This window comes from Petromyzon marinus, chromosome 34, assembly GCF_048934315.1.
Source record: "Petromyzon marinus isolate PM22_M1 ecotype Great Lakes invasive population chromosome 34, UKy_Petmar_22M1.pri1.0, whole genome shotgun sequence".
NCBI classification, from domain to species: Eukaryota; Metazoa; Chordata; class Hyperoartia; order Petromyzontiformes; family Petromyzontidae; genus Petromyzon; species Petromyzon marinus.
This window is the reverse complement of record NC_133700.1, coordinates 565,494-829,282: the sequence shown is the minus strand read 5'-3', so window position 1 is coordinate 829,282 and position 263,789 is coordinate 565,494. Positions and strand designations below refer to the sequence as shown.

General features: G+C 52.1%; 6 protein-coding genes and 1 long non-coding RNA gene across 12 annotated transcripts; 3 read left to right on the top strand and 4 right to left on the bottom strand.

Moving 5' to 3' along the window:
* Window positions 1-2,110: 2,110 nt before the first annotated feature.
* Window positions 2,111-18,039, top strand: LOC142929760 (receptor-type tyrosine-protein phosphatase N2-like). Its single transcript, XM_076071597.1, has 7 exons — window positions 2,111-2,200; window positions 6,221-6,340; window positions 8,796-8,962; window positions 14,628-14,681; window positions 15,239-15,303; window positions 17,633-17,706; window positions 17,842-18,039. The coding sequence occupies exons 1-7, from the start codon at window positions 2,123-2,125 to the stop codon at window positions 17,911-17,913; spliced, it is 630 nt and encodes a 209-aa protein (XP_075927712.1). The 5' UTR covers window positions 2,111-2,122; the 3' UTR covers window positions 17,914-18,039.
* A 17,027-nt stretch (window positions 18,040-35,066) lies between these two features.
* LOC116948557 (dnaJ homolog subfamily B member 6-B-like) lies at window positions 35,067-105,965 on the top strand. 2 transcript variants are annotated; one of them, XM_032965323.2, is made up of 10 exons: window positions 35,067-35,306; window positions 61,730-61,827; window positions 67,032-67,141; window positions 70,522-70,578; window positions 72,061-72,174; window positions 73,259-73,372; window positions 78,355-78,514; window positions 79,655-79,725; window positions 100,763-101,005; window positions 102,132-105,965. In XM_032965323.2, exons 2-10 carry the CDS (start codon window positions 61,760-61,762, stop codon window positions 102,140-102,142), a joined length of 948 nt encoding a protein of 315 aa, XP_032821214.1. In that variant the 5' UTR covers window positions 35,067-35,306; window positions 61,730-61,759; the 3' UTR covers window positions 102,143-105,965. The 2 variants fall into 2 exon arrangements, with proteins under 2 accessions (XP_032821214.1, XP_032821213.1); XM_032965322.2 differs by having other exon boundaries at window positions 35,072-35,306; window positions 73,256-73,372.
* LOC142929758 (uncharacterized) lies at window positions 82,532-93,680 on the bottom strand. 3 transcript variants are annotated; one of them, XM_076071595.1, is made up of 5 exons: window positions 91,406-93,680; window positions 89,463-89,584; window positions 84,609-87,704; window positions 83,729-83,828; window positions 82,532-82,992 (listed from the first exon to the last, which is right to left on the bottom strand). In XM_076071595.1, exon 1 carries the CDS (start codon window positions 93,500-93,502, stop codon window positions 91,478-91,480), a length of 2,025 nt encoding a protein of 674 aa, XP_075927710.1. In that variant the 5' UTR covers window positions 93,503-93,680; the 3' UTR covers window positions 82,532-82,992; window positions 83,729-83,828; window positions 84,609-87,704; window positions 89,463-89,584; window positions 91,406-91,477. The 3 variants fall into 3 exon arrangements, with proteins under 3 accessions (XP_075927710.1, XP_075927709.1, XP_075927708.1); XM_076071594.1 differs by having other exon boundaries at window positions 82,532-83,828; XM_076071593.1 differs by having other exon boundaries at window positions 82,532-87,704.
* A 1,723-nt stretch (window positions 105,966-107,688) lies between the features above and the next one.
* On the bottom strand, window positions 107,689-125,539 carry OVCA2 (OVCA2 serine hydrolase domain containing). Of its 3 annotated transcripts, none has more exons than XM_032965320.2 (8): window positions 125,428-125,539; window positions 122,706-122,728; window positions 121,045-121,115; window positions 119,910-119,993; window positions 118,274-118,426; window positions 112,409-112,474; window positions 111,589-111,792; window positions 107,689-107,923 (listed from the first exon to the last, which is right to left on the bottom strand). In XM_032965320.2, the coding sequence occupies exons 1-8, from the start codon at window positions 125,512-125,514 to the stop codon at window positions 107,811-107,813; spliced, it is 801 nt and encodes a 266-aa protein (XP_032821211.2). In that variant the 5' UTR covers window positions 125,515-125,539; the 3' UTR covers window positions 107,689-107,810. The 3 variants fall into 3 exon arrangements, with proteins under 3 accessions (XP_032821211.2, XP_032821212.2, XP_075927711.1); XM_032965321.2 differs by having other exon boundaries at window positions 107,689-107,899; window positions 125,428-125,538; XM_076071596.1 differs by lacking the exons at window positions 107,689-107,923; window positions 111,589-111,792; window positions 112,409-112,474 and adding an exon at window positions 113,930-115,810.
* LOC142929759 (uncharacterized) lies at window positions 124,436-160,011 on the top strand. Its single transcript, XR_012945910.1, has 2 exons — window positions 124,436-124,706; window positions 157,332-160,011. It is a non-coding gene; the product is annotated as an uncharacterized LOC142929759 (long non-coding RNA).
* Window positions 160,012-179,109: 19,098 nt separating this feature from the next.
* LOC116948554 (G-protein coupled receptor 39-like) lies at window positions 179,110-192,073 on the bottom strand. Its single transcript, XM_032965319.2, has 3 exons — window positions 191,729-192,073; window positions 187,156-188,284; window positions 179,110-180,525 (listed from the first exon to the last, which is right to left on the bottom strand). Exons 2-3 carry the CDS (start codon window positions 188,135-188,137, stop codon window positions 179,969-179,971), a joined length of 1,539 nt encoding a protein of 512 aa, XP_032821210.2. The 5' UTR covers window positions 188,138-188,284; window positions 191,729-192,073; the 3' UTR covers window positions 179,110-179,968.
* A 3,032-nt stretch (window positions 192,074-195,105) lies between these two features.
* Window positions 195,106-236,836, bottom strand: LOC116948553 (uncharacterized). The gene is made up of 13 exons (XM_032965317.2): window positions 234,992-236,836; window positions 229,832-229,940; window positions 223,537-223,639; window positions 219,774-219,943; window positions 217,908-217,976; window positions 215,303-215,412; window positions 214,549-214,790; window positions 211,881-212,019; window positions 209,305-209,410; window positions 208,973-209,128; window positions 208,382-208,639; window positions 205,485-207,895; window positions 195,106-201,908 (listed from the first exon to the last, which is right to left on the bottom strand). The coding sequence occupies exons 1-13, from the start codon at window positions 236,416-236,418 to the stop codon at window positions 197,552-197,554; spliced, it is 9,657 nt and encodes a 3,218-aa protein (XP_032821208.2). The 5' UTR covers window positions 236,419-236,836; the 3' UTR covers window positions 195,106-197,551.
* Between the last annotated feature and the right edge of the window lie 26,953 nt (window positions 236,837-263,789).

The window sequence follows — 263,789 nt, the reverse complement described above, 5'->3', positions numbered from 1 at the left end:
AGGGCCAAAGAACCCGCTAATATCCCCCCCCCAACTATCACCTGACCAGCTCAACACTACCTCATCACCCGTCAGCCCACTAGCATCCACTTCACCTGCTAATCACATATACACACTACCATCACTATCACACCATCATCACTATCACCACCAACATCACCTATCATCACTATCACCCCATCATCACTATCACCACCATCATCACTATCACCACCATCATCACTATCATCACTATCACCACCATCATCACTATCACCACCATCATCACTATCATCACTATCACCACCATCATCACTATCACCACCATCACCACCATCATCACTATCATCACTATCACCACCATCATCACTATCACCACTATCACCACCATCATCACTATCACCACTATCACCACCATCATCACTATCACCACCATCATCACTATCATCACTATCACCACCATCATCACTATCACCACCATCATCACTGTCACCACCATCATCACTATCATCACTATCACCACCATCATCACTATCACCACCATCATCACTATCACCACTATCATCACTATCACCACCATCATCACTATCACCACCATCACCACCATCATCACTATCATCACTATCACCACCATCACCACTACTATCACTATCACCACCATCATCACTATCACCACCATCATCACTATCACCACCATCATCACTATCACCACCATCACCACTACCATCACTATCACCACCATCATCACTGTCATCACTATCACCACCATAATCACTATCAACACCATCACCACTACCATCACAATCACCACCATCATCACTATCATCACCATCACCACTATCATCACTATCACCACCATCATCACTATCACCACCATCATCACTATCACCACCATCACCACTACCATCACGATCACCACCATCATCACTATCACCACCATCATCACTATCACCACCATCATCACTATCACCACCATCATCACTATCACCATCATCACCACTACCATCACTATCACCACCATCATCACTTTCATCACCATCACCACTATCATCACTATCACCACCATCACCACTACCATCACTATCACCACCATCATCACTATCACCACCATCATCACTATCACCACCATCATCACTATAATCACTATCACCACCATCATCACTTTCACCACCATCATCACTAAAACCACCATCATCACTCTCACCACCATCATCACTATCACCACTACCATCACTATCACCACCATCATCACTATCACCACCATCATCACTATCACCACCATCATCACTATCACCACCATCACCACTACCACCACTATCACCATCATCATCACTATCACCACCATAATCACTATCACCACCATCATCACTATCACCACCATCATCACTATCATCACTATCACCACCATCATCACTATCACCACCATCATTACTATCACCACCATCATCACTATCACCACTATCACCACCATCACCACCATCATCACTATCATCACTATCACCACCATCATCACTATCACCACTATCATCACTATCACCAACATCATCACTATCACCACCATCACCACTATCACCACCATCATCACTATCATCACTATCACCACCATCATCACTATCACCACTATCACCACCATCATCACTATCACCACTATCACCACCATCATCACTATCACCACCATCATCACTATCATCACTATCACCACCATCATCACTATCACCACCATCATCACTATCACCACCATCATCACTATCATCACTATCACCACCATCATCACTATCACCACCATCATCACTATCATCACTATCACCACCATCACCACTATCACCACCACCATCACTATCACCACTATCACCACCATCACCACCATCATCACTATCACCACCATCATCACTATCATCACTATCACCACCATCATCACTATCACCACTATCACCACCATCATCACTATCACCACTATCACCACCATCATCACTATCACCACTATCACCACCATCACCACTATCACCACCATCATCACCAGCATGACCCTCGCTGTCCCTACAACCAAGTCTGGTACCTGTACCCCCCCACCTGGTACCTGTACCCCCCTCCCCCACCTGGTACCTGTACCCCCCCCCCCCCACCTGGTCCCTGTACCCCCCAGATGGACCACGACCCCCGCAGCCCGTCCTACATCGCCACCCAGGGGCCCCTCCCCCACACGGTCGCCGACTTCTGGCAGGTGATGGTGGTGGTGATGTTGGTGGTGGTGATGGTGGTGATGTTGGTGATGGTGGTGATGGTGATGTCGTGTGGTGATGGTGATGGTGATGTCGTGTGGTGATGTTGGTGATGGTGGTGATGGTGGTGGTGGTGATGGTGATGGTGGTGATGGTGATGGTGGTGATGGTGGTGATGGTGGTCATGGTGGTGATGTCGTGTGGTGATGTTGGTGATGGTGGTGATGTCGTGTGGTGATGTTGGTGATGGTGGTGATGTCGTGTGGTGATGGTGGTGATGGTGATGGTGGTGATGGTGGTGATGTCGTGTGGTGATGTTGGTGATGGTGGTGATGTCGTGTGGTGATGGTGGTGATGGTGGTGATGTCGTGTGGTGATGTTGGTGATGGTGGTGATGTCGTGTGGTGATGTTGGTGATGGTGGTGATGTCGTGTGTTGATGGTGGTGATGGTGATGGTGGTGATGGTGGTGATGTCGTGTGGTGATGTTGGTGATGGTGGTGATGTCGTGTGGTGATGGTGGTGATGGTGATGGTGGTGATGGTGGTGATGTCGTGTGGTGATGTTGGTGATGGTGGTGATGTCGTGTGGTGATGTTGGTGATGGTGGTGATGTCGTGTGGTGATGGTGGTGATGGTGATGGTGGTGATGGTGGTGATGTCGTGTGGTGATGTTGGTGATGGTGGTGATGTCGTGTGGTGATGGTGGTGATGGTGATGGTGGTGATGGTGGTGCTGTCGTGTGGTGATGTTGGTGATGGTGGTGATGTCGTGTGGTGATGGTGGTGATGGTGATGGTGGTGATGTCGTGTGGTGATGGTGGTGATGGTGGTGATGGTGATGGTGGTGATGGTGATGGTGGTGATGGTGGTGATGTCGTGTGGTGATGTCGTGTGGTGATGGTGATGGTGGTGATGTCGTGTGATGGTGGTGATGGTGGTGATGGTGGTGATGTTGGTGATGGTGGTGATGTCGTGTGGTGATGGTGGTGATGGTGGTGATGGTGGTGATGTCGTGTGGTGATGTTGGTGATGGTGGTGATGTCGTGTGGTGATGGTGGTGATGGTGATGGTGGTGATGGTGGTGATGTCGTGTGGTGATGTTGGTGATGGTGGTGATGTCGTGTGGTGATGGTGGTGATGGTGATGGTGGTGATGTCGTGTGGTGATGGTGATGGTGGTGATGGTGGTGATGGTGGTGATGGTGATGGTGGTGATGGTGGTGATGTCGTGTGGTGATGTCGTGTGGTGATGGTGATGGTGGTGATGTCGTGTGGTGATGGTGATGGTGGTGATGGTGATGGTGGTGATGGTGATGGTGGTGATGGTGGTGATGTCGTGTGGTGATGGTGGTGATGGTGATGGTGGTGATGGTGGTGATGTCGTGTGGTGATGGTGGTGATGGTGATGGTGGTGATGGTGGTGATGGTGATGGTGGTGATGGTGGTGATGTCGTGTGGTGATGTCGTGTGGTGATGGTGATGGTGGTGATGTCGTGTGGTGATGGTGATGGTGGTGATGTTGGTGATGGTGGTGATGTCGTGTGGTGATGGTGATGGTGGTGATGTTGGTGATGGTGGTGATGTCGTGTGGTGATGGTGATGGTGGTGATGGTGGTGATGTCGTGTGGTGGTGATGGTGGTGATGTCGTGTGGTGATGGTGGTGATGGTGGTGATGTCGTGTGGTGATGGTGATGGTGGTGATGGTGATGGTGGTGATGGTGGTGATGGTGGTGATGTCGCGTGGTGATAGTGATGGTGGTGATGTCGTGTGGTGATGGTGGTGATGGTGGTGATGGTGGTGATGTCGTGTGGTGATGGTGATGGTGGTGATGTTGGTGATGGTGGTGATGTCGTGTGGTGATGGTGGTGATGGTGATGGTGGTGATGGTGGTGATGGTGATGGTGGTGATGGTGGTGATGTCGTGTGGTGATGGTGGTGATGGTGGTGATGTCGTGTGGTGATGGTGATGGTGGTGATGGTGATGGTGGTGATGGTGGTGATGGTGGTGATGTCGCGTGGTGATAGTGATGGTGGTGGTGGTGATGGTGGTGATGGTGGTGATGTCGTGTGGTGATGGTGATGTCGTGTGGTGATGGTGGTGATGTTGGTGATGGTGGTGATGTCGTGTGGTGATGGTGGTGATGGTGGTGATGGTGATGATGGTGATGTGTGGTGATGGTGATGGTGGTGATGGTGATGTTGGTGATGGTGGTGATGTCGTGTGGTGGTGATGTCGTGTGGTGATGTCGTGTGGTGATGTCGTGTGGTTATGTCGTGTGGTGATGGTGGTGATGTCGTGTGGTGATGTTGGTGATGTCGTGTGGTGATGGTGATGTTGGTGGTGGTGATGGTGGTGATGGTGGTGATGTCGTGTGGTGATGGTGATGTCGTGTGGTGATGGTGGTGATGTTGGTGATGGTGGTGATGTCGTGTGGTGATGGTGGTGATGGTGGTGATGGTGATGTTGGTGATGGTGGTGATGTCGTGTGGTGGTGATGTCGTGTGGTGATGTCGTGTGGTGATGTCGTGTGGTGATGTCGTGTGGTGATGGTGGTGATGTCGTGTGGTGATGTTGGTGATGTCGTGTGGTGATGGTGATGTTGGTGGTGATGTTGGTGGTGATGTTGGTGATGTCGTGTGGTGATGGTGGTGATGATGATGTTGGTGATGTCGTGTGGTGATGGTGGTGATGATGATGTTGGTGATGTCGTGTGGTGATGGTGGTGATGTCGTGTGGTGATGGTGGTGATGACGTGTGGTGATGGTGGTGATGACGTGTGGTGATGGTGGTGATGATGGTGATGTCGTGTGGTGATGGTGATGTTGGTGGTGATGATGTTGGTGATGTCGTGTGGTGATGATGTTGTGGTGGTGATGGTGGTGATGTCGTGTGGTGATGGTGGTGATGGTGATGTTGGTGGTGATGATGATGTTGGTGGTGATGATGGTGATGATGTTGATGATGATGATGTTGGTTGTGATGGTGCAGATGATGTGGGAGCAAGGCTGTGTGGTGCTCGTGATGGTGATGGTAATGTTTGTGATGATGATGTTGGTGATCATGTTGATGATTGTGGTGATGTTGGTGATGGTGGTGATATTGGTTATGATTTTGATGACGATGGCGGTGCTGATGTTGGTGATGATGATGGTGCTAATGATTATGGTGGTGATGGTGCAGATGGTGTGGGAGCATGACTGCGTGGTGCTGGTGATGGTAATGTTTGTGATGATGTTGGTGGTAATAATGTTGACGATGTTGATGGTGGTGATCATGTTGATGATGGTAGTGATGTTGGTGATGATGATGGTGTTAATGACGATGGTGATGGTGCAGATGGTGTGGGAGCAAGGCTGCGTGGTGGTGATGTTGGTGATGATGTTGGTGATGGTGGTGGTGATGTTGGTTGTGATCATGTTGATGATGTTGATGATGTTTGTGATGATGGTGTTAATGACGATGGTGATGGTACAGATGGTGTGGGAGCAAGGCTGCGTGGTGGTGATGTTAGTGATGATGTTGGTGATGGTGGTGGTGATGTTGGTGGTGATCATGTTGATGATGGTGGTGATGTTGGTGATGATGATGGTGTTAATGACGATGGTGGTGGTGATGGTACAGATGGTGTGGGAGCAAGGCTGCGTGGTGCTGGTGATGGTGATGATGTTGGTGATGGTGGTGGTGATGTTGGTGGTGATCATGTTGATGATGTTGGTGATGATGGTGTTAATGACGATGGTGGTGGTGATGGTGCAGATGGTGTGGGAGCAAGGCTGCGTGGTGCTCGTGATGGTAATGTTTGTGATGATGTTGGTGATGGTGGTGGTGATGTTGATGTTGTTGGTGATGATGGTGTTAATGACGATGGTGATGGTACAGATGGTGTGGGAGCAAGGCTGCGTGGTGCTCGTGATGGTAATGGTTGTGATGATGTTGGTGATGATGTTGGTGATGGTGGTGGTGATGTTGATGTTGTTGGTGATGATGGTGTTAATGACGATGGTGGTGGTGATGGTGCAGATGGTGTGGGAGCAGGGCTGCGTGGTGCTGGTGATGCTCACACCGCTGAGTGAGAACGGCGTGAGGCAGTGCCAGCGTTATTGGCCCGACGAGGGCTCCAACCTCTACCACATCTACGAGGTTCCCACAAACGCACCCCACCCCACCCTCGCCCCCACACAGCCCTCGGCGAGCGCCTGCCGAGGCCGCCTTTGTCTCCCCAGTGGCGAGTCCAGGTATCTGTTTCGTGCTGAGTCGACCTAGGGGAGGCCCAGTGATGTTGGAGGTGAGCGGGGATCGAACTCCGGTGTCCGCGTTCGTAGAGCGAGCGCAGCAGTGCGCACACAGAGAGCCACCATAACACAACAACAACAACTACAACACGACCACAGCAGCAACAACTACAACCACAGTGAGATCCACAACAACAACTACAACCACAGTGAGATCCACAACACAACACAACAACTACAACCACAGTGAGATCCACAACACAACAACAACTACAACCACAGTGAGATCCACAACACAACAACAACTACAACCACAGTGAGATCCACAACACAACAACAACAACTACAACACGACCACAGTGAGATCCACAACAACAACATTAACACGACTACAGCAGCAACAACTACAACCACAGTGAGATCCACAACACAACAACAACAACTACAACCACAGTGAGATCCACAACAACAACACGACCACAGTGAGATCCACAACAACAACAATAACACGACTACAGCAGCAACAACTACAACCACAGTGAGATCCACAACTCAACAACAACACAACAACAACAACAACTACGACCACAGTGAGATCCACAACACAACAACAACACGACCACAGTGAGATCCACAACAACAACTACAACACGACCACAGCAGCAACAACTACAACCACAGTGAGATCCACAACACAACAACAACAACTACAACCACAGTGAGATCCACAACACAACAACAACTACAACCACAGTGAGATCCACAACACAACAACAACAACTACAACCACAGTGAGATCCACAACAACAACACGACCACAGTGAGATCCACAACAACAACAATAACACGACTACAGCAGCAACAACTACAACCACAGTGAGATCCACAACTCAACAACAACACAACAACAACTACGACCACAGTGAGATCCACAACACAACAACAACACGACCACAGTGAGATCCACAACACAACAACAACACGACCACAGTGAGATCCACAACAACAACTACAACACGACCACAGCAGCAACAACTACAACCACAGTGAGATCCACAACACAACAACAACAACTACAACCACAGTGAGATCCACAACACAACAACAACTACAACCACAGTGAGATCCACAACACAACAACAACAACTACAACCACAGTGAGATCCACAACAACAACACGACCACAGTGAGATCCACAACAACAACAATAACACGACTACAGCAGCAACAACTACAACCACAGTGAGATCCACAACTCAACAACAACACAACAACAACAACAACTACGACCACAGTGAGATCCACAACACAACAACAACACGACCACAGTGAGATCCACAACAACAACTACAACACGACCACAGCAGCAACAACTACAACCACAGTGAGATCCACAACACAACAACAACAACTACAACCACAGTGAGATCCACAACACAACAACAACTACAACCACAGTGAGATCCACAACACAACAACAACACAACAACTACAACCACAGTGAGATCCACAACAACAACAACAACTACAACCACAGTGAGATCCACAACACAACAACAACTACAACAACAACAACACGACCACAGTGAGATCCACAACACAACAACAACAACGAAATGGCAGCGACGTCACCGCGGCGCTTGTGCCAGGCTAGGTGCACTCCGAAGCCACATGAAGCGTCGAATGCTCACTGCTGGCAGGAGGTCACGGGACAGACCCAGGTGCTGTGGGTTGACTGATGTGCCAGGCTAGGTGCAGGAGGTCACGGGACAGACCCAGGTGGTATGGATTGACTGATGTGCCAGGCTAGGTGCAGGAGGTCACGGGACAGACCCAGGTGCTATGGGTTGACTGATGTGCCAGGCTAGATGCAGGAGGTCACCGGACAGACCCAGGTGCTGTGGGTTGACTGATGTGCCAGGCTAGGTGCAGGAGGTCACGGGACAGACCCAGGTGATATGGATTGACTGATGTGCCAGGCTAGGTGCAAGAGGTCACGGGACAGACCCAGGTGCTATGGGTTGACTGATGTGCCAGGCTAGGTGCAGGAGGTCACCGGACAGACCCAGGTGCTGTGGGTTGACTGATGTGCCAGGCTAGGTGCAGGAGGTCACGGGACAGACCCAGGTGATATGGATTGACTGATGTGCCAGGCTAGGTGCAAGAGGTCACGGGACAGACCCAGGTGCTATGGGTTGACTGATGTGCCAGGCTAGGTGCAGGAGGTCACGGGACAGACCCAGGTGCTATGGGTTGACTGAGATGTGTGAGCCCGCCCACACATACACACACACACACAAACACACGCACGTGTGCGTGACCTCCGCGTGACCTCCGCGTGACCTCCGCGCGACCCCCGGCAGGTGAACCTGGTGTCGGAGCACATCTGGTGCGAGGACTTCCTGGTCCGCAGCTTCTACCTGAAGAACATCCGCAGTGGGGAGACGCGCACCCTCACGCAGTTCCACTTCCTGAGCTGGCCCGACCACGCCGTGCCCGCGTCCACACGCTCGCTGCTCGACTTCCGCAGGTGGGCGGGCGACAAAGCCGCCGTGGGCGGGCGACAAAGCCGCCGTGGGCGGGCGACAAAGCCGCCGTGGGCGGGCGACAAAGCCGCCGTGGGCGGGCGACAAAGCCGCCGTGGGCGGGCGACAAAGCCGCCGTGGGCGGGCGACAAAGCCGCCGTGGGCGGGCGGCCTCCACCCGCACGCCGGGCCCAGCGCGCATTGACGCTGGCACGGCGCTTGCCCCTGATGATGTTTTATACACACGGAGACATGGAGCCACACAGCACAAATACACACAGCAGAGACAAAGATCCCCCGTATAGCCCGTAACACCTATGAAGGCCAGACCCGCAAACGAGGGGATGCGTGACCAGCACTACGCCCGGACGCCTTTGTCTCCCCACACACAGCAGCAGGTACTCATTTGAGGCTGAGTCGACCTAGGGGAGGCCCAGGACCGGTTCAGATAATCGTCACTGATTTTGGCCATGAGCAGGAATCGAACTCGGGTCACCAGATTTGTAGCGCAGCGTAGCGCTAACCACTACACCACTGCTCCCCTATACACAACACGGCACACACAGCACACACACAGCACACACAGCACACACACACACAGCACACACACACAGCACACACAGCTCACACACACAGCACACACACACGGCACACACACAGCACACACACACAGCACACACACACGGCACACACACAGCACACACACACGGCACACACACAGCACACATACACACACACAGCACACACACACAGCACACACACAGCACACACACAGCACACACACACAGCACACACACAGCACACACACAGCACACACAGCACACACACACGGCACACACACAGCACACACACACGGCACACACACAGCACACACACAGCACACACACACAGCACACACACAGCACACACACACAGCACACATACAGCACACACACACAGCACACACAGCACACACACAGCACACACACACAGCACACACACACAGCACACACACACAGCACACACACAGCACACACACAGCACACACACACAGCACACACACACAGCACACACACAGCACACACACAGCACACACACACAGCACACACACACGGCACACACAGCACACACACAGCACACACGGCACACACACACACACGGCACACACACACACACGGCACACACACACACACGGCACACACACACACACGGCACACACACACACACGGCACACACACACACACGGCACACACACACACACGGCACACACACGGCACACACACACACGGCACACACACAGCACAGCTCCAGGGTCCTCATGAGAGAGAGGAGCTCGCAAACTCCCCACTTCTGGTGGCCCTCCGAGGAGGCCCTTCCACGTCGCCACCGATCGGCGGCCGCCGCCGCCGCCGCCGCCGTGGGCTGGCGGCCCAGAGCCGGCGCCGTGCGTGGCTGTGGCCGATATCATTTTTGTGACCTGCAGCTTGTACCCTCGCCGCCCAGTTGCATAGTCACAAAAGTGATCATCGGAGGCAGCCGCCCTCCGCACACCTACAGCCAACGCGCACCCTGCAGGAGGAGCGAGCAGTGAGGAGGAGTGAGGAGCGAGGAGGAGTGAGGAGTGAGGAGCGAGGAGGAGCAAGGAGTGAGGAGGAGTGAGGATTGAGGAGTGAGGAGGAGTGAGAAGGAGCAAGGAGTGAGGAGGAGCAAGGACGAGTGAGGAGGAGTGAGGAGGAGTGAGGAGTAGTGAGAAGTGAGGAGCGAGGAGGGAGGGGGAGTGAGAAGGAGTGAGGAGTGAGAAGTGGTGAGGAGGAGTGAGAAGGAGCAAGGAGTGAGGAGGAGCAAGGAGGAGTGAGGAGGAGCGAGGAGCGAGAAGGAATGACAAGTGAGGAGATGCGAGGAGTAGTGATGAGGAGTGATGAGTGAGGAGTGAGAAGTGATGAGGAGTGAGGAGTGATGAGTGAGGAGGAGCGAGGAGGAATGAGAAGTGATGAGGAGTGAGAAGTGATGAGGAGTGAGGAGTGATGAGGAGTGAGAAGTGATGAGGAGTGAGGAGTGATGAGTGAGGAGCAAGGACGAGCGAGGAGGAGTGAGGAGGAGTGAGGAGGAATGAGAAGTGAGCAGGTGCGAGGAGTGATGAGGAGTGATGAGTGAGGAGGAGTGAGGAGGAGTGAGGAGTGATAAGTGAGGAGGAGTGAGAAGTGAGGAGCGAGGAGGAGTGATGCGGAGTTAGGAGTGATTAGAAGTGAGGAGGAGTGATGAGAAGTGATGAGGAGTGATGAGATACCGGGCACTGCTCAGTGGCTCACGACGCTCAATGCTGAGCGTCAGCTCAGGGTCACAGGTCACAGGTCACAGGTCACCAGTCACAGGTCACCAGTCACAGGTCACCAGTCACAGGTCACCGGTCACCAGTCACAGGTCACCAGTCACAGGTCACCAGTCACAGGTCACAGGTCACCAGTCACAGGTCACCAGTCACAGGTCACCAATCACCAGTCACAGGTCACAGGTCACCAGTCACAGGTCACCAGTCACAGGTCACCAATCACCAGTCACAGGTCACAGGTCACCAGTCACAGGTCACCAGTCACAGGTCACCAGTCACAGGTCAACAGTCACCAGTCACAGGTCACAGGTCATCAGTCACAGGTCACCAGTCACAGGTCACCAGTCACAGGTCACAGGTCACCAGTCACAGGTCACCAGTCACAGGTCACCAGTCACAGGTCACCAGTCACCGGTCACAGGTCACCAGTCACAGGTCACCAGTCACAGGTCACAGGTCACCGGTCACCAGTCACAGGTCACAGGTCACCAGTCACAGGTCACCAGTCACAGGTCACCAGTCACAGGTCACCAGTCACAGGTCACAGGTCACCAATCACAGGTCACAGGTCACAGGTCACCGGTCACAGGTCACCAGTCACAGGTCACCAGTCACAGGTCACAGATCAAAAGTCACCAGTCACAGGTCACCAGTGACAGGTCACAAGTCACCAGTCACAGGTCACAGGTCAACAGTCACAGGTCACAGGTCACAGGTCACCAGTCACAGGTCACCAGTCACAGGTCACCAGTCACAGGTCACCAGTCACAGGTCACCAATCACCAGTCACAGGTCACCAGTCACAGGTCACCAGTCACAGGTCACCAGTCACAGGTCACAGGTCACCAGTCACAGGTCACCAGTCACAGGACACCAGTTACAGGTCACAGGTCACCAGTCACAGGTCACCAGTCACAGGTCACAGGTCACCAATCACAGGTCACCAGTCACAGGTCACCAGTCACAGGTCACAGGTCACCAGTCACAGGTCACCAGTCACAGGTCACCAGTCACAGGTCACAGGTCACCAGTTACAGGTCACCAGTCACAGGTCACCAGTCACAGGTCACAGGTCACCAGTCACAGGTGACCAATTCCAGTGGGAGGGGCAGTCCATGAATGACGTCACGCACCTCGGGGGGGGGGGGGGTGGTCAGACATTTGTGACGATGTGTGACGAGGGGGGGAGGGAGGGGAGGGGTTGAGAAATCTGACGTCACATCAAAATGCGCAACTTTAAACAAATATAAACAACACGTTCTACTAGTTAATGAAAATATAATTGTTATAACCACTAATTTTATTAATTTTAATTATTAACTACTTGATTATTTAAATTTTCTAAGGTCACCTTTTATTTATTCCGCGAAGGAGGATTTTGCTTCTCCATGGGAGAATGGAGAAGCAAACATTTTGTACATTTTTTTAAATGATTGTTATTAAACATTTCCATTTTAATTATTCTAACAGGGCTTTTTATTCTGTGGAACGAATCTGCGATTGATATAATTGTACTCTCCATTTCGCTTCGTTCTACTACTAAGTATGTTTTTTATAGTTATAATTACTTTTAATATTGTATAATTATAAGAGAATTTCAATATAACATTCTGAACGTCTGCAGTTTCAGTTAGACGTTGAATATTTTCAACATCAGAGCGCAGCGCCACATTAAATACGCACTGCAATGACAATAGTTTAAAGCGATTTGAAGCGTGTTCTATCTTCAAAATGGAAATATATTTTTTTGGGGGGGGGGGCAGAGCTTTGTGACGTCATATTTGAGGGGGGGGGGGTCTGACTTTCTGTGACGCCGTGTGACGAGGGGGGGTCAAAAATCTTCCCAAACCACGTGACGTGTTTTATGGACGACGGCCCCTGTGATTGGAGCAGCAGGCGGTGCCCCGCTCCCCACGCCTCGTGAGGGCGCGCCACGAGGCCCACCACAGCCCGGGCCGAGCCACCGCCGTTGACGCGGCTGCTGGGGGGGCGCTGGAGTTGAGGGGGGGCGCTGGAGTTGAGGGGGGGCGGTGGAGTTGAGGGGGGGCGGTGGAGTTGAGGGGGGGCGCTGGAGTTGAGGGGGGGCGGTGGAGTTGAGGGGGGAGGTGGAGTTGAGGGGGGCGGTGGAGTTGAGGGGGGAGGTGGAGTTGAGGGGGGCGGTGGAGTTGAGGGGGGGCGGTGGAGTTGAGGGGGGGCGGTGGAGTTGAGGGGGGCGCTGGAGTTGGGGACCTGCCAGCGGTGTTCAACTCCTCCGTTGCCGGGGTGGCGGCGGCGGTGGAGCAGCGCTGGCGACCCGGCTTGGGCGGCTGCAGACGGCGCCGCCGCCGCCGCCCGGTGGCTGCTGCTGCTGGTGGTGGTGCTGGTGGTGGTGCTGCTGGTGGTTGGTGGTGGTGGTGGTGCTGGTGGTGGTGCTGGTGGTGGTGGTGGTGCTGGTGGTGGTGGTGCTGGTGGTGGTGGTGGTGCTGGTGGTGGTGGTGCTGGTGGTGGTGGTGCTGGTGGTGCTGCTGCTGGTGGTGGTGGTGGTGCTGGTGGTGGTGGTGGTGCTGGTGGTGCTGGTGGTGGTGGTGGTGCTGGTGGTGCTGGTGGTGGTGGTGGTGCTGCTGCTGCTGCCGGTGCCAGTGGTTCCCCAGCGCCGGCACCAGCAGCGTCGAAGTTGCCGTGACAACGACGTGCGGTGTTGTTGTTGTTGCCGTGACAGCGACGTGTGGTGACGTTGTTTTTGCTCTCTCTGTGTGGCGACGTCAGCCTCAATGTTACCATGGCGACCCATGACTCGGTGTCTCCATGGTTACACGTGTCTCCGTGTTTCTATGGTAACCCATGACCGTGTCTCCATGGTGACCAGATGTCTCAGTAACAAGCGTCTCCCTGTGATGGCGAGTGTCTCCGTGTGTCTCCATGAGTCTCGTCGTAGCGGCCCTCCAAGTTGCTTTGGTGTCTCCAAACATGGAGACACGGTAACATGTCCCCAATGTTTCCATGGTGATCTGTCTCCGTGGTAACACACCTCCATGGCAACGTCTCTCCGATAACGTCGCCATGGTAACGACAATACGTGGTAATGTCTCCTTGGTAACGAGTATCTGTGGTAACGCGTCTCCGTGGTAACGCGTGTCCGTGGTAACGCGTCTCCGTGGTAACGCGTCCCCGTGGTAACGTGTCTCCATGGTAACGCGTCTCCGTGGTAACGCGTCCCCGTGGTAACGCGTCTCCGTGGTAACGCGTCCCCGTGGTAACGCGTCCCTGTGGTAACGCGTCCCCGTGGTAACGTGTCTCCATGGTAACGCGTCCCCGTGGTAACGCATCTCCGTGGTAACGCGTCTCCATGGTAACACGTCTCCGTGGTAACGTGTCCCATGCAGGAAGGTGAACAAGTGTTACCGTGGCCGCTCTTGTCCCATCATCATCCACTGCAGGTGACACCCAGCACTCAGCACTCAGCACCCAGCACCCTGCAGTCATCATTCCCTTGCACTCATCATCCCCTGCACCCAGCACCCTGCACTCATCATCCCCTTGACTCAGCACCCTGCACTCATCATTCCCCTGCACTCATCATCCCCTGCATTCATCATCACCTGCACTCAGCACCCTGCATTCAGCACCCTGCACTCAGCACCCTGCATTCATCATCACCTGCACTCAGCACCCTGCATTCAGCACCCTGCACTCAGCACCCTGCATTCATCATCACCTGCACTCAGCACCCTGCATTCAGCACCCTGCACTCAGCACCCTGCGCTCATCATTCCCCTGCACTCAGCACCCTGCACTCAATCCCCTGCACCCAGCACCCTGTACTCAGCACCCTGCACCCAGCACTCATCATCACACGCACCCAGCAGCCTGCACTCATTATCCGCAACACCCTGCACTCATCAATCCCCTGCACCCTGCACATTCCGCTCATCACCCAGCACAAGGCCCGTGTTGATTACGATCCTAATCCCCGGCCCCCACCTCTGCCCGGTAGCGACGGGGCAGGGAGGACGGGCACCTACCTGCTCATCGACATGGTGCTTAACCGCATGACCAAGGGTGAGGGCAACGCCACACCGGGACCCCACGGGGACCACACAGAGACCACATGGAGACCACACGGGGACCACACGGGGACCACACAGAGACCACATGGGGACCACACAGAGACCACACAGAGACCACACGGGGTCCACACAGAGACCACACAGAGACCACACAGAGACCACACAGAGACCACACGGGGTCCACACAGAGACCACACAGAGACCACACAGAGACCACACAGAGACCACACGGGGTCCACACAGAGACCACACAGAGACCACACAGAGACTACACAGAGACCACACAGAGACCACACGGAGACCACACAGAGACCACACAGAGACCACACAGAGACCACACAGAGACCACACAGAGACCACATGGGGACCACACGGGGACCACACAGAGACCACACAGAGACCACATAGAGACCACATGGGGACCACACAGAGACCACACAGAGACCACATGGGGACCACACAGAGACCACACAGAGACCACACAGAGACCACACGGGGACCACACAGAGACCACACAGAGGACACACAGAGATCACACAGAGACCACATGGGGACCACACAGAGACCACACAGAGACCACACAGAGACCACACAGAGACCACACGGGGTCCACACAGAGACCACACAGAGACCACACGGGGTCCACACAGAGACCACACAGAGACCACACAGAGACCACATGGGGACCACACGGGGTCCACACAGAGACCACACGGAGACCACACGGAGACCACACAGAGACCACACAGAGACCACACGGGGTCCACACAGAGACCACACGGGGACCACACGGAGACCACACAGAGACCACACGGAGACCACACAGAGACCACACGGGGACCACACAGAGACCACACAGAGACCACACAGAGACAACACAGAGACCACACGGGGACCACACAGAGACCACACAGAGACCACACAGAGACCACACGGGGACCACATGGGGACCACACAGAGACCACACAGAGACCACACAGAGACCACACGGGGTCCACACAGAGACCACACAGAGACCACACAGAGACAACACAGAGACCACACAGAGACCACACAGAGACCACACAGAGACCACACAGAGACCACACAGAGACCACACAGAGACCACACGGGGTCCACACAGAGACCACACAGAGACCACACGGGGACAACACAGAGACCACATGGGGACCACACGGGGACCACACAGAGACCACACAGAGACCACACGGGGACCACACAGAGACCACACGGGGACCACACAGAGACCACACAGAGACCACACGGGGTCCACACAGAGACCACACGGGGTCCACACAGAGACCACACAGAGACCACACGGGGACCACACAGAGACCACACGGGGACCACACGGAGACCACACAGAGACCACACAGAGACCACACAGAGACCACATGGGGACCACACAGAGACCACACAGAGACCACACAGAGACCACACGGGGACCACACAGAGACCACACGGGGACCACACAGAGACCACACAGAGACCACACAGAGACCACATGGGACCACACAGAGACCACACAGAGACCACACAGAGACCACACAGAGACCACACAGAGACCACACAGAGACCACACGGGGTCCACACAGAGACCACACAGAGACCACACGGGGACCACACGGGGACCACACAGAGACCACACAGAGACCACACAGAGACCACACAGAGACCACACGGGGTCCACACAGAGACCACACAGAGACCACACGGGGACCACACAGAGACCACACGGGGACCACACAGAGACCACACAGAGACCACACAGAGACCACATGGGACCACACAGAGACCACACAGAGACCACACGGGGTCCACACGGGGCCCACACAGAGACCACACGGAGACCACACAGAGACCACACAGAGACCACACGGGGTCCACACGGCTGGCCCCGCGGCTGGGAGCACAATGTGTGTTGGCCTCTTTCCGTGTGCCGGAGGCAGCCTGGGAGGCCCTGGGAGTGTGCCCACTCGTGGCCTCCACGGATGGCCGTGAACCCCAGATGAGAGATGTGCACATTAGGAGATAAACATTCCGTGTTTACGAATTCTTGCACATTATGTTAACTATTTATCGTGTTTAGCGTCGAACTAGGAGCCAGATCTAACGCAGAGGGAGAGAGAGGCCTTGCCTACGAACATCCGTTAGTTAATCATAATTGGTTCAGACTGAATGTGGAAATGGGAAACACAAGCATGTTCTTGTGTTCAATAAACGTTTGTGAAAGTGTGCACTCCCAGAAGGCCGTGTGGTCGGTTGGGTGGATAAAATAATACTTTGACTTCATCCTGAAGTCCACGTCTCTTGCCTCTCAGGCACGAAGGAGATCGACATCGCAGCCACACTGGAGCACATCCGCGACCAGCGTGCAGGCATGGTGCGCACCAAGGTACCAAGAGCCCCCCCCTAGCCCCCCCACCCCTCACCCCCCCACCCCTCACCCCCCCACCCCTCGCCCCCCCCCCAATCCCTCACGCCCCCCACCCCTCACCCTTAACCCCTGCCCCCTTCCCTGTCCCCACAGGAGCAGTTTGAGTTTGCGCTCACAGCTCTGGCTGAAGAGGTGAACGCCATCCTCAAGTCGCTCCCCAAGTGACACGGGCAAGGAGATGGAGGAGGTGGAGGGGGTGGAGTGGCTCATGAGAACGATGCGGAGGTGGAGTACAGGAAGAGGAGAAGGGAAAATTGAAGGAGGTGGATGTGGAGTAAGAGGTGGAAGAGGAGGAGGAAGAGGGGGGGGGGGGTGATGAGGAGCTAGGGTGTGGGGAGGGGGCACAGATACGGGGTTGCAGGGACGGGACGGGAGGAGAGGCGCGGACGTAGAGGTGAAGTGCAGTCGTGACGACACTGCACGTGACTGGGTCTCCCTTTGTGACTGGGTCTCCCTGAGTGACTGGGTCTCCCCGTGTGTCTGGGTCTCCCTTTGTGTCTGGGTCTCCCTGAGTGTCTGGGTCTCCCCGTGTGTCTGGGTCTCCCTTTGTGACTGGGTCTCCCTGAGTGTCTGGGTCTCCCCGTGTGTCTGGGTCTCCCCGTGTGTCTGGGTCTCTCTGAGTGTCTGGGTCTCCCTGAGTGTCTGGGTCTCCCTGAGTGTCTGGGTCTCCCTGTGTGTCTGGGTCTCCCTTTGTGACTGGGTCTCCCTGAGTGACTGGGTCTCCCCGTGTGTCTGGGTCTCCCTTTGTGTCTGGGTCTCCCTGAGTGTCTGGGTCTCCCCGTGTGTCTGGGTCTCCCTGAGTGTCTGGGTCTCCCCGTGTGTCTGGGTCTCTCTGAGTGTCTGGGTCTCCCTGAGTGTCTGGGTCTTTCCGTGTGTCTGGGTCTCCCTTTGTGTCTGGGTCTCGCTGTGTGTCTGGGTCTCCCTGAGTGACTGGGTCTCCCTGAGTGTCTGGGTCTCCCTGAGTGTCTGGGTCTCCCTGAGTGTCTGGGTCTCTCCGTGTGTCTGGGTCTCTCCGTGTGTCTGGGTCTCCCTGTGTGTCTGGGTCTCCCTGAGTGTCTGGGTCTCCCGGAGTGTCTGGGTCTCCCTGAGTGTCTGAGTCTCCCTGAGTGTCTGAGTCTCCCTGAGCGTCTGGGTCTCCCTGAGTGTCTGGGTCTCCCTGAGTGTCTGGGTCTCCCCACTTGTCTGGGTCTCCCTGAGTGTCTGGGTCTCCCCGTGTGTCTGGGTCTCCCTGAGTGTCTGGGTCTCCCTGAGTGTCTGGGTCTCTCCGTGTGTCTGGGTCTCTCCGTGTGTCTGGGTCTCCTTGTGTGTCTGGGTCTCCCTGAGTGTCTGGGTCTCCCGGAGTGTCTGGGTCTCTCCGTGTGTCTGCGTCTCCCTGAGTGTCTGGGTCTCCCTGAGTGTCTGGGTCTCCCTGAGTGTCTGGGTCTCCCGGAGTGTCTGGGTCTCCCTGAGTGTCTGAGTCTCCCTGAGCATCTGGGTCTCCCTGAGTGTCTGGGTCTCCCTGAGTGTCTGGGTCTCCCCACTTGTCTGGGTCTCCCTGAGTGTCTGGGTCTCCCCGTGTGTCTGGGTCTCCCTGAGTGTCTGGGTCTCCCTGAGTGTCTGGGTCTCTCCGTGTGTCTGGGTCTCTCCGTGTGTCTGGGTCTCCTTGTGTGTCTGGGTCTCCCTGAGTGTCTGGGTCTCCCGGAGTGTCTGGGTCTCTCCGTGTGTCTGGGTCTCCCTGAGTGTCTGGGTCTCCCTGAGTGTCTGGGTCTCCCTGAGTGTCTGGGTCTCCCTGAGTGTCCGGGTCTCCCTGAGTGTCTGGGTCTCCCTGAGTGTCTGGGTCTCTCCGTGTGTCTGGGTCTCTCCGTGTGTCTGGGTCTCCCTGAGTGTCTGGGTCTCCCCGAGTGTCTGGGTCTCTCCGTGTGTCTGGGTCTCTCCATGTGTCTGGGTCTCTCCGTGTGTCTGGGTCTCCCTGAGTGTCTGGGTCTCCCTGAGTGTCTGGGTCTCTCCGTGTGTCTGGGTCTCTCCGTGTGTCTGGGTCTCCCTGTGTGTCTGGGTCTCCCTCAGTGTCTGGGTCTCCCGGAGTGTCTGGGTCTCTCCGTGTGTCTGGGTCTCCCTTAGTGTCTGGGTCTCCCTGAGTGTCTGGGTCTCCTGAGTGTCTGGGTCTCCCTGAGTGTCTGGGTCTCCCGTGTGTCTGGGTCTCTCCGTGTGTCTGGGTCTCCCTGTGTGTCTGGGTCTCCCTGAGTGTCTGGGTCTCCCTGAGTGTCTGGGTCTCTCCGTGTGTCTGGGTCTCCCTGTGTGTCTGGGTCTCCCTCAGTGTCTGGGTCTCCCGGAGTGTCTGGGTCTCTCCGTGTGTCTGGGTCTCCCTTAGTGTCTGGGTCTCCCTGAGTGTCTGGGTCTCCTGAGTGTCTGGGTCTCCCTGAGTGTCTGGGTCTCCCGTGTGTCTGGGTCTCTCCGTGTGTCTGGGTCTCCCTGTGTGTCTGGGTCTCCCTGAGTGTCTGGGTCTCCCTGAGTGTCTGGGTCTCTCCGTGTGTCTGGGTCTCCCTGTGTGTCTGGGTCTCCCTGTGTGTCTGGGTCTCCCTGTGTGTCTGGGTCTCCCTGAGTGTCTGGGTCTCCCTGAGTGTATGGGTCTCCCTGTGTGTCTGGGTCTCCCTGAGTGTCTGGGTCTCCCTGTGTGTCTGGGTCTCCCTGAGTGTCTGGGTCTCCCTGAGTGTCTGGGTCTCCCTGTGTGTCTGGGTCTCCCTGTGTGTCTGGGTCTCCCTGAGTGTCTGGGTCTCTCCGTGTGTCTGGGTCTCTCCGTGTGTCTGGGTCTCCCTGTGTGTCTGGGTCTCCCTGAGTGTCTGGGTCTCCCTGAGTGTCTGGGTCTCTCCGTGTGTCTGGGTCTCCCTATGTGTCTGGGTCTCCCTGAGTGTCTGGGTCTCTCCGTGTGTCTGGGTCTCTCCGTGTGTCTGGGTCTCCCTGTGTGTCTGGGTCTCCCTGAGTGTCTGGGTCTCCCTGAGTGTCTGGGTCTCTCCATGTGTCTGGGTCTCCCTGTGTGTCTGGGTCTCCCTGTGTGTCTGGGTCTCCCTGAGTGTCTGGGTCTCCCGTGTGTCTGGGTCTCTCCGTGTGTCTGGGTCTCCCTGTGTGTCTGGGTCTCCCTGTGTGTCTGGGTCTCCCTGAGTGTCTGGGTCTCCCTGAGTGTATGGGTCTCCCTGTGTGTCTGGGTCTCCCTGAGTGTCTGGGTCTCCCTGTGTGTCTGGGTCTCCCTGAGTGTCTGGGTCTCCCTGAGTGTCTGGGTCTCCCTGTGTGTCTGGGTCTCCCTGAGTGTCTGGGTCTCCCTTTGTGTCTGGGTCTCTCCGTGTGTCTGGGTCTCTCCGTGTGTCTGGGTCTCCCTGTGTGTCTGGGTCTCCCTGAGTGTCTGGGTCTCCCTGAGTGTCTGAGTCTCTCCGTGTGTCTGGGTCTCCCTATGTGTCTGGGTCTCCCTGAGTGTCTGGGTCTCTCCGTGTGTCTGGGTCTCTCCGTGTGTCTGGGTCTCCCTGTGTGTCTGGGTCTCCCTGTGTGTCTGGGTCTCCCTGAGTGTCTGGGTCTCCCTGAGTGTCTGGGTCTCTCCGTGTGTCTGGGTCTCCCTTAGTGTCTGGGTCTCCCTGAGTGTCTGGGTCTCCCTGTGTGTCTGGGTCTCCCTGAGTGTCTGGGTCTCCCGTGTGTCTGGGTCTCTCCGTGTGTCTGGGTCTCCCTGTGTGTCTGGGTCTCCCTGTGTGTCTGGGTCTCCCTGAGTGTCTGGGTCTCCCTGAGTGTATGGGTCTCCCTGTGTGTCTGGGTCTCCCTGAGTGTCTGGGTCTCCCTGTGTGTCTGGGTCTCCCTGAGTGTCTGGGTCTCCCTGAGTGTCTGGGTCTCCCTGTGTGTCTGGGTCTCCCTGAGTGTCTGGGTCTCCCTTTGTGTCTGGGTCTCTCCGTGTGTCTGGGTCTCTCCGTGTGTCTGGGTCTCCCTGTGTGTCTGGGTCTCCCTGAGTGTCTGGGTCTCCCTGAGTGTCTGAGTCTCTCCGTGTGTCTGGGTCTCCCTATGTGTCTGGGTCTCCCTGAGTGTCTGGGTCTCTCCGTGTGTCTGGGTCTCTCCGTGTGTCTGGGTCTCCCTGTGTGTCTGGGTCTCCCTGTGTGTCTGGGTCTCCCTGAGTGTCTGGGTCTCCCTGAGTGTCTGGGTCTCTCCGTGTGTCTGGGTCTCCCTTAGTGTCTGGGTCTCCCTGAGTGTCTGGGTCTCCCTGAGTGTCTGGGTCTCCCTGAGTGTCTGCGTCTACCTGAGTGTCTGGGTCTCTACGTGTGTCTGGGTCTCCCTGAGTGACTGAGTCTCTCTGAGTGACTGAGTCTCCCTGAGTGACTGAGTCTCCCTGAGTGACTGAGTCTCCCTGAGTGACTGAGTCTCCCTGACTGAGTCTCCCTGAGTGTCTGAGTCTCTCTGAGTGACTGAGTCTCCCAGAGTGGCTGAGTCTCCCTGAGTGTCTGGGTCTCCCTGAGTGACTGAGTCTCCCTGAGTGACTGAGTCTCCCTCAGTGACTGAGTCTCCCTGAGTGACTGAGTCTCCCTGAGTGACTGAGTCTCTCCGAGTGACTGAGTCTCCCTGAGTGTCTGAGTCTCTCTGAGTGACTGAGTCTCCCTCAGTGACTGAGTCTCCCTGAGTGACTGAGTCTCCCTCAGTGACTAAGTCTCTCTGAGTGACTGAGTCTCCCTGAGTGACTGAGTCTCCCTGAGTGACTGAGTCTCTCTGAGTGACTGAGTCTCCCTGAGTGACTGAGTCTCTCTGAGTGACTGAGTCTCTCTGAGTGACTGAGTCTCTCTCAGTGACTGAGTCTCCCTGAGTGACTGAGTCTCCCTGAGTGACTGAGTCTCCCTGAGTGACTGAGTCTTCCTGAGTGTCTGAGTCTCCCTAAGTGACTGAGTCTCTCTGAGTGACTGAGTCTCTCTGAGTGACTGAGTCTCCCTGAGTGACTGAGTCTCCCTGAGTGACTGAGTCTCTCCGAGTGACTGAGTCTCCCTGAGTGACTGAGTCTCTCTCAGTGACTGAGTCTCTCTCAGTGACTGGGTCTCCCTGAGTGACTGAGTCTCTCTGAGTGACTGAGTCTCCCTGAGTGACTGAGTCTCTCTGAGTGTCTGAGTCTCTCCGAGTGACTGAGTCTCTCTGAGTGACTGAGTCTCCCTGAGTGACTGAGTCTCTCTCAGTGACTGAGTCTCTCTCAGTGACTGAGTCCCTCTGAGTGACTGAGACTCCCTGAGTGACTGAGTCTCTCTGAGTGACTGAGTCTCTCTCAGTGACTGAGTCTCTCTCAGTGACTGAGTCCCTCTGAGTGACTGAGTCTCCCTGAGTGACTGAGTCTCCCTGAGTGACTGAGTCTCCCTGAGTGACTGAGTCTCCCTGAGTGACTGAGTCTCTCTGAGTGACTGAGTCTCAGTGACTGAGTCTCCCTGAGTGACTGAGTCTCCCTGAGTGACTGAGTCTCCCCGCGTGTCTGGGTCTCCCTGAGTGACTGAGTCTCAGTGACTGAGTCTCCCTGAGTGACTGAGTCTCCCTGAGTGACTGAGTCTCCCTGAGTGACTGAGTCTCCCTGAGTGACTGAGTTTCCCTCAGTGACTGAGTCTCTCTGAGTGACTGAGTCTCTCTGAGTGACTGAGTCTCCCTGAGTGACTGAGACTCTCTGAGTGACTGAGTCTCCCTGAGTGACTGAGTCTCCCTGAGTGACTGAGTCTCTCTGAGTGACTGAGTCTCCCTGAGTGACTGAGTCTCTCTCAGTGACTGAGTCTCCCTGAGTGACTGAGTCTCCCTGAGTGACTGAGTCTCCCTGAGTGACTAAGTCTCCCTGAGTGACTGAGTCTCCCTGACTGACTGAGTCTCCCTGAGTGTCTGAGTCTCTCTGAGTGACTGAGTCTCCCTGAGTGACTGAGTCTCTCTGAGTGACTGAGTCTCCCTGAGTGACTGAGTCTCTCTCAGTGACTGAGTCTCTCTGAGTGACTGAGTCTCCCTGAGTGACTGAGACTCCCTGAGTGACTGAGTCTCCCTGAGTGACTGAGACTCCCTGAGTGACTGAGTCTCTCTGAGTGACTGAGACTCTCTGAGTGACTGAGTCTCCCTGAGTGACTGAGTCTCCCTGAGTGACTGAGTCTCTCTCAGTGACTGAGTCTCTCTGAGTGACTGAGTCTCCCTGAGTGACTGAGTCTCCCTGAGTGACTGAGTCTCCCTGAGTGACTGAGTCTCCCTGAGTGACTGAGTCTCTCTGAGTGACTGAGTCTCCCTGAGTGACTGAGTCTCCCTGAGTGACTGAGTCTCTCCGAGTGACTGAGTCTCCCTGAGTGACTGAGTCTCTCTCAGTGACTGAGTCTCTCTCAGTGACTGGGTCTCCCTGAGTGACTGAGTCTCTCTGAGTGACTGAGTCTCCCTGAGTGACTGAGTCTCTCTGAGTGTCTGAGTCTCTCCGAGTGACTGAGTCTCTCTGAGTGACTGAGTCTCCCTGAGTGACTGAGTCTCTCTCAGTGACTGAGTCTCTCTCAGTGACTGAGTCCCTCTGAGTGACTGAGACTCCCTGAGTGACTGAGTCTCTCTCAGTGACTGAGTCTCTCTCAGTGACTGAGTCTCTCTCAGTGACTGAGTCCCTCTGAGTGACTGAGTCTCCCTGAGTGACTGAGTCTCCCTGAGTGACTGAGTCTCCCTGAGTGACTGAGTCTCCCTGAGTGACTGAGTCTCTCTGAGTGACTGAGTCTCAGTGACTGAGTCTCCCTGAGTGACTGAGTCTCCCTGAGTGACTGAGTCTCCCCGCGTGTCTGGGTCTCCCTGAGTGACTGCGTCTCAGTGACTGAGTCTCCCTGAGTGACTGAGTCTCCCTGAGTGACTGAGTCTCCCTGAGTGACTGAGTTTCCCTCAGTGACTGAGTCTCTCTGAGTGACTGAGTCTCTCTGAGTGACTGAGTCTCTCTGAGTGACTGAGACTCTCTGAGTGACTGAGTCTCCCTGAGTGACTGAGTCTCCCTGAGTGACTGAGTCTCTCTGAGTGACTGAGTCTCCCTGAGTGACTGAGTCTCTCTCAGTGACTGAGTCTCCCTGAGTGACTGAGTCTCCCTGAGTGACTGAGTCTCCCTGAGTGACTAAGTCTCCCTGAGTGACTGAGTCTCCCTGACTGACTGAGTCTCCCTGAGTGTCTGAGTCTCCCTGACTGACTGAGTCTCCCTGAGTGTCTGAGTCTCTCTGAGTGACTGAGTCTCCCTGAGTGACTGAGTCTCTCTGAGTGACTGAGTCTCCCTGAGTGACTGAGTCTCTCTCAGTGACTGAGTCTCTCTGAGTGACTGAGTCTCCCTGAGTGACTGAGACTCCCTGAGTGACTGAGTCTCCCTGAGTGACTGAGACTCCCTGAGTGACTGAGTCTCTCTGAGTGACTGAGACTCTCTGAGTGACTGAGTCTCCCTGAGTGACTGAGTATCCCTGAGTGACTGAGTCTCTCTCAGTGACTGAGTCTCTCTGAGTGACTGAGTCTCCCTGAGTGACCGAGTCTCCCTGAGTGACTGCTCTGAGTGACTGAGTCTCTCTCAGTGACTGAGTCCCCTGAGTGACTGAGTCTCTCCGAGTGACTGAGTCTCTCTGAGTGACTGAGTCTCTATCAGTGACTGAGTCTCTCTGAGTGACTGAGTCTCTCTGAGTGACTGAGTCTCCCTGAGTGACTGAGTCTCTCTGAGTGACTGAGTCTCTCTGAGTGACTGAGTCTCCCTCAGTGACTGAGTCTTCCTGAGTGACTGAGTCTCCCTGAGTGACTGAGTCTCCCTGAGTGACTGAGTCTCTCTCAGTGGCTGAGTCTCCCTGAGTGACTGAGTCTCTCTGAGTGACTGAGTCTCTCTGAGTGACTGAGTCTCCCTCAGTGACTGAGTCTTCCTGAGTGACTGAGTCTCCCTGAGTGACTGAGTCTCCCTGAGTGACTGAGTCTCTCTCAGTGGCTGAGTCTCCCTGAGTGACTGAGTCTCCCTGACTGACTGAGTCTCTCTGAGTGACTGAGTCTCCCTGAGTGACTGAGTCTCTCTCAGTGACTGAGTCTCCCTGAGTGACTGAGTCTCCCTGAGTGACTGAGTCTCTCTGAGTGTCTGAGTCTTCCTGAATGACTGAGTCTCCCTGAGTGACTGAGTCTCCCTGAGTGACTGAGTCTCTCCGAGTGACTGAGTCTCTCTGAGTGACTGAGTCTCCCTGAGTGACTGAGTCTCTCTCAGTGACTGAGACTCCCTGAGTGACTGAGTCTCTCTGAGTGACTGAGTCTCTCTGAGTGACTGAGTCTCCCTGAGTGACTGAGTCTCTCTGAGTGACTGAGTCTCTCTGAGTGACTGAGTCTCCCTCAGTGACTGAGTCTTCCTGAGTGACTGAGTCTCCCTGAGTGACTGAGTCTCCCTGAGTGACTGAGTCTCTCTCAGTGGCTGAGTCTCCCTGAGTGACTGAGTCTCTCTGAGTGACTGAGTCTCTCTGAGTGACTGAGTCTCCCTCAGTGACTGAGTCTTCCTGAGTGACTGAGTCTCCCTGAGTGACTGAGTCTCCCTGAGTGACTGAGTCTCTCTCAGTGGCTGAGTCTCCCTGAGTGACTGAGTCTCCCTGACTGACTGAGTCTCTCTGAGTGACTGAGTCTCCCTGAGTGACTGAGTCTCTCTCAGTGACTGAGTCTCCCTGAGTGACTGAGTCTCCCTGAGTGACTGAGTCTCTCTGAGTGTCTGAGTCTTCCTGAATGACTGAGTCTCCCTGAGTGACTGAGTCTCCCTGAGTGACTGAGTCTCTCCGAGTGACTGAGTCTCTCTGAGTGACTGAGTCTCCCTGAGTGACTGAGTCTCTCTCAGTGACTGAGACTCCCTGAGTGACTGAGTCTCCCTGAGTGACTGAGACTCCCTGAGTGACTGCGTCTCCCTGAGTGACTGAGTCTCTCCGAGTGACTGAGTCTCTCCGAGTGACTGAGTCTCCCTGAGTGACTGCAGTTACGAACGTTTTAAGTCAAAATGTACGAGTTGAGAGCATGTGGCTGCCATGGTAAGCCAACAACAAAAAAGCTACGTAGCTCAGTGGGGCCTTTACCTGGTAAAATACAAATATAAAGTTTAGTTTTAAGTTGCACCGTGTTGTTGCCGCGTTGAACTCTTATGGCAGGAGACTGCAGCGCGACTCTCACGATAGGCCCAGTGCTGACTGAGAAAAATACAGGGAAACCTTGGATTGCGAGCATCCAAAGCACTCGTATATCAAAGCACTCGTATATCAGTGTGTGATCACGTGGCGCTCAGCAGACAAAGCGTACAAGTACTGCACGTATTGCAAGACCCTCGCTCGTTTATCAAATTAATATTTACTTAAACAATTTGCTCGTCTTGCAAAACACTCGCAGACCAAATTACTCGCAATCCAAGGTTTTACTGTATCCGGGTTTGGTCGACAGTGGCAACCCTTCCTCTAGATGCATAACAACATCACACGGAGATACACACGAGGGAAGACCTGTGCTGAGATGCACACATCACGCAGACGCCTGTCGATTGTAAAAGCCACCCGGTACCACGCGGTGGCGGTGACGTCACAGCACGTGGGGCGAGACCAAGCCGCTCGTTCAGGTCGCGTGGTGTGGCTCACGGGAGACACCACCCAGGTGTTGCGACACAAGTTCACAGGCCGGGATGACTGTGCTGCGTTGTTGTGGTGCTGTGGTTTAGGCGCCCGGCGCTCTGATCGTTGTTGTGAGCGTCGCGTCTCTGCCCTCCGTTGACGTTGGAGGGCCAATGCCTCCCGAACGGCCCGGTAGCGTCATTCACGATCCGCCTCCTCCACAAAGGCCGATCTTGACACCGCTGTCACCGGTCGTCGGCAAGTCCACTCAACTCCACATCCTCCTGTACCTCATCGTTCCATCTCTTTTTCCAGGCCCTTTCTAGCCCCTTCTATCTGGCCAAACAGAAGCTGCTTAGGCAGGCGGTGGCTGGGCATGCGGGCTACATGACCCAGCCAACGCAGCCTCGCCTGCTGAGGGAGCTCACGGATGGAACTTGTCCAGATCTTTCAAGAATCTATGAGCTCCTCACAAAAATCCAGCCTGGTTAAACCCAGGAGGGATCGTAGGCAGGGCCAACCTGAACGTTTCAATCTGGCGCAGATGCTCCGTTAAAGGGCTCCACGTTTCGCAAGCATAGCGAAGGGAGGGCACAACTTTGGCCGAGAAGACCCGGAGCTTCGTGTGAAGCGAACGAGAGCCACCAGGCAAACCTCCACTCTGCGTTACTTACGCGGCGGATGCAATTATAGCGCTGCCCGACTCATCTAATGGGAGCCAGCCACGAGTAGAAGATGAGCCAAGAACGGAAACTCCTCCACCCTCTCCACATGAATCCCTATAGATGCGTAAAACACACACGCACACGTGGTAAAACACTGGACGGCATTATCAATGATCTCACGCGATCGCTGTGGATAAAGGAAATTTAAAAAAGAGAGATATCTATTTATGTTTAGTATGTGTTCGTGTAGCAAACTGAACGTGTTGTACAATAAAGTCGAGTGGTGTCGTGTTCCCCACAAGCAAAGCAAACACCGCGCCCCCTCTCCACGTTATTTTGGGTTCGGGAGTTCATCCGCTAACGGGGAACCGGTAACCGTTTCCGGATGCGTGGTACCCGGTTTCGAAAAAAATCCAGGGACGGGTAACTGCCCTCTCTCGCCCTGCGCCCAGTTTCGCTCCCCTTCACTGGAGAGCAACTCCCACTGCAGCACACAGAGCAGTCAGCTTCACAAACCTGCAGCTTCCGTTCCTGCCTTAGTAACAATAACCCCCACCTCCTCTCCCCTTGTCCACCCGGCAGCAACTTCGACTCCCTGCAACCGCCCCCAGCTACAACCAGGCCTACCTCAACCCCTATCACTACCCCCATCACTACCCCAACCCCTATCACTACCCCCATCACTAACCCCATCACTACCCCAACCCCTATCACTACCCCCATCACTAACCCCATCACTACCCCAACCCCTATCACTACCCCATCACTACCCAAACCCCTATCACTACCCCAACCCCTATCACTAACCCCATCACTACCCCTATCACTACCCCAACCCCTATCACTACCCCAACCCCTATCACTAACCCCATCACTACCCCAACCCCTATCACTAACCCCATCACTAGCCCAACCCCTATCACTACCCCCATCACTACCCCATCACTACCCCCATCACTACCCCAACCCATATTACTACCTCCATCACTACCCCTATCACTACCCCTATCACTAACCCCATCACTACCCCAACCCCTATCACTACCCCCATCACTACCCCCATCACTACCCCAACCCATATCACTACCTCCATCACTACCCCTATCACTACCCCAACCCCTATCACTACCCCAACCCCCATCACTAACCCCATCACTACCCCAACCCCTATCACTACCCCCATCACTAACCCCATCACTACCCCAACCCCTATCACTAACCCCATCACTACCCCAACCCCTATCACTAACCCCATCACTAGCCCAACCCCTATCACTACCCCCATCACTACCCCCATCACTACCCCCATCACTACCCCAACCCATATTACTACCTCCATCACTACCCCTATCACTACCCCTATCACTAACCCCATCACTACCCCAACCCCTATCACTACCCCCATCACTACCCCCATCACTACCCCAACCCATATCACTACCTCCATCACTACCCCTATCACTACCCCAACCCCTATCACTACCCCAACCCCCATCACTAACCCCATCACTACCCCAACCCCTATCACTACCCCCATCACTAACCCCATCACTACCCCAACCCCTATCACTACCCCCATCACTACCCCAATCCCTATCACTACCCCCATCAGTAACCCCATCACTACCCCAACCCCTATCACTACCCCCATCACTACCCCAATCCCTATCACTACCCCATCAGTAACCCCATCACTACCCCAACCCCTATCACTACCCCCATCACTACCCCAACCCCTATCACAACCCCGATCACTACCCCCATCACTACCCCAACCCCTATCACTACCCCAACCCCTATTCACTACCCCAACACCTATCACTACCCCAACCCCTATCACTACCCCAACCCCTATCACTACCCCAACCCCTATCACTACCCCTATCACTACCCCCATTACTACCCCAACCCCTATCACTACCCCAACCCCTATCACTACCCCAACCCCTATCACTACCCCAATCCCCATCACGAACCCCATCACTACCCCAACCCCTATCACTACCCCCATCACTACTCCAATCCCTATCACTACCCCCATCAGTAACCCCATCACTACCCCAACCCCTATCACTACCCCAATCCCTATCACTACCCCATCAGTAACCCCATCACTACCCCAACCCCTATCACTACCCCCATCACTACCCCAACCCCTATCACAACCCCGATCACTACCCCCATCACTACCCCAACCCCTATCACTACCCCAACCCCTATTCACTACCCCAACACCTATCACTACCCCAACCCCTATCACTACCCCAACCCCTATCACTACCCCTATCACTACCCCAACCCCCATCACGAACCCCATCACTACCCCAACCCCTATCACTACCCCTATCACTACCCCAACCCCCATCACTAACCCCATCACTACCCCAACCCCTATCACTAACCCCATCACTACCCCAACCCCTATCACTACCCCCATCACTACCCCCATCACTACCCCCATCACTACCCCAACCCCCATCACTATCCCTATCACTACCCCAACCCCTATCACTAACCCCATCACTACCCCAACCCCTATCACTACCCCCATCACTACCCCAACCCCTATCACTAACCCCATCACTACCCCAACCCCCATCACTAACCCCATCACTACCCCAACCCCTATCACTACCCCTATCACTACCCCCATCACTACCCCAATCCCTATCACTACCCCCATCAGTAACCCCATCACTACCCCAACCCCTATCACTACCCCCATCACTACCCCCATCACTACCCCAACCCATATCACTACCCCCATCACTACCCCCATCACTACCCCAACCCATATCACTACCTCCATCACTACCCCTATCACTACCCCTATCACTACCCCTATCACTACTCCAACCCCTATCACTACCCCAACCCCCATCACTAACCCCATCACTACCCTAACCCCTATCACTACCCCCATCATTAACCCCATCACTACCCCAACCCCTATCACTACCCCAACCCCTATCACTACCCCCATCACTAACCCCATCACTACCCCAACCCCTATCACTACCCCAACCCCTATCACTACCCCCATCACTACCCCAATCCCTATCACTACCCCCATCAGTAACCCCATCACTACCCCAACCCCTATCACTACCCCCATCACTACCCCTATCACAACCCTGATCACTACCCCCATCACTACCCCAACCCCTATCACTACCCCAACCCCTATTCACTACCCCAACACCTATCACTACCCCAACCCCTATCACTACCCCAACCCCTATCACTACCCCAACCTCTATCACTACCCCAACCCCTATCACTACCCCAACCCCTATCACTACCCCCATCACTACCCCAACCCCTATCACTACCCCAACCCCTATCACTACCCCAACCCCTATCACTACCCCAACCCCCATCACTAACCCCATCACTGCCCCAACCCCTATCACTAACCCCATCACTACCCCAACCCCTATCACTACCCCCATCACTACCCCAACCCCTATCACTACCCCTATCACTACCCCAACCCCTATCACTAACCCCATCACTACCCCAACCCCCATCACTAACCCCATCACTACCCCAACCCCTATCACTACCCCCATCACTAACCCCATCACTACCCCAACCCCTATCACTACCCCAACCCCTATCACTACCCCCATCAGTAACCCCATCACTACTCCAACCCCTATCACTACCCCCATCACTACCCCAACCCCTATCACAACCCCGATCACTACCCCCATCACTACCCCAACCCCTATCACTACCCCAACCCCTATTCACTACCCCAACACCTATCACTACCCCAACCCCTATCACTACCCCAACCCCTATCACTACCCCAGCCCCTATCACTACCCCAACCCCTATCACTACCCCAACCCCTATCACTACCCCCATCACTACCCCAACCCCTATCACTACCCCAACCCCTATCACTACCCCAACCCCTATCACTACCCCAACCCCCATCACTAACCCCATCCCTACCCCAACCCCTATCACCTGTTCAACTATCACTACCCCTATCACTACCCCAACCCCTATCACTACCCCAACCCCCATCACTACCCCAACCCCTATCACCTGTTCAACTGTCACCATAACTACAGCACCACTTTCAATAACAGTAGAGACAGAGTGGATGGTTAGAGTTGGAGGCTGTGCGTGTTTACATTGTAAGCCTGATGTCTGATTACCCAGTTTTGGGAATAGTCACGTGAATAGTAATTACTCATAGTGGCTATCTAGCAATAGGCGAACCCTTCAATAATCTCAAAAGCATCGCTGCTACTAAATAATAAACGCATTTACATTCAGGCCAAAATGATAACGCGTCGCTGGCATTGTGTGGGTTAGATCATAGTGTAGGTGTCATCAATATTTAACAATAACTCTCCACCACCTGGCAATGCCAAACACTCAAAATTTAAAGCCAACGTTGCTTCGCCTTTCAACAAACATTGCTGTGTTGCCAATAAGCCAAATTACTCGGCACGTTTACCCACCACGTCGTGTGCTGGGACGGTTAAAGTTTTAAACATCGGCATCGTTCAACCCCGGCACGACCACCCGACCCCAAACTACACCGGCGGTTCATCACAATGGCTCGTGCGAGCCCACGTGCTGCGTGGCGTCGCTGCTGTCACGTGGACGAGGAGTGGGTGGCTGGGTGCCCGGGAGGGGGCGCAACCACCCGGCGAAACTGGATACCGGTGTGCGGCAAACTCAGACATATGGAGACATATCAGTCGACGTGAGAATTGGAAGCAGCTGCCACAGCGGCGCTGATAATGTAATGGTTGGGAGAGGTGGGGGGGGGGAGTGGTGGGGGGAGTGGTGGGGGGTGGCTGGTAGAGGTGGGGAGTGGTTGGGAGAGGTGGGGGGTGGTTGGTAGAGGTGGGGGGTGGTTGGGAGAGGTGGGGGGGTGGGTGGTTGGGAGAGGTGGGGGGTGGTTGGTAGAGGTGGGGGGTGGTTGGGAGAGGTGGGGGGTGGTTGGGAGAGGTGGGGGGTGGTTGGGAGAGGTGGGGGGTGGTTGGTAGAGGTGGGGGGGTGGGTGGTTGGGAGAGGTGGGGGGGGGGTGGCTGGGAGAGGTGGGGGGGGTGGTTGGTAGAGGTGGGGGGTGGTTGGGAGAGGTGGGGGGTGGTTGGTAGAGGTGGGGGGGTGGGTGGTTGGGAGTGGTGGGGGGGGTGGTTGGTAGAGGTGGGGGGTGATTGGGAGTGGTGGGGGGTGGTTGGTAGAGGTGGGGGGTGGTTGGGAGAGGTGGGGGGTGGTTGGTAAAGGTGGGGGGGTGGGTGGTTGGGAGTGGTGGGGGGGGGTGGTTGGTAGAGGTAGGGGGTGATTGGGAGTGGTGGGGGGTGGTTGGTAGAGGTGGGGGGTGGTTGGTAGAGGTGGGGGGGGGTGGTTGGAAGTGGTGGGGGGGGGGGTAGTTGGTAGAGGTGGGGGGTGATTGGGAGTGGTGGGGGGTGGTTGGTAGAGGTGGGGGGTGGTTGGTAGAGGTGGTGGGGGGTGGTTGGTAGAGGTGGGGGGGGGTGATTGGGAGTGGTGGGGGGGGTGGTTGTGCATTCTGCGCCTCTTCAGCCTGCAGCCGCGGGGCGTGAGGGATGGCCACGCCGTCTCTTTCCATCGTGCCCCAGCTACGACCGGGCCTAACACAACTGTCCCTAAACTTACACCCCCACTTTTAACCCTTTCCCGTTCCGATGACGTGCGCGTACGTACGTGTACGTCATCAGAACGTACGCGTACGTCATTAGTTTGTCTTCCTATTCCGTTCCGATGACGTACATACGGTGTATATCATCGAAACGAAACCGGAAGAAAAACTGAAGGCTCTCACAAGGCCATGCGGGAGGGCGTGTAAACAGTTTGGCGCTGGCTATCATAGAGTGCGGTCGTATAGCTACAGTTCTCGGCGGTGAGAAACAACGTCTTTAAAGACAGCACGCAGTCCCTCAATAAAATAGCACGTTGAAATGTAACTATCTACGCCACGGGACTAATATTCTGCTTCAGGATATTATTTGAAGGGAGATTTATGATCTTCTTTGGTTCTTTCGGTAAAGTCACGTAGAATGAGAATAAAATAATAAAATAACACAAAAAAATAACACAATAAAATTCTCACGACGTTTCGGCCACAACGCCGGACGCATCCCTGATGCCCTCAAGAACTGTGTGACGGCAGGTCTGTACCTTTCACCTGAAGACGGCCGCTTGCGTTGTGGCCGAAACGTCGTGAGAATTTTATCGTGTTATTTTATTATTTTATTCTCATTCTACGTGACCTTACCGAAAGAACCAAAGAAGATAAATCCTTGCAGTCACGAAAGCTTTAAAGGGAGATTTATGATGTTGTTCAGGGATGAAAACATCCCTGAACAACATCATAAACGTAAAAAAGCATCGTCCGTGGGGGTCCGGGTCAGCTTGCCCTGCGGATAGCCCCCGCCCTCACCCCCCTCGCGTCTCCCCCCAGCAGGGTCACGTGACACGACAGGGAGCCACCAGGCGTGACGTCACAGCACAACTCCAACCACGAGTGCATTTGTTGGTATTCGAGCCACTCTTTAAAGCCACGTGGCCTCGGTGTTTCACTTTAACGATTACATTTGTTTTATTCAATATATCACAGCTTGATCCAGGCTTGATCCATGCTCGAACACATACACAAAGGTCTTCATTTTCTGGATCTAAAGAGACGATTTGTGGATTGGAAATTGGGGATAGTGTGAGGAATGGAGCGTCGCGGATTATTGGAATGGAGCGTCGCGGATTACAGGAGTATTCGCGGAGGAGATTGATTCACTCATGGGCGGGGAGGGAGGTGGTCGCGCGCGCGCACTTGACGTCATAGACGTAGCCCTTGTCACGTCTCCCTTTTCCGTTATGCGAAGTCACTCCTCCAGCGTGACGTCATCCGCACCAAGCAACCCTTATGAGCAAAATCACTCGGATGACGTCACCCGCGCGAAACTCGCAGGGGTGATGACGTCACTCTCCCGCGCACACCCCCCTCCCCACCACGGTGTCGTCATTTACCCGCACGAAACCAGCCAGGTTGATGACGTTAACCTGCTGTAACCAGGGGCGACGATCGCGCTCGGCGCTGCGTGACGTCACGCGAGCCGCGTGATTAATCTCGCAGCCCCGCGCACGCGATCATAGCTTCTGGAACTCTCGCGAGATTTCGCGGTAGACCACTCGCTGCTGGGCTCTCTCTCTCCTCGTCCGCGATCCGTGCTGCTGCGTCTCCTTCCTCGCCGCCCCCATCGCTCTCCACGCGCCGCCGCCGCCGCCCAAAAGCTCTTCGCCGTCTCCTTCCCTCCCCGCCGTCGCGGCTCGTGGCTGACGACTCCCAACCCCACGGGTGAGCGCGCCCGCACGCCCGCCCGCGTTGCCCCGCGCGTATCGCGGGGGGTTCACAATGGCCGTGTCGCCCCACCACCACCACCGTCTCTGTGTTGTTGTTGGTTGTGGGGTCGGGGAGCGGTGGTGGTGGTGGTTGTGGGGTCGGGGAGCGGTGGTGGTGGTGGGGTCGGGGAGCGGTGGTGTAGCGGTCGCCGCGCTGCTGCGCTACGAACCCCGGCGGGCACGAGTTCGATTCCCGCTCGCGGACAACGCCCGCTGACGATTAGAATCCGAACCGGTCCTGGGCCTCCCGTCGAGGTCGACTCGTCCTGCTGCGGTGCGTCAACATCGCCAACTGGGGAGACAAAGGCGGCCGGGTTGTTTAATTTGCCAGCGTGCGTAGTAGAGGCGACGGTGCAGGCGCGCACCCCCCTGCAGGTTGCTCGCTCTCACGCCACTGCTGGCCCCAGAGGGCCCTTGGTCTACTCTTCCACGGTGACGCCATGACGTGTGGGGACGTTGCGGGAGATTTCTTATTCGCTTGGCAAACCGCTTAACGCAGCAGCAGCAGGAGCAGCAGGAGCTGGTCCAGCACCACCACCAGCACCAGCACCCCCAACGCTGGGGCGGACCACGCGGGCCGCAGGCGAGACTTGTGCTGAGGCTGCTGGATGGCGAGGGGGCTGTGTTGCCCCAATGCCGTTGACAGTGCAGCAACATCGCAGCAGCAGGAGGAGGAGGAGGGGGTGGCTGTTAAAATACTCGGTTCTCGTGGTGCTTGTGGTGGTGATTGTTGTGGTGATTGTTGGTGGTGGCAAGGTGCACATGGCCTGGCACAAGCGTCGTGGTGACGTCACCGCCACTTAGTGGCGAGTGGCGGTTGTTGCTGTTGGTAGTGGTGGTTGGTGGTGATTGTTAGTGGTTGTTGGTGGTGGCTGTTAGTGGTTGTTGGTGGTGATTGTTAGTGGTTGTTGGTGGTGGTTGGTGGTGATTGTTAGTGCTTGTTGGTGGTGGTGGTTGGTGGTGATTGTTAGTGCTTGTTGGTGGTGATTGTTAGTGGTTGTTGGTGGTGGTGGTTGGTGGTGATTGTTAGTGGTTGTTGGTGGTGATTGTTAGTGGTTGGTGGTGGTGGTTGTTGGTGGTGATTGTTAGTGGTTGGTGGTGGTTGGTGGTTGTTGGTGGTGATTGTTAGTGGTTGTTGGTGGTTGGTGGTGATTGTTAGTGGTTGTTGGTGGTGGTTGGTGGTGATTGTTAGTGGTTGTTGGTGGTGATTGTTAGTGGTTGTTGGTGGTGATTGTTAGTGGTTGTTGGTGGTGGTGGTTGGTGGTGATTGTTAGTGGTTGTTGGTGGTGATTGTTAGTGGTTGGTGGTGGTGGTGGTTGGTGGTGGTTGGTGGTGATTGTTAGTGGTGGTTGGTGGTGGTTGGTGGTGATTGTTAGTGGTGGTTGGTGGTGGTTGGTGGTGATTGTTAGTGGTTGTTGGTGGTGGTGGTTGGTGGTGATTGTTAGTGGTGGTGGTTGGTGGTGATTGTTAGTGGTTGTTGGTGGTGGTCGGTGGTGATTGTTAGTGGTTGTTGGTGGTTATTGTTAGTGCTTGTTGGTGGTGATTGTTAGTGGTTGTTGGTGGTGGTGGTGTTGTTGTTGGTGGTGATTGTTAGTGGTTGTTGGTGGTTGTTGGTGGTGATTGTTGGTGGTGGTGGTGTTGTTGGTGGTGGTGGTAGTTGTTGGTGGTGGTGTTGTTGTTGGTGGTTGTTGTTGTTGTTGTTGGTGGTGGTGTTTTTTCACGGTCGTGCCCGAAGCGGACGCCTCACGGAGCCTCCCTCCCCGGTGTTCGCAGTGTCCATGTGGCCGAGTGCTCGATCGGTGGCCGAGGTCGGCGTTACTCAACGACCACGCACGCCATAGCAGTCGCATTCACGCGGACCTTTGACGTGCGCGCGCTAGCGGTGTTGCGAACTTTAATAGTAATCGTAACTCGAACCCAGTAAGATGAGCAATTTTGACTCGACGTTAAAATAAACGCGTTGCGTGTACGTCTGACGTCTTTCTTACCCCTTCGCCGACCGTGCTAAGGGGCAACTCCCAGGCCGCGCGGGCCGGCAGGAGGGGCAGGCTTGATGCGTCAAGGCGACTTGGGGAGTCGTGTTTCGAGTTGACGACCTGGTTGGGGTGCGCTGGAGAGTCGCCATGTGTACGGGCAGGCCGAACGGGGCCCCCCCTCGAAAGGTCGCCGATGGATTTGTCGCATGAGAAACCTGGGCAGCGGAGTGGAGTCGTGTGGGGGCCCGGGTACTTTGAGCCGCTCCTCGCTGCCTCCCCACCCATTCCCCCCCCCCTCTCAACGCTGGACGAGGTTCAAGCAGCAGCAATGGGGGTGGAGACTGAAGGGTGGACATGTGGTTGCGCTGTGTGGCATGTCACTCGGCCTCTGGCGTGGACTTTGGTAGGCGCCTGGGCCCGGGCCCACGGCACCTGAGCGCGATCATCGCCCCCGTGGTGTTGTTGCCCCGTCCTCCTGCTGCGCGGAGCGGAGACATGGACGCTCAACGAGGCACCGAGGGCCCGACTGAACGCCTTTCGTGGCAAGGGTCCCTGAGCGGGAAGCCGATGGCGTAGCCGGAGAGGTTTCGGTTTCGAGCCACCGACTGCCGTCGTGAGAGACGGGCCTGAGGACCTCCGCTGGCGCGGGTGCCGTGGGTTGGCAGCTCCGAATCGCCGCTCATGCCCGGCTTGGAGGAGGCCTCCCAGGGGGAGGGAAGGCGATGGCCCCTCACTGCAGCAGCAACCTCCAGGGGTTGGGACCAGGTCGGGAGCGCTGGCCCCTTGCGGTTCGTGGTCGCAAAGGACGCCAATTGCCTGGAGGCCGAGGTGGCACGTGGGGCCACGCACTCCGTAGGCCTAGGCACCCCCCCTCCCCCCTCGTATCTGATCCGAGTATCTCGGTGATGCTGCTTCTGCTGTATTAGGATTGATGCACGGCAAAAATCTCAACAACAACAACACCGCCGTTGTGTGCGGCCTTCATAGGGGACGATGTAATCGGTGACGTTTACATGGTCCCCTTTGAAGTGCTGTGAATAAGATGCATTTCCAGACACCTCGCACACAACAGCATTAACGTAAGTGCATTGTCATTGTTAACATTGATCAAACGTTAACATACCAATAACATGGCTGGGTTAACGATCCCCACATGGCTCCCACGTTAACATAACCCATCAAAGTAATGTAATGCCTTTAACAATGTTAACATAATCATACAATGACATTAGGACATTACCACGATACAATTAGCCTGACATTAACAATGTGAACTTGACCATAACAACGCTGGTGTGATGGCGTCATTAACAAAAGTGCGTTAACTTTGACATAAAACGTTAGCACAACATTAACATTACCACGTTGACAACATCATGTTAGCACGACATTAAAACAACGTAATTATAATAGCATTAATATGGGCAACGTTAACATTGTATGGTGAACATATAACCCTTAACTCTCCAACAACAGCACCATCGCGAACACACCATTATCACAAACTCAACACATTCGTAAATAGCACATGTGGTGGCCGTAAAATACATATCTAACAATGGGCGACGTTTCGGGCAGTGGCCCTTCCTCATTTGGAAGGAGGCGGCATGAACCAGTTGGGTTTACTTTGATCCGAAACGCTTAGTGGCAATAATTAATTTTAATGCGTTAATGCTGTGCTAACAGCTGGCGCTGATTATAGAAGCGATTGGCGTTATCCTGGTCAACAGCTGTTCCAAACCGCGCATCAGCACTGTAGCAATACGTACCGTAGCGTCAACAAAGCTGCCTTAACATCGCGTCAACATAACGGCCTGAACGTAGCGTCAACAGCATCACAAGGTTAACATAGCAACATCAACAGAACAGCCTTAACATGGCATCAAAATAACGGCGAACGTAGCAATAAAAACACGAGGTTAAAATAGCGTCAACAACATCACAAGGTTAACATAGTAACGAAAAACATAGTAGTCGTAACATAGCATCGGCAACATCAAAAGGTTAACATGTCATCAACAGGATGACAGCGGCGTTACCATGGTGACGCGATTGGGAAAAATGTGTTGGTTGCGATAATTGTGGCACAGACGGCAGGGGTAACCGCCGTCATGGTAACCGGCCCACGACCGGGGTGACAAGGTGGGCGCATGGTGCCCGTGTTGGACTGTGGTTGCGGTACCAAAGGCCATGCCACGGCTCTGAGCATTACTCCCGGTCATATATGCTTTCGCACTGAACGCAGGAAAAAACAACTGCACGTGTGTGGACCTTCCATTGAGGACGAACTGAAACTGGCAGTCTGCTACAGAGAGAGTCCTCCTCCGCACGAGTGAAAGAACCACAGGAGTGAATTTCACGGGAACAGTGACCACGGTAGTAGCAGTAGAAGAGTTATGGGGAGGTGGCTGGCTGGCGGCCAGCGGGTGACCGGACTGAATCGGTGGGTGCCGGATCACCAAATCGGCCTGTGACTGCTTTACGTTGAATTCCATCCGGTGCAGCGAGGTTTGAGCCGAGTGCTGCTGCACCCTGGATGTGATGGCAGCGGCAGGGTTCCCTCTGTTGGGTGACTTTGTGCTGTGTGTGGCAGTAATAATTGTTTGCAGTTAAAGACAAAAGCTCTGGCACAGAACCGAAAACCCAGCGTATTTGATGCATCCTTAACCAGATTAGTAACGTGGCCATTCCATGACAGCTCAAATGATGATGTAATTATAACAGTGTTATTAATACTGCAACATTTAGTCTTTTATTACCCTGAAATTCCCATGAATCACAATGTCCCCTGCTTGCAGTGTTTGAGCAATTAATACATCCTTAATGAGTGTAAGCAGAGCTGTGTCTGTACTAATGCGGGATGAGGAGAGATCCTAGAGCAGGGGTCGGTAACCTTTTTGGCTGAGAGAGCCATGAAAGCCACATTTTTAAATACATTTCCGTGAAAGCCATATAATATTTTTTTACACTGAATACAACTAAATGCGTGTATTTTTAACTAAGACCACCAATTTTAGAATATAATAAGTATCTGAATGTGTCCTTTTTTTAATAACGTTACTATACCAACAACCAATAATAAATAAAATACTTCTTACCATTAATGCGACTTCTGGTGCTGCATGGTTTTGCTGGTGGCTTTGTAGTCTGGTTGATACGTGGTGAGGTTAAGCTTCATGCAGGCGTTGAGGCTTTCATTTGTTAAACGGGATCGTAGGTTGGTCTTGATGTTTTTTAGATGTGAGAACGAGTGCTCACATGAATACGTAGAACCAAACATGGTCAATACAGCAATACTCACACGCTGCAGTGTGTGGTATGTGACAGGAAGCGCGTTCCATGTTTTGACAATCAGCTGGTCTGCGGGTTGAAGTTTTTTCATTTCTGTCCACTTGTGTTTGCTCGCCAGCTCTGTTTGCTGTCGTTCAAGTCTTTCCAAATCTTCATTCAGTGACTTGAACTTATTCACCCACATGTCTAAAGCCTTCAGGTCAGCAACTTCCAGCTCAAAATCTCTGATGGAGACACCAGGGATGTAACTCAGGTCGGCTTTGTCCACTGCACACTCGTGTGGATGAGTGATGAACTTGAAAAGACGAGTGTGCTCACGAAATTCTCCAAAGCGTGCTTTGAATGACTGCTGGAGATCAGATGTGAAGCCAGCTAGCTGCTGGAGATCAAAATGTTGAACGGGGTCACTTGCTGTGCACGCATCTTTAAATTCTCTCAGTTTTTCAAAGTGCAGTAAACGACCTGTTTAAATATCCACGATGAAGAGTTCCAGCTTGTTTTCAAATGCAAACACTGCTTGTTGAAGGGATAATACTGTGTTTCCAATGCCTTGCATTTTCACATTGAGCTGGTTCAGATGTTCAGTCATGTCCACAAGATAGTAAAACTTCAGGAGCCACTCTGTGTTAGCTAGCTCAGGATGCTCGACATCTTTCATTTCAAGAAAAGTCCGGATTTCGCTCGGGCAAGCCGCAAAACGGCTGAGCACCTTCCCTCTTGACAACCAACGCACTTTGCTGTGCAAAAGCAGACCGGGATAATGATTCCCAACTTCATCCAGCAGTGTCTTAAACTGGCGATCATTTAAAGCTTGGGCAACAATAAAGTAGACCACCCGAATGACCAGTGACATCACCTCACCAAGCTGCTCGCCACACATTTGAGCACAAAGCTCCTCCTGATGTAGAATGCAGTGAAGACTTAGGATTGGTCTTTTTTCATGTTGACGAAGAGGCGCTACAAATCCTCTGTTTTTCCCCACCATACACGGAGCACCATCAGTACACACCGAAATAAGCTTATCCATCGGTAGATTTTTTTTCTTGAGCGAACTCAATGACAGACTTGAATAAATCCTCCCCTCCTGTTGACCCTTTCATTGGCAAAGCAGCAAGACTTTCCTCACGCAGTGTGTCACCGGCAGCACACCTTGCAATCACACTGAACTGGGATGAATGACTTACGTCTGTTGACTCATCCAAAGCGAGGGAAAAGTATCGCGCTGCATTTATGTCCTTCGCTTGTATTTCCTCCACTTGATTTGCCATCATTATGGTACGATCGTGAACAGTTTTTGCTGACAGAGGCATGTCTTTTATTCGTTTGATTATCTTGTCTTTATCCGAAAAGTCGTCAAAAAGTTCGTTGGCCACATCAAGCGTGAATGTTTAGGCATACTCGCCATCTGTGAATGGCTTTCCGTTCCTCACAATTGCTAAAGGACCAGCAAAGCTAGCCGAATTCCCGTCACCTTGTCTGCTCCATACACGGAGTGACTAGCTTGCACTCTGGACAGTAGCTCTTGGCGCAGCCTTCTTTCTGCTGTCCCCCGCTGGATATTTCGATGCAAATGTAGCATGGCGTGTGTCAAAGTGCCGCTTTACATTTGACCGTTTCATCGATGAAATTTTATCACTGCATATTAGACACCGCAGAACCTGCTCTCTCTCCACAAAGGTGAATTCTTCCGTCCATTCGTGCTGAAATGTGCGATACTCCTCATCTTTTTTCTTTTCGCCATCTTTTTCATCAAAAGGGTTTGCTCTGCATAAATTAGCTAGCTGACTATTTGATTAAAAGGACGGAAGTTTACTTCTTGGCCTCACAACGACCCGTAGGCTACCGCATTATCCAATAAAAATAGAGTTTTGGTGTCGGACAGCTGGGATTGGCTGAGCCACCTGCAACCCTGAGCAGGGCGCTGGAAAATGGATGGATGGATTAAAATGCATGAGAATGTTTTATATTTTAAACGTTATTTTTAACACTGTGATTTCTGTAATGTTTTACTGTAATGTCAGCGGAATTATTAATTACTTATGTTAAGAAATGTCAGCCAAGATTTATTTGCGAGCCAGATACGGTCATCAAAAGAGCCACATCTGGCTCGTGAGCCATAGGGTGCCGACCCCTGTCCTAGAATCACTCGGACAGAAAAGAGATGCAGTGAGAGATAACGCAGAGACAGGTAGAGAGACGCAAAGAGAGAGAGAGAGAGAGACCATCATCGGAGACAAAGTCATGTAAAATGTGGAGAGAACTCGACAAAAACATGCAGACAAATGACCAGCAGAGAGACAAAACCAAAGATGTATCATGGACAGAATTTGACAGACAGAGGTGATGCAACAGAGACACCGAGAGATAGACAGAGAGAGACGGACAAAGACAGAATGAGCCACGGAGACATAGAGAGATGGACACTGACAGAGACATGGAGATAGAGACACAGACATAAACTTTCGGAGACACTGAGAGATGGACACTGAGGCACAGTAACACGTTCAGAGAATTAGTGGGTCCTGTAAAGCGGTTGGGCTCTGTGTTTGTGTGTGTGTATGTTCAACTTCTTTTGCACCATACATAGCTAACCGTGTTAATCTTGGACGAGATGGCCCTGGGTGGGCCCCCTCACAGTGACTCTCTCTGCTGCTGCTGCTGCGATGCTGGAGGCCCCAGTGGCGCTGTCATTGTCGTCGTGTTGAGCCGCACTCCCACTCGCCGCGCACGGATTAGGCGAGACTTGGGCATGTTCACCCATTAGGTGTGGCGCTCCGTGTGTTTCACGAGATTACTGTTAGAGTAATAAGTGATCTCGGTAATGACGGCAGCTATAGCGATGTGATGCAGAGTTACGTGCTGCACAGGTTAAGCTGCGGTGTCACTCGACAAATACGAAGATCCCCCGTATAGCCTTTTACAGCCTGCTGGGGCAAGTCCTGCGAGTGAGCACTTATGAAGGCCGCCACGGTGCATGAGTGGGGGGTGGGTGGCCAATGCCACGCCCGGCCACCTTGGTCTCCCCCAGTGCTGATGTTTACACACCGTACCAGATACTCATTTAAGACTGGCGTCGCTCAAACACGCACACACGGTCACACACACTTTCACACTCTCGCACGCCCTCGCACTCTCACGCACCGTCACACTCGCACAGTCGCACACACTGTGCCCGGCCGCCTTTGTCTCCCCAGTGGCAATGTTTCCACACTGCACCAGGTGCTCATTTTGAAGCTGAGTATACCACACACACCAATACCCGCCATTCGCCACTAAGTGTCGGTGATGTCACCGCGACGCCTGTGCCAGGCCACACACACACACCCTCACACAATCACTCACTCACACACCCTCACACACTCTCACACAATCACATTATCATATTCTCACACACTCAACACTGTCACAACACTCACACGACCTGCTGCTTCCCCTGTGCGGAACCGTCGTTGCTCTGGCACTAGGAACCGTAACTCGTGGTGGTGCGGTGACAAGTCCCGGCGTGTAGTGCCACGCGTTGCATCGCGGCCCACGACCGATTAGACCGTGAACCGTGGCGTCCGGGACTTGAACGCTGGGGCGTCACTTCTCTCATTCGGAGACCCTGAGCCATTGGTAGAAATTCCACATTGCTATGGCAGGGAACAGTGGGTGCTACGTCTTGCCCAATCCTGGCCAGCTGGCTCAAAAGTTTGTAGTCATTTGCCCCATATAAAAATGTGGATAGGCCGAGCCAGTCACCCCCAGCTGGAATTTGCACTCGTGGCCCGGGTGCTAATTGAGCCCGCTGACTGCCACCTCTGACTATGTAAGCGTAATTGCATTACTGTGCTACGTTACTGCTGGAAGCCGAGTTATGGACGTTCAAAGTGTTAGTCTCGGAGATCTCTCCACGCAGTACCCTCCTCTCGTCGAACCTCAACACCTCACCCGCACTCTGCTCCTGTCAACTTCACTCGTTGGCAACGACACACTCACTAAACTGCTCTCTCACTCGCTCACGCACTCGCTCAGCTACTCGCCCATTTACCACCTCACCAATTTACTCACCGACTCGCACCCTCAACCACCCACATTTTCTTATACCTACCCCCCACCCATCGTCTCCCTTTTAATAACAACAACAATAATAATAATTTCAATGTAAAAAACGCCCTTGAACGATCGTCCTCAGGATGCTCTCACTACAATAATGACCTCGCTCAATTCAAGAAACGCGTTCCACTCTCATCCGTTACAACTTTGATCGTTCAGCCATTTGCTGCCGGCCTCTCAACATTTTGGGCAAGCGCCGGGCACTTGTTCGTGGGGGCCATGGATGTACAGTCCAACCATTGAGGGGTGACGCCCATCTGCATGTATTTTTCCTGAGCCAGCTGTGGAGGGTTCCAAACTCTCGTGTCTGGTCCCTCTCAAGAGTGGCGCTCGTTCTCGGCACTGGGCAGGTGATGGGCCGGGTCGGGTGCTCGTCAGGGGGCGGCGGCGGGGGGGGGGGGGGTTTAATGGAGAGCACCTCTCACCACCTCCATCAATAGCCACCCCCACCCCCTCTTAGAGTGCAAGAGGCATGCAGAGCAGCGTGTGTGGTGTCTATTCTAAGGCAGCGGCGGTCGTGGGGGGCGGCGGTGTCCCTCGGCCCGGCTCGTTCCACACACTCCCCCAGCAACAACAGCCCCTTCACGTTTCATTGCTCGCGTTGGGGTAGTCGCATGCGGTGGGGTGGGAAGTGCCGTGGTCACACTCGCGCCTCGCGTTACGCGGGAGCCCTGGGTTCGACTCCCGACTCGGGTGCCTTTTTGCGTACAGTTTGTGCGCCCTTCCCCTGCACTGGGAATGGCCAGTTGTAAGTCGGGGTTAAGTTTGCGGAAAGCACGACTTAAAGTGATATGACGGTGACTGTTCAGCCGGTTCCCGTAAGAATTGACTAAAAGACGGGATATACGTTCCAGTACTCCCAATGCACCATGTGTAAATGTCTAAATCAATCACAAATTGTACAATAAAATGGGGAAGAATAATACTAAATAATAGAGGTCGGTAAATACAAGATATGTGTACACTCAAATAAAAATAATATATTCCATAAAATGATAAAATCAGATAAGTAATGGGTACATATTCACAGAGGGTGTATTTGCTCACTTTGACGTGGGGGGCAATTTGGCTCGAGTGAGTTGAGGGAGGTGGAGAGGCGAGTGGTGGAGGCATACATGGGCGAATGACGCAGCATAGTACCATTACGCTGCTCAAAGTAGTCCCTCCACTACGCAAGAGCAAGCTTGCGCAGCACTAAAACACAACTTGGCAGTGAGTGATCGAGCAACTCGCAAGTGATAATCAATTTTGTCGACGACGTAAAACCTATCAACGACTTAAACTGATGATAACGTCGTCCCCTACGTGCCAGCAAAGTTAAAACGATAAGACGTTATCTGATTGTCGCCAGTCATTACCGCATGGGTTTCCTTCGGGTTATTTAGTCGCCTGCCTTGGCTAGCATGCACGCACAGCTAGCATGCACGCACAGCTAGGATGCACGCACAGCCAGCATGCACGCACAGCTAGGATGCACGCACAGCTAGCATGCACGCACAGCTAGCATGCACGCACAGCTAGCATGCACGCACAGCTAGCATGCACGCACATATAGCTTGCACGCACAGATAGCATGCACGCACAGCTAGCATGCACGCACAGCTAGCATGCACGCACGCACAGCTAGCATGCACGCACAGCTAGCATGCACGCACGCACAGATAGCATGCACGCACAGATAGCACGCACGCACAGCTAGCACGCACGCACAGCTAGCACGCACGCACAGCTAGCACGCACGCACAGCTAGCACGCACGGCTAGGATGCACGCACGGCTAGGATGCACGCACAACAATGTTGTAACTGAATGCTGAAAAAATACCTGAGAATTGCTCAAAGAGAGTCGGCGAGGATTATTTATGGATAAACAAACGGAGTAACAATAATAATAATGATGATCGGTGTTCGCAGACTGTGCCCTGACCAGTGCACTGCGAGCACAGACCCAAGTTTCATTTGTCACACCGAGTTTAGTGCTGCGACGTTGACGGTCCACGCTGGAGGATTTGGATGACAGAGTCATCAGCGTTCACTCTAGATGACCCGCGGCCACCCCGAGCCGAACAACGGGACCACATCGCAAACATCGGCATCGTTCTACTCGGCGGACTGTACAGCGCGAATCGCACTACCCCCAAAGCTATCGTCACAACGGCTCGCAAACTTAAATCCGGACGTGTAATTTGCACGTAGTCGCCAAGCCCTGGAGGAAGAAAATCAATATCCATATAATTGTGCACTTTGCTTCATAATTGACTTTTTGGTTAGGCCACCTAATAATCATCTTAACCAATTGTGTGTCATTAAGACCCTCAACTACCCGACCAGCCATATAATTGAATTGCAACGTGCGCGAGCGTTCGACGCGCCCGTTGTTATTGTGACGGTTTCAGATTGCTCGCCCTAGGTTGAAGGACAATTCTCACAGCCAAAGTTAACGGTTTAACAATGACGTATTTTTTAACTTTGGCGAGCATCTTTAGGACAAGATCCAGCATGTCGGAATAACAATCCAGGAAGGTGGAATAACAATCCAGAAAGTCAGCATAACACCCCTGGAATTCAATAACGAACCAGGAAGTCAGAATAGCGATCCAGGATACCGGAATAACAATCCAGGAAATCAGAATTATGATCCAGGACATCGGAATAACACTCCTGGAAGTCAGTAAAAGCCCAGGAAGTCAGAATAACGATCCAGGAACGGACGCAAATTTGGTCAGATCGTTGTGAGGCCTAACCCAAAACACCCACGTATGTATACCGAATTATAACATTGGCTGCAAAATCCTCCGTGTTATATTACACTGCGTATTTATAGAGTGGTCTACATGTGCCGCAGCTCAAGACACTGTGCAAACATATTATCTTGGGAGCTGGGGAAAGTTGGAGTTTGTTTTCTTGGTTATTTTCGGAGGAGTAAGAGCGTGCAGGGCAGGGAGAGATCGGAGATGGCGGTAACAGCAGCAGCAGCAGCAGGGTAGAGGTGCGAATGAAGGCTCCTCTTCGTGGAAGTCCAAGCTTGAACTGGGAAAGAGTCTCCTGCAGTGCAGGTGGCCAGGAGAAGTGCCTTCCTGACCGAGGAGGCAGCCGTGCAAAGGATAGAAACCCTCGGAGGGGATTGGAGCGGGGTGAGAGGAGGCAGAGGTAGGTAGCGTTGAGGACGCGGAGAACCTTGAAGCTCTCCTGTTGAGAGCTGGTGGAGAATTGTGAAGATGTTTGACCTCTTTAGTACTGCACCAACTAATGGGAGGTTAAAGATAGGACAAGTGCCTCTACAGTGTGGGTGCTAGGGCCATTCAACGGTGATCAGGGAACCGGTAATTGCCGTGTTCATGGCCAGTCTCTGTGTCTATGGGATCTTTTTGTTTGGGGTTTTGTGTTTATCTGTGGTGGTATGTTTGTGGGTTTTATGTTTTGCATTGCATTTTTTTTGGTTTGTGTTTTATTGTTTTGATTTATATTTGTGTGTTTATATTATATGTGTGCGTGATTTATGCTCTCTTCTTTCGCCTGTGTGCCTGCTCATTTTTATTTGCTTGTTTTTATGTGGCGCGTTTTATGTGTGCGCGTGTTTCTTTGGTTAATTGGCCGTGTGCGTGAGATGCTGGCACACGGGAGCTGTGCTGCACGAATGCATCCCCTCTCTCCTTCTGCAGCACGAACAATTGTCGAGAATTTCAAGAGCCTGCATAGTGTCTGTGTCATTGGCCTGGCCATGGCCGATGGTACCATGAAGAGGCCAAGGCTTTGGGTTGTAGTCTGTGCCTTTCGGAGTCCTTGGCCACCCACTCACGATCATTAATGCCTTCAGGGTGGCGCAGTGGTATCACCCGTGCCTCCCAGCAAGACGTTTCTCGGTTCAATTCCTGAATAGGGCGCCTCTCTTTATGCAGTCTGTATGTTCTCCCCCAGTTCTTTGTGGGTTTCCTCCGGGTTCTTCGGTTTCTTCCCATAGCGAAACAAAAACACCTCACAATGTAACCGATATCAGCCAAAACCGCATCCCAATGCTGAAAATCTTGCACTTGAAACGTTTCCTCCCCCTTACTGCGGCAAACTTGGCAGGACCCTCCTGAAAGTGTCTCGAGACTTTGGTGAGACTTTGCTGGGCGACAAATCATGATAATAAAGGATAGTCGTTATTGGTCTGAGTAGAGAGCCATCAACGGAAGCCCAAGCCGCACTCTCTTGGGTTTATGAGTGACAGCACTGTCTTCTGGCTCCCACGTTTATGACTTGACAGCGTTTTTTGAGCGCGTGTTTTTCGGACAGCCTTCCATGGCCGTGACGAATGGAATTTCAATCTGGTGCAGACGCAGTGGGAAGCTGATCGATGTCTGGGTGTCATCGAGAAATGGCTTCCTCCTGGCCCAACCACGTTATGCATGCTGATGACCTAGCGCTACCCAGCCTGAGAAATCGGGTCTGCAGAAAGTGGCGAGCTGGCCTTAATGTCGGCACCAAACGGTGTCCTGGTGCTCCGCATCATGGCACTCTCTTACTTGCCACACTCCATGGGAAGTGGGCTGGTTTGTTGGAGCGAGTGGAAATAAATTATTTATCTGGGCGGTGTGCTCTCGGCCAACTCTGGATTGGCATCATCGGTCTCGCCATGATTCGGTCGAGCAGAATTATCCTTTCGTCGGCCCGTGCGAGCAACGCTGTGCCGCAGGGAAGTTTCCCCCTGGCCTGTTGTTCGACATGAAGCTCTCGGGCAGTGGTGGGTAACCTGCGGCCCGTGGAGCCTCACGTGGTGGCCTGGTCTAAGTGTGTCTAGGGGTTGTGACTAGTGCCCGAACACAATTTCAAGCTTGCGGCCCACTTAGGTGAAGGAGAGGGGCCACTCATGTGGCCCACCGACTTGCCACTGCTGTAGAGGTTGCCAGTCACGTTCGTGCGCCCTCCTTTACGGTTTGTGAAATGCGGTCCTCCTCACACGAACAACTCTTTCCAGTTTGAGACATACCAGCCTGGCCCACCTGTGCTCCATCCTGTTGAGCAAGATTGGCTTGTGTGCCGCCTCAGCTGGTAGATCTTTGAGGGATCTGAATGTGGCCTCATCAGTGAGATCCTTCAGCAGAGGGGAGGACGTGTTGGCAATGTCTTGTACCACATGCTCAAGTAGTTCTTGTTTGGCCAGATTGAGGGGGCTAATTGGGTATGGTACGGACGAGAGATGAGGTGGGTTGATGTGTCAGAGAAGGATTTAGGCCAGAGTGGACTGCTGGAACCTGGTTCCAGTTGTCTCTCGGTTTTGGCCTCCGTGGAGGAGGCATAATATAGATACTACCGGGCAGTCTGCCCTTCAACAGCGATCATAGAGGAGCGATGTTGGTAACAATGGGCAGTGTCAGGCACTTAAAGCATGTATGTATGCATGTTCGACTTCTTTCGCACTGTACGTAGCCAACCGTGCTAATTGGAGCGCAGTAAGTTGGCATGATGGGTGGAGTGAGGTCTCTTAACCGATATCATCTGAATATGTTCCATGACCTGGCAGCGAGTCTCTGCAGCTTGACGTAGCATAGATCATGTGCTTAGCCTGGCAGAAACGGCACGGTGATGTCACCTTCACTTAGCCGTGAATGGGGACTGTTGTAGTTGCTTGTGAGCAGTAGTGTAGTGGATAACGCATTGCGCTACAAAACCCGCGACCAGAGTTCAGAAAATATTGGTGACGAATATCTTCTGAACTAGGCCTTCCCTTAGGGTAGACTCGACCTTAAATGGGTACCTGGCACGTGTGTGTAAATATCAGCACCGGGGAGACAAAGGTGGACGGGCGTAGTGCTGGTCACACCCAGCCTGTGCCGGCCTTCATAGGATTTCCCAACAGTGTGTTTAGGATACGGGGGATCTTTGTCTTTGTACCCACGTGCAGACTTGTGCAATGACGTAGTGTGTGTGTGTCTGCTGCTTGAATCATCGAGGGGACCTGACACGCTGGGTCCCACGCTGCATCATAACACCAGACGTGTCTGCCTTGAGTTTGTCGCCACAAGCTCGTGGCAATTGAGATGTTAAACCTGGCCGGAAACCTCCCCTGTGTCGACTCAACCTAAAACGTGAACTTGCCGTCGTGCTGCGTTTAAATATAATCACTGAGGTGACGAAGGTGCCCGGGACTAGTGCTGACCATACCGTTGGTCATGCACCCTAAGCCCTCACTGTGTGACCCCTCCCTTGCCCTGTTCTTTGCAGGGGTAGTAAGACAGACTTAGCTCTGCTGATCCCCCCCCTCCCTCCTGATCCCATTCCTCCCCCCCAACACCCACGCTCTGCACCCACTGCGACCCTAATCCAGTGCTTTTCATCCTGGGGGGGGAGGGGGCGGAGTGGCGGAGCGTGTGTGCTAACGGCGGCGGCGCTGTTTAGCGTGTATTTTTAGCCGTGGAAATGAGACTTTCATTTCTTGTCCATTTTTTTCTCAACAATGACGTGCGTCTGGGAGGATTGTCCTGTGGTACAGGACTCTGCCGCAGCCGCCACCAGCCGCTCCCTTCCACCAACGCTGCTGTGCTGCTGCGTGGCCTGAAGCTGAAGGCTCTCGGCCTGTGAGAGATTATAGTCGGCCGGAGCAGCCCCCCCACCCCGACCACAAACGATGGGGCATTATGAATCTCCTTCGCTCCCGCAGACTGTGCCTGTGAAACGCAGCGTCCTCGTGATAGCCGCGCCCAATAAGCACTGGTTGGCGTAAATGCCAATGGTCCTAAATAATGTATTATTACAATCGTCCAAAGGCAAAGATCACCCTTATAGCCTTAACACACTTTTGGGGCAAGGGCATGTTAGCGAGCATCTATGAAGGTCGACATGGCACACGAGGGGGTGGGTGGCCAGCACCACGCCCAGCCGCCTTTGTCTCCCTAGCCGTGCTGTTTGCACATTGCACCAGGTACTCATTTGAGGCTGAGTCGACCACTCGCAATCAATCGTACACTCATGCACGCACAATCACAATAGTGGCTCACTTGCATTGACAGACACTCACTAGTACAGGCAACCTAACACATTGACGTACACTAACAAAGGGTCCCCCATGTCGCCCACACAGGGCGTTGTGCCAAGTACTATTCACGAGTATCTATGAGGGGATGCGGTGCCAGAGTTTTTGACTGCATAAAAGTGAGTAGGATTGAGTAAGACGACAAATCGTTACAAGAGACAACTTCTGGCGGTGGAGACTAATTGCGGAGTTGCAGCCAAGGGCGGGGAATGTGCCGTGAAAAGTCACGACGGCCTTGAGGGGGGTGGGGGGGGGGTGTTGGAAGGGCTTTATCCAGCAGTGGATTGATAGCTGCTGGGTTTGACTCCGAGGTCTCTGAGATCTTTGGAATCGCCTTCCTCCAAGGTTCCGAGGTCAAGGCTCTGTTCCTGGGGTGGTTGTGATTTTGCCAATTTGCTTCCAAGCTCTGGAATTATTTGCCTTTGTTCATAAGACAGAGTCGTTAAGAGCTATTTACGTCTGCCTTGGAAACCCGCCTCTATAAAATGGCCTTCGCCCCCGAGTTCTGGCCGTTTACCCTGCAAGTTGTGTTCATTTCTTGCTTTCCATACACGGGTGCATTTGGATGTACAGATGAAGTGCCACCTTGCAAATAAAAATTTGTCTTTATTAATAAGTCTGTCTTCAGCACAGCAGCTGTTGGGATCTCTCAGGAAGGTGCTGGTTTCGTGGGCGCTGGAAAGCGCGACGCTGGGAATCGCGAGCACGGCTGTCCCGCAGAGGGGAGGCTGTGCAGTTAAACGTGAGTGCGTGTGTGACATCATCATTACCAAGGGCAGCGGCGCAGCGCGTACTGACGCCGTAGTACAAACACCAAATACAAAAAAAACTAAATTCCGCTATCGAAGCCAGCGCGTCTCTCTGCTCAAACGAGCACGGGCGGCGCTCTAAATCTGCCTGGAGCCCTCGGGCAGTGGGGGGCCGTGGTCTACAATAATAATAATTTGATTGTTTAGAATTTAAATAATGCACGCAGCTTTTGTTTGCTCAGAGAGAGACGGGAGAGTGATTCGGAGGCGTGGGAGACCAAAAACAAAGTGGTAGAGGGCGGCGGGAACTGGAGCCGAAAAAAAATTCCCGAGCTCTGGTCCTACACCTGGATGTTTGTCCAACTCGGTTAACCAGCGTTTATTCATTTGGGGTGAAACCGGGGAGTACCCGGAGAAAACCCACGAGTGCGAGGGTAACACGCAATCTCCGCTGAGCATTGTGGGCTATGTACGCTGTGAAAGAATTTCAACGTACATACATACAACCTCCATACAAATGCCTGTACATATTGAATACAGGTGTAAATTAAACCACTTGCTGTTCTCCCATCACCATATCCTGGCCAGAAACCTGGAGATGATGACCTCGACATCCACGGGTAGGGGAGGGAGTTTCGCGTGATTTGCGTGTGATCCATCGGCCCTCGCTGCCTCCGCAAAACTGGATTAGAGGCAGCCACTTGCAGTGGCAGAGCCACCAGCACCTGGCTTTGGGGCCCACTGCTGCTCTCTTCCCACGAAGCAGTGCCTATTTTAATGACCACGGGGGGGGGGGGACAATGATGGGCTGAGTTAATGCCCGACAGTGATTCTTCACTCTGTGAACTTGCCAGTTGAGGCCGAGCACTGTTACCACGAGTGACAAATGCGCATCCTCATAATACCGCAGTTAAAACCCTTCGCTCGGTTCCATGAGTGGTCGTCGTTTTGGGCTCGTGTCCAGCGTGTGACTGACACATTGCAGGCCGCAGCTGTAATGCGCACCGTCGTCCACATTGTGTCTAGTTTTCTCTACGCCCGGTACCGTGCCTGGCTTCTAATAATACCCCTCCGTCACTCCCTCGCCGCTAATAATAGTAAAAGTGATTTAATTTATTTATCCAGGAAGAGCATCGCCGACCCTGGACGCTATTTCAGGAGGCGCCTACTTTGTAGACGTTCGGAAAATGTGCTTTATTTAAAAATATATAAGGAGCATTTTCTCATGTGGGGAGGAAAGCAGGACTATCCCGTCAAAACCCACGCATGCTACGAGGTTTATACTCAAAGGCCCGCAATGGCAGGTGAGGAACCCACTTGCTCCACTGTCACGTCCTGGCCACCTTGCAGCCGCCCCTCCCCCCACCGTTGCCCCCTGCCCTCCGGTGGGTTTGGAGTTCCACAAAGCTGCGTGACCCACAAAGCCTTGCTCCACACGCCACACCGCCGGTGTCGGCCACCGCTCGTCACCACTTGGCAGCTTCGCTCGCCGATTCCGGGCGACGGTGCTCATAGCGCCGGCCGGCTGGGGCGCCTCACCTCTCACCTTCCCCTCGCCGCCCCCCCCTTGCCCGGACTCGCACCCCCCCCCCCCATCTCTCGAAGCCTCGCGAAAGACGCATTCTAAAAATACTCAACCCATTCACCAGTAACGCTTCGGCCTGAAGAGAAAATGGTGTACAATAGGCATTACTGTTCATCAGTGCTGAGGCTTTGAGTTCATGTTGAGGCTGTGGGCCATTGGTGGGGCTGTGGGTCTGTGGTGAGGCTTTGGGTCCCTCATGAGCCTCCCAGACATGTCGCTGGTTCATAATACAGGTACACGGCTCGGTGAGCTGAGCAGTGACATTGCTTCGCGGCTCGGCGACTTTAGTTTTCATTTATTTGAGCTGGGAGGGCCCATTGAGCTGTTAGGCTCTCTCAAGGACGTTACAGGAGTGAGTTTCTGGTGAGGCTTGTGGGAGTGGTGTTTTTCGTGCTTTAAACCTATTTGATGTCTGTAACAAAAACCTTGGGTTCTTATCAGACAGATTGGTATTTACAGAGTGAGTGTGGGGATACTGCTTTGCTTTTTGGGCTGTGTCTAAGGTCAACTTCCTGGAGCATGAGCGTAATGCACGCGCGCTGAATGCGAGTTGTGTAAGTTTGTACAGATAAGTGTAAACCCTTCACCAGGAGCAGGGGTAAGATTAGTTCATGCCACCTGAGGAGTGGGGTGAGGAGTCTGTTATGGCTAGCCGTCCCACCTCTACATGGTTATCCAATGTAGATGATAGTCCCCACCATAGGATTGTGGAATTTACGTCACTGGTTCAGGGTCAGTCGGTCACCTCCTCACCCTCCTATTGCTACTATCAGGGTTACTGTTTCTGTGAAAATCACTCACCGATTCTTCCACCCATATTGAGTGCCCAGTCGTCTAGACACTGACCGTTTCGTCTAGACACTGACCGTTTCGTCTAGACACTGACCGTCTTGTTTAGACACTGACCGTTTCGTCTATACACTGACCGTCTTGTCGAGACACTGACCGTCTTGTCGAGACACTGACCGTCTTGTCTAGACACTGACCGTCTTGTCTAGACACTGACCGTCTTGTCTAGACACTGACCGTCTTGTCTAGACACTGACCGTCTTGTCGAGACACTGACCGTTTCGTCTAGAAACTGACTGTCTTGTCTAGACACTGACTGTCTTGTCTAGACACTGACTGTCTTGTCTAGACACTGACCGTTTTGTCTAGACACTGACCGTCTTGTCTAGACACTGACCGTCTTGTCGAGACACTGACCGTCTTGTCTAGACACTGACCGACTTGTCTAGACACTGACCGTTTCGTCTAGACACTGACCATTTCGTCTAGACACTGACCGTTTCGTCTAGACACTGACCGTCTTGTCTAGACGCTGACCGTTTTGTCTAGACACTGACCGTCTTGTCGAGACACTGACCGTCTTGTCTAGACCCTGACCGTCTTGTCGGGACACTGACCGTCTTGTCGGGACACTGACCGTTTCGTCTAGACACTGACCGTCTTGTCGAGACACTGACCGTCTTGTCTAGACACTGACCATCTTGTCTAAACACTGACCGTCTTGTCTAGATGCTGACCGTCTTGTCTAGATGCTGACCGTTTCGTCTAGACACTGACCGTCTTGTCGAGACACTGACCGTCTTGTCTAGACACTGACCGTCTTGTCTAGACACTGACCGTCTTGTCTAGATGCTGACCGTCTTGTCTAGACACTGACCGTCTTGTCTAGACACTGACCGTCTTGTCTAGACACTGACCATTTCGTCTCGACACTGACCGTCTTGTCTAGACACTGACCATCTTGTCTAGACGCTGACCGTTTCGTCTAGACACTGACCGTCTTGTCTAGATGCTGACTGTTTCGTCTCGACACTGACCGTCTTGTCTAGACACTGACCCTCTTGTCTAGACACTGACCGTCTTGTCTAGACACTGACCGTCTTGTCTAGACACTGACCGTTTCGTCTAGACACTGACTGTTTCGTCTAGACACTGACTGTTTCGTCTAGACGCTGACCGTTTCGTCTAGACGCTGACCGTTTCGTCTAGACGCCGACCGTTTCGTCTAGACGCCGACCGTTTCGTCTAGACGCCGACCGTTTCGTCTAGACACTGATCGTCTTGTCTAGACACTGACCGTTTCGTCTAAACACTGGCCGGGTTTCGTTGACACTGAGCGTTTCGTCTCTTCCACCACACAACTAACATGCTCACCCATCCACCCAGTCACCCACCCACTTGCTCAACAATCAACTGCTCACTCAGCTGCTCACTCACCCGCTCACTCACCCGCTCACTCGCCACACCGCAGATCGCCTCACTTCTCTTTCCGATTCTTCCCTTTCTCTGCTCCACTGTGGAATCCCCTTTTCTCATCACCTCTCCTCTCAACCTCTTGTATCTGTGCTCTGTTTATCCCTTACAGCTTTGGTGGTGCCGCTTGTTGCTGGTCGCTTTAAGTTTTTGGGCCCGAACTCAGTAAGGGTCATCGGTGACTTTAATCCCTGACCCACGCTCATTTAACATTCTGTGTGGCTTTCTCACTGACCTTCCCTCCCCTCCCCTCCCAGAGAGAGTATTGCAGTGGGGGCTTTGGTGACACGCCCCCACCCCCCACCCTTTCCCCATGATGGATTGTCAGCGCGCTAACGAGGCGCGCTGGCGCTGCGTGGGGGTGTGCGCTCACTCGTTCCGCCGCGCCGCGCTTACTCCTCATTAGGGCCTCCTGCATTGCGCGGCGGTGGGGCGACGGTAGCGCAGTGGTGACACTCGCGCCTCGCAGCAACGAGAGCCTGGGTTCGACTCCTCACTCGGGTGCCCTTTCTGTGGGAGGTTTGTGTATGCTCTAGCCCTGTTCTGCAACAGGTTTCCTCCCGGGTTCTCCCCTAGGCTAAAAAAACAACCACACACAGTCACCGGTATTGGCCAAACGTCCCAATGCTGAAAATATAAAAATGTTAATTACTCAATTGGGATCACGTGCATCAATGTCGCCCCCTGAAAACGAATTGGGGCTTTGCTGGGTAAACAAGTGACACGATAATGATTGACAGGTTGCGCGTGGCTTTGAGCCGTCTCACTTTGAGCCAGAGCAAAGCCCTTAACTCGGGATAACTGGTCTGAGGCTCGTAGAGCCAGAATGTGGCTCATTTCAGTCAGAGCATCTTCTCACCATTGGCATAGTGGCACAACGCTCTCTGCAGGACGGTGCATATGGTCGCTTGCCTCCGTGAGCGTCATTACCGTTGCACACCATTGGCGTCAGTTTCTATAAAAAAAAACTATAAAACAAAAACAAATTTTAGTTTTCCGGATAATACCCACTGAGGCTATGTAGCTCTTTCAGAAGCAACCTGGCCACAAATGATAGCTCAACGAGAAGTGGCTCGTGTGGAAATCTATAGCAGTCAAATACTCTAAACGCGTGCTGTTGATTCTAAATGTGGAGGGGAAAACCGGAGGACCCGGAGACAAATCCACGTGATCATGGCGAGAGAGACACGCAAAATCCAAGCGTCGAGCCCATGACTTGTATGCCAGGCGAGGTAGTTAACATCGCCGCCGCCGCCCTCCCTCTGTGCTGGGCGAACTGAGCAACTGCCTGGCGTGCTCAAGACGTCGAATCTCCACGGCCACGTCGGGGCCCGCACACGGACACGGGCACCACGCCCCACGTTTTGAGATTCAAGGTTCAACTCCTGGTGCAGCTCAGTTGAGCTGCGTTTCCCCAATCGTGTCCAGTTCCAGAGCGAAATGGTCGGAGGCTTCTTCACTCATTGCTATCGGTGGCCCTGAAGCCAACTGGTGCAAATTCCATGGTTCCCATGGTGGGTGTGATTTTCCCCATCCACTATCGACTTAATTGCCCTCGTATAACAATAAGTGGACAATCTTTCGTCCGCAGCAACTCTATAGATTGTTCTGCTTTGCGTATTGTCGTGTTTGTGCCTTTTATCAGCATCTGTTCAAGCAAGCCTGACGCTGCTGATGAGACTGAATGTAGAAACTAGTCCAGAGTTCGCTTGTGCTGTGGCTGTTTGGATGTGTAAATGTAAAATAAATAATAAGAATAATTTCGTGTTTTCAAGCAGAGGGACAGGTGTGCAACGGATGCGTATTTGTCTCCTTATCTATTTTGTCGCCTATTCGTGAAACGTGCCGGCAGCTTGAAGTGAAACACCACAGCGCTGATTTATCAGTACATTCTTGAGATTCGGGGAAGATGCCCAGAGCTTTGTTGTGACCGCAAAAATCCAAAACCGGACCGGTGAGTGCGTGAGAGGACTGGCTCGACCTGGCAGAACCCGTGGAGAACCGTGCAACCCCCTCCACGGCCGCGGCAGCCTCGGCCGGGGCCACAACCCTCGCGGCGGCAGCGGCGGCGGCGGCGGCGGCTCCCGTTACACAAGGACTTGCTCATTGAGCCAGGGCACCGCTCCCAGCGAGCGCACGCTGTGACACGCGCCCTCTGTACCGTTTGCCGCGAAGGATTTCAGTTGTTGGGGTGGGCGGGGGGGGGGAGGGGTTCCAGCGGTTCGTCCGCCCGTGGGCAATCCCACAAGTCGCCCGAGCTCGGCGAAATAATGAAACGCAACTTGACGCCGTGTTGAATATCGAAACTTCTGACGGCTGCATTAGTCGCGTTATTGTGATGATTATTATTATTACTACACTTGTTTACCCAGATTTGTTGCGGTTGAGAGGGGGGGGTGATGGTCGCTGCTCTGTTGCCTGCCAATGCAGTCATTTGTGTCAGTCCGTGGCAAATCAACAAGGGCCTGCTGCAAGCTTGGTGTTTTAGCGGCGCGGAGTTGGAGAGGGTTTTCCTATTTCAGCTCTTGTCGCGACCCGTGATCCCATGGTGATATCTACAAGTGAGAGGTGGAGGTGGAGGGGGGGCGGTCCGTTGGAGGCACTTGTCATATTTGTGGCAAGTTCTTTTTTTGCCGATTTGGACAACGTAGCTGCCGCACGAACGGCCCGCTCTGCAAAGGCGTCGCGCGGCCTTCACCGTCCGCCACCATTCGGGCGGCGTGCAGCGCTTGTGGTTGATGGCGGACATTAACCGGGGATGGCCCGCCGGCCCCGAGCCGCGGACCGCCGCGACGAGCGGACCGCCGCGAACAGCGGGGCGGCGGGGCTGGAATCGTTCCGTCCTTCTGGCGCGATTCGAGGCCGCGAGACCGCGATTTTGATATTGAATGATGAGGTCCGCACGGCGTCACTCCGCTAGCACGTGGCGGCCTCTTTCCCCCCATCCCCCTCCCCGGAACAGCGCAGCACGGTGACGATGCCGCGCGGGGGCCCCGCGGGAATAGCTGCGTCGACGTTTGTTTTGAATCGATGCGGCGACGCGCGCTTTACGCTTTGCAAGCATCAGCGGTGGGCGCCTGCCGAGAGTGGGGAGCGAGCACGTGAGGCTCGTTGACGTTGTGAAAGCAACGCGACACAATGAAAGCAACGCGACACAAAGCGTGTGGAAGAGGTGGGTAGAGGAAGAGCAGAAGGTGAAGTTTGTGTCGACCAAGGCAAGAGGGGGTGGCATAGCGGCGGTAGAGCAAGCAGCTCTCAGTCGGGAGGTTGCAAGCCGCAACTCCCGGTTAGGGCATTTAAACTAAAACTATAAACAATTTTTATTTCACCAGGTAAGGCCCACTGAGCTATATAGCTCTTTTTACAGAACTGGGCTAGCCACAGATGATAACTTAACGAAGTGGCTTATGCGGACATAGCAATAGCCAAATACTCTGAGCACATGTTGATTGTATGTGAAGGGAAAAACCGGAGGACCCGGAGAAAAACTCCAAATATACAGCAGGCGTCAGGTTCAGGATCGAACCCACAACCTCCTGTATTCCAGGCGAGGTAGTTAACATCTTGTTACCGTGGCACCCATCATTCCTCCGGGGTCAGTAACATGAGTACCACCTTGTGGGGGAGGTGAAACGTGGTTGTTCTGTGGAGACTCGCCCCTATCATAGGTTCGCTCCGTATGGTGCGAAAGAAGTCTGGCGTACATACGTGCACAAACACGGATGTGGAATTTCCACCACTGGCTCTGCAGGAGTTTGGGGGGGTGACTTTGGCCGCGTTCATTGACATGTGGTGCCTCCCTCCCCCCCCCCCCCCCCCCCCCGGAACGTCGTGCGGTGTGTTGAGATGTCACCCGCATGGTTGGCGCTAAGAGAGTTCGCGTTGTCCTGCACCAGGACCACGATTCTCGCGAGGACGTTGAACAATAAGAATAGCCTTTCTGGTAATATAACAGGAGGTGTTCAGATATTCAAACACCAAGTAGGTGATGTAGGTTTAGTAACGTCGTACTCGATTTATCAACGTAGTGGGTTTATTCTCCAGCACACCGGTGTGCCGAACTAGTAACGAATTGCCACGTTTTCTTTACGTGTGTCACATGCTGGCGGGTTTAACCACACACATTTTCACAATCTCGGCCAAAAATAATCCCTTGTAGAAATAGATACTTTTCGCAAGGCATCAAGTCTGCATTAACCGCATATACTTTGGGCGAATTATGCCAACCAACATGCCCTGATGGTGTATGCATTGTCTTTGAAACTCATTGGCCTACACCAGAGACAGCCTTCTTGATGTTCGACCAGAGAACACCAAAAGGCGAAACAGTACAGAGACAATGCCGGCATGTTGCGATGTGTCACCCTGGTTGTGAGTGAGCTGCGGTGTCGTTTACAATTTTTTTTGCACATTTCGACCGCGACGCCTAGTTTATGAATGATGACGTCACGGGATCGTCAACGTCGTCCACTTCTTTCGCACCGTACGTAGCTCGCCGTGCTCATTAGAGGTGCGTGGTAGAATGCGGGCGAGACGCCCGCGGTGATAACCGGGGCGGCCTAATAACCGGGGGGGGGGGGAGGGGGTGGGGGGGGGCGCACCGCCGCTGCGTCCGCGGAATCTCCACCCCAAGGGTTGACGTCTTGATTGAGCGCTCGTTTACATAGCAGGCTGTGCGTGACGGTCCGCGGCACTTTGTTGACTGCAGCTGATTCTCGCGTTGACGGCACACGCGATGAATGCTGCTGGCCGAAGTTCGTCTGGAAGCCGGTAGCCGTGTGGGGTGGCGTGCACCGCTTGGGCCATGGTACAAGGAGTGAATCGGGGGCCCCCTGTCTAATCTCCCCTCTGTCTTCGTGGCCGCCCCGCACCTGGGCCCCTCCAGCCCATGGGACCCGGTGCTGTCAACACCTCCGATTAGCACGGTTGGCTACGTATGGTGCGAAAGACGTTCGACATGTATACATGCATACGCTGCAGTCATGCTTGATAGTTACTCCGCTGCCCCGCGGGCTGATGGACCAATTATACTGAGAGCTCGAGGGTGAGAACTCTCCCAAGGGGATGACCACCATGGAGATGGAGCGATGACGCTGGAAAGGCAGCCGGAGTCGGCGCCAACATTTGCCCAGCTCCGTTGGCCGTGCTGCCATAACACGCTGGCCGTAAGCCAGCGAGCGTGTGATGGTGACCTCAACGCCCACAGGTAGCGATGGCGTTTGATGCTTCTGATAGATCCACTGACTTTCGCCTCCCAGAGTTGTAGATAACAGGGACACGTGTGAGGGTAGCCACCAGTGCCGGCGATTGGGATGGTGGTGTGGTTTGGTGTAGATGTCCGGAGGTGGTGATGTTACATGTGGTTTACCCTCCGTGCTCCCCCTGTCTTTTCCCGTGTGTGCTGGCAGTGAGCGAACGAGTGGTGTCCGTGTGGAGCCATGAACAAGAGCTATTACGACATCTTGGGCGTAGCGCGCGGCGCCAGCCCCGATGAAATCAAGAAAGCGTAAGAGACGCATTGACAACACCGCACAGCCCCCATTCACATCACCACCACTTGTATCATAACCACCACCACCACCACACAGCCACCATTGACATCACTCAGCATCACCACCACCACACAGCCACCATTCACATCACTCAGCATCACCACCACCACACAGCCCCCATTCACATCACCACCACCACTTGTATCATAACCACCACCACCACACAGCCACCATTCACATCACTCAGCATCACCACCACAACGACACCGCCCCATTCACTTCACTCAAAATCACCAACCACCACCACACAGCCCCATTCAGATCACTCGGCATCACCACCACCACCACACTGCCCCATTCACATTACTCAGCATCATCACCACCACCACCACAAAGCCACCATTGACATCACTCAGCATCACCACCACACAGCCACCATTCACATCACTCGGCATCACCACCACCACCACACGGCCCCATTCACATCACTCGGCATCACCACCACCACACAGCCCCCATTCACATCACTCAGCGTCACCACCACCACACAGCCCCATTCACATTACTCAGCATCACCACCACCACAAAGCCACCAATGACATCACTCAGCATCACCACCACCACACAGCCCCCATTCACATCACTCGGCATCACCACCACCACACAGCTCCATTCACATCACTCAGCATCACCACCACCACACAGCCCCCATTCACATCACTCAGCGTCACCACCACCACACAGCCACCATTCACATCACTCAGCATCACCACCATACAATGTGGTGGGTGAGGTGGGCGAAGTGGGTTTCGCCCCATCCTCGCCGAGAAGCAGGTTCGTGCCGTCGTCTCCTCGCGTGTAATTGGCGTCTTGCAGTGGCCGCTGTGTTCTGATTCCTCCACAGAGCCGTTAAGTCGGCTCCAGTGTGTGCGGGATGCGGCCGCCAGAGCTCCAAACTTACCACGCACATTACTAGCCCGCAGCTCGAGTAAATTTTCCGCCTGCCGATCAAGTTTTGGGTGGAGTTCAAGATCCTCCCTCCTCCTCCTCCTCCTAACCCACAAGGCCCCCAATGGTGCCGCTCCAATACACATTCGCGAACCTTCTTCATATTTGAGTTCCCGAGCCCTGCGGCCCTGTGATGCCGGCCGCCGCCGCTGTCGTGCGTGCCGAGATCCGCGAGACTTTTGGTTAGCCGAGCCTCTCCGCTCGTGTGCGCCTGCACCACTCGACACGTCCCTTCTCAAAGGCCTTTTCACTTCCTCCGAAGACGGCCTTGAGCTGTTGGGTTTTGTCTGGTGGGGTGTTCTCATCACGCCTGCCTTGTGTGGTTTTAATGAGGCGTTCACAGCGGGGTTTTATGAGCAAGTAATTTTAATTGCTGCTTTTAGTTCTGTACGGCACTTTGGAGGCTTCGCGATGAAAGGTGCTTTGCGAGTGTCGCGAGGTGTGAACCGCTATCCTCGTTGATGTATTTTCACGAAAATTGCCAAATCCTAAACCGATGTCTCGCCAACATTGGCACACAGCTCACCAGTGTGCCCAGGTGTTCATAGTTTTTGGAAGGATTTCCGCCAAAGTACGTCGACAATTTTTTGTTAATCGAAATAAAACGAAAGTAACGTTACGCTGCGACACGAGTACTATGCGCGCATGGGAGAACAATTACTCGCGCGTGCGCATTTATATTTTATTAAAATATCTCACCGTTAAAATCCATCGTTTACCCCGCGGCATGTCGAGCGACGGACGCATCGCAGCCAGATGCGTAACGACGTGAGCACGCATGCACGCACACGCCTCTTTGTACAGTCAGATCTTCGAACGCAACAGATGCTCGCTTGATGCGCTCCCCTTGCCAGCTTTGGCATCGGTGCTCGTCAGATTCTCTTTGCACGCTCATATTCTGCCTCTGGCCGTTGCGCGATGCCGGTGAGTGTGGGCGCTCGGCAGCTCCTCTCCCCGGCGCAGGTTTCCGCACGGCTCCGCCGATCGCTGCCGCCCAGGACGAGCGTCTGCCTCGCACTCTCTTCTGGCACGATGTTCTCACGATGTTCTCGCGATGTTCTCGCGACGTTCTCTCAAGGACCCGCTCGTTAAACGCCGAAAACACCTCTCACGTTTGTGAGCAACAACACGCACCCACCCACTCGCCACACTACAGGTCACAACAACAGAGACAAAGATCCCCCGTATAACCTTAACAGGCTGCCGGGGCAAGCGATGTTAGCGAGCACTTATGAAGGCAGACATAGTGCACGACGGGGTGGGTGGCGAGCACAAGGCCAAGCGACCTTTGTCTCCCTAGTGGCGATGTTTACACACTGCACCATGTACTCATTTGAGGCTGAGTCGATCTAGGGGAGGCCCAGGACAGTTCAGATAATCGTCACTGGTGTTGGCCCTAAGCGGGAATCGAATTCGGGTGATCAGGTTTGCGGTGCACTAACCGCAACACTACCGCTCCCCACAACAAGACACTTACCCACCCACTTTCCACACTGCAGTTCACAACAACAACACACTCACCCACTCAATCACACTGCAGGTTACAACAACACACCCACCCACTCGCCACACTGCAGGTCACAACAACAACCCACCCACCCACTCAATCACACTGCAGGTTACAACAACACACCCACCCACTCGCCACACTGCAGGTTACAACAACAACACACCCACCCACCCACTCGCCACACTGCAGGTTACAACAGCCCACCCACCCACTCAACCACACTGCAGTTCACAACAACAACACACCCACCCACTCAATCACACTGCAGTTCACAACAACAACACACACCCACCCATCCACTCGCCACACTGCAGTTCACAACAACAACACACCCACCCACTCGATCACACTGCAGGTTACAACAACACACCCACCCACCCACTCGCCACACTGCAGGTCACAACAACAACCCACCCACTCAACCACACTGCAGGTCACAACAACAACACACCCACCCATCCACTCGCCACATTGCAGTTCACAACAACAACACACCCACCCACTCGCCACACTGCAGGTTACAACAACAACACACCCACCCACTCAACCACACTGCAGTTCACAACAACACACACACCCACCCACCCACTCGCCACACTGCAGGTTACAACAACACACCCACCCACCCACTCACCACACTGCAGGTTACAACAACACACCCACCCACTCAACCACACTGCAGGTTACAACAACAACCCACCCACCCATCCACTCAACCACACTGCAGGTTACAACAACACACCCACCCACTCAACCACACTGCAGGTTACAACAACAACACACCCACCCACTCAACCACACTGCAGGTTACAACAACACACCCACCCACTCGCCACACTGCAGGTTACAACAACAACACACCCACCCACTCAACCACACTGCAGTTCACAACAACAACACACCCACCCATCCACTCGCCACACTGCAGGTTACAACAACAACCCACACACCCACCCACCCACTCGCCACACTGCAGGCCACCTCGCTTCTCTCTCTGCTTCTTCCCTCGCACTGCTCCACTCTGAAATTCCCTCCTCCTCCTCCCATCATCATCACCAGCGTCTCATGCCCTTAAATGCGTTCACTCTGCATTTAGTACAACTCCGACAGTGCTGTTTGTTGCTGGCCACTTGACGTGTTGGGCCTTTGGGTCAGTGCTCGGAAACTGTGTTTAAAAAAAGCAAAGGAGCGGTGTTGGCTGTGGTTTGGCGTTCCCCCTCTCGTGTTTGTGTGGAACACTCGGGGACTCTCCCGAGGAGACCGCTGTAGTTGGATAGTCAGTCACGCGCCGTTTAGATTTCGTGACGCGCCCAGTTTTTCCTTTCACTCTCAGAGACCGGGAGACAACAGCTTGGCGGCGCTGGAAAACACAGATGAGCATTGAGGGCGGCCACAACCGGCGGCAACAATTGCCCAAGCTCTGTGGTCCTATTTCGGGATTTTTGGCCAACTCCATTATTGGGCGCTCGTACACGCGGGAGGAAACCGGAGTGCCCGGAGAAAACGCCTGCGTGTGAGGGGACGGAGTAGTAACACTCAATCTCAGTACAGATGGGAACGGATCCCACTTGCTGTACTGACGCCATCATACCCTCTGGCCGTAAGCGACCTCGACGCCTGCCGGGTAGAGGGAGGGACTTTCGCCAAAGTGCGTGCGTGTGTGGTTCACCAACCCTCTCGCTGCTTGCACGGTGCCACACGCCTGGCCATATGCTGCGTAGCCGTCCATGCCCGGCTGAAGGCGACAACGCGCGCTGCTGCCCCACCCTCGCACTTCCCCTCCTCCCCCCGTGGCTGCTTGCTTGTGTTTACCCGGAGAACCGTGGGGAATGCGTGTGGGAGGCCCCACAGCCTCTTGCACGGCTGACCACTCGGGGCAGTCTTCATACCAAAGCCAATCGCTCGTTTCCCCTCGCACGATTGCCCACTTTCTCTCTCGGCCACTCGTTCACCACTTTCACTCGCTCGCCTGCCCACTCGCCCACTCTTTTCCCACTCATTCGCTCACCCTCATTGCTCGCACTCACTAACTCCGCCAACGCGCTTACTACTCATTCAACGATCCACTCGCCCAGCTACCCTCTCATCCACCCATTCACTCACCCAAATGACCAACTCGCTCACCCACTCGCCCAACCTTACCCCACTCATTTACCTCGACTCATATCCCACTAACATACCCCCACTCACAAACTCAATCATTGACCATACCACCTATGCAGCCACTCGCTCACCAATTCACTCACCACACTGAGCGACTAACTCGCTCACCTACGTCAGAAGCTTTACTCTGGCATTACTTCTTCAGCAATACCTGGCTCTGCGGAGTTGCGCTGGCTCCTGACCGATCAGTTGCGTGACGGTCATCTACAGCTTTGCCTTCATCTTAACTTCAGAGGCATAGGCCTCCTCGTGTGTAATTTGTGCTACCCCGCCCGACAGCGGAAATGCCAGCGACGGACAGCGCACGCGTGACTCGATGCGATGGGTTGGTGCGCGCCGGCCTTCGCTCGGTGGGCCGTCCCGTCGGCTCTCCGTGAGGGTGCCGGCGGGCCCCGCGTCGGGATCGGCGCGCTCGGACGCGGGGGAAGCCACCGTGACGACGGCAGGCGGAGTTCTGGTGCTCGCTCCCTCGCTGCCACCCTCGCTCGTGCTCACGCTCGCGCTGTCCGTCGGATTTTGTGTCGTGTGAATTTTCAGCTACCGCAAGCTCGCGCTGAAATGGCACCCGGACAAAAACCCGGAGAACAAGGAGAACGCCGAGAAGCAGTTCAAGGAGATCGCGGAGGCGTACGAGGTCCTCTCTGACGGTGAGCGCCCCGAATAACAACAACAATAATAATAACACGCAGCACGGGATCACAGCTAGTTTCGCACTTTGTTGTTGGCTTCTGTATGTACATACGTCTGTTTGGAGAACCTGTTTCGCACCGTGTGTTTGGAGAACCTGTTTCGCACCGTACGTTTACAGAACCTGTTTCGCACCGTACGTTTGCAGAACCTGTTTTGCACCGTACGTTTGGAGAACCTGTTTCACACCGTATGTTTGGAGAACCTGTTTCACACCGTATGTTTGCAGAACCTGTTTCACACCGTATGTTTGCAGAACCTGTTAAGCACCGTATGTTTGGAGAACCTGTTAAGCACCGTATGTAGCCAACCTGGCGGAACAGTCCTGCGGCGCTATCCGTGTCGATAAATCAGAATGACTTCCTGGTTTTTATTCTGGCTTTCTGGGCCTTGTCCTGAAGATGCTGCTAGCGAAACATCGTGTTTGTTCAATCTTGTTGTGAGAATCGCACCCGAACCCATGGTGAGGGATCCAAAACAATTTTATATAACAATTTAATCAAGTTAATCATGTTTGTCTATGTCGGTTGGTGGAACGTTCTTACGATGCACATTTGGCCAGGTCGTTTCAGTTTTCAGTTTCAAGTTTATTTATTTTGGTATAGCCCTGTGAGCCATTCGGCTCTTGAATCGGGTGCAACCACAACAAACAAAAACACAAAAACACGAACAAGAAAAACATCTTAAAGTGACTATGTGACTGTCCAAACAGAAAATCCATGAAAAAAATCAGCAAAATATTCCTGAAAAAAGCACCGTACACCAACGCTGTGTGCAAAAAATCCCAGTGGGATGCAAGTCAAACAACAACCACAAGAAAACTTAGATTAAGGTCATCAGTCTAACTCCGTACTACAACAAAAAAAACATGTCCAAACCAAAAAACGTTTTTGAAATCACCCAAAAAATAAAGCCATAATTGCAACGTAACAGTGATCACAGTGAATGTGACCGAATTTTTACAATAAACTACATAAATAACATGTAACACCAAATCCTAGAGCCATAGCTGGCTGCATGAGTTACTCCACAACAACAGAAGCATCAGTCGGAATATCAAATTTTTCAATGCACCTTTAAGATCAGCACGCTAAATCAAAATACAGATAATACTTTGCAGCGTCATCCGGAGCGAAACATTTTATTTTACGCCAATGAATAGCAGTGGCAGCTAGGTGTGTACAACTCCTCTAGAGCAGTTTTGAGAGACGATCTCATTGGTAGCGATTCAAGTTGCAGTTTATTGGCAATAGCATTCCAGACCCTGGGGGCATCAATAGCAAAGGCCCTTCCTCCAGTTTTTGTATGGCAATAGGGAATGTGAAGCTGGTAAATGAGCGAAGACCTGAGGTCAAATTTGTTCTTTGAAACAGAGAGGAGATCCAGCAGGTAGTCTGTGGATTTTTTTGTAAGTACATCGTTAATAAATAAGATCTGGTGCACAAGCCGTCGCACATTAAGAGATGTTAAGTTTGACCCAATGTAGAGATCAGAGTGGTGAGTCCTATATGGGCAGTTCAATGTAAATCTTAAGGCCGAGTGATAGATGGAATCAAGCTTCTTCAGTACAGTACTTGGGGCTGATTTATACACGATGTCACAGTAGTCAAGTAGAGGCAGTATGGTAGCTCTTATCAATTCCAAACGGAACATTGGGGGGAAGCAGTGCTTGTGTCGATACAGAAAACCAATTTTTATTTTTGTCTTTTTACCAATATAATCAATGTGATCTTCAAAATTCAGTTTTGAATCCAGGATGACCCCAAGATACTTATAGATCTTGACTTGCTCTATTTGATAATTATTTAAGGAATGTAATTGGGGAAAAATAACTTCCTGCTTTAGTCCTGGTGAGAAGCATAGCACCTTGAATTTGGAGTTATTCAGGACTAGTTTAAGAGCAACTAGCTGATGTTGTAGTTTGTTGAAATCACCCTGTAGCTTAGCATTCACGTCATCCGGAGAGCGGCCAGCAGTAATCAGTATCGTGTCATCTGCAAAAAGATTTACCCTGGAATGATCCAGGTCAGTGCCCAAGTCATTGACATAAAGAGAGAACAAAAGGGGGCTGAGGATGGAACCCTGTGGGGAACCCCTTTTGTTATCTTAACACTGTTTGACCTCCAACCATCTGTGAATACAGTTTGTGTGCGAGAAAAGAGGTAATTTTATGACCATTTTACTGCGTTTTCGGAAAAACCGAGGCAACTTAGTTTACTAAGCAGCGTGTTGTGGTCTACTGTATCAAAAGCTTTGGACAGGTCTAGAAAAAGACAGGCACAGTACTGCTTATTATCAAGGCTACTGTAAATGCGATTCAGAGAGTCTAATGCAGCAGATGTGGTGCTGCATTTTCTTCAGAACCCAGGTTGTTTTAGATGTTAGTAGATTGTTGGTGGACAGGAAACTGCTAATTTTGGTAGGTCAATAATTTTTCAAAAATTTTCATCAACGGGGACAAAATTGAGACGGGTCGTTACACGTGGCCTCGCCCAAAAAGCGCTTTACGAACCGTGGATTACTCCTGGTCACTCGCTGGGGGAAGCCTCCGTGAGTGACCAGAGGGGAAGCCTCCGTGAGTCTGAAGGGGAGGACCCCTGTCGGCTGCACCCGAGCCACTGTGGGTTTACCATGGGCCTCTCGCACTGCGTTTAGAGCGGACGCTGGCACTCGCCGCGAGCGCCCGTCCCCTCCCACGCTCAAGTTGAGCCCGACTCGCACCCTTCACATTCATCCGGCCCCCTGCACCTGAAATGCCACGAGGTTTTCGTTCACGCATCCCACCGGGCCAACACGGCGCCTTCTGCCAGTTGAATTTGTTCGGCGGTGGTGGCGGAGGTTTTTAAGTGCAAGCGAAACGGTGGCCCGCCGATTCAGATGTTCGTTGTTTCTCGTTGGGGGGCGGTGACATGGCCCCCAGCGGCGGCGCGCGGGCCGCATGTTGCGGAGCTTCGCGGCTCCAACCCAGCGGCCGCCCTGGTTAATTCTGCGAGCGTAGGAAACCGTGTTAGTCGTAGTAATAGCAACGACACTGTGCGCCCTCTGCTTTTTTGCAGTGGAGGTTAAAGATCCTTTGACGTCATTCGCAAGAGCAGGCCTTCGCCTGTCCTTGTGTTACTGTCCAAATTTTTTTTTAAAACAACACCGCGGAATTGCTCGGATGCCGCCTACATGGCAATCATCGCCCCCTACTGCGGGACAGCTGGCGATAACCCTCCTGTAGCTTTGAGACTCGGTGAGCGAGGCTGTGCTAGGGAAGCGATTGTGAGCGTGAGCGATGCTGCGATGATGTGGGGTCGTGGCCGATGCTGACCGCGGTGGCGTCCCTGTGGTGTTGCAGAGAGCAAGAGGGAGACGTACGACCGCTACGGCAAGGCAGGGCTCACGGCCAGACTCGGTGAGCAGCCACAGCCGCCCTCTACGGACCAACGCTCGCCACACCACCGCACTCGCCACGCACCGCACTCACCTACACACTCACCACACACCGCACTCACCTACACACTCACCACACACCGCACTCGCCACGCACCGCACTCACCTACACACTCACCACACACCGCACTCACCTACACACTCACCACACACCACACTCACCTACACACTCACCACACACCACACTCACCTACACACTCACCACACACCGCACTCGTCTACACACTCACCATACACCACTCACCTACACACTCACCACACACCGCACTCAACCACGCACCGCACTCACCTACACACTCACCACACACCGCACTCACCAACACACACACCACACTCACCTACACTCTCACCACACACCGCACTCGGCTACACACTCACCATACACCACTCACCTACACACTCACCACACACCGCACTCACCACGCACCGCACTCACCTACACACTCACCACACACCGCACTCACCACGCACCGCACTCGTCTACACACTCACCACATACCGCATTCAGCTACACACTCACCACACACTGAACTCGCCTACACACTCACCACACACCGCACTCGGCTACACACTCGCCACACACCTCACTCACCTACACACTCACCACACACCTCACTCGGCTAAACACTCGCCACACACCGCACTCACCTATACACTCACCACACACTGCACTCACCTACACACTCACCACACACCGCACTCACCTACACACTCGCCACACACTGCACTCACCTACACACTCACCACACACCGCACTCACCTACACACTCACCACACACCGCACTCACCTACACACTCACCACACACCGCACTCACCTACACACTCGCCACACACTGCACTCACCTACACACTCACCACACACCGCACTCACCTACACACTCACCACACACCACTCACGTACACACTCACCACACCACACTCATGTACACACTCACCACACACCGCACACGTACACACTCACCACACACCACACTCATGTACACACTCACCACACACCACACTCATGTACACACTCACCACACACCGCACACGTACACACTCACCACACACCACACTCATGTACACACTCACCACACACCACTCACGTACACACTTACCACACACCGCACTCATGTACACACTCATCACACACCGCACTCATGTACACACCACACACCACACTCGGCTACACACTCACCACACACCGCACTCGGCTACACACTCACCACACACCACTCACGTACACACTCACCACACACCACACTCCTGTCACGCACAACCCTTCAGTATAAATAAACATTCTGATTCACTCATTGACCGCGTCTGCGACGCCAATACCACCCCCCGCTGTGATGGCGTGACCCTGGCTCAGGAGAGGTGGAAGTGATTTGTGATTGGATCCTGCTGATGCTGCTGACCATACTGATGACGATGCTGACGATGCCCGTGTGTGTGTGTGTGCAGGGGGCGGTGGGTCAGCCAGCCCCAACATGGGCGGATTCCACTTCACGTTCCGAAACCCGGATGACGTCTTCCGAGAGTTCTTCGGCGGCCGCGATCCCTTCGCCGAATTCTACGGTGAGCGGCGCGCCCCGGCGCGGTGCGGCCGAAGCGTCGGCCGTGGGGGTCGCCCCCGGCCTGGCACGGCACTCCACACGGCGGCTAGATGGCCATCGCCATCATGCGCTGGCCAGCAGGGACGTGGGGGGCCCGCTGGGACGTGGGGGGGCCTCTGGAACGTGCGGGGTCTGCGGGGAGGCGTGGGGACGGGTGGACGCGGGGGACGCAGGAGCCAGCGGGCACGCGGGGAGCCGCGGGGGGGCGGCGAGGGGCGCTCGGTTTTATCGGCGCTCGGTTTTATCGGCGCTCGGCGACCGTTGTTGGTCTCGCCGAAAGAGCGATGCGTTCGCGCTGCCGTGGCGGTGTTTGTAAACGACGACAGACTGAGCGCGAGCGTGAAACGTGGCGCTCAACTCCCAAACGCTGCCGCTGCCGTGGTGGCTCCGGGCCTCCTCCGTCACGATTATACGCCGCTCTGCGTAGAGACGCACGGTGTTGAGTTGCGTGGCAGGAGTTTGAAGCGGCCGTTTAGATTGGGCCTGCGAGGCAGTGCACCGCGGGAACTTTAATAATAATAATAATTGTACGTCTCGGGATGTAATCGTGCCTGGGGCCGCTGTACTAGCGAGGCGTGGGTGGGGGGTAGCAGAAGGTGGCATTGATCAGGAGGTCTTCGTGAGAAACATGGAGCCTGTTGATTGGGCGTCACGGTTGGGACATGTTAACTCCATAGCCAGGTATACAGGAGCTTGTGGGTTCTATCCTGACGCCTGCTGTATATTGGGAATTTGCGTCTCCTCTCTCCCTGTGATTACGTTAATTTTTCTCCAGGGCCTCCGGTTTTTCCCTCCACATTTGAAAAATAGTCTCGTTCATAGTTTGATGAGGTGACGAGGGTGGTGTGGAGCACAGTGCGGATCAGAAGCCCGCGACGGTGAAAGCTAATCCGCTGACTGACGTCGCTTGTAGCCCGAGAAGAGGAAGGGGATGGCATCTCAGCTCTGATTAAATCTCCCGCTGTGACGCTCTCCCCGCGCTCCCTCTCCCCCTTCATCCCCTCCTCGCGTGGGCGCATGCCCCCCCCCCCCCGCCCCCACAGAAGACTTCCACGACGCTCCGCGCTTGCGGGGACAGGAGCGCAGCCGCAGCCACGGATTCTTCTCCTTTCCCTCGTTCGGAGCCTTCCACACCACCTCCTCCACCTCCTTCGACTCCGGTGAGCGCGCCCAGCCACCCGCTCACCCCTCGCTCACCCCTGCACGCCACTCGCTCACCCACTCATCTGCAATCCACTCACTCGCACAACAACATGATCAACACCAATAACCGCCATTCACCACTAAGTGGGGGTGATGTCACGACGGCGCTTGTGCCATGCTCGCTGCACTTTGAGGTCACCTAATGTGTCCAAGGCCCACTGGAAGGAGGTCGAAGACCCAGACGCGGGTGCCACGGGTCGACTGACTGAGATGACTGGCTGTTAAGCCACCTGTCCTCCCCACTGTGCCAACTTGCTGCTCTTTAGTCGCCCGGCACTCCGCTCGTTGTTGAGAGCGTCACTCCTGTGCCCTACGCTGTTGATGGAGGGCGACTGCCTCCATCTGCCCAGTAGCATCCTTGACGAGCCTCTTCCATAGAGGTACCAGTCATCGGCAAGTCCAGTTAGCTCCACATCCCCGTGTCCTGCATAAGTACATCTCTTCTCTAGTCCGTGCCGTGCCCATTTAGCCCCCTCTATCCAGCCCAACAGAAGCTGTTTAGGCATTCGGCGACTGGGCATGCGGGCCACATGACCCAGCCAATACAGTCTCGCCTGCCAGAGGGGCTCACCAGTGGAAATATATTCAGATCTCAAGCATCTATGAGCTCCTCACACAATTCAGTCTGATTAAACCCAGGATGGATCATAGGCATGCCATCCTGAATGTTTCACACTGGGACAGATGTGTTGCCTCTGAGAGGTCCACATTTCGCAGGCATAGAGAAGGGAGCGCATAACTCTGGCCGAAAAGACCCGGAGGTTCGTGTGGACTGACAGACCAGGTAGCTTCTAACACCGCGTTATGTAGCTGATAAAAATATCCTGGCTTTCCACTGATTTGGAATGAAACTTCTGCTGCCAAACCAGAGCAGGTCATAAGCACACTACCCAGGTACAAAAACGTCTACGCTCTCTCCACAGCCTCCGACTTGGTTGCCGCGGTGGTGAGATGTTATCTCCCTCACCTGGTATGCAGGAGGTCGTGGATTCGATCCTGTATATTTGGGGTTTGGATGTTCTCCCCATGGCCACGTGGATTTTTATCCGGGTCCTCCAGCTTTTCCCTCCACTTTTAGAAACATTCATTTTGAGTATTTGTCTGCTATAAATTTCCACATGATAAGCCAGTTAGCACTATCATTTGTAGCCAGGTAGCTTCTGAAAAAAATATAATAGCTCGGTGGGCTTTACCTGGTAAATAAAATAGTTTTAGTAACTGCCCCATCATTCATGGGGAGTTGAGGGGGTGGAGCGTTTGGCGCAAAAAAAACCAGGCAGGTTCAGCAGCAGAGCCTCCAACTCCTCAGATTGAGGAACAATTACCCGTCATCAGCTTGCGTAACATGGTTGACCAATCGGGATCCGTCCCTTGACCTCAACCCGGGCATCAAACAGTCTCCCATTGTATCTGTACCAGATAGGAATTCCTCCAGTACACCCATGGACAGTTTCTAGAACTATGTGATTGAAGAATACGTAAAATAATGTGGGAGCCAGGAGATATCCCTGTTGCACCTCAAGGTGAACGTGGAATGGCTCCGACTCCCGGCCACACAACTTTATCTGGGCCTGCCCACCATCATGATGAAGGTCCTTAATTAATGTGAGCAGTGTCAGGGACCCCAAAAGCATAAAGAACAACCCAGAACCCTGGCCTATTGAAGGTACCATTGGCCTTGTTTCGCAGTTTCCTGCCCCGAGTGGAAGACTGTCCACTCCTTATGTTGACCGGAGCCAGAACCAGCCCACCAGACATCCCGAATTCCATCAGAGTTCCAGGCAGTACCGGTCCATCTCCCGATAGAGGAATGGCATCCCATCCTCTGCAGCGAGCGTTCAGACATTCCACGTGGCCAACCGCAGTGGTTTCCTGTTCCTGGAGGAACCCCAAGTTGGGGGGGTGGGGGGGGTGGAGGGGGGTTCAGTCTGGCTCAGCCATAGACGCCTGTTCCCCTGGGGCCCCCAGCAAAGCTGAATTGGGTGTTTCCACCGTGATGTTTGGTAGGAATAGTGTCAGGTGCAGTGGTTACCAGCACCTCGCACACCACACTAATTTAACTGCAAAGACAAAGATCCCCCTTATAGCCCAAACAGACTTTTGAGGCAAGTGCTGTTAGTGAGCACCTACGAAGGCCAGTGAGGCAGACGAGGGGGTGGGTGGACAACACCAAACTCGGCTGCCTTTGTCTCCCTCTTAATGTTTACACATCGCAACAGGTACTTATTTAAGGCTGAGTCGACGCCACTCACTCGCTCATCTGCATGCCGCTCTCTCACCCGCTCAACCACACACCACTCGATTACTCCCTCACCCGCACACCACTCACCCACACGTACTGTGCGTGCGTGTGTGCCGTGTGTGTAGGCACCATGTATATACCGTGCGTGTGTGCTGTATGTGTGTGCTGTGTGTGTATTGTATATGTGCTGTGTATATGTACTGTGTAGGCGCTATGTGTGTATATGCTGTGTGCTGTATGTGTATTTACTGTGCGTGCGTGCGTGTGTGCTGTATGTGTGTGCTGTGCGTGTAGGCACCTTGTGGGCAACGTGTTTGTACTGTGTGTGTGCTGTGGTCGTACTGTGTGTGCTGTGTAAGCACTGTGTACTGTGTGTATGTACTGTACGTGTGTGTGCTGTGTGTAGGCATCATGTATGTGCTGTGTGTGTATTGTATATGTGCTGTGTACAGTGAGGGAAAAAAGTATTTGATCCCCTGCTGATTTTGTACGTTAGCCCACTGACAAAGAAATTATCAGTCTATAATTTTATGGTAGGTTTATTTGAACAGTGAGAGACAGAATAACAACAAGAAAATCCAGAAAAACGCATGTCAAAAATGTTATAAATTTATTTGCATTTTATTGAGGGAAATAAGTATTTGACCCCCTCTCAATCAGAAAGATTTCTGGCTCCCAGGTGTCTTTTATACAGGTAACGAGCTGAGATTAGGAGCACACTCTTAAAGGGAGTGCTCCTAATCTCAGCTTGTTACATGTATAAAAGACACCTGTCCACAGAAGCAATCAATCAATCAGATTCCAAACTCTCCACCATGGCCAAGACCAAAGAGCTCTCCAAGGATGTCAGGGACAAGATTGTAGACCTACACAAGGCTGGAATGGGCTTACAAGACCATTGCCAAGCAGCTTGGTGAGAAGGTGACAACAGTTGGTGCGATTATTCCCAAATGGAAGAAACACAAAAGAACTGTCAGTCTCCCTCGGCCTGGGGCTCCATGCAAGATCTCACCTCGTGGAGTTGCAATGATCATGAGAACGGTGAGGAATCAGCCCAGAACTACACGGGAGGATCTTGTCAATGATCTCAAGGCAGCTGGGATCATAGTCACCAAGAAAACAATTGGTAACACACTACGCCGTGAAGGACTGAAATCCTGCAGCGCCCGCAAGGTCCCCCTGCTCAAGAAAGCACATATACATGCCCGTCTGAAGTTTGCCAATGAACATCTGAATGATTCAGAGGACAACTGGGTGAAAGTGTTGTGGTCAGATGAGACCAAAATGGAGCTCTTTGGCATCAACTCAACTTGCCGTATTTGGAGGAGGAATGCTGCTTATGACCCCAAGAACACCATCCCCACCTTCAAACATGGAGGTGGAAACATTATGCTTTGGGGGTGTTTTTCTGCTAAGGGGACAGGACAACTTCACCACATCAAAGGGACGATGGACGGGGCCATGTACCGTCAAATCTTGGGTGAGAACCTCCTTCCCTCAGCCAGGGTATTGAAAATGGGTCGTGGATGGGTATTCCAGCATGACAATGACCCAAAACACACGGCCAAGGCAACAAAGGAGTGGCTCAAGAAGAAGCACATTAAGGTCCTGGAGTGGCCTAGCCAGTCTCCAGACCTTAATCCCATAGAAAATCTATGGAGAGAGCTGAAGGTTCGAGTTGCCAAACGTCAGCCTCGAAACCTTAATGACTTGGAGAAGGTCTGCAAAGAGGAGTGGGGCAAAATCCCTCCTGAGATGTGTGCAAACCTGGTGGCCAACTACAAGAAACGTCAGACCTCTGTGATTGCCAACAAAGGGTTTTGCCACCAGGTACTAAGTCATGTTTTGCAGAGGGGTCAAATACTTATTTCCCTCATTAAAATGCAAATCAATTTATAGCATTTTTGACATGCGTTTTTCTGGATTTTTTTTGTTGTTATTCTGTCTCTCACTGCAAATAATCCTACCATTAAAATTATAGACTGATCATTTCTTTGTCAGTGGGCAAACGTACAAAATCAGCAGGGGATCAAATACTTTTTTCCCTCACTGTATATCTACCGTGCATGTACAGTGTAGGCGCTATGTGTGTGTGTGTATATGCTGTGTGCTGTATGTACTGTGTGTATTGTATATGTGCTGTGTATATGTACCGTGAATGTACTGTGTAGGCGCTATGTGTGTATATGCTGTGTGCTGTGTGTGTGCTGTGTGTGTATTGTATATGTGCTGTGTATATGTACCGTGAATGTACCGTGAATGTACTGTGTAGGTGCTGTGTGTGTATATGCTGTGTGCTGTATGTACTGTGTGTGTGTGTGCTGTGTATATGTATCGTGAATGTACTGTGTAGGCACTATGTGTGTATATGCTGTGTGCTGTGTATGTACTGTGTGTGTGTGCTGTGTATGTACTGTGTGTGTGTGCTGTATGTACTGTGTGTGTGTGCTGTATGTACTGTACTGTGCGTGTGCTATATGTACTGTACTGTGTGTGCTGTATGTACTGTGTGTGTGTGTGTGCTGTATGTACTATACTGTGTGTGTGTGTGCTGTATGTACTGTGTGTGTGTGCTGTATGTACTGTGTGTGTGTGCTGTATGTACTGTGCTGTGTGTGTGTGCTGTATGTACTGTGCTGTGTGTGTGTGCTATATGTACTATACTGTGTGTGTGTGTGTGCTGCGCGTTTGCCGCAGGCTTCAGTGGGTTTGGCTCGTTTGGCGGGGCGGCGCTGGGTGACGAGTATTCTCCGTTCCCGTCGTTCTCGGGCGCCCAGCGGCCCCAGCCGGCGGGCTCCTTCCGCTCCGTGTCCACGTCCACGCGCTTCATCAACGGCCATAAGATCACCACCCGCAAGTACGCCACCATCGCCACGTCCTGTCACAACATCGTCATCACACCTCGTCATAGCATCGTCATAACGTCATCACCACGCGCAAGAGCCCCTCGCCGCCGCCGCCATCGCTGCGTCCCGTCACAACATCGTCATGGCAACATCATCACAACATCATCACCACCCGCAAGGATGCCACGCCGCCACCATCACCACGCCATCACCAACGTATTCATCACAACATCATCACGACATCATCACTACATCATCACTACATCATCGCAGCATCATCACCACCCACAAATACGCTACGCCGCCACCATCACCACGTCACAGCATCTTATGACATAATGACATCATAATGCCATCACAACATCATCATAACATCATACCAACGTCATCATCACCACCTGCAGCTACGCCACACCACCACAGCATCATCATCACAACTTCATCACACCAGAAGTCGCCACATCACTCCGTCGCCATCACATTCGGACATTTTCACAACATCCCCACCATCTGCAAGCACGCCACACCATTATCACAACGTGACAACTTAATGACCACCTGTTGTAAGCATGCCACGTCGCCATCATCACAACGTCATAACATGACCACCCTCTCAAGTATGCTGCACTACCGACATGGGCTCAACATCGCATCATCAAAACACCATCACCACACCTCCCGCAAGTATGCCAAGTCACCATCACACTCAAGACACACATCACCATCACATGAACGTCGCAGCATCATCATCTGCAAGTATAGAACATTCATAATATAATTGTCATGATCACATCATGCAGCACCATCGCAACATCACAGCCATCGCACCACCACGTAACCCGCAAGTAAGAAACATCACTGACATCACCATCACAAGCTTCACGCCATCATGATTATCACATGACACCGACCTGCAACATCACACCATCGCAATGCTGTCAAGACACCCCATCACAACGTCACCCCATCATCATACCACACCACTGGCAAGGATCATCATCATCGTCATCACGATATGCGTCCAAGTTGCCGCGCGTCCTCGTTTTCCCTGTCTCCTGCGTTCCCGTGTCTGGGTAACCATGAGCCCCCCCCCCCACCCCCACCTGGTTAACCTCCCCCCCCCCCCTCCGCGTGCGGCTACGGTGGCGCAGGATCGTGGAGAACGGGCAGGAGCGCATCGAAGTGGAGGAGGATGGACAAATCAAGTCCATTAAAGTGGACGGTAAGGAGCAGATGGCCAAGCTCACGTACTAGAGGGCCCGCCTGCAGCAGCAGCAGCAGCACGGCAGCACACAGCGCCCGGCCTCCTCCAGGGGCCGCCGAGGGCATAGGGGCTACGCTCGGGCTAGGGAGCACATCCGAGGTTGGGGTTGGGGGGGGGGATGGGGTGGGGTGGGGTGGGGGGTGGCGGGAGCAGGGGTACGGTACAGATGACTGTGATGGGGGTGGGGGGCTGGGCTGTGCGAGCACCGCGACCCTGAGCCACGCGTGGCCGCCCTCGCACACTCGCAACACTCGCAACACTCGCAACACTCGCACACACACTCGCACGCACACACGCTCGCACACTCGCACGCTCGCGCACTCGCACGCACACTCGCACGCTCGCACGCGCACTCGCACGCACACTCGCACACACTCGCACACACTCGCACACACTCGCACACATTCCTTCTCCGTTTTGTCCTCCTGGCGCCGCTCCTCCCTGGTTGGCGGCGCCAGCTCCGTGTTTTATTTTCACCGTGGTGGCGGTGTCGGTGGAACCACGCGCAGACGCTGCCCCCGCCCCCACCCCGCACCCCCCGGGTCTGGTGGCGGAGCGGCACGCGCGTTGGAATACGGAAGGCAATTCGGTACAAAAAAAAAACCTAAATAATAAAACCCAAAAACATTTTGTATTTCTCTCGTTACAAGCGTCGGCTAACACTCGGCGTGCGGTTAATCTTCCAAAACCGTGAAAGTTATTACCCGAGGGCAATAATCTCGTGCATTCCCCTCGTACGGGTGCGCGACGCGGCCCGTGTCCTCGCCGTTATTATTTATGCAGAATTTTCGTGTGCACGGGTGTGCAGCTGTGAAACTAACTGTCATTTTTTTAAGTGGCGCCACCATTTTTTTGTTTTGTTTTGTATTGCGTGAGGTCACTTTAATAAACACCCTTCCACGTTTGCGAGTGCATTTATTGTTTAAATTGTTTCACCTCCATTATTAACACCGCCACTCACGCTTGCCACCCCTCCACCGCCGCCGCCGCCGCCGCGCTCGCAACGCTCGCCCGCGCGTGGTGAGCGTAGCGGCCGCCAGGGCGCCAGCGAGGCGCCCGTGGCCTTGCCCGCGGTCGCAAGCGTCACGCCGTCGACAACCGAGAGGGGTCGCCCCGGCCCAGCCGCACGGCGGCCGGTCGTAGACAGACGGCAAGCCCCGAAGACGGTCGATCTTGGGTTAAACCGGCACCTGGTCCATCGTAAACGCTGCCATAGAAGGACGGCCAACGACCCCAGCCGAGGTGGCTGACCCGTGACGGCGACGGCACCGGAAGCAATTGTCGGCCCACGAGAGAGCTCGCTGTGGAATACCGAGCCGTCAAGATCGCTGACCATCACTGAAAACAGCAGCGTTAACTAAAAGTAGCGGTCCCTAAAAATAGCCGTCACTAAAAGTAGTTGTGACCTAAAGGCAGCAATTGTTAACCGTAGCCAAAGGTGGAGGGCCAAAGTAGCGGTCGTCGCCGAGTGCGTGGGCCCTGTAGAGTCGCTCCGTGCGGCCCCGTGGGGGGAGGGGGGGGGAGCGCTGCATCGCACGGGGCCTCCCCATCCCGTGTGGCCTCCCCATCCCGTGTGGCCTGACCCCCCCCCACCCCGTGTGCCGTGCCTCCCACCCTCACCTCAACCCTTGCAACCCCCCCAACCCCAATTCTAACCCACACCGCACCTCCCACGTAACCCGAATGCTAACTGCAACCCTAAACCCAACCCTGACCTCGACCCTTGCCCTGCTGCTACAAACCGCAACCCAACCCCCCCCCGCGAATTCGGCTGGCGCATGGGACGGTCCGTACACTGGGAGAACGATTTGCTAAAGGCAAGGGCACGTCCACACTTCGGGGTTCGACTATTCTGTTGCCCTCGGTGACCTTGGTGGACAACTTCTCGGTTTGCAAACGTCACCCTTTCAAAAACATCACTCGTTCGTGTCTTGTGTTTTTATTTTCACCGATGCTGTGCGCTCGTATTGTCTTTTTTGACCATAAATATTGCTCCTCCACCCGACGTTTTCATCACCATCCTCATCGCCATCCTCATCGCCACCACCTTGGCACCTTCGTGAATGCATTGACGATGCGTTTGTGAGCAACGTTCACTGAAAACGCGAAATCTGCTCCAGCAAAGCTATCAGAGGCCAGTCTGCCAGTCTTACTGGCTAGAGACCCCACCAGAGACCAATCCGTCAATTTATTCCTATCTAGAGACCCATCAAAGACCAGTCTGCCAGTCTTTTACTGGCTAAGATTGATGGTGTTGCTGCAGTCGTTTTGAAGGACCCGGTGTGCTTGTGGTTTTTGTGCTGCTGCTGCTGCTGTGTGCCCTGGGTCCTCAGGTGGGTACAGCGTGGCAGGCTGCGCGCGCGTGGGCCCCCGTGTGTGGCGCTAGCAGGGAAGCCGCGACTCCTACACCCGCTCCCCCCACACCCTCGCACGCATGGCTGGCCCTCGTCAAACAAACCCGCCTACTTGGCGTTCGTGGTTATGATGTTTTGGGGGCGAGGCCACGTTATTGATTCTGGCCGAGTCTGTGTCGTAAGACCGTCCACCGTCTGACGTAGCCAAGCAAATTGAATTGTCACGTGTGCAAGCGTTGTCGGGACAAGCCAATTGTTTTCGGCTCGCTCGCCGTGGGTCTAGAGTCGAAAAAACAACTCTGGAGGGCAGATTTAGCAGCGGTAAGAACCCCGACCTTTCGCTGGAAACTGCCAAAGCCCTCTTCAGGCCTAAGGTCCAGGAACACGGAAAAGACTCCAAGACAAAACGGTTTCAGCCAGTCCGCTTATGTTTTTTTTATTTGTAGCAAATTCATCGGGCGTCGTCATTTCAGCAAAAAATTGCAAGCCGCAGTTGGATGGCGGTTAAGTCGCAGCCTCGTGGCACAGTGCACTTTGCAGACCGGCAGTTTTGGCTGCGATGCTGGCGAGATTTGGGGTCATTCAGTATTGGTCAATCAGATCCTCGCACCAATTATTTTTTTAAAATTAGGGTTGGGGTGAAACTTGGATTCGACCATCACGCCCGCTTTAGTCTCGGCGTGGTCGTCCCTGACCCGGGTAGCTGCGTGCGCTTGCTGGGGGGGCACGGCGAGGGGTCGTGACCCCACCGTGAAGGGTGTCCCGTCTAACGCGATTCACGGGGAGCGTGCGTGTCAGCGGTGAGCTAGGGACGGTGTCTTCAGGTCTCGCTGAGACGGCTTCTGCGTCATCGGAAAGCACAGTGGTCGCTCTGGAAGAGAGAGAGAGGGAATGATTCGGAGGCCGCGAATGCCGCGCTTTGCATGTATGTACGTTGAACTGCTTTTGCACCGTACGTAGCTAAACCGTGAATATCGGAGGTGCGAGGGAAGGCAAAAACTAAACGCAAAGCAGTTCTAAAGAACATGAGTTTGTTAATCTAGATTATTTGAAATTGCATAGCTCCAATGGCTTCCTAATATCAGAAAGCAGAGCGTTCCAGACCGCCGGAGAAGCGCATCTGAAAGCGCACGATGCAGTGGCCTGCTGTGTTCAATGGTTTACCAAAAGCCACAGCGAGGATGACCTTGAGTTTGCGTGATGATTTCTGTTCCTTGAGATCAGCAAGTTGTTGTGGTTCATTTGTGGCACTCGCTTTGTGTGCAGTGAGCGTGACCTCGGTGTATGCGTTGGGTAACCGGAAGGTTCGATTCCCGACTCGGGCACCTCTGTGTGCTGTCCGCGTTCTGCCCCTGTTCTGCGTGGGTTTCTTTAAAGTTCTGCAGTTTACTCCCATAGCTATTGGCCACAACATGCGAATGCTGAACATTGACCTGCAAATTAGCCAGTTGGGATCGTCAACCCCCCTCCCTACTCCGAAAAAAAACCTGTCAGATCCCTCCTGAAAACGAGCCTGCAGGCTGGGCGAGGGCTTCCCCCCCCGGGTGAACGAGCAGAGGAGAAGACATTGTAGCAGCAGGCCACGTGGCACCGGTTGGCTGGCGTACCCGAGTCGTCGTTGTCGTCGGTACCAAGGTCACGTGTTGATTGATGGCCGACTCGGCCTCGGAATCTGTTTATTTCCTGGAGGAGAAACCTGATGAAGCTCTTTTTCACCAGCGACACGGGGGGAGGCGGGGGGGGGGGGCAATTAAGGGGCAAGACAGCGAAAAGGTCGCTATAAATGACTACAACGAAATAAAGTACAGACGTACAAATGGCACAAGTACAAACATTCCTGCCCATTTGTCAACACCAAATGCAAGCTTGGGGCTAGGCAGCAAAACAACAACAGCAACAGTCCCAGACCACACCAAGACAACAACAACACACAAGTGCCTCAATGAACTATCGATGATACACAGGATGGGGGGGGGAGGGGGTCAAAGTTACACATCACATTTGTATCTGGCACGAATGGTCTGCTTGGGGGGGAGTCGGACCGGCATCCTCATCCCCCTCGCGGTCTCCTCCGCGGCCAGCGGAGTCACGTGACACGACGGGGAGCCACCCAGACGTGACGTCACAGTTCAACTCCAAGCACGCAAGTGCATTTGGGTATTCGCGCCATTCTCCAAGGCCACATCGTCAAGGTGTTTCACAGACACGGTGTGCAGCAGTTGCACAATGTGGGAGTGAAGTTGCTATGGTGATGTGTCATCCCAATTAAGTAATTTGTGGTGTAATTTGTCAACATGCAATGGCCGACTGTATTTCAAATGCCGTCAAAAGGTCTTTAACGGCTTCTGCGAAGAAGGCAAGTGCAGTATTTACGTTTAACACGGCCGCAGTATTATCCAGGGCATCCGCTGGGTTTCAAACCACGAACCCCTGCAACGATCGGTGAACGCACTCCGGCCGTGCCACGTGACAGCGTTGAGTTCTCACCCGGTGAAGCAACACGAGAGACGCCTGCACATTGACCGCTGGACTCTGTCGGCCTTCCGGGTCGCAGGCGGACTTGGCGCTGGAGTTGTTTGCAAGCTGCACGCGCGCAGGGTGAGTGGCGGCGGCGGCGGCGGCGGTGGTGGTGGGGGGGGAGGGCGTTGACGCTGGAGGAAGATACAGATCTGGCGCTGCGAATGAGACCATGGCCCGAGCTGCCAATGTTTGTACAATATCACGTTTCAAAACAGGAACTTTGTTCGCCCGTGGCAGCACCGGTCACGTGACTGATATCAGGGGCAGATGCAGTCGTGGAGCCAAGCACAAGTTCCCAAAGAGGAACCCGAGATGAGACGCGGCCCAGCGAGCGCGCGAGCGTGCGAGCGTGCGAGCGGAGGAAGAGCAACCAGGAAGACAAACCACACGCACGCCTGGTCTCAGCAGCGCCGTCCGGCGCACGCCTGCCCTCGGGAGGCGTTTGGGTTTCCTGACAGACGGCGTGTGGCCTGCTGTGGACTGCGGATCGCGACGTGGAGATCCGCACAGGAAGTGGAACAAACACGGACGACGGTGTCCCTCGTGCGGGGCGCCGGAGCAGTGCACACGAGCTATTGATGATGCCAGAGCCTCAAAGGGGAGGGAGTCTTGGGGAATTTTGGCCAAACGTCTCGTGTAGTTGGACGCTTAGCCGATTCCTCGTAGATGGGTTTTGTTTACGTTTGATGTTGGGGGGCGGGGTAGCCAGGGTGCCTGCGGAAATGCCAAGATTGGCAACATCCCGCTTGCTGCACTGCACCACCACGAGCACTGGGGACGTAGCCCCGCCAGGGGAGGCGTCTCGGCGTGATCGCGGCCTGATCCGCCAATTCCACCTTCCCAGAGCGCTGGGCCACGTGCCTGGCTCTCTCACAATGGGTGGCACGCTCGGCGAAAGGAGGGAGGGCGACGAGCTGGGCGGGCCCCTCGGTGAAGCGAGAGCCGCGACGCTTTGCGTTATTTCCTGCAAAAAGCCAAAATATCCTTCCCCCCCCCCCCCGCCGGTCCGCCGCGGTGAGCGCACGGGGACCGCAGCGGCACGGAGGCCGTACACCGCTCGTCCTGTACACAGGGCTGCCCTGTACCCAGGGCTTTCCCTGTACCCAGGGCTCGTCCTGTACCCAGGGCTGCCCTGTACCCAGGGCTGCCCTGTACCCAGGGCTGCCCTGTACCCAGGGCTGCCCTGTACCCAGGGCTGCCCTGTACCCAGGGCTGCCCTGCACCCAGGGCTGCCCTGCACCCAGGGCTGCCCTGCACCCAGGGCTGCCCTGCTCCCAGGGCTGCCCTGCTCCTGCAGACACGTGGCCCTTCCCCCTGGCTTCGCTCGTCACGCGGGTTCCACGTTCTTCCGTTTGTCGCAAGTGTTCTCGCTCGCTCTCGCCACTACTGGCCCTACTGGCCCTCCTCTTGCTGCAGAGAGAGAGAGGGTTTGGTCTACTCTTTCATGCTGACCGGGCGTCTTGATGAGTTGCGAGTACCCACACTCTACCCCCACCACACGTCACCTGCTGCTTCTGCTGCTGGGTGGGCAGGAGTTGGGGAGGGGGATTTAAGAGAAACTCTCTCCATTGTTTCAGCCGCTTGGCCAGGAGATGGAATCGAATCGGCGACCTCTGAATAGCTGGAGCCCAGTGAAGTCCATTGCGCTGACCTTTGCACCACCACAGTGGCAGCTCCCTGCGTTTGAAGACGTAACGAAAGCACGACGATTCTTATCTCGTAGCTCCACAGCCAGGCTGCGGAGCACGGGCTGCACCCGCACGAGTGTGAAGCTGTGGGTTCGTCTGTCTGTCTACGTGCTATGGAGAAGGGCCGTTGCCTGAAACGTTGCCAAGTTTTTTCCTGTTGTTTTTTCGAGGCCACAGCGTGATCGACATGTGTTTGAGATTTGTGTTGTTAATTGTGCTCGTGCACTACTGGCAATGCAGCAGCTGTAGCAGCAGCAGCAGCGTATCAGCAGCAGCTCGGCACAGCGGCCGCCCTCTTGCGCACGCGATGGAGGTCGCGTCGTTTCAGCAGACCCGCCTCGGTGAAGCGAAGGTCACGTTTCCCTTGGCTCTGCCATCGCCCCCACACCCCCACGGTTTAGTCAGTTCTCATTCAGAATAGATTCTTGGGTTAGCCGACCTAATTACCTGGCCAAATTTTGTAGTGGAACCCTCCACCACCCCACGTGGCCAAACGTGCCACGTGTCCGTGCGTTTAAAGACGCGCCAGCGGTCACTGTTTCGGCTCGCTCACCTCACGACCAAAGTTATCCATTAGATGCGCGGCGTTTTGCCGGAAACTGCATCGGGCATCTTCGGGTCGAAGACCAAACATAATTTATGAATCAAATTTTAGTAACCTTCTGCGTGTCGAGTGAATGTCGTTGAAGCCGGTGTGAATTCAAGAGACCGGGACTAGTTAGCTCACTTGAAAAATTACCTGGATTGGGCTGACACCTGTCCTCTGTCTGGGTGCGACCTGGTACAGTCCCGGAATTGGCATCATCTGTCATCATCTGTCATCGTGTTCCGGTGGCACCGTAGTTGCTCTCCTGCGGGAGATGGCAGCACAGTTCTGAGAAACGTGTCCCGGTCTGGTCTCAAGTGGAGAAGGTGGCCACCCCAGACCTGCATGACCGACCTGACAACAATGTTTAAAACTAAACTGTTTTATTTCAGCAGGTAAAGCCAACTGAGCTATGAGCTCTTTTTTTCAGAGGCGACCTGGCCACACGTGCTGGCTCATCGAACGTGGGCATTGGCATCAAGCATGGGAATTCATAGCAGCTGCCAAAACAATCTGAACACGCGTTTCTCAATGCAGAGGGAAAAACCGGAGAAAAATCCACGCGACCACCATGGGGCAGGAGAGAGAGAGAGAGACGCGCAAACTCCAAATGTACAACAGGCATTGCCAGGGTCCGGGATGGTATCCAGGGAACCTGAGCACCGCGGCGAGGAACACAAAACCAAATCGGAGCAGGGCAACCACCGCGTTTCCAGCGTCGACGTGGGCCAGCCATGCCGGGTTCATGGCCACAGCCGGAGGGAGGAGCAGCGGCGGCAGCACGGAGACCTGAGGCCGGCACCACACACAGCCGGGCCAGCTGGTGAGACAGGGAAGCCAGATCCACTCCCGCACGTAGCAGGGCCGAGGATTCGGCACGTGGTCAGGAGTTGCATGGGTTCATGCTACAGTCTGGTTGTACAGGGTGTTGCAAAAGAAGGACCCCATTTGAAAGCGCTATATCTCTGCAACCACGAACCTCCCGTGAATGAAACTCTTACCACTTGAAAGGGCGGGGCATAGAGTTTCAAATGATTACCGCGAGATGCGTCTCCCAGCGCACAAACAGCCCCTAGCCTCAGTCATTCGCAAGACAACACTGCCTCAACGTTGGATATGTCACACCGGACCCCAAGACTTGGTGCTACACTCTTGCCCCCCAGGATCCCCAGACATCACCACACCCTGTGACTTTTTCTTGTGGAGATGCCTCAAAGACCCGTGGTGTTTTTGTGCCACCATTAGCGACTCATCTGGATGACCTCAAAAACAGAATCACGGTAGCGGTGACTTCAGTGGAAGAAGACACTTTGAGTGGCGTTTGGGAAGAATTCAACTATCGTCTCGATGTTGTCCGTACAGCAGGTGGAGGGCACATAGAGCATTTATAAAATGGTTAGTAAAACTTGATAACTCATTAAACCGTTTGTAACTTTTTGTGTAATTGTAACATGTTGCCATCGTGAAATATACTGCTTTGAAATTGGGTCCATCTTTTTGAAACACCCAGTATAATTTAGTTAGGGCTTGGTGGTAGGGTTAGTTGTTATCGCTTTGATTTCTATTCGCTTCATTACTGTAACTTTAGTGTTTGTTTTTGCTTCCGTCGGTTTGGCGAGCCAGGTCACCCTCGCAAATGAGGCTCTCTCCTGCCTGGTCTCGTGAGTTCTCATTCCGGTGACACAACACATACTTGTGACTGGCTGGTCTTCGTGTAGTTAGAGGAAATTATTGTACGGCCAGCGTCTGGCTCGCTAATGCGATATTTTCCCTAATGATGGCGTTACATAACACTGCCGTGTATGGCAATAGTGGAGCGGCGCAGACTGACGTTGCCTGAAGCTGGCACACACCACGGCACGATGGGAGTGCGATGAGTGGGCGGGCAGTGTCGTGCCTCCCTGTCTGGCTACTTCAGGTCAAGAGGTCATAGGTCAGCCCCGTGGACAATGGTTGGCACGGACACGCAGACGCTGCCTGCCTGCCCGCCCGCCGCCCTAAATCAACACAGGAGGGATCTTTGTAGCCGCGTAACCAAAAATAGACCCTCACTCGTGAGACACGCGCCCGATCGTGGGCGTGATCATTAATTACTGTGCAATTCGCACACATCGCATGCCGTGAGGTTTATGTTGGCAAGGGGATTTGCAATTCAGAAGTCACGACGGTTCGATTCCATCTCCCGTCCGCTGCAGTTGAAATTATGGGGCGAATTTCTTCAAATCCCCCCCCCACCCCATCAACACCCCCGCCTCTGGCCACCTAGCAGTGTAAGTGGGCTCTACCTACGTACCTATGTACGTAGCCAACCGTGCTAATCGCAGGTGCGGGTTCACCACGGCCAAATGGCATTGCTGGCATGGTGGGGTAAAGTGCTCCCGCTTCTTCCGAAATGTGAAATAGTCAGCCCCACATAGCGTCTTGTGGAAGCTATTTTCGTTGAGCAGTGGCTGCAGGAACCGAGCCTTTGTCTCGTGATACCGGGCGGAGCGGAGGGGACAGCGCTACAAGCGACCCCCCCCCCTCCCCGAACAAAACGAGGCATACCCTGGAATCGATTCCCCAACGACCTCGCGATCCCCGAAGATCGTGCCAGCTCGACCCTCCGCTCACACCCTGTGCCACGCGGCCCCTGGAGAAGCGGCGATGCCGGGCGGCGATGCTGGCCCCTTGGGGGGGGGGTGGGGGGGGGTGGATTGCAGCTGGTACCACCGACGCTGTGCCACGTGTGCACCTGGGCAGAGAATTATCTTAATGATAAGGCAAAGGTCAAGAGGTCAACGGATGACCACACCCACAGCTGTTGCACAGTTGACATCTGACCCGCGGAGGTTTACGCGTCGTCTCACCGCCACCAGCGCCTCCTGGCTTGAGGTCTTCTCGACCCCGACTTTGCCGCCTGACGATGCCACTCGAGTGAGCGGTCCCAGTGACCTGCCCTCCTCTTTCTCCCTCCTCTAAACTGCTCACGTGTCCCACCCATCACAACCCTCAAAGTTGCTCGCCCTATCCTGCTACACAATTCCTAGCATCTCCCTAACTATACGGTACCGATACGGTACCGATATGGAACCGATACAGTACCTAAAGGGTACTGATATGGTACTGATGAGCTACCAATATGGTACCGGTATGGTACCGATACGGGACTCGGCAGTCCAAACGCTGGTCTCCGGCTGCCTTGGGAGCGAGTTTGCTGCGGGGAGGGCGCAGTGCGGGTAGCGGCCACGTGGAGGGGATTGGGGTTTATTTATTGGGGTTTATTTATTGGGGTTTATTTATTGGGGTTTATTTATTGGGGTTTATTTATTGGGGTTTATTTATTCATGAAATCGCCTCTGACGCACAAAATGCACATTTCAGCAGCTTCCTGTTTTGGTATTTATGGCCAATTAGGTAAACTCACGCATGCCGGAGGAAACGAAGAGAGAGGTTGGCAGGGGGGGGCAGAGAATGGGAGCCGTGCGTGAGAAGGCATTATCGAAACGTCGCGTGCACAGACACGTGGTGAGTCATATGCACGTGACTGCACAGTTGCCAATCAGATTGAGGCATGTGCCATATCCCAAACTCAAACCATGTTAGCCAATCAGACTATAGCCCTAATCCTCCCCAAACTACCTACACCATAGCTCTAACTTTACCCACAACACTCAGACCACAGCTGTAGCCCTACCCACACCACCCACACCACAGCTGTAGCCCTACCCACACCACCTACACCACAGCTGTAGCCCTGCCCAACACCACAGCTGTAGCCCTGCCCACACCACCCACACCACAGCTGTAGCCCTACCCACACCACCCACACCACAGCTGTAGCCCTACCCCACACCACCCACACCACAGCTGTAGCCCTACCCCACACCACCCACACCACAGCTGTAGCCCTGCCCACACCACCCACACCACAGCTGTAGCCCTACCCCACACCACCCACACCACAGCTGTAGCCCTACCCACACCACCCACACCACAGCTGTAACCCTACCCCACACCACCCACACCACAGCTGTAGCCCTACCCCACACCACCCACACCACAGCTGTAGCCCTGCCCACACCACCCACACCACAGCTGTAGCCCTACCCCACACCACCCACACCACAGCTGTAGCCCTACCCACACCACAGCTGTAGCCCTGCCCACACCACCCACACCACAGCTGTAGCCCTACCCCACACCACCCACACCACAGCTGTAGCCATACCCCACACCACCCACACCACAGCTGTAGCCCTACCCACACCACCCACACCACAGCTGTAGCCCTACCCACACCACCCACACCACAGCTGTAACCCTACCCACAACACCCACACCACAGCTGTAGCCCTACCCCACATCAACCCACACCACAGCTGTAGCCCTACCCACACCACCCACACCACAGCTGTAGCCCTACCCACACCACCCACACCACAGCTGTAGCCCTACCCCACACCAGACAGACGATGACCCGGGCCCCAACCCCATGGCACGATGGTTACCTCCGTCCCCGCCGCGTCTCTCACCGCTCCCCACGTCTCTCGTGCCGAGTCGGCGACTCCGAGACCTGCCGCTCACCGCCATGCCGCCCTCGTCACCCCCGCGTTCGCGTTGCTGAGCACACAGTGGAAATGGAGAGAGAGAATAAGATAGCGAGAGAGGGGAGAGCAGTCGAGATGGTGGAGGTTGATAGAGGAGGAGAGAGTGCAAGAGAGAGGGGGGAGAGAGCAAGAGAGGAAGGTTTGTGAGAGGGGGGGAGCGTGATCATAAAGTTGGGAGCGAACGCTCCTGCCAGGAGCCGACTGCGGAGCGTGACTAGATAACACAAACACAGAGACACAAACACTGAGAGAGACACACAGAGACACAAACACTGAGAGACACAGAGACACAATCACTGAGAGACAAACACTGAGAGAGACACAAACACTGAGACACAAACACTGAGAGACACAAACACTGAGAGACAAACACTGAGAGACACACACACTGAGAGACACACACACTGAGACACAAACACAGAGACACAGACACTGAGAGAAACACACTGAGAGAGACACAAACACTGAGAGACACAAACACTGAGACACACAAACACTGAGACACAAACACTGAGAGACACAAACACAGAGACACAAACACTGAGAGACACAAACACTGATACACAAACACTGAGAGACACAAACACTGAGACAAACAGAGAGACACAAACACTGAGAGACACAAACACTGAGAGACACAAACACTGAGAGAGACACAAACACTGAGAGACATACACACTGAGACACAAACACTGAGAGAGACACAAACACTGAGAGAGACACAAACAGAGACACAGAGAGACACAAACACAGAGACACAAACACAGAGAGACACAAACACAGAGACACAAACACTGAGAGAGACACAAACACCGAGAGACACAAAAACAGAGACACAAACACAGACACACACACACACTGAGAGAGACACAAACACTGAGAGACACAAACACTGAGACACAAACACAGAGACACAAACACTGAGACACAGACACTGAGAGACACAAACACTGAGAGAGACACAAACACTGAGAGACACAAACACCGAGAGACACAACACCGAGAGACACAAACACCGAGAGACACAAACACCGAGAGACACAAACACCGAGAGACACAACCACCGAGAGACACAAAAACAAAGACACAAACACTGAGACACAAACACTGAGAGAGACACAAACACCGAGAGACACAAAAACAGAGACACAAACACTTAGACACAAACACTGAGAGAGACACAAACACAGAGACACAGACACTGAGACACACAAACACTGAGAGATACAAACACTGAGAGATACAAACACTGAGACACAAACACAGAGACACAGACACCAAGAGACACAAACAGAGACACAAATACTGAGAGAGACACAGACACTGAGAGACACAAAAACAGACAAACACTGAGACACAAACACCAAGAGAGACACAAACACTGAGAGACACAAACACTGAGACACAAACACTGACAGACACAAACACTGAGAAACACAAACACTGAGACACAAACACTGAGACACAAACAGAGACACAAACACTGAGAGATACAAACACTGAGACACAAACACTGAGAGACACAAACACTGAGACACAGACACTGAGAGACACAAACAGATACACAAACACTGAGAGACACAGAAACAGACACAAACACTGAGACAAACACCGAGAGAGACACACACACTGAGAGACACAAACACTGAGACACAAACAGAGACACAAACACAGAGACACAAACACTGAGAGACACAAACACTGAGACACAAACACTGAGAGACAAACACTGAGACACAGACACTGAGAGACACAAACACTGAGAGAGACACAAACACTGAGACACAAACACTGAGACACAAACACTGAGACACAAACACTGAGACACAAACACTGAGACACAAACACCGAGAGAGACACAAACACTGAGAGACACAAACACTGAGACAAACACCGAGAGAGATACAAACACTGAGAGACATACACACTGAGACATAGACACTGAGACACAGACACTGAGACACAAACACTGAAATAGACACGAACACTGAGAGACATACACACTGAGACACAAACACTGAGAGAGACACAAACACAGAGAGACACAAACAGACACAAACACTGAGAGAGACACAAACACAGAGACACACAAACACAGAGACACAAAAACAGAGATACAAAAACAGAGACACAAACACTGAGAAACACAAACACTGAGAGAGACACAAACAGAGACACAGAGAGACACAAACAGAGACACAGAGAGACACAAACACAGAGACACAAACACCGAGAGACACAAACACAGAGACACAAACACAGACACAAACACCGAGAGACAAAAACAGAGACACAAACACTGAGACACAAACACTGAGAGAGACACAAACACCGAGAGACACAAAAACAGAGACACAAACACAGAGACACACAAACACTGAGAGAGACACAAACACTGAGAGACACAAACACTGAGACACAAACACAGAGACACAAACACTGAGACACAGACACTGAGAGACACAAACACTGAAAGAGACACAAACACTGAGAGACACAAACACCGAGAGACACAACACCGAGAGACACAAACACCGAGAGACACAAACACCGAGAGACACAACCACCGAGAGACACAAAAACAAAGACACAAACACTGAGACACAAACACTGAGAGAGACACAAACACCGAGAGACACAAAAACAGAGACACAAACACTTAGACACAAACACTGAGAGAGACACAAACACAGAGACACAGACACTGAGAGACACAAACACTGAGAGATACAAACACTGAGAGATACAAACACTGAGAGATACAAACACTGAGACACAAACACAGAGACACAGACACCAAGAGACACAAACAGAGACACAAATACTGAGAGAGACACAGACACTGAGAGACACAAAAACAGACAAACACTGAGACACAAACACCAAGAGAGACACAAACACTGAGAGACACAAACACTGAGACACAAACACTGACAGACACAAACACTGAGAAACACAAACACTGAGACACAAACACTGAGACACAAACAGAGACACAAACACTGAGAGATACAAACACTGAGAGACACAAACACTGAGACACAGACACTGAGAGACACAAACAGAGACACAAACACTGAGAGACACAGAAACAGACACAAACACTGAGACAAACACCGAGAGAGACACACACACTGAGAGACACAAACACTGAGACACAAACAGAGACACAAACACAGAGACACAAACACTGAGAGACACAAACACTGAGACACAAACACTGAGAGACAAACACTGAGACACAGACACTGAGAGACACAAACACTGAGAGAGACACAAACACTGAGACACAAACACTGAGACACAAACACTGAGACACAAACACTGAGACACAAACACCGAGAGAGACACAAACACTGAGAGACACAAACACTGAGCACAAACACCGAGAGAGATACAAACACCGAGAGACATACACACTGAGACATAGACACTGAGACATAGACACTGAGACACAGACACTGAGACACAAACACTGAAATAGACACGAACACTGAGAGACATACACACTGAGACACAAACACTGAGAGAGACACAAACACAGAGAGACACAAACAGACACAAACACTGAGAGAGACACAAACACAGAGACACACAAACACAGAGACACAAAACAGAGACACAAACACTGAGACACAAACACTGAGAGACACAAACACTGAGAGAGACACAAACAGAGACACAGAGAGACACAAACACAGAGACACAAACACCGAGAGACACAAACACAGAGAGACACAAACACAGAGACACAAACAGACACAAACACCGAGAGACAAAAACAGAGACACAAACACTGAGACACAAACACTGAGAGAGACACAAACACCGAGAGACACAAAAACAGAGACACAAACACAGAGACACACAAACACTGAGAGAGACACAAACACTGAGAGACACAAACACTGAGACACAAACACAGAGACACAAACACTGAGACACAGACACTGAGAGACACAAACACTGAGAGAGACACAAACACTGAGAGACACAAACACCGAGAGACACAACACCGAGAGACACAAACACCGAGAGACACAAACACCGAGAGACACAACCACCGAGAGACACAAAACAAAGACACAAACACTGAGACACAAACACTGAGAGAGACACAAACACCGAGAGACACAAAAACAGAGACACAAACACTTAGACACAAACACTGAGAGAGACACAAACACAGAGACACAGACACTGAGAGACACAAACACTGAGAGATACAAACACTGAGAGATACAAACACTGAGAGATACAAACACTGAGACACAAACACAGAGACACAGACACCAAGAGACACAAACAGAGACACAAATACTGAGAGAGACACAGACACTGAGAGACACAAAAACAGACAAACACTGAGACACAAACACCAAGAGAGACACAAACACTGAGAGACACAAACACTGAGACACAAACACTGACAGACACAAACACTGAGAAACACAAACACTGAGACACAAACACTGAGACACAAACAGAGACACAAACACTGAGAGATACAAACACTGAGAGACACAAACACTGAGACACAGACACTGAGAGACACAAACACTGAGAGACACAGAAACAGACACAAACACTGAGACAAACACCGAGAGAGACACACACACTGAGAGACACAAACACTGAGACACAAACACAGAGACACAAACACTGAGAGACACAAACACTGAGACACAAACACTGAGACACAAACACTGAGAGACAAACACTGAGACACAGACACTGAGAGACACAAACACTGAGAGAGACACAAACACTGAGACACAAACACTGAGACACAAACACTGAGACACAAACACTGAGACACAAACACCGAGAGAGACACAAACACTGAGAGACACAAACACTGAGACACAAACACCGAGAGAGATACAAACACTGAGAGACGTACACACTGAGACATAGACACTGAGACACAGACACTGAGACACAAACACTGAAATAGACACGAACACTGAGAGACATACACACTGAGACACAAACACTGAGAGAGACACAAACACAGAGAGACACAAACAGACACAAACACTGAGAGAGACACAAACACAGAGACACACAAACACAGAGACACAAAAACAGAGATACAAAAACAGACACAAACACTGAGACACAAACACTGAGAGACACAAACACTGAGAGACACAAACACTGAGACACAAACACTGTGAGAGAGACAAACACTGAGAGACACAAACACAGAGACACAAACACAGAGACACAAACACTGAGACACAACACAGAGACACAAACACTGAGAGACACAAACACAGAGACACAAACACTGAGACACAAACACTGAGACACAAACACAGAGACAGACAAACACCGAGAGACACAAACACCGAGAGACATACACACTGAGACACAAACACTGAGACACAAACACTGAGAGATACAAACACTGAGAGACATACACACTGAGACACAAACACTGAGAGAGACACAAACACAGAGACACACAAACACAGAGACACAAAAACAGAGACACAAACACTGAGACACAAACACTGAGAGACACAAACACTGAGAGACACAAACACTGAGACACAAACACTGAGAGAGAGACAAACACTGAGAGACACAAACACAGAGACACAAACACTGAGACACAACACAGAGACACAACACAGAGACACAAACACTGAGAGACACAAACACAGAGACACAAACACTGAGACACAAACACTGAGACAAACACAGAGACAGACAAACACCGAGAGACACAAACACCGAGAGACATACACACTGAGACACAAACACTGAGACACAAACACTGAGAGATACAAACACTGAGAGACATACACACTGAGACACAAACACTGAGAGAGACACAAACACAGAGAGACACAAACACAGAGAGACACAAACACTGAGAGAGACACAAACACAGAGAGACACAAACACAGAGACACAAACACAGAGACACAAAAACAGAGACACAAAGACAGAGACACAAACACTGAGAGACACAAACACTGAGAGACACACCCACAGAGAGACACAAACACTGAGAGACACACCCACAGAGAGACACAAACACTGAGACACAAACACTGAGACACAGACACTGAGACACAAACACAGAGAGACACAAACACTGAGAGATACAAACACTGAGACACAGACACTGAGAGACACACAAACAGAGACACAAACCCTGAGAGACACAAACCCTGAGAGACACAAACACTGAGAGACACAAACACAGAGACAAACACAGAGACACAGACACTGAGAGACACAAACACTGAGAGAGACACAAACACTGAGAGACACAAGCACAGAGACACAAACACAGAGACAGACACTGAGAGACACAAACACTGAGAGACACAAACACTGAGAGACACACAAACACTGAGACACAAACACTGAGAGACACAAACACTGAGAGAGACACAAACACTGAGACACAAACACAGAGACAGACACTGAGAGAGACACAAACACTGAGAGAGACACAAACACTGAGAGACACAAACACATAGAGACACAAACACTGAGAGACACAAACACCGAGAGACACAAACACCGAGAGACACAAACACTGAGAGAGACACAAACACCGAGAGACACAAACACTGAGACACAAACACAGAGAGACACAAACACCGAAAGACACACACACACCGAGAGACACACACACTGAGAGACACAAACACTGAGAGACACAAACACAGAGACACAAACACTGGGAGAGACACAAACACCGAGAGACACACACACTGAGAGACACACACACTGAGAGACACAAACACTGAGAGAGACACAAACACTGAGAGATACAAACACCGAGAGACACAAACACAGAGAGACACAAACACTGACAGACACAAACACAGAGACACAAACACTGAGAGAGACAGAGACACAAAGACTGAGAGAGATACAAACACTGAGAGAGACACAAACACAGACACAAACACTGACAGACACAATCACTGAGAGAGACACAAACACTGAGAGAGACACAAACACAGAGACACAAACACAGAGACACAAACACTGAGACACAAACACTGACAGACACAAACACTGACAGACACAAACACTGACAGACACAAACACAGAGAGAGACACAAACACTGACAGACACAAACACTGAGAGAGAGACAAACACTGACAGACACAAACTCTCCCCTCTGGGTGTCTCAGCAGAGTGCACACGCTGGCTTAGGTAAGAGGGTTCTGTTCAAAATACTTCAAAACGTGTTTTCATCTTTCAAAGTTTTAACTTAAAGCCTGTGACGGATAGCACGTAAGAGATGATGACAGATGGTGATGGTGATAAGTGATGGTGATCATGATGATTTCAGATCGTGATGATGATGATAAGAGATGGTGAAGCCAGCCACTGATGTGGAGCCGATGGCAGGGCTGCTGCCTCCCATCGATTCTGCAGGCGAGGGCTGTCAGCGGGCGCCGTTGCTGCTCCGGTTCAGTTCTTGCGCGCGATGGCAACAGCAGCAGAAGCGATGCAGTGCAGGGGCTCGATGCCAATGTCGAGCTCTGCTGCTGCTGCTGGCCACGACGAGAGGCAGACCGCGGTGGGTCACCGTGCGGTCCAGAGTTCGCGCTGGCCTGGCCTGCGTCGACAGTTTTCCATTCGTGGTAGTGGACGTGCGCATCGGCCTGCTGATGCCCTGATGCGGTTGACGGTTCCACCGGTGTCCTGGAGGAGGAATGTCAAAGCCAGGAGGCGCGGTGATGTTCGGGTCTCGAATGAGGAGGTGGTTATTCTGGACATCCGCGCGATTCCACTCTTGTCCGTCAGCGTTCTTGGAGCAAGGCTCTGTGTACACCAACACGAGTAAGGTTTGGGCTAGATTCTGGGAGGGCAACGGAGCGATCGCAGGAGGAGCCGACGGCGATCCACGTGGCGAGGCCTCGGCCCGCGGACAGCCCGTCGCTGGCAAGGAAACTCCCTCGCAGTCTGCACAATTTACATTCTGACACCTCCTTTGCCAGTAACAAGATATAGTAATAGGTTTTCACCCTTTTAGCTGGCGCAAAAACTGACACCTTTATACAGGGGATCATGTTTGCAATAACCACAACACAAGCAGTCAAAAATGCAAACAAAAAGAGACAACTCTGATAATGATATGCACTGTCCTTGAATTTGATTGGTCCACAATCAAATTCAAAAGCCGTCTCGGGTGTGGACCAATCAAATTCAAGGACAGTGCCAATATTATCAGAGTTGTCTCTTTTTGTTTGCATTTTTGACTGCTTGTGTTGTGGTTATTGCAAACATGATGCCTTGAATAAAGGTGTCAGTTTTTGTGCCAGTTAAAAGTGTAAAACCTATTTCTATATCGTGTTACTGGCAAAGGAGGTCTCATAATGTAAATGCTCACCCCGAGCACCTCAATAACTCTGATAGTGCGCTGTTTTTGAGTTGTACGCCTTTTGGCGTCTTCTGGTCCAACACCAATGGAGACTAAAGGGCTCTTAAGAAAAGCCGTCTCGGGTGTGGACCAATCAAATTCAAGGACAGTGCCAATATCATTATCAGAGTTGTCTTTTTTGTTTGCATTTTGACTGCTTGTGTTGTGGTTATTGCAAACATGATGCCTTGAATAAAGGTGTCAGTTTTTAGTGCCAGTTAAAAGGGTAAAAACCTATTACTATAGTCTGCAGAATGTTCGACGGAACAGCGAGCCAGGGGACTGGTGTCCGGTTCAGAACTCCGGCGACGGTGCGCACCGCATCACAGTTGTGTGTGTGGAGCGCCGTGACTCTGCCGCTGGGCGGATCAGCGATGTGGGTGGCAGTGAGAAGCACGTCGGCGTCCTTGGGGGCACTGCACCGTGACGGCACGGCGGATTGATCCGCGGGTCGCATCGCTGACCACGCCGTGGTCGCTGGGCTCACCGCTCCGTCGCTAACCCGTGCGTCTGTGCGTCCTCGTGCCCACGCGTGTTCTCGTGTGCCTGCGGGGAGTGGCGGCGCACTGGTTTGCGCCAAGCACTACAAATCCAGCGAGCCCGAGTTCCACACCCACTCACGACCCAATAACGGCGAACATCCGAACCGGGCCTGGGCCTCCCCTAGGGTGAACTCGGCCCTAAATGAGTACCCGGTGCGGTGTGGCCGGGCGTGACGCTGGCCACCCACCCACCCACCCCTCCCTCACGTGCCGCGCCGGCCTTCGTAGGCGCCGCTCGCCAACAGCACTTGCAACCAACAACCCAGCTAAGTCCACGCGTGGGGGTTCTTTGTGCGCTGTGCGCGTCCCTGCAGGCGTGGAGGACGAGATGGCGCTGGCGCTGGAGCTGAGCCGGCGCGAGCAGCAGCAGCAGCAGGGGGGGGGCGAAGGGGGGCCCCAGGCGATCGCGGGGGACGGGGCCCCCCAGGCTCGCCGCACGGAGCGCACGCAGAGCTGCCCCTCCGAGTACTTCTACGTGTCGGACAGCGACGAGGACGACGAGGAGATGCAGCTCGCCATGGCCTACAGCCTGTCCGAGCAGGAGGCGCGGCGCACGGGTGAGGCGGCGGCGGCGATGTTTTTTACGCACAGCGCCATGTACTCGTTTCAGGCCGAGTAGACCCAGCGGAGGCCCAGGACCGATTTAGATAGCCGTCGCCGGTGTTGCTGACCGCGAGCGGGAGTCGAACTCGGTGTCGCCGGGTTCGTAGCGCAAGAACTCGAACCGCTACCACTAGCGTGCAGCAGGGATAAAGGTCGCCTGTATGGCCGTAGCAGACTACTGTTGGGGGCGTGCTGTTAGCGAGTAGCAGCAGCTGTGAAGGCCGCCACGGGACACGACACTCTCACGCCTTCTCACTCTGCGCGCACTCCTCCACTCGCGCTCTCAAGGCAACGTTACGAAACCATCCACGCCACGTGATCTTGACGCGAGTCTGGCCATCTTGGTTGGGAAATCATTCCGCCGTACCCCAGGGGGGCTCGCTCCAGCCACTGGCCGTGCAGAACGCGCGCATACACACAGACACACACACGCACACTCACACACACACAGACACACACACACACACAGACACACAGACACACACGCACACACACGCACACAGACACACACACACGCACACACACACGCACACACACACACGCACGCACACACACACGCACACACACACACGCACACACGCACACACACGCACACACACGCACACACACACGCACACACACACGCACTGACACGCACACACACACACACGCACACACACGCGCACACACACGCGCACACACACACGCACGCACGCACGCACACACACACACGCTCACACACACGCACGCACACACACACACGCTCACACACCCACGCACACGCACACACGCTCACACACACGCACGCACACACACACGCACGCACACGCGCGCTCACACGCACGCACACGCGCGCTCACACGCACGCACACGCGCGCTCACACGCACGCACACACGCACAAGCTCACAAGCTCACACACACACACACGAGTATTTGACTGCATCACAATGGGCGCGCGTGCGTTTTTAAATCTCACGTTTGAGTCACAGCCCGCTCCGCCATCGTGCCAAGAGTTGTTGAACGAAGCTGCCGAGTACAGGGGAGAAGCGTTCCCGCACTCTGGCCTTGACGCTGAGCCCTGGCCGCGTGTCGCCCCGCAGGAGTGGTGTGAGCCTGGGCGAGCGTGGACGCCTCCTCGTCTCCTGCTCCTCCTCCTCCTCTGCGTCGCCTCCTCCTCCTCCTCCTCGTATTTATTCTCGACCCCACAAGCGCGCGCAACCCCAGGACCCCTCGCCAACCCCCCTGCCCCCACTAGTGGATGGTGCACCCCCGCGACCCCGCTGACCCCCGCGACCCCGCTGACCCCTGCTCGCCCCCCTCCCCCCCCTCCACTCTGCGGCGTGGCCCCAGGTTCGCACCGTTGCCAGATGTGGAGAGCGAGATCCCCGCGAGTAACGCCGCCACTTTTTGCGCGATGTTCCCGGCTTCGGATCCGCAAGCGGCTTGTTGGGTCGGTCCACGTGGCGACCTCGCTGAGCAGGAGACAGCCGCCGGGCGCGAGGCCTCGTTCGCACTTTGTGATTCGCACTTCCCGGACCTCGCCCTGAACATGCCTGGCGCAGTTTCGAGTGAAACGTCCGTCGATCTAAGCACTAAATTTGGATGTGGTCTCTAACCCACCGGGTGAGCAAGTTGGTGAGCGAGTGGGTGAGTGAGTGAGTGAGCGGGTGGGTGAGTGAGTGAGTGAATGGGTGAGTGGGCGAGTAAGCTAGCTAGTGGATGAGTGAGTGGGTGAGTGAGTTAATGAGTGAGCGAGTGGGTGAGTGAGCGAGTAGGTGGGTGGGTGGGTGGGTGAGCGAACGAGTGGATGAATGAGTGAGCGAGCGAGTAGGTGAGTGAGTGAGCGGATGAGCGAGTGGGTGAGCGAGTGGGTGAGCGAGCAGGTGAGTGAGTGAGCAAGTGGGTGAGTAAGCAGGTGAGCGAGCAAGTGGGTTTGTGAGCAGGTGAGCTAGCGAGTAGGTGAGTGAGTAGGTGAGCGAGCGAGTGGGTGAGTGAGCAGGCGAGCGAGTGGGTGAATGAGCGGATGAGTGGATGAGTAAGCGAGCAAGTGGATGAGTGAGTGGGTGAATGAGTAAGCGAGCAAGTGGGTGAGCGAGTGGGCGAGCGAGCGGGTGAGCGAGCGAGTGGGTGAGCGAGCGAGTGGGTGAGCGAGCGGGTAAGTGAGCGAGCGAGTGGATGAGTGAGTGGGTGAATGAGTGAGTGGGTGAATTATTGAGCGAGCGAGTGGAAGAGAGATTGAGTGGGTGAGCGGGCGAGTGGGCGAGCGGGTGAGTGAGTGGGTGAGCAAGCGGGTGAGCGAGCGGGTGGGCGAGCGAGTGGGCGAGCGAGTGGGCGAGCAAGCAGGTAAGTGAGCGAGCGAGTGGGTGAGTCAGTGGGTGGATGAGTGAGCGGGTGAATGAGCGGGTGAATGAGTGAGTGGGTGAATGATTGAGCGAGCGAGTGGGAGAGAGATTGAGCGGGCGAGCGAGTGTTTGGTTGAGTGGACGAGCGAGCTGCAACGGCAACGATCGACGGGCTCTTCGCCAAACGCCCGCGCACCCACGTGACTATTAAATTTGTTTGGCCGCGTCGGGCGGCGGGCGGGGGTTCTTGCATGACACAAACATTCTCGCGATCATCATTACGCGTGAACCCGAAATAAATCGATGACGAATCGCGACAGCGGGGCCGCGCCAAGCTGCCGGGCCCGCGACTACAACCGCGGCCGGTAGCTTCCTTCCCGCGGCCCCATTGCCCTCGATTCGTCTCACGCGGGGGAGCGGGGGGGGGGGGAGGTCAATGGGCGTCACGGTCCGCGCGAAAAACAATTGAACTGCAGCACGGTGGAATTTATGTTGCATGTAGAGAGGTCCCGAGGCGTTTGACAACGGGAGAAAAAAAAACAAACAAAACTGGAGCTATTTATCTCTGAAGTTAAACGACACTCGACACTCTCACCCCCGCCCCCCCCCCCCTGCCTGAGTTATTGTACGCATTTTCTAATTTGACATTTCTCAAACGTTTAGTTGCGTAGCCTGCGAGACCACGCTCGCAGTGTGTCTCCGACCCTCGTGCCTGGCTTGGGTCAACCCTTTGGCCTGGGGCCGTGCAGGCACGAGAGGGTAGTGTTGGGGGCAGGGGCTGGGGATTTCCTCGCCTCTGCCGTGTGGCGACTCCGGGTCCCGCGCCTTGCCTGGCCGTGACCCGCGCTGTCGGTGGCCGAGCCGGGTGGCGGCAGGAATCCATTTGTACCGAGGCCTGGTTGCCGGCGTTGCCGGAGAGACCGCGGTCACGGCCCGATCGTCGATCTCGTGCCCGACCGAAGAACCGCTCGGGTTCGGGGAGACGCTGCGGGAGCCTCGGCGGCGATGACCCCTGGGGCGCTTCACGGTCTAAGCGGTGCCCCCCACCCCGACCCACCCCGTGGTGCCCGTGGTTCACTTGGCGCCGCCGCTGAGGACGCGGCTCCTTATAGCTCGGCCTCCTCCATCGACGCGGTTGGGGGGGGGTGGGGGGTCACTGCGTCCGCACGCGAAGTCGCCCCGCGGGGAGAGGGCGGCCGTAGCCGGGAAGAAGCAAAGCCATCGCGAGCCAGGGTCCAGTGCCCCCCCCCCACCCAGCGGGCAGGATTCCCAAAACTCCACGCCTTGGGAATCCACCCCCCACCCCTCACCTGCAACGCTGCTGCGTCTATCCGCGTAGATCAATCGACTCCTGCCCATTCGAAACTAAAAACTATCCCAGAGTTTTTGTACTGTACCAGGTAAGGACCCACTGAGCTGTTTCTCAGAACCGACCTGGCCGCTCAACGAAGTGGCTCATCACGTGGAAACGTACAGCAACCAAACACTCCAAACGCGTGATGTTGATTCTGGAGACAAGTCCACGTGATCACGGGGAGAGAGAGAGAGAGACACCGCAAACCCCAAATATACAGCAGCAGCAGGTGTCAAGATCAGGATCGAACCCACGACCTCCTGCACACCGGGCGAGGTAGTCAACATCTCCTAGCCACCGTGGCGCCCCACAAATCAACTCGTTCCACGCTGCTGCACGCGTCTGATCATTTGACGCTTTTCTGTGTCGTGTGGCACACACGGAATCGGCTCCGTTTTCGCGGCGCTCGTCGCTGAGCGCATCGCGTGGGTCCTGCTGAACAATCATCGGCTGCGTGCATGCAGCGGGGAGCGAGTTCATTCGTTGGTAAACGTGGAAAGACGGAGTGTGGTCGTGGTGGTGGGTCTTGAGGATTGGAGTTTAGGAAACCGTGGCGTGGGGATAACCTCTCGTCTGCTAACCGCTGGGCGTATCTTACCCCCAACCACCACATTCCTTCCCCCATTTCCCCACGAGCCCTCCGTGAATCCAGCTCAGCGATGAGCACCGAGCCGCCCTGGATCCTGCTCGCAAACCCCCCCCCCCCCCCGGAGCGGAGCACCCCAGCCCACGGAGCCGGAGTTCGAACCCCCCTCCCCCTCGATTGATCTCCTTCGGTGGCGGAACTCGCGCAGAGAGCTGAGCGCGTCGAGGCGGTGACCTGTTGCCGTCGCCAGAGCCCCTGCTCCCAACGCTAACCCTTCAACCCCAACTCGAGCCGTGATCCCACCGTCAACACTTACCCCGAGTCTGATCTGCTCCACACCCCTAAAGCAAATCAACAATCTGGTCCTAACCCTACCTGTCCCCGAGTGCTAACTCTGACCATATAACTAATCCCACCCACCCCATGGCACCGACCTCAACAGGCACTCCAGCCAGAGTCCGAAGCCCCCCACGGTGACCACCACAGCTACCATCGTCACCGCCATCATCGTCACCACCACCACCATCGTTATGATTATTATTGTAATTGTTAAGGATTTACTGTGTTTTAAGTATGCGAAGCTTCTTTAAGGCTGCTATATTGTAATGAGAATTGCAACTGAAATTTAAAATACGAAATGTACTCGAGAGTATCTGAGAGGGGTCGCGTCCCTGGCGTTGTTGTGTGCGGGAGTGGGCTGGGCACCCACACCACGTGCCACGTGCCCACCTGCTGGCACCACCCACACCACGTGCCCACCTGCTGCCACCATCCACACCACGTGCCCATTTACTGGCCCTACCCACACCACGTGCCCACCTGCTGGCACAATCCACACCACGTGCCCACCTACTGGCACCACCCACACCACGTGCCCACCTGCTGCCACCACCCACACCACGTGCCCACCTACTGGCACCACCCACACCACGTGCCCACCTACTGGCACCACCCACACCACGCGCCCACCTGCTGGCACCACCCACACCACGTGCCCACCTGCTGCCAGCACTCACACCACGTGCCCACTTGCTGGCACCACCCACACCACGTGCCCACTTGCTGGCACCACTCACACCACGTGTCCACTTACTGGCACCACCCACACCACGTGCCCACCTGTTGCCACCACTCACACCACGTGCCCACCTGCTGCCACCACCCACACCACGTGCCACGTGCCCACCGGCTGGCACCACCCACACCACGTGCCCACCTGCTGGCACCACCCACACCACGTGCCCACCTGTTGCCACCACCCACACCACGTGCCCACCTGCTGGCACCACCCCCGACGGCTCCTACGCTGCCACGCACCCCCCACCACACAGGGGACACGGCAGTGCACGTGGGCTGCAGCAGAGCACGAGCAGGAGAGAAGCGTCGACATTGCAACTTCGACCACTGGGCTTGTGCGGCGTCTGGGTGTGAGTGTGGGGGGGGTACAGCTGGTGGTGTGCATCTTCCAGCCATCAGTCATCTCAGTCCGTCAACCCGTGGCACCCGAGTCTGCCCCGTGACCTCCTGGTCAGCGAGCCTCACGTCAGCGAGCCTCACGTAACCTCAAAGTGCACCTGGCCTGGCACAGGCGCCGGAGTGATGTCACCTCCACTTCGTGGTGAATGGCGAGAGTGTTGTTGTTGTGGAGAGCGGTGATACACGGTTAGCGCACTTACACCATGAATCCAGCGACCCGAGTTCAATTCCCGCCCACGGCCACCAGCACCGGTGACGATTATCTGAACCCGTCCTGGGCCTCCCCTAGGTCGACTCGGCCGAGTGTGGTGCTGACCACCCGCCCTCTCGTGTGCCCTGCCGGCCATCGTAGGTGCTCGCTAACGGCACTTGCCACAAGAGTCTGTCCAGGCTATGTGGGAGGGGGCATATTTGCTGTTTTGGTGTGCGAGTGGGCTGGTGTACAGCCCTAATGGTGGGGGAATTGCTAAAGGAAAATGGAAGGGTGCTGTGATCGAATCCAAAAACACCTGTAAGAGGACCCATCACCTCTCCAAAGATACCCTGCGTAGCCTTCAAAAGACTGCCAGGGTAAAGTGCTGTTCGCTAGCGCCTATGAAGGGCAGCACAGGACACGAGGGGGGTGGGTGACCAGCACCACGTCCGTGCCACCTTTGTCTCCCTGCTGATGTTTAACACACCATGCCCAGGTACTCATTTAAGGCCGAGTTCACCTCGGCGAGGCCACAGGCACTGTTAAAATATTCACCACTGTTATTGGTCGCGAACGGGAATCGAAGTCGGGGTCGCTGGGTTCGATAGCGGAGCGCGCTAACCGCTGCGCCGCCATTCCCCGCGCCTATCTCGCAACACACGGCGTGCGTCGCTCCACACGAACAAATACCCAGGTCTCCATTGCGAGCGGAACAAGTCGCGAACGTTTATTAGGGCTGTGGAGGCGGACACTCGGAGATGGGTTGACTCAGTCGCTCGCAGCGACAGTGACCCACCCACGGGGCTCTTCCACGGCCCCTCCCCCCGGTCACTGCTGCCCATTCTGGTCTCTTTGAAACCGCTCCAGAAACTCGAGGTAGATGGCCTTCTGGGGCGGGGAAGCGGGGACGAAGTGGCCTGGGGGCAGACGGGAAAAGTCCCCTGAGGAGGTCAGAGGGCACAGGTTCACACCCTGGTGCGCAATCGGCTCATCTGAACCGCACCGCCACCACCGTCGCCATCATCATGGTCATCAGCATCAATCACTGATTATAATCGGCCTTTAAGCACTGATTGTCATCACCATCAATCACTTATCACCAATCACTGATCATCACCACCACCAATCACTTGTCATCACCATCGATCATCACTATCAATCACTGATCATCGTCTTCACCATCATCACCATCAATGATCACCGTCAATTCGCACCAGCCACTCCGTGCGGCAGGGTTGATGTGCAGAAGGGGAGGGGATCAGATTCAGGGTTTGGTAAGAGTGGTGCGCAGTGAGGGCAAGTGGGTGGTGAGTGAAGGCGAGTTGTGAGTGTGTGAATGTGGATCGTGGTGAACGTGTCACTCCACACCTGCTGGCTGGGTGCACGTGGCTGAAGTGAGAGTGTAAGTCACGTATTTGTGTGATTAGCGATGGGCGTTGACCGCCCAGATGTGTGAGTGGGGGTACGTGTGTGTGTAGTGGCAGTGTAGCGGTTAGCGCGCTGTGCTTAGAACCCGGCGACCCGAGTTCGATTCCCGCTCACGGCCAACACCGGCGGTGACGAGTATCTGAATCTGTCATGGGCCTCTCCTAGGACGACTCAGCCTCAAATGAGTACCTGGTGTGGTGCGTAAACATCGCCACATTCCAGCCTGCATAGGTTCACGCTAACAGCACTTGCCCCAACAGTCTGTTCAGGCTACACGGGGGATCTCTGTTATTTCTTTGCGCGCCAGTGTGATTGTGAGTGGTCATTGTTAAGGACCTTCATGATCGTGGTCAAAGCCATTCCCTGTTCACCACGGGGTGCGACATGGATGTCCTCTCGCCCCTACACTATTTAACATCTTCTCTTACCATGTGGTTCGATAAACTTTCCATCTGGTACAGATACAATGTAAGGCTGATCGATGCCCAAGTGCAGTCATGTTACGTATGCGGATGACCTGGTAATTCCTGCTCAATTACCAGAGGGGTTGGGGCCACTATTGCGGAACTTGGAGCGCGCTACTGAAAGGTGGGGACATACCATCAGCCCCACCAAAACTAAGCACCTGCCTGGATATTTATATAGAATGCTCCAGCCCATCCACTCCACATGAGTGATGGGGCGTTCGTGGAGAGAGTGGAGAAATGTTCGTACCTGGGCAGTGTGCCTATAACCAGCTCCAGTGTGGCAATGGAAGTCTCGCTCGGTCGAGTGGCATGCTCCTTTCTTCAGCTGCGTGACACTGGGTAGCAGCTACATGGCCTCACGCTCCATACAAAGCTCTGCATCTTCTCTAAGAGTTCTACCTGTCAACTGCTTATCAGTGCCCTACCTTATTACAGACCAACTCAGACCTTATTGGTCACCCCGTGCCCTTATAAATCTCAACGTTCATCTTACAAAGTCCCATCACAAGGGAGAAACACAAAAAATATTGTTGTGCCCGTATTGAAACGACTGCACACCGTATGGACCTGAAAACTCCCTGGACAAGAATAATACGGGATAAACAATATGGGTTAACAGCTGTGCATAGTTATGCCCTCCCTTTATGTTTGCGAAACATGGATCCCTTTGAAGGAACATCTGTGCCATTTTTAAACATTCAGGCCGGCCTGCGCCTATGATTCATCCTGGGTTTAACCAGACTGGATTGAGCTCACAGTCACATCAGTGAACTCTTCCACCAGCCGAGGCTGCGTTAGCTGAGTCATGTAGCCCGCATGCCCAGCCACCCCTTGCCCAAGCAGAGGACTAAACGGTACAGGAGGAATTGGAGCTGTGTGGAGTTGCCAATGACCGGTATCAGCGGTGTCAAGATCGGCCTCTGTGGAGAAGGCTCTTGAAGAACGCTACTGGCGAGTTTGAGGCAGTCGCCGTCCAACAACAACGGAGGGCAGAGGAGCGACGCTCACAACAACGAGCGGAGCGCTGGGCAGCAAGTTGGCACAATGGGGAGCACAATTAGTGCATCTGCCACCCATCTCCATCAACCCACGGCACTTGGGTCTGTTCCGTGACCTAAAAGCGAGCCTTCCTTTGACACTTCACGTGATCTCAAAGTGCACCTAGGCTGGCACAAGTGCTGTGCGCACATTACTGGTGAATGGCGGTTGTTGTTTACTTCCCGAGTGTAGCACGTGATGAGTGTGAGTGTTGTGAGCGAGACAGCGAGCGAGCGCGGAATAAGTTTGCCCCCCAGCTGGATGAGCTCACTCGCGTGACGGTGAGCGAGTGAGTGGGTGAGTGAGTGGGTAAGTGAACGAGTGAGTGAGTGAGAGAGCGAGTGAGTGGGTGAGTGAGTGAGAGAGCGAGCGAGTCAGTGGGTGAGTGAGTGGGTAAGTGAACGAGTGAGTGAGAGAACGAGTGAGTGGGTGAGAGAGTGAGTGAGAGCGCGAGTGAGTGGGTGAGAGAGCGAGTGAGTGGGTGAGTGAGTGAGTGAGCGAGTGGGTGGGTGAGAGAGCGAGTGAGTGGACGAGTGAACGGGTAAGCGAGCGGGTGACAGAATGGGTGAGCGACCGAGTGAGTGAACGAATGAGCGAGAGAGTCAGTGATTTTGCGTGCAAGCGAGTTAGTGAGTAAGCGAGTTGGTGAGTGAGCGAGTAGGTGAGCAAGTGAGTGAGTGGGTGAGAGCGAGCGAGTGAGGGGATGAGTGAGTAGGTGAGTAAGAGCGAGTGAGTGGTTGAGTGGGTAAGTGAGCAAGCGAGCAAGTGAGGTACGCTCCGGGTGGATGAGCTCACTCGGGAGTGAGTGGGTAAGTGAACGATTGAGAGAGCGAGTGAGTGGGTGAGTGAGAGAGCAAGTGAGTGAGTGAGGGAGCAAGTGAGTGGGTGAGTGAACGAGTGAGTGAGTGAGAGCGAGTGAGTGAGTGGGTGAGTGAACGAGCAAGTGGGTGAGAATATAAGTGTAAGTGAGCGAGAGAGTGAATGGGTGCGTGAACGAACGAGCGGGGTGCGTGAACGAACGAGCGAGGTACCCCCCGGGTGGACGAGCTCGTTGACGTGAGTGTGTGAGTGGGTGAATTAATGAGTAAATGTGTGAGTGTGTGAGTGGGTGAATGAATGAGTGTGTGAGTGGGTGAGTGAGTGGGTGAATGAGTGGGTGAGTAAGTGTGTGAGTGGGTGAGTAAGTGAGTGAGTGGGTGAGTGAATGAGTGAGTGGGTGAGTGAGTGGGTGAATGAATGAGTAAATAAGTGAGAGAGTGAATGAGTAAATGTGTGAGTGGGTGAGTGAGTGGGTGAGTGAATGAGTGTGTGAGTGTGTGAGTGGGTGAGTGAGTGGGTGAGTGGGTGAGTGAGTGGGTGAGTAAGTGTGTGAGTGGGTGAGTGAGTGGGTGAGTGAATGAATGAGTAAATGTGTGAGTGAGTGAATGAGTAAATGTGTGAGTGGGTGAGTGAGCGAGCGAGCGAGGTACCCTCCGGGTGGACGAGCTCCCTGGCATGCGAGTGAGTGAGCGAGCGAGTGGATGAGCGAGCGAGTGGGTGAGCGAGCGAGTGGGTGAGCGGGTGAGGGAGGTACCTCCTGGGTGGACGAGCTCGCTGGCGTGCGACTGGGTGGGTGAGTGAGCGAGCGAGTGGATGAGTGAGCGAGCGGGTGAGCGGGCGAGTGAGCGAGGTACCCCCTGGATGGACGAGCTCGCTGGCGTGCGAGTATCCCTGCTGCAGCTCGGCGCTGCGCTGGTGGGCGATGACGCGGTCCGTGAGGCCGCGCACGTGCAGGCTGGGCGTGGAGACGGCGCCGCCTGCGTACGCGCCCCGGTGCACCGCGGAGCTGCTCCGGAAGCCGGACACCAGCACCGCGAAGCCAAACGAGAAGCGCGAGTCTGGCACCATGCCGGGGGGGAGGGAGGGGTAGTAGTGGTGGTGATGGCAGTGGTGTTGGTATTTGTGGCACTGGTGGTGATGGTAGTGGTGTTGGTAATGGTACTGATGGTGCTCGTGATGGTAGTGGTGCTGGTGGCGGTGACGGTAGTGGTGATGGAAGTGGTGATGGTGCTGATGGTAGTGGTGCTGATGGTAGTGGTGTTGATGGTAGTGGTGTTGATGGTAGTGGTGGTGGTGGTAGTGGAGGTGATGGTAGTGGTGATGGTAGTGGTGGTGATGGTAGTGGTGTTGATGGTAGTGGTGTTGATGGTAGTGGTGGTGGTGGTAGTGGAGGTGATGGTAGTGGTGATGGTAGTGGTGGTGCTGGTAATGGAGGTGATGATAGTGGTGTTGATGGTAGTGGTGTTGATAGTAGTGGTGCTGATGGTAGTGGTGGTGGTAGTGGTCGTGGTGATGGTAGTGGTGGTGATGGTAGTGGTGGTGGTAGTGATGGTGGTAGTGATGGTAGTGGTGTTGATGGTAGTGGTGGTAGTGGTGATGGTAGTGGTGGTGATGGTAGTGGTGTTGATGGTAGTGATGGTGGTGGTGGTGACGGTATTGGTGGTGCTTGTTCACCATTATCCCTCTGCATGGCGAGGATGAGAGATGCCATGGAGGCTCCTTGACTGAAGCCCAAAATTCCTGATGAGGAGGAGGAGGGGCGGGAGGGGGAGGAGGACGAAGAGGAGTCAGGACACACTCCGACTTCCACTACACTGGGTTACCGGTCACTGATTACCGGTTAACAACCCTAAGGGAGACATGGATAGGGAGATCCAGAGGCGAGCGATGGCAAACGAATTGACAGACGCGCGTTCCAGTTAAATGTACGCCAAAGTGATGTGGGGGTGCAGGGAGGGTGCAGCAGCCAGAGATGGAGAGGCCTGCAGGGCTGCACAATGGAAGTGGCACGCCGAGTGAAATGTGCAGAGTGCACGAACGACACGGGTGGCGTGGAGAGAGAAACAGAGTGAGGTGCCGAGAGAGTGAGGAGAGAGAGTGAGGTGCCGAGAGCGTGAGGAGAGACAGACAGACAGAGTGAGGTGCCTAGAGAGTGAGGAGAGAGAGAGACAGAGTGAGGTGCCTAGAGAGTGAGGAGAGAGAGACAGAGTGAGGTGCCTAGAGAGTGAGGAGAGAGAGAGACAGAGTGAGGTGCTGAGAGAGTGAGGAGAGACAGAGTGAGGTGCCGAGAGAGTGAGGAGAGAGAGAGACAGAGTGAGGTGCTGAGAGAGTGAGGAGAGAGAGAGAGACAGAGTGAGGTGCCGAGAGAGTGAGGAGAGAGTGGATACCCGAAGGGCGACAGACCCCAACATCTTCAGGGGCTGGTCAACGTGCTCTTCGGCTACGCCAAGCTCGCCATATACAGGGCGAGGAAGGTAGCCCTGGAGGGGCAACGTCCAGCCAGCAGCCTGGGCATCTTCCGCGCTCTAGTCGGGCCAGGGTGTGGCTGGAGTTCCGCCATGCGCGGCTGACCCACGCCGTGCCGGCCTTCAAGGAGCAGTGGGCGCTGGAGGAGGCCGTGTGCTCGGTGGCAGATGACGGTAGAGAGCTCTGCATGCAGATCTAAGCTACCTGTCGGAGGCCGTTTGACTGTGGGAAGGGCTGCGTGCAGGTGCAGCACTTGTCATAGTTATAAAGAAAAAAGAGAACGAGAGAGAGCCAAATGGAGTAGGTAGAGAGGGGGCAGAGAGAGAGGGGGGGCGGAGAGGGGGGTAGAGAGAGAGGAGAGGGGGGTAGAGAGAGAGGGGGGCAGAGAGGGGCGGTAGAGAGAGAGGGAAGGGGAAAGGAGAGAAGAAAAAATAATTTTTTGGGTCTTTCATTTAAAAGGGGGGGTGGGGGGTTACATAAAGCAAAGCATAAAATAACAAAAAAAACGAAATGATGAACGGAGCAAAGTGCCGACTACACCGAGCATCTTGTTTCCTCTGATCGTAAAAAAAGAAAAAAAGAGAGAGAGTGAGTGAGTGTCCCGAGAGAGTGAGGAGAGAGAGACAGAGTGAGGTGCCGAGTGAGGAGAGAGAGACAGAGTGAGGTGCCGAGAGCGTGAGGAGAGAGAGAGAGACAGAGTGAGGTGCTGAGAGAGTGGGGAGAGAGAGAGACAGAGTGAGGTGCCGAGAGCGTGAGGAGAGACAGACACAGAGTGAGGTGCCGAGAGAGTGAGGAGAGAGACAGAGTGAGGTGCTGAGAGAGTGAGGAAGGCGCTGCAGGCCAACATCACTGCCAAGCAGGCGCAGTGGGAGGAATGTTACAAGATCAAGAAGCGCCGTCTCCACGAAGCAAGATCTGAGCTCGGCGTCACCGTATTTGAAAGGCATCCGTTCAAACAGACCCTTTCCTCCACTTGCCACTGTCCGCGTGGCCCTGAACCCTGTATAGTTCTCACCGTGGTGGCGTGGATTTTACTTTGGGTCCTCCGGTTTTTCCGTTCACATTTAGAAACATGCGTTAGAAATCTCCACGTGATTAGCTACTTAATTTAGCTATCGTTTGTGATAGCCAGGTCGCTTCTGAAAACGTTATTTAGCTCAGTGGGCCTTACCTGGTAAAAAACAAATATAAGAGGTGGTGACACCAATGTGGATAAGAGATATTGGAAGGCACGTCCGAATTAGTACAGGCAGGGGCGGAGCCAGGGTGGTGACAGGGTAGACAATTGTCACCCCCGAAAAAAAAAATCGAAAATCTAAAACATTGCGTATAAGTGCAACTGCATTGTCAGAGTGTGTCGCCAACCGATGGTGTGAGGTATAGCCGATTTCTCATTCAATCATTCTTGAAATTAAAATTTGTTGAATGTCACCCCGGGCTGAAGATCCTGGCTCCGCCCCTGCTTGCCCCGATAGTCTGTTGTATATTGACCCATGCTCATGAATACATATTTACATCTCTCTGCGCGTCTTATGTGTGCAAACATTAATGTGTCAGCTGGACCATGTGTCTATGCGTCTACATGCCAGCGTTAGTGTGTAACTACATATTTGCCCACGCGTCCGTATCCCGGTGCGTTTGGGGTGCAGCAGTGACGAGATGTTAACGACCTCGCGTGGTGTACACCAAGTCGTGGGTTCGATCCCGACCTTCATGCTGGTGTATTTGGAGTTTGCGTGTTCTCACTCTCCGTGGTCGCGTGGATTTTTCTCCGCGTTTTCCCTCCACAGTTAGAAACGTGCATTTAGATGATTTGGCTGCTTTAAATTCTCTACGCGATAAGCCACTTCGTTGGGCTATCATTTGTGGCCAGGTCACTTCTGAAAGAGAGCTATGTAGCTCAGTGGGCCTTACCTGATAAAATAAAAACTAATGTTTAGTTTGCAAAAAGAAAAAGAGAAACTTAATATTTAAAAAAAAGAAAGAAAAAAGAGAGACAGAGTGAGGTGCCTAGAGAGTGAGGAGAGAGAGAAAGTGAGGTGCTGAGAGAGTGAGGAGAGAGAGAGAGTGAGGTGCCGAGAGAGTGGGGAGAGAGAGAGTGAGGTGCTGAGAGAATGAGGAGAGAGAGAGTGAGGTGCTGAGAGAGTGAGGAGAGAGAGAGTGAGGTGCCTAGAGAGTGAGGAGAGTGAGATGCTGAGAGAGTGAGGAGAGAGAGGTGCTGAGAGAGTGAGGAGAGAGTGAGGTGCCGAGAGAGTGGGGAGAGAGAGTGAGGTGCCGAGAGAGTGAGGAGAGTGAGGTGCTGAGCGAGTGAGGAGAGAGAGTGAGGTGCCGAGAGAGTGAGGAGAGAGAGACAGAGTGAGGTGCCTAGAGAGTGAGGAGAGAGAGTGAGGAGAGTGAGGTGCTGAGAGCGTGCACCCTGAGGAGCCACAAGGACCATGCCTGGAGGAAAGCCCTGGCCTGCATCTCTCCGGAGGGGCCTCGCTGGAGGCAACTCTACTCCAGCCTGACGTACAACCGCATCGGCGACCTCAGCTGGAGCATCGCCCACGGCACCGTCACCACCAACGCCTCCCTGGCGCGCTTCACCGGCACGTCCCCGGAGTGTCGGTTCTGCGGTAAAGTGGAGACGGTGGCGCACCGATACGTGGAGTGCAAGAGCCTGGACTCGCTGTTCAAGGTCCTGAGAAACATCCTCCTAAGGTTCAGCCTCCACTTCTCCCCGACGGTCCTCATCTTTGGATACCCGAAGGACGACGGACCCCAACATCTTCAGGGCCCGGTCAACTTGCTCTTCGGCTACGCCAAGCTCGCCATATAAAGGGCGAGGAAGGTGGCCCTGGAGGGGCAATGTCCGGCCAGCAGCCTGGGCATCTTCCGTGCTATGGTCGGAGCCAGGGTGTGGCTGGAGTTCCGCCACGCGCGGCTGACCCACGCCGTGCCGGCCTTCAAGGAGCAGTGGGCGCTGGAGGAGGCCGTGTGCTCGGTGGCAGATGACGGAGAGCTCTGTGCATGCAGATCTAAGCTACCCGTCGGAGGCCGTTTGACTGTGGGAAGGGCTGCGTGCAGATGCAGCATTTGTCGTAGTTATAAAGAAAAAAGAGAGCGAGAGAGAGCTAAATGGATTAGGAAGAGAGGGGGCAGAGAGAGAGGGGGGGGGGGCAGAGAGGGGGGTAGAGAGAGAGGAGAGACAGAGAGGGGGGTAGAGAGAGAGGGAAGGGGTACGGAGAGCAAAAAAAGAAAAAATATATTTTGTTGGGTCTTTCATTTAAAAGGGGGGGGGGGGGGGGGTTACATAAAGCAAAGCATAAAAAAACTAAAAAAACGAAATGATGAACGGAGCAAAGTGCCGACTACACCGAGCATCTTCTTGTTTCCTGTGATCGTAAAAAAAAAGAGTGAGGTGCCGACAGCGTGAGGAGAGAGAGACAGAGTGAGGTGCCGAGAGAGTGAGGAGAGAGAGAGACAGAGTGAGGTGCCTAGAGAGTGAGGAGAGAGAGACAGAGTGAGGTGCCGAGAGAGTGAGGAGAGAGAGAGACACAGACAGAGTGAGGTGCCGAGAGAGTGAGGAGAGAGAGACAGAGTGAGGTGCCTAGAGAGTGAGGTGCCGACAGTGAGAGGACAGAGACAGAGTGAGGTGCCGAGAGCGTGAGGAGAGAGACAGAGAGACAGAGTGACAGAGTGAGGTGCCGAGAGAGTGAGGAAAGAGAGAGAGACAGAGTGAGGTGCCGAGAGAGTGAGGAGAGAGACAGAGAGACAGAGTGAGGTGCCGAGAGAGTGAGGAGAGAGAGACAGAGTGACAGAGTGAGGTGCCGAGAGAGTGAGGAGAGAGACAGAGAGACAGAGTGAGGTTCCGAGAGAGTGAGGAGAGAGACAGAGTGAGGTGCCGAGAGAGTGAGGAGAGAGAGACAGAGTGAGGTGCCGAGAGAGTGAGGAGAGAGAGACAGAGTGAGGTGCCGACAGTGTGAGGAGAGAGACAGAGAGACAGAGTGAGGTGCCGAGAGAGTGAGGAGAGAGACAGAGAGACAGAGTGAGGTTCCGAGAGAGTGAGGAGAGAGACAGAGTGAGGTGCCTAGAGAGTGAGGAGAGAGAGAGAGACAGAGTGAGGTGCCGAGAGAGTGAGGAGAGAGACAGAGTGAGGTGCCTAGAGAGTGAGGAGAGAGACAGAGAGACAGAGTGAGGTGCCGAGAGAGTGAGGAGAGAGAGAGACAGAGTGAGGTGCCGAGAGAGTGAGGAGAGAGTGAGGAGAGAGACAGAGAGACAGAGTGAGGTGCCGAGAGAGTGAGGAGAGAGACAGAGAGACAGAGTGAGGTGCCGAGAGAGTGAGGAGAGAGACAGAGAGACAGAGTGAGGTGCTGAGAGAGTGAGGAGAGAGACAGAGAGACAGAGTGAGGTGCTGAGAGAGTGAGGAGAGAGACAGAGCGACAGAGAGACAGAGTGAGGTGCCTAGAGAGTGAGGAGAGAGACAGAGAGACAGAGTGAGGTGCCGAGAGAGTGAGGAGAGAGACAGAGAGACAGAGTGAGGTGCCGAGAGAGTGAGGAGAGAGACAGAGTGAGGTGCCAAGAGAGTGAGGAGAGAGACAGAGAGACAGAGCGACGTGCGGAGCCGCGCTCGTCATACCACAAACCCAGCAACCCGAGTTTGATTCACGGTCGTGGCGAACATCGGTGGTGAGATCGGTGATGAGCGATATCTGAAGTGGCCCTGCTCCCACCACCCCCCACCGCCACCATTTACCAAGCCGCACTGACCAGAGTGGTGAAGTATGGTCATACAACCCTCACGACCGACACGGCACGGTGAGATGCTTCATGCAGGTTTGTATTGACACACAGAGAGGGAGACGTGTGTCAATGCAAAGATGTAGCGAGATGTACATAGAGAGATGGTGGTAGTAGTGGTGGTGATGTGTGTAGAGGTGGTGTTGATGATAGAGGAGGAGGTGGCGATGGTACAAGAGGTGGTGACGGTACAAGAGGTGGTGATGGTAAAAGAGGTGGTGATGGTAAAGGAGGTGATGGTAAAAGAGGTGGTGATGGTACAGGAGATGGTGATGGTGGCGTCGTGGCGCTCACCGTGGAAGGGCCCCAGCTCGTTGACGGTGCGTGCAATCGTGAGCACCGAATCGTCGAAGCCGACGCTGTAAGCGGAGGCCGCTGTGGAGTCGAAGAGACGCTCACTCGGCGCGGCCCGGGCCGGGTCCACGGTGAACCACCAGGCCCGCTGGTCTGCACCGCACCACACACCGTACCATACCACACCGCACCACGCACCGCATCACACCACATCCCCACCACGCACCGAACCACACATCGCAAAATGCACCAAACCACACACCGAACCGCACACCGCAACACACATCACATCGCTCCACACACCATACCACACCACACCACACACCATACCACACCGCACAACACATCATACCACACCGCACCACACACCGCACCGCACCACACACCGCACCGCACCACACACCACACACCATACCACACATCGCACCACACACCATACCACACCGCACCACACACCATACCACACCGCACCACACACCGCACCGCACCACACACCGCACCGCACCACACACCACACACCGCACCGCACCACACATCGCACCGCCCCCTCACACCGCACCACACACCGCTCCACGCCGTGCACACCACACACCCCACCGGACACACCGCACACATAACAACAGTCGCCATTCGCCACTAAGTGGCAGAGACGTTACCATGACGCTTGTGCCATGCTAGGTGCACCTTGAGGCCACGTGATTTGTCGAATGCTCACTGCTGACAGAAAGTCACGAGACAGACCGAGGTGCCATGGGTTGATTGTCAGATGCACCACCTGTGCCCCCTACTGTGCCAACTTCATTTGTTTTAGCTGTTCCTTGACCGTGTGTGTGTACCATGTGTGTATACTGCGTGCATGTACCGTGTGTGTGTGTACCATGTGTGTACCATGTGTCTATACTGCGTGCATGTACCGTGTGTGTGTGTACCGTTCGTGTGTGCCGTCTGCGTGTACCATTTGTCTATACTGCGTGCATGTACCGTGTGTGCCGTGTGTGTGTACTGCTCCTGTATTCTGTGTGTGTACCATGTGTGTATACTGCGTGCATGTACCGTGTGTGCCGTGTGTGTGTGTACCATGTGTGTACCATGTGTGTGTATACTGCGTGCATGTACCGTGTGTGCCGTGTGTGTGTACTGCTCCTGTATTCCGTGTGTGTGTACCATGTGTGTACCATGTGTGTATACTGCGTGCATGTACCGTGTGTACCGTGTGTGTGTGTACTGCTCGTGTGTTCCATCCGCGTGTACCATGTGTCTATACTGCGTGCATGTACCGTGTGTAATGTGTATGTGTCCTGCTCCTGTATTCCGTGTGTGTGTACCATGTGTCTATACTGCGTGCATGTACCGTGTGTGCCGCGTGTGTGTGTACTGCTCATGTGTGCCGTCTGCGTGTACCATGTGTGTATACTGCGTGCATGTACCATGTGTACCGTGTGTGTGTGCACTGCTCCTGTATTCCGTGTGTGTGTACCATGTGTGTACCATTTGTCTATACTACGTGCATGTACCGTGTGTGTGTGTACCGTTCGTGTGTGCCGTCTGCGTGTACCATGTGTGTACCATGTGTGTATACTGCGTGCATGTACCGTGTGTGCCGTGTGTGCGAGCGAGGGCTGGGCGCGTTCCTCACCGTCTGTGTGAGTGTCTCCGTCTCCACCCGCCGCCTCCTCCTCCTCCCTCTGGGCTGGGATCACGTTTGGAGCTGAGATGTAAACTGCAGTACGCACAGACACACAAGACAAAGATCCCCCTATAGCCTTAACTGACAAATGGGGCAAGTGCTGTGAGCGATCACCTTTGAAGGCTGGAACGGCACACGCAGGGAGTGGGTGGCCAGCGCCACGCCTGATCGCCAGTGGCGATGTTTACACACCGCACCAGGTACTCATTCGAGGCTGAGTTGACCGAAGGGAGGCCCAGGACCGGTTCAGATAATCGTCACTGGTGTTGGTCGTGAGAGGGAATCGAACTCGGGTCCCGCTCCCCACACATGCTACCACTAAATTAATTCGCCGTGGCTCCTGTGCCCAGCCAGGGGCACAGCCAGGCCACGACGGCCGCTATCGCCACTAACAACAAGCGCTGGCTGCTGGGTGGTGGAATTAAACTGGAGACTGTGCACCACCCGCGGTGCACAGCACGGGAAGGGGAGTAGCGTGCCAGGGGGCACGGTGAGGGATGGGAGAAGGGGACAGTAGAGAGAAAGAGAACGCCTGGGGAGCGAGAGGGCAGGGGCAGGAAGAGGAGCGGAGGGGTGCACGAGAGATGGGGAGAGGGAGAGGGAGGAGGAGGCTACACGAGGGCTTCGACGCCGCTGCTGCTGCTGCTGGAGGAGGAGGAGGAAGGGCGGCATCTGTTTTGACAGTGGGCGGGGAGAGGGGGAGAGGTTCAGAGTGGGGTGCTCCACACAAGAGTCAATCTGTTAATGTAGTCCGAATCGCAGTAAGGGCGATTGAGTAATTTTCGATGTAATTTTTCAAATCTGGAAATAATTCAGACCCTGGCGCTGGCCACACAATGGCCTACTCTTGCCAACGACGTCACGTGATTGTTGTGCCGTCCGCCGCGAAGCAGACGGCACGTGGTATCATCGCCGTTATTACGCGCACCGCCGTAATAACCGGGGCGGCCGCTCGATTCGAAACCATGAACCCACGCGACGAGCGGCCAGCGCGGCCGACCGCTGGCGAGGGCCGCTGCACGGTGACGGTGGCAGCGGCAGGCACTACCGCCGGCAGAGTCCCCGGTGCCGCCGGTACCCTCACCCAGCTCAGCGTGCTTCTTCAGGATCTTGCGCAGGGAGCCCGTGCGGTCCCGGAAGCTCTTGCCATTCTGCCTGCTCGCAGACACGGATTGGCGCGTCACCGAAAACACCACGACCACCGCGACTGGCACGAACCGCCGCTCCGAAAGCCCGCGGCTCCCCTTTGCCACGGACACCTGCCGCCTGCGGGTGGCGGGATCGGCGCCTTCGCCGATAATCGCTCCCAGGCGTAAGCTCAGTGGGGTTTTTTTACAGCACGTCCATCCGCGGAGATATACGGGACGGGATGGGATCACGCACAGGTGCTGGATGGATCGTCCCATCCAGCACCTCGCCTGGTACACAGAAGGTCGTGGGTTCCATCTCAACCGTGACGCCTGGAAATTTGGAGTTTGTGTGTTCTCCCCATGGTCACGTGAAATTTTCCCTCCAAATTTAGAATCTACATCACGCGTTTAAAGTATTTGGCTCCTATAAATTTCCACATGATATGCAGAACCGAAATGAATGCGAGTGGTATTTTTGTGCAGTCTTTGGTGACCGGGCCGAGTGAGACCATAAACTCGCCGCATTAGAGCACCCGGATTAATCAGGGGTGGCTGCCTGGACTCAGATCCAGGATCTCGGCGGTGCCAACTCGGCACTGACGAGATTGGTTGGCTTCCCCTGTCACTCTCCAGAAGGGGGCGAATCACCAAAGTCGATCAACAGGCAAGGTAGCGTCGCCGGGAATTACCCGCGGAGAGCCGAAGGCGCAAGGGCAGCGCCTGGCGAACTCCAGTGGTGATAACAGCCGTCTCGCCGGGCACGCAAGAAACCCAGACTGAGCTGGGATTGAGCTTAATGGGTGCCAGATCACGTTGCTAGATGGGACCGTGCAGGGGCGCAACAACCTACTGTAAGATAAGACTGTGGGCCCGCCCCCCCTCCTTTCTCCCGACTCACTTTACTCAAATAGCTACGGATGTTGTTAACCCGTGTTTATAATAATGTTGGGCTATAGCTCTATATATTATTTTAGTTGTACCGTGTATTGGGTTCAGTGGAAGACAGTCTCACAGTGACAGTATTAATAAAAAAAGATTTAAAGGTACAACACTCACAATTAAGTTATCGTGCGTCTTGCTTTCATGCGCTTGTCAGATATAAAAATAAAAAAGCCTGGTGGTGTTCAGTAACAATCACCAGCAGTAGCGCTACGAGATTGTATGCTGTGCATATTTTTCAGAAAAGTAACTTTTTTAAATTATTCTCAGTCTTTTATTATCTGTTAATTTGGGGCCCCCAGCCAGTGACTGGAACGAGCTCCCCGTTGCACAACGGGGGATGTTGCGACCAACGGCGGTACATTAACAACAAGACCGCTGGCCGTGCCGAGCGATACGTCGCCAAGCAGGACGTCCGCGTTCTGCCTCCGGCGGCGCATTCCGGGATTCGCCGATCCCGAGCGGCGCTGGCTCAGTGTCTCCGACCCGGCAATTACGGGCGACGCCGGTAAAACTGCAATGGTTCGGCACCTCACGCAGAAGCGCCGGCTCGGTGTCTCCAATTCTAGGCCATTATGAGCACCGCTGCGAGGGCTGCCAGGCCCAAGGGTTGGATCTCAGGGCCGTAAGCTGCGTTCTCTCTCCATGTTCCCCGCCGCTGCCCACCACCCCTCACCTGTATCCATGCAGGCACAGAATCTGAAAGGAAGCACAAACAACGCCGTCACCAACCACGTGAGTGCAGGCGGCGTTCACACGCAACTGCCCCTTGTCAATCCGCCGCCGGATGATGGCCTCCCCCAACACTGTCATGGGGGGGGACGAGGTATTTGACCGTACTTCACCCACGAGGATTGCCAACTCTTGACTGAAGCTATTGCACAAAATTACGACGTCATGTCATTTAAGCACGTCCTGTTTACATGACACGCTATGTCATTACGCTGCCACGGGAAAGGAAAACGCAAAGAGATGACACCGTTTATGTTCCAGCAATGAACTTCCGTATGAATTGTGTGCGTTCATTACATTCATTGATTTCGTTAAATATCCTACCATTCAAATCTCCCCGTTCGCTTTAAATCGTCACCGAGAGATTGATGCCAAATTCCGGATGAGACTCCCGGCCACTCTGGGAAGGTTGGCATCCCTATCCACGCAGGCCTGCCAGAGTGGGTTGGTGATCGTGAGCAACATAGTACAGTAACAATGGATGTCTCTGCTGCCCACAACGTAGCCCTGCAGCAGCAGCAGCAGCCAAAACACGTGGTTTATGCGTGGTGCTTGCCACCTCATGGCAAGGGTTGTTCCATTGAGGTGGACTGTTCCCTGCCATAGGAATGTGGAATTCCCCCTGCTGGGTGGGAACACACCACAGATACATTAGCACGGCTGTTACCATCGCTTTCGTCTTTGGAAGGGATTGCTAATTGGCTGCAGGAGCAATGAGGGGGTGGATGCGTGAGGGGGCTGGGAGCCCCGGCTTGGGTTCACACAAGGCCAGCGGCAGCCGCCACTGCATGCGAATCAGAATCAGTATTTATATTGGAGAAATCCGATGAGCTATGAAGCTCTTTTTCACATTTCCAGTCGGGGCGGGTAAGAACGTCGCAACAGTAAACAGTACAAAAACACGACGGTAGTACTAAGCACTAGAAATGCGAACAGATCACACGAACAAATACCACACTAAACCATCCTCATCCTCCTCTTTGGGTTTTTTCAGGTCAAGTCACGTAGGTAAAAAAATAAAATACAAATGAATGAAAACAACAAAATCAAATCACGACGTTTCGGAGGCAACACAAGCTTCCTTGATCAGGCGAAGCCCACTGAAGTATTCACAACGCGACCTGGCCACGAATTATAGCTTGACAAAAAGTGGCTTCTCTTTTGATTTAAAGCTTTCGTGACTGCAGGGATTCATATTATTTTTTCAACATTTTTTGCTGTGGTTTCACACCTGATGATGATTGCTTGTGTTGCAGTCGAAACGTCGTGAGAATTTAATTGTTTTATATTTTTATTATTTCATTGTTTCCCTTCTACGTGACTTTACCGAAAGAACCAAGAATATAAGTGGCTTCTCATTTGGACATTTATAGCAGACAATAATGTAAGTAGTCTCAAGGCATGTTTCCACGGAAGGTGGAAACCCACTCAGCGATTACCACACCTGCAACACAGAGACTTCCTCAATAGCACCGCTGTGTGGCCTCAAACGTGATTACAATTATAGACGACGTTTCGGGCAATGGTTCTACTTAATTTAAATTCACCACGCACTACTCCATAGCCCTCCTGCGTCACTCCACTGCTGGACGAAGGGCCTCCCCACACCACGCCGTGTTGGTCATGGCGGAGTGTGGCGTTTGACCATACTTCACCACGCCGGTGCGTGCGGTTTGGTGAAGGCGTTTCGGCATCGACGCGGGGTGCAATCGGAGTGGGGTCGAGCCACGGCGTTGTGAACTGCACTGCCCTCTGCTGACCCACAACACAACTCGCCGTGTGGAGGCGCTGTTGGGCCCGAGCGCTCACGGACCACCCGACGTCGACCCGCTCTGGCCGACCCTCGCAAGGCAGCTCGCGATCTGACCCAGGTCGCGACCCCCATTCCGCCGGGCCCAGGGGGGGGGACCCCAGGGCCACGGGATTCTGGGGTTCCACAACCCAGGTGAAGGGACTTCAACACCGTGGCTGGAGCCGTTGAGGCAACGTTGTTGGCCAGACGTGTTTATGATTACTGGGTAGGATGCTGGGCCCCGGAATCAGAAGGGGCCCAGGCGGTACCCTGAGACCACGGGACTCAGGCGGGACCCTGGGACCACGGAGCCCAAGCGGGACCCTGAGACCACGGGGACCTGAGACCACGGGGCCCAGGCGGTACCCAGAGACCACGGGACCCAGGCGGGACCCAGAGGCCACGGGACTCAGGCGGTACCCTGAGACCACGGGACCCAGGCGGGACCCTGAGACCACGGGACTCAGGCGGGACCCTGAGACCACGGGACTCAGGCGGTACCCTGAGGCCACGGGACTCAAGCGGGACCCTAAGGCCACGGGACTCAGGCGGTACCCTGAGGCCACGGGACTCAGGCGGTACCCTGAGACCACGGGACCCAGGCGGGACCCAGAGGCCACGGGACTCAGGTGGTACCCTGAGGCCACGGGGCCCAGGCGGGTCGCCTCCACTGGGCCCGGGACCCCGTTCGCTCGGGGACCCCCCGAGACTCGGGGGATAGGGAACCTGAGATACGGGGCCCTGGGGATAGGGAGTCTGGGATACGGGGCCCTGGGGTTAGGGAGTCTGGGATGCGGGCCCCGGGGTTAGGGAGTCTGGGATACGGGCCCCAGGGCCCCGGGGTTCGGGGAGTCGTCAACGCGGATGTCCTCACCCGCAGGAGAGGAGGAGACGCGGCGCGCTCGGCGGCCATGGCGAGGAGGGCGACACCTGGCGGGGCGGGGCGGGAGCGCAGACACATACACTGTACACGTACACTGTACACACCTACTGTACGCGCGTACTGTACACACGCACTGTACAATGCACTGTACACATCACAGTATACACAGATAGAGTTCACACACCACACACACAGTACACACTACATACACACAGTACACACCACACACAGTACACACTACACACACAGTACACACTACACACACAGTACACACTACACACACACTACACACACTAACACACACACTACACACACACACTACACACACACACTACACACACACAGTACACACTACACACACACAGTACACACTACACACACACTACACACACACTACACACACTAACACACACTACACACACACACTACACACACACACTACACACACAGTACACACTACACACACAGTACACACTAAACACACACACAGTACACACTAAACACACACACACAGTACACACTAAACACACACACACAGTACACACTAAACACACACACAGTACACACTAAACACACACAGTACACACTAAACACACACACAGTACACACTAAACACACACAGTACACACACATTACACACTACACACACACAGTACACACAGAACACACTACGCAGTACACACAGAACACACTACACAGTACACACAGTACACACTCCACACACACAGTACACACAGTACACACTACACAGTACACACAGTACACACTACACAGTACACACTCCACACACACAGTACACACACTACACAGTACACACTCCACACACAGTACACACTCCACACACACAGTACACACTAAACACACACACACAGTACACACTAAACACACACACACAGTACACACTAAACACAGACACACAGTACACGCTAAACACACAGTACACACTAAACACACACACACCGTACACACTAAACACACACACAGTACACACTAAACACACACACACACAGTACACACTAAACACACACACAGTACACACTGAACACACACAGTACACACTAAACACACACACACAGTACACACTAAACACACACACACAGTACACACTAAACACACACAGTACACACTAAACACACACACAGTACACACTAAATTCACACACACAGTACACACTAAACACACACACACAGTATACACTAAACACACACACACAGTACACACTAAACACACACACAGTACACACCAAACACACACACACAGTACACACTAAACACACACACACAGTACACACTAAACACACACAGTACACACTAAACACACACACACAGTACACACTAAACACACACACACAGTACACACTAAACACACACAGTACACACTAAACACACACACACAGTACACACTAAACACACACACAGTACACACTAAACACACACAGTACACACTAAACACACACACAGTACACACTAAACACACACAGTACACACTAAACACACACACAGTACACACTAAACACACACAGTACACACTAAACACACACAGTACACACTAAACACACACAGTACACACTAAACACGCATACACAGTACACACGACACACACAGTACACACACATTACACAGACACCACACACACACAGTACACTCCACACACACTACACACACACAGTACACTCCACACACACACTACACACTCCACACACAGTACACACTCCACACACAGTACACACTCCACACACACTACACACTCCACACACACTACATACTCCACACACACAGTACACACTCCACACACACAGTACACACTCCACACACACAGTACACACGCACTTTACTACACACACAGTATGCACACAGATAGAGTACACACACAGTATACACACAGATAGAGTACACACAGTACATACACAGATAGAGTACACACAGTACATACACAGTACACACAGTATACACGCAGAGTACACACACACACTCCACACACAGTACACACTACACACATACAGTACACACGCACTACACGCAGATAGAGTACACACAGACATAAATAGTACAGACAAAGAGTACACACAGACACACAGATAGAGTCCACACACAGACACACAGAACACAGTGATACATTACCCCACCCCCTCGTGTGTGCCGTGCCGGCCTTCAGCCACAGAGTACACACAGAGACAGAGTACACACAGAGACAGAGTACACACAGCCACAGAGTACACACAGCCACAGAGTACACACAGAGACAGAGTACACACAGCCACAGAGTACACACAGCCACAGAGTACACACAGAGACAGAGTACACACAGCCACAGAGTACACACAGCCACAGAGTACACACAGCCACAGAGTACACACAGAGACAGAGTACACACAGAGAGAGTACACACAGCCACAGAGTACACACAGCCACAGAGTACACACAGAGACAGAGTACACACAGCCACAGAGTACACACAGATACAGAGTACACACAGAGACAGAGTACACACAGAGACAGAGTACACACAGCCACAGAGTACACACAGCCACAGAGTACACACAGAGACAGAGTACACACAGCCACAGAGTACACACAGCCACAGAGTACACACAGCCACAGAGTACACACAGAGACAGAGTACACACAGCCACAGAGTACACACAGCCACAGAGTACACACAGAGACAGAGTACACAGAGATACAGAGTACACATCACACAGTATACACAGATAGAGTTCACACACTACACACACACAGTACACACTACACACACACACAGTACACACTACATACACACAGTACACACACACACAGTACACAGTACACACTACACACACACAGTACACACTACACACACACTACACACACTAACACACACTTCACACACACACTACACACACACAGTACACACTACACACACAGTACACACTACACACACAGTACACACACACAGTACACACACCACACACAGTACACACACAGTACACACCACACACAGTACACACACAGTACACACACCACACACAGTACACACACACAGTACACACCACACACTACACACAGTACACACACTACACACAGTACACACACTACACACAGTACACACTACACACAGTACACACTACACACACAGTACACACCACACACACACACAGTACACACAGAACACAGTACACAGTACACACAGAACACACTACACAGTACACACAGAACACACTCCACACACACACAGTACACACAGTACACACAGTACACACTACACAGTACACACAGTACACACTACACAGTACACACTCCACACACACAGTACACACACACAGGACACACACTGCACAGTACACACTTCACACACAGTACACACTCCACACACACACAGTACACACTAAACACACACACACAGTACACACTAAACACACACCCACAGTACACACTAAACACACACACGGTACACACTAAACACACACACAGTACACACTAAACACACAGTACACACTAAACACACACACACAGTACACGCTAAACACACACACAGTACACACTAAACACACACACAGTACACACTAAACACACACACAGTACACACTAAACACACACACACAGTACACACTAAACACACACACAGTACACACTAAACACACACAGTACACACTAAACACACACACACAGTACACACTAAACACACACACAGTACACACTAAACACACACACACAGTACACACTAAACACACACACACAGTACACACTAAACACACACACACAGTACACACTAAACACATACACACACAGTACACACTAAACACACACAGTACACACTAAACACACACAGTACACACTAAACACGCACACACAGTACACACGACACACACAGTACACACACACTACACACACACAGTACACTCCACACACACTACACACACAGTACACTCCACACACACACTACACACTCCACACAGTACACACTCCACACACACTACACACTCCACACACACACTACACACTCCACACACACACTACACACTCCACACACACACTACACATTCCACACACACACTACACACTCCACACACAGTACACACTCCACACACACAGTACACATTCCACACACACAGTACACACGCACTTTACTACACACACAGTACACACAGATAGAGTACACACACAGTATACACACAGATAGAGTACACACAGTACATACACAGATAGAGTACACACAGTACATACACAGTACACACACACAGTATACACGCAGAGTACACACACCTTAAACACTCACAGTACACACAGATAGAGTACACACATACACGCTCCACACACAGTACACACTACACACACACAGTACACACAGTACACACGCACTACACGCAGATAGAGTACACACAGACATAAATAGTACAGACAAAGAGTACACACAGACATACAGATAGAGTCCACACACAGACACACAGAACACAGTGATACATTACCCCCCCCCCCCCACCCTCGTGTGTGCCGTGCCGGCCTTCAGCCACAGAGTACACACAGCCACAGAGTACACACAGCCACAGAGTACACACAGAGACAGAATACACACAGCCACAGAGTACACACAGCCACAGAGTACACACAGAGACTACACACAGAGACAGAGTACACACAGCCACAGAGTACACACAGCCACAGAGTACACACAGCCACAGAGTACACACAGCCACAGAGTACACACAGCCACAGAGTACACACAGAGACAGAGTACACACAGAGAGAGTACACACAGCCACAGAGTACACACAGCCACAGAGTACACACAGAGACAGAGTACACACAGCCACAGAGTACACACAGATACAGAGTACACACAGAGACAGAATACACACAGAGACAGAGTACACACAGCCACAGAGTACACACAGCCACAGAGTACACACAGAGACAGAGTACACACAGCCACAGAGTACACACAGCCACAGAGTACACACAGCCACAGAGTACACACAGAGACAGAGTACACACAGCCACAGAGTACACACAGCCACAGAGTACACACAGAGACAGAGTACACACAGATACAGAGTACACATCACACAGTATACACAGATAGAGTTCACACACTACACACACACAGTACACACTACACACACACACAGTACACACTACATACACACAGTACACACACACACAGTACACACTACACACACACAGTACACACTACACACACACTACACACACTAACACACACTTCACACACACACTACACACACACAGTACACACTACACACACAGTACACACTACACACACACAGTACACACACACAGTACACACACCACACACAGTACACACACAGTACACACCACACACAGTACACACACAGTACACACACCACACACAGTACACACACACACAGTACACACCACACACTACACACAGTACACACACTACACACAGTACACACACTACACACAGTACACACTACACACAGTACACACTACACACACACAGTACACACCACACACACAGTACACACCACACACACACAGTACACACAGAACACAGTACACAGTACACACAGAACACACTACACAGTACACACAGAACACACTCCACACACACACAGTACACACAGTACACACAGTACACACTACACAGTACACACAGTACACACTACACAGTACACACTCCACACACACAGTACACACACACAGGACACACACTGCACAGTACACACTTCACACACAGTACACACTCCACACACACACAGTACACACTAAACACACACACACAGTACACACTAAACACACACCCACAGTACACACTAAACACACACACGGTACACACTAAACACACACACAGTACACACTAAACACACACACAGTACACACTAAACACACACACACAGTACACGCTAAACACACACACAGTACACACTAAACACACACACAATACACACTAAACACACACACAGTACACACTAAACACACACACACAGTACACACTAAACACACACACAGTACACACTAAACACACACACAGTACACACTAAACACACACACACAGTACACACTAAACACACACACAGTACACACTAAACACACACACACAGTACACACTAAACACACACACACAGTACACACTAAACACACACACACACAGTACACACTAAACACATACACACACAGTACACACTAAACACACACAGTACACACTAAACACACACAGTACACACTAAACACGCACACACAGTACACACGACACACACAGTACACACACACTACACACACACAGTACACTCCACACACACTACACACACAGTACACTCCACACACACACTACACACTCCACACAGTACACACTCCACACACACTACACACTCCACACACACACTACACACTCCACACACACACTACACACTCCACACACACACTACACATTCCACACACACACTACACACTCCACACACAGTACACACTCCACACACACAGTACACATTCCACACACACAGTACACACGCACTTTACTACACACACAGTACACACAGATAGAGTACACACACAGTATACACACAGATAGAGTACACACAGTACATACACAGATAGAGTACACACAGTACATACACAGTACACACACAGTATACACGCAGAGTACACACACCTTAAACACTCACAGTACACACAGATAGAGTACACACACACACGCTCCACACACAGTACACACTACACACACACAGTACACACAGTACACACGCACTACACGCAGATAGAGTACACACAGACATAAATAGTACAGACAAAGAGTACACACAGACATACAGATAGAGTCCACACACAGACACACAGAACACAGTGATACATTACCCCCCCCCCCCCACCCTCGTGTGTGCCGTGCCGGCCTTCAGCCACAGAGTACACACAGCCACAGAGTACACACAGAGACAGAATACACACAGCCACAGAGTACACACAGCCACAGAGTACACACAGAGACTACACACAGAGACAGAGTACACACAGCCACAGAGTACACACAGCCACAGAGTACACACAGCCACAGAGTACACACAGACACAGAGTACACACAGCCACAGAGTACACACAGAGACAGAATACACACAGCCACAGAGTACACACAGCCGCAGAGTACACACAGATACAGAGTACACACAGAGACAGAGTACACACAGAGACAGAGTACACACAGCCACAGAGTACACACAGCCACAGAGTACACACAGAGACAGAGTACACACAGCCACAGAGTACACACAGCCACAGAGTACACACAGCCACAGAGTACACACAGCCACAGAGTACACACAGAGACAGAGTACACACAGATACAGAGTACACATCACACAGTATACACAGATAGAGTTCACACACTACACACACACAGTACACACTACACACACACACAGTACACACTACATACACACAGTACACACACACACACAGTACACAGTACACACTACACACACACAGTACACACTACACACACACTACACACACTAACACACACTTCACACACACACTACACACACACAGTACACACTACACACACAGTACACACTACACACACACAGTACACACACACAGTACACACACCACACACAGTACACACACAGTACACACCACACACAGTACACACACAGTACACACACCACACACAGTACACACACACACAGTACACACCACACACTACACACAGTACACACACTACACACAGTACACACACTACACACAGTACACACAGTACACACTACACACACACAGTACACACCACACACACAGTACACACCACACACACACAGTACACACAGAACACAGTACACAGTACACACAGAACACACTACACAGTACACACAGAACACACTCCACACACACACAGTACACACAGTACACACAGTACACACTACACAGTACACACAGTACACACTACACAGTACACACTCCACACACACAGTACACACACACAGGACACACACTGCACAGTACATACTTCACACACAGTACACACTCCACACACACACAGTACACACTAAACACACACACACAGTACACACTAAACACACACCCACAGTACACACTAAACACACACACGGTACACACTAAACACACACACAGTACACACTAAACACACACACAGTACACACTAAACACACACACACACAGTACACGCTAAACACACACACAGTACACACTAAACACACACACAGTACACACTAAACACACACACAGTACACACTAAACACACACACACAGTACACACTAAACACACACACAGTACACACTAAACACACACAGTACACACTAAACACACACACACAGTACACACTAAACACACACACAGTACACACTAAACACACACACACAGTACACACTAAACACACACACACAGTACACACTAAACACACACACACAGTACACACTAAACACACACACACAGTACACACTAAACACACACAGTACACACTAAACACACACAGTACACACTAAACACGCACACACAGTACACACGACACACACAGTACACACACACTACACACACACAGTACACTCCACACACACTACACACACAGTACACTCCACACACACACTACACACTCCACACAGTACACACTCCACACACACTACACACTACACACACACACTACACACTCCACACACACACTACACACTCCACACACACACTACACATTCCACACACACACTACACACTCCACACACAGTACACACTCCACACACACAGTACACATTCCACACACACAGTACACACGCACTTTACTACACACACAGTACACACAGATAGAGTACACACACAGTATACACACAGATAGAGTACACACAGTACATACACAGATAGAGTACACACAGTACATACACAGTACACACACACAGTATACACGCAGAGTACACACACCTTAAACACTCACAGTACACACAGATAGAGTACACACATACACGCTCCACACACAGTACACACTACACACACACAGTACACACAGTACACACGCACTACACGCAGATAGAGTACACACAGACATAAATAGTACAGACAAAGAGTACACACAGACATACAGATAGAGTCCACACACAGACACACAGAACACAGTGATACATTACCCCCCCCCCACCCTCGTGTGTGCCGTGCCGGCCTTCAGCCACAGAGTACACACAGCCACAGAGTACACACAGCCACAGAGTACACACAGAGACAGAATACACACAGCCACAGAGTACACACAGCCACAGAGTACACACAGAGACTACACACAGAGACAGAGTACACACAGCCACAGAGTACACACAGCCACAGAGTACACACAGCCACAGAGTACACACAGCCACAGAGTACACACAGCCACAGAGTACACACAGAGACAGAGTACACACAGAGAGAGTACACACAGCCACAGAGTACACACAGCCACAGAGTACACACAGAGACAGAGTACACACAGCCACAGAGTACACACAGATACAGAGTACACACAGAGACAGAGTACACACAGAGACAGAGTACACACAGCCACAGAGTACACACAGCCACAGAGTACACACAGAGACAGAGTACACACAGCCACAGAGTACACACAGCCACAGAGTACACACAGCCACAGAGTACACACAGAGACAGAGTACACACAGCCACAGAGTACACACAGCCACAGAGTACACACAGAGACAGAGTACACACAGATACAGAGTACACATCACACAGTATACACAGATAGAGTTCACACACTACACACACACAGTACACACTACACACACACACAGTACACACTACATACACACAGTACACACACACACAGTACACACTACACACACACAGTACACACTACACACACACTACACACACTAACACACACTTCACACACACACTACACACACACAGTACACACTACACACACAGTACACACTACACACACACAGTACACACACACAGTACACACACCACACACAGTACACACACAGTACACACCACACACAGTACACACACAGTACACACACCACACACAGTACACACACACACAGTACACACCACACACTACACACAGTACACACACTACACACAGTACACACACTACACACAGTACACACTACACACAGTACACACTACACACACACAGTACACACCACACACACAGTACACACCACACACACACAGTACACACAGAACACAGTACACAGTACACACAGAACACACTACACAGTACACACAGAACACACTCCACACACACACAGTACACACAGTACACACAGTACACACTACACAGTACACACAGTACACACTACACAGTACACACTCCACACACACAGTACACACACACAGGACACACACTGCACAGTACACACTTCACACACAGTACACACTCCACACACACACAGTACACACTAAACACACACACACAGTACACACTAAACACACACCCACAGTACACACTAAACACACACACGGTACACACTAAACACACACACAGTACACACTAAACACACACACAGTACACACTAAACACACACACACAGTACACGCTAAACACACACACAGTACACACTAAACACACACACAATACACACTAAACACACACACAGTACACACTAAACACACACACACAGTACACACTAAACACACACACAGTACACACTAAACACACACACAGTACACACTAAACACACACACAGTACACACTAAACACACACACAGTACACACTAAACACACACACACAGTACACACTAAACACACACACACAGTACACACTAAACACACACACACAGTACACACTAAACACATACACACACAGTACACACTAAACACACACAGTACACACTAAACACACACAGTACACACTAAACACGCACACACAGTACACACGACACACACAGTACACACACACTGTACACACACAGTACACTCCACACACACTACACACACAGTACACTCCACACACACACTACACACTCCACACAGTACACACTCCACACACACTACACACTCCACACACACACTACACACTCCACACACACACTACACACTCCACACACACACTACACATTCCACACACACACTACACACTCCACACACAGTACACACTCCACACACACAGTACACATTCCACACACACAGTACACACGCACTTTACTACACACACAGTACACACAGATAGAGTACACACACAGTATACACACAGATAGAGTACACACAGTACATACACAGATAGAGTACACACAGTACATACACAGTACACACACAGTATACACGCAGAGTACACACACCTTAAACACTCACAGTACACACAGATAGAGTACACACACACACGCTCCACACACAGTACACACTACACACACACAGTACACACAGTACACACGCACTACACGCAGATAGAGTACACACAGACATAAATAGTACAGACAAAGAGTACACACAGACATACAGATAGAGTCCACACACAGACACACAGAACACAGTGATACATTACCCCCCCCCCCCACCCTCGTGTGTGCCGTGCCGGCCTTCAGCCACAGAGTACACACAGCCACAGAGTACACACAGCCACAGAGTACACACAGAGACAGAATACACACAGCCACAGAGTACACACAGCCACAGAGTACACACAGAGACTACACACAGAGACAGAGTACACACAGCCACAGAGTACACACAGCCACAGAGTACACACAGCCACAGAGTACACACAGACACAGAGTACACACAGCCACAGAGTACACACAGAGACAGAATACACACAGCCACAGAGTACACACAGCCGCAGAGTACACACAGATACAGAGTACACACAGAGACAGAGTACACACAGAGACAGAGTACACACAGCCACAGAGTACACACAGCCACAGAGTACACACAGCCACAGAGTACACACAGCCACAGAGTACACACAGCCACAGAGTACACACAGCCACAGAGTACACACAGAGACAGAGTACACACAGATACAGAGTACACATCACACAGTATACACAGATAGAGTTCACACACTACACACACACAGTACACACTACACACACACACAGTACACACTACATACACACAGTACACACACACACACAGTACACAGTACACACTACACACACACAGTACACACTACACACACACTACACACACTAACACACACTTCACACACACACTACACACACACAGTACACACTACACACACAGTACACACTACACACACACAGTACACACACACAGTACACACACCACACACAGTACACACACAGTACACACCACACACAGTACACACACAGTACACACACCACACACAGTACACACACACACAGTACACACCACACACTACACACAGTACACACACTACACACAGTACACACACTACACACAGTACACACAGTACACACTACACACACACAGTACACACCACACACACAGTACACACCACACACACACACAGTACACACAGAACACAGTACACAGTACACACAGAACACACTACACAGTACACACAGAACACACTCCACACACACACAGTACACACAGTACACACAGTACACACTACACAGTACACACAGTACACACTACACAGTACACACTCCACACACACAGTACACACACACAGGACACACACTGCACAGTACATACTTCACACACAGTACACACTCCACACACACACAGTACACACTAAACACACACACACAGTACACACTAAACACACACCCACAGTACACACTAAACACACACACGGTACACACTAAACACACACACAGTACACACTAAACACACACACAGTACACACTAAACACACACACACAGTACACGCTAAACACACACACAGTACACACTAAACACACACACACAGTACACACTAAACACACACACAGTACACACTAAACACACACACAGTACACACTAAACACACACACAGTACACACTAAACACACACAGTACACACTAAACACACACACACAGTACACACTAAACACACACACAGTACACACTAAACACACACACACAGTACACACTAAACACACACACACAGTACACACTAAACACACACACACAGTACACACTAAACACATACACACAGTACACACTAAACACACACAGTACACACTAAACACACACAGTACACACTAAACACGCACACACAGTACACACGACACACACAGTACACACACACTACACACACACAGTACACTCCACACACACTACACACACAGTACACTCCACACACACACTACACACTCCACACAGTACACACTCCACACACACTACACACTACACACACACACTACACACTCCACACACACACTACACACTCCACACACACACTACACATTCCACACACACACTACACACTCCACACACAGTACACACTCCACACACACAGTACACATTCCACACACACAGTACACACGCACTTTACTACACACACAGTACACACAGATAGAGTACACACACAGTATACACACAGATAGAGTACACACAGTACATACACAGATAGAGTACACACAGTACATACACAGTACACACACACAGTATACACGCAGAGTACACACACCTTAAACACTCACAGTACACACAGATAGAGTACACACATACACGCTCCACACACAGTACACACTACACACACACAGTACACACAGTACACACGCACTACACGCAGATAGAGTACACACAGACATAAATAGTACAGACAAAGAGTACACACAGACATACAGATAGAGTCCACACACAGACACACAGAACACAGTGATACATTACCCCCCCCCCCACCCTCGTGTGTGCCGTGCCGGCCTTCAGCCACAGAGTACACACAGCCACAGAGTACACACAGCCACAGAGTACACACAGAGACAGAATACACACAGCCACAGAGTACACACAGCCACAGAGTACACACAGAGACTATACACAGAGACAGAGTACACACAGCCACAGAGTACACACAGCCACAGAGTACACACAGCCACAGAGTACACACAGCCACAGAGTACACACAGAGACAGAGTACACACAGAGAGAGTACACACAGCCACAGAGTACACACAGCCACAGAGTACACACAGAGACAGAGTACACACAGCCACAGAGTACACACAGATACAGAGTACACACAGAGACAGAGTACACACAGAGACAGAGTACACACAGCCACAGAGTACACACAGCCACAGAGTACACACAGAGACAGAGTACACACAGCCACAGAGTACACACAGCCACAGAGTACACACAGCCACAGAGTACACACAGCCACAGAGTACACACAGAGACAGAGTACACACAGCCACAGAGTACACACAGCCACAGAGTACACACAGAGACAGAGTACACACAGATACAGAGTACACATCACACAGTATACACAGATAGAGTTCACACACTACACACACACAGTACACACTACACACACACACAGTACACACTACATACACACAGTACACACACACACAGTACACAGTACACACTACACACACACAGTACACACTACACACACACTACACACACTAACACACACTTCACACACACACTACACACACACAGTACACACTACACACACAGTACACACTACACACACACAGTACACACACACAGTACACACACCACACACAGTACACACACAGTACACACCACACACAGTACACACACAGTACACACACCACACACAGTACACACACACACAGTACACACCACACACTACACACAGTACACACACTACACACAGTACACACACTACACACAGTACACACTACACACAGTACACACTACACACACACAGTACACACCACACACACAGTACACACCACACACACACACAGTACACACAGAACACAGTACACAGTACACACAGAACACACTACACAGTACACACAGAACACACTCCACACACACACAGTACACACAGTACACACAGTACACACTACACAGTACACACAGTACACACTACACAGTACACACTCCACACACACAGTACACACACACAGGACACACACTGCACAGTACACACTTCACACACAGTACACACTCCACACACACACAGTACACACTAAACACACACACACAGTACACACTAAACACACACCCACAGTACACACTAAACACACACACGGTACACACTAAACACACACACAGTACACACTAAACACACACACAGTACACACTAAACACACACACACACAGTACACGCTAAACACACACACAGTACACACTAAACACACACACAATACACACTAAACACACACACAGTACACACTAAACACACACACACAGTACACACTAAACACACACACAGTACACACTAAACACACACACAGTACACACTAAACACACACACAGTACACACTAAACACACACACAGTACACACTAAACACACACACACAGTACACACTAAACACACACACACAGTACACACTAAACACACACACACACAGTACACACTAAACACATACACACACAGTACACACTAAACACACACAGTACACACTAAACACACACAGTACACACTAAACACGCACACACAGTACACATGACACACACAGTACACACACACTGCACACACACAGTACACTCCACACACACTACACACACAGTACACTCCACACACACACTACACACTCCACACAGTACACACTCCACACACACTACACACTCCACACACACACTACACACTCCACACACACACTACACACTCCACACACACACTACACATTCCACACACACACTACACACTCCACACACAGTACACACTCCACACACACAGTACACATTCCACACACACAGTACACACGCACTTTACTACACACACAGTACACACAGATAGAGTACACACACAGTATACACACAGATAGAGTACACACAGTACATACACAGATAGAGTACACACAGTACATACACAGTACACACACAGTATACACGCAGAGTACACACACCTTAAACACTCACAGTACACACAGATAGAGTACACACACACACGCTCCACACACAGTACACACTACACACACACAGTACACACAGTACACACGCACTACACGCAGATAGAGTACACACAGACATAAATAGTACAGACAAAGAGTACACACAGACATACAGATAGAGTCCACACACAGACACACAGAACACAGTGATACATTACCCCCCCCCCACCCTCGTGTGTGCCGTGCCGGCCTTCAGCCACAGAGTACACACAGCCACAGAGTACACACAGCCACAGAGTACACACAGAGACAGAATACACACAGCCACAGAGTACACACAGCCACAGAGTACACACAGAGACTACACACAGAGACAGAGTACACACAGCCACAGAGTACACACAGCCACAGAGTACACACAGCCACAGAGTACACACAGCCACAGAGTACACACAGCCACAGAGTACACACAGAGACAGAATACACACAGCCACAGAGTACACACAGCCGCAGAGTACACACAGATACAGAGTACACACAGAGACAGAGTACACACAGAGACAGAGTACACACAGCCACAGAGTACACACAGCCACAGAGTACACACAGCCACAGAGTACACACAGCCACAGAGTACACACAGCCACAGAGTACACACAGAGACAGAGTACACACAGCCACAGAGTACACACAGCCACAGAGTACACACAGAGACAGAGTACACACAGATACAGAGTACACATCACACAGTATACACAGATAGAGTTCACACACTACACACACACAGTACACACTACACACACACACAGTACACACTACATACACACAGTACACACACACACAGTACACAGTACACACTACACACACACAGTACACACTACACACACACTACACACACTAACACACACTTCACACACACACTACACACACACAGTACACACTACACACACAGTACACACTACACACACACAGTACACACACACAGTACACACACCACACACAGTACACACACAGTACACACCACACACAGTACACACACAGTACACACACCACACACAGTACACACACACACAGTACACACCACACACTACACACAGTACACACACTACACACAGTACACACACTACACACAGTACACACTACACACAGTACACACTACACACACACAGTACACACCACACACACAGTACACACCACACACACACACAGTACACACAGAACACAGTACACAGTACACACAGAACACACTACACAGTACACACAGAACACACTCCACACACACACAGTACACACAGTACACACAGTACACACTACACAGTACACACAGTACACACTACACAGTACACACTCCACACACACAGTACACACACACAGGACACACACTGCACAGTACACACTTCACACACAGTACACACTCCACACACACACAGTACACACTAAACACACACACACAGTACACACTAAACACACACCCACAGTACACACTAAACACACACACGGTACACACTAAACACACACACAGTACACACTAAACACACACACAGTACACACTAAACACACACACACAGTACACGCTAAACACACACACAGTACACACTAAACACACACACAATACACACTAAACACACACACAGTACACACTAAACACACACACACAGTACACACTAAACACACACACAGTACACACTAAACACACACACAGTACACACTAAACACACACACACAGTACACACTAAACACACACACAGTACACACTAAACACACACACACAGTACACACTAAACACACACACAGTACACACTAAACACACACACACACAGTACACACTAAACACATACACACACAGTACACACTAAACACACACAGTACACACTAAACACACACAGTACACACTAAACACGCACACACAGTACACACGACACACACAGTACACACACACTACACACACACAGTACACTCCACACACACTACACTCCACACACACACTACACACTCCACACAGTACACACTCCACACACACTACACACTCCACACACACACTACACACTCCACACACACACTACACATTCCACACACACACTACACACTCCACACACAGTACACACCACACACACAGTACACACCACACACACACACAGTACACACAGAACACAGTACACAGTACACACAGAACACACTACACAGTACACACAGAACACACTCCACACACACACAGTACACACAGTACACACTACACAGTACACACAGTACACACTACACAGTACACACTCCACACACACAGTACACACACACAGGACACACACTGCACAGTACACACTTCACACACAGTACACACTCCACACACACACAGTACACACTAAACACACACACACAGTACACACTAAACACACACCCACAGTACACACTAAACACACACACGGTACACACTAAACACACACACAGTACACACTAAACACACACACAGTACACACTAAACACACACACACAGTACACGCTAAACACACACACAGTACACACTAAACACACACACAATACACACTAAACACACACACAGTACACACTAAACACACACACACAGTACACACTAAACACACACACAGTACACACTAAACACACACACAGTACACACTAAACACACACACACAGTACACACTAAACACACACACAGTACACACTAAACACACACACACAGTACACACTAAACACACACACAGTACACACTAAACACACACACACACAGTACACACTAAACACATACACACACAGTACACACTAAACACACACAGTACACACTAAACACACACAGTACACACTAAACACGCACACACAGTACACACGACACACACAGTACACACACACTACACACACACAGTACACTCCACACACACTACACTCCACACACACACTACACACTCCACACAGTACACACTCCACACACACTACACACTCCACACACACACTACACACTCCACACACACACTACACACTCCACACACACACTACACATTCCACACACACACTACACACTCCACACACAGTACACACTCCACACACACAGTACACATTCCACACACACAGTACACACGCACTTTACTACACACACAGTACACACAGATAGAGTACACACACAGTATACACACAGATAGAGTACACACAGTACATACACAGATAGAGTACACACAGTGCATACACAGTACACACACAGTATACACGCAGAGTACACACACCTTAAACACTCACAGTACACACAGATAGAGTACACACACACACGCTCCACACACAGTACACACTACACACACACAGTACACACAGTACACACGCACTACAGGCAGATAGAGTACACACAGACATAAATAGTACAGACAAAGAGTACACACAGACATACAGATAGAGTCCACACACAGACACACAGAACACAGTGATACATTACCCCCCCCCCCACCCTCGTGTGTGCCGTGCCGGCCTTCAGCCACAGAGTACACACAGCCACAGAGTACACACAGCCACAGAGTACACACAGAGACAGAATACACACAGCCACAGAGTACACACAGCCACAGAGTACACACAGAGACTACACACAGAGACAGAGTACACACAGCCACAGAGTACACACAGCCACAGAGTACACACAGCCACAGAGTACACACAGCCACAGAGTACACACAGCCACAGAGTACACACAGACACAGAGTACACACAGCCACAGAGTACACACAGAGACAGAATACACACAGCCACAGAGTACACACAGCCGCAGAGTACACACAGATACAGAGTACACACAGAGACAGAGTACACACAGAGACAGAGTACACACAGCCACAGAGTACACACAGCCACAGAGTACACACAGAGACAGAGTACACACAGCCACAGAGTACACACAGCCACAGAGTACACACAGCCACAGAGTACACACAGAGACAGAGTACACACAGCCACAGAGTACACACAGCCACAGAGTACACACAGAGACAGAGTACACACAGATACAGAGTACACATCACACAGTATACACAGATAGAGTTCACACACTACACACACACAGTACACACTACACACACACACAGTACACACTACATACACACAGTACACACACACAGTACACAGTACACACTACACACACACAGTACACACTACACACACACTACACACACTAACACACACTTCACACACACACTACACACACACAGTACACACTACACACACAGTACACACTACACACACACAGTACACACACAGTACACACACCACACACAGTACACACACAGTACACACCACACACAGTACACACACAGTACACACACCACACACAGTACACACACACACACAGTACACACCACACACTACACACAGTACACATCCTACACACAGTACACACACTACACACAGTACACACTACACACAGTACACACTACACACACACAGTACACACCACACACAGTACACACCACACACACACACAGTACACACAGAACACAGTACACAGTACACACAGAACACACTACACAGTACACACAGAACACACTCCACACACACACAGTACACACAGTACACACAGTACACACTACACAGTACACACAGTACACACTACACAGTACACACTCCACACACACAGTACACACACACAGGACACACACTGCACAGTACACACTTCACACACAGTACACACTCCACACACACACAGTACACACTAAACACACACACACAGTACACACTAAACACACACCCACAGTACACACTAAACACACACACGGTACACACTAAACACACACACAGTACACACTAAACACACACACAGTACACACTAAACACACACACACAGTACACGCTAAACACACACACAGTACACACTAAACACACACACAATACACACTAAACACACACACAGTACACACTAAACACACACACACAGTACACACTAAACACACACACAGTACACACTAAACACACACACAGTACACACTAAACACACACACACAGTACACACTAAACACACACACAGTACACACTAAACACACACACACAGTACACACTAAACACACACACACAGTACACACTAAACACACACACACACAGTACACACTAAACACATACACACACAGTACACACTAAACACACACAGTACACACTAAACACACACAGTACACACTAAACACGCACACACAGTACACACGACACACACAGTACACACACACTACACACACACAGTACACTCCACACACACTACACACACAGTACACTCCACACACACACTACACACTCCACACAGTACACACTCCACACACACTACACACTCCACACACACACTACACACTCCACACACACACTACACACTCCACACACACACTACACATTCCACACACACACTACACACTCCACACACAGTACACACTCCACACACACAGTACACATTCCACACACACAGTACACACGCACTTTACTACACACACAGTACACACAGATAGAGTACACACACAGCATACACACAGATAGAGTACACACAGTACATACACAGATAGAGTACACACAGTACATACACAGTACACACACACAGTATACACGCAGAGTACACACACCTTAAACACTCACAGTACACACAGATAGAGTACACACACACACGCTCCACACACAGTACACACTACACACACACAGTACACACAGTACACACGCACTACACGCAGATAGAGTACACACAGACATAAATAGTACAGACAAAGAGTACACACAGACATACAGATAGAGTCCACACACAGACACACAGAACACAGTGATACATTACCCCCCCCCCCACCCTCGTGTGTGCCGTGCCGGCCTTCAGCCACAGAGTACACACAGCCACAGAGTACACACAGCCACAGAGTACACACAGAGACAGAATACACACAGCCACAGAGTACACACAGCCACAGAGTACACACAGAGACTACACACAGAGACAGAGTACACACAGCCACAGAGTACACACAGCCACAGAGTACACACAGCCACAGAGTATACACAGAGACAGAGTACACACAGCCACAGAGTACACACAGACACAGAGTACACACAGCCACAGAGTACACACAGAGACAGAATACACACAGCCACAGAGTACACACAGCCGCAGAGTACACACAGAGACTACACACAGAGACAGAGTACACACAGATACAGAGTACACACAGCCACAGAGTACACACAGCCACAGAGTACACACAGCCACAGAGTACACACAGAGACTACACACAGATACAGAGTACACACAGAGACAGTACACACAGCCACATAGTACACACAGAGACAGTACACACAGATACAGAGTACACACAGATACAGTACACACAGATACAGTACACACAGAGACAGAGTACACACAGATACAGTACACACAGAGACAGTACACACAGAGACAGTACACACAGCCACAGAGTACACACAGAGACAGTACACACAGATACAGAGTACACACAGAGACAGCACACAGCCACAGAGTACACACAGCCACAGAGTACACACAGAGACAGTACACACAGATACAGAGTACACACAGAGACAGCACACAGCCACAGAGTACACACAGCCACAGAGTACACACAGATACAGTACACACAGAGACAGAGTACACACAGAGACAGTACACACAGCCACAGAGTACACACAGAGACAGTACACACAGTGGCAGAGGCATTACACACAAGCAAAGACAAAGATCCCCCTATAGCCTTAACGTAATCGTGGGGCAAGTGCTGTTAGCGAGCACCTATGAAGGCCGGCACGGCACACGAGGGGGTGGGTGGCCAGCACCACGCCCGGCCGCCTTTGTCTCCCCAGTGGCGATGTTTACTACACACCGCAGCAGATACTCATTAGAGGCTGAGTCGACCTAGGGGAGGCAAGGGACCGGTTTAAAGAATCGTCACTAACGGTGTTGGCAGTAGCGCAAAGCGCGCAAACTGCTTACACTCTAACACTCACACACTCACACTCTGTAACACTCACTCACACTCTATAACACTCACTCACACTCTGTAACACTCACACACTCACACTCTGTAACACTCACTCACACTCTATAACACTCACTCACACTCTGTAACAAACACACACTCACACTCTGTAACACACACTCACACTCTATAACACTCACACACTCACACTCTGTAACACTCACTCACACTCTGTAACACTCACTCACACTCTATAACAAACACACACTCACACTCTGTAACACTCACACACTCACAATCTGTAACAAACACACTCACACTCTGTAACACTCACACTCTGTAACACTCACACACTCACACTCTGTAACACTCACACACTCACACTCTGTAACACTCACACACTCTGTAACACTCACACACACACTCTGTAACACACACACTCACACTCTGTAACACACACACTCACACTCTGTAACATTCACACTCTGTAACAAACACATTGACACTCTGTAACACTCACTCTGTAACACTCACACTCTGTAACACTCACACACTGACACTCTGTAACACTCACACACTCACACTCTGTAACACTCACACACTCACACTCTGTAACACTCACACACTCACACTCTGTAACACTCACACACTCACACTCTGTAACACTCACACACTCACACTCTGTAACACTCACACACTCACAATCTGTAACAAACACACTCACAATCTGTAACAAACACACTCACACTCTGTAACACTCACACTCTGTAACACACACACACTCTGTAAACAAACACACACTCTGTAACACTCACACTCTGTAACACTCACACTCTGTAACACTCACACTCTGTAACACACTCTGTAACAAACACACACACACTGTAACACTCACACTGTGTAACAAACACACTCACACTCTGTAACAAACACACTCACACACTGTAACACACTGTGTAACAAACACACACACTGTAACAAACACACTCACACACTGTAACACTCACACTGTGTAACAAACACACACACACTGTAACAAATACACTCACACACTGTAACAAACACACTGTAACAAACACACTGACACTGTAACAAACACACTGACACTCTGTGACACACTCACACTGTAATAAACAAACACTCTGTAATAAACAAACACACTGTAATAAACAAACTCACACTCTGTAACACTCACACTCTATAACACTCACACTCTGTAACAAACACTCACACTGTAACAAACACACTGATTCTGTAACAAACACACTCTGTAACAAACACACTCACACTCTGTAACAAACACACTCACACTCTGTAACACACACTCTGTAACAAACACACACTCTGTAACACGCTCACACTGTGTAACAAACACACTCACACACTGTAACACACACACTGTAACACTCACACTGTGTAACAAGCACACACTCACACTCTGTAACAAACACACTCACACACTGTAACAAACACACTCACACACTATAACAAACACACTCACACACTGTAACACACACACTTACACTCTGTAACAAACACACACTCTGTAACAAACAAACTGTAACAAACACACTCACACACTGTAACACTCACACTGTGTAACACACACACAAACACTCTGTAACAAACACTCTGTAACAAACACACTGACACTGTAACAAACACACTGACACTCTGGAACACTCTCACACTCTGTAACACTCACACTCTGTAAAAAAACACACTCAGTAACACACTCACACACTGTAACACACTCACACACTGTAACACACTCACACACTGTAACAAACACTCACACTGTAACACTCACACTCTGTAACAAACATTCATTACTCTGTAATACACTCACACTGTAACAAACACACTGTAACAAACACACTGACACTCTGTAACACTCACACTTTAACACACTCACACTGTAATAAACAAACACACACTCTGTAATAAACAAACACACACTCTGTAATAAACAAACACTCTGTAATAAACAAACTCACACTCTGTAACAAACACACTCACACTCTGTAACAAACACTCACACTCTGTAACACTCACACTCTGTAACACTCACACACTGTAACAAACACACTCACACACTGTAACAAACACACTCACACACTGTAACAAACACTCACAATCTGTAACAAACACTCACAATCTGTAACAAACACGCTCACACACTGTAACCATCACACTCACACACTGTACCAAACACACTCACACTCTGTAACACACACTCATGCTCTGTAACACACACGCTCACACACTGTAACAAACACACTCACACTCTGTAACACACACACTCACACTCTGTAACAAACACACTCACACTCTGTAACACACACACTCACACTCTATAACACTCACACTCTGTAACAAACACACTCAAACTCTGTAACACTCACACTCTGTAACAAACACACTCACACTCTGTAACAAACACACTCACACACTGTAACAAACACACTCACACTCTGTAACACACACACTCACACTCTGTAACAAACACACTCACACTCTGTAACACACACACTCACACTCTGTAACACACACACTCACACTCTGTAACAAACACACTCTGTAACAAACAAACTGTAACAAACACACTCACACACTGTAACACTCACACTCTGTAACAAACACACTCTGTAACACTCACACTCTAACAAACACACTCACACTATAACAAACACATTGACACTCTGTAACAAACACACTCACACACTGCAACACACACACACTCTGTAACACACACACTGTTACAAACACACTCACACTCTGTAACACTCATACTCTGTAACAAACACACACACTCTGTAACACTCATACTCTGTAACAAACACACTCACACTCTGTAACACTCATACTCTGTAACAAACACACACACACTGTAACACTCACACTCTGTAACAAACACACTCACACACTGTAACAAACACACTCACACTGTAACAAACACGCTCACACTCTGTAATCAAACACGCTCACACTCTGTAACAAACACGCTCACACACTGTAACAAACACACTCACTCTGTAACACACACACTCTGTAACAAACACGCTCACAATCTGTAACAAACACACTCACTCTGTAACAAACACACTCACACTCTGTAACACTCACACTCTGTAACAAACACACAAAAAGATCCCCCGTATAGCTTAACATACTGTAGGGGCAAGTGCTGTTAGCGAGCACCTATGAAGGCCAGAACGGTACACGAGGGGGTGGGTGGCCAGCACCACGCCCGACCGCCTTTGTCTCCCTAGTGACAATGTTTACACACCACACCAGGTACTTATTTGAGGCTGAGTCGACCTAGGGGAGGCCCGGGACCGGTTCTGGTTCAGATAATTGTCACTGGTGTTGCCCGTGAGCGGGAATCGAACCCGGGTCGCCAGGTTCATAGCGCAGCGCGCTAACTGCTACACTATCGCTCCCCACACACTCTGTAACACACACTCACACTCTGTAACAAACACACACACTGTAACACACACTCACACACTGTAACTCACACTCTGTAACAAACAAACTGTAACAAGCACACTCACACACTGTAACACTCACACTCTGTAACAAACACACTCACACTGTAACAAACACATTGACACTCTGTAACACTCACACTGTAACAAACACACTCACACTCTGTAACAAACACACTCACACTCTGTAACAAACACACTCACTCTGTAACAAACACACTCACACTCTCAGTTTAACACGTAGGCCTTCGCGACCAAGATTATTCATAATAAAGGTTTTTGGGTTAGATCGCATTATTTATAAATGTGTCGTAACCCTCCACCACCCGACACGGCCAATCAGCAAAAAAAGTGTCACGTTGACAAAAGACAAATAATTCACTACTTTAGCCCACCGATGTGTTGAAGAGTGAATCCACAACATTTACAGTTTGAATACGACGTTTCGCTGGTAATTACATCCAGCATCATCGGGCAATTCGCCAGAATGGCAGAACCCTCGCTTGCTCCCGGTCTTAAATAGAGCAGCAGGGTGACGTCATCATTTAACTCATATCAGGTGCAGTGATTTGAGGTGGAGGGGGGGAGCATTGTAATTATGTAATCGATTAGTAATCAGTCAATGGTTATGATTAGTAATGAGTTGTTGATTAGTTATTAGTTGTAATGTGTGTTAGTGATTATATGCTATGTTAGTAATCCGTTAATTAGTATGTGTTTCCCCTATAAGGAATTGTGATATGTATTATTTCATAATACGCTTCCAGGCCGCACTAAGCCTGTAGCTGTCAGAGCGATTAAAGTTATTTTTATTCCTCTCAATTTCAATGGATTCTCTAATTAGTCTTTGCCAGTAATTATTAGTTTTACACAACACCTCAACGTTATCAAAATCAATTGAGTGTCCTTGTTGACAAGCATGTTCTGCCACTGCCGACAGCTGTGTTTGAGATAATTTAATATTTCTTTGATGTTCTTTTAGTCTTACGCTGACGTTACGTCCCGTCTGTCTAAGATGTCATCTGCCACGTAAACTAATCCGATATACACCTTCTGTTGATAATTTAGGTAATGCGTCTTTAGTGCAAGATACTAGTTTTTGAATTTTGTGTACTGTACCAAATCTTACTGTAATGTTTTGCTTTTGCAAAACACGGGCTAATTTGTCAGTTACTCCTGAGATATATGGAATTTTTATTGTTTTAACAATCTGATCGCTTTCAGCAGTATTGCTTTGCGATCGTGATTTGGCATACAGTGCTCTGTTAATTTGAGCATTATTGTAGCCATTTTGTCGTAGTGCGTCTTTAACGTGTTTGATCTCTCTCACTAGACTTTCACCATCTGACACTGTTTTAGCCCGATGTATGAGCGCCTTGATAAGAGGGGATTTTTGAGCTGGATGATGATGCGAATCTGCATTCAGATGGGCATCAGTGTGCGTTTGCTTTCTGTAAACGCTGTGTTATTTTACCGTTTAGGCCATGTCCAAGCAAAATATCTGGGAATGGGAGTGTGTTATTCACCTCCATTTCCATGGTGAACTGGATGGCAGGGTTTTGTGCATTGAGCTGATTTAGAAAATCATTAAGTGTATCTTTACCATGTGGCCAGACAACCAAAGTGTCATCCACATATCTAAACCAAAAAGATGTTTTTAATGTGCTCGAGGCAAGTGCTCTTATTTCAAAGTTTTCCATGTACAAATTTGCTATAGCAGGGGATAAAGGAGAGCCCATTGCTGCTCCTTCCTTTTTGTTTAAACATTAAGTCCTGGTCATAAAAGCAAAGTTTGTGGAGAATAAACAGCCAATTTCTATACTTTTTAGGCATAAGCAATAAAAAAAACACTTAGTACCCAGGAACCAAAATGGTGTTACATAGTTTCTTCTTGTTGTCATTCGGTCGCCAGCCACAGCTACCCCCCACCCACAAACCCTATAGACAACTCTACCCCTAACTCCACCTCTACCCCCCACCCACAAACCCTATAGACAACTCTACCCCTAACTCCACCTCTACCCCTCTCCCACAAACCCTATAGACAACTCTACCCCTAACTCCACCTCTACCCCCTAACCACAAACCCTATAGACAACTCTACCCCTAACTCCACCTCTACCCCTCACCCACAAACCCTATAGACAACTCTACCGCTAACTCCACCTCTACCCCCCACCCACAAACCCTATAGACAACTCTACCCCTAACTCCACCTCTACCCCCCACCCACAAACCCTATAGACAACTCTACCCCTAACTCCACCTCTACCCCCCACCCACAAACCCTATAGACAACTCTACCCCTAACTCCACCTCTACCCCCCACCCACAAACCCTATAGACAACTCTACCCCTAACTCCACCTCTACCCCACACCCACAAACCCTATAGACAACTCTACCCCTAACTCCACCTCTACCCCCCACCCACAAACCCTATAGACAACTCTACCCCTAACTCCACCTCTACCCCCCACCCACAAACCCTATAGACAACTCTACCCCTAACTCCACCTCTACCCCACACCCACAAACCCTATAGACAACTCTACCCCTAACTCCACCTCTACCCCACACCCACAAACCCTATAGACAACTCTACCCCTAACTCCACCTCTACCCCCCACCCACAAACCCTATAGACAACTCTACCGCTAACTCCACCTCTACCCCCCACCCACAAACCCTATAGACAACTCTACCCCTAACTCCACTTCTACCCCCCACCCACAAACCCTATAGACAACTCTACCCCTAACTCCACCTCTACCCCCCATCCACAAACCCTATAGACAACTCTACCCCTAACTCCACCTCTACCCCCCACCCACAAACCCTATAGACAACTCTACCGCTAACTCCACCTCTACCCCTCATCCACAAACCCTATAGACAACTCTACCCCTAACTCCACCTCTACCCCCCACCCACAAACCCTATAGACAACTCTACCACTAACTCCACTTCTACCCCCACCCACAAACCCTATAGACAACTCTACCGCTAACTCCACCTCTACCCCCCACCCACAAACCCTATAGACAACTCTACCCCTAACTCCACCTCTACCCCCAACCCACAAACCCTATATACAACTCTACCCCTAACTCCACCTCTACCCCCCACCCACAAACCCTATAGACAGCTCTATCCCTAACTCCACCTCTACCCCCCACCCACAAACCCTATAGACTGCTCTATCCCGAACTCCACCTCTACCCCTCACCCACAAACCCTATAGACAACTCTACCGCTAACTCCACCTCTACCCCTCACCCACAAACCCTATAGACAACTCTACCGCTAACTCCACCTCTACCCCTCACCCACAAACCCTATAGACAACTCTACCGCTAACTCCACCTCTACCCCTCACCCACAAACCCTATAGACAACTCTACTCCTAACTCCACCTCTACCCCCCACCCACAAACCCTATAGACAACTCTACCGCTAACTCCACCTCTACCCCCCACCCACAAACCCTATAGACAACTCTACCCCTAACTCCACCTTTACCCCCCACCCACAAACCCTATAGACAACTCTACCGCTAACTCCACCTCTACCCCCCACCCACAAACCCTATAGACAACTCTACCGCTAACTCCACCTCTACCCCCCACCCACAAACCCTATAGACAACTCTACCCCTAACTCCACCTCTACCCCTCACCCACAAACCCTATAGACAACTCTACCCCTACCGCTAACTCCACCTCTACCCCTAACCCACAAACCCAGTTCCTATAGACATCTCTACCCCTACCGCTAACTCCACCTTTATCCCTCACCCACAAACCCCATCCCTATAGACAACTCTACCCCTACCGCTAACACCACCTCTACCCCTCACCCACAAACCCCATCCCTATAGACGACTCTACCCCTACCGCTAACTCCACCTTTATCACTCACCCTTACCCACAAACCCCATCCCTATAGACGACTCTACCTCTACCGCTAACTCCACCTCTACCCCTCACCCACAAACCCCATCCCTATACACAACTCTACCCCTACAGCTAACACCACCTCTACCCCTCACCCACAAACCCCATCCCTATAGACAACTCTACCCCTACCGCTAACTCCACCTCTACCCCTCACCCACAAACCCCATCCCTATAGACAACTCCACCCCTACCGTAACTTCACCTTTATCCCTCACCCACAAACCCCATCCCTTTAGACGACTCTACCTCTACCGCTAACTCCACCTCTACCCCTCACCCACAAACCCCATCCCTATAGACGACTCTACCCCTACCGCTAACTCCACCTTTATCCCTCACCCTCACCCACAAACCCCATCCCTATAGATAACTTTATCCCTCCCCCTAAGGCCACCTCTATCCTTAACCCACAACCCTATCCCGAGCCATAATCCCAGCTCTATCCGGAAACTAAACCCGTAATATTACCCCTAACCTTATTCATAACCCCAGCCAATATCCATACCCACGAATTCTACCACTAAACCCCACTCTTATCCTTTAACCCCAGCCCGAGCCTCCACCCCAATCCCATCTCAGACCCTGGCCACTTCTCCCGCACGTGGCGACGGGGGCCATACATTGACCACGTGCGCATGGAGGGGGGGTTAACCCAAATGCATACGCTTGCGTATGGGGGGTCTACTGACAATGCATGTACACATAGGAAACGGGGGGGGTGAAGCCTCGATAATAATAATGCAGCCGGCGGTGGACTATCTGTTTGCTGAAACACGTTAATATTATTAATCCTTGATCGTTTCTGCGTGGATTAAATATCGACCGTTCTATAGGTTTCGGGGGGGGGGGTGCGTCACGTGTACGTACACAGGGGGGGGGGTGCGTCACGTGTACGTACACAGGTGGGGGGGGTGCGTCACGTGTACGTACACAGGTGGGGGGTGGTGCGTCACGTGTACGTACACAGGGGGGGGGGTGCGTCACGTGTACGTACACAGTGGGGGGGGGGGTGGTGCGTCACGTGTACGTACACACTCCGACTCTCGCGCCCGACTCCGATTGGCGGAGGCGTCGCTCAGCACACCTTCAGTTTTACTGCCCAAGTGGAGGCTTTAATGGGTGCTCGCGAACTCTACTTGGCTCAAAACAGCACGTGTAAACATTGTAAACATTGCACTCAGTCCGCGTGCATTATGCAAATCCCATCGGCAGGGCTGCAGTGAGGTGTCCCTCTCGTCTCAGGCCACCATCAACATCCGTTTGAGTCGTTGTGACCGCCGACTCACAGGAGCGGTGAGACAGAGACGGACAGCCGTGAGGCGGTTTCATCACAACGAGGCCTCTCCCTCGTCACACGGCATCATAAAAACTCAGACCCCCCCTCAAATATGACGTCACAAAGCTCTGCCCCCCCCCCCCCCAAAAAATATATAAAACACGCTTCACATCGCTTTAAACTATTGTCATTGTAGTGCGTATTTAATGTGGCGCTGCACTCTGATGTTGTAGGAGAAAACATTAAAAAGTCAATGTAATTAAGTAGAACGTGTTTATATTTATTTATAGTTTGCGCATTTTGATGTGACGTCACATTTCTCAAACACCCCCCCCCACCCCTCGTCACACATCGTCACAAATGTCTGACCCCCACCCTCCCCCAGGTGCGTGACGTCATTTATGGACGGCTCCTTACGCTGTGGACCATCGATATGACCCAAGACGACAGGGCCACAAAGGAGGCAGTTCTTCAGGAAGTGCTGGCTTGTTTTTTGGGCATAGTGCATCGAGGCTGATTGTGGGGTTTTTCGCAACACGTTTCTGAGTTTTGATTTAAAGCTTTCGTGACTGCAGTAATTCATATTCTTAGTTTTTTTTTTTTGTGACTTGACCGAAAAAACTAAGAATACGTTTCTGAGTTGTTTGAGACGCTGTTTTTTTTCCCCCTCCGATCAACGTTATATATATTTTTTTTCCGTTACGATGGGGAATATATATTTATTTTATTTTTCTCGTCTTTTACGGATTGTTGTTGAGCGCCTCGTTCCTAAAATTGTCGAGTGTAGCGCACGGTGACTCATCGGTAACGTCGTGGACAGAACACATCGTGGACGAGTGGGAAGCCTCTCCCTCTCTCTGCTCAAGGCTCTCTCGCACGGCTCGTCAGGCGAGGCTGCAGCTCGTGCCGTCCGCTGTCGGTCGTACAAGCGTGGACACCCACCCACCCACCGCGCGCGCGACGAGTCACGGAGATGTAAATGCACACTTTGTAATAGACTCACGCACGGATTTACGTATGCACGCTGCGCATACGGAGACAAACATCCGCCGTGCACAGAAATAAGAATAGGTTTTTACCCTTGCCGGCATTAAAACAGGAAGTGTTTATATGTTCAATCAGCTTTTGCAAGGAATCATGTCTGCATGAATCACGCGTACTTGTGGTGAACGTGCAACCAAACATGCTGTGGTGACATTCACATTGTCATCATTAGACCTCCTTTGCCAGTACCAAAATATAAAAAGGCGTCATCTGGTCGAGCACCAATTGGGTCGAGGCTCAAAAGAAAGCCGTCCCTTGGTTTGGACCAATCAGTTTCAAGGGCAATGCATCATATTACCATATTATGTTTTTTGTTTGCATTTTGACTGCAGGTATTGTGGTTAATGCAGTAACATGAATCCTCGTAAAAATAAGGTTTCTGTTTTGTTGCCAGAAAAAAGGGGAAAACCCCTATTATTATTCACATTGTCCTTGACACTGATTGGCCTACACCAGGGACAGGCTTCTTTATGGGCTCGTCTCACCAGTGTCAGAGAACAACGCCACAATGCAAACAGCACAAAGACAATGCACTATCAGAGCATAGCCTTAACATACTGTGGGGCAAGTGCTGTTAAAAGAGCACCTTTAATAACAACCTCTATTTTATAAAGCGCCCTTCATATTGAAGTATCTCAGAGCGCTGTACGTAAAATGTAACGACACTCACAAATATAGATACAATCGAAGCGAAATAGAAGGCTGATAATAACACTATGAATGACGACTCTCGAACTTCCAATAAAATGAAGAACTATGATAAAAGCGAATAATAACAATTGCAGAGTAATCCAATGAGACAGAGAATTGGTTTTCAAATCCCTCGTGCACCGAGGAAGGGGATTTCACAATCGCGGAGCTTGGCTGCAGAAGGCTCCACCAGCGGTGTCTTTGGAATGACGAGTTAACCAGAATCAACTGATCGTAGTTTACGCAGTGGTGCATATAAAACTTGAGCAGATCGGCAAGATATGTAGGTGCTAGCCCATTCAAGGCCTTATACGTGAGACGCAGAATGTTGAATAATAATAGGGCTTTTCCCCATATCATAGTATGATTTTTGTTTGCATTTTGACTGCAGGTATTGTGGTTAATGCAGACATGAATCCTAGTAATAATGTTTCAGTTTTGTTGCCAGAAAAAAGGGGAAAAACCCTATTATTACATTTTGTTACTGGCAAAGGAGGTCTAATGATACAGAATGTTGAAGTCAATTCTGTACTCTACAGGGAGCCAGTGCAGGGACGAAAGAATGAGCGATGTGGTTCATACGATTTAGATCAGGTTAAAACCCGGGCAGCTGGTTTTGAATATATTGTAATCCAATTAAAACAATTCTAGAAACGCCAGCAAGCAAGTTATTACAGTAATCTAACCTAGATTGTATATTGTCAGGCACCAGCCTCTCGGCATCAGGACTGGACAGTATACACCATAGTCGGGCTGTGTTGTGTAAATTAAACAAAAAACGTGATTTTGGTGATATTACGTACGTGAGCTTCAAATGTCAAACTGGGGTCGAGGATTACACCCAAGTTTCTGACCTGAGATTAAGACCGAATTACAGTCCCGTCTGTGGCCATACTAAAACCATCAAATTTACGCACTTGATGTGGAGATCCCAACAACATAATCTCTGCCTTGTCACAATGTAAGTCAAGAAAGCGTCGGCCCATCTACGACTTGACCTCAGCAAGACAAATCTGTGAGTCATCAGCATAGAAGCGTAAGCCATGACGACGAAAAATGTGGCCAAGCGGTAGTCAAATACAGGCTCGACGAACAGAGGTGCCGTGATTGAGCCCTGAGGGCAATAAACCATGAGCAGATGAGCAGACGCCCTTGAGACAAAACTGATCTCTGTTGGACACGTATTGACAGCCAACAGAGATCAGTACCTGAGATGCCCACAGAAGTCTCAAGACGATTTTTAACAAAATAAAACGATCAAAGATCCAAGGGTACCAAGATGGCTGGTGCACCAGAATCGGCAATCATAAGTAAATCATTTACAACCTTAACACGTTTTTATCTTTTATCTATGATGAAAGTCGACACGGCACATGAGCGGTTGTCGGTGGCCAGCACTACGCGCGGCTGCCTTTGTCTCGCCAGTGGCGGTGTTTACACATTGCATCAGATACTAATTTGAGGCTGAGTCGACCTAGAGGAGGCCCAGGACCGGTTCATATAATCGTCACTGGTGTTGGCCGTGAGCGGGAATCGAATTCGGGTCGCAGGGTTCATAGCGCAGTGCGTTAACCGCTCCACCACCGCTCCCCTATTTTCATAAACTGTCCTCCCCCACACACACCCAGTCTGCTGCTCTATATACGATACACGTGTCAGCCACCCATTCACTAATGTCAGTACAGTGTATACAGATGGATATCCTTCCCACGCGGATCCATGTGGACCAGCACAGGCACACAGGCAAGCATCAGTGGCAAGCCCAAGGTTACACCACCAGCACGTGACAGCACCCACCCAGACCAGCCGGTGGGTTGGGGACGTGGGTTGCATAACCCAGTCGCGAACACGTCACCTGCCCGGGGTGCCACCTTCGTCCAATCTGGATGAACCATGCATGGCTCACTGCTTGCACCATGCCTGGGCCACCTTTGTCTCCACGCAACGCGCTCACATGAAGCTGAGACGGGCGAGTGTTGCATCGAGGGGCAAAGGTGTCGCGCGGTGCCGTCTGCACGTCGGCGCGTGCCAATCGTTGAACGCATCCCGAACATTTCACTGGAAACGGTTATTGCCGATTCATTTCGGTACGAGATTTAAATTTTGATTTAAAGCTTTCGTGACTGCAGTAATTCGTATTCTTAGCTCTTTCGGTAAAGTCACGTTGAAGGAAAACAATAAAATAATAAAAATGCATAAAACAATAACAATTCTCACGACGTTTCGACCATAGCACAAACGGTCATCAACAGGTGTGAAAAAACCAACGGCAACAAACATTTGAAAGAAGTGGCGGTTTGAATTTATTTTTTATTTTTAAACGGTGTTTGTATTTATTTATATATAAAAAACGTTAGCACCACGGGCAGCGATTTGGCAGTTTGTTTAGAAGGACGAGTCCATCTATGTTCTGAAAAGAGGAGGGGGGAGACGAAAAATTAATGTATGCTGTCTGAAAGCCACTGTAAGCGTGAACAATCAATTAAGACCTGAAATGGTTTATCAAATCCTTCCAATGATTGCTAAGCCAGAATCCATCTTCTCGGTTGAAATTGTTTCTGTGTTTGTATATGTGGATAGCCTCATGAACGAATCTCTCATGGTAGCCAGATGGCTTACAAAGAACCTCTATCTTGGAGAAGTCAATGTCATGTGAGCCTACTGAATTATAACAATGATCTGCCACGGCCGAGGTGTTGGTCCTACCGTGTTTAAGGTCTGCTTTGTGTTCACGAATGCGGTCTGAGACATGGCGTTTAGTTTCTCCAATGTAACTACTACATTGCAAACCGCCACTTCTTTCAAATGTTTCTTGCCGTTGGTTTTTTCACACCTGATGATGACCGTTTGTGTTGTGGTCGAAACGTCGTGAGAATTTTTATTGTTTTATATATTTTATTATTTTATTGTTTCCCTTCAACGTGACTTTACCGAAAGAGCTAAGAATACGGTACGAGATTTGTTGTTTTTGTTTTTTAAAATGACAATCGGTTCCCACCAAGCCTGCTCGAGCCAACGAAGAGGCATGGTGGTCTCCCTCCCCTCGTGGGCCAACCGCAATCACTGCTGTGAAAAACAACGCCTCCGCCAATCAGAGTCGGGCGCGAGGCTCTGTACGCGTCACAAAGTGCGTGACGTCACCGCGCGCGCGCGTGCGAAGGGAGCAGGTGGGGGCGGGAGGTCTGAGTTGGGGGTTGGGATTGGGGATGCAATGCAGGCGAGGGGGGTAGAGTTAAGGGATATGATTTGAGTAATGGATGGATGGGTTAGGAGTAGGGTTTACGGATGGAGCTCGGATTGTGGTTCGGGATGGCGTTGGGGTTAGGGATTGAGATGGAGTTTGGGGCAGGGATTGAGTTGTGGTCACGGATAGGGGCATGAGTCCGAGGTTAGGGATAGAGATGGAGTTGTGTATGTATGAAATTCATTCTGGGATCTCAGCTCGGTGCATAAAGCAAAGGAAAAGCTACGTCGCATGGCCTTTAATAAACTCTTTGATGGAAGTGGAATTAGCAAGCACCAATTAGCGCCGTTCGGGCGCACAAGGGGGTAAAGTGGCCAGAATCACACCCGGTTGCCGGGCTCGTAGTGCAGTGCGCGCAAGCCACTACACCACCACTCCACGACACGAGTGATCTCGCGAGCAACATAGCCACAGCCGTGGGTAGACGTGTGAAAACAGAACCTCTGTTGAGTATCACGCAACCGCGGGGTGGGAAAGCGCTGTTAGCGAGCATCTATTAAGGCGCGCACGACACCCAAGAAGGGGGCGGCGGTGGTGGTGGCGGTGTTGTGCCATCCTTGGGGGCCGCCTCTGTCTCTCCGGAGCCGATGCTCATCACACAACCGCACCAGGCACTCGCGTTGAGCTGAGGACGACAAAGGGGGAAGTCTCAGCCAGGTTCAGATGAAAACAGCCGGAGTCTTTGGGTGGCAGAGCGATGGCAGTGTGGTGGTAACATTGGCCCCACGCAGCATTGCGCTCCTGGGTTTGATTCCCCGACTCGGGAACCTTTCTGCACGGAGCCTGTGTAGTCTCACTCTGCTCTGCCTGGAGCCTGTGTAGTCTCACTCTGCTCTGCATGGAGCCTGTGTAGTCTCACTCTGATATACATGGAGCGTGTGTAGTCTCACTCTGATATACATGGAGCGTGTGTAGTCTCACTCTGCTCTGCCTGGGGCCTGTGTAGTCTCACTCTGATATACATGGAGCCTGTGTAGTCTCACTCTGATATACATGGAGCGTGTGTAGTCTCACTCTGATATACATGGAGCGTGTGTAGTCTCACTCTGATATACATGGAGCCTGTGTAGTCTCACTCTGCTCTGCATGGAGCCTGTGTAGTCTCACTCTGATATACATGGAGCGTGTGTAGTCTCACTCTGATATACATGGAGCGTGTGTAGTCTCACTCTGCTCTGCCTGGGGCCTGTGTAGTCTCACTCTGATATACATGGAGCCTGTGTAGTCTCACTCTGATATACATGGAGCGTGTGTAGTCTCACTCTGATATACATGGAGCGTGTGTAGTCTCACTCTGATATACATGGAGCGTGTGTAGTCTCACTCTGCTCTGCATGGAGTCTGTGTAGTCTCACTCTGCTCTGCATGGAGCCTGTGTAGTCTCACTCTGATATACATGGAGCGTGTGTAGTCTCACTCTGATATACATGGAGTCTGTGTAGTCTCACTCTGCTCTGCATGGAGCCTGTGTAGTCTCACTCTGATATACATGGAGCGTGTGTAGTCTCACTCTGATATACATGAAGTGTGTGTAGTGTCACTCTGATATACATGGAGCGTGTGTAGTCTCACTCTGATATACATGAAGTGTGTGTAGTGTCACTCTGATATACATGGAGCGTGTGTAGTCTCACTCTGCTCTGCCTGGAGCGTGTGTAGTCTCACTCTGCTCTGCATGGAGCCTGTGTAGTCTCACTCTGATATACATGGAGCGTGTGTAGTCTCACTCTGATATACATGGAGTCTGTGTAGTCTCACTCTGCTCTGCATGGAGCCTGTGTAGTCTCACTCTGATATACATGGAGTGTGTGTAGTCTCACTCTGATATACATGAAGTGTGTGTAGTGTCACTCTGATATACATGGAGCGTGTGTAGTCTCACTCTGCTCTGCCTGGAGCGTGTGTAGTCTCACTCTGATATACATGGAGCCTGTGTAGTCTCACTCTGATATACATGGAGCGTGTGTAGTCTCACTCTGCTCTGCCTGGGGCCTGTGTAGTCTCACTCTGATATACATGGAGCCTGTGTAGTCTCACTCTGATATACATGAAGTGTGTGTAGTCTCACTCTGCTCTGCATGGAGCCTGTGTAGTCTCACTCTGCAGCAACATTGCCTCCCCACTGGAGGAGTTGAACGTTCGTCAGGCTATCTAGAGTAAACAAAGGCGAATAATTAATAACCATCATGGACAGGAGTAGAACTCGGGCGGCGGGTCGAGAGTGAAGTCCGCTAAGATATACCGTGCCAAAGACAAAGATCCCCCGGACGGATTGCAACAGGCTGTTGGGGCAAGTGGTGTTAGCGAGCACCTATGAAGGCGACCACGGCACACGAGGGGGTCTAGAGTTTACCCACCACGCCAGCGACTACTTTATGGCCGAGTCAACCGACGAGAGGCCCACAACGGGTTGAGGGATTCGTCACTGATCGTAGCGTGGGGTGTTTGTTGAAACACCCCACGCTACGGTTACACACAGACACACTCACATTACACACACACACAAGAACACACACACAGTACTACTACACACACACAAGGACACACACACAGTACTATTACACACACACAGTACTACTAGACACACAGTACTATTACACACACGACTAGAACACACACAGTACTACTATACACACGACGAGGACACACACACAGTACTATTACACACACAGTACTATTATACACACACACTACTATTATACACACAGTAATATTACACACACAGTACTATTATACACACACACGACTAGGACACACAGAGTACTATTACACACACAGTACTATTATACACACGAGTAGAACACAGTACTATTACACACACACGACGAGGACACACACAGTACTACTACTACTACACACAGTACTATTACACACACACACAACTGGAACACACACACAGTACTACTACACACACGACTAGAACACACACACAGTACTATTACACACACAACTGGAGCACACACACAGTACTATTACACACACAGTACTATTATACACACACGACTAGGACACACACAGTACTACTACACACACACAGTACTATTACACACACACACGACTAGAACACACACACAGTACTACTACTACACACACAGTACTATTACACACACACAGTACTATTACACACACACAACTGGAGCACACACACAGTACTATTATATATACACACACACGACTAGAACACACATACAGTACTAATATATACACACACGACTAGAACACACATAGAGTACTAATATATACACGACTAGAACACACATACAGTACTATTACACACACACGACTAGAACACACAGTACTATTACACACACACACGACTAGAACACACACACAGTACTATTACACACACACACGACTAGAACACATACAGTACTATTACACACACACGACTAGAACACATACAGTACTATTACACACACACACGACTAGAACACACACAGGACTATTACACACACACACGACTAGAACACACACAGGACTATTACACACACACGACTAGAACACATACAGTACTATTACACACACAGTACTATTACACACACACGACTAGAACACATACAGTACTATTACACACACACACGACTAGAACACACACAGGACTATTACACACACACGACTAGAACACATACAGTACTATTACACACACACACGACTAGAACACACACAGGACTATTACACACACACGACTAGAACACACACAATACTATTACACACACACAGTACTATTATACACACACGACTAGGACACACACAGTACTACTACACACACACAGTACTATTACACACACACACGACTAGAACACACACACGGTACTACTACTACTACACACACAGTACTATTACACACACACAGTACTATTACACACACAACTGGAGCACACACATAGTACTATTATATATACACACACACGACTAGAACACACATACAGTACTAATATATATGCACACACACGACTAGAACACACATACAGTACTAATATATACACGACTAGAACACACATACAGTACTATTACACACACACAACTGGAACACACACACACAGTACTATTATATACACACGACTAGAACACACATACAGTACTAATATATACACACACGACTAGAACACACATGCAGTACTATTACGCACACACGCGACTAGAACACACACACAGTACTACTACACACACACACAACTGGAACACACACAGTACTACTACACACACACAGTACTATTACACACACACGACTAGAACACACAGTACTATTATATACACACAGTACTACTACATACACACACAGTACTATTACACACACAGTACTACTACACACATAGTACTATTACACACACAGTACTATTACACACAGTACTACTACACACACAGTACTACTACACACACAGTACTATTACACACACAGTACTACTACACACACAGTACTACTACACACACAGTACTATTACACACACAGTACTATTACACACACAGTACTACTACACACACAGTACTATTACACACACAGTACTACTACACACACAGTACTACTACACACACAGTACTATTACACACACAGTACTATTACACACACGACTAGAACACACACAGTACTACTATACACACACAGTACTATTACACACACAGTATATTACACACACAGTACTACTACACACACAGTACTATTACACACACAGTACTATTACACACACAGTACTACTACACACACAGTACTATTACACACACAGTACTACTACACACACAGTACTACTACACACACAGTACTATTACACACACAGTACTATTACACACACGACTAGAACACACACAGTACTACTATACACACGACGAGGACACACACAGTACTACTACACACACAGTACTAGTACACACACGACTAGAACACACACAGTACTACTACTACACACACAGTACTACTACACACACACACGACTAGAACACACACAGTACTACTATACACACACACAGTACTATTACACACACGACGAGGACACACACAGTACTACTACACACACGACTAGAACACACACAGTACTACTACTACACACACAGTACTACTACACACACACACGACTAGAACACACACAGTACTACTATACACACACAGTACTATTACACACACGACGAGGACACACACAGTACTACTACACACACGACTAGAACACACACAGTACTACTATACACACACACAGTACTATTACACACACGACGAGGACACACACACAGTACTACTACACACACGACTAGAACACACACAGTACTACTACTACACACACAGTACTACTACACACACACACGACTAGAACACACACAGTACTACTATACACACACAGTACTACTACACACACACACGACTAGAACACACACAGTACTACTATACACACACAGTACTATTACACACACGACGAGGACACACACAGTACTACTACACACACGACTAGAACACACACAGTACTACTACTACACACACAGTACTACTACACACACGACTAGAACACACACAGTACTACTACACACACACACGACTAGAACACACACAGTACTACTATACACACACAGTACTACTACACACACGACGAGGACACACACACAGTACTACTACACACACACAGTACTACTACACACACACACGACTAGAACACACACAGTACTACTATACACACACACAGTACTATTACACACACGACGAGGACACACACACAGTACTACTATACACACACAGTACTACTACACACACAGTACTACTACACACACAGTACTAGTACACACACGACTAGAACACACACAGTACTACTACTACACACACAGTACTACTACACACACACACGACTAGAACACACACAGTACTACTATACACACACACAGTACTATTACACACACGACGAGGACACACACACAGTACTACTACACACACGACTAGAACACACACAGTACTACTATACACACACAGTACTACTACACACACACACGACTAGAACACACACAGTACTACTATACACACACACAGTACTATTACACACACGACGAGGACACACACACAGTACTACTACACACACGACTAGAACACACACAGTACTACTATACACACACAGTACTACTACACACACACACGACTAGAACACACACAGTACTACTATACACACACACAGTACTATTACACACACGACGAGGACACACACAGTACTACTACACACACGACTAGAACACACACAGTACTACTATACACACACAGTACTATTACACACACGACGAGGACACACACACAGTACTACTACACACACGACTAGAACACACACAGTACTACTATACACACACAGTACTACTACACACACACGAGGGTGCACAGTGACGGGACAGCCGTGCCCCCCCCACTGCCAGGCACCATGCGGCGCTGAGCAAAGTTCATCTGCACTAAACGTTGTGGCATTTATTTGTATTTGCAATTCCTCCACCCGCTGCACCCGTGTTTGCGACTCTCCCCACCCCCTGCCTGTGTGCGCCGCCACCGCTTCGCATCCCATTCATTGCCGGTTACCGCTAGGTGGTTTACTGCTGGGAAGGTCCATTGATGTAAGCGGTGACCCCGCCAGCACGGCTGATGGGGTGGCAGGCAAGTCACACGGGAAGGGAGAGTTTGACAAGGGCTGTCTAGCTGTGCTATGCAGCAGTGAGAGGAACTCTCACGTGGCACTATCTCTATACATCTTCTTGGTTATTTCGGTAAAATCACCACCACGTAGAATGAGAATAAAACAATAGAACAAAAATAAGACGATACAATTCTCGCGACGTTTCGGCCGCAAACACAAGTGGCCTTCTTCCGGTGAAGAGACAGGTCTGCACAGAAGACAGAGCTCATACGGAAGTCTTCCTTTGCAGACCTGTCTCTTCACCTGAAGAAGGCCACTTGTGTTTGTGGCCGAAACGTCGTGAGCATTTGGTCGTCTTATTTTTGCTTTATTGTTTTATTCTCATTCTACGTGGTGGTGACTTTACCGAAAGAACCAAGAAGATGAATCCCTGCAGTCACGGAAGCTTTAAATCGAAATGTATCTCGATGCAGTAGCAGCGAGGCGACGGGGCGAGGTGGGACAGCTCGCTCTTGGCGTGGGGAAACCACACACACCATGGAACCCAGGGGCGGTGTGGACTACGTCCCATCTACGTGCACGGCAAATCCCAGAATCGCGACGAGCCAGGCAACAATCACTGGGGTGTAAATCCACCGTTACGATGGAGAAACAAGGAGAGCCACCGTTCACCACTTAAGTGGCGGTGACGTCATCACGGCGCATTGTGCCACGTGTCGAAGGCCTACTGGCAGGAGGTTACGGAACAAACCCACAAAACCTCTAGCTCCATATATGTAAAAGGCAAAGTTGTGAATATGTGTTGTCTGTTCAAAATGTTTAGCGTACTTCGCGACATACAGCAAACTTGGAATTTGCCATGTGGGTACTTTCCGGACTGTACACCACGCAAAAAATATAAAAATACACTTTTGTGGGTTTTTTTTTTTGGGGGGGGGGGGGAGCTCAATAATGCATATATATTTTTTGCACGGCAAGTGAGCTGTGATGTCAAATCTGTCACGTGACCCGCGCATGTGGAAGCGTAACGCATTGTAGTGTAGCGGTTAGCGCGCCGCGCTACGAACCCGGCGACCCGAGTTCGATTCCCGCTCACGGCCACCACCGGTGACGATTATTTGAACCGGTCCTGAGGCTCCCCTAGGTCGACTCAGCCTCAGCCTCAAACGCATAACTGGTGTGGTGTGTGAACATCGCCATTGAGGAGACAAAGGCGGCCGGGCGTGGTGAATCCAAGTCCCGGGCGAAGCCGGGTAGTTAAGCTAGTTACGTATAAACCCACAGTAGCCTGGTCTCAGCTAGCTGAAGAAAGTTACAAGCGAGAATTTAATTATCGCTTGGCATCATCCCCCCCACCCATCTCCTGAAGCCTTGGGGAAATGGATGAGTTGTAGGACTGCGGCTCATGCAGCTGCAATGGCTGCGTTCGGTACGCTGCTCAAGCCTCCCCAGATTCCCTGGCTGACGGAGGAGGTTCAGAAAAAGTAACAGGCCGAGTCCCACCATCTAGAGCATCCCACGTCGTAAAATGAGGCTTACTCGGAAGTTCAGAGAGCCGTGCAGTACTGCAAGGCGGTAGAAGGTTGGTGCCTCGGTAGTCCGCAATCACACAAGTATTCTTCTGTTTAATCAAAAAGTAACTTGCAGCATCACACCTATCACCATCCTGAGGTAAAATTATGCTGATCCGATCTCCGACCCCCAGCAATAGGTTTGCAGGTTTGCAGAGCATTTCTGTGAGGTCTTGAAGGAGGGAGAAATCCCTCAGCCTGGAAAACATCATTAGGCAAGGTGGGGATAACCCTGCTGGGGCTGCAGTACCTCAAATATTGGAAGTAGTCAACCCTTGTGAGTAGCTGGCTCATGTGCCATCTGTTGAGAAAGTAATGAAGGCGATCTGGAGCCTGAGACCAGGAAAGGCACCGGGCAGAGATGATCTCCCAAGCGAAATGCTGAGGGAGGGTGGCGTTTATGTGCAGACTTCCCTATATGACATCATTACAACAGTCTGGACCACTAGACGGGTTCCACAGGATTGGAAGGATGCCATGATGTTCCCTCTCCTTAAAAAGGCGGATCACACAGACTGTAACAACTGCAGGAGCACCTCACAAATCGGTGTGGCGGGAAAGTTACTGGCAAGGAGTATTCAACATCGCCTTGCCATGAACATTGAGGAGAGGCTTTTAGAGCCCCAATGTGGTTTCAGGCGACGGCAGTCCTGCACGGACGCCATATTTTCTGTCCATCTGCTACAGCAGAGGTGTAGGGAATTCCAACACGTCCTACATCTCTGCTTTATTGACCTGGTCAAGGCCTATGATACCATGAATAGGGTTGTTCTTCATGCTTTTGACTCTCTGTTCACAATCATTAAGGATCTTCATGATAGTGGGCAGGCCCGGGTAAAGCTACGTGGCCGGGGGTTAGAGCCATTTCCTGTTCACCTTGGGGTGCGACAGGGATGTCCTCTGGCTCTTACGTTATGTTACATCTTTTTCGAACAGGTAGTTTGATAAGCCTTTCATGGCTATACCAGAGGATACAATGGGAGGTGAATTTATACCCGGGTGCGGTCAAGGGATGGCTCCATATTGGTCAACCACGTTATGTATGCTGATGATCGCGTGATTGCTGCTCACTCTGAGAAGACCTTGGAGGCGCTACTGCTGAATCTGGTGATGGGGCAATTGTGGAGAGAGTGGAGAGGTTTCCAGCCCTGGGCAGGGTGCTTATAACCAGTTCCGGTTCGACAGTTCTCACTCCGCATAAGTCAGGTGGCATATTTTCTTCGGCTGCATATAACGAGTGGAAGCTACCTGGTCTGACTCTCCACACGAAGCTTCGGATCTTCTTGGCCACAGTCATGCCCTCCCTTCTCCACGCTAGCAAAACGTGGACCCCCCTTATGCAACATCTGTGCTGCGCTGGTTAGAAACATTCAGGCTGGCCTGCCTCTAATCCAGCCTGGGTTTCACCAGGCTGGATTATGTGAGGAGGTCACAGATCCTTGAGAGATCTGGACATAGTCCAATTGGTGAGGTCCTTTGGCAGGCAAGGCGACGTTGGCTGGGTCATGTAGCCCACATATCCAGCCGCTGCATGCTCAAACAGCATATATACATACTCTTTGGTTCTTTCGGTAATGTCACGTAGATATAAAATAAATTAAATCACGACGTTTTGGGCGTAACACAAGTGCCCGTCATCAGGTAGAACAACCACAGCAAGAAACAACTGCTGAAGTGGGCAAAAGGGGGGCTGCTTGTAACAAGAGGCTATATAAGTAAGAGGGGGGGGGGGAGTAGCCAGGGAGGAGAGAAAGAAAGGGTGGGGGTGTGGGGTAGGGGGAGTGGAGAAGTGCAAGCTCCAACACCGAGTACAACAGGCCAAAATCTTAAACAAACACAAGATCCAGGTCCGATTCAATACAGTACACAAAATCCGTGATCTAATCCCATCTGTGAAGGATGTCATTCCTGACAAGCAAACTAAGTTGCTCCTGTAGTGATTGTTACATTGGAGAAACGAAACGGCATGTGTCGGACCGTGTTCACGAGCACAAGGTAGATCTGAAACACGGCAGGACTAATACCTCCGCTGTGGCTGACCATTGATATAACGCTGTGGGCCCTCATGATATTGTTTTTTCCGAGACCAAGGTGCTCTGCAAACCTTCGGGCTACTCTCAAAGGTTTGTTCATGAAGCCATCCGGATATATAAACATAGATATAACTTCAACCGAGAAGATGGATACAAATTGAGCAATCATTGGAAGGATGTTATTAACCAGGTAAAACCTTAACTGCTTTATAGTTTGCCTTCATATCTGCATCTGCAGTTTATTCAGCCTCCTACCCCCCAGCCCCGCTCACTTCCCAGCCCCGGCATTTTGTCATACTCGGGTTGGAGCTAACACTTCTCCACTCCCCCTACCCCACACACCCACCCTTTCTATCTCTCCTCCCTGGCTCATACCCCCCCCCCCCTTCTCTTACTTATATAGCCTCTTGTTACAAGCAACCCCCCTTTTACCCACTTAAGCAGTTGTTTCTTGTTGTGGTTGTTCCACCTGATGACGGGCACTTGTGTTGCGCCCGAAACGTCGTGATTTAATTTATTTTATTACCTACGTCACTTCACCGAAAGAACCAAAGAGTATGGATCCCTGCAGTCACGAAAACTTCAAATCTAGCATATATACAGCACCGCGTTCCATGTCTTGCCATGCTTTAGCTATGCGGCACAATTCCATCGGTGCACAACGGGCGTCACGGTTCCGCCTTGACGTTTGGAACGAGACGCCACTGCTATGGCCAATAGACGTTCACTGCAGTGCAATCTCAATGGCAATCGAGACGAGAATCGCAATACTCTTTAGCTCTTTCGGTAAAGTCATATAGGTGAAAAAAAATCACGACATTTCGATTGCAACACAAGCAATAATCATCAGGTGTGAACAACCAACAGCAAGAAATATTTTTTTACTGAAGACCAAAGAGTATGGATCCTTGCAGTCACGAAAACTTCAAATCTAGAAAGAGAATCTCAATCTCTAAAGCTTCAACTGCGCTATGTAAAAGCTCTGTGTCAACAGTTGGGAAAATGTTCATTCAGCGATTCAAACCACGTGCCAACCAACGATGGCCCAATGCTGGCATGTGGACCAGCGAGGAATATGGAACAGGAAGTTTGTATTGATTGCCGAGAGGCAGCAAAACGCCGCGGCTCTGTCAAGCCTACGAAACCGATGCCATAAATAGAGTGACACTGTGGGTCACACGGCAGCCAACGGCCCGGGGGATGTCTGGGCTATTTATAGCAGAAGCCTTGAGACAGAGAGAGACACACAATGTTTAAAACTCGCAATGTACGTAGGTAAAGTGGATGCGAAGAGTGTGCATTTCTGAGAATTTGTCAAGAGGATTACTGCAACTCGACACGCAGGCATTCACAGCCGTTAAGATGACTCCTGGAGTTAATTCCGGCTGTACTGGGTGGTGGAGGGGTCGGTCGTGCGACAAAATAAATTGGCCGGATCATCACAGGTGGTCTAGCCTGAGACGTCTAGACGATTGTGAATCGTGATATTGACTCATAGCGGGAGGGGTGGGGGTTCGTGAGGAATGGGTTGAGGTCTGAGCTGTGGCGGAGAGGCCCCAGTGTTAGCCAACCGTCTTATGGCACCAGCGTCACCGTCGCACCACTTGAGAGCCAAATAATATCTGCCACGATGGAACACGCCGCCATTTCCGACATGGCACACCCAGTGCGCACGTCCTGCGTCACGCCGACCCGAGCCCACGCGAGACGCTTCGCGCCGCCGGTGACTGAAGCATTGTGGCCCGATCCACGCCATGGTTCGCTTCGAACGTCGCCTTGAGAGAACGGCCCGGCCACGTGGCCCAGCAGGTGGAGGGAGTGCCTCCCGGTCGGAAGGTTGTGAGTTCAAATCCTGGTTCGTGGCTGACTCAGCCCATCGTCCCTTTGGGGTTTGTAAAATGAGCACCGATTTGGGAGGATGTCAACAGTGGTTGGCCTGTGGGTTGACTCGCCCCCGCCATGGGAATTAGGAATTTCCACCATTGGCTCTGCGAGGGCTTTATTTGAACTACAACCCCAGATCGCCACCTCGTCCAGATGCCTGCCCGGTAAGTGAAGATTTCTCCTATGGGCTTGTTCGCCAGGTTGGTGGGGGTGGGGGTGGAGGAAGTGGGGGAGGCGGCCGCCTTTCGCCGGGCCACCGCCGATCGGGTGATCGGCCCCCCCGCGCCAGCGCCCTCTCCGAGGGACATCGCTAATTGGCTGGCTCACCACTGCCCGGGGTTATCTCCCACATGCCCACGTACACCACCACAAAAACGAACGCGGTGGAGTGCATGCACGCGCGCCCCTGCAGGCACGTGTTTTACACAAAGGTGCGAATCAAAATAAACTGCGGCAGTATGAATATGCGCACGCCCCTCCAGGTGGCTAAGCCCCAATCTGCAAGCACACAAAGGCTAATGCTAAAGGGCTGTATGAATACACGCGCATGCCTCACCATTAATGATATTACTGCTGTGCAAATGCCAACGAGCGGGTTTATCTCACCCTGCCCCCGCCCTCTTTACTCACGCGGCACACTGCAGGCGCGCGTTTTGCATAAACGCTAGCGCGTGTAAACACGCGTAAACACGCGCGCTAGCATCGGTGGCCATGTATGTTTTAATACACGCGCGCCTCACACACGCGCTCAAATTACCAACACCGCGCCGACGCTGCAGCCCCACGCTCGCTCTCTCCCGCACACCGTCTCCCCGCGCAGTCGCGCCACACTGAAGTTGCAGACACCACGCCGAGGTTCTACCCACAAACACAGACATCACACTGCACCGATACTCTGAAATAAAGTTTATTAACGGCGCAAATACACACTACCTGGAGGTGGCATATTTCGCGAGGAGAGTCTAGCTTAACTCTGCCTATGAACCCAGCCACACAGACGTCCTACCACGTACCTCGAAGCTCGACTCGCGGCATCCCACGGACGCTGAGAGAGTCGGAGGGAGGAGGACTAGGGAAGAATTGACCTATCACTGTCTCGCAACAGCACTCGCTGGCATCACACGGGTGCTGTGAGCCACTCGAAGAGGCAGGACGGCAGGGAGAGGGTCTTGACTGCCCGGAGGTTGAAGCCAAGAGAGCGAAATCGTCCCCTGGCTCTTTTTATGCTCTAAACTTCAAAGGCCCAGGGTGACATCGTACCTGTGCTGCCGCTCCTTTTTATTTCTTCTCCCAGGGGGGAGTGCTGCTGCTCCATCCACCCATTGTTCTCCCATGCCCAGTAGTTCTAGTCTACGGGTCTACTCTCTTTGCCTAATATTCCACTCTCCCAATGTCGTGAATAACTTATTGCAGTTGGCCCAGTGAACCTTTTCCTTCTGCGCCCACAACAATTGTAAGCCAATTTAGGGGCACCGCAATGTAACTTGTCCTGTGAGGGTCGGCCAATCTCCTGGCACCGGGGAACCGTGAGACTCACCTTCTAGGGGCCCTTCGGATTAAAACCCGATGTGCCAGGCAATCCCCCGCCAGGACACGATGTGGGTGTGCTGCGTGTGGGTATGTGTTTAGTGCGAGGGCCAAGAGGGAATCTTTGCTCCGTGGTCGTGGCACCACAGAAACCCTCCGGTACAGCACCGCGTGACCACAGTCTCTGACCCAGGCTGCACGGAGACTTGGCGGGTCCCGTGGTTCACAGGGCGCCACGGTGGCAAGATGTTAGCTACCTTGCTTAGCATACAGGAGGTCATGGGTTCGTATGTACGTATGTTGAACTTCTTTTGCACCGTACGTAGCCAACCGTTCTAATCGGAGGTTAGATTTTGACCTTGACGCCTGTATATTTGGAGTTTGCATGTTCTCCCTGTGGTCGCGTGGATTTTTCTCCGTGTCCTCCAGTTTTTTCCTCCACATTTAGAATCAACACGCGTATTTGGCTGCTATAAATTTCCACGGGATAAGCCACTTTGTTGAGCTATCATTTATGGCCAAGTCGCTTCTGAAAAAGAGCAATATAGTTTCGTGGGCCTTACCTGGAAAAAGAAAATAGTTTAAAGTTTTTGTAAATATCGTTTATAGGGTCTCACGCTGCTTGGCGGGTCACCTGATTTTGTCAGTGTAATCTAAGCCCAGGCTCACTCGCGTGCGAGTGATCTCGCTGGAGACTCTTCGCCAGGCCCCATTACCTTGTAGGCACAGTGCAATACTCGGGACAGACATCCCAATGTCCAGGGCCATCTTGTGTAAAAGTCTTGAGACTCAGCGATGCCTCCTTGAAAAAAAAACGTGATGTCAATTCAGAGTGTCTCTCCACTCAAGCGAGAATTGTGGCAGAGCTGATGTATGTTGCAGAATCTGAGTCAATGGTGGACATTCCACATTCCAATGACTAAGGTCAGTTTATCTTTATGCTAACCACTATTTCTCCAAACGAAGTGGTACTCATGTTATCGACTCCATTGGGATGATGGGCTAAGAGGTCCCTTCAACCGAGATAAGAACGAGCAGGCTTGTGGTTGTGTTTTAGGGGTGCTGACCACAGGATCCTCGCTCGGCTAACTGCGTGCTCACAGGGGCTTCCCGCTGTCAGCAACTGTTCTCATTTACAGAGCTTTAATCCATCCACTGTTGGTTGAAGATCTCCCCATGCCGTGTCGTTCATGGGGGTTGTTTGACAACGCTGGTACATGTGGGAGGGTGTGAACGGGGTTGGCCCAAGCCCAGTTCAGACATCACTTTATCCAATGGTGTTAGCCGTGGCCAGTCACTGAGTTCGTAGCACAGTGCGTTAACCATTGTCCCACCACTCTGACTAGAGGCTGCCCCGTGATGGCAAAATAATTCAGCAGAGTCCATGTTAACCGTCAGCATTTCTTAATCAGGGAGACTCTGGCCACCCGGTATCAACTCTCCCGGTCTCATCAGCACTTGTCTACCACGCTCATGATGCGGACATCTCCTTCATAAGTGGAACATTAAAGACAAAAGCCACAGTGGTATAAGTGTGGCCATGCAACCAAAACTATGGGCCATATAGTAAACCACTGTAGCCTGTGCTTGTTCTGGACAGGAGGAATAGCGAAACTATGCAAACTCTCTCTGCGGAAGTCCTCCCATTGTGGCTTTCATACCTCGACATTGGTATCTAGCTCCTGAACGAATTGCTGCCATCATGCGCAAGAATAGAATAGGTTACGAATGTAACCGGGCACGGTAGCTGAGTGATACCGGTCCAGCGCCCAGCCCTGTCCTCACCGAGCCGTGGCCTATACTGGGGCTTTGCACAGCTGTTGACCAATGGTCGTGAAACTATCTCGCCCTAGGCTCTCTTGCCAGCCTCTGCTCCCTCCACTGGCTTCTCCATCACCAGCAGGGTCAGCTGCGAGTTCGCCTGCTGCCCGTGCCACCACTGCACCTCAGCTTGCGGTCGTCCACCATGTCACTATTCGCTCCTGTCGTCCTGCACTACAGCTCACGATGTAACTCTCCTGCACAGCAGCAGAGCCACTCAAAATCTTCCTTCCTCCTCCCCTCTGCACCAAGGAACAGGACCAGAGTCACTGCCGGGCGTTGTTTATCTGCTGCAGCCCATGGCTCCGTCTTAAACGCGGACATCATCCAGGCTGCATATTCACAGCAGCAGCAGCAGCGTTCAATATACACCGACTTTGAAGAGACTCTTAAAGGTCCCAGCTTCTTTTCAAAGGCCCCATCTCTTGTCTGGCTTTCGAGTAATACTCAGCCTTGCTCGACGCCTCAGACTCACGCATTACAAATCCCATCGCTGTTATTATTTTTTATTCTGGTTCATCCACATTCGCCCTCTAGCAACCCCCTACCGTGAGGCTGCGGGCCCGACGCCAGCCCCCTCTTTGCACCACCACACGGACATTCACAGACACTGCCCACTGCAGGCCTCTGAGAGGCCTCTTTCCCACTGACCTGTCTGGCCAGGGTAGTCCTTCCAAGCGCTTCAACACTCACGTCACTCTCTTGCTCTCTCTGGATCACCGAGGCACTCCAAATCAGGTTTGCCAGATGATTACCGGGACAACTGGTAACCGTTTTCAGAATCAGTTACCGGTTCCCAGTGCCAAGAACTGGTCACTAGTTCTCGTGGAATGTCAGTAACGAATTCACCGATGGGCACTCGAGGACGTAACAAACGGCACGGTGGCCCAAGTCACTGCCACGTGGTTCACGTGCCCTCTTTTCTCAGTTACAAGGCAAAGGCGCAGCTCGGCGCTCCACTAGAGGGAGACCTAGAGGGTACTTGGCCTCCTCTTCCACGACGCCCAGACGTCTTGGAAGAGCGGTTAGCGTGCTGCGCTATGAACCTGGCGACCCGGGTTCGATTCCCGCTCACGGCCAACATCAGTGACGATTATCTGAACCGGTCCCGGGCCTCCCCTGGGTCGACTCAGCCTCAAATGAATACCTGGTGCGGTGTGTAAACATCGTCACTAGGGAGACAAAGGCGGTCGGGCGTGGTGCTGGCCACCCACCCCCTCGTGTACCGTTCCGGCCTTCATAGGTGCTCGCTTACAGCACTTGCCCCTACAGTCTGTTAAGGCTATATGGGGGATCTTTGATTCCTATCACCGCAACAGAATCACAGTGCAGGCTGGAGAGCCACGGCCTTCAAACAACACACACGAAAACCCGCGCACAAAGCACCCGACATTTGTGCATTATGGAACAACCATCAGCAGTTTCTGAAGAACTGCAATGTGGCCACACTTATGTATAGTTTACATCGGCAAACTTTGCAGCAGTGAACATTATGGTTGTTCCATCATATTTACCGGGTACTAGTATATTTTGACGAGTTAATTGCATTCCTACGCGTTTGGCATTGCTGCTGAATTGTGGTTGTTGGCTTTATTGGTACTGTTGCTGGTTTGTTTGTAGCTCCCACCCCCCGCGCATCCCCAGCGCTCTCAGCCTCCCACTTCCAGCACCGCCCACTTCCCCCCCACGTCCGAACTTCATGTCTCCCTCTCCTAGCGTCCATGCAACGCTCCCCTCCCCCTACCCCCCTCCCTTGCCCCTCCCTCCTCTCTTACCTATACTACCTCTTACCACGGTAGCTCTCTCCCACTTCAGCAAAAAAATATATTGCTGTGGCTTTCCCACCTGATGATTTATTTTATTTTATACCTACGTGACTTTACCGAAAGAACCAAAGAGTATGGATCCTTGCAGTCACGAAAACTTCAAATCTAGATTGGTGACTCCTCTGATGATGAGTGTTAATGCGGGCAAAACCGGTCCACAGTTGTTAATCACATCATCACTGCTTCTGCTGGTCAGTCGGTGGTCACATTTACTCAAATATATTTTGCTGGTGACTAAAGAGGGCACCATAGTGCCGTTTCTCAGGAAGTTCTGATGGCTTTTGCATTATGCACAAAGGCTTGAGTGCTTTTTTTAAGTTTTGTTGTGTTGTCTGAAATGTGTCTATATGTTCTCCCCCTGTTCTGCATGGGTTTCCTCTCAGAGCTAAACCCACACACCCAATGTTGGCCAAAACATCACAATCTGAAAATTAATGACCTGCAAATTACTCATTTGGAATCAAAGCAGCAGCAACAACTCTGCAGCACTCTCCTGAAAACGAGTCTGGAAATTCAGTGATGATTTCCTGGGTAAACGAGCTTCACAACAACACCAACAACATTAATGAGCAGAACATTGGAAGGTATGGATCAATATTGTCCGCCAAACCGACATAGGCCAGGTATGCACCGTGAGACTGACGGTGGTTGTTCAGCAGAGCGTGGCCCATGGAACAAACACCGTTGGGGTGGCCCAAAGTTCCCAGCAACTCTCCTCAGTTCACCGCGGGGGGCCCGCTCAGCTCGGCTCGGTGGCGCGGCTCTCCCCCGGGCGTCGTCGCCACTCGGTGAGCTTGGCTACACAGAGCTCTCGTCCACGGTGGCGGCGCTCCCCACAAGCTGCACCGTGTGCTCCGCGGGCCCGGCCCCCGGTGGGCCGGGGCTCCCCACGGGGAGGGCCCCGGCAGGCGCCGCCCGCCCCTTCCCGCGGCCCCAGCGCGTCTTGGTGAAGATGCTGAGCCCGCGGGCGAACACTCCCCCTCCGGTGGCGTACGTGGAGGAGTCGCTGTCCGTGATGCCGTGGCTGCTGTCTCCTCTCTCGCTTCTCCCCGTCGCCGCTGCTGCCGCCGCTCCTGTCCTCGCCGTTCTGCCGCCAGCCACGTTTTCCTCGGCGTCTTTGCAGAAGCGGCAGCATAGGCACTGCCAGAACGCGTGGCGGAACTGGGGGGAGCTTAGGCAGTAAAGCGCCGGGTTGACGGTGGAGCTGAGGAAGAAGAAGCAGTCGGTGATGCGGTGCGTGATCTGGAAGGCGCGGTAGTAGGCCACGGTCCACTCGCCGTGCGAGCGCACCACGCTCATGATGCGCGTCGCCTGGAAGGGCAGCCAGCATACGGCCAGCGCCAGCACCACTAGCTCTGCGAGCGCACACACACGTGCACACACGCGCAGACACGCAGACACGCACACACACACGCACACACACGCGCACACACGCACACACGCACACACACGCACACGCACACACATGCACACAGATGAAGCACGTCACTCGTCGGCATGTCACCCGTCATCGGCAGGGTTCCAAAAGTCCAACCCCCCCGTTACTTGTGTTGGAACCTGGACAGGTTGAAGTACGGTGGGGTCTTTGACTCTACGGTGGCCGTAAAGGCCTGGCAGGAACCCTGATTAACACCCAGCTGATGGGGCACTGACACAGGTCCCACAACGGCAAGTGGGTACTTGTACCCTCAACGGGTGTGAAGGCAGATTTCGGCTACAGCAGAGCACGGTTCCCAATCATCTCGGTTTAGCTAGCCATTGGGCTACGGCCCTGCTCTGTCAAGATCTGCGGTTGCTGGCGTGCAACAGAAACTCCACATTAAGATAAATCATGTACAGGCCCCTTCCATTGGCCGATCTTCACCCAAGAACACAATAAGCCCTTTGGCGATCAACTAATAGCGACAGGAGCAAGGTTGTGATGTCTGGAGGCTCTCAGCCATGACATTGGCAATTATAAGATGGTCGTCTGACACTTGAATGAGGCAGGAGTGAAATCTGGCAGCTGTAACTGCGACTGAGCAGCCCTCTGTAGGGTCCATTCGGCTCACCCAATTCGGGGATGGGACCAGAAAAAGCCATCCTCAAACAAAGTCCACCTCATAACCCTCCCGACTGGTTTACAGCAGCCAGTCGGATCACCCCTTTTTGCGGTGAAAAAATAAAAGATGAAATTAAGTTTGGGACCTGGAATGTCAGGATCCTCGTGAGCAACCCCAACAGCGACAAACCCAAGCATTGCACTGCAATAATTCCCCGATAACTCAAGACACTTCAGCGTTGACATTGCTGCCCTGAGTGAGACCACGCAGGGCAGGAGGAGGCCAGCCTCAAGGAGCTAGGCGGTGGGTACACCTTCTTCTGGAAGGAGAAATCGGAAGAACGGCGTCTCCATGGAATTGGTCTTTTCTGTAAAAAAAACTGATTAGTCGTCTTAGTGATACCCATTTTGGAATACACAAACGCCTAATGATCATCCGGCTCACCCTAACGTGGAAACGGCATGCCACTGTGATCAGTGCCTATGCCCCGACTCTTGATACTACAGATGAAGCCAAAGAGGAATTATACTCCAGTCTCAAACAAATCCTGACTCAAGTTCCAATGGAAGGCAAACTGTTCCTTCCTGGAGACTTTAATGCCCGAGTTGAAAGGAACATCCATCTCTGGAAAGATACAATCAGCAGGGAAGGAGTTGGTGAAACTAACTTCAATGGAATCCTCCTCTTGACAAAATTCTTAGAACATGGGCTTGTCATTCCCAACACTCTGTTTGATCAGAAAGGCAAGTACAGCACTGGCACCTGATAGACTACATCATCATCCGAGCCAGAGACCGTAAGGAAGTCCTCAGCACTTGAGCCATGACAGGGACTGACGATTAATGAACTGACCACCGGCTCATCCACTCTGTCATTTCCATAAACATAGCCCCAAAGTGACGGATGTAAAATAAATGTTGCCACTGCCAACTTGACTTCACTTCACCAACAACCATAGAGTGTCCACAGTGCCTGGTCTGCCATGAAGTCTACCATTATAATCAGTGCTTTTGAACAGGCTCTTGGTTTCTCTACCAGAGTGCACAGAGATTGGTTTGATGAGAACGATAAGGAGATCCAGGAGTTGATAGACCACAAACGCAAAGCTTTTATGGCCTAGAAGCAAAATCTTGACTCAAGGAAAAAAATAAAACAATCTTACAGACATCTGAAGCCCGAAGTCCAACGAAAACCCCATGACTTGAAGAACAGATGGTGGGTTGAGAGAGCACAGGAGATTCAGCATCTGGCAGATAACCAAGACAAGCGTGGATTTTTCAGTGCCATCAAAACCATCTATGACCCAAAAGGACCAAAACCTCTGAGAGCCAAGGAGAGAGGTGACCTCATTAAAGATAGAGAGGCCGTGAATGCCCACTGGAGAACACTCTGCAAAGACATTCTCATCCAATAGACTGACTTCGATGAGAACGTACTTGACTCCATCCCGCAGCAGACCCATCGGACATAATCGTGGCTATATCCCCGCCCAGCAAGAGCTTTAGAAAGGCAATTCAACAACTCAGGAACAACTAGGCCCCTGGGCCAAATTAAATTCCTGGATGAAATACTCAAATATGGCAGAGAATAACTTTTGTCACGAATTCATGGCTTATCAACCTCGTTTGGGAAGAAGAGAGCCTGCCACGAGATCTCAGAGATGCCATGATAGTGACAATATTTAAGAAAGGTAACAAGTCTGATTGTGATAATTATAGAGGAATATCGCTGCTATCTGCCACAGGAAAAACAATCACAAGAACCCTCCTCAACTGCCTCCTCCCAGTAGCAAAAGTGCTCCTTCCAGAGTCATATTGTGGATTCAGACCTTCAGGAGGCACAGGTGACATGATCTTCACTGCACGACAAATAAAGGAAAAAGGCGGGGAATAATGCCAACCTCTGCTTATGGCATTCTTTGACCTCAACAAAGCCTTCGAGTCAGTCAAATCGAGAGGGGCTGTGGAACATTCTCCTTAAATTCGGCTGCCCACAAAAACGTGTAGACATCCATCGTCTACTCCACGATAACATTCGAGCTGTGGTCCTCTCCAACGGATCTACCCCAGACCCTTTCCCAGTTTGGACCGAGCTCAAGAAAGGCTGCATCACTGCACCGACACTTTTTTCATTTTTTATCACCGCGATGCTCCACCTCACTCCCAACAAGCTCCCTGCAGGTGTGGAGCTCATCTACAAAACAGACGGGAAACTGTGCAATCTACGGCCAACTCCAATATAGAACAAATACGATGTAAATCTCGGTCATTGAATTGCAGTATGCATATGACGCATGTGGCTGCGCACACTCAGGGTTTCAAACCATTGTAGATGTTTTAAGCAACCTGTTTCTTCTGAACATCACCACCCCCTATCAATCAAGATCCATAATGAGGTCCTTGAAAATGTGGATCACTTTCCATAACTTGGAAGCCACCTGTCTGCGAGGGCAGACATTAATGATGAAATATACCATAATCTCGAATGTGCTAGCGCAGCCTTTGGCTGCCTGAGGAAGCGAGTTTCCCCAAGACCAAGACCTCAAAACTTATACCAAGGTCATGTTATACAGGGCAACAGTGATCTGAATTATGCTTCGGAGGCATGGATAACCTACAGCAAGCACCTCAAAGCACTGGAGAGGTACCACCATCGATGCTTCTAAAAAAATACTCCAAAATCGATGGCAGGACAAGACAGGGGAACCAATGTCAGCATCTTCCCCCAGGCCAACTTCCCTCGCATTGAGGCACTGATCACTCACAACCACCTCCGCTGGGTGGATCATGTCTTCCGCATGCCAAAGCAAGTCCTTTACTCTGAACTCCACCATGGTAAGAGATCCCCAGGAGGACAAAAGAAAATGTTCAAGGACATTCTTGAAGCATCACTTAAGAAATGTGACATTAACATCAACTCCATGGGAGTCCCTAACTCAAGCTCGCACAAACTGGAGAAGCATTCGGGTTGGCATCGTGCATCTTGAGTCTCACCCGCAAGTAAATAAGGAATTCAAATGGATGCAGTGAAAGGAGTGTGCTGTAGCTCAATGCACCCATCCCATCCTGAACCTCCTGCCCCACCTGTGGCAGAGTTTGTGGATCTCACATTGGGGTTTACAGTCATATAAGAACACACAGAATCACTGTGAAAGGAAGTCATCCTTGATCCGAGGGACTGCCAAATAATAAAAAAATTATCAGCACGTTACTCATCAGCACGTCATTCATCGCAATGTCACTCATTGGCACGTCACTCATCAGAACGTCACTCATCGGAACGTTACTAATTGGAATGTTACTAATCGGAAAGTCATTCAATGGCACGTCACTTATCGACACGTCACTCATCGGAACGTCACTCATTGGAATGTTACTCATCGAAACGTCATTCAATGGCAGGTCACTCATTGACACGTCACTCATTGGAACGTCACTCATCGGCGCGTCACTCATTGGCAAGTCCATCATCGGCACGTCACTCATCAGAACGTCACTTATCGGAACGTCACTTATCGGAACATCACTCATCAGGACGTCACTCATTGGAACGTCACTCATTGGAACGTCACTCATCAGCACATCACTTATTGAAACGTCATTCATCGGCATGTCACTCATCGGCAAGTCCATCATCGGCACGTCACTCATCAGCACGTCACTCATCAGAACGTTACTCATTGAAACATTCATCGGCAGGTCACTGATAGGCAAGTCCATCATTGGCATGTCACTCATCAGAACGTCACTCAATGGCACGTCACTCATTAGAACGTCACTCATTAGAACGTCACTCATTGGAACGTCACTCATCGGTATATCACTCATCATTGTCACTCGTCACATTACTTATCATTACGTCACTCATCATGTCACTCGTCACATTACTTATCATTACGTCACTATGTCACTCGTCACATTACTTATCATTACATCACTATCATGTCACTCGTCACATTACTTATCATTACGTCACTATCATGTCACTCGTCACATTACTTATCATTACGTCACTATTATGTCACTCGTCACATTACTTATCATTACGTCACTATCATGTCACTCGTCACATTACTTGTCATTACGTCACTATCATGTCACTCGTCACATTACTTATCATTACGTCACTATGTGACTTGTCACATTACTTGTCATTACGTCACTCATCATCATGTCACTTGTCACATTACTTGTCATTACGTCACTCATCATCATGTCACTCGTCACATTACTTGTCATTACGTCACTCATCATGTCACTCGTCACATTACTAGTCATTACGTCACTCATCATCATGTCACTCGTCACATTACTTATCATTACGTCACTATCATCATGTCACGCGTCACATTACTTATCATTACGTCACTATCATCATGTCACGCGTCACATTACTTATCATTACGTCACTATCATCATTACGTCACTATCATCATTACTTGGGTGTTTACGTGGCCCAGTAGTATCGCGTTCGCTGCTCGTTGCAGAGATTTGCGGATCGATGCCGGCAGGCTGCCCTGGTTATTATTGCTACGGGCGTATTAACCTAAAGTACACGACACGCCAACTGCCTCGCACTGGACGTTAAACAACTCCGTGACGTCACACCGACGTCACAGTCCAAATTAGTGAAGTAAAAAAAATGGCAAAATACTCGACGGGTATTAAACACAGCAACAACCATCGCCGGCTGATGTTGCAGGCTCCTGGTGGTGGTAGTGGTGGTGTTGTGTGTGGTGATCACTCTTCCCGTGTGTGACCTCTTCGCCCCCTCGTCGTCTCTTATTGCCGGGGTCACTGCCTTGCCATTCACCCAGCGAGGGAGCGCGCGGCCGTGTCTGGCGGGGCGGCACGCCCTGAACACACACGCCGCTGCGTGCTAGGCAGAGACGAATAAACACGAGGCCTGCTGAGTCATCCCGGCCCGTGCCACCAGATCCCAAAAGCGTGCGGATATCCCGTGTCCCCCGTGTATCCCCACCTGCCGGTATTACGGTTCGCGCCCGGAGAAGCCCCCCCCCCACCCCCCCCACATTCGAGGGGAGAACGCGTACGTACACTCGGTGAACAGGTCGGCAAGCTACCTTTGCTGTCCCCTACAGAGGGTAGCCACCTGTCCCGCTTTGACCGGGACAGCCCTGGATTCGACACACGTGCAAGCAACGTGTGCGGAGAAGCCGGCGCCTATACCGCTGACCCACCTACTCACCCACTCATTCATTCGCCAAACGACTAAGTAACTCGCCCAAAACAAAGGCAAAGTCCCCCCTGGGTAGCCTCCACAGTCCGTTGGGGCAAGTATTGTTAACGAGCACCTATGGAAGCCGGAACGGCACTCGAGCGGGTGGGTGGCCAGAACCACGCCCATTCGCCTTTGTCTCCGCAATCGAGAGATGTCTGCACATCAGAACCGGTTCAAATATCCGCCACTGTTACTGGTCGTGAGTGGGAATTTAACTCGCGTCACCGGGTTTGTAACGCAGCGCGCTAACCACTACGCTGCCACTCCCCACGACGACTCACCGACTACCCACTCACGCACGTGACTCGTCAGCACGTGACTCGGGTTGCCACCTGTCCCGGTTTGGCCAGGACAGTTCAGGGGAGTATCGCATCACCACTGCTGGTGGGCAGCCAAAATGTATTTGTCCTGAGACCCGGTCCCGGAGCGACCGCTCTTCCTGTGTGGAACGTGTCCCGGGTTGGTTCACAAGGTAGCATCCCTTCTACAGACACCACCCCAACGGCTCAGATCAACTCAGCTACTTGCTGTCTGCCTCCCAACAGGCTTCCAAAAACCGTCTTGCTGTACTGCCTCCTACAAACGGCGCAGGCAGCCGTGGATCCAGAACCACGCGCCCTCATCCGCCACTGCCTGCACGCAGCGTGCGCGTAACGCGATCCACCGACCCCTGGCATGAGCCATGGATCTCTGCCCGCTCACCCAGCATGAGGACGCTCTGTCGCTTGGCTGCGTCCAGCTTGCTCCTCGGCGCCTTCTTGGTGCCCGTGATCACCCTCCGGTGCTTTCTCTCCTCCTTCCGAGTCTCCTTCTCATCCTCCTCGTGCTGTCGCCCCAGCTGCTGGCGCTGCTGCTGCTGCTCATCCTCCTTCTTGCTGCTGCTGCTCCTGTCGCCCCCACCGCCCCCCTTCTCCCACTTGGCCGACACCTCCCCGGCGCCGAGCCCCTCGATGCGCACGACCATCTCGCGGCACATGTAGGCGACGGCGGCCAGCACGACGAGGAACGCGGCGAGGCACGTGTACACGGTGGCGCGCAACATCGTCTCGCGCGTGCGCAAGCTCGTGCACACTAACGCCGTGCCGTTGTGCCGCGCCAGGACGGCGGAGCAGTCGGAGGCTCGGGCGCGGCTCCGCGCGGTCTCCCGCAGCGCCTCGTAGGCGTCCTCCAGCCCCATGGCGAAGAGCATCGGCAGCGCCGAGACGACGGCGAGCAGCCAGACGGCGAGCAGCATCGCCTTGGTGCGCGACCGCGTCATGGCGCGCGCGCGGAACGGGTGGCACACGGCCAGGTAGCGCTCGGCGCTGAACGCAGCGATGTTGAACAGCGTGGCGTAGGTGCAGGCGTCCCACAGGAAGAAGTGCAGCTTGCAGGCGGCCTCGCCCGCGCCCGCGGGGCGCCACACCACCGTGGCGAGCTCCACGGGCACCCCCACCGCGAGCACGAGGAGGTCCGACACGGCCAGGCTCAGCATGTGGTAGCTCACGCGGCTCTGCAGCCCCGCGCGCCGCCGACGCCGCACGGTCACGAGCACCGTCACGGCGTTGCCCACCACGCCCGTGACGAGCAGCGTGGAGTAGAGCAGCGTGAGGAGCACGCGCGCCCACGTGGGCACCTCGTGGAACCTATGCAGGTCCACGCAGCCCTCATCCTCCTCCGCCTCCTCCATCAAGGCGCCGGCCATCGCCGGCGCGCGTGGAAGCCCGGGGGGACCCGGATCTCGCGCGGCACGGAGGAGTCACCGCGTCGGCGAGACTCGCGGCGGCGTCTCGCAAGTGGCAGCCCCGGGAGTTCGTCCGGCCACGTCGCGGACCCCTCGCCTTATTCCGGTCTTTAAAAAACACAGTTACATTAAATATGCTCAGTGGAATAGGGTGGTCTACATTAATTAATCGCGTTATCATCTAGTGGTAGTGCCTCGTGCTATTAATCCCGACTCCAAGCCGGCCTGATAGCGGCTTTGCGGAAAATAAAGTGAGGAATGAATCCCACACCAGCAACATCATCACCACGACCACCCCACTACCATCATCACCACTACCATCATCACTATCATCACAACAACCACCCCATTACCATCATCATCATCACCACTACCATCATCACTATCATCACAACAACCACCCCACTACCATCATCATCATCACCACTACCATCATCACTATCATCACAACAACCACCCCACTACCATCATCATCATCACCACTACCATCATCACTATCATCACAACAACCACCCCACTACCATCATCATCACCACTACCATCATCACTATTATCACAACTACCCCACTACCATCATCATCACTACCATCATCACCACCACACCACTATCATCATCATCATCACCACAACCATCATCATTATCACCACTACCATCATCACTATCATCACAACAACTACCCCACTACCATCATCATCATCACTACCATCATCACCACCACACCACTATCATCATCATCACCACTACCATCATCATTATCACCACTACCATCATCACTATCATCACAACAACCACCCCACTACCAGCATCATCATCACCACTACCATCATCACTATCATCTCAACAACTACCCCACTACCAGCATCATCATCATCACTATCATCACAACAACCACCACACTACTACCATCATCACCACGACCATCATCACTATCATCACAACAACCACCCCACTACCAGCATCATCACCACTACCATCATCACTATCATCACAACCACCCCACTACCAGCATCATCATCATCACTATCATCACCACCACCACCACCACACCACTATCATCATCATCATCACCACTACCATCATCACTATCATCACAACAACCACCCCACTACCAGCATCATCACTATCATCATCACCACTATCATCATCATCGTCACCATCATCATCACCAGCACACCACTACCATCATCATCACCACTACCATCATTACTATCATCATCACCAGCCCACCACAACCTTCATCATCACCACCATCATGAGCACCTCTATCATCACCACCATCATCACTACAATCACCACCACTATTATCATGAGAACCACCATCATTGCCACCCCCATCATCATCACCACACCAACACATCACCACCACACCACGACCATCATTAGAACCACCATCATCACCACCACCATCTTCATGAACATCACTATCATCAGCACCACCATCATCACCATCATCACCACCACCATCTTCATGAACATCACTATCATCAGCACCACCATCATAACCATCATCACCACCATTACCACGACACCAAACTACCACCACATCACCACCACACCACCACCACCATCACCACCACCACACCACTACCATCATCACCACCACCACACCACCATCATCACCACCATCATCATCACCACCACCACACCACCACCATCATCACCACCACACCACTGTGATCATCATCATCACCACTACCATCATCATCATCACCACCACCACCACACCACTACCATCATCACCACCACCACCATCACCACCACACCACTGTGATCATCATCATCACCACTACCATCATCACCATCATCATCATCACCACCACCACCATACCACTACCATCATCACCACCACCATCACCACCACACCACTGTGATCATCATCATCATCACCACTACCATCATCACCATCATCATCACCACCACCACCACCACACCACTACCATCATCACCACCACCACCATCACCACCACACCACTGTGATCATCATCATCATCACCACCAAACCACTACCATCATCATCACCACTAACCATAATCACCACCATCATCACCACCACAGCACCACCAAACCACTATCATCACCATCATCATTATCACCACCACCACCACCACACCACTACCATCATCACCACCACCACCATCATCATCACCACCACACCACTATCATCATCACCACCACACCACTACCATCATCACCACCACCACTATCATCATCACCACCACACCACTATCATCATCACCACCACACCACTACCATCACCACCACACCACTATCATGATCACCACCACACCACTATCATCATCACCACCACACCACTACCATCATCACCACCACCACCATCATCATCACCACCACACCACTATCATCATCACCACCACACCACTACCATCATCACCACCACCACTATGATCATCACCACCACCACACCACTACCATCATCATCACCACTAACCATAATCACCATCACCACCACCAAACCACTACTATCATCATAATCACCACTATCGAAATCACCACTATCATCATCGCCACTATTATCATCATCACCACCACCATCATGACCATCACTACCACACCACCATCATCATGAGCACCTCCATCATCGCCACCCCCATGATCATCACCACCACCAAATCACTATCATCATCACCACCACCATCACCACACCACTATCATCACCACACCAACACATCACTACCACCACCACGACCATCATTAGAACCACCATCATCATGAGCACCACCATCACAACCATCATCACCACCATCACCACACCACCAAACCACCACCACCACATCACCACACCACCAACATGATCACCACCACATCACCACCACTATTATCTCACGACTACGCCACCATGATCACCACCCCACCACCACCAGCGGAGCACAGGTGGTGCATCACGCAGTCATCTCAGTCAACGCATAGCACTCGGGTCTGTCCCGTGACCTCCTGCACCTAGCCTGGCACATCAGTCCACCCATAGTACCTGGGTCTGTGCCGTAACCTCCTGCGAGCAGGGAAAGCGTTTGACATTTCACCTGACGGCCTCCAGTTGCACCTAGCCTGGCACAAGCGCCGTGTTGACGTCACTGATATTTTCGTGGCGAATTGCGGCTTTTGCGGTCGTGTACAGGTGCGTGCCATAAGCAGGTGCGTGTGTACAGGTGTTAGCGTGTCCAGGCGCGTTTCGGTGTGCAGGTCTGTTCTGTACACAGTATGTGCGTGGGTGTTCAACGCGCATGTGTGGGGAGCGGTCGTGTCGTGGTTGGTGCGCTGTGCTACGAACGCGAGTTCGTTTCTCGCTTATCGTTCACCAACCCCAAGTGTGACGACTATCCGAACCATGCCTGGGTCTCCCCTAGGTCTGCTCAGCCTCAAGGACCTGGTGCGACGTGTAGAGATCACCAATTGGGAGACAAGGGCGGACGGGCGTGGTTCCGGCCACCCCACCCCCTTGAGTGCCGTCCCGGCCTTCGTTGCTACGACTCGCGAACAGCAGCACCTGCCCCAACAGACGCGTGTACAGGTGTACAGGTGTGCACTCTCACCTGGGGGAAGTCGCCCGCGCCGTTCGTGCCGCGTCAACTTCACCTGAGAGCCGCGACCCCCGCTCCCTACAGGGGTCCCTCTGGGGGTCCCGTGGAGTCTTGTGAAGAAGAGCGCAGAGCCCTACCCTCTCCCACCCGTCCTGGGTCACTGGGTCCCCGTGGAGGAGTGGAGGAGTCACAATTCCTCGGCTCCCTCACCCCCCCTATACACACCCCTTCCTGAGCCTTTCCTCGTCTCTCCGTCTCTCCCCTCTCCCCCACACACCTGTTGCCTCTCTCTTCCTCCGTCTCCCACCTCTGCTTTATTTTCTACACCTTTCCGGCCCCCCCCCCACTGCTGTTCTGCATTGCTCTCCCTTTACAACTCCTCCCCTCGCTCTCCATTGACCCCACCTCTATCCATCTCCGCTCCCCCCCCCCACATTCTAGGCCACCTTCTCCCCTCCCCTATCTACCACCGGCTCTCTCCCGCCCCCTTCCCCTCACCTCCTGCCTCGCTCCCTCCCACTCTCCTTGCCTCCTCCCTGGCCTCTCTCCCGCCCCTCCCCCTCTGCACCGTTCCCGGCACGTGAGGTCACCAGTCACACTGTGCCCTCTAGAGGCCGTGGCCACGTTCTGTATCCCCCCCACGTGAGAAAGCGGACTGTGGATGATGACATTACAGAACTACTGCCAAGTTCCATTCAATTGTCCCTTCTCCACACAATGGAGCCCGCCGAATGCTGATCCTCGGAGCTGGCATTTCGCCAAATAACGCGAAGACCAAACTGAAGTCCACGATTTTGCTAGCTGGTTTAGAATTCCTAGCGATGCCAGGTCCGTGCGTCAGACACGCCATTATGAACCTTAGATGTGTTTATGTAATAGATAGGGAGAGCATGCCCATGAATAGGGGCAGGTGGGCGACAGCACGAGAGTCTGCTGCCCCAGACCATTGGGACCGCAGGGGATTGAGGAGGGCGGAATAATATTTTACTTTCAGGCGATGATGCGAGTGATGGGGATATCGGTGGTGAATCTACCGCAGGCTGCTGTGCCTGGGAAACACAGCAGCGCCTTCCCTCGCGATGATAGCATTGTGTCACACAGAGACAGCTACCACTGAGGATGCCCCTAGGCTATACCACACAGCAAGATTAATCGCCTATGACTGTGAATCTACTAGAGGTTGCTGTGTCTGGGGAACACAGCTACACGTCGTATCGGCGATAACGCCAATACGACATGTACTCAGGATTGTGTGAGTGGGTGAGCCAGTGGGTGAGTGAATTAATCTAGAGTTGCGAGGGTGAGTGTATTGGTAATTTAGTGGGTGAGTGAATGAATGATTAATGAGGATACAGTGAGGGAAAACAGTTTTTGATCCCCTGCTGATTTTGCACGTTTGCCCACAGACAAAGAAATGATCAGTCTATAATTTTAGTGGTAGGTTTATTTGAACAGTGAGGGACAGAATAACAAAAAAATCCAGAAAAACGCATGTCAAAAATGTTATGAATTGATTTGCATTTTAATGAGGGAAATAAGTATTTGACCCCTCTGCAAAACCTGACTTAGTACTTGGTGGCAAAACCTTTGTTGGCAATCACAGAGGTCAGACGTTTCTTGAAGTTGGCCACCAGGTTTGCACACATCTCAGGAGGGATTTTGTCCCACTCCCCTTTGAAGATCTTCTCCAGGTCATTAAGGTTTCGAGGCTGACGTTTGGCAACTCGAACCTTCAGCTCCCTCCACAGATTTTCTATGGGATTAAGGTCTGGAGACTGGCTAGGCCACTCCAGGATCTTAATGTGCTTCTTCTTGAGTCACTCCTTTGTTGCCTTGGCCGTGTGTTTTGGGTCATTGTCATGCTGGAATACCCATCCACAAACCATTTTCAATTCCCTGGCTGAGGGAAGGAGGTTCTCACCCAATATTTGACGGTACATGGCCCTGTCCATCGTCCCTTTGTGGTGAAGTTGTCCTGTCCCCTTAGCAGAAAGACACCCCCAAAGCATGTTTCCACCTCCATGTTTGACGGTGGGGATGTTGTTCTTGGGGTCATAGGCAGCATTCCTCCTCCTCCAAACACGGCGAGTTGAGTTGATGCCAAAAAGCTCTATTTTGGTCTCATCTGACCACAACACTTTCACCCAGTTGTCCTCTGAATTATTCAGATGTTCATTGGCAAACTTCAGACGGGCATGTATATGTGCTTTCTTGAGCAGAAGGACCTTGCGGGTGCTGCAGGATTTCAGTCCTTCACGGCGTAGTGTGTTACCAATTGTTTTCTTGGTGACTATGGTCTCAGCTGCCTTGAGATCATTGACAAGATCCTCCCGTGTAGTGTTGGGCTGATTCCTCACCGTTCTCATGATCATTGCAACTCCACGAGGTGAGATCTCGCATGGAGCCCAAGGCCGAGGGAGATTGACAGTTCTTTTGTGTTTCTTCCATTTGCGAATAATCGCACCAACTGTTGTCACCTTCTCACCAAGCTGCTTGGCAATGGTCTTGTAGCCCATTCCAGCCTTATGTAGGTCTACAATCTTGTCTCTGACATGCTTGGAGAGCTCTTTGGTCTTGGCCATGGTGGAGAGTTTGGAATCTGATTGAGTGATTGCTTCTGTGGACAGGTGTCTTTTATACAGGTAACAAGCTGATATTAGGAGCACTCCCTTTAAGAGTGTGCTCCTAATCTCAGCTCGTTACCTGTATAAAGACACTTGGGAGCCATAAATCTTTCTGATTGAGAGGGGGTCAAATACTTATTTCCCTCATTAAAATGAAAATAAATTTATAACATTTTTGACATGCGTTTTTCTGGATTTTCTTGTTGTTATTCTGTCTCTCACTGTTCAAATAAACCTACCATTAAAATTATAGACGGAACATTTCTTTGTCAGTGGGCAAACGTACAAAATCAGCAGGGGATCAAATACTTTTTTTCCCTCACTGTAATGGATGGGTATGTGAGTTGTTGAGCGAATGATCAGGTTGTGGGTTGGTGAGTGTTTGAGCGACACTATACTCGTCTGTGAAACACTGCAGCGCCTTCCTTCGTGATGATGGGAACGATAGTACCCATACCAAACGTTCTCAACTTTTCCCATGAATTACCGATTGGGCAGTGGATGGGTTCAGGATTTTCACTACCACTTGCGACATCAGACCAGAGCAGACGTGTGATTTGGACTTCGCCAGAGCTGACTGATATCGGATGTGACAAGAGCCTTCACATGAATTACACGTGGCCTATTCATTTGAATTTTTCGTCGGCAGAGCCGATGGGAATATTTGATTATTTACGGGGCTACCCTGGCGCGATTCCACTCCGTGCTAAGCTGCAGCAGCAGGAGCTTGCGGGCAACAGAACCGAGACACGAGACGCGAACGCGTCAACTACAAACACATCCACACTTTAATAACGGCGACAACGACGACAAACAACAGCCATGACACCCGTGCTTATATAGTCGTGGCGACACGATCAGACACGCACACACTGCGACCACACAGACACGCGCACACACACCGCATGTGAACGGGGTTCCCTCTGTACCAGCACCACCGGGGCTCCTCGCGCGCATTCGGGGGAAATGTCGCACAGCGGCTACCGGACGGGGTGGGGGTCACGGCACGGGTTGCTACCTGTTCCACTGCGGACCAACACCCGATTCGGTCAGCACTAGGAATAAACAGAGCTGAGCAGTCTACGGTTCAAGATGTCGATTACAAAGCAATTCTCGCTGCCACTCGAATACAGATAACGCCCAGTCCTGGCTCGTCCGGGTCAAACCCGCGCAGGTGGTAACCCGAAGTCACGGTCCCTATTGGAACCGAGGGCGAGTTGCTCAAGGACGAATAATGAAGCAGGAGACACTGTCATACACACTCACTCAAGGACTCACGCCGCCGCTCGGTCACAGTGCGTACCGGGGAAGATTTCATCCGTGGGAGCGGGCGGCGCTGGAGCCGAGCCACGCCACGCCGCTCGGAAGACTCTGTGGTGGGGGGCTCGCCGCTGCCCACGCGGCCCCGCTGTGGGAGGGAGCGCGCCCGCTGGGCCACTCCGCCGTTGCATTTGCGTGGAGGCGAAAATGAGCGAAGCCTCTGCGTTTATTGCGTTTTGCCTGCCCGACGTTCGCATTCATCCCCTGGGACAATAGAATCAATCTACCTATCTCACGAAGCCACGTTCATTCACTTTCATGGAGCGCTAGCAACGAAACATGCAGTCGCCTTCACAGAGACCCGTCTGTCAACGCAGCATTCATTCATTATTACTGAGCCATGGCCAACGGTGGACATATAAATACAGAGGTCCCAGCATGACACCTGTTCTCCCTGCACAGCCACGCTCACTGCCGTCTCCCTCTGCGGAGACATTGCGGCATGGGAGCAGGAACCGCGAACAGTCCCGATGGTTGCACGCGTTTGGTGTCGAGCAGCCCTGTCTGGCGTGGCCCGCTGCCACATTTTCCCCCAACGCTGACCATGTCTATGAAGGTGACATTCACGCTCCAATAGAGCTCCGTCGTGCAGGTCCAGAGACATCGCCCTCCGTAAGTGGCATCTGTTTTTATGAAGAGCTAATCGATTAATTTGTCACGTGGCATTCACTCTCGTAGCGACGTCTCTCTATTGAAGCGACTTTCGTTGAGTGTAATCGGGCTGTATTATACATCCACCGACTCTATCTCTCATCGAGCCACAATGAAGCAACGATTCCAAGCCCTGGCGGGCTCAACCACTCCGGGTACCCAAGCTCGTTCCTCACCAAGATGCACAAGACCAGTGGCACGCGGCGAGCGTCTGAAAGTTGTGGGCCTCCCCTAGGTCAACTCGGCTTGAAATGAGTACCAGTTGTGGTGTACGAATCTCGCTGAATTGGGAAGACAAAAAAGGGCGGCTAAGGTGTGGCGCTGGCCACGGCTTTCCCTCGTGTGCCGTGCCGGACTTCACAGACGCTCGCTAACGACACTTGCCCCAGCAGTCTGTCAGGCCAAATTGAGGATGGTGTCTGCCCATGCGTGAGTGTGAGCAGGGAGTCGAACCCATTGATTTTCGGGTACGGTTCTCATCAACCCAACCCGTTGAACCGGTTACAGTTCAATTGGGTCAAAACGGTCTCAGAAGGTTCGGTTTCTGGTTAACCAATTGCTAAAAACCGGTTAATGTGAATTCAAATTGCATCGCTCCCACGGTTAAAACGGATAACCGAAATATTCATATTGTTCATTTTGAAGAAACATGATTTTATTTCGGTTTGGTTTTCAGTCCTAGGACACAAACGGTTAATACCGTTTGCACTCTCTGTGTGTGAGACTGTAGATGCGTGCGCACGCTCGTGTGGACAAATAACGGCCGCGTCCTCACGCTCCTGGGTGTGGTTGGGGAGGATTGCCGCTGTTCACTCACGACCACCGCGAGTGGATGTTAACCACGGCACCTCGCATTTAACGATCAAAGTTAGCACAGAATGAAAGTCAAAGTAAGAATGTGGGTCATGATAATTGAAAGGCCATGGGTCAGGGCAGCTCAATAATAACGAAAGGGCGCTGCTAGATTAATGTGCAGTCCGTGAGCTTGTAATCAGCAACACGCTGTGCTCGCATCGGCTCATCAACACAACATCTCGGGTGCATACCAGGTCCAAACAAGAACATCTGTTGCACTGTATAGTAGTAGAACAACAAATGTAAACCCATGTTTTTATTGTTTATTTGTACATGTTTGTGTACGTGCTGCTGAGTGTTGATGTGTTGTGTGCTGGTGTCTACGAGCACGTCTGTGTGCTCGAATGGGTGAACGTTTAAGTTCATGAGAAAATCATCGGCAAGTTCACTGCGCAACATCCCAGGGACAAGCCTCGGGTAAAGTACCACTCTCCTTTGTGCTGATTCTACCACCCTCAGTCTCTCCACCCTCAGCCTCCCGGGAGCAAACCGAGGCCAGTTTCTCACTGCTCTTGCCGCTCTCTTTTGTGCTGATTCTACCACCCTCAACCTCTCCACCCTCAGACTCCCAGGGGCAAACCGAGGCCAGTTTCTCACTGATCTCGCCGCACTCTTTTGTGCTGATTCTACCACCCTCAATCTCTCCACCCTCAGGCTCCCAGGAGCAAACCGAGGCCAGTTTCTCACCGCTCTTGCCGCTCTCCTTGGTCCTGATTCTACCACCCTCAATCGCTATACCCTCAGCCTCCCAGGGGCAAACCGAGACCAGTTTCTCACTGATCTCGCCGCTCTCCTTTGTGCTGATTCTACCACCCTCAATCTCTCCACCCTCAGACTCCCAGGGGCAATCCGAGGCCAGTTTCTCAATGCTCTTGCCGCTCTCTTTTGTGCTGATTCTACCACCCTCAACCTCTACACCCTCAGACTCCCAGGGGCAAACCGAGGCTAGTTTCTCACTGCTCTCGCCGCTCTGCTTTGTGCTGATTCTACCACCCTCAATCTCTCCACCCTCAGCCTCCCAGGGGCAAACCGAGGCCAGTTTCTCACTGCTCTTGCCGCTCTCCTTCGTGCTGATTCTACCACCCTCAATCTCTCCACTCTCAGCCTCCCAGGGGCAAACCGAGACCAGTTTCTCACTGCTCTCGACGCTCTCCTTGGTGCTGATTCTACCACCCTCAATCTCTCCACCCTCAGACTCCCAGGGGCAAACCGAGGCCAGTTTCCCACTGCTCTCGCCGCTCTGCTTTGTGCTGATTCTACCATCCTCAATCTCTCCACTCTCAGACTCCCAGGGGCAAACCGAGGCCAGTTTCTCACTGCTCTTGCTGCTTTGCTTTGTGCTTATTCTACCACCCTCAATCTCTCCACCCTCAGCCTCCCAGGGGCAAACCGAGGCCAGTTTATCACTGCTCTTGCTGCTCTCCTTGGTGCTGATTCTACCACCCTCAATCTCTCCACCCTCAGACTCCCAGGGGCAAACCGAGGCCAGTTTATCACTGCTCTTGCTGCTCTCTTTGGTGCTGATTCTACCACCCTCAATGTCTCCACCCTCAGCCTCCCAGGGGCAAACCGAGACCAGTTTCTCACTGATCTCGCCGCTCTCCTTGGTACTGATTCTACCACCCTCAATGTCTCCACCCTCAGCCTCCCAGGGGCAAACCGAGACCAGTTTCTCACTGATCTCGCCGCTCTCCTTTGTGCTGATTCTACCACCCTCAATCTCTCCACTCTCAGCCTCCCAGGGGCAAACCGAGGCCAGTTTCTCACTGCTCTCGACACTCTCCTTGGTGCTGATTCTACCATCCTCAATCTCTCCACCCTCAGCCTCCCAGGGGTAAACCGAGGCCAGTTTCTCACTGCTCTTGGTGCTCTCTTTTGTGCTGATTCTACCATCCTCAATCTCTCCACCCTCAGACTCCCAGGGGCAAACCGAGGCCAGTTTATCACTGCTCTTGCCGCTCTCTTTTGTGCTGATTCTACCACCCTCAATCTCTACACCCTCAGGCTCCCAGGAGCAAACCGAGGCCAGTTTCTCACCGCTCTTGCCGCTCTCCTTGGTACTGATTCTACCACCCTCAATCTCTCCACCCTCAGACTCCCAGGGGCAAACCGAGGCCAGTTTCTCACTGATCTCGCCGCTCTCTTTCGTGCTGATTCTACCACCCTCAATCTCTCCACCGTCAGACTCCCAGGGGCAATCCGAGGCCAGTTTCTCACTGATCTCGCCGCTCTCTTTTGTGCTGATTCTACCACCCTCAATCTCTCCACCCTCAGCCTCCCAGGGGCAAACCGAGGCCAGTTTCTCACTGATCTCGCCGCTCTCCTTGGTGCTGATTCTACCACCCTCAACCTCTCCACCCTCAGCCTCCCAGGGGCAAACCGAGGCCAGTTTCTCATTGCTCTTGCCGCTCTCTTTTGTGCTGATTCTACCATCCTCAATCTCTCCACTCTCAGACTCCCAGGGGCAAACCGAGACCAGTTTCTCATTGCTCTTGCCGCTCTCTTTTGTGCTGATTCTACCATCCTCAATCTCTCCACCCTCAGACTCCCAGGGGCAAACCGAGGCCAGTTTATCACTGCTCTTGCCGCTCTCTTTTGTGCTGATTCTACCACCCTCAATCTCTACACCCTCAGGCTCCCAGGAGCAAACCGAGGCCAGTTTCTCACCGCTCTTGCCGCTCTCCTTGGTACTGATTCTACCACCCTCAATCTCTCCACCCTCAGACTCCCAGGGGCAAACCGAGGCCAGTTTCTCACTGATCTCGCCGCTCTCTTTCGTGCTGATTCTACCACCCTCAATCTCTCCACCGTCAGACTCCCAGGGGCAATCCGAGGCCAGTTTCTCACTGATCTCGCCGCTCTCTTTTGTGCTGATTCTACCACCCTCAATCTCTCCACCCTCAGCCTCCCAGGGGCAAACCGAGGCCAGTTTCTCACTGATCTCGCCGCTCTCCTTGGTGCTGATTCTACCACCCTCAACCTCTCCACCCTCAGCCTCCCAGGGGCAAACCGAGGCCAGTTTCTCATTGCTCTTGCCGCTCTCTTTTGTGCTGATTCTACCATCCTCAATCTCTCCACTCTCAGACTCCCAGGGGCAAACCGAGGCCAGTTTCTCATTGCTCTTGCCGCTCTCTTTTGTGCTGATTCTACCATCCTCAATCTCTCCACCCTCAGACTCCCAGGGGCAAACCGAGGCCAGTTTATCACTGCTCTTGCCGCTCTCTTTTGTGCTGATTCTACCACCCTCAATCTCTACACCCTCAGGCTCCCAGGAGCAAACCGAGGCCAGTTTCTCACCGCTCTTGCCGCTCTCCTTGGTCCTGATTCTACCACCCTCAATCTCTCCACCCTCAGCCTCCCAGGGGCAAACCGAGGCCAATTTCTCACTGCTCTCGACGCTCTGCTTTGTGCTGATTCTACCACCCTCAATCTCTCCACTCTCAGCCTCCCAGGGGCAAACCGAGGCCAGTTTCTCACTGCTCTCGACGCTCTCCTTGGTGCTGATTCTACCACCCTCAATCTCTCCACCCTCAGACTCCCAGCGGCAAACCGAGGCCAGTTTCCCACTGCTCTCGCCGCTCTGCTTTGTGCTGATTCTACCACCCTCAGTCTCTCCACTCTCAGACTCCCAGGGGCAAACCGAGGCCAGTTTCTCACTGCTCTTGCTGCTTTGCTTTGTGCTTATTCTACCATCCTCAAAATCTCCACCCTGAGACTCCCAGGGGCAAACCGAGGCCAGTTTATCAATGCTCTTGCCGCTCTCCTTGGTGCTGATTCTACCACCCTCAATCTCTCCACCCTCAGCCTCCCAAAGGCAAACTGAGGCCAGTTTCTCGCTCTTTCCACTACCCTTCATGTTAGCTGTCCTGCAATCCTGATTTGTGGTAGCCTCCCAGGGGCAAACGTTGGGCGGATTGCTGCTCACGATGCTACCCTGCTTAGTTGCTACTTTATTGCTGGCGGACTTCCCACTTACACTTTCCCAGGGACAAACGTTGAACAGGTTTTCTAGGTCCTCGGTGTCAATTTTCCCGCTCAAAGTGTCTCCACCGGCCGTCTCCCAGGGGCAAACATAGGCTATGTGACTGCTCAAAGAGCCCCTCTCTTTGGTGACTTTTTGACGGCTGGAAGACTCCTTGGCTACGGTTTCCCACGGGAAAACTTCGGCTACGTGGCTCGCTGGCTGCAGGCCACTCCCAGGCATATCTACACTCTTTTTGTTGCTGTCCTTGGGGCTGACTGTGCCCCCGCCCTGGACGCTGGTGGCCTCCCAAGGGCACAACTCGGCTGCCTTTCGACTGGCCTTATCATCGCCTCCGCTTCTGGTTGCACCCTCGGCCTCCCCGTGGCCTCTCACAGCGGCGCTCCCCATGGCCACTGCCGTGCACGCTCCCTCATCTTTCCACTTGGCAGACCCAATTCTGCCCCCCGCTCCCAGCTCTGCTCCATCTTCGGCTGTCGAGTCCTCATCCATTGGTGGCAGAACCGGCGCCACCGGTGGTTGTGAAAGTTTGACAATCTCCGCGTGTAGAGAAGAACTGCGAACGGGGATGGTAGGCGGCCGGGACAGTGGCTTTTTACGCGCCACAATGAGGCAGGGGTGGTTTGGCAAGGCCTGAATGGGTTCCCCGGTGGCGACATCGTGCCCAAGCTCCCCCTCGTCGATCGCAGGGGGTCCGATCTCAGTGCTGTCCGTCTGGAAGAAGCTGTACTGCTTGACGAGCCGAGCTGGCCAACCCTGCCTGCAGAAACATGCACGTGCCTGAATAGTGTGAATGGCCTACAAGTGACGATATCAAATTTACCCCCTCTATTTAAGGCCGAAACAGGAGCATTTCTCCACAACTCTGGCTGTCGCCTAATGAGGCTGGTTGTAATTACCAGCGAAACGTCATACTCGAATTCTAAATGTTGTAGATTTACTCTCCAACACACCGGTGTGCTGAACTAGTAATGATTTGGCATGTTTCATTTACGTGCCGAACCATACTAATTGTCGGGTGGTGGTGGGTTTAATGACACATTTATATTTACACGATCTAACCAAAAACAACTCTATTATATATTTATTTCACGTGTTCGTTAAAGTTCTTAAAGCACTCCGTGATAACTCATCATGAAGAGTGAGTGCGCGTGAACCGTGCGTTAGGCTTCAGTAGCACAAGGAGCTACCGCAGGACTGCTTGGCCGAAATGTGCTTCATTAGCTACCAACTTATCCAGCCCATCGTGTTTAATTAAAACACAAGGCGAGGCCCAATTTGCTCCTTTACACATTTTGGGACATTGACCGAATACGGCCCAGGACGAGGCAATTGCCCGGGTGGAATGGGGCTTAAAAGAAGGTGGCAGTGCGACACCATGGACCAAATAGCAGTAGGTGCGTTATGCACAAAGCCAGGCCGACAATCTATCTTTCGTGGTGGGATGGCCTCGTCAGCTGTTACCATAAAGAACAAATAACTGGTGAGATAGTTGTAAAAACATAGTCTGCTCTGTATAGACCTTAAAAGTCGGAGCAATGTCTAATAGATGGAGATCCTGTTGTCCATGGACCAACGGGTCCAAACATAGGACAGGAAGTGTGATAATACAATCTGCGGTTATAACCTTCGGTTTAAAGAAGGCATGGTGGCAAAGGACCACTTTATAGGTTGAAAACCTGGAAGGGTTCATGACACCATAAAGCGTACAGCTCATAAATATGCACTGCAGATGTGAGAGCTACAAGCAGAAAAATTTGCAATGTAAGGAAGGCAACAGCGATGGTATTGAACAGTTCAAAGAGGGAATCACGCAAGGCATGAAGCACCAATGAGATATCCCAAGGACAGCACCACCGATGCGCCGGTAGATGTTGATAAAAAAGAGGCCTCAACTCAACCTCCGAATCGATGACTGGGCAGTCAGAGTTGTGGTGTCAAAACCACAAAGGAAGGCGGTGATGGTGGCGAGACGGACTCTTGTCAAGAATGCAGTACATCCCGCCTGGAAATCCACAGCGGGTGGTTTAGCACAGCAGCCGGCGGTACCTGTCATGGTGGAATCTGGCAACGCTGGCAATACCTCACAAAAGCCCTCCATTGACATGCTACGTGGAGGAACGACTAGCTATGAAGAGCACAGCTTACGCTGGGAGCATGAGACCCACTAACTCTCCAGACTGTGGGCTTGATAAGACCCAGCTTGGATGGCAGCAAGACGACTCTGTCTAGCAAGTCGCTGTGCTGTGGAAATGGCAGCGGAACTTGGAGCACAGCCAGAGACGGTGACACAAGACTTTCTGCGGAATGTTCTGCAGAACAAGCCTCATTGCTCACAGCTCTCTACGAGCGCTGGAATTTTCTGCCTCAGACGTTGACCAAATGGTTGTACCATATGGCTGCCACAGATGCCACCACATCCATGAGTGGAGGCGTCGGAGTAAACAAAAATCTCCGGCTCGACTTAGCCCAGGGGACACCCCCATCATAAAATGTACTGTCGCTTCCCACCAGAGTAGCTGGAGCTTGGTGTCGAGAGTGAGAGAGGGTTGATGACCCACCCGTAGTCAACCAACACTGCTCACGTCCGATGAGTGGCCACAGAGCAGCCATCGGACGTCTCTGCCACCAGCAGCAGATCGACCAGGTAGGCAAAAGAGCAACCGTGTTCACGAACATCTTGGTGAAGACCTGAGGCAAGGACATCGGTCAAAATAAAATAACTTTGAACCGGAAGTGATTATCCTCAAAAGCGAAGAATAGGAAGCACCAATGTCAACTAGACTTGAACATGTCGGCAGGCGTCTTTCAGGTCAATCGAAGACGACCAATCTCATGGTTGGATCGCCGTCACCACCGACTGAACAAATTCCATCTTAAAATGTTCTGTGACGATCTACTTGTTCAACGCCTTCAAATTGAGAATGGGCCGGAAACCCACCATCTATCTCGGGTACCGCGAACAGACTGCCGTAGAATCTGCGTTGTCGCTGAAGCGGGCGGTGCCGTGATGATGGAATGGATGTCGAGGAGGCGTCGAAGCTTGTCGACAACAAGAGTTGTCGAGCCGCTGACTATAGGAACAGTGGCGACTCGACGTTATTTGCCGGTGGGCGAATAACTTGAAGGGAACTTTGCATTGGCCCCTGATGAGGCACCATATTTAGCAAAAGGAGGTCAGCCAGGTGCCCACAGGCCGACCCGGTGTGGGAGGCTCAGGCTCAGTATCACGTCGACTACCCTGCAGAATTGAGTGGAAATGCAGCTGTGAGGGGAGGAGCCGTTGCGCCTGTCCCAGCAGGCCGGGGTCGTTGTCCATCACCCTTGTTGTACTGTACCTTGGACCACCCCTGATGGGAAGGACCCGCTTGCAGATTAAATTTTCCACAACCACTTCAGGCAGCTGTTTGATGGACTTGCACGAGGCGCAGCCGGCGCCATGCCGCCAGGTGTGAATTTTCCAGGTCTTGATCAATGGACTTGATCACGTAGCGTGCTTCTGAACCGAAGAGTTCCATTCTTCCATGGATTGAATGGCAATTGTCGTATGTGTGGTTAAGGGAACCCGTCGCTTATTGCCGTTGCCACAGGAGTCGACGACCCCACAGCGCTCACCCTAATTCCTCGCACAGACTGCCGTTGAATGCAGACTAAACCGGGCATGGTCGAAGCAGCTGAACCAGCTGGAGTCCCCTGCATGGAGCTATGCCCGATGGAGGCGTGCTGCTGAGGTAAAGACCAAGGCAGTCAACGCCCCAAAGTCCATCCCATGGAAATGTCAGGAAAAGAAACAAGATCGAAACAGTGGACGTCCATCCACTGCCTTTACATGCAATCCACAAGAAAGCACAGTAATCAGGAAAAGCCCCCAGCTGTGGCATTGACTGCAGTGGAGTGATCTTTTGACAAAATCATTAATTACAAATATTATGGTGGCAAAGCCACCAACAGTGACAAAATCACAAATTATTGCCAAACAAGCGGATTCTCACTGAATTTAAAGCTGTGTACTGAAGATCCTGGCAAACCGCAGGTGAAATTATTTTTATCGGAAGAATGTGATGTCGTGGATGATTGACGCCCATCTCATCATTAAAATTCATCATTTATATTTTGGGGGAGGACTGTGAAATTCCATCGAGAGTAGAGATAGTTTTGCTTTTAACCATAACTCCAAAAAAATGTAACCCAACCCATCCAAGCCCAAATCCTAACCTTGCCGACATTAGTAATAACCATCTAAGCCCGAACCACGATCTTGATCAGTCACGATCAATCATTAGTAACAAAGCATGGGGCCACGCATCGTCATTACAGAACCTGACCCACGACTCACCTGTGAACTCCAGGTCTGCCTGGCCCCGCGACCTCCAGGAGCCTGTTTCCATGATCCCCTTGTGGCCCCTGGGGCCCAGTCTCCCCGTGCTTGGACAATGCCTGTAGTGGAGAGGCCACTTCCTGCCCCTCGCCACCGAGCGCCGGAGGCTGGTGATCTTCGACAATGAGGCTGCCCGCAATGGCTCCCTCTTTCGATGCTCGACTGTCCTCTTTGACATCCCCTGCAGCAGCTGAGCTGCCCTCAATCGCCTCCTCTGTGGACACCGGGTTGCTCTCAATCGTCTCTCCTTTCATCTCCAGACTGCCCTCTGTGGCCTCCTCTTTCACCTCCAAGCTGCCCGTCCCACCACCCTCCCCTGGCTGTCCTGCCACTCGCAAGCTGCCACCCAGCACCTCGCCGCCCTGGGTGGCCGTGGCTTGCGCTGGCAGCGGCCTGCTCTGACGCTGCCCTCTCCGTGAGGAAAGCTCCTCGTGGAGGCGGCGCAGCTCCTGCTTGGCGCGCTCCATGTCGTGCCGCGCTCGGCTGCGGCCCACGGCCGCTATTCCGGCTTGCGAGCCCGGGCTCTTCTTCCGAGAGTGCCCCTCCTCCCGACCCCGTGCCCTCTCGGTCTTGCCCTTGGCGTCCGCCCTCGCCTCAGACTTTCCGGCAGCCTTCCCCTCCGTCCGCTCCATTGGGTTCCTTGATCGCCTCTCTGCCCTCTTCTGCTTCGCCTCGCCCTCTGGGGGGTCCCGCAGGGGCCTGCCGGACCCAGTGGGATGCTCCCGGCCTCGTGAGCGACCTTGAGGGCTGTGGCACGTCTCTGTTGCAGCGGCCCCAACACCGTCGGGAATGATCCCAGGAGACTCTTTGCTGGGTCCTGCTGGGGTGATGTCAGCCTGGTATTTAGCCTCCTCTGGCACGGGGTCAGAAATCTCAGCCCGTTCATCTTCAAAAGCTGCCTGATCCTCCCTAACACCGGCCTGATCCTGAGTAATATCCTGATTAATTCCAGCCTGATTCTCCTGAACAGCAGCAGTCTCATCCTCTTCTTTTCCCAGCTCCTCTATAGTGCCTGGCCTTACCTCTTCAGCACGCGCCACATTCTTGCCAACATTTGCCTTCTCCTCTTTAATATAACTCACATCGTCTTTAACATCATCCAGGCTCCTGCTCATCTTTTCACTGCTTGAGTCCACTTCAATTCCCCCGACCCTCACCTCATCGAGGCTCTTCTTCTGCTTCGTATCTTTCTCAGTGTCTTCCTCCCTTGCAGGGCCAGTCTCCTCATCCACAATTGTCCTTACCTCATCCCCCATCTCCTTGTCACAGCTCACCATGACTCGAAAGTCGTATGCCTCCTCCTCTCTACCCATTCCCACTTCATCTTTACCTGCCGCCTCAGCTGCTCCAGACTGCAGTCCCCCCACTCCACCATCCATCTCCTCTTTCAGCTCCGCATCTTTCATTTCAACATCATTCACCTCCCCCTTCAGTTCCAACATCTGCAGCTCCACCTCTTCCCCATTTTTCTTCAGCTTCAGATCTCTCTCCCTTTCCTTCAGCTCCACCTCTTTCAGCTCCATCTCCCTGCTCAATTCCAGCTCCTTCATCTCAATTGTCCTCCTGATCTTCTCCTCCATCTCCTTTCTCGGCTGCAGCTCAACCTCTTTCTTCAAATGCATCTCCCTCTCGGTCACCCTCTCTTTCAGCTCCACTTTCCTAGTCAGCTCCTCCTGCCACTTCTTCCTCTTCAGCTCCATCTCGATCTCCACCTTTTTGTTCACCTCTATCTCCCACTCCCCAATCATCGCCACCTCGTCCTTCATTTCCCTCTCCTGCATCTCTATTCCCATCGACCGGTCTGCCCCACCGGGTCCCCATTTTCCTCCAGATCTCCCAGCGCCCGGCGCCACCTCCGTCTCCGTCCCCCCTCCCGGGGGCCCCGGGCGCCCTCCCGCTGCCGCCGCCACCGCCGCCGCCTCTTGCGCCCGTCCCATCGTCCCCGTGGCCACCCTGGCCAGCGCCCCTGCCTGGCGGGGGCCCACCAGGCTCAGCGACTTGAGGAGAGGCAGTGGGGGGGTGCGTGAGGTCAAGGGGGGCCTGGCGGGGGCCACGGGCCCCGCGGAGCCACGGAGCGCGTGCGCACTGGCTGAGCGGCACAGCACGGGGGGGGAGTCCGGTGGCTCGGCCTCCCCGCTGCTGCTGCTGCCCGGCTGTTGCTGCTGCTGCTGCTGTTTTTGAGGCAACGCCTCGGGGCCCGGGGGCAGCGCCTCGGGGCCCGGGAGCCCCCCCTCGAGGCCTGGGGGCAGCGCCTCGGGGCCCGGGAGCCCCCCCTCGAGGCCCCGCTCCCCGCCCAGTGAGCTCACGCTGTTCTCGGAGTTCTCCAGCAGCTGGTCGTAGGCGCTCGTGGAGCGCGCCAGGGACAGCACCTCAGAATTAAAATCAGAAAATGTATTTATACTGGAGGAGGAATACGATGGGCTATAAAGAGGGTCAGAACGTTACAACAACAAACAATTTTAAAAACACAATTGGCGTGCAAAATATAGGAAATGTAAACAAATCACTTAAAAAAATTATACAAGATAAAACTTTTCTTATTTTAATCCTACCAGGTAAAGTCCTCTGAGCTATTAGCTTCTTTTTCAGAAGCAACCTGGCCACAAATGATAGCTCAACGAAGTGGCTTATCATGTGGACATGATTAGCACCAAATAATCTAAATAATCTATGGTGTGAGAGAAGCTCAACATATGTACATATGCACGTTTCTAAATGTGGAGAACATGCAAACTCCAAACATACAGGCATCAGGGTCGAGATCAAACCCCCCTGACCTCCCGCATACCGGGCGAGGAAGCTAACATTACAACATCTTTTCGCCCATTAAGTAAATAAATAAAGCATATGAGTACCTTCTGGCGGAACGTGGCCTCCCGCACGCGGCTCCACGCCGCTCCCACCTCGGGCCCCCCCCCTGCCTGCCCCCCCCCACCCGGCCCCCCGGGCCCCTCTCGGGGGCCCTCGGGGCCGCAGTCGGCGAAGCGGCGCATGAAGGAGCGCGCGAGCCCCCGGCGCGAGGGCGGGCGCCGCCTCGGGAGGTGCGGGTTGCCCAGGCTCATTCGCTCGCAGCGGTAGAGCTCCAGCTGCGTGTACAGGCGCTTGAGCTCACTCTGCGGGGAGAGTAGGAGAGCAGGGAGAGCGGGGAGAGTGGGGGAGAAGAGAGACAGGTTGAGTGAAAGAAGAGAGGGAAGAGAGGGGAGAGATGGAGAGGGGAGAGGGGAGAGAGATGTAAAAGTGGCGCAAGGCATAGGGTGAGATGTATATAACTTTAAACTCCGTGGCAATGGCCAGAGATGATCTCAGTAAAAGCTCACTGCTGAGATTCATTCCTTCTTCGACAACACGAACAACTCACAGCCTCAACATTGACTCATGGCCTCAGCCTCCTCAGCCACCCCTCGCACCCTCCGCTCCGCCCCGCCCGGCCTGAGGGTCCCCCTCACCGTGAGCTCCTCGGCGTCCAGGTGGTCCCACCAGCCGAGCGAGGCAACGCTGCCGTTGAGGCAGGACGAGGTGGAGCGCCCCAGGCCGTCCAGCTGGTCCTCGTACACCTCCCCGTCGCCCGCCTCGCCGCGCCGCGGTCCCTCGGCCCTGCACAGCTGCACGGGGCCCGCGAGACGCGTTGCGGATCAACTCGCAACCACCACCGCCGCTGCACCGCTGCCGCGCGCACGAGTTGCAATGCTGGAATATGATTCTGCATGTTTAGCCAGTACTTGCCCCGAAAGTCTGTTAATGCTACACGGGGCATTTTTGTCTGAGTGTGTGTGAGCACCTTGGGCAACAGCAGCAGGGCCAGCGTGACGGTGACTGTGAGCTGCGAGTGGATGAAGAACATGATGAACGTCCAGTCGGGGTGCAGCGAGGCCGACAGCCAGAACCTGGTCACACTCACACACAACGCACCAACACAGAGACCTTGACAGATGTTTGAGGTGAGCGCTGTTTGCGAGGAGCACCTACGAAGGCCATCACCATGCCCTGCCACCTTGTCTCCCTAGTGGCAATGTTGGCACACCACACCCAGTACGCATTTGAGGCTAAGCACACACTCAGAGACGCACAAGCGTCTCTTGTGAGGACGATATTGACTCCACGGCACAGCGGGCAAGGGCCTGAAGCCGGATCACCCCTTCATTGGTCCTGAAGTCGCCATCCCCGGTGTGCTACATCTCAATCCCTCTGGCACCTCTCCCACCTTTTGCTCGACGTTTCTCATTTGAGAGTGAACCCGGTCTCGGCGTCTCTATCCGCGTTTCCTCTCCTACTATCCCACGCTGGTTTGAACGTTTCCCTGTCGGGGTTTTCCGAAAATCTCTGCTCATTAAATATCTCTCAACTGCTGTGGTGATATTCTTCGGTTATGACTTGGCCTGAAATAATTTTATTAGATTTTTCATTGTTTATTTGCTGCTGGAGGCGATGGCAGGAAAGCGGGGAGCGGGGCGAGAGACAGCGACCCTCCACCGATTTATGGATCCGCTGCGTTGATCCCCACGGGGACAGTGCGAGCGGCCAAACTCAGCGGCGATGCTAGTGCCAGTGGCGTCAAGAACAAATGGAGACTCATGCTACAAGCTTCGCTCATGTGCAGCACTGCCACCGTCTCATCGCTCTGCGGACACGAGGTGAGCAGGCGAGAGGCGAAAAGACTGGCGGAGGAACAGCTGGAATGATCACCACCATCGGGTGCAATGAGGTGTGAGGCTGGGTGATATTGCTTTTGTCATCGACGGTGATCTGTGTGTGTATCCGTGTGTGTGTCGGCTTTCATAGATGCTAAGAGGACTTTACCCATACGGGGAAACTTTGTCTCCATGTTAAAAGACCTTCATGTTAATGACATAATTATTAAGGACCTTGGTGATGGTGGGCAGGCTGCGTGGCTTGAAGTCGCAGCCATTCTCTGTTCCCTTCGGGCTGGGAAAAGGATGTCCTCTGGCCCCTACATTACTTAACATATTTTTTTTACCAGATAGTTCGAAAAGTTTTCCATGGCTGTACCAAAGAGATTTCCATCTGGTACAAATACAATGGGAGGTTGATAGATGCTCAGGTGTGGTCAAAGGTTGGCTCCTTATTGGTCAACCATATTATGTATGCTGATAATCAGGTAATTGCTGCTCACTCTGAGAAGGAGTTGGAGGCTGGGAATTTACCGTCAGCCCCAACAAAACTAAGCACCTACCTGATTATTTTGTGTCATCAAAGGCCCCTTCCCTCAACGACCCGTGAATGACGGGGAAATTGTGGACAGAGATTAGAGAAATGTTCGTACTTATTGCAGTGTGCTTAGGACCAGCTCCGGTTTGGTAGCCAAATCAATGGAGCAGCATTATCTTTTCATCAGATACGTAATGCTGTGTGGAAGCTACCAGGCCTGTTGCTCCATACAAAGCTCCAGGTTTTGTGGGCCATAGTTATGCCCTCCCTTCTCTATGCTTGTGAAACGTGGAGCCCTCTAAACATTCAGGCTGGCATGCCTATGATATCCATCCTGGGTTTAACCAGACTGGATTATGTCAGGAGCTCCCAGATCCTTGAAAGTTGTGGACACAGTCCCATCAATGAGCTCCTCTGGCAGGCGAAGCTGCGTTGGGTGAGTCATGTATTCCGCATACTCAGCCACCGCATGGCCGCATAGAGGAGGCTAAACGGGTGTGGCACGTGCAAGAAAAAAGATGGACTGATGTCGTACAAGAAGGATTTGGAGCTGATTGAACTTGCCAATGACTGGTACCAGGAGTGTCAAGACCGGCCTCTGTCCAAGAGGTTTGTGAAGGACGCAGCAACAATGGAGGAGCGACGCTCACAACAATTACGAAAGTGCCGGGCGGCTAAAACGTAGAAAGTTGGCACAGTGGAGAGCACATTTGGTGCATTTTACAGTCATCTTAGTCAACCTATGGCACCTCGGTCTGTTCCATGACCTCCTGCCAGCGGGCCATCGACACTTCACGTTGCCTCAAAGTAATGCACCTAGCATGGCACAAGTGCTGTGGTGACGTCACCATCACTTAGTGGCGAACGGCGGTTGTTGATGCTGTCGTGTGTGAGGTCGACTCAGCCTCAAAAGAGCACCTGGTGTGATGTGTAAACATCGCCACTAGGCAGACAAAGGAGGCCGGGCATGTTGCTGGCCACCCACATCTTCATGTGCCGGGCTTCATACAGTACAGTAGGTGCTACTTGATAACAGCACTTGCGCAAAGTGCAGTGAAGGTTATACCGGGGATCTTTGTCTTGTGAGTGAGTGTGAGTGAATGTGAGTGAGTGAGAGTGAATGTGAGTGAGTGAGTGAGAGTGAATGTGTGGATGTAGTGCGGCGAGGAGAGGGGTGGGCATGTGCACCGCGTCACGTGGAAGGCGAGCGACACGAGCGCCTCGTTGCACAGCGCCAGCGCCAGGAAGCTCGGCTCGTGGAACGCGGAGGGGACGCGGCGCGCTGCGCGGCACAGGTGCAGGCTCCACACGGTCAGCAGTAGCTCGGCTAGTGTCCACGTGCATACACACGCGCACACACACGCATACACATGCACACACACAACAAGAACAACCGCCATTCGCCACTAAGTGGCGGTGACGTCACCACGAGCACACATCACCACGAGCACACACGCGCACACACACACAAATATAAATATTCCCCGTGTAGCCTTGAACAGGCTGTTGCGGGAAGTATTCTTCGCGAGTAGCACCTATGAAGGCCGGCATGGCATAGCACCTATGAGGGAATGGTGTGGCCAGTACCACGGTTTCCGATATTCGTCACCAACGTTGGCTCCGAGTGAGGATCGAACTCGAGCACAAGTGCTCATTCAAAGATCACTGGTGCACGTGTCCAGTGAATGTAGAACGCCCACAGTTGGGCCAACATTCACTGGGTGCATCTGCCAGCGTTCAGCACCACACAGCTATCCACACATTAACTGGGACACCAGTGAACTTTGTGACACCACTGCTGTTATTGATGAACTCGTGCCCATCTGAACAAGCACAAAGAGACTGGGTGAAAGTGGAGAGTAACTCGCTGTCACCAAAGGCGACCGCTGCGAAGCGGACGCGGAAGAGGCTGGAGCGTCTTTGGAAGAAAACTGTTTGCGAGACTGTCTTACTTACAGAGCCGCCTGAAGATCTGCCCACCTACTCATTATTAAGGTTCGCAGATCATTATATGGTCTGTGCGTCAGTACTTGCGACATTCTTTGCCAATAAAACAGTGGCGATCAAGACAGCAGTTTCTAACTTGAAGGCAACGCATTCTCCCGGTCTGCCATCTGAACTTGATCAACCTGGAACCAATGCAAAACTCGAATCAGACGTCGGTGGCAGAGGTGTTGATATTCATCAAACGGCTGCCAAATAAGACATCGCTGCTCGAATACATCCACACGTCAATTCTCAAATCATGCTCGGAAGTGCTCGGGCTGTTGATTGTCCAACTGGCAAATCTTTCGTGAAGCGAGGGCTGTTTCCCAGACCGGTTCAAATGGCGTAGGTAACACCGCTCCTGAAAAAGTTTGGCTTGAGCTAGAGTGACCCCAAAAACTATAGGCCGACCTCAAACCTGAGTACGATTTCAAAGGTCGTAGACCGCCTTTGTCTGAAACAGTTACGTCCCTGTGTCGCTGCAATCTGCAGATCCAACCCGTTGCAGTTGGCATATCAGAAGTTCCACAGCACTGAGACGGCTCTACTAAAGATCACTGATGACCTCTACAAGATCATGGATGACCGGTAGGCTGCAATGTTTGTTGGCCTCGATCTCTCAGGCGCCTTCAACATCATCGACCACGAGACACTCATCAGGCAGCGAAGGTCAAGAGTCGGTGTATCGGGCACAGCACTGGGTGGATTGAGTCATGGTCGATCAGTTCGTTAAGCTGGGTAACGAACAGTCATCGCCTATGCCGTGCCCAGTTGGCGAACCATAGGGGTCCATCCTTGGGCCCTTCCGATTTTCAACGTACGTCCATCCGATCGTTGATGTCATCTCATCGCCTGACATCAAGTTCAATCAATATGCTGTGAGTGGTACATGTGTGGTTTGCACAAAAAGAAATGTGGCTTAATCCAGGGAAATCAGAAGATCTGCTGGTTGGTACTCAGGCTCAGGTGAAAACATTTGTGGGAGAATCAGGTGTGGCAGTCGCAGACTTCAGGATACATTTTTCTACGCGGATCTAAAGAGCCTCGGTACCATACTCGATCAGAACATGTCGTTTGAACACCACGTGCAAAACCTAGCCAGGTCCAGAAATTAAAATATCAGGGCTCTACGACACATTCGACCACTATTGAGTTGTGACATAGCCAACATGGTGGCATGTCGCATAGTATCGACAACGTTCGATTATTGCAACTCACTACTCTATGGGAAGTCTGGCATAAACCATTACCAAGTTGCAGCGTGTACAATATTTTTTGGCACGTGTTGCGATGGGTACTGCAAGATCCGGCCATGTACATCCAGTGCTCGCTGAGCTGCATTGGTTTCTGGTTGCCTAACGAATACGTTATGTCACACTAATTACACACGAAGTGCTTGCCACAAATTAACCACAATACCTTGCTGATCTCGTCAAGGAGCATAAACCATCATGCAAACTCTGGCAATCCTCACAGTGGCATTTAGCTAACCATCGAGCAAAGACGGTCACTGCATTGCGCACTTTCAGAAGCCCTTTTTCTTTCCTTCCAACATTTGGAAGCCAATGGAGCTATGCACTATTAAGTCAAAATTTAACATTAATTTCTTTAGAACTGCTTTTTTTGTTTAGTTTGATGTCCTTCCCCCGCACCTCCGATTAGCACGGTTGGCTACGTACGGTGCGAAAGAAGTTCAACGTACATATGTACGTACATACACAACAACAACTCAACACAGAATAGGCGACGTTTCAGGCAATGGCGCTACTTCATAGCACACGAGGCACCAGAGAGACAGCACGAGCCCCGTCAGGTGCCGTACACGCCGACTGGCACCTCCGATATGCGCGCGCGTCCACCCGTTCCTCACCCAGGCCCAGCATGAGGTCCCAGCCATCCAGGAGGCACGTGAGGAAGGGGCCCCCGTTGGCCGTGTGCCCACGGCCGACAAGAGGCAGCTCGCGCGCCAGGTTCTCCCACGCGGCCAGCGTCCACGCGGCCAGGAACCACGCGGGCGGCAGCAGCAGCGCGGCGAGGCGGCGCGCCACGCCGGCCCACGGGCACCCGGGTCGCGGGCGCTCCGACACGCGCTCCACAAACACCTCCAGCAGCCTGGCTCGTGGGGCGGGGCAAGTGGGGCAAATGGGGGTGGGCGGCAGGGCACGTGGGGGATATGCGGAGGAACGCACGTGGGGTGAGGGGGGGGGCACAGGGGATACATAGGGGTGCACACGGAAGGACACAGAGGACAAATAAGGGGCGCACGGGGGGTACACAGGGGGCACACGGCGGACACATGTGTGGGGGGGGGCACGGGTGAGGGGATATGGAGGGCACATTGGGGCGGCACGGGGGGACACAGTGAGACGTGAGGGGCACACAGGGGGGACACGGTGGGCACACGGAGGTCTGAGTGCAGAGATGCGTGTGTCGGGCATGCAGAGCGTGTGATGCACCCATCCATCAGTGGGCTGACAGAGGGTGCACACGTGCATTGCGTCCATCCACGCGGCCGCGTGACGTGTTGCAACTCTCCCCGAGGAGCTTTACAGGCACGGCCGCTGGGTCCTCAATGGCATGAGGGGAGGAAGAGTGGGCCAGGGGGAGTGGGTGGGGTGCCGGACCTCCACATCTTGAGCGCGATGGTGCCGTAGACAATGCAGAAGCCCAGCACTCGCACCCAGCGCAGCAGGATGCAGCGAAACGCGCTCGGCTCGAAGAACACGATGAACACCTGCGTGGGACCACACAGACAAAGGGCCCCCATGTAGCATTTAACAGACTGTTGGGTCGAATTCTGTTAGCGAGCACCTATGAAGGCCGGCACGGCACACGATGGGGTGATGTGGTCAACACCACATCTGAGTTGACTAAGGGGAACGCCCAAAACAGGTTCGGATAATCGTCACCGGTGCAGGTCGTGAGCGAGATTGTAACTTGGGTCGCTGGGTTCATAGTGCAACGCGTTAACTGTTGCACTACCGCTTTCCACACACACACACACAAAGGTGGCATGACCACCATTACCACTATACACCGCTAATGGTGCTGATGTCACGGTTCGTGAAGTGCCGTGGTCGGCTTGGGCCCTGCTGCCAGGAGTGGAACGAGGCCCCCTGTCCAATTCCACCCTCCCTCTTCGTAGTTCGGCTCCTAGGCCCCTCTGGTCTTGGCGCAGTTGCACCGCCTGCGCACGACTAGACAGCTACCACACCAGCCACGAGTGTATTCTCCGCAAGGCTTGTGTCATGTGTCATTGAAAAATGTTGATACTCCTACTGATACTCCTGCTGGTATGGAGTGACTCATGCTGCCAGCTATGGCAATAAAGTTTGGTCGTAGATGTTATGTAAATCGTTTATTGTTAAATTTGAATCACAATTCCTACGATCACTGTTACATTGATTTTATAGCTTTATTTTGGTGATTTCGAAAACGTTTTGGTTTAGCCATATTTGTTTGTTGCAGTACAGAGTTAGACTGATAACTTTAATATAAATTGTCTTATGGTTGTTTTTGTTTGACTTGCATCCCACTGGGATTTTTGCACACAGCATTGATATACGGTGCTTTTTCTGTAAGATTTTGCTGTTTTTTCCTGGATTTTTCTGTTTGCGCGTAGTCACTTTAAGATGTTTTCTTGTTCATGTTTTGTTTGTTGCGGTTGCACCAGATTCAAGAGCCGCATGGCTCACAGGGCTATACTAAATAAATGAAACTGAAATGTCATCTGGATGCCGCCGCAGACACAGAGAGAGAGAGACACTCAGAGGGACTGACCCAGGCACTGTGGGTCGAAATGATTATAAATATATACACGGAAGTCCCTCGGTTAACATTTTTAATCCATTCCATAAAAACAATGGCTAACCGAAATAACTTAATCGAATTCATTTATAAGTTGAAACAATAAGCAAAAAAGACTGAATCTGCAAGAGAGCTGTTGTTTCCACTGCCACAACAGAAAACGTAATGTCAACAAAGCCAAGTCGAGGTCTAAACGCTCATAAATGGGCGTCGCTGATTGGCCGAGGGCGTGGCTCAGCCCTACTTATGAGTGCTCGGATTGGTCGAAATTGGCAACCGTATGCATAACGTACCGTTCGTCAACATTTTTAAGTTAGTCAAAACCATGGGGTCCTATGGGAGGCGAAACGTTAACCGGAAAACCGTTAACCGATTTCACTGTTAACCGAGGGGCTACTTTATACACTAAATAATTTTGCCTGAAAAATCCTGTGAGATGGAACATCTCATTCGCGAGGGAGTCCAGGGAGAAGTTCCACTTGCGACTGGGAGGTCATGGGTCGCGCAGGGCCGGGAAAACCCCCACTGCTCACCAAATGACCATGACATGCACTTTAAAATGTTCACCTGACCCTGGCTGGGGATGCCAATTAGACGCTCATTAAGGCAATTAGCCAGGACCCCACAAGAATAGCGTCAGTGACGTTAAAGTGATCTCCCGTGTAAAATATCCAGGCAAACGACTCAACGGGATCGTCTGCGTAACAAATCAAATAAATCTAGATTTAAAGCTTTCGTGACTGCAGGAATCCATACTCTTTGGTTCTTTCGGTAAAGTCACGTAGGTAGAAAAAAAATGTAAACAAATCACAACGATTCGATCAAATAAACTCCTGAAATCGATTGCGTGCGCCTGCGACCACAACGCGGAGCATGCATGGTCTCTGTCTCATCTCGGCAGCTAAGCAGAGGTTGAGCCTGGATAGCTGCTCAGATGGGCGACCACCACCGTGCATAACAGGTGCTATAGGCTGCTACTGCTGCAGGGCTACTTGGCGGACAGCAGAAGGCAGCGCAACTACATATATTGCTGTACCGTACTCCTATGATTCAGGCCTTCACCAAACTTCCACCGTGCCTTCATGGCCACCGTCCAGCCCCTGCAGTTGCGTGTCGAGACACGTGATCTCTGCGTGATTCACCAACCCCACTTCAAGTCACTGGGCTATAGTGTCTTGAGGTTCATAATGCCGTGCTGCGCACACAGTGGCGCGCGCCAGCAGCGTAGCACTGTGGAGGTAGCGAGGGTTCGTGGACCACACACAGATTGGTGAAACTCCCTCCCGTCCTGTGGGTGTCGAGGCCCCGATCTCCTTCCTGGCTTGCGGCCAGGGAAGGATTATGGCAGCACAGCAGGTGGGTTCACTTCCACCTGGGGTTTGAGTGGGGGAAGGGGGTGGGGGGAGAGCGTGATCCACTTACAGGGAAGTAGAGGAGGAAGGCCCCGAAAAGAATCACCTCGAGCAGCACGACGCCCGACGAGCGGATGCTCTGTGGGATCAGCACCATCATCTCAACACCATCATCATCAGCAACATTATCATCATCAGCAAGATTATCGTCAGTAACATCACAATCAGCAACATCAGTAACATCTTCAGCAGTACCATCAGCAGCAGCATCATCAGTAACATAATCAGGAACATCATCATCAGCAACATTAGTAACATTGTCATCAGTATATTCAGCATCACCGTGATCAGCAGCATCGTCGACCGCAGCATCATCAACACCATCAACACCATCATCATTATGAGCAACACTATTACTGTTATTGCCATCATCACCAGGAACATCATCAAAAATATGATTGTGATCATCATAATCATCAGTCCTCATGTGATCCATATCAACATGACCCACCATCACCATGATCAGTTCCACCAGTCTTTGCCAGATGTGTTTGTGTAATGACTCCAGACGTTAACTTTAGAGGTTTCTTTATTTCACGTTGTCGTGAGATAATGCCGACGTGGAGATCGTATGACCGAGCAGACCGTGATGACTTCAAGACAGTGACGACGTGAAGACAGCGACGATGGCCCGAGTCCCTCTCCGCAGACCACGAACATCCCTTCTTGCCCTGCTTTTATCCTCGAGGATTCTCAGGGGGAATTCCCCCAGCTGTCTCTTTTGGACACTCTGGGGGATTTCCCAACCAAGGACCTCTGGGGAATTTCTCAACCAAGACCCTCCAGACTCGCTGGCACCTTGTCTTAGCATCCAGCCTCGCTGACACCCTGTCTTCACCTCGAGACTTACTGACACTGTCTTTATATTTGTAGGACATTATCAATAGGCCAGGGCTCGGGATTGTTTTTCTTGTTTTTGGAGTCTTTGACACTTCTCACAATCATTAAGGGCCTTCATGATGGTGGGCAGGCCCGGGTAAAGCTACGTGGCCAGGAGTCAGAGCCATTCTCTGACAGGGATATCCTCTGGCGTCCACATTATTTAACATATTTTTCAACCACGTAGTTCGAGAAGCCTTCCATGGCTGTACTAGAGGAATTTCCATCTGGTACAGATACAATGGGAGGCTGATCGATGCCTAGGTGCAGTCAAGGGCTGGCTGCCTATTGGTCAACCATGTAATTCTTTCTCACTCTGAGGAGTTAGATGCACTGCTGCTGAACGTGGAGCATGCAACTAAGAGGTGGGTTTTTACCATCAGCCCCACCAAAACTAAGCACCTGCCTGGATATTTTGTACCATCAGACACTTCCACCCCCTCAACTCCCCATGCGTGATGGGATAGTTGTGGAGAGAGTGGAGAAGCTTCCGTACCTGGGCAGTGTGCTTATGGCAAGCTCCGGTTCTGGCAGCAGATGTCTCACTCCGAATCAGTTGAGCAGCATTTTCGTTTCATCAGCTGCATCATGCTTTGTGTAAGCTACCTGGTCTGTCGCTCCACACGAAGCTTCGGGTCTTCTCGATCACAGTTACTGTATGCCTTCTGCAATCTATGCTTGGGAAACGTGGATGCATTAAGGCTAGCCTCCCTATCATCCATCCTGGGTTTAACCAGGCTGGATTGTGTGAGCTCACACATTCTTGAGATCTGGAGTCCCATCAGGGAGCTCCTCCAACAGGCAAGACTATGTTGCCCAGCCACCACAAGCCGAAGCAGCTTCTGTTTGGCTGGTTAGAGGGAGCTAAATGGGCACAGCTCGGGCTATAGAGGAGATGGGCTGATTTGGTACAGGAGGATGTGGAGCTGTTTGGACTTTCCGAAGACTGGTAATAGCGGTGCCAATATCGGCTTGCATGTAGTGAGAGTGTACGTGCCTTGCGCTCCCGCAGGCTGTAAGTGAGCGGCATGGCTGCAAGCGCGAGCCCCATTGCTCCGAGCTGCACGAGGAGCAGCGCGAGGCGCAGGGGCCGCGCGGCGCGTGGGGTCACACAGTGGCCCGAGCGCGGTGCGCAGCATGATGGCCCACAGCGCACACACGGGCCCCCTGCAGCAGCCACACGGGAAAAGGGACAGGAAACACGGAGTGGGCGTAGGAGACACAAGTGGGGGTAGGAGACACGGGGTGGGGTAGAAGACACGGAGTGGGGTAGGAGACAACGAGGTGGGGGTAGGAGACACAGGGTAGAGGAAGGAGAGACGAGTTAACCGCAGGAGACGCAGGGAGTGGAGAGCAGGAGATATGGTGAGTGTGGTGCGTCACGAAGTGTCTGCTGCACTGAAACCACCCATCAACTAGTCAACCCGGTCTGTGCACAGTATTTGTGACGTTCTTCATCAATAAAAATAGTGACGCTCAAGACGGCAGTTTCTAACCTGAAGGCAACGCAATCTCTCGGTCTGCCATCTGAGTTTGATCAACCTGGACTCAATGCAAAACTTGAGACCCTGGCACCAACGTCGGTGGCAGAGGTGTCGATGTTCATTGCACGGCTGCCAAATAAGGCATCGCCGCTTGATTACATCCACACGTCGATTCTCAAATCATGCTCAGACGCACTTGCGCCGCTGATTGTCCACCTGGAAAATCTTTCATTTAGCGAGGGGGCTGTTTCCCAGACCGGTTCAAAATGGCGCAGGTAACATCGCTCATGAAAAAAATTGTCTTGAGCCATAGTGACCCCACAAACTATCGCCCAATCTCAAACCTGAGTACGATTTTAAACGTCATTAAGTGCCTGTGTCTCAAGCGGTTACTTCCCCACGTCTCTGTGAATGGCTGATTCAACCCCTTGCAATCGGCATACCGGAACTTACACAGCACTGAGACGAGTCTACTAAAGATCACTCATGACCTCTACAAGATCATGGATGACCAGTGGGCTGTAGCGTTGGTTAGCCTTGATCTCTCAGGCGCCTTCAACACCGACAACTATGAGATACTCATCAGTTGGCTAAGGTCAAGGTTCGGTGTATCGGGCACAGCACAAGGGTGGATTGAATCATACCTATATGGTCGATCACAGTTCGTCAACCTGGGTGTCAAACATTCATCGCCTATGCCATGCCGAGTTGGCGTAGCACAGGGGTCCGTATCTCCGATCGCCGATATCATCTGATCTCATGAAATCAAGTTCCATCAATATGCCGATGATAAACAATTGTACTCCACAGTACAATGATTTGGACAGCCTTTATAACCTCGAAGATTGCACCCCAGCGGTGCACATGCAGTTTTCACGAAACGAGATGCTCCTTCATCCAGAAAGATCGGAGGTTCTGTTGGTTGGCACTGACAAAAAAAATAGTGGGATGATCAGGTGTGGTGGTCGCAGACTCCAGGATTCAGTTTTCTGCTCAACTACTTGGCCACATGCAAAATATAGTCAGGTCCTATATTTTTCATATCAGGTGTCTACGACTCATTCGACCACTCACTATTCAGTCATGATATAGCCAACACGCTGGCGTGTAGCATCGTATTGACAAGGCTCTACAGGAAGTCTGCACAAAATATTACCAAGCTGTAGCATGTACAAAATTCTTTAGCACGTGTCGTGACGGGTACTGCAAGATCTGACCATGTCCATCCAGTGCGTCAAGGAGCATAAACGATCATGCGAACTACGGACATCTTCGCAGCGGATTTTGGCTAGCCATCGAACAAAGACTGCCACTGCATCGCGGGTGTTCAGCTATGCTTCTGCAACCGTCTGGAACGCTCTTCCTTCTGATATAAGTGTAGTGTGGGTTTCACGAGAGTGGAGACGGACGGTTAGAGGCAACACCTTTATTAACAATGGCTACAATACAGCACATAGCGAACCCTAACACCTGAAGGGGTAACGGCCCCTTCACCTATGGAGGTACCAACTCCGGACTGACGTGCCCTACTACTGGGGCTACGGTCTCTGGGTCCTCCGGCTAAGGGTGACCTAGGGGAGGCTATTCTGACTTGACCTAGCCAAGGTACAGGTCCCGACCACTGGGCCGCTCAGACCCGGCCCTTACAAGGACGGCGGGTCAGGGGAGTGCCAGGGTCCTGGCTAGCTGGTCTTCAGTCTTCAACTGGCTGTCCAGAGGTCTAGCTTTTATATAGCTCTGGAGGCGTGCCCATCCCCGGCCACGCCTCCCTTCCAGAGACTTCCAAGGGGGGTCCCGGGGGATCCCAGCACACCCCGCAGCCCCCCCTTGCCTCGGAGTTGGGGAATCTAGCGGCCCCTATCCCGGTCCGAGGTATTGCCCCTGGTGGACCCCGTCTGCAACTGCATGTAAGTAGCACGACCCATTTAGTATATATGTAGAGGAGTAATATGGGGACGTAACGTCATGTGCGCTGGACGGGGGCGATGATGTCATGGGATGTGACGTCATGCGCGCTGGGCGGGGGCGATGACGTCATGGGACGTGACGTCATGCGCGCAGGGCGGGGCGATAACATCATGTCTCCTCTAGGTACTTAAGGGGGACCCCGTGACGAAAGCGGGGTCACTGTGAGAGCCCGGAATAGAGAACGGTTGAAGAGGAGCCGCCAGGGGTAGGGCTCAAGGAGTCTGGAGAGAAGCCAGCGATAGGCATAGGAGGTGCTGCTCTCCCCGGTCGGTGGGTGTTGGCTGAACCCCCCGATCCGACTCGAGGGAGAGAGCCCTGGAGCTAGCCGAGCTAGTTACAGACAGAGTGCAGGGTCGTGTGAAGGACCCAGTATAGGACCCCTACCCTTGGGGAAGTTATCTAAATCCTTAATAAATAACCGGCGCAAGCCCTTACTTGAAGACCTGCCTCCGCATCGTCATTTGCACCTCAAAATATATATAGCCCTATTTACAGCACTACATAAGCAAGCCAATGGAGCTATGCACTTTTAAATCTCGATTGAAAACGAATTTCTTTAGAACTTCGTTTTTTGTTTAGTTTGTTGTCCTTCCCCCACACCTCCGATTATCAGGGTTGGCTACATATGGTGCAAAATCATTTCAACATACAGACGTTATAAGGACAGCCACAGCCCAAGGTCGTTGATAGTGGCGACAGCTACAGGACACTGCAGCTACATAGAGATGCATAGGTTGCATAGAGGTACATAGAGTTACATAGAGAAACATAGTTACAAAGAGTTGTACAATTACATGGAGATCTATAGTTATATAGAGTTGCATAGAGATTCATAGAGTTACATAAGAGATGTATAGCGTTACATAAAGATATATCAAGATACATAGAGACCAGTAGAATTATTCATACTCTCAGACCACAGCCTAAGTCGATTAGTAGTGGTGGCAATTGCATTAGATCGCAGGGTGGAGGGAATATGCAAACTATCACGAACAGCAACACATTATTTACACAACAAACAGTGCACGTGGGTTTGGTTGATCACGCAGTAGGAGTTGGTGGATGATGCGTGAGAGGTTGGTGGATCACGTGGATGGGGTTGGTGGATCACGTGGGTGGGGTTGGTGGATCACGTGGGTGGGGTTCGTGGATCACGTGGGTGGGGTCGGTGGATCACGTGGTAGGTGTTGATGGCTCACGTGGGTGGGGTTGGTGGATCATGCGCGAGGGGTTGGTGGATCACATCGGTGGGGTTGGTGGATCACGCGGAGCTGTCGTGCTGTGCTGCCTGTGGGGAGCGGCACTCACTGGCAGGGCCATCCCTGGCAGTGTGGTTGGGCCGGTAGAAGCCCGGGAGACACACGCACTCGTAGCCCTCCAGGCGGAACCCAAGGCCCTTCAAGGGGACGCACTACAGGAGGGAGGAGAGTGGAGACAGGTACGGGGCGTGGGGTCGGACAGAGAGCCGATGTGGTGTTACCGGGCTAAGGGTATAAGGGATCTTCATCATTACAATCACTGTCCCTGCTCCGGTAAACATGGGTGGCAGTGCAGTTGTGATACTCGTGCCTCACAGCAAAAAGGTTCTGAGTTTGATTACCGACTCTGGCGCATTTCTGTGCGGAGTGTGTATGTTCTCCCCCTGTTCTGTATTGGTTTCCTCCGGGTTCTCCGATTTCCTCCCATAGCTAAAAAACACAATGTCACCGGTAGTGGCCGAAACATCACCAATACTGAACATTACCTGCAAATAACTGAAAGAGGGATCACATAGAGCAGCAGGAATATTGCCCCTGTACAGCGAAAATTTGGCAGGACACTCCTGAAAAAAAAGTCTTGAGAATCAGCAACGCTTTCCTGGGTGAACACAAGTCTACATACGTTTACAATAACAAAAACTTCCCTTTGCTAATAAGTGGCGGTGACGTCACGACGACACTTGTGCCATGCTAGGTTCGCTTTGAGGCCACGTGGAGTGTTGAAAGCTCGCTGCTGGCAGGTCACAGAACAGACCCAGGTGCCATTGGTTGTCTGACTGAGATGACTGGCAAATGCACCAACTATGCTCCTCACTGTACCATTATTCTGCGTTGTAGTTACTCGGCGCTCTGCTTGTCATGAGCATCACTCCTCTGCCCTATGTTGTTGCTGGAGGGTGGCTCCCTAGCAGTGTCCTTCACGAACCTCCTCCACAGAGGCTGATCTTAAAACCGCTGGTACCAGTCATCAGCAAGTCCAATCAGCTCCACATACTTCTGTGCCACATCACTCCATCTCTTCTCTAGCGTGTGCCGTGCCCATTTAGCCCCATTTATCCAGCCAAACAGAAGCTGCTTCGGCATGATGTGGCTGGGCACGCAGGCTAAATGACCCAGCCAACAGAGTCTCGCTTGATTTGAAGCTTTCGTGACTGCAAGGATTCATACTCTTTGGTTTTATTCGGTAAAGTCACGTAGGTAAAATAAAATAAAATCAAAGAAAACAATTAAATCACAACGTTTCGGAGGCAACACAAGCTTCCGTCTTCAGGTGGAATAGTCACAGCAGAAAATCTTTGTGAAGTACTTAACATCTTCTTTGGTTCTTTCGGTAAAGTCACGTAGAATGAGAATAAAATAATAAATTGATAAAATAAAATAACACAATCAAATTCTCACGACGTTTCGGCCACAACACAAGCGGCCTTCATCAGGTAAAGGGACGAGACTGTCTGGAGGACAGCGCTGGAGCGAACACAGCCAAGCTCAGACCGCGACCTTTAAGCTGTTTGAGAAGAAACAGAGCGCCTTGACAAAGGAATTAGCATAGAATTTAGCATTGAAATAGCTGAGTGATTAGCTTGTGACTGGTCACAGAAATGGCTATGTTAAAGTCAAAGCATACACATCCACAGAGGCACCCCTTGACAAAGGAATTAGCATAGAATTGAGCATTGAAATAGCTGAGTGATTAGCTTGTGACTGGTCGCAGAAATGGCTATGTTAAAGTCAAAGCATACACATTCACAGAGGCACCTAGTACAAATCAAACAGGAGAATTTAGCATTGAAATAACTGTTTGATTTGTACTAGGTGCCTCTGTGAATGTGTATGCTTTGACTTTAACATAGCCATTTCTGTGACCAGTCACAAGCTAATCACTCAGCTATTTCAATGCTAAATTCTATGCTAATTCCTTTGTCAAGGGGTGCCTCTGTGGATGTGTATGCTTTGACTTTAACATAGCCATTTCTGTGACCAGTTACAAGCTAATCACTCAGCTATTTCAATGCTAAATTCTATGATAATTCCTTTGTCAAGGCGCTCTGTTTCTTCTCACACAGCTTAAAGGTCGCGGTCTGAGCTTGGCTGTGTTCGCTCCAGCGCTGTCCTCCAGACAGTCTCGTCCCTTCACCTGATGAAGGCCGCTTGTGTTGTGGCCGAAACGTCGTGCGAATTTTATTGCGTTATTTTATTTTATCAATTTATTATTTTATTCTCATTCTACGTGACTTTACCGAAAGAACCAAAGAAGATGAATCCTTGCAGTCACGAAAGCTTTAAATCGAACAGTACTTAATACTTTACCAAATAAAACAAAAGAGTAAGAGTCTCGCTTCTCGGAGGAGCTCACTGATGGGACTGTGTCCAGATTCTTCAAGGATATGTCAGCTCCTCACACAATCCAACTCAGGATGAATCACAAATGTTTCTTAAGAGGGCTTCACATTTCACAAACATAGAGAAGGGAGATCATGTAACCGAGAAAACCCATAAGCTTTGCATGGAGCGACAGGCCATGGAGCTTCTACACAGCATTACGCACCTGATGAAAATATAATGCTGCGCAACTGATTCGAAGTGAGACCTTGACCGCACCCAGACATCGATCAGCCTTCCATTGTATATATACCAGATGGAAATTCCACCGAGAACATCCATGGAAAGCTTCTCGAACTAAGTGGTCAAATATACACCACACCTACACACACACCTCACCTACACACACCACACACACCTCACCTACACACACCACACACCTCACCTACACACACACCTCACCTACACACACACCTCACCTACACACACCACACACATCTCACCTACACACACCACACACACCTCACCTACACACAAACCTCACATACACGCACCACACCTACACACACCACACACACCTCACCTACACACACCACACACACCTCACCTACACACACACCTCACCTACACACACCACACCTACACACACCTCACCTACACACACCACACCTACACACACCACACCTACACACACCACACACACCTCATCTACACACACCACACACACCTTATACACCTCACCTACACACACCACACACATCTCACCTACACACACCACACACACCTCACACACATACACCACACACACCTCACCTACACACACCACACGCACCTCACTTACACACACCACACACACCTCACCTACACACACCACACACACCTCATCTACACACACCACACACACCTCACCTACACACACCACACACACCTCACCTACATACACCACACACACCTAATCTACACACACCACACACACCTCATCTACACACACCACACACACCTCACCTACACACACCACATACACCACACACACCTCATACACCTCACCTACACACACCACACACACCTCACACACACACACCACACACACCTCACCTACACACACCTCACACACCTCACCTACACACACCACACACACCTGACCGACACACACCTCGCCAACACACCTTGCACCCGACCTACACACACCACACCTACACACACCACGCCGTCACACACACGCCTACACGAACCTCACCTACACACACCACACGCAACCCCAGCATAAATCTCACCTATACACCCCGCACATACACACACCACACGTATACACACCACCCCTACACACACCTCACCTGCACACACCTCACCTACACACACCACACACACACCACACACACCTCACCTACACACACCACACACACACCTCACACACACCACATACACCACACACCTACCTACACACACCACACACACCACATACACCACACACACACCTCGCCTACACACCTCGCCTACACACACCACACGCACGCCCAGCATACAGCTCACCTACACCCCGCAAATACACACCCCCACACAACACACACCACACACACCACACACACCACACAAAACAAAGATCCCCCATACAGCCTTTAACACACTACTAGGGAAAGTGCCGTTAGCGAGGTCGGCACGGTAGACGAAGGGATGGGTGGTCAACACCATGCCCGATCGCCTTTATCTCTCTAGTAGTAGCGATTTTACACACTGCACCAGGTAATCATTTGCGGCTGAGTAGACCTAGGGGAGGCCCAGGACTGGTTCAGATAATCACCACTAGCGTTATACATCCGGGGGAATCGAACTCGGGTTCCCAAGTTTGTAGCGCAGTGTAATAACCACTACCCTACCACGCCCCCAACACCACACATACCACACATCCACGACACACCTCTCCCCCAGTACAGCCTCGGCTGATGTGCTGCGAACTGCCACCCCTATCACTCGTCCACCTAGTGGCAGAGTCACTGCGCTCCAGCCCGGTGCAGGAGGTCACACACAGAACTGTGATGTGATGCGCATCACATCCAGAACTCTGAACCCGACACCAATCCCCTGGCTCGCTGCTCTGGCACACATTTTGCCACCGAGTATCTGCCAATGGCAACCACCTTGCCATCATCAACCAATAGCTCAAACAATGTTTCTCACTACCTCCGAATCAAGTCTAGATCCCCCTTCTTGGTTTGTGTTGTCACCATTCTATAATCTCACCCAGATCCGGAAGAACGCGGCCAACAGAGTTAATCAACGCGGACGTCCAGAAAAAACACCTCATTCTAGACCCAGACATAATTGCACCTTTTGGCTTTGATATTCCTTCGCCTGTTCCAATAATGCTGGTAGGGCCCTCCTGGTTACACCAGCCCACAGGGGATTATTGTGTCCGTCCGTCGTGCATCCAAAAATTGGAGGGGTGGGTGGAGAGGGGAGGGTGGGGAGGGGCTGGGTGGGGAGGGTGGGGAGGGGCTGGGTATAAAACTCAACGTTTAACCTACTCACGCCGGTTTGTGCCCGCCCTCACAGTCGGGCATATTTGCGGAATACACCACGTGGTGGCGCTGTTGACCCTGGACATTGACCGAGCAACCCAACGTTCCTACCAGCTCCCTTCGCAGGAATGTGTTACATCGGTAGAACCATCAACCTCACCAGAATATCATTGAAGGGCCGATGCGCATAAATGGAAACTTAAAGACACAAACCACTGTGGCCATGCAACCCGAACTATGGACCACATCGTAAACTACTGTAGCCTGTGCGCTCCTTTAACAGAGGAGGAGGAACAGCACCACTACACAAGCTCTCTCCTAAAACCCTCACGTCGTGGTCAGCAGAACCTGACATTGGCGTTGAGCTCCTGAAGCACATTGCTGCCATACTTAACACAGAAATTTAGCCTTGGTCTATCAACGCTCTACGGACTCTTACGAAGTTTAACTAATTTCCTGTGTAACGTAGATACAGCACTGGAGGAGCGGGGTAACACGGGACAGCCACGGCACCTGAGGGCAAGGGGCAGGTGGAAGCAGCTCAGCATAGCAGGTGCAGTCGAGACGACGCAGGGGAGGGATGACGGCATCCAACAACACGAGGAGAGTCGGGGTAGGCTGGCCAGAGGAGGAACTGGTGGCAGTTGGCATGGCAATAGGCCGTGATTGACGGGATGGAGAGGGAGGCCCTGGATAGTCCAGGGGGTGTATGACCCAAGGGGCCAATGTGTATGAAGATATAGGGGGCGGATAACGGGTGAAGACAAAAGGCAGAGGCTAGGGTAAGAGCATAAAAGCCGGAGGGACCGGCAGGGAGCGGTCCCTGGGGAGCAGTGTGAAGCAGAGGGGGCAGGACCAGGGCAGTGAGGAGAAAGTGCCGGGTTGGAGGAGGTTGGCGTGACTGACGGGATGGGCGAGTCGGAGAGAGAGGGAGAGAGCAGGAGATCCAGTGGCCGGGTGAGTGGGTGATTTTGGAGAGAGCGAGTGGTCTATGGGCCGCTTGGACAACGTGCAGAGTTCTGAGCAGTGTGGACAAGGGGTAATATTATGAGAGTTACGCATCAACACGGTAGCAACATACATTGGATTATTTTGCTGACGTTATCGTTTGTGGAGTTCTGATGAACCCACCCAATGTTGAAAGAGAAGATTGTGAGTCGTCCCCGTACGTCGCAGTCATACTTACACCGACCATCCAAACACAGACGCTAGTTCCCAGACCATCATCCGAGTTAAACCCAAACCCAGACAAGTGCCCCACCGGACACCCACCCCCATTTCCATGTCTCTGTGTTTCGTGCCCCTGCGTCTCTGTGGCTCACGTCCCAGTGTCTTTTTGTCTCGTTTTTCCGTGTCCCCGTGTCTCCATGTCCCTGTGTATCATGCCACCGTATCCCGTGTTCTTGTGGCTCACGTCCCCAGGTCTCCGTGCCTCCATGTGTCTCTGTGTCTCATGTCCCCGTGTCCCCGTTTCTAATGAACCCAGACAACTGACACCTCCCCACGCACCTGTGTGGAGTTGGCCGGGCAGGAGTGCGTCCCTGAGAACCACCCGCCGTGGGAGGCGCACTGATCCACATCCACGGCCTGCAGGTCCAGGTCCAGGCGGATCCCACCCCTGGGAGCCAGAGACACAGGGCACGAAGACGTGGCGACGTGGAGACATGGGGACACGCGACACGGGGACATGGGGACACAAGATAAACCCAGGATGGCTCTTAGGCAGGCCAGCCTGAATGTTTTTAACCGGCGTAGATGTTCCATTGGGGGGGGGGGGCACATTTCGCACGCATAAAGAAGGGAGGGCTTGACTATGGCTGAGAAGACCCGTTAGCTTCGTGTGGGCAGACCAGGTCCCTTCCACACAGCGTTACGCAGCCGATGAAAAGATAATGCTGCTCGACTGATTCAGAGTTAAACCTCTGCTGCCCCACCAGTTGGGAGTTGTGGGAGTGGAGTGTCCGATGGTACAAATTACCCAGGCAGGTGTTTAGTTTTAGTGGGGTTGATGGTAAGGCCCCACCTCTTAGTAGCATGCACCAGGTTAATCAGCAGTGCCTCCAACTCCTTCTCTGAGTGAGCAACAATCACCAGATCATCAGCATATATAACATGGTCGACACAATACGGAACCATCCCTTGACTGTACCCAGGCATCAATAAGTCACCCAATGTATCTGTACCAGAAAAATATTCCTCCGGTACAGCAATGGAATGCTTCTCGAACTATGTGGTCAAAAAATATGGTCAATATTGCAGGCGCCAGAGGACATCCCTGTCACAACCCAAAGCGAACAAGGAATTACTCTGACTCTCGGCCACGTAGCTTTACCCGGGCCTGCCCACCATCATGAAGGTCCTTATTGATTGTGAGCAGAGAATCATGGACTCTGAAGCAAGAAAAACAGCCCAGAGCCCAGACCTATTGATGGTATCATAGGGATTGACCAGATCAATAAAGCGGAGATGTAAGTTCTACTGGAATTCCCTACACCTCTGCTGCAGAAGGCGGACAGAGAATATGGCATCTGTGCAGTACCGCCCTGGCCTGAAGCCACATTGGGGCTCCATAAGCCTCTCATCAGTGTGCGATGTTGAATAATCCTTGCCATGATCTTTCCCATCACACTATCTGCACACAAAAGCCACCCGCCTTCATCAGTTCACTTAGGAGGTCATATCTGCCCGGCGCTTTTCCTGGTCTCAGACTCTGGATCGCCTTCCTTACTTCCTCAACAGATGGCACCTCAGCCAGCCACTCATAGGAGTTGACCATTTCTAATATTTGAGGCACTGCAGCCTCAGCAGGGTCGTCCCCACTTTGCCCAATTATGTTTTATGCGCTGAGGGATTTCCCCTCCACCAAGACCTCACAGATATGCTCTGCACAGAGACACACAGGCACACAGAGACATGAGAGACAAAGAACCCTATACAGACTTTTGGAGCAAGTGCTGTTGGCGAGTAACTACGACGATTAGCGAGTTCCTACAGGCACATGAAGAGGCAAAGATCCCCAGTGAAACCTCCAGGGGCTGTTGGGGGCAAGTTGTGTTAGCAAGCACTCGAGGAAGTGTGTGCCGCGTGATCCTGTCTCTGTCATGCGTGGTGGTCCCATCCTCCGGTTAAACACGGAACGTTGGGCCAAGGGTGTCAAACACATGCCAACGTTGGGCCAACGTTGGTCCAAGGGTGCCAAACACATGCCAACGTTGGGCCAACGTTGGTCCAAAGGTGCCAACCACAAGCCAACGTTAGGCCAACGTTGGTCCAAAGGTGCCAACCACATGCCAACGTTGGGCCAACGTTGGTCCAAAGGTGCCAACCACATGCTAACGTTGGACCAACGTTGGTCCAAGGGTGCCAACCACATACCAACGTTGGGCCAACGTTGGTCCAAGGGTGCCAACCACATGCTAACGTTGGGCCAACGTTTCACGTTCACTGAGTGGGTGTTTGGGGACTGCCATTGGTGATTCGCCAATCATCATTGCCCTGTTACGTCCACTGCTATCGCGCTCTCAGTGTTGATCATGGCTTCGTCTCTCTCTTCTCTGTTGTGTTCACTGACTTCTCAATGTTTTCCAAATGTTCGTACAAAGTTCTGTGCATTGTAGCTTGCGTTTAGCATTTGTAACGTTTTGACCTCTCTCTTCCTTTTGGATGGACAAACGCAGAGATGGAGGGAGGTAGAGACACAGGGATAAAGGATGAAGAGAGACACAGCGAGTGAGGAATTGTAAAGAACGAGACAGAGGATTGAGAGTGATAGAGAGACAGAGAGGATGGAGAGAGACATAAAGAGATAGACACAGAGAGACGATGAATAAAGGCACAAAGATGGAGGGGTTGGAGAGACTGAGTATAGAGAGCGACACACAGAGGATAGAGAGATATAGACAGAATGGAGGAGATACAGACATAGAGAGAGAATCGAAAAGAGACGCACAGAGAGAGGATGGAGAGAGACGCAGAGAAACAGGGGTGGAGAAACAGAGGACAGTAGAGAGAGACGGAGAGATAGCGACGCATAGAAAAAGGATGAACATACAGAGAGAGAGAGTGACACACAGAGACATAGATAGAGAGAGATACATAGATGATCATGGAGAGAAATAAATGATGATGGAAGGACAGGGAGAGGATGGAGAAAGAGGGGGTAGAGAGAGATACAGACGCAGAGGGGATGGAGAGAGACAGACGCGGAGTGGAGTTGGGACGCTGTGCACGTGCGCATGATGCACGGAGCTGAATTCGGCGCTGTGGATGATGCTGCTGATGATGCTATTGCTGATGCTACTGACAATTATATTGCTGCTCGTTATACTGCTGATGATGATACTGTTGCTGGTCTAGCTGCTGCTGCTGATTTATGCTCATTGAGCTGCTCATGATGATAATGTTGCGGTTACTGATGATGATGATGAATATGCTGCTGCTGTTGCCATGCTGCTGATGAAGTGCAGCGTGGATGGCGGGGATGATGACGATGATGATGAAGCGCACTGTGACTATGACGATGGAGCACCCAGTGATGATGATGGACGATGCTGAATTTTGGCCGTGAGCGCGCGTTATTTTTGGAAACAATTCCTCATTAGAAAAGGGGAGGGGGTGAGGGGCGGGGTGAGGGGCTTTAGGATCAGCGCTCAGGGTGTGGAGGTTGGGAGATTAGAGTGTGATGGGGGGGTGAGAAGGAAGAGTGTGAAGGTGTGAGGGGAGAGTGTTAGGGTGTGAGGGGAGGGTGTTTTGGTGTGAGGGTGTGAGGGGAGGGTGTGAGGGGAGGGTGAGAAGGGAGAGTGTGAAGGTGTGAGGAGAGAGTGTTAGGGTGGGGTGAGAAGGGAGAGTGTGAGGGTGTGAGGGGAGACTGTGAGGGTGTGAGGGGAGGGTGTTTTGGTGTGAGGGTGTGAGGGGAGGGTGTGAGGGTGTGAGGGTGTGAGAGTGGGAGGGTGTGAGAGTGTGAGGGTGTGAGGGTGTGAGGGGAGACTGTGAGGGTGTGAGGGGAGGGTGTTTTGGTGTGAGGGTGTGAGGGGAGGGTGTGAGGGTGTGAGGGGAGAGTGTGAGGGTGTGAGGGTGTGAGGGGAGGGTGTGAGGGTGTGAGGGTGTGAGAGTGGGAGGGTGTGAGAGTGTGAGGGTGTGAGGGGAGAGTGTGAGGGGAGGGTGTGAGGGTGTGAGGGTGTGAGGGTGTGAGGGGAGAGTGTGAGGGGAGGGTGTGAGAGTGTGAGGGTGTGAGGGTATGAGAGTGTGAGGGTGTGAGGGGAGAGTGTGAGGGGAGGGTGTGAGGGTGTGAGGGTGTGAGGGTGTGAGGGGAGAGTGTGAGGGGAGGGTGTGAGGGTGTGAGGGTGTTACGGTGTGAGGGGAGGTTGTGAGGGTGTGAGGGTGTGAGGGGAGGGTGTGAGGGTGTGAGGGGAGTGTGAGGGTGTGAGTGGAGGGTGTGAGGGTGAGAAGGGAGAGTGTGAGGGTGTGAGGGAGTTAGGGGAGTGTGTGAGGCTGTGAGTAACGGTTTAAAGGGAGGGTGTGATGGAGGGGGCGAGGCTGTGTGAGACGAGGGCTGTGTGAAGTGGTGTGTGAAGGTGATGAGGGTGATTCTGACGTCTAGCAATGTCGATGTCTCTCTCTGAATCTCACCGTGGCGCTGTCCCACCACACAACCAGATTTGGCTTTTTAACGTCCATTTCACAGCGAGCGTCTTGATGCAATGTCAATTATTTAACGATAACCCTCCACCACCCGACATAGGCGAATCAAGGTGTCACGTTATTTGTTTTTTTATGTTTCAGCAAACCAAAGGAATGTTTAAACAGCAAGCAATATGTTGACTATTTAATGCTGACCTTTTGAACATTCCTCATCATCCAGTTTCAACTGGGGCCTCTTTGCCCCACCTGAACACTTAGCTCAGTCGGGTGGTGGAGGGCTATAGTTAAGCAATTGACGTGATATCTACAGGACGATCTAACCCGCAAAAAAAATAATCAGAATCAGAATATTCACTCATATTGGAGGGATCCGATGAGCTATAAATCTCTTTTTCACAGATGTGAAGTATTTATGCATTACTAATCACTGGCCCATCTATCATCAAGACCCTCATCATGAAAATCACCATCAGCATCTCGTCGTCGTCATCATCATCATCACCAACCACGTGACCTGTCGTTGATCGTGAATCCGCGTGCCCCGCTCAGGGTCCCGCTCACCCACGCCTCACCTCCCCTCAACCCCCCCGTCTCACCTCACATTTCTCACCTCGTCGTGCCTCATCTTTGCCTAGCGCGTCACAACTGACCTCTTCCCTCCTTGAAGCGTCGCCTCAAATCGCTTCACCCCGACCTTCACCTCGTCTTATGTCACCAGACCTTGAATCTCACGCCCTTGACAGGGAGTCGAACCGATAGTTTAAAATTGGGTACGGTTTCAGTTTAACTCAGAGGTCGGTAAAACCAAAGTAACAAGAAGGGCCATTGTATTTAGAATTCGGTGAACATTTAAAACTCAATGCCTCCCGAGCCGCGCGCGAATACGAGAAAGGGTCCTGGATAGATGAATAATTAACGCCCTTAAAGCGACCTCCGACGACCCCCAATAAATAAACGTTTAAGTTCGAGGTTCTTCGGTTGGGTTGCTTTGAGCGCGCGGCGGGGCGGCCCGAAGCCACGGCCACTCACTTGAACTCGGGCGTGAGCTCGGGCGTGAGGCCGTAGAAGGCGGCGGTGACCGTGAGCAGCCACGCGGGCCGCAGGCGCCCCGCGTCGCAAGCCAGGTAAGGCGGCGACCAGCGCAGGTGTCCGCGCTCCGCCAGGAACGCGTGGCCCGTCTTCCACCGCGGCGTGCGCAGCGACCTCACGTCGTTGGCGAGGGCGCGCATGCGGAGCGGGGGCGCCACGGGTAGCGGAGCCGCGCGCAGCTCGCGGAGCCACCTCCACTCCTCCTCGCCCTCCTCCACGGCTCCCCACAGCCGCGCCCCAGCAGCAGCAGCAGTGGCGCTTCCAGCAATTCCAGCACCAGAATCATCATCGGCAGCAGCAGCATCAGCAGCAGCAGCAGCGCCGCTACCGTCATCGGCACTGGCACCACCGCCATCATCGCCATCGCCCGCAGCGCCACCGCCCGCGAGATCCTCGAGAGCGATCGAGTGGCCGCTGCGTGACGCGCGCAGGTACAGGCTGGGGCCCCCGGGCGCGCCCGGGGGGGCCTCGTCCACGCCCGGCGCGGGGCCCCCCGGGTGCAGCGCGAGGGCGGCGCGAAGCGCGCGCGCGTCCCCCGCGCGCCGCAGCAGCAGGGAGCGCGCGAGCGCGTGGTACCACTCGGCCTCGTCGCGCGCGCTCGCCTCGCGCAGGTCACTCGCCTGCAGCGCCAGGTTGAGGAGGTTCACGGCGCCCAGCAGAGACCACGCGGGCCCGCGCAGCGCCTCGTGCAGCCGCGACGCCGGGTCCCCTTCCCCGGGGTCCCCTTCCCCAGGGTCCCCCTCCCCGGGATCCCCCTCTCCGGCGCCGGCGGTGCCGGCGGCGGTGGGACCCCCCGTCGCTCCTCTCTCGTAACCGTCCGCCTCGGCGGTGCCGCTCGTCTTGTTTTCCTCCATCTCCTTCTCCACGCCGCTGTCGACTCCCGACGCGGAGGGGTAGTCTCTCCACCGCGGAAGGTCGCGCAGCTGGTAGGGCCCCGCGCAGGGAGGGGAGGGCATCGCCGCGGAGAGGGCCGCGGGGTCGCCGCTGAGCAGAAACCTCCGCGCCAGAGCCTCCACCGTGAGCGGCACGCGGCGGCGACTCGCGTTACAGCGCGGGTCCTCCTCCTCCCACGGCCGCTCCGCGCCGTCACCACCTCCGCGTCCCACGCTCCACGCCCGGCCGCCCCCCGAGGTGATGCGGGCCGCCGGGTGTCGTCTCACGCCGCCGCCGGTGCCGGCGGTGCCGGGGCCCGCGGCGTGAGAGGCCCCCCGTGAGCTCCGCGTGGCGTGACCCGCGGCGGGACCGGGCAGCAGCAGGGCACAGCAGAGCGCGGCGCAGAGACAGAGCGCGCAGAGACGCCAGCCTCCGGCGGCAGCAGCGGCAGCGGTGCCGGTGGCGGCGGCAGCAGCAGCCACCATCATCACCATCAGCGCGACGCGGCGCCACGGAGAGAGGGAGCGAGGAACGGTGGTGTCGAGGCGAGAAATGGGAGAGAGGGGCGGGAGGAGAGAGAGCGGGGTGTAGACGGGGAGAGAGAGAGGGGAGGGAGAGGCGGCAGAGAGAGAGCGGATGAGAGTGAGATGCCGTACTGTATTGAGAGAGAGAGTGCGAGAGGCCGAGGCAGGAGTAAGAAAAATTGGAGAAATGAGAGGGAGAATGGGAGGAGAGGGGGTGGGGGGAGACGTGGGTGGCGAGGGCAAGAGGAGATAGAGAGAGAGGAAGGGGTGTAGCGATGGAGTGAGAGGGAGGGGGTGGGATGCTGGAGTGATACAGGGCTGCGCGTGCGTGTGGATGTGTGATTGCGTGTGGCTTCGTGAGTGAATGTGTGTGGGTTCGTGAGTGATTGCGTGTGGCTTCGTGAGTGAATGTGTGTGGGTTCGTGAGTGAATGTGTGTGGGTTCGTGAGTGAATGTGTGTGTGGGTTCGTGAGTGAATGTGTGTGGGTTCGTGAGTGAATGTGTGTGTGTGGGTTCCTGAGTGAATGTGTGTGGGTTCGTGAGTGAATTTGTGTGTGTGGGTTCGTGAGTGAATGTGTGTGGGTTCGTGAGTGAATGTGTGTGTGTGGGTTCGTGAGTGAATGTGTGTGGGTTCGTGAGTGAATGTGTGTGTGTGGGTTCGTGAGTGAATGCGTGTGTGTGGGTTCGTGAGTGAATGTGTGGGTTAGTGTGAGCGCGTCTCTTGATGTGCGTGATAATGTGTGAATGTGCGCGTGAGAGAGTCTGTGCGTGTATGATAAATGATGGCGATAGGGATGGCGCTGCAAGTGATTTCACGGCACTAATCCGCGCTTTGCAAGGGATGGCAGTTCCATCCCTTGCAGCAGCAGCACTCGTCGCTGCAGCAGCAATGCACCAATAACAACAATACGAAGACTTGTTACGCGCACAATTTGGCAGACGGACTTAAGGGGCGAGATGTTTACTACCTCGCCTGGTATGCAGGAGTTTGAATTCTCTCTCCCCCTGGGTCGCTTGGATTTGTCTCCAGGTCCTCCCTTTTCCCCCTCCACATATAGAATCAGCATCACGTCTTTAGAGTATTTGGATGCTATAAATTGCCACTTGACGATAAGCCACGAGTTGAGCGATCATTTGTGATAGCCAGGTCGCTCTGAAAAAGAGCTACATAGCTCAGTGGGGCCTTACCTGGTCAAATAGAACCTAGTTGAGTTTAGGTTCGGACGCGACTCGGAGGCGCGGAGCTCCGATCAGTCATGCACAGCCTCCGGCGGAACTGGTGCGCTGTCGTCCCTCGGTGCTTCCTGGAGTTGGAAGGTGACGATGACTCGATCTCGAAGAGGGATGGCATTCCAGGTGGCATGGGCGGCCTGGAGAACACCGACGATCAGCAGTGATGGCCTGTGATTTGGAATGGAAGAGGAAGATCGAGGGACGCGTTGCTCAGGACGCAGCGGCTTTCGAGGGAGGGGAGTAAATGTGAATACCACCGCCAGGCGTTGGCCGGAAGACCCGATTGTCGAACATCGTGCCGAGTCTCTCCTCATTGCCCAGCCTGATGTGCAGTAGACGTGGAGGATGAGCCCCCTACTTTCTCTCAACCAATTGGAACACCTCCATCAGCCAGGGTTTCTGGGCGGGGGGGGGGGGGTCTAGATTGAGTACCCAGTGCATTCCTAAATTTCACTCATTACCCCTGGCAAGGGGGAGGGGGTGGTGATGCCAACCCCAGCTACACACAAGCAGACAATGATCTCCACAAAAACGTCTATCCACATGACGTTACACGTATCCTTTACACATCCTATCAGCTACACGGCCTTCTGGGGGCACACCATTTCCGCAGAATTGGTTGAACGCTAACAAAGTCTAGACCGGTTTTGACCAGATAACTTTTTTCCAGAGTTTTCTGAACCCAAACGGGGTGTATATAAACACTCATCATTAATGGGCTGAAAGCACCTTAAAATAATTAAAACAATCCAGTACCCTCCCATGTGGCTTCTTGGATAAACATGAAAAATCATATTATTATCATGTCAATTCTGAGTGTGTGTTTGGGTGTGTAGCAGAATGTGTGTATGAATATGGCTATATGTAGGAGACTGTGTATGAATGTGCCTGTGTGTAGGAGACTATATATGAATGTTGCTTTTTGGAGGAGACTGTGGATATGAATCTGGCTGTGTATGGAAGACTGAATATGAATGCGGTTGTGTGTCAGAGACTGTGTGTGTGTGTGGCTGTGTGCATGAGACTATATATGTGAATGTGGCTTTGTGTAGGAGACTGTATGAATGTGACTGTGTGTATGACTTTGGCTGTGTGCAGGAGACTGTGTGTCACCAGAGACCGTGCGCTTCAATGCACATATCGATAGGCGGCAAGAGCAGCGTCTTATGGAGCGGTGGAGTGGGAGGGGAGTAAGGGGGAGGAAGGTGAGGTGGAGGAGGTGGAAGTGAGGGGGGATTGTACTCTCCACAAGTAAATCAGCACATACGTGAATAGCGTTCTGTGTGTGTGGAGCCTGAAAATGAGAACTATCTAAAAGGCGACATTTGAGGCAATGGCCGCTCTTCATAGCACACAATACATATGTAGTGCTGATAAATGGAGACACACACTACGTGGTTTCGCGACCAAAATTATTCATAATAACAATTAACTGATTTCTAATCTATTATATAATTACAATAACCCCCCCTCCGCCACCTCTGATTTCTGCACATGATTGGGTATAGTGATTGGGTTCAGTTATTAAATAATACACATTACAACTAGTTACTAATCTACAACTGATTACTAATCATAGCAATTAACTGATTACTAATCTATTATATAATTACAATACCCCCCCTCTCTGATCTCTGCATCTGATTGTGTTAAATGATGACGTCACTCTGCTGCTCTATTTAAGACCAGGAGCAGATGGAAGGCTTCACTATTCTGGCAAATTGCCCGATGATGCTGGATGTAATTACCAGCGAAACGGCGTTCTCAAGAATTGTAAATGTTGTGGATTCACTCTTCAACACACCGATGGGCTAAAGTAGTGAACCATTTGTCTTTTGTCATCGTGACACTTTTTTTTACTGATTGGCCGTGTCGGGTGGTGGAGGGTTACGTCACATTTATAAATAACGCGAACACACTACGTGGTTGGGGGCAACCCGTTTATTAACACTTCCTTAAATTGGGACTTTTACGAAACTGGTTCTATAATCGGTGTAGACGTATCTAACCCCCTATACACGAGGCTATTGAAGATCCACCGAACGTTACCCACTAAATGGACCCTCGATCATCTTCGCGCTTCCCTTTTATCCTGTTCAGCGCTCTATCCCCTAGTGGCGGATATACCGTCGCTACACATACACGTTATTGAAAGGCGATGTTAATGACTAAGGTCATCTTCTTTGCATCATTTGTGCGCGTGCACGCACTCACACCCCGTGCACGCGCACGCGGATTCAGCTGTGCCCGCGGACGGCAGACAGCGCGTAGTGCGCGCTGTTCCTTCTGCATGCCTCACTGCGCTTGAGCGGGAGTGAGAATCGCGATCGCCATCATCACCACCGCTTGTTTACCCAGAAGAGCCTCGCCGAGTCTCAAAAGTCTTACTCGGGAGGGTGCTGACCAGTTTGGCGCAGTATGGGGCGAGTAGTTTTGAGGTTATTTTTAGCACTTGGGATGTGGTTTTGGGCCAATACCGGTTACATGTGTAGTGAGTTCACTGAGTCGCGGACGCACTCTTTGGAGGCAACACATTTATTAACACAAACACACGGGGTAACTGCCCCTTAACAGAATAACAACCTATGGTGGTAGACCACCAGGCTAACTACACTAATTACACCGGAACTAGCTACAGCGGACTGGACCACAGCTTGGGTCCAGGTCCACGTGTTGGAGATTCCGTGGAACATTGAATGTAGACAAAGGATCTTTCAGGATGAACAACAGCAGCCGGTCCCTCTGGGGGACCCGGCTTATATCCTCTGCGGCCACCTGCGAGAATCCTCGAGCAGGATCTCGACCCTGACACGTGTGTAGACTCAACCAGTCACGTGTCCTCTGGGGTCAACCAGAGTGCCACGGCCTTTAGTAACCCTATTTCCATGGCCGGCATTCACACACCCTATCCTGTAGGGGTCGGCACTGCACGCCGAGCGTGGTGCCATCCAGCGCTATCGATCAGTGCTCACCGAGCCCCTCTATGGCCGGTACTGCACCCACATGTAAGTGGTATCCGCGATGACAATACATTGCACGCCATGCCTCTCGAGGGCCGGCACTACACAGTGACATCCCGCGATGTCACTACACGTGCGTGTGTTTAGCTTTGGAAGGAAGCTCACGCAGAAAAGGGGGGGGGGGAGAACATACAAACGCCACGCACTCACTCCCGCTCACAGAATCACACACACAGTCTGCATAACTGGGGGAGTACATGCACACTCCATATCGAAAGGCGACCGAGTCGGGAATCAAACCCAGGTGCTTCTCGTTGTGAGGCACGTGTGTTACCACTGCGCACCTCTGCCGCCCATGCCAGCGAGAGCCGGGTATAGGTTGAGGGCACAGCGGTGGTGTCCCTGGCACACGCGGGGACCAGGGCTGCCTCTGTGGCCAACCCGGAAGAAAAAAAAACAAATACACTGAACACTTATTTGATTTTGATTGTTTTATTTGTATTATTTTATTATTTCTCTTCTACGTGACTTGACCGAAAGAACCAAGAACCTGAATCCCTGCAGTCACGAAAGCTTTAAATCGAAAATTTACACTGAACACTGTCGTCAATTACTCTGTGGCCTTCACATGATGAGTATGTAATAGGCGACGTTTCGGGCAACGGCCCTTCTTAATGCTCAAACAGCTTCGCGCGTACATGCGTGTACATTTACGTATATACTCTTACACATGCTCCACCCTCAATTGCACACACTCCCACGCTCAAATCCACTGCCAAGCGACCGTGTGCAGGACAGAATAATTTATATACGTAATCGGTTTCCACTCGTCTCTTTCCCACCATTTACTAATTATAAAATATAATTGTCCTTAACCGCTTTACGTGCAAGGTTTTTGCCACGATGCCAATTCCCCCCGCCCTATCGCTCTTAATTAAAGTCACAGTGACTGCTAATTGAGTGCGACCCCACGCAGGGAATTCTCCATCACGCAGGGAATTCTTCCACACTCTCTCTCTCCCTGCAGCCTCCAGAGACCCTGCAGCCCGAATCCAGAACAGTCTCCACTCGCAGCGGGGCCCCGAGCATACGAGGGCCCCGAGCACGTGCTCGGGACAAACACGTGGGGTCAGGGCACTGGTGCTGACCCGGGTGACAGAAAGACAGATTCACAATTTCACATGATCACAAAATTACACCCGCTCTCTAGCCCATACCACCGAACAACACACACATCTTTGCACACGCTCCCTCTCTGCACACTCCTCTCTCTACGTCAGTTAAACGATTATTGTGTTTATAGACGGGAGAAAAAAAGACGAGTACCCGGAGAAAACCCACGGGTGCAAAGAAAAGAAAGATGGAGATTAGTCCGTCCTCTGTTGTACTGCCTTCTCCTGGCGAGCCAGGGCATGGCTCATTGAAGCCCACGGGAAGGGAGTTTCAAAATATTTATGAGGTTATCCATCAACCCTGCTGCCTCCACAGTGTTAGATTACAGGCTAAGTACTTACATACACGTATTGGATATATCTACAGATATACAACAAAGATCACCCGTATAGCCATTAACAGACTTTGGGCAAGTCCTGTTAGCAAGTGGCACATATGAAGGCCGGTACGGCACACAAAAGAGCTTTACCAATAACACGCCAGACTGCCTTTGTCTCCCGAGTGGCCATGTTTACACATCGCACCAGGTACCCATGTGAGGCTGAGTCGACCTATGGGGAGGCCCAGGACCGGTTCAGATAATCATCACTGGTGTTGGCCGTGAGCGGGAATCGAACTCGGGTGGCCGGGTTCGTAGTGCAGCGTAGCGCTAACTGCTACACCACACCCACACTCCCTCTCACATGCACACATTTCTGTGCACACACCTGATGCCACCTTGTTGCAATTGAAAAGTAGTTTTCAATTGCAACATGCTTCATGGTCATGGAGCAGAAGACACGAATAAGCGTTCAAATGATGGTATAAGCACCAAAATTGGCGCACATTATCTCCAAGGGTCACTTAAAATAAAAACTTTACTTTAGCAACATTAAATCAAAGATAGCCGGCACATAAAATGGTGGCCATATTGGGGAAAATGGCAGCCACTTTTGATATTTAGCTGTGAAATATTTTCTCTTTCTCTAAACCTCCACCATCGCGAGCAAGTTTCATCCTTTGTAGTGACAATGCATGGGGTTAGCAATGAGAGGGTGCAACTGAGGTTGCACAAGGTGTAAGCGGGGAGACATGGATTGGCGTTGGAGAGGCGGCAGCAATTATGGGGAGAAGCAGCGATTGAGCGGGTGCAATTGGGGACGAACAGGTGCAAGCTTCGAGACATGAAGTAGGCAACCTGAGAGGCGGCAGCAATTAGGGGAGAAGCATTAATCGAGTGGGGCCATCTGGGGATGAGCAGGTGCAAAGCGTTGGAACACGGGATAGACGCTAGAGAGACGGGAGATGGAGGCGATAAGAGAAAGCACATTCTGGAGGCGTCGGGGAGGCGCCAGCTTAATTGGGGGTAAGTGAGGACCCCTAATGAGGAGGGAGATATAAGGGAGTGTGCGGAGAAACACCGGGAGTTGGTTGGTGCTAAAGGGATGAAGAACACAAGAGTCGGGGAAAAGATGCCTGGAACCTCGCCCTCCTCATCTCGTCCTCCCCAGCCGTTTTGGCTGATCCCCTGCTGGGGGCAGGGACGAGGGTGGAGGTGTGAGGGAAGCAGGAGAGAGTTAGCGGAGTATGGAGTGAGGGAGTTAGCGGAGTATTGAGTGAGAGAGTTAGCGGAGTATAGAGTGAGAAAGATAGTGGAGTATAGCGGGGAGTTCGGAACAAGGGTGGGTGTGTTAGTGTAAGTGTAGTGGCGTTATTTCACGCGGACAACTTATTTTTTCTCCTTTGTCACTTTATTCGTACAGAACTCTTCACGTTCAACACCACGTATCCTCATCACAACTCTTCCTCTTGTGCTGCTCATCTGCTACGCTCCACTCTCTCGCTTCGCTAGCCTGCTATGTCGCACTCTGCTAGCTTCTCCACTGCTAGCCTCTTGCTATACAATCTGCTAGCTTCTCGACTGCTAGCCTTATCACACTCACACATAGGATTCTGCTAGCCTCTCTACTGCTAGCCTGTCTACCCTCACTCCTCCAACGTTGCCCGTGCCTCCAGCGGGGGATAAGCCAACACTGCTGGAGAGGACAAGGTGTGGAGAGCGGGGTCCCAGACTTCTCTTGTAATAATCTTCTGTCTTCACTCCAACCAACTCAACTCCGCTTCCCCGTACATCAGCGTATATCCCTCGCTCACGCGGCATCTCCACTCTGCTTATCGCCTCCATCTCCCGCCTGCGAGGTGCCTTCACCGTGTTTGCAATTGCAGCCAGTCAATCACCGCTATGCATCTTAATTAGTCGCCTCTCTCTGGTTGCTCTCTCTCTGTCTCCCTCTCTGCACCTGTTCGCCCTGACGTGACCTCACTATCCGCAGCTCACACATGCGTGCACACTATTTGAAAACCCTCACGCGCATTACTCCACGACATCACACCCCCCCCCCCCCCCCCCCGTGGAGAAAAATCTAGCCATCCCGGCTAACCTTATATACAAACTAAGCAACGCGCGAATCTGTGACAGGTTATAACAACAATAACACAATAGCAACAATAAATATAGTGTATATACATGTGTGTGCAATGCAGTCTGTCCCTTTGAACGCTCTTGCATTCTTCAATGAAAAACAGTCCTCAGCGAGCGGGTTCCCGCCGCCGGTCCGTTACCACGAACCGGGTCCCACACAGCCAGAGGAAGAGACGGCTCAGAGCTCGACAAGGAGCCGTGTCTCTTCCCCAATGAACCGTGAACCTCCCGTGGGTCCCGTTCGAACGTGCGAACAGCGATCGTCGGTTTGAAGGAAACCTTCCGGTAGCGGGTTCCCGCTGCCGGACTGCCCATGTACCCCCGTTCTCCCTCTGACTCGGACTCCGACGGCTGGCCGGTCGGCTCGCCTCGCATTAGTCATCGCGAGCCTGTGGGTGTAAAGGAACAAGACTCCCGAGGCGCGTCCGCTTGGGGCGGCGTGACAGGCTCGTCGAACGCATCTGACACAGGCCGTTTCGGGATGGGAGATGACGCATCGTAAGTTGGTGGCTCAAATTTATTTTGCCGTGACGGGTGCGCATACCACCGGCGTCGACAAAATTGAATACGCACGCACTGGGGTCGACGAACATCAACCACCTCTTCCGGCCCTCGACCCAGGTGATGTAGTTTGGGTGACATGCCCACAGGCACCATAGGGCAATGGAGACAGGCCTTGTCACCTTCCCGCCATGGTTCGCGCAGAGGTTGCGTACCCTGCAGGCGCTCGTTGACCTCTCGAGCCTCCCTCAACCGCTCAAGGGTCACCTGCATCAGAACCGGTAAGGCCGACGCCTTGACCGGCGGACGCACATCCAATTTCACCAACGCGGGAGCCTCGGGTTCCCGTCCATCCATCAGATAGAAGTGTGAATACCCCGTCGAGGCGTGTGGAGCCAATCTAAAGGCGGCCAGGACGCTCAGAATGTGCAAATCCCAGTCGGTTTGTGCCGCACTTGTTGACACAACATGGATGTCAATGTAAGCGCTCAACCATCCCGTCTGTTTGTGGGTGCTACGGGGAAGTCCGAATCTTTTTATTACCGAGGGAATCGCACACCTCATTTAACAGCTTCGATGAAAATTTTTACCCTGGTCAGTGAGCAATTTGTCTGGTGCCCCTTTGTCCAGCACATATACCCCTGCAGAAAGGCTTCGGTTATGGATGCCGCCGACTGGTCAACCAATGGCCATGCCATCGGCCACTGGGTGAGATACTCAACCCCTACTATAAAATATTTGTGCCCCCTATGGGTAACGGGAAATGGTCCCAAAATGTCCAATGCGACCAATCCGTTGACCCGAGAAACGGACTGCAGCGGCACCTTGTATGGTTTCGTGGGCGCCTTCCGACGCGCAGATTCAGGGCAAGCTTTAACGAACAAGTGCACATCATTATCCGTACCCGGCCAATAGAAATCTCTCTTTAAAGTCAACGTTTTCTTTACTCCCAAATGCATCAATTTATCGTGCACCGCGTGCACAAGTCTTCCTCGTAGGCTCGGGGGCACCACAATACAAAATCTTTGAAGCTCAACATCCCATCGCAAGAGGAGTCCACCCATGAGCCGTAGGAAGGGGCGCTCAACTGACCGCGGCGTCCGGGAAGCCTGGCGCCTCAATCGCAACAGGGAGGAATCCTCCACCTGTAGGCATCCCCGCCCACTGAGGTCGAGCCCCAAAATGCGATCGTCCAGCACGTGCACCTTGCCTGCCGGGCCTGAATCGGCTGCGGCGACCATATCAGGAGCTGTCTGCAGTGGCGGGCCTGCACCGCAACGAGCCCGCCACGCACCTGCATGAGTCGGGCAGCGGCGGCAGGCACGACAGCGCACCTGCGTTAACGTGGCGTGTCCCCTTCCTATACTGCACAGTAAAATTTCCATCCAACGGGCCTTTTGGCCAGGGGGTTGGTCTACACACAGGGAGTACTGAAGCGCAGCATGGTCAGATCGGACAAGGAAGTCCTTGCCGTACAGATACAAACTGTACAACTGCATAAAGTGGACCATGGCAAGCAGCTCCCTCCGTGTAACACAATACCTCTGCTCAGCAGGGGACAAAACACGGCTGCCATATGCCACCACTCTCTCCACTCCTTCGACCACCTGGGACAAGACAGCGCCTATGCCCGTATCACTAGCGTCACTGTCGAGGATGAACATCTTCGAGAAATCTGGGAAATCTGGGCAAACGAGCGGTGGCGCATCGGCCAGTAATCTGTTGAAAGGTTATATGGGGGATATTTGTCCTTTTTTCTGGTGGTGGTTGTGTTAGCGATGGTGTGAGTGTCGTACATCAGCACTGGGCGTGAGACAAAGGCGGCCGGGCGTGCGTGGCATCTCCATTCTTGCGCGTTGTTAGCGAGCACCTCTGTTCGGCCCTGAACAGTGGTGCTCGCTAATAACACGTGAGACGGCCGCCCGGCATTTCCCTTGAAACGCGAAAAGGGAAATCGAAGTGACAGGCAGCGCGCCCGATCCTGGCAGAGCTCGGAAGTTGACAGCGGCTTCTGAGCCTGCTTCGCGCTTGCACGGGCGACCACCAAGCACGCATAGCAAGTGCCAATACAGCAACATCCTTTGTTGTACCGTTCTTGTGCTGCCTGTGCACCCCGCGTTCACCGAGCGACATTGACCAGCGTGGTGAAAGTATTGCCCCCCCCCACCTCCATCCGCTACCATGCACGGGGCTGTGCACGTGCATCGCCTGTGAGCGCACACATGACGGTGACGACGACGGTGATGAGGGTGAGATCTCGCTCACACTGCGGTAATTACACTCTTTACATCACGGGTGAGAATTAATAGAAAATATTCCACTATCGAGTCAAACGTCACCCCACCACCGCACTCCCGCGCCCTCCTCCCCGCCGCTGCCGCAGAGAGAGCGGATGATCCCCCGTTCGAGAGATAAGAGCGCTCAGCTGCGCCAAATGCTCGCAAACCTCGCAATCCGCTTACAAGTTTGCGAGCTTCTCTCCCCGCACCCTCCCGGGCATCCAGCCCCAGCCCCATATCTCCGCACACCCCCTCCCCTGCATATCCCCTCTCCTTCACACCCCCCTCGTCTCCCCCTCTTCCCCCATATTTCTCGACATCTCCCACACCCCCCACCGCAGCTACCCCCCCGCGTCCCCTCTCTGCCCCCCTCGCGTCTTCCATATCCCCCACATCTCTCCTTTCCCGCCCCCCCCCCCCGCGTCTCCCCTCTACCCTTACGTCTCCCCTCTCCTCCCACGTCTCTCCCCCCCCGCGTCTCCCCCCACCGCGTCTCCCCCCACCGCGTCGCCCCCCACCGCGTCTCCCCCCACCGCGTCTCCCCCCACCGCGTCTCCCCCCACCGCGTCTCCCCCCATCGCGTCTCCCCCCACCGCGTCTCCCCCCACCGCGTCTCCCCCCACCGCGTCTCCCCCCACCGCGTATCCCCCCACCACGTCTCCCCCCACCACGTCTCCCCCCACCGCGTCTCCCCCCACCACGTCTCCCCCCACCACGTCTCCCCCCACCGCGTCTCCCCCCACCGCGTATCTGCTGAGTCCGAGCAGCGCTCGCGTTGAGTTTTAATCCCAGGGACAGCGCCCTGGATCACGGCCAAGAGCAGAGACCGCGACAGCCGCGGGGTCACAGGTCGAGACGGGGGGGGGGCTGTGAGTGGGTGGGGGGGGTGGGGAGTAAGGGGGGGGGGGTCTCACACCGGGGCTGTGTTGTTGACGACGACGGTGATTGACACAGGATGATGCTGCTGCTGCATTGAGCGAGTGGCGAAGCGCGTAATGCGAGGGGGCAGGAGGCGCGGGCGATGCAGGAGCCGTGATCTCAGCCTCCCTCCTCCGTCCCTGGGGCCACCGCCTGGACCCGTGCGCACGTCCAACCCTGCCGGAGAGCGCTGCATCTCGGAAGCTGCGAGGCAACCTCCAGCCGTGGACACGTGACATGGGTTTCATACATTTCTTTTGTAATTAATTGAAAGAAAATTCGCCCGCAAAAAGAATCCCCACGGACGGGATCCGTCTCGCGTGCACGGGGAGCCCCGGGCTGTGACGCGTACACAGCAAGATGGCCACGGCCGCGTGGAGACAGCTGACACGCGGTGGATGGGCCCCCACCATGCATGCCAGGTGCTACCGGTTGCTGCTGTTGCCGGGCGATGTTACGGGGAGCAGAGGGCAGTGCAGCAATATCCAATGTTCTACTGTACTGCACTATGTCCCAATGAAATGTATATGTCCCCCTACCTTTGCCAAACCGCACTGACCAGCGTGGTGAAGTAGGGTTAAATAAAATACATTTTGGGTGTCAGCACAGTGGTTTTGGCCTCGCAGGAGGGAGCGGCTCAGCGTGGACTCTCTGTATCGTCTCTCTCCCTGTGTCCTGCACGGCTGTCCTCCCAGAGCTAAACGCACACCCGCTGTGGCCACCGGTATTGGCCAAAGCATCACCTGCTACAATCACCCAGAAATGTCTGTCCGTCCCGCGCGTGACGTCACTGCACATGAGGCCCACCCCCCTGTGTGACGTCACTCCACATGAGGCCCACCCCCCCCCGCGTGACGTCACTCCACATAAGGCCCACCTCCCTCATTAATATTCACGAGTGGGTAGATTTTTACACTAACGCAGAGGAAGGTCGAGCTGAACTAAATAATTTATTACGCAAAGTCGCTTCACACATGACGTTTCTTTACAGAAAGTGATGGTAAAAAATAAATATACGCAGCACAGTGCTACATACGTGCGTGACGTCACTGCAAAAGAGCCCCCCCCCCTCATTAATATTCATGCCCGCGTGGAAATTTACACTAACGCACAAGAAGGTCGCGCACTCCACACGTCGCACCCCTCCCCTCATTAATAATCATGAGCGGGTGACGTCACTCCACATGCCGCACCCTCCCCAATAACCATTAGCGGGTGTCGTCACTCAACATGGGGCAACCCCCCCCGCCCGCCCTCATTAATAATCATGAGCGGGTGACGTCACTCCACATGCCGCACCCCTCCCCAATAACCAGCGGGTGACGTCACTCCACATGGGGCAACCCCCCCGCCCCTCATTAATAATCATGAGCGGGTGACGTCACTCCACATGCCGCACCCCTCCCCAATAACCATTAGCGGGTGACGTCACTCCACATGGGGCAACCCCCCCCGCCCGCCCCTCATTAATAATCATGAGCGGGTGACGTCACTCCACATGCCGCACCCCTCCCCAATAACTATTAGCGGGTGACGTCACTCCACATGGGGCAACCCCCCCCGCCCGCCCGCCCCTCATTAATAATCATGAGCTGAACATTTTTTATTTTGAATATTTACTGCAATATACACCCGGCACATTATTAATTTGGGACTGTATCACAAAGCAGCAAACAGCAGCAGCAACATCGCCCTCTCCTGCTAAACACCTGGGAGGTCGTCATCCAGCAGTGGATTGATGCGTGGACTATCGGTGTACGCGTGAGTGAAGCCATGAGCTGGATTCCTTGTTGCCAGCTGCTGTGTAGCAGCTGTCACCCCCCCGTCACCCAGTCCTGCCCCCTCCCGCCACGCGCGAATTCTCCCCCTCTCTGCATCACCCCCCCCAAATCCCCCCTTATCCCCCCCCATACATCCCCCCCCATCCCACCCCCCATCCCCCCCATCCCCCCCATCCCCCCCCATACCACCCCCCCATCTCCCCCATCTCACCCCCCCATCCCCCCCATACCACCCCCCCATCCCCCCCATCACCGCAGAATCACGAAAATCATCCGGGCTGCCGCTGCTACATCTATCACGCTGAATGTCGAAGGCGGTCCAGAGTTTTGTTTGTGTTGTGAATAACTAACGCTGCAGGAAATATACAAATACAGTTGGATTGCGAGCATAATTCATTCCGGAAACGTGTTTGTAATCCAAAGCACTCGTATATCAGTGTGTGATTATGTGACGCTCGGCAGACAAAGCGTTAACATACTACTCGTATTGCAAGACCCTCTCGCTCGTTTATCAAATTTATATTTATTTAAACATTTTACTCGTCTTGCAAAACACTTTCAGACCAAGTTACTCGCAATCCAAAGTTTTGCACCTCCAATAGGTTGTGCCTCAAATGGGATGTGTACAAAAAAATGCTATTATTTATGTGGAAGGACTGATAGGAGGCGGCGGCGAATTGCCTGCTTGTTTTACGTTGTACATTATATGTGTAGTGGAGTAGGGAGGTGCGTAGTGCAAACAGCGTGATTACATGGTAACAAAGACAGTACGGGTTATGTTGGGTCAGCCTGTAGCGAAGGCAAATACAGTGCAGGTTATGTTAGGGCAATTGGGCTGGGGGAGCCAAGGACGGCTGTGATTGGCTGGAGCTGTTGCCAATGCTAGAGTGGCGCCTAAATGTCTGGGTGAGAAACAGGTGCGAACCACGTGGAGCGTCGCTGGGGCACGGACTAATTAATTGGGGAGTAATGAGAGCGGGGATAAATTGGGGAGTCGGGAGTTGGGAGCTGGACGAGGCAAGACGTGGAGTTGGAGGAGAGTTGGGAGACAGAGTTGGAGACGGAGTTTGGAAACAGTGTGGAGCGGAGCTGAAGAAGAGAAGCAGCCAGCAGTGGAGAGAGCGTAACAATAGCGGAGAGCAGAGACGAAGTAGTTAGGAGTGGAGAGAGCATAGCGACGGTGATAGCGGAGAGCAGAGACGAAGTAGCTAGCAGTGGAGAGAACATAGCGACGGTGAAAGCGGAGAGCGGAGACGAAGAAGTTAGCGGTGGAGTAAGCGCAGCGATAGTGGGGAGTGGAGAGACAAAGGTGGCGAGCGAGTCGAGTGAGGCACGGCGAGCGAGCCGTGGCGACCAGGATACTGTGGAATATTGAGGACATGCGGAGAGTTGTAAATAAAGCGGTGTTCGAAGAAAGACAAAAGTTGTCCGAGTGAAATCGAACACTACATATGTATGATCTTGCGTCGAACCCGGACCCATATCTACCAGGGAGAGTATTTGTCTATAAACATCTTGCAGTTCACCAGCATTGGTTCAAGAAGCATGACTCTTCTGACGAGAGACCAGTTCAGTTGCAGCTTCTGCAAGACCAATGCTTCTGGCTGGAATTATGCACTCCGATGTAAGCTGTGTGGCTGACGGGACGTGTAAAACAGATACTGTTATTTTAAACTATTACAAAACATTTAAATATTTGTATTTTACTAGGTAAGGCCCACTGAGTTATATATCCATTTTTCAGAAGCGACCTGGCCGCAAATGATAGCTAAACAAAGTGGCTTATCATGTGGACATTTAAAGCGGCCAAAGACTCTAAATGCGTGATGTTGATTCTAAATGTGGAGGGAAAAAAAACGGAAAACCCGGAGACAAATGCACGCGACCACGGGGAGAAAGAGAAAGACACGCAAACTCCAAATAACAGGCGTCGGGTCAGGATCGAACCCACGACCTCCTGCATGCCAGGTGAGGGAGTTAACACCCCCACATGCAGCATCCCCTGCTTACTTCTACTGCCACTCACGACGCACACGGAGAGCGAGTTTAGTGAACAGCTCACTGTGTGTAGCTCGCTCGTTTTGCGTGCGTCAGAGCCATCCAGACCCGGAGTTAACGTTCGCACGGCCCGAACGCTGCTGTCGCTGCTCCTCCTCCCCGGGCCAGGGCCGCGCGGGCCCGCGGCGCCCCTAGCGGTGCCCGCGGCAACAAACATCGCCTCCAGCGGCGGGTGCAGGCTGCGGTATGGATACCGTGCAGAGGAAGATCAAGAATTGTGCGCGGGGAACGTACTCGCGACATTGCGTTCGACAAAACACTCGTATACACGAACCCATGCCTTGCTAACACGGAGCACTCATACACACCATGAAACATATGCCTCACCGAGACCGCATTGGCTCGAGGTGTACACGTGTGATGTGTCTACATCGTGACCCGAGCGTACAGGCGTACCTCGGTTTACGCCCAGGATGCGTTCCTGAAAACCTTAACGTAAATCGAAGGAACCTAAATCAACGCCTTCTTGATGGATCGTAGAGTGGTTACAGTACCTAAACCGGATGCTCAGGAACCCAGTGTGCATCTGTACTGTACATCTGTAGGAGTAGTGGGATGATGCCATGTCATCTGTAGAGGAGTGGGCTGACGTGATGTGATGACGTCATGTGACCGAGGCGGCGGGGTACTTAAGGGGGACCCCGGGACGAGGGCGAGGTAGCCGTGGGGAGAGTGAGGTGGTCGCCGTAGGGGAGTGAGAGAGAGAGGGGAACGAGAGCCTGCGTGGAAGACATCCCAGCCGCCGCCTGCAGGAATCCATACTCTTTGGTTCTTTCGGTAAAGTCACGTAGGTAGAAAGTAAAATAAATCACGGCGTTTCGGGCGCAACACAAGCGTCCATCATCAGGTGGTACCTACGTGACTTTACCGAAAGAACCAAAGAGTAAGGGCATTCCCGCCATCTTTGCGGCGGCGGTGTTCCCGCCATTTTGCGCACGGCTGCGACGCGGCCATCAGCCACTATTGTCACCGCTGGAACCCGGCGACTGCGAGCGGGGTGTGCCTCCCTCGTCGTAATTGAAGAGGTGTGCTCCGACGTCTGAAGCCTGGGAAGCCGCCTGCTTCGTGCTGGTGAGGTGAGCCGGCACACAGGAGAGCGTGTGGGGGCTACCGTCCCCCGCCATCACTGAATTGTCGGGGCCGCTGCCCACCGACTCCCCCGTTCCACTCACACCGCTACCCCCCGGCTGCTCTGTCAGGTCCAGACTAACGACCCCTAACGTCTCGCCCCCCTGTACCTCTGCCTGGGATGTCGACCGCGTTTGCATAGTTTAATTAGCGGCTCGTACGCTCCGCGCTTGCGATGCGCTACACTGTGCAACGGCGGGGTGGGGCTGTGAGCGCGCTCGCAAAGTAAATCTCCGTCCCGCCCGTAAACAAACAGGCGCGGCGCGTGTTTCCCTCCCACCCGCGCTCCACGTGTGCCGACAATAACAAACACGCCCCTACCCTCTGCCCGTAAACAGACCAATCGCACACGAAGGGGTTGGAGCCGGGGGACGGGCGGGCGGGGTTTCTGCCGTGCGCGCGCCGCTGATTGGGGACGCTCGCTTGGCTCCGAGTTAAAGGTCCCGCTCAAACAGTCGCGCGAATACGCGCGCGCTCGGCGCTCTAACTCGCTATCTCGCGACCAGACACGTGTGCGGGTGCGTGACCGAGGCACCGCCACCCAGGTTCGCGATCGCTAAGCACTATGGTGGGCAATCGTGCGGGCACGTAAACACCCCACGCTTCATCTCGAGGTGCACAGCTGCGCATACACGTAGACACTCAGCGCACACTGCCTCCACTTCACACTCCCAAAAGACCACGCAACAGTTTTATCCCCCCACTAGCGAATTTTATTTACCTGTGATGGTATGGTCAGTGGACGCTAATCTATCCCTCGGAGGTCTACGAGTCGATTTCCCCTACCGCTCGCCCCGCTCTCTATCCTGGATGTAAAACGGCTGAACTTACGCCTCTCTCACTCGTACTTACTTCTCCCCGATGTACTGGCCGCTGTGAGGGAATGAGGCGACGAGCCTGTCGATGCTGGAGTACGTCTCACGGACATCTCGGATGGCTGACTCTCCTGCTCCCGGGACCGCGATGATCTTGCACCAAAAGAACCCCCCTGCTACCCCAATCCCCCTCCTTTTATCCTACCTACAACAAAGGAATTTTTGCTCTTTCCGACCCCTGGCCTCCCGTCCAATCAGGGGCTTGGGATTCTCCCGCCCTTTCGATGCCCGGATCCCAGCTCAGGTGACGTCGCCGCAGTGATCTCACCGGCGTCCGCTCTCTGTTCTCCCGCTACCAGTCCACTGACCCGTGCATGTGTGTGTGAGGCTCCACTCGCGGTGGTTCGATGGCCCTTGCCGCGACCATGCAACTTTAATATCAGGTCGCGGCGCCGCAGTGCATGTCAGCTACAGGGGGAAGATCGCCCAATTTCCCGGCCGCAGGAAACCATGAAGTTCGATCCCACTAGGGACTTCTGGACAAAAACCTATCGGCCGGGTGACCTCCCCTCCTGGCTCTACGTGGGGCGTGTGTACGTTCGTGTGGGGGGGGGGGGGTGGTGAGGGTGCGCAGCGTCGGCGTCGACATCCCCCGGTGGCGGCTTTGCAGCGGTGGCCACGACCTCGGCAGAGTGGCCCTGCTGCAGCGGCCTCACGACTGTGCAGGGGCCAAAACGCGGACGTCTGAGAAGGCACCGGCTCCGGGAGAGTGGCGGGAAATCCGCGGCATAGGTGATGGCGCCGCGGTAGTGGGCGCGGTTCCGCTGGAGCGACTCCGCTGCGGCGGCACCACAAGCGCACCGCCACTGCGTGACGGGCCTGCTGCTTGCGGGGGGAGCTGGCCGCGTCGTTGGTGTGACGGGCACAGTGGGACATTGCTTCGAGGGACTTTGCGACGTCGGCCATCAAGTGTTGTGTTCCTCGCTGACTTTGTTTCCCTCCTTGGTTTTTTTTGCATTTTTTTTTATTGTTGGGGGTGTTATATTGTTGTTAAAGTGTTGTTATGTTGCGGCTATAGGGATGTAGGCTTGGGGGTTTAGTGTTATGATGTTGCTGTTTTTTTGCTGCTTGTCGTGGGGGTCGTCTAGATTGTTTTGTTTATTTTTATAAGGGGACGGTGACAGCCGGCACGGTTGATTTTTCTTCACGGGGGGGGGGGGGGGGTGTAATGTAGAGGAGTAGTGGGATGATGTCATGTCATCTGTAGAGGAGTGGGATGACGTGATGTGATGACGTCTGTGATCGAGGCGGTGGGGTACTTAAGGGGGACCCCGGGACGAGGGCGAGGTCGCCGTGGGGCGAGTGAGGTGGTCGCCGTAGGGGAGTGAGAGAGAGGAGAACGAGAGCCTGCGTGGAAGACATCCCAGCCGCTGCCGAAGAAGGGCTAGAGATGTAGAGGTCTCACCTCGTCGCCCGGCGGTGATGGGTGAGCCCCCGTCCGGGGCAGACGAGGGGGTAGGCATAAGGGAAGCCGTACCGGGGCGTAGATAGCTGATGGATGTCCGCGTAAGGACAGAGTTCTGACGTGTGTGTCGAGTGTAGAGAGTGTAAACCGAGTGTATAAGAGTGTGTAACAGTTATGAATAAACGGCAAGCAACCCTATGTAAGAATCCTCATCTCCGTCTGACTCTACAAGTCTCCTGGGTGTCAAGAGTTACTACACAACACATCCATCGGTGTTAAAAGTGTACATTGATATATTAAGATATATCACCTTGTATATTATACTATACGTATCATTAGTTGTTTATGATGTAAAAAATAGTTTACACAACAACATATGAACAGGGACTTTCGCCAGTAAGAGACGCTAATGCTTGGGCACCTGAATGTTCACCGTGGAATGTAAAACATGTGGGGCTTAATGGTTGAGTTAGTAAATTTTGAGTACGTTACCATCCCTGGTTATTCCAAGCCTCCGAATTGTGTTCGTGACTTACAGCACTAATAACCGTAACACTACAGAAAGCAATAAGTATTACTTATATAGTGTTACGGATTCACCAGGAAAAGCTCCGTGCCGTCTGCCGTCATTCTAAAAGCGTTGGCCATCGTGTGCCGTCGTTGTGGTCCATATTTGCCAAATAAGAAATAAGTTACCCACAAATTACACAATTGGGATTACACACATCAGCAATCGCCGCTCCATACCGGCAGATTGATGCCGTCTCGCAGACCTTCGCCGAGTCACCTCGTGCCACACAGGGACAGCTGTGCGGCACATGGTGCAAAGGCGTCTATGAGATAGGACGCGAGTCACTCATCGCGTGCAAAGCTGCTAAGCTGCCGAGTTCCTTTATCAGTGTCCCGTGCAGTCCCGTGCTGATCTGACACGAGCTATCACTCGTTCGCGCACACTGAACTGCCTATGTTACTTATAATTTATCATACTGTAAAAGCTTACTTATCCAGAAAAGCCGCAGAGTCGTGGAGCTGTTTTTCAGGTTTCCTGCATTGGGTTATTGTGAGATGTTTTCAGTGTTTGATTAACCCACGCACACGAGGGGGCAACTATCCCCATACAGATGGCAAAACCCAACTGGAGATGAGTCCACTTGCTGTACTGCACTCTCTCGGTGAGCCCACAGCAAGGGAGTTTCACATTCGCGTGATTATCCACCAACCCTCTCTGCCTCCACGGTGTTAGACATCAGGCCACATGCAGCACAGCCACTGCCGCACGGCGTAGGTTTTCACAACCAATATTACGATTCATTGTTGGTTTTCGGGTGATGTGTAATCAGACCCTCTACCACCCAACATCCAAACAATTTAAATGGGTTACGTGTGGAGTGACATAGAATCGGTCACATAGCAGCATAGCGCTGGCTGCTGGCAGGGAAGGGGCTCTGCAGCTTACAGCAGCCCTGACAGCAGGTCACGTGATAGACCAGAGAGATCTAGGGGAAAGGTTACGGAAGGGGCACAACGAGAACCCGCGAGTAGGTTCCAGAAGGGGGCGTGGCCGGGATCGGAGCCAGGCTACGCTGACAGTATAAGAGGGGCCCCGGGAGGGGACCTCGAGGCTGTCGTTTGGAGTGGAATCCCGTCGTCACCGTCTTCACCATCTCGGCGTCGTCAGTCAGGCAGTCTACCAGCTGTCCTGACTGGGAACTGTAGTTACCATGTGTTCACTGTTAGGCCGTGTTAATAAACAGAGTGCCTCCTACTCTTAGTGTTTCTAAGTCAGTTTAACACGTAGGCTTTCTAAGTCAGTCACTACATGTGTACGAGCATTTTACAACGCACCAGTTATTGTTAGCTTGCAGAACAATTCTGACAAATATATCAATGAAATTATTTTCGACTTAAAGCTTTCGTGACTGCAGGAATTCATATTCTTTGGGTCTTTTAGGAAAGCCACGTAGATAGAAAAATAATAAAATATCACATTTTGATCGCAACACAAGCAATCGTCATCAGGTGAAAAATATAGCAGGAGAGCTGCTGAGGCAGGAAAAATATAGAGGGAGAGCTGCTGAAGCAGGATGTTATATAGGTTTGAGATGGGTGTAGCCCAAGGGTAAGTGGGCGGGGCTAGAGATGGAATTTGCATGTGAATGTAAGAAAACCGGGTGCCACCGCGACATCGAGGAAAACGAAGCTGTGGAGGTGGCCATTATATTGGGAGAGATTAGCATGGCAATGTAAGAGAACCACCGCAACGGTGGCTGTGTTAGTGAGAAATTTAGCCTGTCAAAAAACGAGAGCCACCGCTACATCGAGGAAAAGGAGCAGCGGTGACTGTGTTAGTGAGACATTTAGCCTGTTAATGTAAAAACATTTAACCTGGAAATGTAGATCAGAGAGTCGGAAATAACTGCTAACATCGGCAGGCAGGATGGCAACATCACAGCCAGTTATGACTGAAACTGGTTAATAACGTCCTTCCAATGATTGCTCAGTTTGTACCCAGCTTATCGGTTGAAAATATTACTGTGTTTATATATCTGGATGGCTTCATGGACAAATCTGTGTTGATAGCCAGTGGGTTTGCAGAGTACCTTCGTCTTGGAAAAATAAATTTCGTGTGTGCCCAGAGCGTTAAAACAATTATCAGCCATGGCCGAGGTATTGGTCTTACCGTGTTTCAGATCTGCCTTGTGTTCACGAACATGGTCCGAGACATGTCGCTTAGTTTCCCCCATGTAACTACTGCCGCAGACACAGCTTAGTTTGTACACCAGGGTATTGCATGTCAGGGATCACATCCTTCACAGATGGCACCAGATCACGAATCTACGTGGATCTTGTGTTTGCTCATGATTTTGGATTTTTTTTTGGTAACCCCTGCTATGTATGGCAAGGTGATGGTTTTGATTGGGTCCTGAGATGGTTATTTCCTAACGGTTGGGGTGATAGCTTTACGGATTGTCTAGTCCGAATATCCATTCATCTTGAGGGCTTGGTGTACGTGCTCCAGTTCACTGGCTAGGTGGTGATGGTCGGAAATACAATGAGCTCTATGGTGTAGAGTTTTGATGAGGGAATTCTTCTGGGATGGATGGTGGAGGGAGTCGGGTTTTAGGTAGGCATCTGTATGGGTCGCTTTCCTGTAGACACTTGTTGTATGTGCCGGGTCTTGAAAATTTAATAGAAATAATACAAATTAAATTAAATTTGGGAATATGCGTAATTATCCGAAATTGTTAATTTAGCCTGTTAATTATGCACGTAAATTATGCTAATTATGGATGTGTCATCGTATTAAGTTATGCAATTGCATGCGATTATGCTGATGCAGGCCGTTCTGATAATTAAGCCCTGCCTCGTCGAGGGTAGTATTATTAATCGTGTTCATACAATTAATTGTATGAAGTTATGCAGGTGTGCTGTAAGCATGCTAGATTAAGCTCAGCTTCGTTGTCTAGGGTTGTATTATCAATTGGTATAATACAATTATTCTCGCTTAACATTTATTGATTATGTCCTAGTCGTTTATGTCAGGTCACCAAATTCAAATCTCACCACAGGATACAGTTTGTATGATTAAGATTATTATGCATGAACTTAAGAAGGCACCACGCAGACACTTCTGTGTTAAGCAATTTTAATTTCTAAACAAAACCTTAACACTGTAATATGTGAACTCTTATGCTTGGAATTGCCAACACAATACTCCTGGAGATGTTCCCCTCATGGATCCATACATTTAACCCTCAATGATCACGTTTGTTAACTGGGTAACAGTCCAATCGATTATTCCTCAGAGTACGCGAGCATACACAGCGAGAGGAAAACGTCCTTAAATATTCATACAACGATATTCATACGAAGGCAATAAAGAAACATGTCCCGAAGGCAAAAGTATACGGCAATGAATTCATGGACAAGATTATCTAATTAACGAAATGCCTTAGAACAATGGTGTGTGGCAGTATGCCTGCTTCAGCAAATACTTATCAATTAACTAAGGCTTCAATATTTGCGGGCAGATTCTCTAATCAAAAGAAAGATTTCAACACAATATTATCCCGGTGAGTATGTAGATTCATAACTTAGGTTTCTAAACGATTAGTTTTCATCGATGAATTCATTGATAATATTTATGCAAATCAAAAGAAACATAACTACTAAAAAATACTTCAAAACTACCGTTTCCCCGTAACCCAATGGCAGCAATGTTCTTCGTTATCAATTGATATTTGATGCACTTATGAGTCTTCTTATTGTTAGATCGTGTATGTGTTGAGTGTGGATGTGTCTGGACAACTGGACGGGTTCCGCAGGATTGGAAGGATGCCCTAGTGGTCCCCCTCTTTAAGAAGGGGGACTGCACAGACTGTAACAACTACAGGGGCATCTCACTCCTCAGTGTGCCGGGAAAGGTCTTGGCAAGGATTATTCAACATCGCCTTGCCAGGATCGCTGAGGAGAGGCTTGCGGAGCCCCAATGCGGTTTCAGGAAAGGGCGGTCCTGCACAGATGCCATATTTTCTGGTCGTCTGCTACAGCAGAGGTGTAGGGAATTGCAGCAAGACCTACATCTCTGCTTTATTGACCTGGGCAAGGCCTATGATACCATCAGTAGGCCTGGACTCTGGATTGTTTTTCGTGCTTTTGGAGTCCCTGACCCTCTGCTCATGATCATTAAGGACCTTCATGATGGTGAGCGGGCCCGCGTAAAACTACGTGGCCGGGAGTCAGAGCCATTCCCTGTACACCTTGGGGTGCGACAGGGATGTCCTCTGGCTCCCACTTTTTTTAACATCTATTTTGACCACGTAGTTCGTGAAGCCTTCAATAGCTGTACTGGGGGAATCTCCATATGGTACAGATATAATGGGAGGCTGATCGGTGCCCGAGTGCGGTCAAGGCATGGCTCCCTATTGCTCAACCACGTTATGTATGCCGATGATTTGGTAATAGCTGCTCATTCAGAGGAGGAGTTGGAGATGCTGCTGCTGAGACTGGAGCGTGCCACTAAGAGATGGGGCCTTACCATCAGCCCCACAAAAACTAAGCACCTGCCTGGGTATTTTGTACCATCGGACACTCCACCCCCACAACTCCCAATCGGTGATGGGGCAGTTGTGGAGAGAGTGGAGAGTTTCCCATACCTGGGCAGTGTGCTTATGACCGGTTCCATTTTAACAGCAGAGGTCTCACTCCGAATCAGTCGAGCGGCAATATCTTTTCATTGGTTGCGTAACGCTGTGTGGAAGCTACCTGGTCTGTCGCTCCACACTAAGCTTCAGGTCTTCTCGGCCGCTATGTCATTCCCTCCCTTCTCTACGCTTGCGAAACGTGGACCCCCCTAATGGAACATCTTGACTGGTTAGAAACATTTAGGCTAGCCTGCCTACGATCCATCCTGGGTTTAACCAGGCTGGATTGTGTGAGGAGCTCACAAATCCTTGAAAGATCTGGGCAAGGTCCCATTGGTGAGCTCCTGCGGCAGGCAAGGCTGCGTTGGCTGGGTCATGTAGCCCGCATGCCCAGCCACCGCATGCCGAAACAGCTTTTGTTCGGCTGGATCGAGGGGGCTAAACGGGCGCGGCACGGGCTGGAGAAGAGATGGAGTGATGTGGTACAGGAGGACGTGGAGCTGAGTGGACTTGCCGATGACTGGTACCAGCGGTGTCAAGATCGGCCTCTGTGGAGGAGGCTCGTGAAGGACGCTACTGGGCAGTTGGAGGCAGTCGCCCTCCAACAACAACGGAGGGCGGAGGAGCGACGCTCACAACAACGAGCAGAGCGCCGGGTGGCTAAAGCACAGCAGGTTGGCACAGTAGGGGGCACAGGTGGTGCATCAGCCAGTCATCTCAGTCAGTCGACCCGTGGCACCTGGGTCTGCCCCGTGACCTCCTGCCAGCGGGCGTTCGACACTTCACATGGCCTCAAGGTGCACATGGCCTGGCACAAGCGTCGTGGTGACGTCACCGCCACTTAGTGGCGAATGGCGGTTGTTGTTGTGTCTTTGCGTCAAGCAGACACCAGGTGATGCGTTGTAATGTGTGGAAGTGTGCACTCCCTCTTTCACACGGGCGGCCACAGTTTCTGTCCACAGCTGGGTGGAAGAGTTGGCACGATGCTCGCCGTCGGTGCGCGGTGATCCCGTCGTCAGATAGCGCATGCAGCTTGTCCGCTGGCAGCTGACACCCTTGCTTGGTGACGCTGCGGCGTGCTCTCTCTTGCTCCGTCTCTCTGGCGGTGCCGATTGCGCGTGCAGCTGGTTCTCTGCAATGCTGGCTTGGTCGATGCTTAGCGCTTTCCGCCCTTTCTCGAGGATGATTGCTTGGTGCTGCTCGCCAGTTCGACTCGAGCTCTTCGGTGGCTGGCTGCTATCTTCTGTGGTTGGCCATCTTCCGTAGTTGATCGCCGTCTTCTGCCGCTGGTAGCTGTGATGACGATGTTAAGGCTCGTGTCTCTCTTTTTATGCCAAAATTTCTTCCTCTGGCTCGCCTTCTCACAAAGGACCGGAACTTCTTTTGATTTCGCTCTGTGCTGTGGGGGGGGGGGGGTATACGTGTGTCCGTGTGTGTGTTCTGATTTATTAAGCCATCTGTTAAGTCTCACCCTGACTTGATTCCTGTTCCCTTCCTCAGCCATCCCGCCATCAAAGGGAAACAGATGCCCCAGACTGTCCTTCTGCAAAAATTCAATAATTAATCTGGAGGGAGGGGGGTTTCCCCTTACCGGGCGAGTTCTCTCTTCTCTTCCCTCCCGGTGTGACATTCTTTTGCCTCTCACAAAGGGGTGTGTTGAGGCTTTTGAAGTTAAACATTTATTTTACCTCTTATAGCTTGACCCCGTACCACTTTGTAGTTATGATTCTGTACGTGACTCAAGGTATGTTTGTAGCAGTGTTTACAGTGCTTCCATCGTGGTGTTTTATTTTTAAGAGATGCCCTCTGCCTGCGTATGCAAATTCTATCACGTGCTGCTGGAAGACAAAGGTGGTTGGGAGACTCTTTCTCTCTGGGATACATTTTATCTTGGTAATGTAAGTTTGACCTATTTCGCCTCATCTCTTCTGGATAACCCTCGGTTTAATACTGCATAATTATTATTTGGTTTGTTTCCGAAGATTCGTGATTTAACATTATCATCACCACGTATTTCCTAGGGTTTTATTCATTTTCGTCCCCCCGTCTGTATCCGGGGATCCGTGCTGTTATACTCGAGTTATATTTTGATGTCCTGAGGTTTCGAGGTATGACTAAGTTTCAGTTAAGCTTCTTGACTGCTGGAATTCACATTCCTTGTTTTTTGTAAAGTCACGTAGACGGCAAGATGTAATAGAATTTAAGGTGAATAAGGTTAGTATTAATGTATGAGAAGTAATAACCCACTATGTAGATTGTAGTCTGGTTCTTTTTTTAAATCGTAGTGTGTTGGACAGTCTATGATGTCGACTCATTTTGTCGCTAAGTTCTGAATTTTAACCGTTGTATTGTAGAATTCGCCTGTTCCTTCGTGGCACCTGGTTGTCTGTGCTCTTAAAGGCTACGTAGATTTCCCCCCTTCTCTTTTATTTTGGGTTTATTATCTTTTATGGCTTATCTCCGTCTCTCGGTTGTGTGTGAGAGGCTGGTGCTGTGAGGGGAGGGGGGTTCACCTCACCCCCTCTGCCCCCACGCGACACCACGATTGATAAAAAAAATTGGCAGAATTATTAACATACATTTTGGAAAAAGGCCTATATATACAACACACTGTCCCATTGAGCCATCTGGTCTCTTTTCGATTAAAACATCCAAGAAAGGTAACTTGCCATCCTATTCTACCTCCATGGTTAATTTTATGGCTGGGTGTATGGAATTGATGTGGTTGAAGAATTGAGCTTTCTCAACTAAAAAAGAGAGATAATATAGTCATCCTCTCAGCCAACAAGGGCAATGCCATTATCATCATGGACAAAACCACATACAATAACAAAATTCAGGACCTACTTAATGATGGCAGCTATACCAAAATCAAGAGATCCTACCAACCGCCTGGTTACAAAAACCAACAATATCACCGATTCGACACCCTTAATCGAACCAACCAAGCGGCTTTCTTTAAAACCCTCTGCTGCTAGACCACCCAGATTTTATGGCTTACCAAAAATCCATAAAGAAGCTACACCACTCTATCCTATCTCTTCCACCATTGACTTACCCACCTACAAATTGGTCCGATTTCTGTCTGAGACCTTAAATCGACTGGTAAGACCACCTCAGCTGTACGTAACTCAGCTCACTTGGTATGTCTAATTAAGGACATCTCACTGTCTCCAGGTGATTTTCTTGTCAGTTTCGATGTAGTATCTTTGTTTTCCAAAGTTCCTGTGCCTGACACCATTGCAATCATTGAAGATTTGGTCCAACAAGGACTGAATGGTCATGTACCAGCCCTGGTTAGACACTGCCTAACCAACACTTACTTCACCTGGAATGGAACATTCTACAAACAAGCTGAAGGTACCCCAATGGGTTCTCCCTTATCTCCAGTTGTCGCCAATGTTTTAATGGAAAATTTTGAGACA

Excerpts from the sequence above, each read along its gene's own strand:
- LOC142929760 (XM_076071597.1), top strand. The coding sequence starts at position 2,123 with ATGGACCACGACCCCCGCAGCCCGTCCTACATCGCCACCCAGGGGCCC. Across the intron at positions 6,341-8,795 it reads ACCTCTACCACATCTACGAG|GTGAACCTGGTGTCGGAGCA; the intron begins GTTCCCACAAAC and ends GACCCCCGGCAG. Across the intron at positions 15,304-17,632 it reads GCTTAACCGCATGACCAAGG|GCACGAAGGAGATCGACATC; the intron begins GTGAGGGCAACG and ends CTTGCCTCTCAG.
- LOC116948557 (XM_032965322.2), top strand. The coding sequence starts at position 61,760 with ATGAACAAGAGCTATTACGACATCTTGGGCGTAGCGCGCGGCGCCAGC. Across the intron at positions 67,142-70,521 it reads GTACGAGGTCCTCTCTGACG|AGAGCAAGAGGGAGACGTAC; the intron begins GTGAGCGCCCCG and ends GTGGTGTTGCAG. Across the intron at positions 72,175-73,255 it reads TCCCTTCGCCGAATTCTACG|AAGACTTCCACGACGCTCCG; the intron begins GTGAGCGGCGCG and ends CCGCCCCCACAG.
- LOC142929758 (XM_076071593.1), bottom strand. The coding sequence starts at position 93,502 with ATGTCTCTCAGTGTTCGTGTCTATTTCAGTGTTTGTGTCTCAGTGTCT.
- OVCA2 (XM_076071596.1), bottom strand. The coding sequence starts at position 125,514 with ATGTGTCTGCGCTCCCGCCCCGCCCCGCCAGGTGTCGCCCTCCTCGCC. Across the intron at positions 122,729-125,427 it reads CGTCTCCTCCTCTCCTGCGG|ATTCTGTGCCTGCATGGATA; the intron begins GTGAGGACATCC and ends GCTTCCTTTCAG. Across the intron at positions 118,427-119,909 it reads CGGAGACACTCACACAGACG|ACCAGCGGGCCTGGTGGTTC; the intron begins GTGAGGAACGCG and ends GGTGCGGTGCAG.
- LOC116948554 (XM_032965319.2), bottom strand. The coding sequence starts at position 188,137 with ATGGCCGGCGCCTTGATGGAGGAGGCGGAGGAGGATGAGGGCTGCGTG. Across the intron at positions 180,526-187,155 it reads ACAGAGCGTCCTCATGCTGG|AGCTAGTGGTGCTGGCGCTG; the intron begins GTGAGCGGGCAG and ends GTGCGCTCGCAG.
- LOC116948553 (XM_032965317.2), bottom strand. The coding sequence starts at position 236,418 with ATGGTGATGATGGTGGCTGCTGCTGCCGCCGCCACCGGCACCGCTGCC. Across the intron at positions 208,640-208,972 it reads TGGACGCCGAGGAGCTCACG|AGTGAGCTCAAGCGCCTGTA; the intron begins GTGAGGGGGACC and ends CTCTCCCCGCAG. Across the intron at positions 201,909-205,484 it reads GGCAGACCTGGAGTTCACAG|GCAGGGTTGGCCAGCTCGGC; the intron begins GTGAGTCGTGGG and ends ATGTTTCTGCAG.